Source organism: Epithele typhae, assembly GCF_022376455.1.
Source record: "Epithele typhae strain CBS 203.58 chromosome Unknown BXZ73scaffold_48, whole genome shotgun sequence".
NCBI classification, from domain to species: Eukaryota; Fungi; Basidiomycota; class Agaricomycetes; order Polyporales; family Epitheliaceae; genus Epithele; species Epithele typhae.
In genome coordinates this window covers 1-264,704 of record NW_025954239.1, presented here as the reverse complement: position 1 = coordinate 264,704, position 264,704 = coordinate 1, and the positions used below count along the sequence as shown (strand labels likewise).

The 264,704-nt window shown below is 59.0% G+C and overlaps 70 protein-coding genes across 70 annotated transcripts; 38 read left to right on the top strand and 32 right to left on the bottom strand.

Annotated features, from left to right (window-relative positions):
* Window positions 1-18,927: 18,927 nt before the first annotated feature.
* On the top strand, window positions 18,928-19,296 carry BXZ73DRAFT_104175 (uncharacterized protein; the record flags this gene model as incomplete). The annotated part of the gene is made up of 2 exons (XM_048015811.1): window positions 18,928-19,221; window positions 19,282-19,296. 2 exons carry the CDS (start codon window positions 18,928-18,930, stop codon window positions 19,294-19,296), a joined length of 309 nt encoding a protein of 102 aa, XP_047875060.1.
* Window positions 19,297-23,991: 4,695 nt separating this feature from the next.
* On the top strand, window positions 23,992-24,362 carry BXZ73DRAFT_104174 (uncharacterized protein; the record flags this gene model as incomplete). Its single annotated transcript, XM_048015810.1, has 2 exons — window positions 23,992-24,062; window positions 24,134-24,362. 2 exons carry the CDS (start codon window positions 23,992-23,994, stop codon window positions 24,360-24,362), a joined length of 300 nt encoding a protein of 99 aa, XP_047875059.1.
* A 19,965-nt stretch (window positions 24,363-44,327) lies between these two features.
* On the top strand, window positions 44,328-45,807 carry BXZ73DRAFT_79741 (uncharacterized protein; the record flags this gene model as incomplete). The annotated part of the gene is made up of 4 exons (XM_048023154.1): window positions 44,328-44,403; window positions 44,546-44,622; window positions 45,293-45,428; window positions 45,515-45,807. The coding sequence occupies 4 exons, from the start codon at window positions 44,328-44,330 to the stop codon at window positions 45,805-45,807; spliced, it is 582 nt and encodes a 193-aa protein (XP_047875058.1).
* A 2,395-nt stretch (window positions 45,808-48,202) lies between these two features.
* On the bottom strand, window positions 48,203-49,661 carry BXZ73DRAFT_79740 (uncharacterized protein; the record flags this gene model as incomplete). Its single annotated transcript, XM_048023153.1, has 6 exons — window positions 48,203-48,312; window positions 48,409-48,424; window positions 48,465-48,487; window positions 48,982-49,258; window positions 49,291-49,595; window positions 49,631-49,661. The coding sequence occupies 6 exons, from the start codon at window positions 49,659-49,661 to the stop codon at window positions 48,203-48,205; spliced, it is 762 nt and encodes a 253-aa protein (XP_047875057.1).
* Window positions 49,662-51,230: 1,569 nt separating this feature from the next.
* BXZ73DRAFT_79739 (uncharacterized protein) lies at window positions 51,231-53,701 on the top strand (the record flags this gene model as incomplete). The annotated part of the gene is made up of 11 exons (XM_048023152.1): window positions 51,231-51,413; window positions 51,471-51,536; window positions 51,586-51,681; window positions 51,730-51,837; window positions 51,891-52,081; window positions 52,144-52,179; window positions 52,232-52,271; window positions 52,366-52,623; window positions 52,676-52,799; window positions 52,858-53,315; window positions 53,375-53,701. 11 exons carry the CDS (start codon window positions 51,231-51,233, stop codon window positions 53,699-53,701), a joined length of 1,887 nt encoding a protein of 628 aa, XP_047875056.1.
* Window positions 53,702-54,301: 600 nt separating this feature from the next.
* Window positions 54,302-55,865, bottom strand: BXZ73DRAFT_91632 (3-deoxy-7-phosphoheptulonate synthase; the record flags this gene model as incomplete). Its single annotated transcript, XM_048026049.1, has 8 exons — window positions 54,302-54,478; window positions 54,508-54,605; window positions 54,662-54,791; window positions 54,847-54,951; window positions 55,007-55,294; window positions 55,368-55,371; window positions 55,434-55,678; window positions 55,776-55,865. The coding sequence occupies 8 exons, from the start codon at window positions 55,863-55,865 to the stop codon at window positions 54,302-54,304; spliced, it is 1,137 nt and encodes a 378-aa protein (XP_047875055.1).
* Window positions 55,866-56,189: 324 nt separating this feature from the next.
* On the top strand, window positions 56,190-57,249 carry BXZ73DRAFT_104164 (pre-RNA processing PIH1/Nop17-domain-containing protein; the record flags this gene model as incomplete). The annotated part of the gene is made up of 4 exons (XM_048015809.1): window positions 56,190-56,496; window positions 56,553-56,645; window positions 56,699-56,922; window positions 56,989-57,249. 4 exons carry the CDS (start codon window positions 56,190-56,192, stop codon window positions 57,247-57,249), a joined length of 885 nt encoding a protein of 294 aa, XP_047875054.1.
* Window positions 57,250-57,404: 155 nt separating this feature from the next.
* On the bottom strand, window positions 57,405-58,579 carry BXZ73DRAFT_104163 (LIM-domain-containing protein; the record flags this gene model as incomplete). Its single annotated transcript, XM_048015808.1, has 7 exons — window positions 57,405-57,458; window positions 57,516-57,734; window positions 57,809-58,130; window positions 58,187-58,194; window positions 58,249-58,317; window positions 58,432-58,452; window positions 58,514-58,579. The coding sequence occupies 7 exons, from the start codon at window positions 58,577-58,579 to the stop codon at window positions 57,405-57,407; spliced, it is 759 nt and encodes a 252-aa protein (XP_047875053.1).
* A 330-nt stretch (window positions 58,580-58,909) lies between these two features.
* On the top strand, window positions 58,910-59,697 carry BXZ73DRAFT_51407 (eukaryotic translation initiation factor 5A; the record flags this gene model as incomplete). Its single annotated transcript, XM_048020625.1, has 6 exons — window positions 58,910-58,948; window positions 59,023-59,098; window positions 59,157-59,239; window positions 59,294-59,314; window positions 59,376-59,441; window positions 59,500-59,697. 6 exons carry the CDS (start codon window positions 58,910-58,912, stop codon window positions 59,695-59,697), a joined length of 483 nt encoding a protein of 160 aa, XP_047875052.1.
* Window positions 59,698-60,373: 676 nt separating this feature from the next.
* On the bottom strand, window positions 60,374-61,195 carry BXZ73DRAFT_104161 (uncharacterized protein; the record flags this gene model as incomplete). Its single annotated transcript, XM_048015807.1, has 5 exons — window positions 60,374-60,561; window positions 60,692-60,836; window positions 60,899-60,937; window positions 60,994-61,082; window positions 61,144-61,195. 5 exons carry the CDS (start codon window positions 61,193-61,195, stop codon window positions 60,374-60,376), a joined length of 513 nt encoding a protein of 170 aa, XP_047875051.1.
* Window positions 61,196-61,733: 538 nt separating this feature from the next.
* On the bottom strand, window positions 61,734-63,627 carry BXZ73DRAFT_51359 (uncharacterized protein; the record flags this gene model as incomplete). The annotated part of the gene is made up of 4 exons (XM_048020613.1): window positions 61,734-62,117; window positions 62,213-63,031; window positions 63,090-63,238; window positions 63,303-63,627. The coding sequence occupies 4 exons, from the start codon at window positions 63,625-63,627 to the stop codon at window positions 61,734-61,736; spliced, it is 1,677 nt and encodes a 558-aa protein (XP_047875050.1).
* A 420-nt stretch (window positions 63,628-64,047) lies between these two features.
* BXZ73DRAFT_79735 (uncharacterized protein) lies at window positions 64,048-66,278 on the top strand (the record flags this gene model as incomplete). The annotated part of the gene is made up of 8 exons (XM_048023151.1): window positions 64,048-64,627; window positions 64,828-65,014; window positions 65,119-65,203; window positions 65,335-65,425; window positions 65,486-65,667; window positions 65,938-65,951; window positions 65,980-66,072; window positions 66,125-66,278. 8 exons carry the CDS (start codon window positions 64,048-64,050, stop codon window positions 66,276-66,278), a joined length of 1,386 nt encoding a protein of 461 aa, XP_047875049.1.
* A 46-nt stretch (window positions 66,279-66,324) lies between these two features.
* Window positions 66,325-67,942, top strand: BXZ73DRAFT_91627 (uncharacterized protein; the record flags this gene model as incomplete). The annotated part of the gene is made up of 7 exons (XM_048026048.1): window positions 66,325-66,383; window positions 66,447-66,779; window positions 66,841-66,949; window positions 66,985-67,213; window positions 67,296-67,452; window positions 67,593-67,713; window positions 67,868-67,942. 7 exons carry the CDS (start codon window positions 66,325-66,327, stop codon window positions 67,940-67,942), a joined length of 1,083 nt encoding a protein of 360 aa, XP_047875048.1.
* Window positions 67,943-68,577: 635 nt separating this feature from the next.
* Window positions 68,578-71,760, bottom strand: BXZ73DRAFT_104158 (uncharacterized protein; the record flags this gene model as incomplete). Its single annotated transcript, XM_048015806.1, has 8 exons — window positions 68,578-68,671; window positions 68,730-68,989; window positions 69,052-69,260; window positions 69,299-70,281; window positions 70,333-70,911; window positions 70,967-71,480; window positions 71,528-71,593; window positions 71,646-71,760. 8 exons carry the CDS (start codon window positions 71,758-71,760, stop codon window positions 68,578-68,580), a joined length of 2,820 nt encoding a protein of 939 aa, XP_047875047.1.
* Window positions 71,761-72,045: 285 nt separating this feature from the next.
* On the top strand, window positions 72,046-74,475 carry BXZ73DRAFT_91625 (uncharacterized protein; the record flags this gene model as incomplete). Its single annotated transcript, XM_048026047.1, has 4 exons — window positions 72,046-73,387; window positions 73,462-73,857; window positions 73,924-74,184; window positions 74,207-74,475. 4 exons carry the CDS (start codon window positions 72,046-72,048, stop codon window positions 74,473-74,475), a joined length of 2,268 nt encoding a protein of 755 aa, XP_047875046.1.
* A 685-nt stretch (window positions 74,476-75,160) lies between these two features.
* On the bottom strand, window positions 75,161-75,583 carry BXZ73DRAFT_91624 (U6 snRNA-associated Sm-like protein LSm7; the record flags this gene model as incomplete). The annotated part of the gene is made up of 3 exons (XM_048026046.1): window positions 75,161-75,285; window positions 75,347-75,421; window positions 75,496-75,583. The coding sequence occupies 3 exons, from the start codon at window positions 75,581-75,583 to the stop codon at window positions 75,161-75,163; spliced, it is 288 nt and encodes a 95-aa protein (XP_047875045.1).
* A 499-nt stretch (window positions 75,584-76,082) lies between these two features.
* BXZ73DRAFT_104154 (ARM repeat-containing protein) lies at window positions 76,083-79,372 on the top strand (the record flags this gene model as incomplete). The annotated part of the gene is made up of 13 exons (XM_048015805.1): window positions 76,083-76,122; window positions 76,201-76,259; window positions 76,326-76,430; window positions 76,487-76,771; window positions 76,826-76,978; window positions 77,031-77,180; window positions 77,232-77,342; window positions 77,396-78,042; window positions 78,095-78,239; window positions 78,295-78,366; window positions 78,418-78,894; window positions 78,952-79,287; window positions 79,349-79,372. 13 exons carry the CDS (start codon window positions 76,083-76,085, stop codon window positions 79,370-79,372), a joined length of 2,604 nt encoding a protein of 867 aa, XP_047875044.1.
* Window positions 79,373-81,090: 1,718 nt separating this feature from the next.
* On the top strand, window positions 81,091-83,470 carry BXZ73DRAFT_91622 (amidohydrolase family-domain-containing protein; the record flags this gene model as incomplete). Its single annotated transcript, XM_048026045.1, has 11 exons — window positions 81,091-81,370; window positions 81,426-81,560; window positions 81,608-81,705; window positions 81,869-82,212; window positions 82,274-82,298; window positions 82,354-82,611; window positions 82,666-82,831; window positions 82,891-82,983; window positions 83,009-83,023; window positions 83,044-83,185; window positions 83,239-83,470. 11 exons carry the CDS (start codon window positions 81,091-81,093, stop codon window positions 83,468-83,470), a joined length of 1,788 nt encoding a protein of 595 aa, XP_047875043.1.
* Window positions 83,471-83,840: 370 nt separating this feature from the next.
* On the bottom strand, window positions 83,841-85,138 carry BXZ73DRAFT_91621 (transcription initiation factor IIE subunit beta; the record flags this gene model as incomplete). The annotated part of the gene is made up of 6 exons (XM_048026044.1): window positions 83,841-83,885; window positions 84,107-84,166; window positions 84,223-84,323; window positions 84,374-84,620; window positions 84,687-84,910; window positions 84,970-85,138. The coding sequence occupies 6 exons, from the start codon at window positions 85,136-85,138 to the stop codon at window positions 83,841-83,843; spliced, it is 846 nt and encodes a 281-aa protein (XP_047875042.1).
* Window positions 85,139-89,664: 4,526 nt separating this feature from the next.
* Window positions 89,665-95,027, top strand: BXZ73DRAFT_91620 (uncharacterized protein; the record flags this gene model as incomplete). Its single annotated transcript, XM_048026043.1, has 18 exons — window positions 89,665-90,236; window positions 90,261-90,564; window positions 90,695-91,275; window positions 91,325-91,394; window positions 91,425-91,502; window positions 91,524-91,549; window positions 91,574-91,590; window positions 91,624-91,763; window positions 91,788-91,814; window positions 91,836-91,948; window positions 91,979-92,792; window positions 92,906-93,123; window positions 93,144-93,360; window positions 93,441-93,974; window positions 94,088-94,152; window positions 94,393-94,420; window positions 94,459-94,653; window positions 94,710-95,027. The coding sequence occupies 18 exons, from the start codon at window positions 89,665-89,667 to the stop codon at window positions 95,025-95,027; spliced, it is 4,317 nt and encodes a 1,438-aa protein (XP_047875041.1).
* A 250-nt stretch (window positions 95,028-95,277) lies between these two features.
* On the bottom strand, window positions 95,278-98,457 carry BXZ73DRAFT_79728 (uncharacterized protein; the record flags this gene model as incomplete). The annotated part of the gene is made up of 6 exons (XM_048023150.1): window positions 95,278-95,548; window positions 95,605-95,750; window positions 95,771-97,781; window positions 97,872-97,987; window positions 98,043-98,396; window positions 98,434-98,457. The coding sequence occupies 6 exons, from the start codon at window positions 98,455-98,457 to the stop codon at window positions 95,278-95,280; spliced, it is 2,922 nt and encodes a 973-aa protein (XP_047875040.1).
* A 1,825-nt stretch (window positions 98,458-100,282) lies between these two features.
* BXZ73DRAFT_104149 (uncharacterized protein) lies at window positions 100,283-104,282 on the top strand (the record flags this gene model as incomplete). Its single annotated transcript, XM_048015804.1, has 11 exons — window positions 100,283-100,574; window positions 100,635-100,721; window positions 100,778-100,975; window positions 101,035-101,056; window positions 101,109-101,247; window positions 101,307-101,338; window positions 101,388-101,456; window positions 101,513-101,621; window positions 101,678-101,719; window positions 101,770-101,829; window positions 101,880-104,282. The coding sequence occupies 11 exons, from the start codon at window positions 100,283-100,285 to the stop codon at window positions 104,280-104,282; spliced, it is 3,453 nt and encodes a 1,150-aa protein (XP_047875039.1).
* A 1,214-nt stretch (window positions 104,283-105,496) lies between these two features.
* On the bottom strand, window positions 105,497-108,926 carry BXZ73DRAFT_91618 (ATP-dependent protease La; the record flags this gene model as incomplete). Its single annotated transcript, XM_048026042.1, has 9 exons — window positions 105,497-105,823; window positions 105,907-106,083; window positions 106,149-106,636; window positions 106,691-106,808; window positions 106,859-106,955; window positions 107,010-107,216; window positions 107,274-107,716; window positions 107,769-108,181; window positions 108,347-108,926. The coding sequence occupies 9 exons, from the start codon at window positions 108,924-108,926 to the stop codon at window positions 105,497-105,499; spliced, it is 2,850 nt and encodes a 949-aa protein (XP_047875038.1).
* A 113-nt stretch (window positions 108,927-109,039) lies between these two features.
* Window positions 109,040-111,111, top strand: BXZ73DRAFT_91617 (tubulin nucleotide-binding domain-like protein; the record flags this gene model as incomplete). The annotated part of the gene is made up of 9 exons (XM_048026041.1): window positions 109,040-109,192; window positions 109,242-109,287; window positions 109,340-109,416; window positions 109,461-109,712; window positions 109,890-110,036; window positions 110,093-110,254; window positions 110,328-110,347; window positions 110,404-110,590; window positions 110,770-111,111. 9 exons carry the CDS (start codon window positions 109,040-109,042, stop codon window positions 111,109-111,111), a joined length of 1,386 nt encoding a protein of 461 aa, XP_047875037.1.
* Window positions 111,112-111,264: 153 nt separating this feature from the next.
* Window positions 111,265-112,577, bottom strand: BXZ73DRAFT_104146 (uncharacterized protein; the record flags this gene model as incomplete). The annotated part of the gene is made up of 5 exons (XM_048015803.1): window positions 111,265-111,477; window positions 111,528-111,926; window positions 111,984-112,192; window positions 112,251-112,285; window positions 112,318-112,577. 5 exons carry the CDS (start codon window positions 112,575-112,577, stop codon window positions 111,265-111,267), a joined length of 1,116 nt encoding a protein of 371 aa, XP_047875036.1.
* Window positions 112,578-114,668: 2,091 nt separating this feature from the next.
* Window positions 114,669-116,994, bottom strand: BXZ73DRAFT_104145 (uncharacterized protein; the record flags this gene model as incomplete). Its single annotated transcript, XM_048015802.1, has 15 exons — window positions 114,669-114,711; window positions 114,763-114,889; window positions 114,957-115,009; window positions 115,066-115,074; window positions 115,141-115,473; window positions 115,540-115,610; window positions 115,668-115,678; window positions 115,737-115,917; window positions 115,973-115,985; window positions 116,042-116,147; window positions 116,206-116,315; window positions 116,370-116,546; window positions 116,605-116,811; window positions 116,877-116,882; window positions 116,948-116,994. The coding sequence occupies 15 exons, from the start codon at window positions 116,992-116,994 to the stop codon at window positions 114,669-114,671; spliced, it is 1,494 nt and encodes a 497-aa protein (XP_047875035.1).
* A 595-nt stretch (window positions 116,995-117,589) lies between these two features.
* On the bottom strand, window positions 117,590-120,601 carry BXZ73DRAFT_104144 (uncharacterized protein; the record flags this gene model as incomplete). Its single annotated transcript, XM_048015801.1, has 10 exons — window positions 117,590-117,807; window positions 117,879-118,386; window positions 118,444-118,788; window positions 118,838-119,002; window positions 119,058-119,282; window positions 119,333-119,388; window positions 119,444-119,649; window positions 119,705-119,822; window positions 119,883-120,462; window positions 120,518-120,601. 10 exons carry the CDS (start codon window positions 120,599-120,601, stop codon window positions 117,590-117,592), a joined length of 2,505 nt encoding a protein of 834 aa, XP_047875034.1.
* A 520-nt stretch (window positions 120,602-121,121) lies between these two features.
* BXZ73DRAFT_51361 (glycoside hydrolase) lies at window positions 121,122-124,135 on the top strand (the record flags this gene model as incomplete). The annotated part of the gene is made up of 9 exons (XM_048020614.1): window positions 121,122-121,163; window positions 121,221-121,294; window positions 121,345-121,376; window positions 121,436-121,534; window positions 121,857-121,895; window positions 121,941-122,052; window positions 122,108-122,157; window positions 122,863-122,883; window positions 122,937-124,135. 9 exons carry the CDS (start codon window positions 121,122-121,124, stop codon window positions 124,133-124,135), a joined length of 1,668 nt encoding a protein of 555 aa, XP_047875033.1.
* Window positions 124,136-124,397: 262 nt separating this feature from the next.
* BXZ73DRAFT_91613 (hnRNP A1-gamma isoform) lies at window positions 124,398-126,785 on the top strand (the record flags this gene model as incomplete). Its single annotated transcript, XM_048026040.1, has 7 exons — window positions 124,398-124,431; window positions 124,481-124,802; window positions 125,268-125,308; window positions 125,364-125,524; window positions 125,587-125,769; window positions 125,802-125,840; window positions 125,907-126,785. The coding sequence occupies 7 exons, from the start codon at window positions 124,398-124,400 to the stop codon at window positions 126,783-126,785; spliced, it is 1,659 nt and encodes a 552-aa protein (XP_047875032.1).
* Window positions 126,786-127,060: 275 nt separating this feature from the next.
* Window positions 127,061-133,849, bottom strand: BXZ73DRAFT_79721 (clathrin-coated vesicle protein; the record flags this gene model as incomplete). Its single annotated transcript, XM_048023149.1, has 20 exons — window positions 127,061-127,323; window positions 127,375-127,760; window positions 127,815-127,980; window positions 128,031-128,162; window positions 128,212-128,324; window positions 128,380-128,810; window positions 128,864-129,150; window positions 129,200-129,431; window positions 129,485-129,874; window positions 129,955-130,276; window positions 130,327-131,090; window positions 131,140-132,028; window positions 132,076-132,155; window positions 132,204-132,766; window positions 132,973-133,147; window positions 133,195-133,254; window positions 133,305-133,353; window positions 133,402-133,625; window positions 133,675-133,758; window positions 133,808-133,849. 20 exons carry the CDS (start codon window positions 133,847-133,849, stop codon window positions 127,061-127,063), a joined length of 5,652 nt encoding a protein of 1,883 aa, XP_047875031.1.
* A 544-nt stretch (window positions 133,850-134,393) lies between these two features.
* On the top strand, window positions 134,394-135,640 carry BXZ73DRAFT_79720 (uncharacterized protein; the record flags this gene model as incomplete). The annotated part of the gene is made up of 4 exons (XM_048023148.1): window positions 134,394-134,741; window positions 134,766-134,865; window positions 134,934-135,135; window positions 135,190-135,640. 4 exons carry the CDS (start codon window positions 134,394-134,396, stop codon window positions 135,638-135,640), a joined length of 1,101 nt encoding a protein of 366 aa, XP_047875030.1.
* A 2,513-nt stretch (window positions 135,641-138,153) lies between these two features.
* BXZ73DRAFT_51409 (dihydrolipoyl dehydrogenase) lies at window positions 138,154-140,094 on the bottom strand (the record flags this gene model as incomplete). Its single annotated transcript, XM_048020626.1, has 8 exons — window positions 138,154-138,219; window positions 138,291-138,842; window positions 138,903-139,035; window positions 139,088-139,529; window positions 139,606-139,741; window positions 139,790-139,839; window positions 139,892-140,003; window positions 140,065-140,094. The coding sequence occupies 8 exons, from the start codon at window positions 140,092-140,094 to the stop codon at window positions 138,154-138,156; spliced, it is 1,521 nt and encodes a 506-aa protein (XP_047875029.1).
* Window positions 140,095-141,575: 1,481 nt separating this feature from the next.
* BXZ73DRAFT_79718 (uncharacterized protein) lies at window positions 141,576-142,543 on the top strand (the record flags this gene model as incomplete). The annotated part of the gene is made up of 3 exons (XM_048023146.1): window positions 141,576-141,877; window positions 141,932-142,054; window positions 142,105-142,543. The coding sequence occupies 3 exons, from the start codon at window positions 141,576-141,578 to the stop codon at window positions 142,541-142,543; spliced, it is 864 nt and encodes a 287-aa protein (XP_047875028.1).
* A 1,266-nt stretch (window positions 142,544-143,809) lies between these two features.
* On the bottom strand, window positions 143,810-147,182 carry BXZ73DRAFT_51396 (uncharacterized protein; the record flags this gene model as incomplete). The annotated part of the gene is made up of 17 exons (XM_048020623.1): window positions 143,810-143,864; window positions 143,928-144,237; window positions 144,295-144,449; window positions 144,503-144,971; window positions 145,024-145,081; window positions 145,130-145,255; window positions 145,298-145,378; window positions 145,428-145,442; window positions 145,500-145,585; window positions 145,641-145,714; window positions 145,765-145,802; window positions 145,855-146,004; window positions 146,065-146,246; window positions 146,318-146,492; window positions 146,571-146,709; window positions 146,775-146,905; window positions 146,973-147,182. The coding sequence occupies 17 exons, from the start codon at window positions 147,180-147,182 to the stop codon at window positions 143,810-143,812; spliced, it is 2,454 nt and encodes an 817-aa protein (XP_047875027.1).
* A 388-nt stretch (window positions 147,183-147,570) lies between these two features.
* Window positions 147,571-150,831, bottom strand: BXZ73DRAFT_91609 (SacI homology domain-containing protein; the record flags this gene model as incomplete). Its single annotated transcript, XM_048026039.1, has 12 exons — window positions 147,571-147,817; window positions 147,878-148,072; window positions 148,121-148,457; window positions 148,508-148,639; window positions 148,693-148,913; window positions 148,971-149,081; window positions 149,131-149,362; window positions 149,418-149,622; window positions 149,673-149,773; window positions 149,826-150,025; window positions 150,093-150,300; window positions 150,351-150,831. 12 exons carry the CDS (start codon window positions 150,829-150,831, stop codon window positions 147,571-147,573), a joined length of 2,670 nt encoding a protein of 889 aa, XP_047875026.1.
* Window positions 150,832-151,166: 335 nt separating this feature from the next.
* BXZ73DRAFT_91608 (uncharacterized protein) lies at window positions 151,167-152,921 on the top strand (the record flags this gene model as incomplete). The annotated part of the gene is made up of 1 exon (XM_048026038.1): window positions 151,167-152,921. One exon carries the CDS (start codon window positions 151,167-151,169, stop codon window positions 152,919-152,921), a length of 1,755 nt encoding a protein of 584 aa, XP_047875025.1.
* Window positions 152,922-153,494: 573 nt separating this feature from the next.
* Window positions 153,495-155,541, bottom strand: BXZ73DRAFT_79714 (uncharacterized protein; the record flags this gene model as incomplete). The annotated part of the gene is made up of 8 exons (XM_048023145.1): window positions 153,495-153,514; window positions 153,574-154,156; window positions 154,214-154,394; window positions 154,516-154,548; window positions 154,797-154,915; window positions 155,084-155,197; window positions 155,227-155,302; window positions 155,405-155,541. The coding sequence occupies 8 exons, from the start codon at window positions 155,539-155,541 to the stop codon at window positions 153,495-153,497; spliced, it is 1,263 nt and encodes a 420-aa protein (XP_047875024.1).
* Window positions 155,542-156,537: 996 nt separating this feature from the next.
* Window positions 156,538-157,823, top strand: BXZ73DRAFT_79713 (uncharacterized protein; the record flags this gene model as incomplete). The annotated part of the gene is made up of 2 exons (XM_048023144.1): window positions 156,538-157,006; window positions 157,042-157,823. 2 exons carry the CDS (start codon window positions 156,538-156,540, stop codon window positions 157,821-157,823), a joined length of 1,251 nt encoding a protein of 416 aa, XP_047875023.1.
* Window positions 157,824-158,783: 960 nt separating this feature from the next.
* BXZ73DRAFT_51339 (APC amino acid permease) lies at window positions 158,784-161,108 on the top strand (the record flags this gene model as incomplete). Its single annotated transcript, XM_048020608.1, has 15 exons — window positions 158,784-158,897; window positions 158,958-159,004; window positions 159,059-159,113; window positions 159,166-159,246; window positions 159,302-159,372; window positions 159,393-159,394; window positions 159,422-159,545; window positions 159,596-159,697; window positions 159,748-159,839; window positions 159,897-159,959; window positions 160,018-160,125; window positions 160,182-160,329; window positions 160,382-160,617; window positions 160,672-160,856; window positions 160,917-161,108. The coding sequence occupies 15 exons, from the start codon at window positions 158,784-158,786 to the stop codon at window positions 161,106-161,108; spliced, it is 1,620 nt and encodes a 539-aa protein (XP_047875022.1).
* A 507-nt stretch (window positions 161,109-161,615) lies between these two features.
* On the top strand, window positions 161,616-163,683 carry BXZ73DRAFT_51362 (kinase-like protein; the record flags this gene model as incomplete). The annotated part of the gene is made up of 6 exons (XM_048020615.1): window positions 161,616-161,651; window positions 161,712-161,769; window positions 161,849-161,945; window positions 161,998-162,863; window positions 162,942-163,476; window positions 163,536-163,683. The coding sequence occupies 6 exons, from the start codon at window positions 161,616-161,618 to the stop codon at window positions 163,681-163,683; spliced, it is 1,740 nt and encodes a 579-aa protein (XP_047875021.1).
* Window positions 163,684-164,498: 815 nt separating this feature from the next.
* BXZ73DRAFT_104132 (argininosuccinate synthetase) lies at window positions 164,499-166,105 on the bottom strand (the record flags this gene model as incomplete). The annotated part of the gene is made up of 7 exons (XM_048015800.1): window positions 164,499-164,535; window positions 164,598-164,698; window positions 164,749-165,600; window positions 165,655-165,720; window positions 165,779-165,838; window positions 165,893-165,972; window positions 166,057-166,105. 7 exons carry the CDS (start codon window positions 166,103-166,105, stop codon window positions 164,499-164,501), a joined length of 1,245 nt encoding a protein of 414 aa, XP_047875020.1.
* A 368-nt stretch (window positions 166,106-166,473) lies between these two features.
* BXZ73DRAFT_79709 (peptidase S10 serine carboxypeptidase) lies at window positions 166,474-168,433 on the top strand (the record flags this gene model as incomplete). The annotated part of the gene is made up of 6 exons (XM_048023143.1): window positions 166,474-166,648; window positions 166,697-166,826; window positions 166,882-167,903; window positions 168,071-168,214; window positions 168,267-168,303; window positions 168,412-168,433. The coding sequence occupies 6 exons, from the start codon at window positions 166,474-166,476 to the stop codon at window positions 168,431-168,433; spliced, it is 1,530 nt and encodes a 509-aa protein (XP_047875019.1).
* A 107-nt stretch (window positions 168,434-168,540) lies between these two features.
* On the bottom strand, window positions 168,541-170,340 carry BXZ73DRAFT_91603 (alpha/beta-hydrolase; the record flags this gene model as incomplete). Its single annotated transcript, XM_048026037.1, has 11 exons — window positions 168,541-168,583; window positions 168,691-168,843; window positions 168,901-169,020; window positions 169,053-169,077; window positions 169,175-169,434; window positions 169,487-169,554; window positions 169,612-169,640; window positions 169,697-169,739; window positions 169,791-169,948; window positions 170,015-170,237; window positions 170,299-170,340. The coding sequence occupies 11 exons, from the start codon at window positions 170,338-170,340 to the stop codon at window positions 168,541-168,543; spliced, it is 1,164 nt and encodes a 387-aa protein (XP_047875018.1).
* A 926-nt stretch (window positions 170,341-171,266) lies between these two features.
* Window positions 171,267-173,954, top strand: BXZ73DRAFT_91602 (Noc2-domain-containing protein; the record flags this gene model as incomplete). The annotated part of the gene is made up of 16 exons (XM_048026036.1): window positions 171,267-171,281; window positions 171,377-171,447; window positions 171,516-171,531; window positions 171,564-171,617; window positions 171,639-171,741; window positions 171,790-172,013; window positions 172,064-172,106; window positions 172,130-172,168; window positions 172,228-172,287; window positions 172,379-172,483; window positions 172,509-172,672; window positions 172,727-172,915; window positions 172,970-173,119; window positions 173,194-173,395; window positions 173,460-173,797; window positions 173,919-173,954. The coding sequence occupies 16 exons, from the start codon at window positions 171,267-171,269 to the stop codon at window positions 173,952-173,954; spliced, it is 1,809 nt and encodes a 602-aa protein (XP_047875017.1).
* Window positions 173,955-175,532: 1,578 nt separating this feature from the next.
* BXZ73DRAFT_91601 (uncharacterized protein) lies at window positions 175,533-176,268 on the bottom strand (the record flags this gene model as incomplete). Its single annotated transcript, XM_048026035.1, has 2 exons — window positions 175,533-175,664; window positions 176,083-176,268. 2 exons carry the CDS (start codon window positions 176,266-176,268, stop codon window positions 175,533-175,535), a joined length of 318 nt encoding a protein of 105 aa, XP_047875016.1.
* A 979-nt stretch (window positions 176,269-177,247) lies between these two features.
* On the top strand, window positions 177,248-180,729 carry BXZ73DRAFT_51381 (actin-like ATPase domain-containing protein; the record flags this gene model as incomplete). Its single annotated transcript, XM_048020618.1, has 18 exons — window positions 177,248-177,341; window positions 177,394-177,413; window positions 177,475-177,656; window positions 177,711-177,783; window positions 177,847-177,949; window positions 178,016-178,160; window positions 178,222-178,324; window positions 178,391-178,622; window positions 178,681-178,811; window positions 178,911-179,018; window positions 179,085-179,225; window positions 179,302-179,390; window positions 179,448-179,489; window positions 179,551-179,574; window positions 179,652-179,674; window positions 179,795-179,859; window positions 180,078-180,177; window positions 180,629-180,729. The coding sequence occupies 18 exons, from the start codon at window positions 177,248-177,250 to the stop codon at window positions 180,727-180,729; spliced, it is 1,776 nt and encodes a 591-aa protein (XP_047875015.1).
* A 5,339-nt stretch (window positions 180,730-186,068) lies between these two features.
* Window positions 186,069-188,194, top strand: BXZ73DRAFT_51358 (L-gulonolactone/D-arabinono-1,4-lactone oxidase; the record flags this gene model as incomplete). The annotated part of the gene is given in 5 exon segments (XM_048020612.1): window positions 186,069-186,404; window positions 186,727-187,248; window positions 187,265-187,453; window positions 187,591-187,802; window positions 187,927-188,194. The coding sequence occupies 5 exon segments, from the start codon at window positions 186,069-186,071 to the stop codon at window positions 188,192-188,194; spliced, it is 1,527 nt and encodes a 508-aa protein (XP_047875014.1).
* Window positions 188,195-193,877: 5,683 nt separating this feature from the next.
* On the bottom strand, window positions 193,878-195,181 carry BXZ73DRAFT_51347 (ubiquitin-conjugating enzyme; the record flags this gene model as incomplete). The annotated part of the gene is made up of 7 exons (XM_048020610.1): window positions 193,878-193,928; window positions 193,994-194,055; window positions 194,186-194,326; window positions 194,639-194,702; window positions 194,816-194,916; window positions 194,992-195,018; window positions 195,109-195,181. The coding sequence occupies 7 exons, from the start codon at window positions 195,179-195,181 to the stop codon at window positions 193,878-193,880; spliced, it is 519 nt and encodes a 172-aa protein (XP_047875013.1).
* Window positions 195,182-196,613: 1,432 nt separating this feature from the next.
* BXZ73DRAFT_91597 (beta and beta-prime subunits of DNA dependent RNA-polymerase) lies at window positions 196,614-201,943 on the bottom strand (the record flags this gene model as incomplete). Its single annotated transcript, XM_048026034.1, has 14 exons — window positions 196,614-196,661; window positions 196,932-197,205; window positions 197,538-197,662; window positions 197,721-197,774; window positions 197,838-197,911; window positions 198,002-198,414; window positions 198,495-198,574; window positions 198,666-199,432; window positions 199,496-199,977; window positions 200,034-200,516; window positions 200,926-201,350; window positions 201,386-201,469; window positions 201,525-201,604; window positions 201,931-201,943. 14 exons carry the CDS (start codon window positions 201,941-201,943, stop codon window positions 196,614-196,616), a joined length of 3,402 nt encoding a protein of 1,133 aa, XP_047875012.1.
* A 175-nt stretch (window positions 201,944-202,118) lies between these two features.
* On the top strand, window positions 202,119-204,034 carry BXZ73DRAFT_91596 (Thioesterase/thiol ester dehydrase-isomerase; the record flags this gene model as incomplete). The annotated part of the gene is made up of 9 exons (XM_048026033.1): window positions 202,119-202,140; window positions 202,496-202,833; window positions 202,882-202,971; window positions 202,995-203,022; window positions 203,078-203,189; window positions 203,240-203,446; window positions 203,503-203,525; window positions 203,582-203,727; window positions 203,825-204,034. The coding sequence occupies 9 exons, from the start codon at window positions 202,119-202,121 to the stop codon at window positions 204,032-204,034; spliced, it is 1,176 nt and encodes a 391-aa protein (XP_047875011.1).
* Window positions 204,035-205,670: 1,636 nt separating this feature from the next.
* Window positions 205,671-206,629, top strand: BXZ73DRAFT_51363 (ubiquitin-conjugating enzyme; the record flags this gene model as incomplete). Its single annotated transcript, XM_048020616.1, has 8 exons — window positions 205,671-205,761; window positions 205,863-205,911; window positions 205,974-205,991; window positions 206,040-206,137; window positions 206,192-206,226; window positions 206,278-206,355; window positions 206,411-206,507; window positions 206,574-206,629. 8 exons carry the CDS (start codon window positions 205,671-205,673, stop codon window positions 206,627-206,629), a joined length of 522 nt encoding a protein of 173 aa, XP_047875010.1.
* A 1,569-nt stretch (window positions 206,630-208,198) lies between these two features.
* Window positions 208,199-210,532, top strand: BXZ73DRAFT_91594 (heat shock protein 70; the record flags this gene model as incomplete). The annotated part of the gene is made up of 10 exons (XM_048026032.1): window positions 208,199-208,355; window positions 208,414-208,534; window positions 208,587-208,706; window positions 208,750-208,831; window positions 208,884-209,138; window positions 209,192-209,335; window positions 209,401-209,550; window positions 209,576-209,805; window positions 209,856-210,059; window positions 210,115-210,532. 10 exons carry the CDS (start codon window positions 208,199-208,201, stop codon window positions 210,530-210,532), a joined length of 1,881 nt encoding a protein of 626 aa, XP_047875009.1.
* A 643-nt stretch (window positions 210,533-211,175) lies between these two features.
* BXZ73DRAFT_91593 (acyl-CoA N-acyltransferase) lies at window positions 211,176-212,072 on the bottom strand (the record flags this gene model as incomplete). The annotated part of the gene is made up of 6 exons (XM_048026031.1): window positions 211,176-211,457; window positions 211,536-211,591; window positions 211,660-211,726; window positions 211,750-211,788; window positions 211,848-211,866; window positions 211,948-212,072. The coding sequence occupies 6 exons, from the start codon at window positions 212,070-212,072 to the stop codon at window positions 211,176-211,178; spliced, it is 588 nt and encodes a 195-aa protein (XP_047875008.1).
* A 204-nt stretch (window positions 212,073-212,276) lies between these two features.
* On the top strand, window positions 212,277-219,189 carry BXZ73DRAFT_104119 (nucleoporin Nup186/Nup192/Nup205; the record flags this gene model as incomplete). The annotated part of the gene is made up of 13 exons (XM_048015799.1): window positions 212,277-212,448; window positions 212,503-212,937; window positions 212,996-213,483; window positions 213,558-217,353; window positions 217,410-217,574; window positions 217,627-217,748; window positions 217,796-217,945; window positions 217,995-218,133; window positions 218,183-218,359; window positions 218,416-218,555; window positions 218,608-218,731; window positions 218,792-218,991; window positions 219,046-219,189. 13 exons carry the CDS (start codon window positions 212,277-212,279, stop codon window positions 219,187-219,189), a joined length of 6,252 nt encoding a protein of 2,083 aa, XP_047875007.1.
* Window positions 219,190-219,575: 386 nt separating this feature from the next.
* On the bottom strand, window positions 219,576-220,533 carry BXZ73DRAFT_51401 (ER-to-golgi vesicle protein transport Sft2; the record flags this gene model as incomplete). The annotated part of the gene is made up of 5 exons (XM_048020624.1): window positions 219,576-219,728; window positions 219,786-219,903; window positions 219,963-219,989; window positions 220,060-220,170; window positions 220,313-220,533. 5 exons carry the CDS (start codon window positions 220,531-220,533, stop codon window positions 219,576-219,578), a joined length of 630 nt encoding a protein of 209 aa, XP_047875006.1.
* A 258-nt stretch (window positions 220,534-220,791) lies between these two features.
* Window positions 220,792-222,986, top strand: BXZ73DRAFT_51386 (MT-A70-domain-containing protein; the record flags this gene model as incomplete). The annotated part of the gene is made up of 6 exons (XM_048020620.1): window positions 220,792-221,186; window positions 221,251-221,596; window positions 221,653-221,764; window positions 221,823-222,131; window positions 222,184-222,501; window positions 222,694-222,986. The coding sequence occupies 6 exons, from the start codon at window positions 220,792-220,794 to the stop codon at window positions 222,984-222,986; spliced, it is 1,773 nt and encodes a 590-aa protein (XP_047875005.1).
* A 194-nt stretch (window positions 222,987-223,180) lies between these two features.
* On the bottom strand, window positions 223,181-224,048 carry BXZ73DRAFT_51388 (glutathione S-transferase C-terminal-like protein; the record flags this gene model as incomplete). Its single annotated transcript, XM_048020622.1, has 4 exons — window positions 223,181-223,256; window positions 223,316-223,591; window positions 223,644-223,928; window positions 223,990-224,048. The coding sequence occupies 4 exons, from the start codon at window positions 224,046-224,048 to the stop codon at window positions 223,181-223,183; spliced, it is 696 nt and encodes a 231-aa protein (XP_047875004.1).
* A 1,825-nt stretch (window positions 224,049-225,873) lies between these two features.
* On the top strand, window positions 225,874-229,108 carry BXZ73DRAFT_91588 (P-loop containing nucleoside triphosphate hydrolase protein; the record flags this gene model as incomplete). The annotated part of the gene is made up of 15 exons (XM_048026030.1): window positions 225,874-225,960; window positions 226,036-226,074; window positions 226,129-226,347; window positions 226,397-226,487; window positions 226,543-226,865; window positions 226,917-227,232; window positions 227,290-227,312; window positions 227,364-227,589; window positions 227,642-227,686; window positions 227,738-227,854; window positions 227,975-228,249; window positions 228,308-228,649; window positions 228,704-228,825; window positions 228,885-228,965; window positions 229,030-229,108. The coding sequence occupies 15 exons, from the start codon at window positions 225,874-225,876 to the stop codon at window positions 229,106-229,108; spliced, it is 2,385 nt and encodes a 794-aa protein (XP_047875003.1).
* A 2,143-nt stretch (window positions 229,109-231,251) lies between these two features.
* BXZ73DRAFT_104114 (uncharacterized protein) lies at window positions 231,252-231,798 on the top strand (the record flags this gene model as incomplete). The annotated part of the gene is made up of 2 exons (XM_048015798.1): window positions 231,252-231,354; window positions 231,416-231,798. 2 exons carry the CDS (start codon window positions 231,252-231,254, stop codon window positions 231,796-231,798), a joined length of 486 nt encoding a protein of 161 aa, XP_047875002.1.
* A 963-nt stretch (window positions 231,799-232,761) lies between these two features.
* On the bottom strand, window positions 232,762-233,651 carry BXZ73DRAFT_104113 (uncharacterized protein; the record flags this gene model as incomplete). The annotated part of the gene is made up of 3 exons (XM_048015797.1): window positions 232,762-233,154; window positions 233,264-233,568; window positions 233,639-233,651. 3 exons carry the CDS (start codon window positions 233,649-233,651, stop codon window positions 232,762-232,764), a joined length of 711 nt encoding a protein of 236 aa, XP_047875001.1.
* Window positions 233,652-234,828: 1,177 nt separating this feature from the next.
* Window positions 234,829-236,209, top strand: BXZ73DRAFT_51383 (Aldo/keto reductase; the record flags this gene model as incomplete). The annotated part of the gene is made up of 5 exons (XM_048020619.1): window positions 234,829-235,140; window positions 235,201-235,347; window positions 235,409-235,832; window positions 235,889-236,064; window positions 236,117-236,209. 5 exons carry the CDS (start codon window positions 234,829-234,831, stop codon window positions 236,207-236,209), a joined length of 1,152 nt encoding a protein of 383 aa, XP_047875000.1.
* Window positions 236,210-236,709: 500 nt separating this feature from the next.
* Window positions 236,710-238,116, bottom strand: BXZ73DRAFT_51374 (Aldo/keto reductase; the record flags this gene model as incomplete). The annotated part of the gene is made up of 5 exons (XM_048020617.1): window positions 236,710-236,802; window positions 236,864-237,039; window positions 237,114-237,537; window positions 237,604-237,750; window positions 237,805-238,116. The coding sequence occupies 5 exons, from the start codon at window positions 238,114-238,116 to the stop codon at window positions 236,710-236,712; spliced, it is 1,152 nt and encodes a 383-aa protein (XP_047874999.1).
* Window positions 238,117-241,894: 3,778 nt separating this feature from the next.
* BXZ73DRAFT_51356 (Aldo/keto reductase) lies at window positions 241,895-243,283 on the top strand (the record flags this gene model as incomplete). Its single annotated transcript, XM_048020611.1, has 5 exons — window positions 241,895-242,203; window positions 242,261-242,407; window positions 242,472-242,895; window positions 242,961-243,136; window positions 243,191-243,283. The coding sequence occupies 5 exons, from the start codon at window positions 241,895-241,897 to the stop codon at window positions 243,281-243,283; spliced, it is 1,149 nt and encodes a 382-aa protein (XP_047874998.1).
* Window positions 243,284-245,186: 1,903 nt separating this feature from the next.
* BXZ73DRAFT_51345 (leucine-tRNA ligase) lies at window positions 245,187-248,946 on the bottom strand (the record flags this gene model as incomplete). The annotated part of the gene is made up of 9 exons (XM_048020609.1): window positions 245,187-245,417; window positions 245,481-246,036; window positions 246,088-246,200; window positions 246,254-246,738; window positions 246,790-246,989; window positions 247,043-247,768; window positions 247,820-248,160; window positions 248,232-248,483; window positions 248,578-248,946. The coding sequence occupies 9 exons, from the start codon at window positions 248,944-248,946 to the stop codon at window positions 245,187-245,189; spliced, it is 3,273 nt and encodes a 1,090-aa protein (XP_047874997.1).
* Window positions 248,947-250,452: 1,506 nt separating this feature from the next.
* BXZ73DRAFT_51387 (MFS general substrate transporter) lies at window positions 250,453-252,888 on the top strand (the record flags this gene model as incomplete). The annotated part of the gene is made up of 13 exons (XM_048020621.1): window positions 250,453-250,752; window positions 250,809-250,869; window positions 250,925-251,049; window positions 251,103-251,210; window positions 251,263-251,371; window positions 251,422-251,486; window positions 251,538-251,616; window positions 251,672-251,825; window positions 251,878-251,914; window positions 251,968-252,151; window positions 252,237-252,378; window positions 252,435-252,466; window positions 252,608-252,888. 13 exons carry the CDS (start codon window positions 250,453-250,455, stop codon window positions 252,886-252,888), a joined length of 1,677 nt encoding a protein of 558 aa, XP_047874996.1.
* A 3,064-nt stretch (window positions 252,889-255,952) lies between these two features.
* Window positions 255,953-256,468, top strand: BXZ73DRAFT_20405 (uncharacterized protein; the record flags this gene model as incomplete). The annotated part of the gene is made up of 3 exons (XM_048017602.1): window positions 255,953-255,988; window positions 256,045-256,290; window positions 256,337-256,468. Coding segments are annotated over 3 exons (414 nt in total), but the record flags the coding sequence as incomplete, so codon positions are not given.
* Window positions 256,469-257,263: 795 nt separating this feature from the next.
* Window positions 257,264-258,235, bottom strand: BXZ73DRAFT_104105 (uncharacterized protein; the record flags this gene model as incomplete). The annotated part of the gene is made up of 3 exons (XM_048015796.1): window positions 257,264-257,705; window positions 257,756-257,878; window positions 257,940-258,235. The coding sequence occupies 3 exons, from the start codon at window positions 258,233-258,235 to the stop codon at window positions 257,264-257,266; spliced, it is 861 nt and encodes a 286-aa protein (XP_047874994.1).
* Window positions 258,236-258,759: 524 nt separating this feature from the next.
* On the top strand, window positions 258,760-260,000 carry BXZ73DRAFT_104104 (uncharacterized protein; the record flags this gene model as incomplete). Its single annotated transcript, XM_048015795.1, has 5 exons — window positions 258,760-259,178; window positions 259,252-259,277; window positions 259,330-259,648; window positions 259,710-259,860; window positions 259,941-260,000. 5 exons carry the CDS (start codon window positions 258,760-258,762, stop codon window positions 259,998-260,000), a joined length of 975 nt encoding a protein of 324 aa, XP_047874993.1.
* Window positions 260,001-260,749: 749 nt separating this feature from the next.
* BXZ73DRAFT_79685 (uncharacterized protein) lies at window positions 260,750-261,535 on the bottom strand (the record flags this gene model as incomplete). Its single annotated transcript, XM_048023142.1, has 3 exons — window positions 260,750-260,787; window positions 260,844-261,393; window positions 261,446-261,535. 3 exons carry the CDS (start codon window positions 261,533-261,535, stop codon window positions 260,750-260,752), a joined length of 678 nt encoding a protein of 225 aa, XP_047874992.1.
* Window positions 261,536-262,885: 1,350 nt separating this feature from the next.
* Window positions 262,886-263,642, bottom strand: BXZ73DRAFT_104102 (uncharacterized protein; the record flags this gene model as incomplete). The annotated part of the gene is made up of 3 exons (XM_048015794.1): window positions 262,886-262,923; window positions 262,980-263,529; window positions 263,583-263,642. The coding sequence occupies 3 exons, from the start codon at window positions 263,640-263,642 to the stop codon at window positions 262,886-262,888; spliced, it is 648 nt and encodes a 215-aa protein (XP_047874991.1).
* Between the last annotated feature and the right edge of the window lie 1,062 nt (window positions 263,643-264,704).

The following is a 264,704-nucleotide window of genomic DNA, read 5'->3' as shown; positions in this document are numbered from 1 at the left end:
ACTTCAGCTTCCTGAGAAAATTGTCACAATTGCACAAAATATCTGCAATGATCTTCAAAATCCCCACCCCCAACAACCGAGCCCTTCAATGTGGTTGCTATAACCTTCTGCTCTCGATGTGGACAACCAACTGGAAGTCCTCTAGAACACATCATTATGATCAAGAGTCTACGCAGCACTGGCGAATTTAACTCCATATTGCTTGTTCCACCTATGGTAGTGCGATGCAAGGATGCTATGGTGAGCCATTCCACCCAATGCTCAGAAGACTATCGCTAACTAAACTATAGACTGCTTCATGCAAGAGCAGCAGAGACGGAAGTTACAATGGAGATGAGGACAGTAATGATATAGATGGGCATGAGATAGCTGGAGATGGTGCCAATGAAGATGACAATGAAGGTGACAATGAAGATGATGGCAAAGATGACAATGAAGACAATGGTGAGGGCAGAGACGACTGGCTCTTAGAAGCCCAACAGCAGAAGCAGGAGGCGAGTTGTGCTGCCCTGCTTGGAAACCCCCTGATGGACCATAGATCACCAGAGCAACACACTGCAACAGGAAGAACCCAAGACACTGCCTGGTCATGGGTTATGAAAGTTGATGAATCCTACCAGCATTCTACTTGGGCCACCCTTAACAGGCTGATGAAAGACTCGAGCTACTCTTCCTCTCCAAGTGATCCAGTCTCTCAACCAGAGAGACATCTTATGAATTGCAGGCCTCAACTGCACCTTTGGTGGCCTTCGGACCTCGGCCAAAACCGTTCTTGATGATCTTGTCACAATATATCATCGACTTAGCTTCAGCCAGTTTCTCACTCTCCTGTTGATATTGCAGACAACTTGACGAACACTACACCTGGGTGGTTCTTTTTGAATCATCCTAACAACTCTACCTTTGTGCACACCCAGCAGATCTCCTTGCCCGCATCCACAGCGGAGGCGAACTTGGCCTCTGTGGTCGACAGCGTGACGAGGGGCTGCAGCTTGCTGCTCCAAGAGATCGTGCCAGAGCCTTGCACGAGACCAGGTACGCTCCAGTTGACCTGCCAGTGTCCCTGTCGCCGCCGTGGGCCGCGTCGGTGTACGTCGTGAAGCGCGAGGTCGCAGAGGGGTCAGGGCGGTAGGTGAGCCTGCGATCGACAGTGTGGCGCAAGTAGCGAAACAGGTGCTTGACCGCCTTCCAGTGCTGAGGCCCTGGGTTCGAGGAGAACCGTGCGAACGCCGACGGTGTAGGCGATGTCCGGACGCGTGCACTGCGCGAGGTACATGAGAGAACCCACTGCAGAAAGGTACTTGACACCTTGCATCTCCTCGCTCTCCTCGTCGATCTGGGGCGACATAGACGTGCTGAGACGGACACCAGGATCCATGGGAGTGGGCACAGGGGTGCAAGTGGACATGCCATGCTCCTCAAGGATATCAAGGATATACTGCCGCTGAGAGAGCTGCAGGACTGTTGAAGTTGGTAATTCCACGCATTGTTCGTCATTTTCTATTCGGTGATATGGTCTCATACTGTACACACACGGACATACATACTCTACACACGTACCTTCCAAGTTTCGTATTCATACGTCCAGTAGTTCTCGAGATACTCGCCACTTTACGTTGTGGCACTGCAGCAGCCGCTTTAGGCAGCTGCTCAGGCGTCTACGCAGATCCCTGCTCCTAGACTAGGGTTTGCTTCGCATTTTTCACCAGAGGCTGGGTGGGCTCTTTCCTTAGCTTCTCACCACAACCTCTAGGTTCGTCTTTGTATATCCCTGGTCCCTTATTCGATACAGCTTCTCACCACAGCCTCTAGAGTGCGTGTGGGATCTCCAGAAGTCGCCAGAGGCCCAGGATTAAACAAGGACGCAGCGACTTGACGAGGCGTAAGCACGTCGCTCCACTCGCCCTCACGGAACCCGGCAGGCTGCTTCATGTAGATCTCCTCCTCGAGGTCGCCATTGATAAATGCGTGCGAGATATTGATGGAGTGGATGTGCATATCCTCGAGGGCAGCGTGGGCAAGCAGGAGTCGCAACGTAGCGAAACGCGGTGTGGGGGCGTAGGTTTCATCATACTCGAAGCCAGGACACCTTCGCGACGAGCCAGGCCTTGTAATGTTCAATGGAGCCATCAGCATTATGCTTGACACGAAAGACCCACTTGCAGTCGATGGCGCGTTTGCCCTTGGGCAGCTGTGCGAGTTTCCAGGTGCCATTGACATGGTGAGCTTCGATCTCCTCGCGCATGGCATCCATCCATTGCGCAGCGTCAGGACGCGACGTTGTATCGGCGTAGGTCGTCTGATCGGATGCGTGGGCTGAAGCGCAGAACTCCTCGGCAGTCTCCTCTTCCTCAGGCTGCTCAAACACATATGTGACTGTGTAGTTGTTCTCGAAGTCGTACTCGTCTTCGTCCGGGTCGGGGACCGCAGGAGACGGTTCGCGCGCATCCCACAAGCCTGGCGTAGGCTCGCGGGATGGATGCGGCTCTGGAGGAGGCGGCACAACACCAGGGAGGGTGGGTCGAGTGGACGACTGTTTGAGGCCAGGGAAGTATCGCTCGTCGGACTCGGCGCGCTCGCTGACGGTGACGCGCTTGCTGAGCGGATCGTAGAATTTCCAGCCCTTGATGCCCTGTGGATAGCCAATGAAGACGCATTTCTCCATATGAGGAGATAGACCGTTGCGTTTGTCCTTCTGGACGTGCACATACGCAGTGCAGCCCCAAACGCGCAGGTGCGATACGTCTGGCTTGCGTCCATGCCACAGCTCGTACGGCGTCGCGTCTGGACACGCAGAGGTGAACGAACGGTTGAGCACGTGAACGAGGGAGAGGACGGCTTCGCCCCAGAACGTCTGAGGCAGCCCAGACTCGGACAGCATCGTGGCGCCCAGCGACACTCTTCTGTTGAGGCCTGTTGCGCGTCGAGTGCTGTCGCTCGATGCCCCGATCGACGCAGAACGCGTTGAAGTCGTTGGACATGTATTCACCGCCCTTGTCGTCGCGCAGGCGGCGGATCTGTTGGCCAGATTGCGTCTCGAACCACGCGACGTAGGCCTTGAACGCGGCGAACGTCTCGTCCTTGCGCTTGAGCAGGAACACGACGCGATAGCGCGAGTAGTCATCAACGAAGATGAGCCAGTACTTGTAGCCCTGGTGCGTCTGTTTGGGCATCGCTCCCTTCAGATCGGTGTGAATGAGGGCGCCACGCTGCGATGTTCGCGAGGACGACGAAGGGAATGGATTGGCGTGCATCTTGCCTGCGAGACAGGTTCACACAGTGGCTCAGGGTGTGCCGACGACTTCAGGGTAATCCTGGAAGTGCAGCTTGCGAATGCAATCGATGTGCGAGTGTTGGAAGCGGCGATGCCACAGGTGCTCGTCGAGAGGTAGGGTGGATGCGATCGCAGCGCATTCAGCTGGTGTGAAAGGGAGGGGCACAGTGCTAACCTAACCGCGGTGTTTGCGCGATGTCGCTGTCCGCGATAGGGCCAGAGAATGGACATGTAGGACTCTTGTTAACTTAACATCGCGCACATTGCGCCCTCCCGGCACCGGCCTGAAGACCACCGACCCAATGCCCGACGAGTAGACAACTTGATTGTCTGCTACGTGGATCGCTACGCACAAGTTGCGCAGCCAGTAGCGATGGGCCGCTATATGAGACGTGGCCCCAGAGTCTGCAGTCCATCGCACATTAGCATTGAGCTGGAGAGGTGAGAGCGGGGTAGGGAGCAGATGGCACTGGGAGCGTTGGACTTGGGGACAGGGGTGGACAACGAAGGGTTGGCCTTGTTCGCGCGTTCCAGGGGCAGACGACGCAGACAGCGCACTTGACGAACCGGGGGACGAAGACGCGGCCTGGGAGTGGTGGAGCTCGTAGTTGCGAGGATAGGGGTGTGTTGGTGCGCTCAGGAGACGGAAGGGACGGTGGGGAGCGACTGGGAAGCAAACACACCCAAAGGAACACGTCCTGACCACGATTTACCGGCTGTGAAGAGGGGCATCGTAGGGGAGACGATTTGGACGTGATTAGATCGCAGGGATCATGACCTGTTGAATCCTGGGCCTCTGGCGACTTCTGGAGATCCCACACGCACTCTAGAGGCTGTGGTGAGAAGCTAAGGCCCTGGTCAGCTGCACTGGATTGGGGTTGCCGATTGGGATTGGCCATCTGCTGGTTGGAGACCACCTGTAGCGTACGGATGCAAGCCAGTCACCAGTGTAACAGAGTGTGACTGGCCATGATGGTCGCTGTTCCATGCGCAATTCCATCAACCTTCCCTTTGCCTACCATTGTTCGAGCCTGTTCCTCCACATCCTCTCGCCGCTCCACCATAGCACAACTTCGTCAGCACCTCTGACAAGTTGCTGTCCTCATCACGCTAAGGGTTGGGGCTGTCATCTCCTATGTCATTCCACACTTCAAAAAACAATGTATAATTTCACCCACACTGGGGAGAAGTACATGCAAGAGATGCTCAATGGCCACCCACAACGGATTCACAATGCACTCGGAATGCACAAGCAAGTCGTTGGAGCATTAGTGAAGGAGTGGTGGCTGTATGCCAGTCTTGAACCCACCTGACATATCTCGGTCGAGGAACAAGTCGCCATATTCCTCCGCCTCGCTCGCACTGGTCTTGGCCAACACGAAGCTCATGAACGCTTTCAGCGATCACTGGAGACTGTCTCAGTGTACAGATGTTGACAAAGAGAGGAGGTGGGGTGGTGTGATGCAGGAATCTTGACGAATGAGAGTGCATAGGAATGAGACTAGTGGAGACCAGATGGTGAAGAGCATGGTCAAAATGGAGGATGGAGAGTAACAATGGCAGTAGCAGGAGTACAGTTGTTGACAACTCATCCGCCTATTCTGAGAGCCAGACCGGTATGGGGCACCCAGATCTGAGCCGCTCTCTCTCTCTCTCTTCTGATTGAGGTTCTTCTTCACTCCACATTGTTCTTTATGGGGTGGGCTCTGGCTGCGACATGCAACACCCTCAGTGCAACCTGTAGGAATGAAATTTTAGACTTCTATTACTCTTCACTAGCACTGCCACTGATAGGACTACAATTTTTACTTACTGCCATCACCCTAGCTCTAGGTTAGGGTCCCCCTGTAGGGTTCTACTAGTGCTGGATTTGCACTGCCACCTGGGCCCAGCACTTCACTCCCTAATACACTTTGTGCTTGTTGGTGTCTACACCTATTCATTCAACTAGACTGAGAGGGGTGCTCTTTACTTGGTAGGAGTGGGCCATTACTGGCAGAAACAATTAATGAGGTTTAATGATTTAAAGCTTAATTAAAACAATTCTAAAGAAGGAGTACTCACATTGTATCTGCTACATATAAATAAGCTTACTAGTGCACAAGAGCACTCCATCTAGAGTGCTATCATTCACTATTAAGCCTATTTATACATATATACAGAAGGCAAGACAGTGCTATATACAGAAAATGCCACCAATCAAAATTGTTTAATATACACAAGTGCTGTGACTCTGAAGTTTCTGGCCTTCAGCCACCCACTATTGCTAATACTCAGCACATTCTTCTCATACTTGAGCTTGTCTCCAGTTTTTATATCGTCATGATACCAGATTTCACCTGATTTATCCACCTAGCGTAGTTAAAGATGGACAATGGCACATGGCGCCGCAATGTGGCAAGGAGCAAATATACCAAAAGGGAGCGCGGTTCAAAAGCAAGCGACGCTTGAGCGAATCAAACAATGGGAAGACAGACAACAACTATTGAATTGAGACAATCCTACCGACAGAACAAAGTTACATGAAGACAAAATGAAGGAAAGAGTGTCATGAACAGGGTGGGGAGGATGAAAGTGATGTTGAGCGGAAGTGGAGCTGGAGGTGACTTGATGGAGGTTGTCGGGACTTTGCAGTCGGGGACGAAGACGAGGACCGCGTGCGCACCAGATTAGGGCATCAAGCCCCACTGTCGTAGCAGCGGTCCGTCCAGGGCGCACCAGACATTGTTGGTGGGGGTCGCGGCGGGGGTCGCGGTGGGGGTCGCAGCAGGAAGTTGTGGGCAGTGGCGTAGTGTGGGGTGAAGGCTTAGGGGGTGGTAGAGTGTGGTGGGGTGGAGTCGGTGAGGCGGAATGGGTAGAGTGAAGTCAGCAGGGCGGGGGTAGAAGGGACGGGCTCCATCGCAGAGATCGCTGCGATGGAAACCTAGGCAGGGAGGAGAACGAGGACCAGGACCAGGACGTGGACGGAGAGCAAGACCGGCGACGCCCGCGGCCCCACCCCATGCGCGGTGATATCTCTGCCACGTGCCATCACTGTCACATGCATACCACGTGCTGCATCAAGCCCCCCGTTCATCGGCAGATCCCGGTCCGCAGCGCGGATTCCACTGACTCCACCGGGGGCACTTCCAATTCACCATGAAATCAACCTTGTGCGGATCCATGGCAATACCGTTTTTGTCAATAACGTGGCGGAGGATATTCAGGCGCCCGTCAAGGAAATACATCTTATCGTTTGCAAGATAGAACTTTTAGCGACGAAGCAGTATATCCAGCACTGCTCGTACGTGATGCATATGCTCCTCCACAATGCCATCCAGGTAAATGTCCAAGAAGACGCCTATATGCGCACAGCGCGGCCAATATGTAATTCATGAGAGACTGGTACGTCATAGGACCATTGACGTCGCCCTGTTGTAGAACTTGGCTCACCATTGTGCCATCAGGTATCGTGAACAGAGTACGCGGAACGTGCTCGGGAACAACCCGAATCTTTTTGTACGTGTCACTCCCACCAATCAAGCTGTGGTAGTGATGCCGAACAACTCTGTGAAAAATGGTGTCGATATCGGGCAAAGGTGCGGCCAGCTTATGTGTATTCGCATTCTGAGCTCATTTGTCTACCACAGTACGCAATCGCAAGACATTGTCATCGCGCGGAGACTTCAGGATCATTAGCATAGGCGTGGTGTTCACACCTGACGCCAACTTCCTAACGACTCGACTCCAGGTATGCCCACTCCTTCTCATCCCAAAGCAGGCTCAAAGCCTCTGGACACTTAGACGGTCTCCAGGGGTACATTTTGGATTCGACAATCAGTGGGATTGAATGATTGACCTCGCGTAAAGGAGAGGTATGTGATCCATCTTGGCATAAATCCATTGCCTCCACCCTAAACTGCTCATGCAAATCCTCTAGCGCGTTCTCAGGCAGATCCGCCCCTGCTGAAGAGATAACGGTGACATTGTTGCCTCCCATGCCAATGGGAGGGGGGACCATGGACCCGATGGACACTCACAGAGAATTCAACGTAGCAGCGATCTGGTCGAAGGTTGTCAAATCCTTCCCATGGAGTGCAGTCATGGTGGCTCTCCAATTCCGGACAGTTGTGTCGAGTGCTTAGAGTATTTTGAAGAGGGGCATCAGAAGTGGGGGGAGGGAACAGCGATCTTGTGGGTTAGACAGAAACCGGAAATTGTTCAGTCCGACGTGGGTGCAAAAAAGGTCGACTATAGCTTCGAAATGGAAGATCCACTCCCACTGAGGGCCCCAGGACTCGTCGTTGTCAGGGGAGGCGTTGTGGTGGAGGACGGGGGAGTAAAAAAAATCCTCCAGGGGTGAGGTAGCCATAGTGGTTGCAATCTAGCAGGGAGCGGACTACACACATATGGTTAAAAACGTCGGCCAGACTGAAATTCTGGATTTACGCACTGAATATTGCACCGGTAGGTGAAACAAAAAACACGGTGCACCACGCAAAGTTATCCCATATACACTGCTGACACCGGACAGGAGGGCGGCCATCTTGGCCAGCCCAATGACAGTGGAAACCTCTCCGGGCGCATCGGTCACACTAGTTAAAAATGTTGGTGAGAGATATAAGGCATAGGATAATAAAGCTTACCGCCACATTGAACGCCACTGCAGCCACGCGGTCTATGGATTCATCGTCTGAGATTAGTATAATCTCCTTCCTGTCCTCGCCTATTATTGTTGTAAAACAATCGGACTCGTCGTCATCACCCTTGTTGTTGGCCTTTGCCTTAATCTTTCCCTTTTTGCTTTTTCTCGGCAACTGGCCTGTAGATGAAGACGTCCCAGCCAATGATGGACTAGCTGCGCCGGATGATGGGGCTGTGTTGTAAATAATCAGAGCGTAATGCATTGCTTTCAATATATACAACTCACCGGTCTCTGCCATTGCTTGCACTCTAGCAGAGCGCCTTGTCTGAGCCAGAGTGTGAGCAGACCCCTGTGATAATGCAGGAACAAGCTGGTTGGACTGTATAGACGAGAAACCGGATTGGGCAGACAGTGGAAACGATGCGTAACGAGAAATCTGCAAAGGTGCCCGTGAGGGCTGAATAGACACCTCGCGTGATGTTGTTCGTCTCTGGGATGACGAGTAGGGAATCTGAGGTGTTGAGGTGTTTCCCAGACTAAGAGTTGTTGTTCCGGAAGATGAAGGTTGCAAGACAGCAGATATGGGGAGGGACAATGTGTGCAAAATTGTGCTGGACGCTTGGGCCGGAGGGAAATTGACTTGTGGCTCTCTATGGAAACTAGCAGTGTTCTAAACATTTCTTTTGGAAAAAGGCAAAGACATCACATACGGTTGGGAGGGTCTGCGCGACACAGGTCCACCGGAAGACTCTTGGCCATGGGGAGGTCGTCCTCTGGTCACAGGTATGCCCGAAAGTTGTCGGTTGTTGATGGCAGAGGATCCCTCCTGTTGTGTAGCCGGATTTCCTTCTATACCTCCGCTGCTGGAGGACACCAAGGACTGGTGGGAAGCACTGGATGACGTGCGGGTAGACAGGGTGGTCCAGCCCGGAACGCTAGTTTGGCAGGTGGGTGTATCTTGAGGATTGTTCGAAGGCATGGTGGCAGAAGAGTAGAAAGTGCAGTAAGAATGCTAGGTCTTGCCGCACCCTTGAGGTGGGAGCCTGATGCGCTTGATATGCCACAATAGGCGTACTTGGGATCTTCTCTGGAAGATGCTTCCCACCCCGGCTTGATCAGTTTACTCTCCACATAATGATTGAGTGTAAATTGATCAATCAGAATGATATTGAAACACTATAGAGATATATATATAAAGTTATAGAGTGCATTTATGAAGAAGGAAGAGCTGGAGATTCATCCCGGAGTGCTCTAAGGAAATCAGAAAAGGCGAAAAAGGCTTAAAAGCGGGCTGGAGGTCTACTACTCTGCCGGATTATTTGATTAGGCCGTTGAATGCATCAAAAGCAGGCCGGAAGCAAGCAGTGCACACGAAAAACAACACAGAGAAGCAAGTGTTGCATTTAAAGCGGGTAAAACACAGTTACAAAGAAAAAACCATCCCCGGGGCACCTGAAAGCATTTCCATCCCTTCCCTTACTCAAGCTTGAGGCGAAATAATGGATGGGAAACTCCTTCCTAATCCAGCAGGAGGTGCTCGATATAGACGCCCACTGGGGCACTCCGGCATAGGTTCCCCGGGCGGGGAAAAATTCCAAGGCAAACAGAAATCAGTTAGTACAAGTCCGAATCTGCGCAAGGGCTAGAGTACCCTTTCCGCACTGTCGTTCGCAACTCGACAGCACAGAAAGAGATGCTCTAGCCCCCATAATGCGCAACTTAAGGTCAAAACAAATAAAATGACCTTTGATACAACTCCGGCAAGAACTACCAGTAAAGACCTTTGACCATGGGAGGGGGCATATACCTCAGTACACCTATATATATACCAATACCTATTAGGTGTCGGGTCAATGGGCATGTGCCAATTCCTGGGGCATACGGGTAGGCGCAGGTAGGCGCGGGCCATGCGCGGACAGCGGGCACCTAGAAAAGACTTGCATCTGCTGAGATTAGAACCCCGGCCTAGCATAAACAAAGCGCAGCTCAGCTTTACAGCTGAGCTACGCGTCCTTACAAGATTCCCCATATACATTGTTATGGATTTACTGCACCCATGGACATATTATCAAATCTCCCATCAGTTTGTGTTATCTCTCCCGCTTACACGTTATCTCCCACGCCCACGTCACGCGCTTCCGACCCGCCCCTCGTGCTCGTCGTCCCCAACAGCGAGCTTGCTGTCCTGCCGCCCCGCTCCCCCCTCTCCTCCGTTTCCCTCCATTCCTTTTTGTATCCGCTTGCATTTAAAATGCGCACATAATGGTATATAATTCAATACCCTCACTCAGCTGGATGAGCCTGCATTGAGCCCTTATACCCCCAAAAATGCGTGCAACATAGGAACTTATACAATTGATCAATCATCTGGCTATTATCTGCATCGGATAGGATTATGAGAACTTGTTTTTCATCTGAAATCGCAGGTGGATAGCTGGAAGGGTGCAGGTATGAAGCACACATTTTAGCACATATGGAATAGAGATCCATGCATTTAACCATGCTCACTTCATCCAAAAACATGTATTCCACATGCTGAATGCGTGCCCCGACCTGAGCCAAACTAGCCACGTGGTCTGATCCATTTGAACCCATTCCTCGAACTATTCCCAAAATTGAATGATATGTAGATCCACCAATTAGAGCAGCTGCAGCCCCAGTAGGTGCAATACACATGAATCTGTAGCCCTCCTCACGCTTCCCAAAGAAGTGAATGAGTGCTTTGATCACTTGGGACTTTCCTGTGCCAGCCATTCCACCCAGATACATTTTGAGATGCTCTCCGCTGGGTTCAACTGCTTGGTTAGCGACAATTCTGAATGTGCGCTCTTGATCCTGATTCACACTGAACTCTGTGACAGTGCTATCAATGAGCTGCTGCATAATTTCATTGTCAGCCCAGAACTTCTTGTTCAAGAAATACTTTTTCCCAACTACCTTCCCTTGATTGACTTCATGGTTAGGGGGTGGCCAGACAGCAGCAACTTCTTTTTTGTGTTGATCAGCCTGTGTGTCCCTGGCTTCAATCAATGCCTGACGTCTGTCTGTAAGTAGCTTTTTCCACTCTGGCCCAGAAGTATCTTCATTGAACTTGAGTTGCTGTGTTGAAGGTTTATTTTCAGAACTTATTTGGCTTGGAAGGGCCCACCCTGATGACTGCAGCATCTCTTCTGCCTCTGCAAACTTTCTGTCTCGTGCTTCCCAGATGCTTTTCTTATAATCTACATCGCCGTATGCAAGATATTCAGCCTCTGTAGACTGGATCGGCAAGTTGTCATTATCGATATAGTATCTGGTATCCATTTCATCCAAGTCGTCCTGACTGTACATACCTGATAGCTTAGCACCCTTCTCAAGCATCTTCCGCTGAGCTGAAAAGTCATCTTGGGCATCATTGCATTCATACCTGATATGAAAATACTGCATAGTACGTTGGTCTCGTTCAGTGAACTTGTGTACCTCAAATGATTCATCCCACAGAGTATCAATAGATGGGTGGAGGTCTTTTCCAGTTCGCCACGGCTTAAACAAAGTGAGCATGGTCATGCAATACTGCTCACGGCTACCAGAATCTTTTCGGGGAAGAGACCCACCTACAAAGTTGGGAACAAAAGCTTCATTTTCAGGCATCAGTCTGACATGATGGGTGGAATGGTGAGGACGGTTGGCATGGAACTTCAAGTGTTTTTGTGAAATAGTAGCCTGAATTTCCTTCTCCAGTTTCACATTTGATTCAGTTGTGAGCAGTAGCTCATCATCAGACTCCTCCTGCTCACTTTTACTTGGCCCCAGATGCTCAGATTCAGATTCAGATTCTTCCTCCTCTTGTCTCAAAGCAAAAGCACCAGTTCCTCCCACCTGAGTTGGATGCTCCTCCTCACCATCTGACTCTTGGTTATTTTTCAATCCCTGGTCCACATGGTAGTCATCCTTAAATTCATGGTCATTGTTGGTAAAGTATTGGCTAGGATCTATTTCATCCTGAACCTTCAAATGTTTCTTTTTAGGTCTTGGAAGAGGTGTCTTGTCTGACACTCTGATCTAGTCATACAAACACACTGACTTGTACTCTTCTGGTCGTCAAATGTAGTCCAACACAGGAGAAACCGCTACAATTTCTGACTTTACGGCAGATTTCTTCATACCTAGCATAACTTTTGACTTTCCCTCCCTGTCAATAGAATCAGAGTATTCCCAGGCTTTCATCACCTCAAAAACATATCCTGACTCAGGATCAACCCCAGTGGCCTCATGTGTTTCTCTTGGAAATTGTGCCTTGCACACCTTGGTTACTGGGTCATGGCAGCCTCAGTTATCAAACTCTGACTTCTCAGTTGAAGCTGGCTTAGGTGGCTCATTTTCTGATAGCGGGTTTTGTTTGCTTTCTTTTTCCCAGTGATTCTGTCTCTACATTTGTGCACATTGGAGAAATATAATATTTCATCCACCTCTGCCTTGTATTTGATCCACCAATCTTTTTGAGCCTTGCATGCTGTGCATTTTGAGTCTGTTTGATGTTTCTCTGAGCAACTGGGAGGTGGAACTTCTGGTAGTGTCTCTGTGAGTGGCACTCAATTAGGATTTGCCTGGGCGATCTCCGTCACACGCTTGTCTACAGTCTGTATGGTACCATTGAAAAACTCGCTCTTGTAGCAGCCCTCTAGATATTGCACCATAGCCTGCTGAAAGTCTGAGGTGGGGTCCAAAATGCGATCTCTAATCTCTTGTGGAGTAAGTGCACATTTAATCCACAGCAGCATATGCAAGTGCAGAGTCAAACGGCCCTGCTGTTCAACAGTTCTGTAGTACCCAGCTGTGTCTCCATATAAACCAGGTTTACTAGTGCCCACTCCAAGAACGTGTTTCAGGAACAGGTCAACCATGACATTGAAGAAGCGGGCACCTGCAACTGGGTTGTTTGCAATCAGATTGAGACGCTGATCTCTTGGTCTGAACTCTGGCATATATTTCTGATCAGTGTCTGCAAAATACAGTGCCAGAGGGTGTTTAACATCAGTGGGAGCAAATGTGATGAACCAGGAGGGTGCACCAAGATAAGATACCATTGCCCAGATCTCATTGCGCATATACTTTTTACTAGTAATAGATCCTTTCACCTTGTAGTTCACATGGTCCAAATCACTTAGGAGCCGGAAGCAAGCCTTTTCCTCCTCAGTCTCTGGTTTAAAACTTCCCTTAGACAGCCTATTTGCAAGCTCAGTCACAGTTTCTGTGCTGATATTCAGCAGTCTGTGTGCAATCTCATCAAAACACTTCTTATCAGCAAGAAGATAGCCTGCACTAGTAGACTGCTTGATTTGCTCATGGTTCAAAGCAACCAAGGGAAACAATGGCTCAAGTTGGAAGTGTTTATCATGGTACATCAGCAACTGCTGCTTCCGCTTCTCTTCAGACACATTGATGGTGCCTTTCACGTTTTTTAGCCCACCATAGCCATACGGAAAGAGCCATGGAAACATTTGTGGGTAGAGCTGAGGATTGTTATAGATGCTCTCTGGATTTTTTTCCTGACCAATTCCAAGCACCTTTCCACCAGATTTGAAGTGTTCTACAGCTCTTGCCTTGATTTCATATGGTCTGATCTTCCCTAGATGTTCAAGACGTTCACCAGTCAATCCATGCACTAAAAATGGACACTTTCCATCATCTACACCCTCTTCTTCCTCTATTCCAGTGACTGCAGCTGCCTCTGGATCAATATTAGACATGCTCTTAGTCTGAGTATAGTTCACAATCACCGGAGGCTCATCTTCTAGATACTCTGCCAGATTTTTGTACAAAATGGTCAGATCTGCATAGTCAGAATGGTTGAGCTTAAGCCACTCGAGTGCAGCACTGACTTTCTTTTGCCTAACAAGCATAGGTGTGCGTTTGTATTCCTTTGCTGTGGGCACATTAGGACCCAGAAATATAAATGCAAGCACTTCATCAAGCTCGTCTCTAGGTGGAGGCAGCACAGAATATATTTTAGGCATGGGGAGAGAATGGCTGACTACATTTGCCTTCATTTTAGACATGCCAGATATCTGGACTTTTACTATACACATATTGTGCTTTACTCGTGTGATCAAGAGTTTTTCTGTCCAGCTCAAGTTTTCAGAGCATCTGGTACCTCACCTATCCAAAGCCCATTTGCCAGACTGTTTGGAGGTAGCTTTCCAGAGAGTAGATCAGATGCGCAAGATTTGCAGACATCATCACAGTTTGGCAAAAGCACCTTTCCTGGCACATCACAAATAGGATCCGAAAGGGAAGTGCATTCCGCTCTAGTAACAGACCTTTCTGGAATGAGAATATTTAGATCACATGTAAGCTTGCTGAGGGGTTGAAGTGCTAACTTGTATGTCAATAAGCCACAGACTGCACAAGCACCCTCTTGGAAGTTCCTAAGCTGAATGTCTGAGGCAAATCCAGTGATGATGTCCCCTAGTAACTGATTATCAGGTGGGTTAGGTGGAAACTGGTGCTTTACAGACTTTGAAACTAGAGGTTCATTCAAAGGTAGAAGGGCTTTAGCACGCTTAGTCTTCTGTTTTTTTACAATTGGTCTACACTGGCTCGGTGGGCACAAACACCACTACGTATTCAGGGCATGAAATACAAATGTGGTTCATTAGAATACTTAACAAATGGTCTTTGGTCTGCCTGATTGTAGCAGAGAAACCTATTGCATGTATTTTAGCCAACCGCACTAGGTCAGGTTTCTGTAGTCCAGTAACTAAGTGTGATAAAGGAATTTTTACAATTACAGCACACTCTGTATTCACTATGGGTGGAGACACTACACATTTATGATAGCGGTAGTTCATATTCATTGTTATTTCATCTTGAACTGGATACCTTGGAGTTCACTTGCTGTCCACCACTTCCCTCTGGTATTCTTGGAGGAATAACAGCACCATAAAATTGCGACAATATCAGAGTACTAATGGCTTAGAAGATGTTTCAACTGCTATCTGAATAGAGTAATATTTGCTCTTGATAGCAGCTCAGAAGTCATGCTTAAGCATGCAAGTGCACATAAACAAAAGTCTGATAAGCCTCACTTGAGACCGTGGAGAGTTCCAGGTCAAGTATAGTGATGCACTAGGCTGCATATAGCCATACATAGACCCAGAATAATGCCAGACAGGTGAGGGGTAGATAACATCAATGTTTGACTGAAGGCACAGACAGACAGAGCTTAAAACAGAGGTGCTCATCCAAACCTTGTCCACAAGGGATCTATGGCTTTCAGTCAAGGTGCCTAGAGTAACCTGCTCAGTGTAGTCTAAGCTATATAGAGGGGGATCATCTATAGGTGTATTAGTAAGGTTGGGCTGTAACAGAGGATAGAAGTGTACTTATAACATAGATTGGAATGGGTTTGGGAGAGAGAGGTAGAGTTAACTTGTGCAGAGGTGTGCCAAGCACATTGAATCAGCCATAAAAGGCTGAATAGTAAGGTGGGTTTGAGTGCAGAGTAGGAGAACATCATGGTTCGAGTTCAGAAGTGAGAGGCACCCAGAGGCTGCCTAGCTGAAGTTCAACTTCAACCTTCATCAAACTCCCATGGTTATGTGACCATGTGGAAGGCGCCAAGTTCTTATCTTAGTTCAAAGCAAGACTTGGTGAAGCGCACTTGATTATCACGCCCAGAAGTTCAGCAACAAATCATGAATCAGATTGCAAGAGTGTATATCAAGTTGGTTGTAATGAGCGTGGTGATAGTACAAAGCATTAGTGAGTGAGTAAAGAAAGAATTAGATGATCGTAAAAGAGTCCAGATATCAGTGAGCGGAGGGCAGGGCAGAAGAGTATGGTTCATGATATATACATAGGGATGTCCACAAGATACCAGAGAAACAAGGTAGGAGATGTGTAGTGGTAGTGGGTATAAGTGTAGCATGACATACATGCACAGGGAGACGGCAATCTGTATAAGACAAGAACAAAGACGACACAAGTCTGGTATCAGCATGATGCACATGCACAGGGAGATGATGATCTGCAAAAGACAACCAGCGCACTAGGTGCTCTTCTCGACCAACACATGAGAGGTGATCTTCACCACACCACAGAGGTTAAAGCCAATTGAAGGCTTGTCATCACTGCCACTCTTACTAGAGTAAGAGTTGCAGGTGAAGTAAACAACAGCCAGATTGTGAGGCTGGAGTGGTTCACCACCCTCACCAGGAAGCACCTGTACCTCATGTTTTGATAGATCAATGAACCTGGATAATCCCACCCCCCTACCGTAGATAGTATCGCTGTAATGTCCATATGCCCACCACTACTAGATACACTACAAATATCGCAGCCAATTCCCTTGCAAGGAAACAGCCTGCTTCCCCCATATACACAAGTCCCCTCCCCTCTCTACAAGTCCCTGCCTGGCAAGCCCCGAGCTAGGCCGAGCCCGCATCTGTCTGCTCCCATCATCACGTGTGTCCCCCACTACCCCAACATCTTCGAGCGCCGCACCCCTGCTGGCGCTTCCCCGCCTGTGCCTATGCTCACTGTGCCTGATAGCGAGCTCACTGTCCCTGCACCCTGCCTCCCCCTCCCTCTGTTTCCCTCCATTCTTTTTGTAATTGTATTCAAAATGTGCACCTAATGACACCCAATACAATGGCCACACTTGCCTGGGTGTGCCTGCACTGAGCCCATATACCCCCCAAAATGTGTGCAGCATACAAGCATCTACAAGTGTTGAATTGGCTGGCCAAGCTCTGCATCAGATATTTATAGATGATGGCTGCTCTAGTATAAAACTGCAGGTGGATAGCTAGAGGGGTGCAGGTATGATGTCATATGTTATTTCAGAATGATATACTCCACAGTGATCTGGCATATACATGTATTGTCTTATGTACGCCCAGAATTGTACCTGTGTGTCATTCAGAGTGTATTGCAAGAAGAAGAAAGTGAATAGACCATGTTGTGGTGAAGATATGACATATGCTCAGAAGGGGGAGTTGCTTGAAAATGCGGCATGTCATAGAATAATGACATACCATGGCCTGTATTCAATCCTTCACCAATAAGCACCAAAACGATGATCTAAGCTCTCCACATACATACAAACGTAATGCAACAAGATGCAAAGTGATCAGAGGTCTGCACAAAAACATATGAAGGCCGCATTTTCAAGCAACTCCCCCTTCTGAGCATATGTCATATCTTCACCACAACATGGTCTATTCACTTTCTTCTTCTTGCAATACACTCTGAATGACACACAGGTACAATTCTGGGCGTACATAAGACAATACATGTATATGCCAGATCACTGTGGAGTATATCATTCTGAAATAACATATGACATCATACCTGCACCCCTCTAGCTATCCACCTGCAGTTTTATACTAGAGCAGCCATCATCTATAAATATCTGATGCAGAGCTTGGAGTGTGCGGTGTGCGCCAGCGCGCACCCTGTGTACTCCCCGAGTGGCCCCACCGCAAGCCGAAGACCAGTGCGTGGGCACCCCACACCTCACCCCACAAGCCGCACGCCAACAGTGCGTGAAGCCTTGGAAATGTGACAACCACCCAGGCCCAAGGGGATTTTCCACAGTGCCTGAGACCGTGCTCGCTCTGAGTAAGCCCCCGCAACACAGCGGGTAATTGGACAGTTCTCTCGCGGGGGCCAAGAAGTGCACACGGACAATTTTTGGCGGACTCTCTTATTTACTGACCATGCACTTGTCATTCTGGGGGAGCCAGGCGCCCACGGCCCAAGGAGTAGCACCACAACTACCCAAGAGGCGCGGCCCTGTGCCACCGAGCGTCAAACGAACGCAGGATACAGACTTAGCACCATGCCACTCTCCGTTACAGTACTTACGTAACCGCCTTTGCGTCGTGTTGGGATAGTCAGAAAATAATAATAATAATTGTGAGCAAAGCGAGCAATTAAGTGTGTAGGGTGTGAGCGGAGAGCAAAACAAGTACAAATTCAGCGGTACAGCGTCTATCCTCAAAATCATCTGTTTTGCATGTTTTGCCTCTATGTCAACAGAAATCGCTTCCGGCTGCTATTAAAGAGACATCCGTACTACTGGACTACACATCTGACACTTCTGCAAGTTTGAAAACATTTGGTGGGGATATGGTCAATGTACGAGTGAAATGTTGTCAATGGTGGTCAAGTCACATGCGTAGTTGAACTCTGGACCGGGTGCTCCAGCCAGTGCATTGTCTCAGCGCACATGATGATTGATGGGTGTGCAGCTTGTGGCGAATGTGTCCTCAGCACTGCTGCATTTTGTTCTGATCATTGTGGTATCTGAAACATATCATTGATTGATAAAGTATGAAGGTGCCCTTAGTAGGAGGGAAATACCTTTGACTCCTACTGCTTGACATCCCTACCCGCTCCAACCACTGTCATGCCCACTGTCCAAAGCAGTCTCGCACACCCTAGCGTGTACTGCAATAAGTGTGGGACCGATGTCCCCCAAACCACTGCAAACTGGAACACTGCTCGCCGTATGTGCCAGCTATGTGCAGTGAGGTGCCCGGTGATCACAATTCTGGCGTGTGTTCGGACCTGCTCTCTTTGCTTGGGGTGGTTTCCAGTCAATTCATTTGAGCCCCTTCCAGACGCAAATCTCAAGAATCACGATCCAACTCGGTGCAGAACCTGTCAACGCAAAGAGAAGTGTTGTGGATGCAGGAAGGTGGTGAAGAGGAAGAAGTTCTTCAAGTGTCCTCCACATGGTATGGCTCTCACCGATGAGTACATGCGGCAAAATCGTGAGTCAAGATTTGTGCGGTGTCAGAAGTGCCAAGATCGGAGAAACAAGGCTTCTTTGAAGAAACGACGTCAAGCAGAAGCAGCTGGAATGCGTTGGTGTACATCCTGTCGTCGTGAAGTCAGTGTTCAAGCATGCACTACAGAGACTAGTAAGCTTCGTGCAACATGCAACACTTGTCGAGCTTGACACTGTGAAGACTGGGCAAGACGACAACATGCACCAGAAGACGCCGCAGGTGGTCATAATATCGAAGATGATCCGCCCAACATGGATGTTGAAGATCTGGAGGGCATAGAAAATGTCCATATCGACGAGTTTGACCAGTACTTGGGTGGGGACGACATGGATATTGACATACCAGAGGAGGAGTTCCTCTCAAACACGGAACAAGACCATTTTGGCATGTTCAAATTGGCGCTGGACAAACTCCATCTTGAAGACTGTAATGTCTGCCTGGAACGAGGCTTCAACATGAAACTGCACGAAGGACGTGTCAGCGATGTCATGCGGACCGTCCTAACTCTGTACGGAAGTTCTGCGCAGAGAACCTTGTGCATCCAGGTGAGTGTGGCCCTATTGAACACTCACATTATATTGTAACTCACCGTGCGCGTGAATTAGCTGCTGCTCGTCTAATGTGCCTGCAAAATCTCACCAATATGGAAGAGATAATCATCTCCCTGGTTCAGCCGATCATGCAAGTGCGGTACACAAAGGGAGGGCAGCTACGATACAACGACCACATAGTCAGCTTCCCTCAAGACATCACAGTCGTCGCATCTCACTTACCCAGGCTCCCGGAAGAAATAGACAGTGGACACCGTGATCATTCGTCATGACAGTGTAGACATGTCTCATCACGTCAATTTCATTGTCCGCCGACAGAAGGTACTGGAAGCTCTGTGATACAAGATTCAGCACGACCCAAGCTACACGGACATTGTCATCAATGAACACGCACTTTCACAGCTCCCAGAGCACAGTTCTGTCGCATCTAGAATACCAACGTGCAGAAGAGGTCGTCAAGCGGATAGTGGCACCACAGCTGAACAATTCCAACCACCCGGCCCTCCTCAAGCGCAAGACGCAGCCACTGACCCAGCTGAAGGCAAAACAAATGTGGAGTTAGATGCCGAGGACGAATCTGAGCATCACGTACACGGAGTACTCAATTTAGGAACAGGGGGACTCACTGAGGTGTCCGCAATTCAAAATCAGGTGCAGGACGTTGTGAATGGCGAACCACCTCTGCCAGGGGACGCTCTAGGCACCCAATACTCTCAAATAAACATCGTAAGACCTCTTATACTTTAGCAAATTTGGCGCACTCACCAGACATAACAGATCCCAGCTCCTCAGCTTGATGGGACTCCAATCAACGAGTGGACGCCAGGCTACATTGTCAAAGTGTTTCCCACTTTATTTCCGGACGGGTCTGGTGACTTTCATCAAGCCCGGCTGAGAAAGGTGGATATGGGCGAATACTTCACTCACCTACTTCGGTTCTATGATGGCAGGTTTGCTCGTCACTGGAGGTTCCCATGGTTCGCATTCAACACGTTGCAATGCCACCGTAGTCGGGACTGTGCACGAGTCTTCGTTAGACAGGATCACAATGCCGCTCAACTGACCGTCTCCGAAATGCGCACAATGCTAGAAGAAGGGGATCAAACAGTTGCAAATTGGATGGTCCACTTTGGCGCAAACATTCGTGGGACACAATCATACTGGTTAGCTCAACGTGAAGAGCTCATGGACATGATACACGTACAAGGAACACCGCACACATTTTTCACCTTGTCCGCAGCCGACCTGCAGTGGCCAGATCTCCAAAAGCACATGCCCAACGAGACAGAAGTTCCACCTGATGATGCACGGGCTCAACGTCGCCAAAACTGACTTACACTGAACAGAAATCTGCACCTGGCAGCTGTGTACCTTGACCATCATGTGGAACTCTACCTCAAATACTACCTCTTCCCTGTTCTCCATGTAAAACACTTCTGGTACTGATACAAATGGCAAGATCGGGGGAGCGGACATGTTCACGGGTTTCTCTGGCTTCAAGACGCTCTGGATGTGTCGAAGATCAACTTTGACATCGTGAAGGACCAGGAAGCCCAGCCGTCAGCCGAGCAAAAGGCATGTATAGATGAGTTTGTGACGTACTGGAACAGAATCATCACAGCTTGGAACCCTGATTTACCCGCTCCAAATGCGCCACTTGCTGGTGCGCACCCATGTGCAAAGCCGTACTCGGACAAGACTGGTATGAAGGCCGAGCTTGCGGAGCTGTTAAACTGGGTACAGCGACACACTCAGTGCAAGCCCGGATACTGTGAATGTTGAGACGGTAGCCTCACGCTAGTGGGCGCGACATCTCACATGTAGCTTAGTAGAGCCTGTTCGAGGTCTCACACGTAGTGTAGTAGTAAAAGGAACTGTGTATTAGCAGGCCGGGATACTCAGGTATATATACAGGGTACGAACGAGTGGCTGGTGCTACTGTACAGTACACGAGAGAGGCTGAAACGAGAGCAAAGAAACGGGGCTACACTACGGTATCATAGAGTAGCTAGAGATAGCTCTCTGGAACGGGGGATGCACGATCGGAGACGTGCATGCCATACAGTGGCGTTCCGTAGAGCGCGCCATACGGCTAGACGCTCTTAGGTAAGCCGAGCCGCTCGGCGGCCTGTGGCTGAGTATGCCAAGCGTTCTCACGCGTAGTCCGCGGTGTACTTACCGCGTTCAACAGTGAAGTAAAGTGGAAGATACCTGGATCCAATGACCACATCAAAGTGTGCCACTTTGACTATCCCTTTCCTACTCGAGACATGGAGGGCATAGGCTTAGACAGTCGTAGAAGAGTGCACTTTGAGCCTCGGTGAAACGATCCAGTCCTGAATGCCCATAACCGAGGCATGATATATACCTGGAATGCCAATACAGACATCAAGCCAGTGATTGGCAAAGATGCTGCGTTGAGGTGCGGTCTTGGGATTGAGTGGAGTTGGGGGATAACCGCTTACATAGCACACCACAGTTATATCGCAAAATACGCATCCAAAGCTGAGGCAAACACACCTGCATTTCAAGAAATGCTGCCGGGCACTGTCAAAAACCTTCCTGAGTGAGGTTCTGCACAAACAGCGTGCCAGAAGTTTATCAACAAGATGCTTGGTGAACGCACGTACTCAGCACAAGAAACAGCTCACCTTCTGCTCAGGCTCCCGCTCGTGCGCACATCTGTCACATTCCAGACTCTAAATCTTTCCAAGGCTGGATCACTCCGACCGTTGTCAGACAGCACACACAATGTGCAGGAAGACTCCTCTGCCAGACTAGACGACAGTGGTGACATGCATCAGTAATTTTTCACACGTCTGCGGGGCACTGTCCGTCTGTCACAGTGGCGGACAGTGCCCCGCAGATGAGCAGTTGACAGACGGACAGTAAAACCGAGCAGATGAGCAGTTCACCGCCGAGTCTCCTTGAGCAGTTGCGCAGACAGGACAGACGGAGCAGTTGGTCAGTGGGTTCTGATGGCACGCAAAATCGGACAGGAATTAATAGAAAAAATCAATCGCATTATCAAAAATACTAGTGGCGAAATCATGATGATAGATACATAGTAACGACGTATGGCACCGTTCGCAGAATAACGGCTACTTGGTCTAATATAGCCGAAGGGGACGCACATGTGCATCCCCCAGGGCTCGCGGCGACTGGGTGAGCGCACCGCGCAGTAGGCTCAGCGCGTCCGCTAAACGAGACAAGCTATTATCGCGATATGAGACCCGTGCAGGATAACGGCGAGTGGCAGAACCAGCCCTTCGCGCTTGCCAGGCTGCGCTCAGGGAACGCAAGAGGGAGGAACTTGGTGTGCTTCGTGGGCCGAAGCAGGTGCGCACGGCCTGGCTGATCAGTGAGCGTGAGCGATTTGAGGTACAGAGGGAAAGCATTGTGGCGAAGTTCGGGCCGTTGTCGGGCCTGTGGTGACGTCCGCTAACTCTGGAGCTCGACACGAGGCGGTCGCTGCATCTGCCGTGCGGTGTGCTTGTACGACAAGGTGCCCTTCAAGACGATTGCGTCAAGCATCTGATCAAGCCCCAACGTCGGGCTGTGTGTGCGTGTGAGGGAGCGTCAGTAATCGTGTAGCAGAGTATGTGGATGAGGCACTCACTGAAACTTTCCAGGAGAGACACAGTGGTCACACGGCGCCGTTCGCAATCGTCCTGGATTCTGCGTTTTAGCCTGCATTCACTCACAAAAAGACGAATAATGACGCACCCTTCGGCTGCCTATACTCCCAACTCGAGTCCACGACACGCTGTAAATGTGGCTGCATGAATACAAAAAAGTGGAGACATACCGTCTGCTTCAGGCTGGGCGAGTATTGGGTGCAGAAAAGGCTGACAGGCAGTGAACTGCAGGCAGGAGGCGGCTATGAGCGAGACGGGGTGTGAGGGAGAAAGGTGGGGAAGCGGCCAAAGGTCGAGAAGAGGACGAGCGAGGGGGGCGGGGGGGCGTGGACGGCGACATGGGAGGGAGAGAGACTGAGAGAGATGAGCTGGCGTTGGCGCGCTGTGGAACTCGGCTCAACTTCGCATGGGAATCCACGTGATCTGGCTACCCAGCACCAGCACATGGCGACGCTCACCACTGTTCTCATCTTCTCCGTTGCCCATGTCCTCCAGGCTCGCCGTTAACGCCTCTTCCACTCCCTCCTGCCTTAGTTATTCACCATCTTATTATGTGCGCCACTCCCACCACCTATATTCACTCTCCCAGTTCTCCGACTCTCCTGCCAGTGCCATCTACCATACCACAACCTGCCACGCTGCATTCAGAAACGCCACCTGGAGGAATTCCCGCGCCTCCTGTCTGTCCGACCCATCACCCCGCCTTCCGCGCACGTTGATGAGCCGAGCAGCAAGTCACACAGCGTGGTGAGCCCTGGTTCACACGCAGTGCGCGACTTGCAAGCGTACCTCAATTCAAGGGACCCCTCTACGCAGCCTTCACCACCACTCCAGTGCGTAATCCCCGCTAGATTTCCTTCACTTCTTTCTCCTGACACGTTCGAACAATGCCATAAATGAAGTGCTTTGAACGGCGCGGGACCTTGTACTCCATGACCCAAAGCGCCATCGCCCAACCACCGCTCGACGTTTCACCATTACCGTAGAACACCGTCTCGCCCACGTTCGCCAGTCTTGCCCCCACGTCGCCACGTCGTCCGGCCTTTGGCCACCACAGGAACAGCGCTGGGTCAAAGCATTGGGCGACGTCCAGATTGGGATCGAGGCTGACGCCTGCTCGTGCGCGATGGCACGCCTGCTCTGCCACCTCGTACACAAGCCTATGTTCTTCAGGCTCCGGACGAAGGAGCAGCTCGGGTACGCGCCTCCCTCCCCTCCTTCCACGTCCATTCTTCTCTCTGGGCTAACCTCTCGCCCCAACGGCACAGGTATGCCGTCACGGGCGCAACGCACGGCCTCCTCGTCAAGATGCAGTTCCCGCGGCTGCCGTGGGTGGTCGAAGGCCGCGTCGACACCTTCCTTGCCGGCTGCCGGGACACGCTGGGCGTGCGTTCTGGGCGCTGGTCCACGCAGGCGACTGCGATGAGCGCTGACATCCATCCTTTCCTTTCCAACCGCACCCTGCTCGCCGCCGCGCACAGCCGACACGAACACTGACACCATCGGTGCGCTCACCCTCGCCGAGCACACGGCACCGTAGCGCGCTGTGAGGGCTTATGTCCTGCCAGCCTTGCGAGCCGTGGGCCACGCTCGATGGGGGTGAAGATGGGGGCGCAGGCTGGCAGTGAGACGGCCAGTCTCAGATCGCGCGGACCCGCCAGACAGCGGGCGCAGCGGGGGACTCCGTGGCACACTCGTGCGACCCCATGGCGATCCCGATGGGCTCACCGCCCGAGCTTGCGGATTTGCCTGTTGAAGGGCACGGCAAGGAGTTCAACGGCTCCCACTTCAGCACGCACCCTTTGGTCCGCCGCCGTTTCCCGACATTGTGCATACACGTCGATGATACATGTACTACATACGCCATAACTACCGTCACTACCAGTACTACCATCCCAGAATGAAAAGTATTTATGTCGATTCCAGCAGTCTATCATAAGTCACGCCTGTGAGGTAATTACGCTAGCTAACTTATCCACCGCTTCCCACACTGTCTGTCCGTCTGGGCAACTGTTGGAGCTGTGTGCCCCCGAACTGTCTGTCTGCCCGACTGCCGAACTGTCGCCGCTGTGTGCGAAATTGACAGACACGACAGCTGTGCCAGACGCGTGCAAAATTACTGATGTGCGCACAGTGACGTCTGATTCCTGGATCCAGTGGTGAGTAATGTCATTGGCAAGATAGAAACAGGTTTACTCACAGCTATTGTGCTCTAGATACTCGAAACACCCAGAGACTATGGATGGGATGTCGATGTGTGATGTGTTTGTTGAGTTTAGCTGGCGAGGCAGTCAGTGGCGTCAACGCCGCGGAGACAAGACAGTCATACTTCGAGTATTTCCTAGATACTCACCAAACCCCGAGGACGACCACTTCGAGGACTACTGCCGCACCAATATACTCTTGCACCATCTCTTTCACAACCTGAACGCCTTTCTTCAGCTACCCCAGCCATCAGGTTCTGAAGACGATATGGCAGCAGGTGAAACGGCTAGTGAACCACGTACCTAGACCGAGCTTTTCAACATGTGTCAAGCTGACGGGCATGAGCATCCACTTGACACACTGCGAACACTTGCCAACAACGGTGATGCTGGGGAGGACAATGATGATGACGAGCTCGAGTTTGATCCCGATGCATTCTTGATGGACTTGGAGGAAGACTGGCAAATATTCGTGCACCTGCATCCTCTGTCAACTGTCCCACAGTTCAACATGGATGACATTGAACAATAACGTATGGAACCTGGAGGAAGCATACAAACGCTGGGAGAACATTGAACAGATGGCGACGTACCTGGCAGAGCAGGTTGAGACGCCAGAGCCGATACGGTGTTCAACAATGAAGCTGACATAATCAACCTGGACACCTTGGCAGCAGAACAGCACACAATATTCAACCAGTATATCGCTGCATACACTAGAGTTCTTGGAGGCCACGACCTGGAGCTACAACATCTCAACATTGACGGTATGGCGGGCTATGGGAAGACCTATCTGATAAGAGTGATCACACAGGCGCTTCAATGCATGGCCACAGAGGACAGACGACCTGACCCAATTCGTGTACTTGCGCCCTCCGGTGTTGCTGCCTGGAACATCGGAGGTCGAATGGTGCACTCTGCTTTGTCTATCCCCGCTAGTGCCAAAGCCTCCGTCACTCCTCTCTCTGGTTCTTGGCTCAAAAACCTCCAGCAGCTATGGCTAGGTGTGCACTTCGTAATCATCGACAAAAATCTATGCTTGGGCAGCGACTCTTTGCCAAGATCAACACACGTCTCCACCAGCTCAAGCCTCTCAACTCTCCTTTCGGTGGTTTCCATGTCGCACTTGTGGGAGACTTCGGACAGCTACCTGCTGTTGGCGACCAGTCTCTTTTTGCAGAGCCGTGCTCCAGCGACATCACAACAGAAGGCGGTCAGGCGAGCCGAGATGGCGCCACTCTATATGGAATGGTCTCACAGAGCCACCAGCTCAAGACTATTCACCAGTAACAAGGCGATTCTCTCTCTCAACAGCAATTTCGACTCATGCTTCAACACGCACGTGATGGTGGACTCACACGCGACGACTGGAAACTTTTGGTCACACGGTCTTTCAGTCGACTGCCTCCCAGTGAACATGCCACTTTCGCCAACTCTATGACTCTGCTCACCACCGCAGATGCTGTCAAGCATGCCAACTTCCAGCAGCTTCAGGTGCTGAATCAGCCATGTGCACGTATCAAGGCACGACATGACGGAGGATCTCACGCAAGCAAAGCACTGGCAGAGGACGCGGGCGGGCTTGAAGCAGAGGTTGTGCTGTGTCGTGGCGCGAAGGTGATGATAACGTGGAATGTGTGGCAGACAGCCTACAGTAGCTATTGGACTGGTGCATCCATTACCATAGCCTCTCAGCAAGGTGTGGATGCATCTGTCACCCCCACTGGCCTGGTTGCAATCTACACCGCTGCTGCTTCCCCAGGCGCGCTCATGTGCCCCACAGGTGCGACACTGCCCCGACATGTCTGACCACCAGCGCCTCTGGTGCTCTACTTGAGCTCACTGTTGGAGACAGTGAGCTCACCTCCCCCTTTGTTTCAGACCGCACTTTTTGTATAGAATTTGCGATTAAAATATATTTGATAGTAAGCTACTATAGTAGGGCTAGCAAGTAGTGCTATAGCCCTGCGACAACGCAGAGGCCGAGGCCGAGGAGGGCGATGTGGAGGGCGAAACGTCGAGGAGGGTGATGCAGATAGATGTGGGCAATGCGTGGGGAAGTGGACAAGGAGGGGGAGGAGGGCGACGCGGGCGGACGCAGGAGACGTGGAGAGCGGTGTGGAGGAGGCGGGATGCGGGCGGGCAGGTTGCGCGAAGGAGCGGCAGGCGCGGGTGGAGCAGGGCGAGGAGGAGCAGGGTGGCGTGGGCGAGCTGTGTGGGCGAGCGGCACAGGGTGAGGAAGAGGAGGGCGACGTCTGGAGGCAGAGGCGCGTGACGGGTGACGCAGGTGGAGGGCAGCGTGCGGGCGGATGAGGGCTGTGTGGAGGAGGGACGAGGGTGCAGGAGGGCGAGGCGGAGAAGGCAGCGCGGAGGCGGAGGAAGGTGATGCGGAGGAGCGCAGCACAGAGGAGCGCGGTGATGCAGTGATATAGAGGAGGTGGGTGACACAGGTAGAGGAGCGTGGCGCGAAGGAGGCGGCAGACACGGGCGGAGAAGGGCAAGGAGGAGGAGCGCAGCGTGGGCGAGCTGCATGGGTGGCCAGCGCAGGGCGAGGAGGAGGAGGAGGGCGACACAGAGGCGGATGGCGCAGGCGGGCGATGCAGGCGGAGGAGAGTGTGTGGAGGAGAGTGGCGTGGAAGAGGATGTCAGGGGGGACGTCTTCAGGCTGTCGTAGGCAGGGGTATGGACATGGGTGGGCATCGGGAGTGCAGGATGAAGCGGAGGACTCACCAAATCGCCATGGCCCCCTATTCCAGTCTCCATACTGAGGACATCCGTATGGATGTCCTCATGCGGTGGGTTTGTCGTGAATGCAGTCGGGAAGGTGGGTATAGGGCGGGATCGGTGTTGAGGGAGTTAGGAGGAGAGAAGGTCGGTGTCACCTGGTGACACCGGAGTCCAATAGCAGACAACAGTCAACCGTATGGTCGCTATTGTCTGCCTGGGCAGAGCGGAGAGGAGGAGGAGGAGGAGAGGATGGACAGCGAAGGGTAAGGCTGTTAGCGGGTACGGATATTGCACAGGTATCCGCGTGATAATCCGTATCCGTGAGCCGCCGATCTGCACCCATCAGCATGCAGATCACCCGGGTGCAGATCATCGCGGGTGCAGATCGGGTCTATGGGCTAGGTGTGGATATCCACGGATATCCGCCCACCCGCCAGCGCCCACAAGTGAGTCAAGCGCACAATGGGATAGCACCGAAAGGAATACAGACATCACACAAAGATCATACTAAGTACATTGTATATACGCAAGGGCTGATACAGACATGCATCACACTCGTCGACAGGCATAAGACGCGACGCGCGTGAATGATGATCAGCCGGTGCGCACACGCTTGCTAGTACCGGGAGCCCGTGTGTGCGCCCCGTCATCGTCATCATGCTCACATGCTCGCTTGTGTGGTTGCGTGTGCAGGTGCAAAGTGTGAGCGAGATGGAGCAAGGCGTCACTATGTAACAAGTCCCTAACGCAGAGGTTGTCGAGGTGGGCTTGGCACATCCGGCCTGGCGCGCGGGGCCCTGCACTGTCCGTGGTGAATGCCGAGACGGTCGGCACGAGAGGATGAGCTGAGGTAATGGGGCGCGGATGACCAGGGAAGACTGGAACGGCGATCCCAGCCTCCCGGAGCGTGTGCGACATGCACATCCACACGTGTGATCGCGGCCCATCCCGCGCGATCGTGTATTCCTTGCTTGTCTGTAATAGTGTCAATAAAAGAACGTAAACATACAGTTGAATAACATACCGTAGGGTGGGTGTAGATCACCATGTTCGACAGCCGGGAAATGGCGACGAGCGCGCTGTCCCCAGGGGCGATATAGGTGATCTCATGTAACACGAGATGGACGAATGTCGACATGGGAAGAGGGAGTGCCGAACAGGGGTTGGCGTAGTTGGCGTAGTGGCAAAATTAAGATGAGGTTAAGAATCTCACGATGCTCCTCGTCGGTGATGCCGAGTCTGCGGATGACTCCCTGCCGAATGTGCAGTCCGAGGGTGTGGCCATGACGCGGCGGAAGGTGGAGTGCTGCAGTGTGCGTACATGGCAAGGGGATCTAGACATGTTGTACGTTTGTGAACCGCCTTGATAGGATGGAATAGAGCAAAAACTTACCACAATTGTGTTCTTCAAAGTAGTGCCGCAAAGGACGAGATACACCCACGAGATGTTTGTGTAGGGCTTCTCAGCGAGGGCTCCAGGTGGTTGCGGAGGCGTTGGAGGGTGGTTGTAGAGTCCGCGCGAAGCTTTTGGAGGGCGCTGTCTGCCCTGGAGTTCGAGGGCATGCGCGGGGAGGAGGAGAACACGTCCGGGGGTACGCAGGACGGGCGAAAGGATGTCCTTGGGGATGGGCGGTTGGATTGGGGGGATGTTCTGCAGGATATCCCGGTTCAATGGGTGCATGGTGGCAAGGCGGAATCAGATGCGAGAGAGAGGGGAAGCGGGGAGCTGAGGGAGAAGAGAACGGTGTACTAGCCACTAGCGGGGGCAGGGGAGAGAACGAGCAGGCGTGGCAAGCTGGGGCTTATGTGACAGTGCGCAATCGCGCCGGTTGGCAGTGGCGCGCACGGGGCCCAATTACGCCGTGCGTACAGGATGCGGGGCCCTGGATGAGCACGCGCGAATGCGCTGTGAGCGCACGCCGCGCTCGGCTGTGCAGCACGGACAGCGCTGTGCCTCGTGTGCTGGCAGCGCGCAGGTCCGCCAGCCTCGCGCCGGGTTGGCACTGGCACATACGCGTGCAAGCGGGACCCAATGGTGTCGTGCGTATACAACGCGGGGTCCGGACGAATGCCGTCGTTCCGGGTGGCTGTGGCTGTGCCACTCGGTTTGCTTGCATCGCTGCGCGCGCGGTGTCCTTCAATGCTGATCTGTGCATGATCTCATGCACAGATCAGCTGGTTTCTCGCCCTCGCCTGCCATCCAGATAACAGGGGAGGGCGACAGAGAAACCAAGAGGTCCCAACGGGACACGCACGCGCCACTGAGGCGCGTGTGTCCGGTTGGGACGGGCAGCGCGCACTACCACACTGTCATTCCAGCGTGTCGATTCGGCTTGGGCGTCCGGACCGTTCCTGGCGAGTGTGGCGGTGCTTGTTTGGCTCGCCGCAGTTGCCGCCCTTGGTCCGGCCCGCTTCTGTGGTAATGGACTGCCGATCTGTGCATGATCAGTGTAGATCATGCATAGATCGGCGCGATATCCTCCTTATCGTGCTGCTCTGAGCACAAGGGAGGGCACCACAGGGCCTGGGAGGACGCGATGGAGCGTGCGTGGCCCTCTCTGAGGCACACGTGTCCCAACGCGACTCTGCGAGCGCGGCGCGCCATGGCCGCACTGTCAACTGGCTCAGGCGTGGCCGCGCTCCCTCGCTATGCCCTTCTATCACCCGTGCCTGCTCACGCTGTCGCTCTGATAGCACGCGGCCACACACGCTGTCACTCCGGCTGCAGATGTGGGCGCCGTCTTTGACGCCAGCTGGAGTGGGAGTCGAAGCTCTCTGCCACCGCGTCTTTCCTCCTCCTCCCACATTCCGCAATGCCGTGTCGGGCTCTGACATTTGTGTTCTGCGTGTTCTTGTCTGCAGCCAACCCAGGTACGCTACACCCGCCCCACCGTGCATCACACCCAAACACTCGCTTGATATCGTTTACCTGCAGGACCTTGTGACCTTGCGACCAGCGTGCGGCTCCATATCATCACGCCGCTGAGTTTTGTGCCACCCGGCGCCCTTGCGATGTCTCGGATAGCGCACCGAAATCATACCCTATGCCCACACGAGTGAGTCCTTTGCCCGCTGCACCATTCCCATATGCTCTTTTGTAGTGAGACATGGCTTTTCACTCACCTTTGGTCCTGCAGATGGAAATCCCGGTCGGGATGAGGCCCAGGCCCCAGTGCGATTGCATACGTCGTGCATTGCCTGCAGCACAACATATGGAGTCATGGGTTGTGGTGCTCACCGCCTGCGTGGCACAGCAGTTATATGCTCGTTCGAGGTGAGCATGATCGCACATATCTTGGCCGGTTTCTTAGTCTCATCCGTCTCCCCAGGCCTCAGCTATATGTCCTCCTCCCGTCCCTCTCCCTCCCCACAGCCCAGTTCCTCTGCACCGACGAAGCGTCAAAGGGAGACAGAGTCACGCGGTGGGGATCCAACTCCTGCACCCTCCGAAACCACTTCACCCGTACGCGTCCCCCGCGCCAAGCGCCGCAAGGCCAAGTCGGCTGGGTACGTCTTTCAGTGTTCTCACTTTTCGATGTGCATAGCTAACCAGTCTCACAAAAAAGCACTGGCAAGCAGCGTGCGATCTCCATCGACTCAAAATCGGATGAAGACGATCCACTGGTCTCGTCGACTGATTCAGACTCACCCGCTCCGATCAAACCCAGGAAGTCACGCACTGGCAAGAAAGGCGGAGTGAAGAGACGTGGGAAGACAGCCAAGGATGTTCGCGAGCAGTTCGACGTGACGTATGAAGGGTGGAAGGCTGAAGATGTGCTCGGTAAGCACATCCCTGTCCTCTATCGTGTCTGTGGCCTTACAATCTGTCCTAGAGGACGTTATGAAGGGGTGGGATGTCAAGGAAGGCTCGGTGTACCTACATTTCAATATGCCACCCGAAATCGTCGACGACAAACGGAACCCTGGGCGGCAGACGTATCGCTTCGTCTGTAAGGCGTATGTTGTCATGTACTAGTATTTATGTGTTTCTCCACTAATGGTTGGTTCGCTCTACAGGCATCCGTCTGTCTATGTTCACCGTCCACCAGATGAAAACAGCACAGGCAATCTCAAGCGTCACGTCGACGAATGTACGCCACGAGAGACGGCTGAGTCGAAGTCCATCAAGAAGTTTACGTCTGGCTCCACCTACACTCACGAACGGATGGGCTACCTCACCGCAATGTGGTGCGCTCGGCGTAAGCGGCCATACCTCATCCTGAACGACCCCGAGCTCCAGGAGATCGTCAAGATGTGCAACGATCAAGCAAAGTTCCCATCTCGCCAGACGGTCTCGCTTGATGTGCGTGACATTCACGTCGAAGTGGAGGACAGCGTTATTCAACGCCTTGAGGTGGGTTGCTTACTATCCTTTCACGTTCTCATCTAAGTTCTGACGTTCCTGAGGTAGGCGACTCCGGGTGCGATTCACATTTGCTTCGACGGATGGACTTCACCAAACGTCATCTCCTACCTGGGTATCACCGCGCATTGGCACGAGTCTGGGAAGATAGTCCATGTCATCCTCGACTTTGTGAAGTGAGTCTCAAACACGTCATATACATTCGCATAGTATTCACGTTGCTGGGCGCACCATGGTTGCAGGCTCACAGAGGCGCACACCACCATCTATCTACTGAAGAAGCTCGAGCAGTGTCTTCAGCACTTCGGGATCCTCAACAAGGTGATCACTGTCACCTGCGACAATGCCGAGGTCAACACGAAGATGATGTCTCTTCTTCGTCTGAGGCATCCCGATCTTCGCATCGGATACGGGCACCTGCGGTGTTTCGGACACGTCCTCAACCTCGTTGTCAAGGTACGCTCTTCTATCCTCCCTTCGATGCGCTTTCGTACTGATCGTCTACAACGCTTGCACACGCTCTCTCATTCTCGCTCACAGGCCACATTAAAGCCCTTCATCAAGCCTCGGCCACCAAAGGACACCAAGGAAGTTGTGGAAGCAAAAGGCGCGAAGAGGTCTCGGCAGCGCACACGAGTTCTGGTCGAAGAAGAGCCCGAGGATGAGCCGTTCGACCCGGAGGTAGAGGAACGCAGTGACGATGAGATCTCGGACATCTCTCTGGACGAGTCGGATGATGAAGATGGTGACGATGAAGAGCCTGACGACGCACGTGAGGAAGCCGATGACGAGGAGCTTGAGGAGCTCTTTGCCCGCATTCTTGACGATGAGACCGCAGCTGTCTGCACCCCGGGTGACCTTAAGCTCGCTCGCTCAGCTCTTAACAAGGTGCGTCTTTGCTGAGTCACGTCTACTACCACAAAAACCCTCTGACTTTTGTCGCAGATCTTGCGGCTGTCCTCGAAGGTATGGCACCACCCGGAGGCCCGTGCCGCCCTTGAGAAGCTTGCACGCGACAAGAAGATCAATGCGCACGTTCTAATCCGCCCGGTCCCTACACGCTGGAACTCCATCACCGCTGTCTTGAAACGTGCGCTCGATATGAAGCCTATACTCAACCGTCTCTGCGACATGTGGGAGTTTAACCGGCGGAAGTCCTTGCGCCTGCGGAAGTATATCATCATGGAATCCGAGTGGACTATCCTCGGCGAGCTCTACGCTCTTCTCGCGGTCAGTTTCTAACGTCTGCGCACTACACTGCTTACTTACTCTCGAGTCTTGTCACACTTAGCCCTTCGTTGTCGCGACGGAGCGGGCCTCCAGGAGCGAGCACCCTGCTCTGCATGATGTCGTTCCCGCAACTGATATACTGACTGGGCATCTCGAGAAGTGGGCTTTAACACAGGTCTGCCACCCGTCAGTCAAACGTGGAGCGGTCCTCGGCCGTGAAATCATGAACAAGTACTACAGCAAGACCGATGATACTCCAATCTACCGTATCGCCATGAGTATGTCTTCGTCCCACGTGTCAGACAGTGAACTCACCATCTATGCACTTCACGGCAGTTCTTCATCCAGCATACAAGTTCGTTTATTTCCTTCAGGCGGGCTGGGTTGAAGAGTGGATCATTGAAGCACGCCGTCTCATTACCGAGGCCTGGGAGACGTACTACAAGCCACGGGAAGAGCCTGCACGTGCAGCGACGCGGCACACGGAGTCTCCCAAAGCCGATGCTGTTACGGACACCATGCGTACGCCTACCCCTTTTTGCTTTTACCCCTCGTCATCTCCGTCACGGACTATGCCTCGCGCCCTCAGGGGCTACTGTAATACCACCCCTACCCCCCGCCTCATGCTGCTGCGCAGCCTTGCCTCGGACATGCACACGCCTCATGGCAACCTCGCGGTACCATACCCCCTCACACGCCGTTACCATGATCCGTGTTGACTCGTATTGACTCGTTGTACATGCATGGTTACCTCACCTCTCGTGCACTGTGGCCTCAAGGCCTTTGTACTTATAAGAGGGACGACGCAGCATAGCGCTCCCCATCTTTCGACCTCCTGTATAGCTACGTCCTCTGGCCTAGTGCCAATCTACTCTCTTGCTTGCCTTCTACCTCGCTCGCTCGCCAGTCCACTCGATAGTGCACTGTGCTTACTCGCGTCGGCATCAAGAGAACTCTCACGGACATAACCACTCGGCGTCTAGACCTCGTTCCCGACGGAACTCGGACTTCGACGTAACATTAGGTCGAAAGATTGAACCCTCCACTTATTCAAGTGCAGAGGACCCATCTACCAGGACAGAAGGTTGCGAACTGCTCGATAGCAGAACGCAATAGAAGAACAGGCACCACGGACTCCACACAGAACACCCAGGCTCGACAGGACACCCCTCGAGTACACCCACTCCCCATTATCCTCACACCAACCCCAGAGGAAAGACACGCAGCACAACTGCAAGGACCAGGACAGGAAGGCAGCGGTCACACCCTACCTATTAACGAGGAACACGAAGAAACACTCGTCGCCACATCAAACAGCGGAAGCTCGGACACATACCTCCACACGTTCTCTCGAGCGGTACAACAAGGGGTGCAGAACTTTGAGATTCTCGCAGACCACCCACTCCTACTCGCGAGGTTCAACGAAGAGGATCTCCTAGACTTCGGTGGTCACCTGCGCGATCTCGAGAACATCATCAACGTACTCCCGCAAGTTCCAGAAGCACCGCAGGACGCGCCAGACCACATCCAGCTTCCCCTGAACCATGCCGCTCCCATTCACGTCCTAACAGAGAGGCTCGAGTACGACATCAAGGACCTTGAAAACTTTGTCTTCGACCTCCCCAACAACCTCGTTCACCCGGAATACCTCGGAAGACTACAGGAGCTTCAAGAGTTCCGGACCGCGTTGGGAGTTATCCAAGACTACTTCCATGACTGAACCAGACATGGCTTGCAAGAATAGAATTCACACATTCAATACCGACACCGGAAGAGACGTACATCACAATAACAGAACGTGGAGCAGCTGCACATCAGCAAGGTGCCCAGCCAGATACTGGAACGCGCAAACGCTTCCAGCAGGAACGGACAACAAGTACAAGGCCTGTATCGAAGCACAGGAAAGAGCGATTACGAAAATATTCGGTCAACAGAAACCGATCTTCAAAGCCCCACAAACAGGAAGGATAGGAGCTACCAGAAGGATAACATCCAGTAATCAAAACACACCAAGGAGTTCACCACTATCAGTAGCAATCACCCCGCTACCAGATTTGTCCGAACCAACCACTGAACCAGGACCGAGTACACAAGCCCGAGAAAAGGTTCCAGCCGGAGAAACCGAGAGCAACTTCTTAACCCACGCACGACCGCTCCCAGAAGAAGCATACATGGCCACTCAAACCATGACAGAACCAACGGAAACGATACCAGACCCAGGATCAATATCACGACATCCCCCTACTCACTCTCCGAGAACCTCGGGATTCACCACACCGGAGGACGAGATAGACACCAATAAACCCATAGGACAACAGCTTGAAAGAAAGCGTGAAGACATGGAAGAGCAAATACGCAAGATGAAAGAGAAGCTAGCCAAGATGGAAGAAGAAAGGGATCAAGCCGATTTTCACTTCCGACACCTCTTGGGAATCCGCCGACAAGCAGTCCCAAGCTACGCAATTGGGAGACCAACAGATGCAGGAGAATCGGCAGCGAGCCTCGCCACCATCACACTCCGCCCTCAAGCAGTCGTCCTCGACCCTATACCAGAAAGACACGATCTGAGGGGGAGAGGTCACCATCGTCACCGAAGGGGAGACCCAGATGACGAACCATCGGACGATGACAACCCTCAAGGCGACAGGAGGGGACGACGAGACCTAGACAGAAGAAGACCACAAGGACCCCCCGGTGGAGGAAATGACCCTCCAGGAGGAGGGGGAGAAGACGGATACCAAGGAGGAGGCCCCCCAGGAGGACCATTCGGAATACCAAGAGGCAAGGGCAAAGTCAAAGTACCAGAAGTATTCGATGGCACACGCGACAAACTCGACACTTTCGTGGAATCACTCCTCCTCATGTTCGACGCCCGCCCTATCGACTTCCCAGACGATCAAACAATGATCACCACCGCCCTCTCCTACATGGAAGGAGGGACGGCAGGAGTCTGGAAGACATCTATCCTACGCAATGCATGGGTCAGAAACGCGGCAGGGCGAAGGCAAGGCTACGGAACCTGAGACAACTTCCTCAACAAGCTCCAGATTACCTTTGCCCCTATCAATGAAGCTTTCGCCGCAGCCAATCAACTACGAATGCTCGGCAAGAAACAATTTGACTCCATCGACGATCTCAACGGAGAATTCATCCATCTCATACGCAAATTGGGTATCACGGACCCACAAGCACAGCTCGGCTGGTACCAACAAGCACTGCCACCAGTCATCCGAGATAAGATTATGGGTCTACTCCCAGCGCCACCCGATCTCGAAGGATGGATGGGAAGAGCAGTGGATTCAGATCGCAACTGGAAGCTCAAGAAGGAGCTGGACAAGGCACTCGACTGACAACCCAGAAACAAAACCAGAGTTGTCAAGGCCACACGAACGGACGAGATAAACGTCAACGCACTGTCAGCCGAGGAACAGAAGGAATTGATGAATAAAGGACTCTGTTTCTTTTGCAAGAAGGGAAAACACCTCGCCAGGTTCTGCCCTAACAAGAAGAAGGGAAAACCTCAGCAGAAGATCAGAGAAGTCACCGTAGAAGACAAGGCCGAGGAAGAGGAGAGTGACGGAGATGTCCAAGTAAACGCAGCACGATTCGACAACGAACAGGATTTTTGAACAGGCAAGACGAGTCGACGCCGGACTTGCCTAGTACCCCCAGCTTTCATGTAACGCTAGTATCAAATACAGAGCGATGCAGGCACGCGCTCTTGCTCTCTAGTCACATGGAAGTGGGAAAAATCGCCGTCGAAATCAAAGGACTCCTCGATTCGGGAGCAGACGCAGTCATAGTCAATCAAAGACTGGTGGACAAATACAATCTCCCAACCGTCCAACTCCCCGTCCCCATACGATTCAGAAACGCGGACGACTCCATCAACAGTACAGGAAACATCACTCACCGAGTAGAAGGACATTTTCGACTCCAGAACAAACTACTGCCAACAAATTGGTATGTCGCCAACATCGGACGAGATGACGTCATCTTTGGCATGCCATGGATAAGAAAATACAACCCAGCGATCATTGGGAATCAGGACGAATAACCATCAACGCTACGCATATCAAGAAACAGCAGCAGATTGACAAACTACGACGAAGTCGGCCAGCTCCAGAAGGGAGACTGTGGGGTTATCCACTCCAGGGCGAAGTACAGGACAGATTACTGGCCTACCTGGAGATAGATGAAGACGATGAAGGACTCACACACTACCCCTCCAAAATCATCCAGCGACTATACGAGACCGCACAAATCCAGAAGGTTACCAAGTCAGCGGAAATCGCAATCGAAGCAAGCAAAGCGAAAGTAGAGAAAACACTAGACGAAATACTACCAGACTTTGTGAAAGACTACCGACAACTATTCGAAAAGAAAGCGGTGGCACGATTCCCTCCAACACGACCATGGGACCATGCGATTGATCTCAAACCAGATTTTGATTTCAACAAGAGTCGTACATGGAACAAAATCTATCCTCTGACACTCACGGAACAAGATGAACTAGACAAGTTCATACACGAGAACCTAGAGAAAGGATACATCAAGAGGTCCAAGTCACCCATCGCATCACCGTTCTTCTTCGTGACCAAAAAAGATGGTACACTACGACCTGTCCAAGACTATCGAGCACTCAATGAAGGCACTATACGGAATGCGTACCCATTACCTCTCATCAGCGATCTCATGGACAAACTCAAAGGAGCAAACTTCTTTACTAAGTTGGATATACGGGCCGGATACAACAACGTACGCATCAAAGAGGGGGATCAGTGGAAGGCCGCCTTCATCACTCCTTCCGGTCTATTCGAACCTACGGTCATGTTCTTTGGCTTATGCAACGCCCCGGCAACTTTCCAAAGCATGATGAACTACTCGTTCGAAGACATGATTCGCGAAGGATGGATCGTAATCTACATGGACGACATTCTTATTTTCTCCCCCATATCAAGGAACATCACGAACGAACACTGAGAGTCCTCAAACGACTTGAAGATTGGACTTATTCGTCAAAGGAGAAAAATGCGAATTTGATGTCACCGAAGTCGAATTCGTAGGGTCTATCATAAGACCAAACCAAATCCTTATGGATCCAATCAAAGTCAAAGCAGTACTGGAATGGAAAACACCCAAGAAACTCAAAGAAGTACAAGCATTTCTGGGTTTCGGCAATTTCTATCGACGATTCATCAAGGACTACTCAAAGGTGGCTAAACCACTCACGCGCTTACAAAGAAAGACACACCATTCGTATGGAACGAGGAATGCGAAGCAGCGTTCCAAGAACTCAAGAATCGCTTCACCAACGGACCATCCTACAAATGCCAGATCCACACAGACCGTTTCAAGTAGAGTGTGATGCGTCGAAAGTCGCAACCGGAGCGGTACTCCGACAACAAGGACCAGACGGACTATGGCACCCTGCGCCTATCTTTCCAAGTCGTTCACAGAAGCAGAACGGAACTATCAAATATATGATCGAGAACTACTGGCCATCGTACGAGCATTCAAGGAATGGAGACATCTGCTTCAAGGATCACCACACCCAATAGACGTCATCACGGACCATCAAAATTTGACGTACTTCAGAGCAGCTCAAAGATTGAACACACGACAAGCACGATGGCACAGCTACCTCAACGAATTCCATTTCACGCTGAAGCACCACCCCGGCAAGACGATAGCACAAGCGGACGCCCTGTCCAGGAGAACAGACCATGAACAGGGGGAGGATGATAACAAGGATATCGTCATGCTACCAGAACAAATTTTCACCATCAATACAATCAATGTCGAACTACAACAACGAATCCGCAATAACAAGGCACGAGACGCGGACCTAGTACACTTCCTCACAAACAAAGACTCAAAAGCTAAGCGACCAACGTGGGGAAACCCCGAAGATTGGACAGAAGAAGACGGACTCTTACTCTTCAAGGATAGAGTATATGTCCCTCCAGACGAAGAACTCTACCGAGACATAGTCAAACTCTACCACGAACCAGCAGTAATGGGCCACCCAGGCATTCAGAAGACATTCGACCTAGTCCGAAGAGAATATATATGGAACGGAATGCGAAACTTTATCACACAATACGTCCGAGGATGCTCCAAATGCCAGACACTCAAGGTTAACACACACCCAACGAAACCTGGCCTAATCCCCATCGCGCATAGTGGCAACACACGACCATTCGGAGTAATCACCACGGACTACATCACCGATCTCCCACCCTCAAACGGATTCGACGCAGTACAAGTGATGTCGACCATGATGTCACCAAAATGGCGATCTTCGCACCATGCACGAAAACCATTACAGCAATGGGAGCATCCAAACTCCTGTGGGAACAAGTCTTCAGCCGTTTCGGACTCCCCGACAAAATCATATCAGACCGGGGTCCACAATTCGCAGCAGAAGCGTTCAGAGAATTACACAAGGCCATGGGAGTCGAAACAACGATGAGCACGGCTTATCACCCACAAACGGATGGACAGACAGAACGAGTCAACCAAGAACTTGATCTAGCACTACGAATCTACGCTGCGAACGACCCAGATCACTGGGCTGACCGCCTCAAGGAATTCGAGTTCGCACACAATCAACGTACTCATTCAGTAACTGGAAAGTCGCCGTTTGAACTACTCTATGGATACCAGCCAAACATAGTAGGAACGGTCCGCAGCAACCTCAAACATCCTAGCACGCAGGAACGGCTAAAACAGCTCAAGGCCGATCAAGAAAATACAATCGCCGCGCACAATCAGGCCGCCGCAGCAATGGCACGACGGTCGCCAGCACGCCCAATCACGTTCAAGAAGGGTGACAAGGTGCTGTTAGAAGCAACAAATCTCCGGCTTCCATACCCCTATCGAAAACTAGCGCCAAAACGACTCGGCCCGTTCTCTATCTCCGAAGTCATGGGGCCAGTCACATTCAAACTTGTGCTTCCACGCAGTTGGAAAATACACCCCGTGTTCCATGCCACGCTGCTCACACCATATCGTACGACAAAGGAACACGGCCCAGACTTGCCCAGACCACCACCTGACCTCATAGAAGGCCAAGAAGAACACGAAGTTGAGGCAATTCTCAAGCACCAACTGCGGGGAAGCAGATCGAAGCCGAAGCTCTATTATCTCGTCGCATGGAAGGGCTGGGAACCAGCAGAAAACTCATGGGAACCAGAACACCACCTGACCAACGCGTCAGACGTCCTCCATGCATATAAGAAGAAGCATCGACTATGAGCCAACCCCCATCCCCCACTCACCACATCTAACTCACTCTCACAACTCGTACCACTGCAACAATGCCTCGCACTCGTAACCCCACTCCCAACCCGCGCTCCACCCGCTCACGGGCAACCCCCACTACCTCAACCACTGGGCGTACCGTCCCCCAGTTCATCTCCGACAGGCCTCTCATCTCGTATCAGCACCTCCCGGTCACGTTCCTTCGCAACGACGCCCCAGCCCCTTTCGGCCTTCGCATCGGATGGGTTATCGCACACCCCGACCTCCACGACCAAGTACGCGTACGTACCGAACACATCCCAGGGGCCACTATGCCATCGAGACCTACCGGACCTTCGCCGACGCCTACCAGACTCACCAGGAGGCCAACACGTTCGTACACCGGGCGGCCGGACCAGCGCAGGTCAAAGAGAACGCGCAACGAGCTGCATGCGCCACCATGCACCTCCTCATCCGAGGGGCTGAACTCACGGTCCGCCAACTCGCCACTTATCAGGTTGGACGTGCCCTCGCCGATCTTCTCCCCCGCCGCAAGCAGCACACGGACTACACACGGCACGGATACGCATCACCTACTCCCAACGAAGCCGAACGCAACAGGGCCGCGTGGGAAGAGGAAGAGTACCGGACACGCGCCGTCGCAGGAGGATGGATGGGCATGGAAAGCTCGGCCGTAGAATGGGGATCACCGGAGGAGGAGGAAGACAGCAACGAGGAACCCACCACCCCCACACCAGGCCTTACCCTTTCGGACATGATCGCCGCCCTCGGACCTCGTGGGTCCCATACCCCACCTCCCCGTCCCCTCACCCCGACGCCACCAATGCCATCCCCGGACGCACGAGAAGTTCACTACTACGCGGACGACGAAGTGCACTACGACCTCGGCATTCCGGTCCAGGCCCCACCCCCGTACAACGACGACGAAGACATGGGCAACGACGCGGACTCGGAGAGAGAAGACGCCTCCTCCAGCGACCACGACAACGAGAACGATGCCCCGCGCATGGAACTACTGCGCGCCTACAACCCCGTCGCCCAACCGTTCCGACTCGAGGGAGCCACGGATCGCTACGCCCTCCGGGGTTACCTCTCCGCAAATCACTTCATTGGGGTGTACGCTCGCGACTGGCCGGCGCGCTACTCGCCCGAGAACATTGAGCTGAGGATCGCTGCCGCCCTCCCCTACGTCGCCCCGGCATTCGTCTCAGCCTGGAACTCCATGTCCTCAACGTCGTGGCACAGTGGGACAACGCCCCTTGCGAAGAAGTCGTCGACGACCGCGTAATCGACGCAGGGTACTGGCGGCGATTCCTCACCTACTACAGCCAGTACCGACGGACCGGGATCCCTCTTCACGGCGAACCCGAAATGTCGCTCGAGGAGACGGTCCACAAGTTATCGTCAACTTGATCGAACGACTCCGCCAGATCAGTTACCGCCCTCGCGAAGACCCCGACCTCGACGCCGACGACATCTTCGGGAACTAAGGGTTGGGACAACCCTCACGGGAGAGGGAGCTGATGTTACGGACACCATGCATACGCCTACCCCTTTTTGCTTTTACCCCTCTCATCTCCGTCACGGACTATGCCTCGCGCCCTCAGGGGCTACTGTAATACCACCCCTACCCCCGCCTCATGCTGCTGCGCAGCCTTGCCTCGGACATGCACACGCCTCATGGCAACCTCGCGGTACCATACCCCCTCACACGCCGTTACCATGATCCGTGTTGACTCGTATTGACTCGTTGTACATGCATGGTTACCTCACCTCTCGCGCACCGTGGCCTCAAGGCCTTTGTACTTATAAGAGGGACGATGCAGCATAGCGCTCCCCATCTTTCGACCTCCTGTATAGCTACGTCCTCTGGCCTAGTGCCAATCTACTCTCTTGCTTGCCTTCTACCTCGCTCGCTCGCCAGTCCACTCGATAGTGCACTGTGCTTACTCGCGTCAGCATCAAGAGAACTCTCACGGACATAACCACTCGGCGTCTAGGCCTTGTTCCCGACGGAACTCGGACTTCGACGTAACAGATGCGCTCAGTCTTACCGCTGAGACTAATGCTCTGACGGCTCAGGTACGTTGCACTCTGACTGCTCCCTTGACGCTTCTCTCAGCTGACCGACCACAACTTTGCAGATGTTTGCTAACATTGGACCGTTGCGCGACGATCAGCCTACAATCGACGCGCTTACTGAGTATCTTGATGCACCTGCCAAGGCCAGCGTGAACGACCCGCTGGAGTACTGGAACGTTTCACTGAGCACTGGCACTGCTGAAGAGCGAGCACTCGCTCGGATGGCGCTTGACTACCTCGGCTCTCCTGGTGTGTATATACTATATACTCGTCCCATTTTCTTTTCACGGTGTGACTTACAATGTGCGGACAACCCTCAGGGACTTCTACGGATGTGGAGCGCGCATTTTATGAGGTCGACTGACTGTGTCGCGTCTGCGCCGGTCTCTTGGCAACAACTCTGTGCGTGCAAACGTCATCCTCGGGTCCTGGTCCCAGGTCCCAGGCCTCGTCAACGAGAAGGAAGTCATCGCATTCCTCAAGGACAAGAAAGGAACCCGGGAGGCTCGTTCTGCGAAGACGGAGCGTCGACTTTGATTGTAGAGTGATTGTTGTACCTTTTACTGCTGTAGTATGCATTTTCCATGTTCCCTCCTCCCTGCCTACATGGTGTGCTGCCGATCATTGTGCACGGATATCCGTCAGATTGGCGGATATCTGTGTATACCCGTCTCTCACGGCTCTACCCACGGGTGGATCATATCTGAATATCCCCGATCTGGCGAATATCCGTCTAAACCCGTGCTTCACGGATCAACCCACGGATGTATCCGTCATCCGCGGGTCCAGCTCTCACGGATCCGGATCGTACATGCACGGATCATGGGTGGCTCCAGATAAGGGCTTCAGATCACGCATGATCCGCGGGTACGGATCTGATCATCCGCGGGTAGAGCCGCGAACAGCCTTAGCGAAGGGGAGGGACGCGTGGCGTGCATTACAGCCACGCGATGATGCACGCCACGTGTCCTTGCCGCCCACCGAGGTGCGTCTCCACGGGCACGCATCATGGATCACGGATGCATCCGCACCCTGCCGAAAGGCTGTCGCAACAGATGCTCCTGGCGATTAGCAGCTGCTCAGATGGCAGGTGTGTTCTCATCAGGAAAACCCCAAAATGCTAATTAGGACTAATGGCACTAATTTAGTTGATTAGTAGCCATTAGCCCGGATTATCTGTTAGCAGCTAATTAGATCGGACCCCTGCTAATTACGACCATTAGACAGATTAGTTCAACAATTAGCCATGTGTTACTTCGGGCATTTGGGCATAGGGCAGGGGATTAGACACACAGATAGAGGGGCTTTAGTGATGATTATCACAATTAGACAAACAGTTAGGGAGACATTAGAGGTGGTAATCGCACAACTAGTCATGCAGTTAGAGGGTTCAAAGCAAATATATTGAAGCGTAGTAATACAAATGCTATACTAGGCTGACGCGGACGAGACGTGAGCAATACGGGTGTTGACGTGTGGGCGACACGTGGGCGTACGCAGGTGATGTGCAGGTAAATGAAGGCAATGCGGCAATGCGGGGGTGAGACACAGCTGATGTGGGAGACAGGGTTGGGGTGATGTGGTGGCGAGATGGCTAAGGTGGATGACGTGGGCGCGATGCGGGCAAGATGGGTGATGCGGGAGAGGCGCGAACGATGCGTGCGAGGTAGGCAAGGTGGCCGCAGGTGGGAGGGTGATATGGGTGCATGACGCGGGTGAGCGACTTGGACGTGGGCAAGATGCACGAAGTGGGTGAGACGGGGGAGGGCAATATGTATGACACGGACATTGACACGAGGGTGATGCAGACGACGTGGGGCGAGATGTGACGAACACGGGCGATGCGGGTGACATGAGTGATGGGAAGGTGGGCGAGATGGGTGAGGTGAGTGAGCAAGGTGGGCAAAGTCGCGAGGCGGGTGAAGTGGATGAGGGTGACACAGAGGTGGGTGACGTAGGGGCGACTAGGCGAGGCCAAAGCAGGCGAGGGCGAGACCGGCAAGTGCATCACGAAATGCGCGCAAGATAGAATGGTCACGATCTCCAAAGCGCCTGTTGATCACGGCGTGAACTGTTTTCGTCATCGATATAACACATGATCATGGTTCGTCTGGTAGACGAAATGTGATCAACTATTGTCTTGAGATGAAAATTTTCGATAATTTTACAATCTGCCTGATAAATACCAGATCTGTGAATGTGCAAATGATCGTGGGTTCACTGAGTGCAGAACAGTAGATGATCAGTTGCTGATCAAGCCCCAGTGGCTGGGAAGTACCGAAACCCCTTACTTGCAAAGTACTTAGACATAAGTAGTTACTCACTAGCCCCAGTCACACCAGAGGATATGGTTGAAAGCAGACCCATCGATTAACAGAGAAGCAGCTATGTACATGCAAAGGGACAGTTTCACAAGGAATAGCAATACAGACACCCAGTGCAAGGTGGCAACTTAACCCAGAGACAAGGAAGGATGAGAGGCGGATGAGAACTCGCATTCGTGTGGCGGTGTGTCGATCGGTTGTGAGGCATACGCGTTCGCGTGCATACCGTAGTACCAGGAGGGCGAGAAGATGGCGGACGCACTGACCATTGCGGCCGTCACGTCAGCGAAGCAGCTCCACTTCAAGGGCGAGGAGACGTACCAGCAGAGCGGGATCTTAGCCTACGTGGTCACGGTGGTGTGCAACGGTGCGTCTTCTGCAGCAAGCCGCTCGCCGTCATCACTGCTTGCGGCACGTTGGGTGAGCACTTGGACGCCGAACTTGTCTGCACAGTGCGCGACGTGCTGTGGGTTGAAGCTGCACTTCGTCGCAACGGACATGGCGTGGACGAGGCGGCCGCCAGTGCCCTGTGCGAGCACCCATCACACGCCGTGCTTGTACGACAAGGTGCCCTTCGCGTGGCTGTCAAGCATCTGGTCAAGTCTCGGGCCGTGTGTGTGGTGTTGAGCGTGTCGATGCCGCGTAGTTCCAGCGAGAGTGCAAGTTGGAGAGGAGCTGTTCAGAATGACAAGCGCCTGCTCGCGCGATATCTAGATGTGACGCGGCGGACAGGCCTGCGCGCTTAGTAGACAGCCCCTCTCTCTCCTTCCTCTCATGTCAATGCCTGCTTGTTTGCTCATTCTATACACCAATAAATGCACTTCTTATCCTCGCACCCAACGAAATGCCAGGCATGTTCGGGGGTAAGGCTGTTTGAGGGTCCGGCTCACTTCGCGGGTAGAGCTGCGATGATCCGGAGCCGTGAGCCGGGGATCATGAGCCGGGTGGCTCCAGCTCCTAGCGGCTCCGGCTCCCAGCGGCTCCGGATCAAGGCGGCTGAAAACTGGCGGATCTGCGGCTCTATCCGCGGGTTATCCGCAGATTCTTGAGCAATAGCTTATATGTGTGTGTACATATCACAAAAGTTGTATCATTCGAAAGCGAATTGAAGCACCTTTCTAACGGTGTGATTTGTGTGTGATTTGGTGTGAATGTGACTAAGATATTGGCACATTACTATCCCCTTTCACTTCGAGCGCATTTGGCGCCAGCGTCCGGTGTCTGCCCGCGGGAGTCCGTCTCGATCGGGCAATGTTCGGATTCGAACACGCGCGTCTTGCATCCTCTCCAGCCCCCCATGCGCTCCCCCTGCTCCTCCGTTTATTCTCCACCTACGCAGCTTCATCGTGCGCGTGCGCACGGCTGTTCTCAAGCCCAGGAGTGTCGTCGTGGGGTCGCGGTGAGCTCCCACGGCCCCGATCTTCTCTGGTGAGTTCTCCCCACTCCCTCTGCTCCCCGCGCGTCCTTGCCCATCTCGCGCTCGCGCTCACGCTCGTCCGCGTTGCTCCCATCCGCGTTGCGCTCGCCCACCTCACCCTGTCCGCCTCCGCGTCGTCCTCAGCGCCACACGTCTCCCGCATCCCACATCTCGCTCGCGTTGCGCGTCTCGCCCGCGTCGCCCCCACCGTCGCCCGTGTAGCCTACGTCCGCCACCTGCCCTGCGTCGCCTGACCCTCCGTCTACACGGCATCATCGCGCTCGCGCGCTCAATCGTTCCGTGGGGTCGCTGTGAGCTCCCACGGCCCCAATTTCCTTTGGTGAGCCCTCCACGCCCTCTCCTGCGTCGCCTCCCCCTCCCCCACGCTGGCAACCCCTCTCCCGGACGACACTCGTCCTTGCCCTTCCGCCCCGCCCTCTCACCTTGGTCTCGCCCTTGTCGTCCCCTCCACGTCCGCGGCTCTGGCCCTCAGTCTCGCGTTCTCCGCCCTTCCCCTCCACGCGCCCTCCGCATCCGTGTTCTTTCCGCCCGCGCCCTCGCGCCCTCACCCTGTGGCTCCCACCTCGCCGTCTCCGCCTCGCCTGCCTCGCCTGCCTGCTTTGCATGCCCGCGCCGCCCATGTCGCCCGCGTCGCCACCTCGTCCGCGCTGCACTTATCTCCCCCGCGTGGCCTTCGTCTTCCCGACGTCTCCCTCGTCTCCTCCGCGTTGCCTACACGCCCACCACGCTCTCGCCCGCGTCGTCCGCGTGTCACGCCCTTGTCACCCACCTTGCCCACGCCCTTGCCCGTCTCGCGCTTGTGTTCATCCGCGTCGCACTCTCCGGTGCACCCTCTCCGCCCTGCCGCGTCGCCTTCACCCGTCATGCTCGCGCGTCACCTCGTCGTCTATCCCCTAGGTGGTCACCCGTCTCGCCCTCCTCGTGTCCTCTGCCCGCGCCCTGCCCATGCCCTCGCGTTTTCCGACGTCTGCTACCGCGCCCTCCGACCTCTCCTTTGCGCCCTCCATCCCCACGTCCTTGTCCGTTCTTCGCATCATCTGCCCTCCACGTTGTCCGCCCTGGCCTCCTTCACCCCCGTCCACACCTGCGGCGCCTGCATCTCCCGCGTGCCTATGCCTCACCCACGTCGCCCTCGTCCGCCTCACCCACCCCTTGCCCGTCTCGCCCTCGCACCATCTCGCACCCTTGCGTCCTCACCATGTGGTTCCCACGTCGCCGTCTCCGTCTCGCCCTTGCCGGCCTCGCCCGCGCTGAGCTCGCGTCTCGCCATTCTCGTCCGCGATGTCCAAGCCTTCCCCGCCTCGCCCTTGTCCGCGACGCCTGTCCCCGCGTCATTACCCGCCTTACGCCCTGGTTGCGCCTACGTCGTCCTCCGCACCTCTGCCTTGCACCCCCATCTCCCTCCTGCGCCCACGTTAGGGCCCTCGCCCGTGCGCCTCGCGTCTGCGTCACCATCACTCGTCCTCGTCCGTCTCCCCCATGTCCCAGTAGTACCTTTGTTAATGAAATAAATCCATATATTTTCTCTATCACTATATCTTATGTGTGGATCGGCGGGTCTACCCGCGAATGAGCCGGAGCCGGAGCCGCGGCTCCAGCTCTTCCAGCGGATCTGAGCCGTGCGGATCTGGATCAAGCCCCCGGATGTCACATGATCCGTGGGTTCGGATCCGGATCATCCGTGGGTAGATCCGCAAACAGCCTTAGATGCCGTACAGCGGCCGGTGAACGTGCTCGGACGTCGCCTCCACCGAGAGCGTCTTGCCCACTTCAGGAGGGCCGAAGAGGTTGAACGCGAGGCCGCGGCCCTCGCCTTCGATGAATTCATCAAAGCCCGTGTTCACATTGTGGGCGTCGACGAGGGAATGAGTACAGGCAAAGGAGTAAAGCGAACAAAAGGGAAACATACTGCGAAGGAGCCAGATCTGTTGTAGGTGACGGCCCAGCCCCGTCACGACCACGCACGAGGGGGAGACCGTGCACAAGGGCTGCAGCACAAAGAAGGCGCAGACAATGTTTGCATGGCATCGCGGCGGGCGCAGACGGCGGGCGGGCGATGTGTGACGCGGCCACAATGGCCACGCGACACGGCTGGCCAAAATGAGCATTGTTGGGACAGGCTCGTTGTAGGGACGGGGTCGATGGCACGGCCAGGGCCTGGGGAGGTGGTGGGCAAAACGGGGAGCGCAGGAGAGCAGAACGGGGGACTCACCAAGACAAAGGGGCCGCAACAGCTCATTGAGGAAACAGCGGGTAAGGGGCGTGTTCGTGTGGTCCTCGAAGATGCGCCAAGAGGAAAAGACGGGAGGATGGGGAGGACGGGGAGGACGGGGAGGACGGGGAGGACGGGGAGGACGGGGAGGACGGTGAGGACAGTGATGCTAGCAGTGAGCACAGAGTCCGACTCGCTCGAAGGACACACTGGCAGCGGCGGACGCGTGGGAACCGACGCGCGTTGTGCGCCACCCCCCACGTCACCCACCTCTCCCGTCTCGCCTGCACCCCACACTTTGCCCGTACTCGTCTCTGTCACCCATCCGGCCCGTCTCATCCCCCTCGTCCGTCTCGCCTGTATCGCCCACCTCTCTCGCGTCACCCATCTCGCGTGCGCCTTGCACCTCGCTCGTCTCGCTCTTCTCGCTTGTCTCACCCCTGTCTCGCACTTCGCCTGCTTCGTCCACCTCGCCCGTCTCACCCACGCCACCTCCACGTCGCCGCCTCGTCCGTCTCGCCCGCGACTTGCACCTCGCCTTGCCTGCCTAGCCCGTCTCACCCACCTCGTCCGTCTCACTTGTGTCGCCCACCTCGCCTGTCTTGCACCCGTACGTCCCACCTCGCCTGCGTCACCCATTTCGCGCGGGCCTCGAACCTCGCTTGTCTCGCTCGTCTCTCCCCCATCTCGCACTTCGCCTGCTTCGTCGGTCTCGTTCGCCTCGCCCATCTTACCCATCTCGCCCACTTCGCCCGTGTCACCCACGTCCGTCGCCACCTCCGTGTCACCCGCGTTTTGCCCCTGCGTCGCTGTGTGACCTGCCTCTTTCGCCCACTGGCTCTCGCGGCCCTGCACCGCGTTGACCCCCACCTGCGTCACCCACCCTGCCAGTGTCTCAGTCCAGTGTCGCCGGCATCACCCCCATTGTCGCCCCCATATTGCCCCCTCATCTTTGTTGCCCATTCCCTGTGTTGCCCACACGGCCCCCTATCTCATCCTTTCAGTGTTACTCTAATTAGTTGCATTATACGTGTGCGGTTCAAATTAGTGACATGTGAGATCAAATATGAGTGAATTAGTGAGAGAGCCGCTAGGATTACCCAGAATAGATTGGCATCTCATGGATGGCCTCTGTAGTACCTTTGGTGGTACTCTAGTTAGTTACAATATATCTGTGTGAGGTTCAAATTAGTGACATGGGAGATCAGATACAAGAGAATTACATCAATTAGTGAGGGAGCTGCTAGAATTACTGAGAATAGGTGATCCACAACACTGCTAGTACCAAACTATCACACATTAGTCACAATTAGATGGGCCAAATCTGTTAGCCCGATTAGATGTTCCATTAGGACTAATTTACTGCTGTTAGTCCTAATTAGTGTTTTGGGGTTTTCCTGATGCTACATATTCTCACCCTATTCGCCCTTCCTCATGCAGTACTAGGTCTCGTGAATGGCGCAACCGGAGTTGTCGAAGACATTGTATGGCCGAGACCAGGTGCGATGCATTCAGATATTCCCCTTGCAGTCCTCGTGTCTTGCCCCACATATACCGGCCCTAGGGGCCCTACGCTCTGGTGCATCGAGCCCAGGCCGAGTTATCTGGAGGGTATCCCGGTTGTTCCCATCACCAGTATAAAGGCGACATGGGAAGCGCATGGCAAGACCCTCGGGCGCACTCAACTTCCCCTCCGTCTTGCTTGGGCAGTCACCGTTCACAAATCCCAAGGACTAACCATTGCCAAGGCTCGCATCGGACTAGGGAAAGCTGAATTCTGTGCAGGTCTTACTTTTGTTGTGCTATCAAGAGTCAAGACTCTCGACAGTTTCATTCTACTCAATGAAGTAAACTTCAACCGCGTCAAGAAGCTCGGAGGAAAGCTTCTGACTGCCCGCTTGGACAATTTACGTTGTAGATACCTGCTGAATAGTACTTAATGCATCCCATACCATTGCTCACACCGGACGATGCGTGAAATTGAAGCTGGCACGATGTGTAGTTCCCCCGCTGCTATGATTGCGCAGCGAGCTATGTCGTGTCCCACGAAGGCTAGTAATAATCTTCCCTCTTCTCAATGCGGCCAGCCTAGCGAGCATGATGGGGCCGATTACAAATCCCTCGCGATGTGACGATGTGTCACGAATACTGCTTGGGAGACGGGTCCCCCAGCGACAGAACCACTGGAACCTCGACAACCTCGACAGCCCTTTCATGACGATTTCAAGCGGGACTACTGAGGAGCCTCCGCCATGGCGGGTGACACCTGTTTCCAGCTGGGGACTGGATACCACACGGCGTCACAAGGCTCTGTCGCATCGGCCAGGTGGATTCGACCTGCGCGGTGGTGGCGGGGGCTGGCGATGGGATGATCGGGGCGATCGCTCGACGCGTTTCGCGCGGGACGTTCGAGGCGGTCGCGGTGGGGACGGGCGGGACACGGCGGGGGGGCGCAGGCACGGGTTGGGGCCACCGCACGGTCTCGGAGGCAGGGCCGGCATCCGGGGGACGCGTACTTTATGCCCGGGCGCGGGCTCGAGGTCGCCGCCGCCCTTTGCTCGACGATGGCTCTCCCCCGCCCGGTCGAGTCGCGCGACTTCCCCGCCCGCGCCGTTCCCCGCCACGGCACCTCGCTCCCCGCGTCCCCTGCGCCTGTCCCCGCCCGCGCTGGCCCCGCGCCTCGCCCGTCTGCGGTCGTTCGGGTGCGTTTGAGCTCGTGAGCGCCATCGGGGGCCCGTGGACTAACTTGTGTCCTGCAGGTTGCGAATCTGCGCGCGACGCCAAACGATCTGCTCTGGAAGCTGTTCAGCCACGCCGCCAGCCAGGTGCGCTCCAGTGCTCTCCTCGGATTCCAGCGCACTCACCCGCCCGCAGATAAACCTCTCCCCGCCCGCGCCCCTCCACGACCCCCACGACCCCGCCCGCTCCTCCGCCCGAGCGATGTACGCCGTCTTTGCGTCCGCCCACGACGTGCGTCTCGTCCCCCCGCGCGCACCGCAGCCACTGACGACCTTGCAGGCCCGCGCGGCGCTCTCGCTCTCGTGCGACCTCTTCAACGTCTCCCCCGCCGCCGACTCGGATTTCGCGGTGCTGCCCGGCCTCCGCCGTCTGCACTCGGAGCCCGTCGTACGTCCCCCCGCGCTCCATCTTTATCCCGCCCTCAAAATTTCCCCCTCCAGGACTTTGAGATCACCCGGTCCCAGTCCCACCTCCCCCACCCTTACCCGCCCGCGATCCGCGCCCCGCTCCCGCTGCACGCCCCGCGCCCGCTCCCTGTCGGCCTCGCCGACGGCGCGCTCGACGGCCCCGCCTACACGCTCTCGAGCAACCCGCCGAACCCGAGGACGAGCTTCCGGGCGGGAGACTGGATGTACGTTCTCCCGCCTCCCCTCCATTTCCCTCTCCGCCCTGACCTGCATGCGCCCCGCCCAGGTGCCCCGCCTCCCACTGCGGCGCACACAACTTCCAGTAAGCCCTTCCCCTCGCGTTTCCGATTCCTGCGCTAACCCGTCTCTCGCAGGCGGAACACGACGTGCATCGCGTGCGGCCGAGGCGCACCGGTGCGCCCGCCCCCCCCGCATGGCGGACGCGCTCGGCTCGCCGCCGCTGGCGTATTCGCCCCGTTTCAACCCCCGTCTCCACTACTCGACGCAGAGCGCGCCCCAGTCGCCGCCCGGGGGACAGCTGCCGGCGACCGCGCGGGCGCTCGCGGCGGCGCAGGCGCAGATGCCGTCGAAGCCGCCGCCGCCGCAGTACCCGCCGCTGACGCCGTCGGGGCGTGCGCTGAGCGGGGGCGGGCGGGTGCAGAACGTGTCGCGGGACCCGCTCGCGCCGTGCGTGATGTACTGGCCGGACAACGAGCCGCTGCCGGAGCCGTGCCAGATCCGGCCCGTCGACTGTGGGCTGCTGACGGTGAGTGTCGGGCTCTGGTCCCCGCCGCGCTGCGCTCACCCGCTGCCCGCAGCACCCGCCGATCGTGAACACGGGCAACAAGGGCGCCGCCGAAAAGCAGCCCGGCGACTGGGTCTGCGGGAAGTGCAGCTACCACAACTGGCGCAGGCGCAAGGTCTGCCAGACGTGCTTCCCCTGTCAGTCCTTTGCCCTCCACCGCCCCTTCTCCTCCCTGATCGCCCCCCACGTGCACAGACGCAGAGGGCAACGGCGACTCGATCTCCGCCGCCGTCCAGGCCGAGCGCATCGCCCTCCTCGCCAACGTCCTCGCCACCCAGTTCAACGCCCTCGACCTCAACCCCGCCCAGCCCCTCCCGCGCAGCGCCCCGCCCTACGCCCTCCGCTTCCCCGACCGCCCCAGCAGCCACTCCTCGTCCCCCATCCTCCCCCCGCTCCCCCTCGCCCACGACCGCCTCGCGCCCGGCGCCCCCATCTACCAGACCCCCGCCTCCAGCCTCGGCCTCGGCCTCGGCGAGCGCAGCGCCCAGCACGCCGCCCTCCTCGACGCCCTCGTCCCCCGGCCCTCGCACACCCTCCTCCCCGCCTTCCTCCACGCCCTCGTCTCCCCCCCGCGCTCCCCGCTCCGCTCCCCCGCCTCCCTCTCCTCCTCCCCCGAGCTCTCCTTCGACGGCTCCTCCGAGGACGCCCACTACGTCCTCACCCCGGGCACCACCGCCCCCCCCCCCACCCCCACAAGCTCTCCCCGCCGCAGCACCTCCCGCGCAAGGCCCCCTCGTCCGCCGCCTCCGCCGCCGCCTTCGCCCCCCTCGCGCGCCCCCCGCCCTCGCCCCGCTCGATCTGGCGCCTCGACGGCGAGGAGAGCCGGACGTACTCCTCCGCCGCGTCCTCCGCCCGCACCTCGCCCACCCCCGGCTTCGCGCACGCCGCGGGCTCGCCCCCTCCCCGCGCCGACGTTGACGCCGACGCCGGGTTCGAGCTCGAGCGCGCCCCGTTCCTCGCCGACGACGATGACGACGACGACACGGGCACGACCCCAAAAGGCCCCGGGGGCTTCTGGCGCGCCGCGCAGGCCGCGTAGACCCAAGTTTTGATATCGATATTTAACATGGAAAAGGTGCCGCCTGCCCGTCCCTTCCGCTCGAGACGACGGCCGCTGACCTCCTCTGCGCAGTGTTGTAGGAAGCCCGGATCCCAAAAAGCTCATTTCGTCGTCTAATGTGTTTAATACCTTGTTGTCTCTCCCCCGTCTCCTGTCCCAATTACTCACCCACTGACCGACCCCCCACGCCTGTACCGGACTAATCGCTGTATCTCACCATCTTGTTTCCCATATCTCCTCGCCCATCTCATCCGCCCCCTCGTTCCACGCAATAATACCCTCCGCATCCGCAAGTACCCCTCTCGCGCGTCTCCATACCTAGAACGCCCATCTTATGTATCACTCCGTCCGCCGCGACGCACGAGGACCAAGGACGGTAGAGTCGTATCATATAATGCCCATGCCCGCGCCCGCCGGCAGTTCCGTATACACCGCCGGCCATGACGACCAATGACGACACCACCCTCGCGATCGATGGGATCTGATACGCGAACCTATTACTCGTACAAACAAACAACAAACTGCGCCTCGGCGACACGAGGCTACGCAACACCCCCGCCCTTGCCGTTGTCATCGCTATCACACCCCGACGACGGTCGACCGGCGCAAGAGGCCCTGCTCGAGCAGCTTTTCGCGCCTGCGCCCGACCGCCGCGTTCAGCCCCTCGAGCATCCCGACCGTCGTCTCCCAGTCCACGCACGCGTCCGTGATCGAGATCCCGTGCTTGAGCGCCCCCGGGCCCTCGGCCGGCACGTCCTGCCCCCCCCGTTGATGTGCGACTCGACCATGACCCCGGTGATGTTCCGGTCCCCACCAACGAGCTGCTCGCACACGTCCACGAGCACCTTCGGCTGGTTCATGTGGTTCTTTTCCGAGTTCCCGTCTGTGGCCTCCCGTCAGCACTCCGTCCGCCCGTCGCCTCCCAACCTTCCCACTCACGAGAGCAGTCAATCATGATCGACGGGTGATTCTGCGGCCGCGCCTTTTCGATGGCGGACGCCGCCGAGCGGACGTGCTCCGCGCCGTAGTTCGGGCCCTTGCTGCCCCCACGGAGGATGACGTGCACGTCCTGCTCGCAAGCACCATCTGAGTCTCTATACACCCATCAGCCCGATCGCACCGACCTGGTTCCCGCGAGTCTTGACAATGGCCGCGAGGCCCTGCTCGGTGACGCCCATGAACGCGTGCGGGTTCGACGCCGAGCGCATCGCGTCCACCGCGACCGTCATCTGCGGGCGCGACGTCAGCACCCATCCGGATGAGGCGGGCCGACGGTTCACGCACGCTGCCGTCCGTGCCGTTTTTGAAACCGATCGGGAACGAGACACCGCTCGCGAGCTCCCGGTGGAGCTGCGACTCGGTCGTGCGCGCGCCGATGGCGCCCCACGAGATCAGGTCGGCGATGAACTGCGGCGAGATGGTGTCGAGCAGCTCGGAGCCGACGGGGACCCCGAGGTTGGTGAGGTCGCAGAGGAGCTGGCGGGCGAGGCGGAGGCCCTTGTTGATCTTGAAGGAGCCGTCGATGTCGGGGTCGTTGATGAGGCCCTTCCAGCCGACCGTCGTGCGCGGTTTCTGCAACGCAAGCGTCGGGGTGAGCTACTCTAGCGCGCACGAAAAGCAGCAAAGATGATTGGGTGGTGTGTACCTCGCTGTGAGACGTGGCGACGTCAGCGGCTGAAGCTCGGGCAGACCGATCGGGCGGGGGACCTACAAGTAAGCGCGCATGACGATGAGCAGGTTCGGCCAGTCGTTCATCTTCGCGCGGAGGAGCTTGGCGTACTCCATCGCCTGTTCGGGCGAGTGGATGGAGCATGGACCTACGACGACGAGCAGCCGCTCGTCCTGGCCGGCGAGGATCCGGGCGGCGGCGAAGCGGGCGGAAGCGATGGTGGTGAGCGAGGTCGCGGTCGGCTCGATCTCGCTGCGGAGGAGCGCGGGCTGGACGAGGGGGTCGTACTACATAGCCCGACAGGGACGGACGCGGGGGCGGACGCGGGACGGGAGAGGGGAGATAAGATGAGAGATGGACGATAGGGCTCGAAAGGAGACGCACACCGATGACCCTGCGGTCCTTGATGTAGTTGTCCATCTTCTGTGCGTCATCGGGGATGGGGGTCACGACGTTCACAGGCTTCATGTCCATGTCGGGGAGAGCTAGGTTGTGTGCGCGTAGGAGGAGGGCAGGATGTGAGAGTGAGTCAAGCAGCCTGAGGATGAGTCAATGCGAAGAGCGTACGAAATCTGAAGGGCGTCTTGACCCGGGTCCTTTGGGCGTTGGAAGGCATGTCGGGAACGATCTGGGCGGCGAGGAGGGCGATGGGCGCAGTGCGGGGCGCTGGGGTGGTGGAAGAGGGCAAAGGAAGAGAGGCAGAGGCAAAGGCGGGCAGGGAGAGCGAGGACGAGAGCGAGGAGCCCGGCTGCCGAAAAGCGACTCGGCCACCTCCGACCTTTCTCCTCCGCACCCGCCATGGCCGCCACTCGCTCCGTCGACCTCGCCCCCGTCCCCGGCTTCTGCGTCAAGTCGACCGCGTCGAAAGAGGTCTCGCTCGCCGTCGCCGTCGCGCCCGGTGCGCTCACACAACCGCTGAGGATCCCGGCGGGGCTGAAGGTGTTCGTGAACGTGGGATGGGACGCGAACGTGCCGGGGCCGACGGAGGAGACGGTGGACGGGATAGAACGCGCGGTGTCGTCCAACGCCGCAATTTCGCCCGCCAGCGCCGCGTCGTGGTTTGTCCCGCTCGTCATCTCCGACCCCCGCCCGGACACCGACAAGGGTCCGTCCTCGGTGCTCGCCCACCGCTGCAGCCCAGCCGCTCACTGTATGCGCCAGCCGGAAAACCTTCGGTCGTGCTGGACGCGATCTTCAACAGCTCGCTGAAGTCGCGCGCGCTCCGCTCGCCCGAGCTCAAGACGTATCTCATCGGTGTGCACGTTCCCCGTGCTGGTCACGCACTGTGCTCACCGCGCTGCGGACAGAGCTCGCGTTCGAGCAGATCGAGGCGCAGCACGGACTCCTGCTCTCGCGCCAGATCGGGACCCCGAACATCGCGTCCAAGGGCAAGCTCTGGCCACGTGCCGCCCTCGTCCCCACCGCGCCGGGCGCGCTGGTCGAAGAGCTGCCTCCGCCGACGGTGCCAGCTCTCGAGTGGGCGACGACGGCCGAGGGAGGAGTGTCGATTGCCCTGTCCGTGCCCCACCTCGTCCGTCCCCTGCCTTCGCTTTTCGCTCCCCTCCGCTCACGTCGCCCTCCCTCCTTCTCTGCCCAGACCCGCGCCGCGATCCCGGCCACGACCGTCGACCTCGAGCCCCGCCGCCTCCTCTTCGCCACCCCCGCCCTCCCCGGCTCCCCCGCCCCCGCCGGCTACGCCCTCGACCTCGACCTCGACTTGCCCGACCCCGACCTGCTCGCCCGATTCCCTGCCAGTGGGCAGCAGGCCCTCGCCCTCAAGCACCAGCGTCCCTTCGCCGTCGACGCCGCCCGCGCAGAGTGGCGCGTCGCCGACCGCACCTTTGTCCTCTACGCATGAGCGCGGACGAACCAATCCCCCGTCCCTTGCCGTTTGCCTTTGGGCTGCCAACGCCTGTTTCCGCAGATACGAATAAACACTATACATACATTGTCTGACAGATACCCCGCGCCATCGCACGACGCGGCAGAGGCCAATCAACCAATCGAGCCAGCTCACGCCCCCGCCTTCCCGAGCAGCGCATACCCGCTCCCCGCAGGCCCAAAGTGCTACACCCCCAAAGTCAGCCATTCTCGTCGCTCAAACAAAATCGCATGAGCACGCACCTTGCCGTAGCACGGCTTGCAGAACGGGTCCCCCTCCCGGTCGACGAGCTGCCCCGCGTTCAGGCTCCTCCCGCACCCTGCGCAGCGCAGGCACGCCTTGTGCCACGTCTTGCCCACCGCCTTGACCTGCTCCGCAAAGTACACGCTCTTCCCGCACCGCGCGCACTGCGGGTTCTGCACCGCAAACGCCCGCCCCGTCATCGTCGGCACGAGCGGCTTCTGCCCGTGCCCGTGGTGGCCGTCGAGCGCGGCGCCGTACCGCGTGCCCGTCATCGACGGCGCGAGCGGCACACCCGTGGGGGAGAGGGAGCGGACGGCGCGGGGACGGCGTGCGCGTAGTTCTCGTTCCCGTGCGCGGGCGTGACGATGTCGTCGACGTCGAAGTCGGCCATCAGGTCGTCCAGCGCCTGGAGCGCGAGCGAGCCCTTGCGCTCTGGGCTCAGCGAGCGCGTCGGCGCTAGCCTCGGCTGCGGCGCGGGCGGTGGTGGCTGGGCGGTGGGCGGAGCGGGAGGGGGCGACGCAACGCGGCGGGTGCGCGGAGAGACGTCGCGGTCAGTGGGGAGGTTGCCATGGCGGAGGTCGACGGTGCCGAAGAGCTTCACATGGCAGATTTTGCTAGCCCGGCGTAAGAGGTGAGGGGTGGCGGGGAGGGGTGAGGGGGAGAAACGTACCAGTACGGCTGAGGGTAGCGAGAGTAAACGTTAGGCATATAGTCGCCTGTGGCGGCACGCACCTTTTCGTCATGCTCAACAAGTGCGAACGAGTCGAGGCGCTTGTCACAAGACGTACAGCGGAGACAGGCCTGCGAGACAGTCAGGAAGAGGGCGCGTGCGCGAACAGGGATGGCGTGCCTTGTGGTAGAGCTGGGAGGAGGACCGGTCAGAGAGTGGTGGGAAAGAGCACAGGAGAAGCGCACCTTCCGGCCAGGGCCCATGATCTTGCCGAGGACGCGGGGACGAGTGAGTGATCGGGCGGGGGCGGAGCACGGGCAGACGGACCTGTTCTGCTGCGTAGACGGACGTGCTGCATCGCGCACACTTGGGCGCGCCCCCGAAGGATCGCATCGCGGGCAGAGGGGGTGGAGGTGAGGGTGAGGGTGGAGGGGAGACAGTGGAGGGGGAGACAGTGGAGTGGAGGAAAGAGACGGTCTTGAGCTGAGCGCCGGCTGAGTCGATGGCAACGACTCTGCGTCACCTTCAGACCCCCGGCCCGCTCCCCCGCTCGCAATGTCGCAGGCGGCCGGGCACGGTTCCCACGGATGATGCGGAGATGGAAATTTGATCAGGGCGCCGATTTTTGTGGGTGGACGCGTTGCAGCTTCCTCCATCCCGTCCATCTAGACTGCTCCCTCTCTCCCTTCCCTGCGCCCTCTCCTCCCCCCATAAACGACCATCATGTCCGACGACGAGCAGCACCAGCACAACTTTGACCAGGTACGCACACAGCTTTGCTCCATCTCGCTTAGATCTCGGTACACCCACTCACGCTCGCCCCTTCCGCATTCCAGGCTTCCGCCGGGGCCTCGCTCACCTTCCCCATGCAATGCTCGGCCCTCCGCAAGAACGGCCACGTCGTCATCAAGAGTCCGTTTTTTCTACCCGTCCCGCTGCGCTCGCGACTTATCGATATCGCCCCTTCCAGGTCGCCCTTGCAAGATCGTCGACATGTCCACCTCCAAGACGGGCAAGCACGGTCACGCCAAGGTCCACCTGGTCGCCATCGATGTACGTCTCGTTTTCTCGTCTTCAACTCCCCACCGTGCTCATTCGCCTCCCCAGATCTTCACTGGCAAAAAACTGGTTCGTCCACTCCGCGCGGGCTGATTAGATGCCGATCTCTCATACAATCTCGGATCTGCAGGAGGATATCTGTCCCTCTACGCACAACATGGATGTTCCCAACGTCCGCCGCAACGAATACCAGCTCGTGCGCCTCCCTTTCTCCTCTTTCCGCCTGTTTTTCCCGTGTTTATCGGACATGGCAGGTCAACGTCGACGACGGCTTCCTCAACCTGATGACGACCGACGGTACCGCCAAGGACGACGTCAAGGTCCCCGAGGGCGAGCTCGGCGAGAAGATCGCGGCCGAGTTCGAGGAGGGCAAGGACCTCCTCGTCACCATCGTCTCCGCCATGGGCGAGGAGCAGGCCATTTCCTACAAGGAGGCCCCCAAGGGCGCTTAAGCGCTGTCCCCCGTCCCCGGCCACGTACGTTCCTCTTCCCCGCCCGTCCCGGATATCGCGCCATCCATCCCCGCCTGACGCCCATCACGCGCACACACAGGTGTATATTCTTCGCCCCGTTCCCGGTCTCTCTTGCTGTTGTTGTGTCTGTCATTCACACGCCCCTCTCCCGCCGTGTTGTGTTCAGTTGTGTTAAAGCATCAGTATCCCCGTAGCAGTACCTCCCATCACTTGCATGTACCCACCACCGCCCGCCGCCCGCCTGCCACGCGCGCGCGCCCATGTATCGTCCTAGGCCGCCCTTCCTGTGCCATACAATGGATTGCCGCGTCCCCACAGTCCATCCCACCGCCAGGTCGTCTCGGTCTCATCGTGCACTGCCCGACGTGGGCGCGAGCGAACAGGCCCATCGATCGAATCAGATGCGCGTCGTGGCCCATCGCCGCGCAACGTCGCATCACTCGCGGGTCCTCAGAGCTTCAGTCCTTGGTCTCTCGTGGCACGCAGTTGGACGAGGGAAAGAGAAAAGAGGGCGCCTTCAGATACAAAGCAGTCGTACATCGCTCCGTAGCAGTCGTACTCGGACAGCACGTCCCTCGCACGCAAGCACGGTCCCTGCTTCTACACACCCGCCCACCAGGGGCGCTCCTCGAGCCGAAACCGCGGGCGGGCGCGCTCACATGGTGTTGACGGTCGTGATGAGGCCGACGCCGAGGATGGTGGCGGCGATGACAGAGACCGCGGTCAAGGCCGGGTTGAGGCCCTGGCCGAAGGGGCCGTCCCAGTTGGCGGGCAGGACCGGGGTGAGCGCCACGGCGGAGAGGTTGCTCGTGTGGTTCACGCCCGTGCACGCGCCCGTGTAGACTGCGGGGAGGGCGGTCAGCGTGTTTTTTTCGGCGGCGCGAGCGCGGCAAGGAGGTGATGGGTGGAGCGAGTGGGACGGGGGCGGGTTGGGGCGGGGCGAAGGAAGGCTGGAAAGAGAGAAGACACGCACGGGTGATCGCGGAGACGAGGCCGGTGCGCTCGTCGGTGGGGAGACGGTTGTCGGCGATGAGCTGCTGGAACATGCACGTCTCGCACGACATGATCGACGTGAGCATCGTGTCGTTGCACAGGCAGAGGTCGTCGCTCCCGCACGCCTGGTGAGCCCGGGATTAGCGTCGGCGGCTTGCGCGGCTGCAACGGAAAGCGGGGGACGTACGGTGATGGTGCCCTGGGCCAGGTTACAGTCCGTGCTGCACTGGAGCCCTTGCCGTCAGCATCACCCAACAGAAAACAGAGAGATCAAAGACGAACGTCGGTGCGGGCAGGGTCGGCGGAGTTGAGGAAGTCGGAGGCTTGGATGAGGCCGATGGGAGCGGGGAAGGTCATGTTCAGCGCAAGCACTGGATCGGACGAGTCAGTGTACGCCCTCTTCGTGCGCCGAGCAAAGGCGGGCGAGCGGACCTTGAGACGCGAAGCAGGCGACGACGGCGGTGAGGAAGAGAGGGAACTGCATGGCGAGCGAGAAGGAGCGGAAGACAGCAGGGGCTGGATGGCGGTGCGAAGAGAAAGTGAAAGCGCAAGGGCGGGCCTGCCGGAGGCGGAGCGAAGGGAGGAAGGGGCGGAGAGCGAGAGCAAAGGCGATCGAGGAACACGACGGACGGGAACAAGATGAAGGACGGCAGAGGCGCCGAGGGCCACGCTGCCATAGCGATCCCGACAGCGGCCGCATCACCCGCACCGTCCTCCGGGCTCGCCGGGGGCCCAAATCGCCCTCTCCCCGTTCGCCTTGCCCCGCTATTTCGAGCGTCCACGTCCCCCACGTCCTCCTCCAGCTCGCAGCACACTCGCTGTGGACTATGGCAGAGCAAATAAGATAGCTGGTAATAATACACGGCAGGCCCCACACCCGCACACGGACCAGTGTCTGATCCCTGGGCTCGCGATTGGCCCTGGTCCGTCCAGACTGCCAGCTGCCGCCCGACCAACAAGCGAACCACCCACATCCACGGCCCTGGTCCCACAGCAGGCCACACAACCCATCTTCCCACCACCTACGGGAACACGCTCTCGCTCCTCGCCCGCCCCCCACCGCCGCCCGGCGGGTGGCCCACGACGGTGCCCATCCGTCTCCGCACCACCAACGTCTCGTCGAACCGCTTCGGCTCGTAGTTCCACGTCGCGTACAGCCGCGCGTCGGGCAGCGGCCGCGAGCTCTCCTTCTCCTTCTCCTTCTCTTTCTCCTTCCCGTTCACCATCCCGTTCGCTTCTCCATTTGCGCCCTTGCCCTTCCCGCCCCCCGCTGGCGTCGCCGCCGGCATCGGCGACAGGCTCGAGTTCCACGGCGCGTTCACCCCCGGGCCGTACGTCAGCTTCTGCGGCCCGCGCTGCAGCACCGGCGGGTGCTGGATCCGCATCGTCCGCGCATACACGTTCCCCTGCGTGCCAATGTCCGACCGTCAGCCTGCGTTCTCTCGAGCAAAGCAGCCCTGCGCACTGCGCCCCCGCACGAGAACAAACGCGCCAGACTCACCGAAAGAACGTGCCGCGCCAGCTGAGGGATCCGCGAGTCCTGCCGCACAATCGACGGCACCACCCGGTCCTGCACTGTGATCGTCCGCGCCGGCGCCCCAGGCAGCACCCGTTTCCCCTCCTCCCCGTCTCCCTTCCCGCTCCCGCTCCCGTCCGGCGTCCCCGCACCCGACCCAGAGCCGGTCCCTCCAGGTCCCTTCGCAATCGGGATCGCACAGCTCGCAGGCATCGCCGACACCCGCGGCAGGTTCGGCGCCGTGCTCCCATACAGCGTCGCCGGCGCGTCCCACCGGTTCGCCTTCTCCGTCTGCTGCACAAGTGCGAGCCCGACCCGGTACCGCGCCGGGTTCACGCCCACCACCTTCTCCGGAGGCGGGTTCGTGAGCAGGTGGTGGTACGCCCCAAGCAGCGCCGGCTGCGTCGGCAGGATCTGTGGCGGTTGTCCATGTGCGGCGTCCATGCCTGGTGGCCGCGAGGGGAGGTGCCGCGCGGGGAGGGCGGCGAGCGAGGACTGGTCGTACGGCACGACCGCGTGGTAGTCCGCGGACGAGGTCGCAGTCGACATCTGCGCCTGCAACGGGGGCGTCGCGGAGCGTTCCCGCTTGACCGCGTCGTTCGCCAGCGGCGCGCCCTCGGCGGGCGGCGGACTCGCCACTCTCTGCGCGTCGGCGGTCGGGAAAGGCGGCAAATAGTCGGGGATGTGTTCTGGGGGCTGCCAGCTCGCCGTTCGCAGGCGTTTTCGTGGGGGCGTGGAGGGGTTCGAGATGGGGAGAGCGGTAAAGGGGGCGCGGGCGGTGGACGTGGAGGTTGAGCGGGAGATCTGGGGTCTGGTCCATGGGCTCCGACTCGTCTTGGAGATCGTCTGCATCGGCCATGACAATGTCTGCCTTGGCGAGCTCGTCGGATGGGGTGTTTATCTCATCGTCCTCGCTCTCCTCCCCTTCGGATGGGAGGTCTTCGGGTACGGGACCCCATTCGAGCGGGATGAGATCGTCTTCGTCATGGCTGAGGCCCAAAGCGAGTTGGGCTGCACGGGAGGGGCGACGGCGAGGAATGAGGGCACAGAGAGCGCAAGAGGAGAGGAGACGCACCATTGATTTCGGCCAGCTCCTCGACGCGTTTGGCAGAATGGATGGCGTAGCGGGCCATGTCGCGGCCCTCGACGGCACAGTACTCCCTGAGCTCGTCCATGTTGGTGCCCAGCTCGCCAAAGGCTTCTATCGCGTCGCGCGCCACGATGGACCTGCGGCCGGCGTGTTCGGCATACTTTGCGACGGTGGCGGAGAGATTGGCGAGGTAACGGGAGAGGAGGTCAGCAAGGACGAAGTTTGCCTGGGTGGAGGAGCGAGCGAAGCCGTGCGCATGGAGAGTCTTGATGGTCGCGGTCTCGAGAATCTTCTTTGCGCTAGTGTCCATCAACAGCGAGCAGGAGGAGTGAGCCGGGCGAGAGGGTGGTGGAGGTGAGAGCGTCGTTGGCCCGCTTCCGCCGCGCGCGTTCAAGCTCCGCCGCAGGGGGTTTGAGCGGCGCCAGAAGTTGAGACTCCGCAGGGACGAGATCACTTCCCAATCATCCGCCCTCGTCTGCTCGACTCTCACCCACCGGTCGTCGTCGTCTGCGGCGGGCGGGTGTGGCGGGCGGCGGCGGCGGGGCAGACAATGAGAACGAGCAAAGCAGGACGCGCAGGGGGAGGAGATGGCGGACAGGAGGAACGTTCGTGCGCGGAAATTTGAGCGATATCATTCTGGACGAGGTCGCCCCGGCCACCCGCCACGGCTCGCGCGGCCGCTCCGCCAGGTTCCAATCGCTCTCTGCCATCGCCCTCATCCTCCCCAGCGATGGACCCGACGACGACGGGCGCTGCCTCGCCCTCCCAGGCCACCTCCACCCCTGCTCCCTCTCTCGCCTCCACCGCCGCCCCTCGCAAGGTCCTCCATTCCAAGCGATCCTTTGGCACCAAGCACTCCCTCGCCCACAACCGCCCTGTGCTCGACTCCCCTGCCTACGACGCCTCCGAGGAGGACAATGACCCGCTCACCGACGACGGCGCCTCCTCTGTCTCCAGCTCCGTCCCACACCACCCCCGCACCGCGACCGCCCGTCCCGCAGCCGTCGCCGCGCTTGCCAGGACAACCCGCCCGCGCCACGCGCTCGCCGCCTCCGTCGTCTCCTCTGACGACGGCGGGCTCGACAGTCCCACCTATGACGGCGATGTCGAGAGCATCACCACCACCCGCGGCCAAGGCGGCCGCGATACCCCCTCCTTTCCCGGCCCAGCGCGCTACGCGTCCTCAATCGCCTCTACCCTTGCCTCCCCTTTCCTCTCTTCCGCCCCCCTGCACGACTCCGACGACCCGGGCGCGACCGATGCGCCCACCACCGACGCCGATGCCGACCCGCGCCCCCGCTCCCACTCCCGTCCCGCACCCGCCCCCCGCGCCCGGCGCCCCGCCGGCGTCTCCCGCCCCTACCTCGCCCTCCTCGCTGGCTGCGAACGAGCCCGCGCCCGCCGCCGTCTCTGTCTCCGCCTTCAACCCCGCGAACCTCTCCCCGCCGACATCCAGGACTATGCGCGCGCGTGCATCGCCGGCACCGACCCCCTCGGCCCCGCCCGCCAGTACCGCATCAACCCCCCCCGGTCGGCCGCCCCGTGCGCGTGTACTCGGACGGGGTGTACGACCTCTTCCACTTCGGCCACGCGCTCCAGCTCCGCCAGGCCAAGCTCGCCTTCCCGCCGCCCCCGGACGCGCCGGAGCACGTCGTCTCGGGCGTGCACCTTCTCGTCGGCGTCAACTCGGACGAGCAGTGCGAGGAAACAAGAACATGCCCATCCTCCGCACGCCGAGAGGTGCGTCTCCCTCGTGGATCTAGCTGGAATACAATCATTCATATCTATGCGATCGGGCCAGGTGCGAGGCAGTCCGGCACTGTCGGTGGGTGGACGAGATAATCCCAGACGCGCCATGGGTGCTCGACGCCGCGTTCATCGAAAAGGTACGTCCCACTGTGTCACAACCGCCGCCGGTGTCGCGGTTGCCGCTCGTGTGCTCTCGTTGACATCATCTTTTTTCGCAGGTGCGTACAGGGTCGGGTCCCGGCCGCGGGTGTGGCCATACTGACGGCAGATCCAGCACCAGATCGACTACGTCGCGCACGACGAAGACCCGTACGCGTCTGGGGTGCACGACGATGTGTACGCGTTCGTCAAGAACGCTGGTGAGTCCACACTCACTCTCTTAAACCCTCTACAATGTTGAACGGGTCCCCGCGCGCCAGGCAAGTTCCTGCCCACCCGGCGCACGCCCGGGGTGTCGACATCGGAGCTGCTGGAGCGGATCGTGAGCGGGTACCGGCTCCGGGTGTTCGACAAGAAGTTGATCAAGATGGGCCACCCGGAGCTCAAGGCGGAGGGCAGCGACTACGACGACAGCGCGCCGCCGTCGGGGCGTGTGTCGCCCGTGCGCCGGCCATAACGTGCAGGCGGTTGCTGCCGGCTGCGTGTGTGCGACTCGGGGCCGCTACGCGTCGGATCTCTGCCGCAGATGCATGGGACAAGTGCGTGCGGCGGACCGCAGAGCGATGCGCATCGGACGGTGGGGGGAGGGAATAGGGAACGGAGAGGAGAAAGCCAAATACTGTACACGCACGTATCGTTATTCGTACACACCGCTGGAAAGCCAGAATCATAGACTACAATTGCTGAGACTCTGCTGAAAGCCTGCCGCTAGCCTGCGAACCATATGTAAGCGCCGCGGGACATCGCGACCTAGGGCGGCAACCGTGACACTCGGCTTGTCCGCCACCGTCGCACTCACTTACTCGAAACGCCTCAGCCGCTACCCCGTCTCGTCCAAAGACCCGCAGTAAGTTATACACGAGTACTGTAGCACCCTGAAACCTCCTTTCAAACGACAGCCGAGGCGAAACACAGACACTAGTACTAGCCCTTGAACTTGGTGTCTCGCGGAGTCCGGAGATCACCTCGTCGAGCCATGTGCGGCCGCTTCGCGCTCGGAATTTCGGTGAGAACAACGATCTCCGGATGCGGCCACGTTCATACGCCCGCTAACCACCCGTCCGCACCTCCTGAATCCCAGCATGAGGAAATCGAGGACATGCACGCCTACAACGTTAACGTCGCCAACTGGGTCGGCAGGGACCAGTTCGTCCCGCGGTACCTTCGCTCACCCATATATGCGCTAGATTTATTCCCATTCTCACTCACTTCTTCGCGCAGATTCAACGTCGCCCCCCGCACGAACGCGCCCGTCATCCGCCGCGGGGACGACGGCGCGTCCGGGGGCTCGTCGAGCGAACCAGGCCCCTCCGGCTCCCACCCAACTTCCCCCACCCCTGGACCAGTCTCCGAGTCTCCGTCCACGAAATTCGAAAAACCAGCGACGGTGATAATGCAGACGATGCGCTGGGGCCTCGTCCCGCACTTCAGCAAGCACGACACGAGCGGGCAGCTCAAGACTATCAACGCTCGCAGCGAGGCTCTCATCGAGGAGCCGCACGGGCTCTGGGCGAGCGTCAAGGGCCGGAAACGCTGCGCCGTCGTGTGCCAAGGGTGCGTTCTCGTGCTCACCGCCCCGCGTGAACCGGCGCTGACCGCGGCGTCGGGCGTGCAGGTACTACGAGTGGCAGAAGAAGGGCAAGGAGCGCGTGCCGCACCTCACCAAGCGCGCCGACGGGAAGCTCCTCCTCCTCGCCGGCCTCTGGGACCGCGTCGAGCTGAAGGTCCGTCCGTCTCAGGCTCTCTGCCCGCCCCGCAGGCCCCGGTCCTCACGGCGACGCGTGGCATCTCAGGCGAGCCCGAGCCGCTCTGGACGTTCGCGATCGTCACGGCCGCGGCGAGCGCCCCCATCGCCTGGCTGCACGACCGCCAGCCGGTCGTCCTCCCCGACGCCGCCGCGCTCTCCGCCTGGCTCGACACCTCCTCCGGCCGCTGGTCCGCCGCGCTCTCCGCGCTCTGCGACCCCCCGCGGACCCGCCATTCACCTGGTGCGCCCCCGAACCTTTCCATCCTCGCCCCTTCGCTCTCCCTTCCACCCTGATCTCTCTTTCTGCCTCGTCCTGCCGTGAGAGGGAGCGGCTGACGCGACGCCCGCTCGCAGCTACCCCGTCCCCAAAGAGGTTGGAAAAGTCGGCGTCGAGTCCCCGACGTTCGTCCAGCCCGTCGCTGCCCGCGCGGACGGTATCCACGCGCTCTTCGCCGCGCAGGCCGCCCGCGCCGTGGCGACGTCCCAACTTCAATCCCAATCCAACTCCCAGCCGCAGAAGCAGGTCTCCGTGCCGAAGCAGAAGCGCAGCCCGTCGCCGGAGCCCCGCCGCGCTACGCCCAAGAAGCCCAAACTCCACGCCCACGGCGACCACCCCGCAGCGCCAGCGCCAGCACTCGGCGCGGATCGACGGGGGACGCGGAGGACGCCCGCGACGGCGATTCGGACGTCGAAATCGTCGAGCCGCCTCCGGGCGTACGCGCTACCCCGTCGCCGTCAAAGGTATGTACGGTCGAGGCGGTTCCTGATCCAGACTTGGAGTCGTGCGCTCACTGCGCGCGTGCCGTCGCAGCCGGCAAGGCGGAAACCACCCAAGGTAACGCTCTTTCCTCGTTTGACTACCCACGCTCTGCTCATCCCCCTGTTTCTCCCCCAGCCGTCTCCACGGAAAGCACCGCCCACCGCCGCCGATGGTTCGGCAAAGATCACATCGTTCTTCGCGAAGAAGTAGTCTGGACTCCCTATTCCCCACTGTCGCGCAGCGTTGTATTTGGATTTCGTTTGACCCCCATGTTGTACCGCACCAGTCTTATGTACAAGCTTGGTTAGCGATCAATCCATCGCACAGACACCCAGACAGCGATGGGTTTGCAGCGTTTATTCGCGGCCCCGTATCGACGCTGCACGGAGCCAACTAAATCGTAAGCGTACAGTGGTAGTGGACTACTAGTACTAGTGCGAGATCGAGAGATCGGAAAAATCAGAGAGACGGCGAGACGGGAGCAAAGTGGGGTGAGGCAGGCAAAGAGACAGAGACGGGGGACGGGGACATGACACACAGGGACGAGCGGACAAGACGTATGAGACACAATCGGGGACGGAGCAAACAGCAAGACAAGCAAGAGGAACGGGGGCGGACATCATGGTTGAGCTGAGCAGACAAACGGGACGAAAAGGTGCGAACGTGCAGTGGGAGTGAGTGGGGATGGGGATGGGGATGGGGATAATGAGAAAATTGGTAGGGCAAGTCGATATTCACAGCAAGACGGCAGAGCCGAGACAAACGGCACGGCGCAACGCACAGAATGTCCAACACGTCCGTCATCTCCGCTCGCAGCCCAACCGAACTACCAGACTACGCGATGCTCACTGCCAGTACCCCTGCTGCTGCCTGGGCTGGTACGAGTAGAACCGCTGCCGTCCGAGCCCCCCTGGGGGTACCCAAGTGACCCTGCGGGCCCTGGCCTTGTGGCTGTTGAGCCTGCTGGGCCTGAGGCTGGCCTTGGCTCGCACCGAACCTTTGCGCATAGAAGGCGCTCTGGCCCTGCGGCTGCACCCGTCCACCCTGTGGGCCCTGTCCGACGCCTCCCTGCCCGACACCGGCGGTCCCGACATCCTTTACGCCCCCGACGTTGCCCCCGTACGGCTTGTACGCGTTCTCCGGGGATCCCGCCGCAGCGCGCGGCGCCGCGTCCGGCAGACGACCCATGAAGCCCTGCATGCCCTGTACGCTTCCACCGCTCCCGTAGAGACCCTGGTGACCGTGCTTGCCGTACGCCTCCGCGCCGTGGGCGCACTGCCCCCGCCGATGCCGCCACCCATCCCAGCCCCGACGCCGACGTTCTGGCCGGCGAGCGAGTGCGAGTGGTGCTGGTGCTGGTGTGCGCCGTACCCGCCGAGCCCGGCCGGGTCGTCGTACGCGTTCGAGTGCGGCTGCTGCCCGTGCCCGTACAGGCCCGTCTGCGCATACGGGCTCTGCGGCTGATGCTGCACCTGCGTGGGCCCACCCATACCCGCACCAACGCCGGGCGCCTGCTTGCCCGCGGGGCCTACCGAGGGTGGCCCCGCGGTTGGTGCTGTGTCGGACCCTGGAAGACCGCGGGGTATTTCACGAACGGCTGCGGGACGCTGTAGCCCGAGTTGTACGGCGTGCCGTAGTACTGGCTCTGTGGGTACGGCTGGTAGTAGTACGGCGGGAGTGGCGGCGGGTAGCCTTGTTGGGGGCCCTGGCCGGCGGGCTGCGAACCCTGGCTGCCCTGCGAGGGCTGGGGTTGCTGCTGCTGCTGCGAGCTCTGCGCATTCCCAGTGGGAGGCAGGCCGGGCTGCTGAGAGCCGGGGATGCCCTTGATCTGGTCGTCATGGCCGAGGACGTTGCGGTTCCCAAAGGTACCAGGGCCAGAGTAGGACTCGTAGAAGGAGTCGCGGTTCTGACTGTAGCCGTAGTCCTGGCTGAAGTTGCCCAGATGCTGGCCCTGGCCCTGGTGTTGCCCGAGCTGCTGTCCGAATGCACCGTACGGGCTCTCTTGGCTTTGACCGGCTGGAGGAGTAGGGGTGTGGAAGTAGGGTGCCTCAGCCTGGCGGAAGTAAGATGATGGGCCGCCTTGAGCAGGCTGTTGTTGCTGCTGTTGCTGCTGAGGGGTGGAATGCTGCTGCTGTGACTGGACCTGCTCGAGGTGGGTCTGCAGACCATACGGGAGGTGGCCCTGCTGAGACTGGTGACTTGCAAGCGCGGGCTGAGACTGTTGCGAATACGGAGAAATGGCGGAAGTGGTTGCGGAAGAGGGTAGTGAGGTCTGAGTGGTGAGGGAGGGAGTTGAAAGGGATGAAGGTACGTTTGAGGGGGGCTGCTGGACGACGGGAGGGAGATGAGGAGGCTGCTGGGGGGCAGGCTGAGCGGGGGGCTGTTGAGCAGGTTGCGAGACGGAAGGTTGGAAGAGGGCAACAGAAGCAAGGGAGGGTTGCGAAGGCGGCGAGGCTACAGGAGCAGCAGGTTCCTGAGCTTGCACGATGGGTGCAGGGACAGGGGAAGGCTCGGACTGAGCAGGGATCGGCTCCGGAACCACTTCGTGGCTGTACGAACCGTTAGTTACACATTTCAGACGAAGATAATCGACGACTTACATGGGGGCGTCCAGGTCCTCCCCACCAAGGCTCAGACTGCCAAATTGCATGCCGATCTTCTCAATACCAGAGCCAAAGCTGGCAGGGAGAACGACGGGCTGGTCCGTGGTCTTGAATTTCGTAGCACGGTGTGAAATCGGGGTCGGTCTTGAAGAGGCCGAAGGAGTGAGAGGCTTGGCGGGAGGCACGGCAGGCGAGACCGTTGGAACAGCCGGAGGACCGACTCCTGGAGGGACAGCTGGTGCGCTGGGTTCTATGGGAGGTTCCTCTGCGGTTGTCGTCTCAGGCGCAATGGGCGCAGCCTCATCAACAGCCACCGGGGCTTCGGCTGGGGGTGGAGCACGAGGCTCATCGTCCCATGTCGGGGCCTGTACAGTAGTAGGCTCCTCCCAGCCAGTGGAAGGCGCAATAATTTCAGTCGGCTCTGCAGGAGGAGAGGGCTCGGGCTGGGTAGACGCGGGGGGAGGAGTGGGAACGGAAGCAGGTTGAGGAGCAGAGACGGGGGCGGGAGCGGGAGTGTGGGCAGGAGCAGGGGCAGGAGTGGGGGCGGGAGGGGGAGTAGGCTTCTCTTGCGGCTTGCTGGAGGGTGCCTCAGACGACCATTTGGCGAGAAGAATATGGAGAACGGACGTACCTAGCGATCTGCGCCCATGAAAGCTTGGACGTGGCGGGTTTGGTCACAACCTTTGCCGCGATGGGAGCGGGTGCTTGAGTGGGAGGGGAGGCGGCAGCGACGGGGGCAGCGACGGGGACTGCGGCAGGAGGGTGGGTAGAGCCGTTCAAGACGGCAGTGTCTCCGCCCCAAGTGGGTGGGGTGCTCCAGCCCCAGGCACTGGTATCCGCGTCTGCATCGGGGGCCCCGCCGTCGGTGGTGAGCGGGGCGGCGGCGTCGGGAGCAACGTGGTCCTTGTCGTCCTGGCCGGTGAGAGACGGCTTGGTGCGATGACCGTTGACCTCGTGGTGCCCGCCACGGGCAGAGGCGCCGCGAGCAGCGCCGCCGCGAGGGCCGCCCCTAGCCGCACGACCGCCTCTGCCACCGCGGAACTCGCCACGGTCTCTGGCAGAGGACGCATCCTTGTTGTAGGAGGCGGTGGGCGTGGACTTTTTGTCCTTCTTGCGGGTGACCGAGCCCCATTGCTCCGCGTGCCCTGGACGGAGTTGGCGCGCAGAAGTGGGGAGAGAAGACGAGACGCACCTTCAAGGATCTGGGTCGACGCAAGTGTCACATCTCCGTTGACCTCGACGAGGAGCGACTGGATGTCTGTGGACGGGGCGATGGGTATGGAGCGGAGGCGGGGGCGGAGGTGACGCACCGTCGTATGACCATGTGGGAAAGGCTTCGAGGAGCTGCTTCGCCTGGGGGCGGAATCTGTCGGTGGGCGAGTCCGACGGGGGCTGTTGTTTGCGGTAATTCGAGGACTTGTACATCGTGGGCGGGGCAGCGGTGGCGGGATCGCGTTTTTTCTGCAGAGACGAGACAAGAACGCGGTCAGGGTGTGTGGGCGCCTGTGCTGGCCCCGCTTTTCCTATTTCGCGCGCATTCGATTTGGCACGGGATTAGCTACCCTAGCCGAGGATTGCCCCACCCTAGGCTATCCCTCATTTCGCTGATGGGATAAGCATATTTAGGTTCCCCGCTGTCCCCGCCCCGACGCTGTGTCCCGCCTGCTCTCGCACCAGTCGCCCCCTCCTCCTCGCGCTCGGTCCGCTCCCATGCCTGCCTTCAAGGGCCGCCCCCCAAACCTCCGCCTCGAGACCGTCGTCCGCCCCGGTCCCGCCAACACCATCATCGAGACAGAGACTCCCGTCGACCAGGGCGCCGACGATGATCTTCTCTCCCTCTCCTCTCCCTCCGACACCGACACCGACTCCCCGCGCGAGTACGGCGACGCCATAGACCACGACTCCGACCACACCCCCGACGACATCTCCAAAGACCTCGCCCTGCTTGAGAAGCTTCGTCGCAGCGTGCAGAAGAATCTCAAGCTCCGCCCCATCCGCTCCTCCAGCTCCTCACTCCGCGCCCAGGCCGCTTCTCCCTATGCTGCAACGTGGGCAGAGGCGCGTGGCACCCACTCGCCCAGCCCGACCTCGAGCGCGAGCCCCGCCAGTGTGTACTTCACTCCTACCTCTGCACTCTATAGCGCAAGTGTAGAGGTCGATGACTGGAAGTCTTCCTCCTCTTCCTCCTCTTCCGCCGGCGGCATAGAACCCGCCCTTCTTCTCGCCCGCATCTCATCCCCTACCCACCCTATTCTCATCGACACCAGACCGCCCGTCGTCTTCCTCGCTGGCCATCTACAGTACAGCGTCAACATTCACACCATTCCTTCCCTTATCCTCAAGCGTTCCAAGAAGCCGAATGGCGGCCCGCAGGACATCTCCGCCCTTCGTCAGTGGATCACCACCGATGCTGGGAAGCGGGAATGGGACGACATGATGCACGGCGGGGACTGGGATGGCGACATGATCGTCTATGACGACCTAATGGACGATCGGGAGAGGACGAGTCCCAAGGCAACTGCCTGGATCCTCCTCAACCTCGTCGAGCCTCTCCTTGACCATGGCACCATCGACTACCTCAGCGGCGGTTTTGCCGCCGCCCAGCGTCATCCGTACCTCCGACAGTGTATCAGCCACGACGTAGCAGCGAAAACCCCTGATCGACTTCCAACGAAACCTCAGAAGGCAAACAACAAGCTTGGGGGTCTCTTCCATCTCGATATTTCTGTCGTCCCTCGCCCGCGTGACCTCCCAGAAATCGAGCGGTCTGCTGTCTCTGCACATCCCATGATGCCCGCCACCCTGAGCGCGATGCCATGGCGGGATCCCGACGCAGACCCAGCGGCGCCCTCACACGCCCCCTCCCAGCTTGGGTTCTCCCGTCCTCCTCCCCCACGCCGACCGAGTGTACCCACACTACGGAAGCTAGACACCACTTCGACAGAACGACTCAACTCCAGCCTGCCTAAGCTACAAGTTCCCACCCGTTCTGCCACCCTCGCCGCCCCACCCTCCGGCCTCCGTTCCCGCTCCCGCTCACCATCCCACCTTCGTCTCAACCTCCCCGGCCCGTCTCCCCCGGCTCCGCCCGTCTTCTTTCCGCTTCCTCGCCAAATCATCCCTTAGACTGGTTACCTCCACCATCACCATCATGGGGTCAGCCGAGCACGCCCCGTGGGGGTGGATTCCACTCGCCAACGACACCAGTCTCCCGCTCTCCCTCCACCGCCCGCCCTGATTCCTCACAACCGCCGACCACCGAAGAACCGTTCCCCGTGTTCACCGTGTCCACCATCCTTCCGAATTTCCTCTTCTTAGGCCCTGAGCTTACGACGGAGGAGCATGTGGAGGAGCTGCAGGCATTAGGCGTCAAGCGCATTCTCAACCTAGCCATCGAGTGCGACGACGACCAAGGTCTCAACCTGCGCCAGCGGTTCGAGCGCTACATCCGCATTCCCATGCGTGACACGGTCGAGGAGGATAACATCACCCGAGGTGTCCGCGAAGTGTGTGAAGTGCTCGGTGAGTCCCAATCCATGCCGTTGTCCCCGCGCCTGCACGACCGCTAATCGCCCGCGCGACCAATAGACGACGCGCGGCTGCACTCCTCACCCGCGTACGTCCACTGTAAGGCGGGCAAGTCGCGCTCGGTGACAGCAGTAATGGCATACCTCATCCACGCCAACCACTGGACGCTCTCGCGCGCATACGCCTTCGTGCTCGAGCGCCGCAAGGGCATCTCGCCCAACATTGGCTTCGTCTCTGAGCTCATGACCTTCGAGGAGCTGGAGCTCGGCGGCAAGTCCGTCGGCGTCGTCAAAAGCGGCGAAGGAGAAGGAGGCGGCGATGGTGAGAGCGGCAACGGTGGGAGCAACTACCAGGCCGCGCTCGGCGGCCGTCGTCCCGCAGCACATCCGCGAGAGTCTCCCGCCGCTGTTCTCGCTCCCGTACTCGTTCTCCGGCGTGTCCGGACCCCCATATATGGACGCGACGCAGATCGGCGACTCGGGGCAGGAGATGGAGATCAAGGACGCGACCGGTCGCTACCGTCACGCGCGGCGGGCGCCCGTGAACGAGGCGACGCTGCAGCCAATGCGCCGTGTGAGCAAGGCAGGGCTCGAGAGCGCGTCGTATGTCTGACCTCCGCGGCCGCGGTGCCGTCCTCGCCCCTGACCCCGATGGCTGGTTCGCTGGATCGTAATTTGGTCTTTCGCCCGGGCACGCACCCCACTCCCTCACGCGTTCACGCCTCTCACGTTCCTCAGCCCACCCCGTTCGCCCGCTTTTCATCCTTCGTGTATACTGTAGCCCATCGGCCCGGTTATGGTTCCTGGTATCATTAACACATTCGGGTTCATGCATGCCATCCCTTCGTTAGTCGTTGGTCCCCGGTCTCACTTAGTGCCCAGCGTTGTTGCCCCTCCACACTCATTTCCCGTGCCTGGTACGAGCTCGGTGATCCGTCCTCCGTACAACGTGTATATATCTCCGCACTCACCAACGTATACCTCGGTTTTGCTGCAATAGTATTACATAAGGAGTCTGTAGTCCGTGTGAGTATCACATGTCGTGTGCGCAGAAGGACACGCTTGTCTTATAAGCGTGGTCTACCGCAGCGCACGGGCTTATCGTGACCGATGACACAGCCGCGAACAAGGACGGCTCCGTGCAGTGTACGAAGAAAACATGAACCACGCTTGGGACACACACAACAGTTGGAAACAAGGAATGGTGGCGGGGCAGGCAGCCACAGCAGGCTTTCGGCGAGCAGACCTTGTGTACACTAGAAATACATGGAATGGAGAGCACGCCGGCGAGCGTGCAATCATTCTTGGGCCATGAACGGGTTCGCGATCTCCTCGTAGCCGTCGACGGGGCTGAGGAGGGTGATCGTGGGGCCGCGGAGGACAACGAGGCCGAGCGTGCGCGACGTGGGCTCGCCCTCCGGCACTGTGATCAGGCAGGGTGAGCGCGTGTCCGCGGGCAGTTACGTATGCAGGGGAGCACATACCGTCGTGCATGATTTCGGTTACTTCATCAAGCACAAGGTTAAGGAGCTGGTCGTAACCCTTGAGCACGCCAACGACTGGGAATCAAAGAGAACGTTCAGGATCGAAGGATCGAATACAAGCAAGGGAGGCCGGAGGATAGGCAGCCGACCTTCTCGACCGCCAGTGAATTTGACACGGATCCGCTCGTTTGTGTATTTTGCGAGATCGAGGATGGCCTCACGCTTGGGCTTGTCCATGGTCGGCTGTGCCCTGACGTGATGGAGCGTGGGCTGAGCATCGGGGCAAGAACGGAGACGCGGACGACGTACGGGCCTGGTCTACCTCCACGACCTGGCATGGATGGACCGCCGCGAAAGGCCCCTCTGCTGGCGCCACGACCCTTTCAGCACGCGAGGTCATTGGGGTGCAGAGGACGAGAAGGGGGGCACGTACTCTGTCGGCCATCGGGCTGGTGCACTGGACGGATGGATGGGCGTGCTCGAAGGAGAAGATGGTCGGCGCGTGCGGGTGCGCGGTGGGCCGGGGTGGCTGCTGGTGAGAGCGGGAGACAAAAGGGACGAGGCGGGCGTCGTCGTCGAGTTGGCGAGTCGGGCAGCCGGGACAGGCGCCGGGCTGGATCCCTTGACCCAGGCAGGCTCCGCCACCCGCGTCCTTTTTCTCGTCCGCCATCGTCCTCCGCGCCCTGCCCGCCGCTGACCGCTCCAAAACGCCTGCGCTGTCCTTTCCATCACGACCATGAATGCCACAGAGCTCCTCGCAAACACCCTCTCTCCCGGTGAGTCCTTTTCCGCACCCACCTCGTCGCGCACCCGACCCGTGCTCTCGTCCTCACCCTGCTCGACGCGCTCCCCAGATGCACACACACGCGACGATGCGACAGCCAAGCTCGAGAGCGCATCCCGGGAGAACTACGTGAGTCCCCTCGCCATCCGTCTCCCCGTCTCAACCCAAGGACGCTCATCGGCCTCGCCCATCTAGCCTGCGTACATGCTGATGCTCTCCGCCGAGCTCGTCAACGAGTCCTCTCCTAGTCATGTCCGTAATGCCGCAGGTCTTGCACTCAAGAACACCCTCTCCGCAAGAGTTCGTGCTTTAGTGCCTCTTCCACTCGTGCCACACTCGCTCACCCCCGCCCGCAGGAGTTCCAACGACAGACCGACTACGCGAACCGTTGGCTCGCGCTCGATGACGGCACGAAGAACAAGGTGAAGCAGGATGCGCTCATGGCCCTCGCGTCCTCCGACGGCAAGGTTGGCACGGTAGCCGCGCAGGTCGTGTCCGCCATCGCCTCCGTCGAGCTCCCCAACGGCCAGTGGATGGACGTCGTCGGCATCCTCCTCGGCTTTGTCTCCGACCCCGCAAATGTGAATCTCCGCGTGGCCACTCTCCAGACGATCGGCTTCATCTGCGAGGCGCTGCAGTCGGTGTGTCTCGCTTCCTTTGCGCGCATTATCGGCACATCTAATGCCCCCGACCAGCAACCTGATATTCTCTCGATGCGCTCGAACGAGATCCTGACCGCGGTCATCCACGGCGCGCGCAAAGAGGAGTCCTCGCAGGATGTCCAGCTGGCTGCCATCACTGCTCTTCTCAACTCGCTTGAGTTCGTCCGTGACAACTTCGATCGCGAGGTGCGCCTTCATTCCCCTTGGTTTTCGCTTCTGCTTTATCTTGGATCATCAGGGCGAGCGGAATTACATCATGCAAGTCGTCTGCGAAGCCACCCAGAATCCCAATCCGTCTGTTCAGATCGGCGCCTTTGAGTGTTTGGTGAAGATCATGTCCTTGTACTACGACAAGATGAGCTTCTACATGGAGCGCGCGTTGTTTGGGGTAAGGGCTTTGTTTAGATTGTTGTTATCTTATCACTGACCATTTGCACAGCTTACTGTGATGGGGATGAAGCACACCGAGGAAAAGATTGCTCTGCAGGCCATTGAGTTCTGGTCAACAGTGTGCGAGGTTGAGACCGACCTCGCTTGGGAGGCAACAGAGGTATGCGGATGGGTTATTGCGATGCTCAAGGGATAGTCTAACCTAGTTTTCAGGCCACCGAATATGGCGAAGTACCCGAGAATGAGAGCAAGTTCTTCGCGAAGGTCGCGCTACCTGAAATCGTTCCGGTCTTGCTCGACCTCCTCACTCACCAGGATGAGGATGCTGATGAAGATGAGTGGAACGTAGCGATGGCTGCTTCAACGTGTCTGGGCCTGCTCGCCCAAGCCGTGCAAGACAACATCGTCCCCGCCGTCATTCCGTTCATCGAGGCCAACATCCGCGCGACGGATTGGCACATGCGCGAAGCGGCCGTCATGACCTTCGGGTCGATCCTTGACGGCCCCGACCCGAATGTCCTCACGCCTCTCGTGAACCAGGCGCTACCGATGCTCATCGACATGATGGCTGATCAGAACGTCCAAGTGAAGGACACCGTTGCGTGGACGCTCGGCCGTATCTGCGACCTCCTCATCACCACCATCCGGCCCGATGTGCACCTTCACCCGCTCATCTCGGCCCTCGTGGCTGGCCTGCAGGACAACTCGCGTATCGTCACAAACTGCTGTTGGGCCCTCATGAACCTCGCCGACCAGCTTGGGTACGTTGAGAATGATGACGGCGATGCTCTCAATGCCCCCAGCCCTCTTACGCCCTACTACGAGGGCGTCGTGAATGCGCTCCTCCACGTCACTGAAACGTAGGTTCTATCCTTTTGATCTCAAGTAACATACGATTCAAATCCTTGCCAGCGCCACCCTCGAAGGCACTCACAGGACAGCCGCGTACGAAGCCATCACTTCGTTCATCACTCATTCAACTGCCGACACTGTCACCGTTGTGCAAAACACCGCCGTCACAATTCTCATGCGTATGGAGCAGCTTCTGGCGATGCAAGTCAGTAATCCAGCACCTTCTTTCTTCCTTTCCATTCGTAGTGACGCGGTCATAGAACCAGATCATCGGTGTTGACGACCGTAACAACTGGAACGACCTCATGACCAACTTTTGCGGTGTCATCACGGTAAGCTAGTGTTGAGATTGTTAAGCCTTCATGCCACTGAACTCTCTCCAGAGCATCATCCGGAAACTCGAAAGCGGTATCCAACCACTTGGTGACCGTATCATGACGTTGATACTTCAGCTCATCGAAGCTGCGAGCAAGACCTCTACGCTCCTCGAGGACTGCTTCCTCGTTGTCGGTGCCCTCTCTGCCGCCCTGGAGCAGGGCTTCGCGCCTTACATCAACGCGTTCCTGCCGCACCTGTACCCCGCCCTCAAGGCTCACGAAGATACCCAGCTCTGCACCGTCGCCGTTGGCATCATTGGCGACATCTCGCGCGCTCTCGGCGACCAGACGGCCCAGTACTGCCAGGCGTTCATGTCTGTCCTTCTGGAGAACCTCCAGAGCGACGTCCTCAACCGCAACGTCAAGATTGCGATCCTGGCTTGCTTCGGTGACCTCGCGATGGCTATCGGCCCTCAGTTCGAGCCCTACCTTAACGCCACTATGGGTGTTCTCCGACAAGCCGGTTCCGTACAGCCGAACCCAGTGCGTATATCTCCAAATCAACTTTTGAAAGCGTGGCTGACGAGGGGCGTTCCCTAGCTCGACATCGACCTGGTCGAGTACGTCGGTCAGCTTCGTGAGGGTATCCTCGAGGCATATACCGGTATCGTCTCTGGCTTCAAGAACACGCCGAAAGTCGAGCTCCTCCTGCCGCATATACCACACATCCTCGAGCTCGTGCAGAAGTGCCTCGCGGACTCTGAGCGCTCGGAGTCGACGATCAAGACGGCCGTCGGGCTGGTCGGTGATCTCGCGGACGCGTTCCCCGTTGGACAGCTGAAGCAGCTGCTGCTTGCGGAGTGGCTGGCGAGCGAGCTTCGCATGAAGGGGCGTATGAGCCCAGAAACGAAGAGGACCCTCAAGTGGGCCCGCGAGGTGCGTAGCCATGATTCACGGTTGGCTGTCGCATCACTGACGCGTTTGGTTTGTCCTCCAGATGGTCAAGCGCGCGACGGCATAGAAGCCCTCGTCATTGTAATAATGCCAACCATGAATCCTTTCTGTCTTTCCTCAATCTTACACCTCTACAGTCTCTATGTCTATGTCTACTACGTTTACTCACTCGATACTGCACCCAGCACTCGCCCTCTGAAGGAGGACACATCGCATCTCACGTCCGTTATGACCCGCATCCGCACATGTAGTAGAAGCCGCCGCAGCCCGAACCCATTGTACCCGTCTATAGGACCATACTCGCCGCGTATATTCCTGCCCCGTCTCCTTCCCGCTTCCCGAGCTATATCGTATCCGTTGATCTCTCTGTCGCTGTCGGCGCGCGCACTTTGTATCCCTGGGTAGTCTTCGTCCTTTCTGATCCCCGAACCACCAGCTCTCTTCACTGTCCATTGTCCAATCTCGAATCTCATCCCCGCTGATTCCTCTGCCCGCGTCCGCGCCCGCTGCATCTGCATTTGCCCCTGCCATCCCCGCACTGTCCGTGTTTCTGTCCGTCGTCATGTTGTATAGGTGTTGTCCTGCGCGCCGCCAGGTCGTTAAACGATTATGCGTGTCCAGTAATGTGTGGTAGGTTCTGCCCCTCGGACTTGGTCTCACAGGGTGACATTTACGGCTAACCCAGCTGTCTGATTCCTTCACGTGCCGCTCGCCCTCTGAGCCCTTTGATCTGGACCACCACCGACAGCAGCAACAACTTCATCTTCCCCTTGTCTTCAGCCTCCTTGTCGTCATGCCTGGGATTGACTTTCCGGCCGGGAAATATGGGCACGGATTCTCGACATACGCTATATACAGTGGATACCAACTCCGTCCCGACAGCTTCATACGGCTTGTCAAATCGTTGCCCCCCTGTCGCGAATTACTAGCGCTCGACGAACAAAGGCTCAAGATGGACGCGAACGATACCGACCCTCCACTCGACGAAGTAATCAGCTGTGATGATGTGTGGGATCGCGTGCGAGCATCATGCCCGCAGATGCGCAAGGCCATTCCCAGTGTGGCGGGTCAGTGATTATCCATACCCTCCGTTCTGTCGGGGCTGACTGGATCCAGTTCGATACGACTACAGCAACGGCGGCAGGAGCCGCACTCACATTTTCTTTCCAATTCACTCCGTCCCTTTCATCAACAAGCAACAACTGTCGGAAAAGTGTCTCCAGCAGGCGACTTCGGAGGATTATAACAAACTACAGGTCCTCTTTGACTTCCTGAAGAAACGGTACCCCGAGTTCGAGTTCGATATCAACGAGTTCGAGTGGTCTCATATGTTGGAGGTCGATGCTAGATCGGGTTTTCCCGCGGTGAGTTTCTTGCATTGTAATGTGCGTTTGTCTGTTCATCGAATTGTTCCTGTCATCAGTCTTGAGAAACCCGGTACCGCTGCGGTTCTTGGGTCATTCGCATTCGCCGTAGTGCACGTTACTGTGGAGGGTTTGGATATGTGCCGTATGAGTGGTTGATCTTGAAGATCCACTTCACCGTCTTCGCGCCGTTGTAATATGATCGTTGTTTCCTCCACAATCTCACTATACCTTATCATGAAAGTTCGGGCGTGACAACCCTGCCGTGATGACCTGACCTGAGCTTTGGCTGAGCTTGAGCTTGAACAATTTCTTGAAGCTGCTCGCATCTGTATCAACCGCTGACAACAAGCGCCCGTAGTGGCGGGCTTCAACTGGACCACCATCCAGGCCAGCAGGAACCCGCGAAGACCCCGAGTCCATGGCCCCAAAGCACAACTCTCGAGACGTGGCCCAACAAGCGGCATCAAACGGCTCTGCTCGGCAGCAGGTCGTCTGGGCCTTGTTCGCAACGGCCACCGCAGGCCTGTCGTCGTACTACTACTCGCTCACTCAGGCCACGTCTCTCAGGACTTCTCTGCCGGCATCTTATGCTCTCTGTGCCCACGAGACAGGCAAGGTGCATACCGTCGATAGCGCCGCACCCGCAGTAGATTGTGTCGTGGTCGACAAGGCTAGAGTCACTGCTACAGGCTCCCTGGGTCTGTCACGATTCGTCGATCCCCTCCGGCGAACCTCTGCTGACGCACCCTCCAGCGGACGTTCAGACGTGGTGGGACGACTATCAAAACGAGCTCATCTTCAAGTTCTACGGGAACGAGCCCAAGGCCAAAAAGCCTCTTCCCGTCTTCACCGCCCCGCCCAACGCCATCATCGTCCCCGGCCTGACCGGTACGCGCGCTCGCCCTCCGCTGCTGCCACGTCTGACGCTCCCCCAGATGCGCACGCGCACCTCATCGAGTACGGCTTCAAAGTGCAGCTGCGCCTCGACCAGGTCCGCAGCATTTCCGCGCTCCTCGACGTCCTCGAAGCCTACGTCGCGCGCACCCCTCCGGGCCCGACACCTGGCTCGAGGCGGTTGGCTGGGACCAGACGCGCTGGCCGACACCGACGGCGCCTTCCCACTGCCGTGCGTCGCCCTTCGTCCTTCTCCCACCCCGCCTACTATCATCTGTGCGCTGATGCACGCCAGCACGTAGGCGGACCTCGGTTCCCGCCCAGCGCTCGCTGGCCTCCCAATCGCGCTCCACCGCGTCGACGTGCACGCGCTCTGGCTCTCCCCTCGCGCGCTCGCGCTCACCCGCACGCACCTCGGCGGCTCGTTCCCCGCCTCCGTGCCCGGCGGCCAGATCGTGCGCGGGGACGACGGGGAGCCCACGGGCGTGTTCCTCGACGCCGCGCAGGAGCTCGTCCCCGTCCCGAAGTGGTCGGCGCAAAAAAAGGCCGAGTACGCGGCGCGCGTCGTGCGCGACGCCGTCGCCGTCGGGCTCACGAGCGTGCACGACGCGTCGATGGAGATGGAGACGCTCGAGCTGTTCAAGAGGTACGATCTCGGCGCGTGGGGCGCGAACAGCGGAGTGGCTGACGACGGTGCTCGGCGACAGCATGAACGCCGAGGGAAAGCTGCCTGTACGTCGGTGGAAATCGCGATGCCCAACCATTCGCGGTGCTGATCGCTGCGTAGATCCGCGTGTACGCCATGGCCGACACGGACCGCATGTCTCCCGACGAGGCCGAGCACCTGGAGATCTACGACCCCGACCCTGCCGCACGCGTGCGCATGCGCAGCGTGAAGCTCTTCACGGACGGTGCTCTGGGCTCCTGGGGCGCAGCACTGTTGACGCCCTACTCTGACAAGCCCGGAGAGACGGGGATCATGCGCTTCCCTGAGGCCGAGTACGCAAAGATGGTGCGAACCTGGTGGGAGCGAGGTTGGGGGATCGTGAGTCCATGATCGCTCTCAAACTGTCATTCGATTTACCATCTTTTGCTCAAGAACACGCACGCCATCGGAGACCGCGCCAACAAGGCCGTACTCGACACGTTTGAAGAGCTGCTCAAGACCTCAGACGACAAGGAAGCGGTAGCAAGGAGGAGACCCCGCATTGAGCACGCGCAGATCATGCGCGTAGAAGACCTTCACCGCGCCGGCGAACTGGGAGGTACGTGTCTGGGAGGAAGGTACGAGATGAGTGAGCTGAAATCGCATCTCCACGCGCAGTTCTGACTAGCGTACAACCAACTCACGCAACGAGCGACATGTGGTACGCAGAGAAACGGCTTGTATGCACTTCTTTCTCGTGGGATGTTACATGTAATATTGCTCATACTACGTCCAGGGCCCGAGCGTATCCGTGGCGCATACGCCTACCAGTCCTCCTCAAGGCCTCGCCGAACGGCATTCTCCCGCTCGGCTCTGATTTCCCGGTGGAGGACATCAACCCCTTACTCGGCTTCTACGCTGCGGTGTCTAGACTGGATGTCGAGGGCAAGAGCCCCCACGGCGAAGACGGATGGTTAGTGCTGCCTCCTTAATTTTGCCTGGAGTCGGGGCTAATAGGACTTGCAGGTACTCCAGCGAGCGACTGACTCGTTCACAGGCCTTGAAGGGCATGACGCTCGACGCCGCATATGCCGCATTCGCGGAAGATACCCTTGGGTCGCTGTCCGCCGGGAAGCGTGCCGACTATGTGGTTCTTGACCGCAACATCATGGATGAGGAGGGTGCTTTCAGCGAGATCCTGGAGACGAAGGTGCTTGCGACCGTGGTGGATGGGCAGATCGTGTACGGGGGCATTTAATGCTTGATACCCTGCGACGTATACACGGCATCCGGTATGATATCTCGCGCTCTCAATTGTCAGAGGCAGTGTGCACAAGCAACTTGGAACCACATAAGCGCCTACTATAGACAATCCTTGAACGAAGCTGGCGCACGTCCTTCCAATAAGTACAAGCTCAATCGCCGTTAATCTCACACTAGAAGACCGCGTCTGAATTCTGGATCGTCGAGAAGAGTGCACGCATAATCATCTAATGATCTGGTGTAGGTTGGATTCCACTTCTACCTGGACCACCAGCAACCGCACTTGCATAATGGAGCACAACGTTGTGGCCGCAACGGAGGCAAATAAATCCGTCAGTCTGTCAGTACTGCGTCCCAGGATATAATTACCACCCGGCAAGTATGGGCGCCGAATACTCGTCGTATGTGATCTACACCAGATACGAAAGGTCATTCCCCCAGGGTGGCACGTGAGTGGATCATCCGTAGGAGTGAAAGTATTTGTCCGATGGCCGCCAGGCCACCCATAACCCAACCATTCGATTCAGAGAACGAAATTAGTCTAATATACATAGTGTATAGAACATGCCTGCGTCGTATATAGTCCGCATGGTATACAAGGGTTTCTACTTGGGCCCGCCCCCGGCGCGACGTAGTCGCGCGAGAGGTCGATCGTGCCTTTCAAGTGGGTGTTGGTGATGCGGACCTGCCGCTGCCCGGCGCGCTCTTCTTCCCCTTCTTCTTCGCCCCCGCGCCCGCCCGCAGCACCGGCGCGGCGGCCGCGGTCGCCTGGAGGCCCTCGGACGCAAGAGCCTTGAGCAGGTCGACGTCGTTCGGCACCTCGAGCTTGTGCCAGAGGTCGGAGAACTCTGCGCGGGGTAAGGCGGTGAGCGCGCGGGCGAGGCGGGGGGCGGCATACCTGTGTCGACGGCCATCCCGCCCTGATCCTCGACCGGCTTGACCTCGTTCCAGAACACCATCCGCATCTGGTTGTCCTTCATCGTCCGGGTGACGTACACCTCGCCCTCCTTCTCGAGCTCCTCGACCGCCTGCGGCGCCTCCTTCCAGCTCTCCTTGAGCGTGCGGATCGAGAGCCCGCCGCCCTTGCGGGTCTGGCGCTGGATCTCGGTGAGGAGGGCAGCCTTGTTGCGCACGTTGAAGTCGTGCTATCGGTGGTTGGACGTCTTGAGTAGTCCGGGGGAGAAGCGCAGGAGAAAAAGGAATCGACGCACCCGGTACGAGTACAGGTCCGTCTTGGGGTCATGGACGACACGATCGTGTCCCCTGAACTTCTCAAGAAGGACCTTGTCGGTGTCCACAGGCGTGCTCGTGTAGATGGCCAGGTCCTGGAGACGCATGGGGTTGCCATGAGACTTGAGGTGGTTTACGAGGTACACAAGCTGGGTGTTGATGTTCGTCCCCGAGCCCGTGTCGGCAGGCTGAGAGTAGACGATGTCTGGAGCAGGCGGTGAGAGGGGCGAGAGACGCGTTACGAAAAAGAAAAGAAAAGCGCACTGGACTTTGGCCGCTTCTTTTTCTTGGAGGACTCGCCACCATCCGACGGAGCCGCGGGTGCATGGGCAGGGGCGCCGGGCTGGAGAGGAGGGGGGTGGGAGTGCCAGGAGGTGTAGTCCTGGCGGTGGAGGGCGGTTTTGAAGGCGGCGACGTCGCGGGCGAGAGCCATGGGGACCGCGGGCAGACGTCGAGATGGTGGTGGAGGGCAAGGAGCGGGCAGGCTTCGCGGTGTGGGCGTCGCTTTGGATGCATTGCCGGGCGCCTGGGCCGGGACCGAGTCGAGGGGCTCGGAGTGAGCGGCTGGGTTGGGCTCAGCTTGGGCCCTCACGCTCGCCGCCTCTCCTTCGCTCCCTCAGGCCACGCCCGGTCCACGGCTGCGTCGTCGCCCGCCCAGCCCAGCATGGCCCACGGCGACATCGCCTTCTTCGCCCGTCCCGCCTCCGCCGCCGTCAAGATCTCCGCCCCGCCCTCCGACGAGCCCGCCAGTCCCCGGCCGGCCAGGCAGGGTCAGTCCCCGCTGCTCCCTGCCCCGTCTGCCCTGCTCACCCCGCGCAGACACCCCGCAGCGCCAGTGCAGGAATATTCTCATTTACGGGTGCGTCGTTCTGCCCCCGCGATCTCCAGTGCTTGAACGCCATCGGGTAGATCTTGCAAGTTTCAAGACAAGGGCTGTACCTTCTACCATCCTCAGGTCAGTTTGCCTCCCCCACCCGCATGCCCTCGCTCATGCCGATCGACAGCTTGAGGAGCCTTATTTGCCGTATGTGCCTCCCGGCGGTTTCGCACCTCTCGCCTGACCGCCTTCCAGATCGCCCGAGTCTCCCACTCCCCAGCCCGCCCTTCCAGCCCAGGCGGTCAACGCCCCCATTTTCGTCCCCAAGGGTCCCACCCAGCCCACAAGCCCTTCTCTTTCCGCCGCCGCTCCTGCCTTTGTCCAGAAGCACCCGTCTTCTGTCTCCTCGTACGTTCCGCGATCTCCCTTCCCTTCGTGCTCCGGTTTTCCAACGTGTTCTCGCGCACATGCGCCCATCCTCTTGCTGAATCTCCCATCAGGGAGACCTCCTCCGACCCCTCCTCTTCTTCCTACCCTTTGGAGCAAGAGCAGGAACCACCGACCTCTCCCGAGCCCGAAGAATACGATCCTTACAACCCCTACGCGTATGCAGGTCATAACGGCCACCTCCAGGACGATGGCAGCCAGCTGGTAGGATCTCACTCCCTTATCCTCGTTGTCTGCATGCTTCTAAATGTTTCCGATCCTAGTCCGCGCACAACCCATACGATGTCCCCCACGACCACATGCTAGGCTATGAAGCCGGCATCGATCCATTCTATCCGACGCCCATGCCATACTCTCGTCAACCGGTACCTCATCCCCCTCCCGGTCTTCCCCCACAGCGTTGATCCCTCCCCATCCCAGCTTAATTATCATCTATACACCCTACCTCGCCCAGAAGCCCTCGCCCATCGCTACTTCATCTCCGATGACGTTCGGGAGGAACTTCAGAAGCGCTCCGAGACCTTGCACATCGCTGCCCCTCCTGGATCGAACCTTCCGGAGGATCTGCAAGGCTATCACTCTCTCGTGCCCCTCGAGACCGTCGTCCCGGAGCGTCGCAAGTTTGGCAGCTGGTATTCGATGGTCTACCGCGCAGCCAGCTCGAACGATGGTGTGACCTACGTCCTCCGTCGCATGGAAGGTACGCTTTCGAGAGGCTCGATTTTGCCTGGATCGCTCTCATTCCGCTTTGGATCAGGTTTCCGGCTTATGCAACAATCGGCCTTTTCGAGCATTGAAAGCTGGTCTCGCCTGCGACACCCCAACATCGTGTCGGTACACGAGGCATTTACCACTAGGGCATTCAACGACTCGTGTACGTATTCTTGGTCGCAATCAGGTTACCTTGCTAAGTTCCTTTTCAGCTTTGGTCGTTGTTTATGATGACCATCCCAATGCACAGACCCTATACGAGACCCACATGAAGCCAAAGGCGCCTCAGTTCCAGAACGGTCGCCTGCAAGCGCAGTCCAACCGGGTCCCGAGCGCACAATCTGGTCTTACGTCATACAGATAGGGAATGCCATCAAGGCCGTCCATGAAGCTGGTCTCGCCGTGCGTCTTATCGAAGCCACTAAGATCTTGGTCACTGGCAAAAACAGGTACTTCGCATCTGCACCTAATCTTCCGCGGCCGCTTACTCTTCCAAGGGTCCGCATCGGCTCTTGTGGTATTGTGGATGTATTAATGCATGACATGCACTCGGACCTCGCCATGCTGCAGCAAGAGGATCTCCAGATGTTCGGCGCTCTGATCTTCCAGTTGTGTTCTAGCAGTATGACAGCCATGAACAACCCCGGCAAGGCCGTCGAGAACTTGAGCCGCAACTATTCGGCCGACTTGAAGAGCATCGCTCTTTTCCTGATCTCCAAGCCATCACCACTCAAGACTGTCGGTCATCTGTTTGACATGATGGTAGTCGCCTCCTCACGGAACTGGACGAGTCACAGAAGTAAGGGTGTTGTCACTTTCGCCGTTTCCTCTTACTCATCTTCCCCTAGCGCGGTCGACCGTCTTGAGGGTGAGCTGATGAGCGAGCTCGAGAACGCCCGCCTGTCCGCCTCCTCTGCAAGTTCGGCTTCATCAACGAGCGCCCCGAGTATGCTCTCCCCCTACACCCCATTCTTGCCTGCCTATCCGCTCACCTGTTGCCCTCCACAGGCACAACCACGAAACGCGCTGGTCCGAAACCGGCGACCGGTACATCATCAAGCTCTTCCGCGACTACGTCTTCCACCAGGTCGACGAGCTCGGCCGGCCCGTCATCAACCTGACCCACGTGCTCTCGTGCCTCAACAAGCTCGACGCCGGCACGGACGAGCGTCTCATGCTCGTTCCCGCGACGAGCAGAGCTGCCTCGTCGTTTCCTACCGCGAGATCAAGGTCTGCGTCGAGTCCGCGTTCGGGGAGCTCACCCGCGGCTAGCGCTCCCGAGCTGTGCATACGACGGCGGCCCCCACGGGCGTGCCATGGAGGCGGAGGCGGAGGGCTAGGCTTCGCAGCGACTCCGCGTGCGCGCACCACGGAACCACTTTTGTATACGCAGAAAACATGTAGAACCGAAAAAGACGCGGAAAATATAGCAAAACTCGACCCGTACGGCGCTGGTGTGGTCCAACATGAGTGGTTTCGTTGGAGCTTTTCCCATCCCAACGACCCGTGCTAGGGGTGGTTTGTGGATGATAATATGTTACCCCATCATCATATTTGACGACTATATGCGGCGCACGGAGACATATTTTCCAGACAGCGCAGTCTAGGTGGAGTACCCGGAGGCGCCCGAAGAGACGCTCGTGCGAAAGCACCAACTTCTGAAGTAAAAGCATCTTTGCGCTGTATCCTCTTTCTCTCATCAACCGCCAATTCCCTCGACAACCCTATCGTATTCTTCAACGATCGTTTCCTGTGCCATGCCCGGAGTTCGCACCAAGGCAAGTATCCTCTATTGGTCGAGCGCTCCTTCAGACACCCACCCGAAGCGCATATACTCACTCTGTTGAGCAGCAACAAAGTGGCCCCGAGGAGAACGGGCACGTCGTCCTCCACACGCCGTTTGAATCACTAGTTTACCCGTTCACAACAGATTGATGGCAGCCGTTGCCGCACAGATGCAAGGTGAGCGCATACACCCAGCTCTGAGCGCTCTGCACGTCTGACGAACCTGGACACAGCCTCCTGGGACAAGAAGCGCAAGGAGAAGGAGACTAAGTTCCTCCGCGACGCCACGTCCGAGCTCGACAAATGCGTACGTCCGTCGCTGATGAGGTCCGGCTGGTTTTGTTCAACCCTCTTTGGCAGATTGCGAACCGGGTGGATGAGTACAAGGCCGCCATGGCCGAAGTGTGAGCTCTCAATGCGATCGAGGCGCGCCGAATGTCTAACATTGGTAACCTAGGAACGGTGTATATGAGACTTTGTCCGCGAATATGCCCAGGTGGAGGACACATACGTGAGTGTGGGTTGAGCTGCTGAAGCATCAGAAGAAGCTGGCGGTGAGTGGATATAGGCATATTCATCCAGTCGCGCTGATGTTGCGTGCAGACTATCTCAGAAGAGAAGCACAAGGCCTCGCGAGACAACGATGCAGAACGGGAGAAAGCCCAGCTGGAGGCATTGGCGACGGCGAAGAGGGCAATCAGAGGTGCGTGCGATCACCATTGTTTCTTGCATGGTCCTCATTCCGCGACAGAGTTAGGAGCCTTGGAGCGACTCTAGCCGAGGATCGTTGAGAAAGTTGCTTGTGGTCAAGCAAAAGGACACGTACATACCTTCGCGCCAGTTTTTGCCATTTGTATCTCGTTGTTAAAGCTTTTGGCTCAATGCGGCTGTATATTATGAAGTCCACAACTTTTGCGACTGTTTCTCCGAGAAGCAAGCGAAGAGTGGGAAAGCGAGCCCTGGGCGCTGGAGCGGGCCTGGGGCCGGAGCGCACCGCGGGCGCCATCCGTCGTCCTCTGCGTCCTCGCCACTATATGCCCCGTCCAGCCTCGCGGTCCTCGCCTGTCCTCCTGCCCGCCTAACGATCTTCTCGCGGGCACGCAGTCCTCCGCCCCCCGGCTCGCTCAAAAGATCCCGCACGACGTCAGTGCACGCCCTTCGCATCCGCCCACTCGCTCACCCGCCCAGCAGGACGCTGTATGCCTTCGCACAATGACGACGTCCAACGACCCGCACGGCAGCGCGCGAACACGAGCATCCTCTCCTTTGGCTGGCGTCGCGGCGGCCGCCCCGAGCCCTCTGTCTCCGCCCCCGCCCCGCCCCTCGTCTCGTCTCCCCTGCAGTGGGAAGACCTGATCCAAGCGCTCACTCCTCCCGCCGTCCCCTCCCTCAGCTACGCAAAATCGCTCGCGAGTGCCCTCGGAGCCCTCGGTACGCACTCTCCGCCTCCCCGTCTCTCCGTTCTCCAGCCCGTCCTCGCCACCCTCTGCGCCCCCGACTCTCCCCCCGCTCTACAAACGGCCGGTTACGACATCCTCGCCGCCTTCCTCGAATCGGGACCCACAATCGTCTCGACTGCCGATCGCCTCTCCTGCCTCGCTCTCTTCCACGACGCACCATGGCTCCAGGAGCTCTGGGACTCGCGCACCAAAGCGTTCAAGGCCCTCATCAAGTCCGCAGAGCAGACCATCGGGATGGAGTCCCAGATCCTCCGCATGCTCGAGAGCTGGACCGAGCGCGCGTTCGACGGTCTCGTGAGCACCAGCACCAGGTCCGATGCTGCGCACGAGGACAGGCTCGAACGGCAGCGCAGCGTAGAAACCCTGATCGCGCTCCTCAACGCCGTCGTACGCAAGCCCGAGCTCGTCGCGCGCCTCACGGACGAAGACACTATGGGCGTGCTCCAGCATTGGGAGCGCCTCCTCGACAAGGCGTTGGCCGTCCCCAGCGATTTGCGCTCTCGCCCTCCACTCCCCCTCCTTGAACCGCAGTCTTCCAAAACGATGACGCCGCCCAAACTCCCGATTGCCCACCGGCGACATCACTCTTCCACCTCCCTCCCGAAGCTCTCCTTGCTGAAGCACCCCGCGGACCTCATCGTCGAGGCCTACCTTATCTATCTCACCGAACGACTGATGCTCTTGCACACGCCTACCTCACGACCCTCTTACCTCTGCTCTTCCGCGCATGGCTTTCTACTCCACCCCCCTTCCTCGGCTCTCCCTCCAGCCGGCGCACTCCCACCAGAACAGCCTCGAGCAGCGCATATCCGTCGTCCTCGCAAAGCTGGTCGGCGGGCCCTACGCGTCCGCGTGCAAGCTCCTCATGAAGCGCCACTTCTTCCCCTCCTCCGAGGCCGGCTTCCCCGCCTCCGTTCAGACCTCGACGGGCGCGCTGCGCACTCTCCGCCTCTCGGTCCGCGGCGTGCTCGAGAGTCGGCTCGCGCGTGCGTACATCGAACACATGTCGTCGGTCGCCTACTCACCCGCCGGGCTCCCTGCGCACCTCGCAGTGGAACGCGGGCTGATGGAGCGCGCGTGGGCCAAGGACGAGACGTCCGCGTGGGAGCTCACCCGGTTCGCGAACGTGCTCTCGCGCGCGACGCGTGCGTGGATCTCGCAGATCCAGGAGGTCTATTCGACCGAGGTCGCGCCGCGCAAGGAGGACGTGTTGCTCGAGATCGCGGCGATTGTCAAGGACGTCATCCAGGCGATGGAGGAGCGCAGCGAGGGCGAAGAGGTCGACGACGAAGAGGTCGAGGCGGTGGGGCGCATCACGCGGGAGCTCGCCATATACGTCCGGTCGCAGAAGTGAGTGTTCAGGATCGGCTCGAGACTTCGTGGTTGACGCCCTTACCAGGACAGCGAACCGGGAGCTGGTGCCCATATCCATCCTTCGCCCAGAAGGCTCGTCGCCGTTTCTCACTGCCGTGGCCACGATCCTCTCCTCGGATCTCAAGATAACCCCGCTATTTCCTGTGCTACCCTCCATCATCCTTTCCGTCGGTGACCACCTACCCGATGCCGATCTATGCAATGTACTCGTTGTTATGGCCGAGCGCCAGAGCTTCTCGCCCACGTCTTTGTCCTGGCTTGACAACTGGAACAGTGTTTTGTCACTCTCAAGTCTGTTCATGCGATCACGGACCCGGACACGAGAACAGGCTATGGGCCATCTTCAATCCGTTTGGGAGTTTGTGAAGGACATCCCGGCATACCGGAAGCCGCTGGCGACTCTGGTCTTCGATGTGTGGAAGCGACACTCCGCGGACGAGCTGGAAGACTCCAGTGCGCTCGTCGTCTGGAACTTGTTCGCCGACGAGGCCGTCCTCCGCCTCGTCGAGAAACACGTAGACGACTCTAGCACGGAGGCGTGCGAAGCGGAACCTGGGTTCTGCGAGGACATCCTCAATTTCCTGCTCACACTGGCGCGCGAGGCGCGACAAGACGACGAAGATGACGCGGCGTCGATCATGACCGTTGAGTCTGCAGGGCCGTCTCCTCCGGTCTTCAGCCCCTCCACAGCGACGACCTCTCCGACCCTGTCGCGGATGACCACCGTTACCGACCACTCAACGCCATCACGAGAGAACCCGAACTCGTTCATGAACCTGATCTCCTCATTTACCACCGCCATGCCCTCACGCTCGACCTCCAAGCCTCGTCGCACCACAAACGAGATGCCCGCCCCTATCGAAATTTCCCCACCTCTCCCCTCAGATCCCTACACATCAACACCCCGTTCGGTGGGCGCTGTCATCGCCCTTGTCTCCGTGTTCACCCAGCTCGTGTTCACCCATCTCGCGCTGTCCCAGTGCAGCCTGAGGCACGCGAAGCGCGCCTTCCAGCACCTCGTGGAGCTCAGCAGCGGCGCCGGCTGCGTCCGCGCCCGGCTCGTCGTCCTCCAGTTCCTCATGCGCCTCCGTGTCGACCGCGACCACCGGCTCTACTTCGCGCTGGAAGAGTACGACAAGGACGGTCACGTTGCCTCTCTCGCCGCGCTCGTCGGCCGCGCGGAGCTCGGACAGGGCACCGTCGAAGACATGCTCAAGGACGACGACTTCCGGCGGCCGCAGGCGCGCGTACCTGGGGAGCGCGACGGGCGGCGGTCATCGCGGGGACGGGGCGGGCAGCCGCGCATGGACGGGAGCCGGAGCCGGTCGCGCGTCCCCGCGGTACGCGCGCTCGCGCCGACGCTCACCAAACCGAAGGCGCGCGAGCCGATGTGGGCGCTGCCGGAGGTGCTCTCGTTGTCCGTCGCGGCGTCGGACGTCGCGAGCGAGGGGATGATGTCGTACGACCCGGCGAGCCCCGGGCAGGGCGACAGCGTGCTGCAGTCATCGCTCTACCTCGCGAAGATCATCGAGCTCATCGAGACGGAGAAGGAGTGGGAGATCCTCTCGTACATCCTGTGCCACCTGCCACGCAACTCGCGAACAAGCACCTGTTCTGCGGCCCACGCTCGAAGAAGACCGTCTCGGGGCTTCTGGCGGTGCTCTGCACCGGACTCTCGGAGGGCACGCTCGGGCGGCAGATCGAACGGTGGCCAGAGGGCATCATCTCGCGCGACGCGCAGGGGCTCGCCTTCCACACGCTCACGGTGCTCATCAGCTACCAGCGCTGCTTTGAGAACGCACAGCCTTGCACCATCTCGTCGAGGTCCTCCTCCTCGGGCTCAGCGGGCAGCCATCGACGCAGAAGTGCTGCCTGCACGCACTCTCGCTGTGCGCGTTCGAGCTGCAGCCGTCGATGACCAAGTACCTCTCGCGCATCATGGAGAAGCTCTCGCAGATCATCTCGAACCCGGCCGTCGCGGTCCACATCATCGATTTCCTCGCCATCGTCGGCTCCCAGCGCGCGCTCTACGTCAACTTCAACGAGTCCGACTTCAAGATGGTCTTCGCCGTCGCGCTCAAATATCTCGAGCACCACAACCGGAACGACGGGTCGCTCTCACTCCCTGGGCGCTCTCTCAGCACGTCCGCATCATGTCCTACTACATCACCTACGAGTGGTTCCTCGCCGTCGACATGCCCGACCGCCACCGGCACGTCTCGTACATCGTCCGACAGCTCCTGCTCGCCAACGGCGGCAAGGGCGACGTCGACGCGGCGACCGAGGTCGCGTTCGACTGGCTCGCGCGCTACACGTACGCGAGCGCGGACCCGCGCCCGTCCACGTCGACGCTCGACAGCCTCGTCATGGATGAAAGCCTGCAGGCAGCACGCGCGGAGCCCGCCCTCGGCGAGAAAACGTGGATTCTAGGGAACTCGATCGTCACCATCCGCGCGCTCGCAAAGCGCGGCTGGATCGAGGTCCTCTCGCGGCGCCCGTCCGGGCTCACCAAGTTCCTTGTCCGGTCCGAGAACGTGCCGATGGTCCCGCTCGGCGACGTCGACCCGGACCTCGTCTCGCTCTCCGCGATGTTCATGATGGATCGGGAAGACGACGGGGACCCGGTGACGGCCGACGACTCGACGGAAGACCTCAACGGAAGCGTCCCCACCCTGGTGCGTACCTTTTTCCCTTCGCCCTCGGGATGCCGTTTGATGTCGTGGTATTCCGACAGAAGGACGTCACGGACGAACTGCGGCAAGTCGCCAACGGCGAACAACGTCGACAGCCCGACCCCATTACCGGCTACGTCTGGAGTCGCAGCGCGCCGTCCCAGAGGCGGAAAGAGGTCGCGTTGACCCGAGTTACTTGCGCTGCAGCTTCGCCATATCCAGACAGGCGACCATGGGCACCGGACACCTCATCAAGGACACGAACAAACTCAATACATTTTGAGGACGTTCGATAGGAAGCCGTTATCGACACCATAAAGTCGGCGTGATGTACGTGGCGCCCGGCCAGGAGGAGGAGGCCGAGATTCTATGCAACACGCATGGCTCCCCGCATACACGCGCTTCCTCGAGGCCTCGGCAGGCTCATCTACCTCCGCGGCCAAGTCGACGTCTATGACGGTGGGCTCGACCCGACGTGGACGGCGAGTACGCGTACGCATGGTGGGACGACATCGGCCAAATCCTCTTCCACACCGCGACGCTAATGCCGACGGGCGACGACCCGCGCGGGACGGCGAAGAAGGCGCACATCGGGAACGACCTGGTCCGGATCGTGTGGAACGACTCGGGAAAGCCGTACCGGTTCGACACGCTCAAGACGCAGTTCCAGTTCGTGAACGTCGTCATCGACCGCACTCGCGCGGCGCGATCGCCGCGTTCTCGGACTCGGTGCACGAGCACGAGTACTTCAAGGTCACCCTCCAGCGCGCGCCCGGCATGGTCGAGTTCACGCCGATCGGCGACTTCAAACTCATCTCGGCCGAGAACCTGCCGAAGCTCGTGCGCCAAGTCAGCCTGCTCTCCGACTGGTTCGTCTCCGTCTGGCAGGCGACCGGCATGAACACCCGCCAGGAGGAGGTCGTCACGAACTGGCGCGCCCGGCTCGACGACATCCGCCGCTTCCGGGACCAGGTCATCGCCGCGGAGCCCGTCCCCGAGCCCGAAGACACGCTCACGCAGCAACAGCGGTTACGAGACTTCACGACAGCTTACTGAGCGAGCACGGCGCCGACGACGAGACGGATGACATTCATGATATTCTTTTCCTCCGGTTGCTTCCTTCAGTCACGCTCCTTTGCATAGTACACATATGTATATCGTCCTGTTCATCACGCCCCGTTCTTCTCGCATTGTAGCATCCATGTTCTACCGCACGTCACCACCCTAGTCCGCCCATCCGGTCCAAGTAGTTGGATAGAAGCACAAACACTGTATTCCGTACACCACGTCGCAGTAATCCAAGCAGTCATGTAAGATCAATCACGTCTTCCGGCTCGTACACCTGTCGCGGCGGCCTGCGCACAGCCTCCATCGCGGCAGGCTGAGGGAGTGACGTGGAGGTGGTCTGCGTAGGTTTGAACTTAGCCTTCGCCCCAAGCAGAGGAGCCGACTTGGTCGGCCGCCGCTGAGGGGTAACAGGCCTTCGTCCTCTGAGCCGCTTGATATCGAGATGATAGACAAGTCTGCCGGGAACGGGCGGGCTTCGCCGCGAGGGGGCGGGCGGGAGGCCTGGAAACCTGTTTTCGCGCAGGTGGCGAGGGAGAGCGGGCCAGACCCTCTGCTTCTTCCTGACCTCTTGTTCCGCTTTCCGCGCGACACGCGCGCTCCCCGGAACATCCTTGACGGCTGTCGCGGCTTCATCGGCGACGGGGACGGCGCGCGGTCGGACTCGGACGACTCTTCTTCCTCTTCACACCGCAGCGCGTCCGCGACCTTCGCCTTCGCCGTGGGGGACGAACGCGGGACTTGTGCTTCTCAGACCGTCGCGGCGACTTTTGCAGCGCTTGTCGCGCGGCATCGGAGTCGTCCGACGCCGTGAGCGAGGTGCGGGTGCGGGTGCGGGGCGAGGACGAAGAGGACGAGGCCGTCGGGCCTCGGTTCGACGTGGCGTTCGTGGTGAAGGGGTTCTCGTCCTCGTCTTCGCTGTCATCTATGTCAAGGTCTTCTCCGAGCTTGTACTGCTCAAAGTCCATAGGGAAGGGTCGGTATGAATGTTCTGTGGATTTTGACGATAATGGGACACGCGACGACGATGACGAGCCTTGGGACGACGAGGCTGAAGGCAGGTTGTCGAGATAGCTGAGGAGATTCGAACCCGACATTGCAGAACCGGAACCGGAACTCGGCGCTGTGGATGAGACTGGAGGCTTCGCCGCCGCACGAGCTTTGGGCTTTGGTTTGCGTGGCCCCTCCATGTCTGCGGGCTCAGCCGGGAGGCGTTGAGAACTAGGCAGCTCGAAGTCCTTGAAGAGATCCGCTACCCTGGACGCAGTTGAAGTGGCGACTTTCGCGGAGTCACTCGTCGTTGTCACTTTCTTCGCTGCATAAAACTGGCTAATCTTGGATGAGTCCTCCTTCCCGGCCACCTTCCTCGTGTTCTCCTTCGCCGCTGTTGCCTCCTTGGTCGGTCTCCTCTTCGGCGCTGCTTTGCTAGGACTATCTATCTCAGCGTGCACCGTGACCGAAGAAGGTCTTGCTTTCGAAGGTGAAGGTCCCGCATCCGACTCGGACTCTTCTTCCTCTTCGGCCAGAGCCATTACGGAGGGTAACTTGCGCAAGGCGGCCTTGCTAGCTCCCTTCTCCTTCGTCGCCTCCTTCGCTTTGCCCTTGCCGGCTTTCTTGTCCGCCTTCTTCTGCCGCACGCCTTGAAACTCCTCTACTAGCTGTGGCTCGACTATGTCGACCATACACGCCGGCAGCCAGATCCGCACGTGGCTGTCTGGATCGGGCGGGGGCTTCTTCGTCCTCTTGCCCTTCTTGCCCCCGCCCTCGTCGTCGTCATCCTCGTCGTCCGACAGGTCTGGGGGAAGCGCGGTCCTCAGCCCCCGAATGCCCGCTTCGCAGAGCCGGACGAGCTGGGCAGGCGCGACCTCGAGGCGATACTCAAGCACGTCGTCCGTCGACGCATGTTGCCTTGACGAGTGGATCCTCACGATGAGCCGCTCCTCGTCTTCGTCTTCATCTTCGCTGTCTCCGCTGCGCTGCGGGCTGTCGAGCGCCATAGTCGAAAAGTGCTTCGCGATCATGCTCGAGGGCGTCCCTGGCGGCGCCCGCCTCTCCTTCCCGTCCTTCCTCGGCGTCGCCGGCACGGCCGCGGCCCTCTTCCGCTGCTCGCCCCTGTCGCGCAGAATCGCGGCGCGCCTCAGGATGCGGAGCACCGCGGACGGCCACAGCACCGTCCTGAACCGCTTCACGATCACCTCCCGCAGCCCCCACTCGAAGTACATCTCGCACAGGCCCGCGATGCGCCCCAGGTCCGGCTCCCGGTCCCAGTCCACGTTCGCGTTCCGGTGGCCCGCGCCCTTCTCCTCGCTCGTCGCCGGGCGCGCGTACGACAGCAGCACGTCCACGTCCGGGAAGTCCTCCCCGAGCGCCTTCGCGAGCGCCGGGCTCTTCCGCGGTAGGCACCCGCTCGCGTTCGCGCGCAGCTCTGCGCGCACCCCCGCGCGCCAGCCCACGAGGAAGTCCGCGAGCTCGTCGCGCGGGAGCGTGCGCGCGGCGTCGAGCAGGCGGTCGCCGAACCCTGCGCGCGCGAGCCCGTGCGCAGTCGCGACGCCGCAGCCGTGCAGGCCCGGGGAGTAGTCGCCCCCGCGGAGGACGCCGAAGAGGACGAGGCCGCCCTGGGTGAGGCCGATGTCGCGGTGCGCGAGGAGGTCCGCGGCGTGGTAGGTCATCACGTGGTTGCCGTCCTCGCGGCCGTCCGCGTTCTTGAGCGAGTGGCTCTTGTTCCCCGTCAGGGTCGTGCTCGGGCTGTGGAGGACGAGGGCGGGAGGAAGGCATGTGCGTCAGTGGCGGCGGCGGAAAGGGCTCGGAAGGGAAAGTGGTATGAGAGAGACTCACTTGCGGACGACGAGTTGGGCACCGAAGAGGAAGGTGTCGACGTCGTCGGAGAGAATGCCATCGATGACGCCAATGCGGTTCAAGTAGGCGAGTTCCGCCTCGGCTTCTCCTGGGGCCTGTTCAAACACCCAGTTGGTTAGATTGTTCCTCAGAGCCACCCGAGCCACTGACCATTCGCCACTCGAATCCGAACGCAGCGATGATCTCCTGCATGCCCTGGACCATCCAGTGGTTCTTGCCGCTGATACGTTTGCCTCTCTTTACTTCTGGACGCTTCGGACCGTCGAAGACAAACAAGGGCAAGAACGGCATGCTCATGAGGCGAGTGCATCTGAAAAAGAGCGTTCGAAGCTCGGGGTTCTCGCCTTCGCGGCCATAGGTGGCATGGTAAAACCAGATACTGGCGTCGATACCGACGCGGAAGCCGCGTTTTCCGTCGGGGTTCGCCTCAAACCCGTCCTTCACGGCGAGGTGGGTCAGAGAACGCGGTTTGCCTGCTGGGCGGAGAACCTGGTTTTGGATTAGCTGGAAGATCCATATGCCACGTCAAGAGATGACGCACATCCCAGAGACCTGCGACACCCATTGTAGTACAGGGCGTATGTGCGAAGGTGCTCCGGTAAGAGCTCAAGGTCGAAGTAAAGGCGACTGTTTCAGAGACGGAGAAAGAAAAGGTGCTGCTTGAACACACCCGTTGGCGTCTAAGTTCGTGTCGCGACGCGTCGAGTCACAATCACGTGCGCTCATTACGACTTCCCGCAGCGTTCCCATTGCAACGTAACGTTAACCATGAATAATCCCATTCGCCTCTCACGGTTCCGGCGAACTGGTTCACTTAATAAACCGGAGGACATTTCCCCCACTAAACACCATACAATCGCCACCTTGTTAAACGCACCATAGCGAATCGATACCTCGTCCGGAGCCGGCAGCGTAATGCTCATGAGCGCTTGAGCTTGGGCACATAGTGTCTGTCATTCTATGTAGAAGGTTAAGTTTAATAAATCTCGGGTAGATACGCGGCTTCAGAAGGTGGCAGAATCTAGAATACGTTCTGCTTGGATTCGAAAGGAGGATCTATTTCGAGAGCCTCGGTTGGCACGACAATATGGAAAGGCATCGAGCGATTTATGCCCAACCGCCACCTTGACATATATCCCGATTCCTGACGTTCATACTTGGCTCGACTATGGGGAGTCACGTGTGTATTCGGCCCGTGCTGCCGAGGTGAGAGAGAGAGAGAGAGAGCTCCGAGAACCTGTCGTCCGCCTGCTCGCATTGCCCGCTTATCTCGAGATGTTCTATACAGTGCCTTGGTAAGCGTGATACGGCATACGGTGAGCAGATGATGCGATCTACAGAGCTGGCGTGTGGCATGTGCGGGCGCGCATCATTGGAACACAGGAGGTCACCGTGGGCGAGCGAGCCGCAGCGACCGGTCAGAGCGTCCGAGGGGGCAAGTTAGGTGCGAGGAATTGTCACCGGAGAACCGGAGGCGGCGTGTGAGGTCGGGACTGTGTGCGACGACACGCCTTGGGAAGATGGGGCGGTGGCAGAGGACAGCCGGGCGGCATGTATGTGGGATTCTGTTGCAGGACGAGGCAGGAGGAGGCGCATCCATCATCGCTACGATTGGCAAGAGGTAGATCTAGATTCCACACATCACAAGCACATACCTGGACCACCACGCGCGGGAGGACATTGAGCGCACCAGAAAGTGTCCCGACCAATGCAGTTGAAACGCGGGAAGGGTTCACAGCCCAGAGCGCTCCGGACGGGAAGAAAGGGAAGGTCTGGGTAGACCAGTGGCGAAGGGCGGTGATGCTGCGTCCGGATGTCGAAGGAGGCGTACATGTGGGCGAGGGCGATGGATGATCAACGGATGGTCGGATCAGCGCACCATCTCCTCTGCGATGCGCGCGGGGCAATTGTGCTCCTGAACGGCCGAGGCCTGAGGCCTGAAGAGGGACGATGAGCTGGGGGCGGAGGGCGAGGATGGCTGCACCCACCGAGTCTATTTCCAAGCCTCCGCTCGGCTCACGCCCGTGCTGCGGCTTCACCCGCATGCCTGCTGCAGCGTGCGACGACGGCCACGGCCTCTTTGCGCATCGGGCGGGGAGACAATACTGGTGCATTGACCGTTGTATGCGCGGGGAGTGGCGCCAAGAATAGGCGAGGGTGGAGAGCGAGGCTCAGCGCTCAGCGCTCAGCTTGGACGAGCGTCCGCCGCGGCAGGCCAGGGCAGGCCAGGGGCAGGGCGTCCGACAGCTTGTTCCATAACCTGCTCCTCCTCCCCCACCGCCCTCTGCGCCGCTCGCCGACCACCTCAGAGTCCGTCGCCGTCCGCTGTCCGAGTGCCCCAGTCTGCTGGTCGGATCCGTCCCAGCCCAGACCCCCCGCGCCGTTCACTAATGGCAACCGCCTTCGCCCACTCCCCGCCCACCCCGGCTCAGTCCTCGCCCTTCCTCTCCCCTGGCTCCCCGCCACAGCAGCTCCGACGCCCCATCTCAAGACAGCGCTTCATCCAGGACTTCTCCCAATGTCTCTTCGAGTTCGTCATCCAGCTCCTCCCCACCACCGAGGAGATGGCCGTCAAGGAGGACGTCCGCAAGCTCCTCGAACGCCTCATCCGCACAATCGAGCCAGATAGCAGGCTGCTCTCCTTCGGCTCCTCCGCCAATGGCTTCAGCCTCAAGAACTCCGGTCCGCCCTCTTATTCCTCGCCATCGCATGCCCTCAGCTGATCCCCCGTGCCACCTCCAGACATGGATCTCTGTTGCCTTATTGATGCTGGAGAACGACTAAATGCGTCGGATCTTGTCACCATGGTCGGGGATCTACTTGAGCGAGGTCCGTATACTCTCTTTATCGTGGTCGATCCCCCGCTCATCGCGTTTACGATCCAGAAACCAAGTTCCATGTCAAGCCACTCCCCCATGCACGAATACCCATCGTCAAGCTCAATCTTGACCCTTCTCCCGCCCTACCCTTCGGCATCGCGTGCGACATTGGATTCGAGAACAGGCTGGCTCTGGAGAACACCAGATTGCTCATGTGCTACGCGTCTGTCGACCCCGCACGAGTCCGAACAATGGTCCTCTTCCGTACGCACCGTTCTTTACGTATTGTCAACCCGCGCCAAGCTCATGTCCTCTTACCGCAGTCAAAGTTTGGAGCAAGCGAAGGTACATCATCATCACCCGCACGGACCCAAACCCTTCACTGATGCCTCTTCAGAAAAATCAACTCGCCCTACAAAGGCACATTGTCGTCATACGGCTATGTGCTCCTTGTCATTTACTTCCTTGTACACGTCAAGAACCCACCTGTATTGCCTAACCTACAGCAAATGCCGCCATTGCGGCCTATCCCCGATGTCAGTTCACCGCCGAACCTGATCATGCCCCTTCCTTGAACTCATCTCGACTACTACAGGAGGAGTCTCATCTTAATGGGTATAATATTTGGTAAGTGCAACGCGATGCACCACCTCACATCCGATGCTGACTCTCGTAGGTTCTTCGACGACGTCGAGCTTCTGAGGCAACGATGGCAGTCTTCGAATGCTGACACTGTCGCCGACTTGTGCGTCCATTCATCTCTCGTGTTATCCATTGAGCTTCGCTTACAAGGAACTGTAGGTTGATTGACTTCTTCAAGTTCTATTCTCGTGACTTCACATACAACATGGGAGTGGCCTCAATTCGGGCTGGTTTGTTGAAGAAAGATGACAAAGGTTGGCTTAGCGAGGTGTGTTTGCGGGCTCAGACAAATATGTCCTTTCCCGGCTCATAGCGTTCGGACAGGACTACGGCACCGGTCGGGAGCGAAATCGCTTGTGCATCGAGGTAAGGTGGCATGTTCATGTTGTAGGGCACGGCTCACTCACTATCTGCAGGATCCGTTCGAGACGGATTTCAACGTTGCACGATGTGTAACCAAAGATGGCCTCTACACCGTGCGCAATTTCTCCTTATCGTCAGCTCCATCATCTGACATATCCTCTAGATCCGGGGAGAATTCATGCGAGCGTCAAGAATCCTACAGACCCGGCCTGAGAGGGCGATTCTCGCTCTTGCGCAACTGTGCGAAGAGCGCAAGGAGGAGACGCTTGGTCCACCTCCGCCTCCGCCTCAACCACGGTCAACACCGTCATCGTCGACGTTCACGTCAACACGATTGACCTCCATCCCTCCACAGACGCCATATACGGTCGGTAGCAGTCCGATGCGCCCAAACGGTGTCCCGGTACCCGCGCCCGAAGACATCGCCTCCCTGCGCAAGTCAGACGCACTGTCGCCGACGTCACCGGCCTTATCGTCTCCGAGTGACTCGCCGGGGCGTACAGCTGCCGTGGTGCCGAAGGATTCCACGCTACGCCTACCCATAGACAAACTTGACCACATGGCGCCGATACGGAGCAAATGGACAAGCCCTCCGCCACCAGATGCACCAGAGGAAGACCACTCGGCTTTCGAAGACCGCCTCGGCCAGGGCATCGCCCTCGCCACAATATCCACTGCACCACGACTGAGAGAGCGGTCATACGCCTCCTCTAACGCGAGCGAGACGCACACGGATGATGAACGCCAGTCGATAGCAGAGTCGGACGACGTGCGGTCAGTCAAATCTTACCTTGAGGAAGGTGCGGTACACTACAGCAGGGAGTTCCGTGAGCGCGAACGCCAGCTCGCAAACCTCCACGCGCAGCAAGCAGCTCTGCAACAACGGTTGCAGCAGCAGTACGGTATCGAGCCTTCAAGCCCTGGTATGAGCGCTGCTCCTGCCAACTCCAGGCTAGAGGGCGGAGTGGACGTCAAGATGATCTCGCGTCTGCGCGGACGACCAGCAGCACGGTCGGGCCAGCCATCCAACGGTCCCGTCCCACCGACGAACGGACGGTCGACACCCAGCGATCGGAGCGACGACTTTACCCCGCCACCACGGATAGATGCGCATACTCCGCGCCGGTCCATGTCCTTCCCCGTCCGCAACCTCAACCGCTTCTCGCTCCCCGCACAAGGGTTCCCGAACCCGCTTGCTCCCGCATATCACGCACACATGTCCCCCACACTCAGTAACGTCCCGCCCCGTTACGTCCTGTCTAACTCCGCCGAGGCGCAAGCACAGGCGCAAGCGCAAGCAGCGATCCAGGCGCAGACCCAGTCGAACGTCTACTATGAGGCGATGCCCCCACGCGAGCGAATGCTCCGCGCGATGGCTGCCTACAGCCCGCAAGTCCACTTCACGTCGCCTCAACCAACGTACGACCCGCTTTCACATATGTACGCCACTGGGTCGAGCATGAGCACAAGCCAAAGCCGGAGCGCGAGTCGAAGTCGGAGCAGGAGCAGGAGCAGGAGCCAGGAGAGGTCACCCATCACGATCCGCCGGGTAAGCGCGTCGGGCGCAGCTGAGGAGGTCATCGCGGGCCCGTCACGGCTGCCCGCCGACGCCCCCGTGTCTCCGCATCCTGATGCCGCTGCGCGCATGTACTCGCACCAACACTCGCACTCGAGCACGACGATCACCGCGCCGACGCCCCCCGCGCACGTGCACCACTTTTCTGTTGCGCTCCCGCCCATCGCCGCAATCCCGCCCACGTCCGGCGCGACGCTTGGCCCGCGCCACTCGCATGAGCACTCGCGTTCGCGCTCCCCACCTTTTCTGCCCGGCCAGCGCCATCCACCACATCCGTACGCCTTCCCACAGGCGTACGGCGGCCAGAGCCCGCGCATGGGTGCCGCGAACCTGCCCCCACGCCTACGCGCCGACCGTGAGCGCAGCTTCGGTGCCGTCAACGGCGTCCCCGCGAGCCCTTCGCCCAGAGCGCGCGCCGCTCCGCTGCCCCCAACCACCGCCGCCGCGCACGCCCACACGCACATTCCGCTCCCCGCATCCTCGCCAGCCTCGCTCCGGCCGGCGTCGCAGCACTCACACTCGTCCTCGGGCTCGGCCTCGCCGCCGACGTCGTGCGCAAGCCTCAGCCTCTCGCTTGGCTCGCAGTCGCAGTACGCGGGCTCGTCGTCCCCACTCTCGACCTCGCCACCGTCGCCCGCGCAGAGTGAGGCGGCCAAGGCCGGCGGCGGCGCCGAGCGCGCGATGCCGCTCCTCGACGGGCTCGCGCCCGCGTTTGGGCTCCAGCGGCTCGAGGAGGAGGTGCAGACACCAGACAAGGACGCGGCGACGCCGGTGCCGGTGTCGAGTGCGTCGTCGCCCTCAGCGGCGGTTGCCGTTTTGCCCGCCAAAGGCGGGGAGGTCTTGGATTCTGCACAAGTTGTGCCCGAGCTGCCTAGCCTGGAGGTCCCGGCACCGACACCAGCACCAGCATCCTCGCAACTCGCGGCAACACCTGAAGTGGTCGTATGTAGTGCCAAGCCTGCTGCTGGAGCCACGCAAGGAGCTTCATAGCTCGTGGTGCATACAGCAGTTACTGCCGTTCACGCTCCCCGCGCGTCCTCGCGAGCGCACCAAGGTGCGCGGGAGGCCCCGAGCCTGGTTCTGCAGCTAGCAATAGCCACACAAGGCGTACATATCACTTCCGTGTCATCCCGGAGTCTTGCATACGCCCGAAGCATCCAACGATGCCCTCTCTCTCCGTCTCACTCTCGTCGTCTCCCGTCTCATTCTCTCTCTCTCAACCAAACTCCGAATCAAGGCCAATAGTTTTCCGCCTTCGGTACATCCAAGTCTCCCGCGTCCAAGTGCTCCGCTGTCTCTCGCCGCTATATTCCCCCCACCAAGCAACCAAACGCCCGCCTACATTATCGCATTGTCGCCCTCGCATTCCGTCTACTCGAGTCCCACGTCGCCCCGTACGCGTCGAATATGCTATTCGCCACCGCTGCTCCCGCCTGCTGTTGCGCATCTGTACATACCACACGCCCGACTCCTTCCCTTCCCTCTCTCCCCCATCCCCATCCCCATCCCCGATCCCTCTCCTCCCCAATCGCCAACGCCCCTCCCCAGCCTCACGCTGCACTCATGCAGCGCTCCCCCACCCGCTACCCTACCCGACTGCATAATCCCCTCCCCGCATCCTCGAGCGAGCCGAGCGCCCCAGCCTTGAAGCTCGAGCCTGAACGCCACTCCACGCAGAGCCGAACGGGTGGTGCTGGCACACACTCCGAGCACTCGATGCCGTCGTCCCGTCCCCCGATCTGCACGCCCGCACGCCCCTCGACTCCCTCTTGGTACCACGCCCACGTCCCCGTCGCCGGCAGGCTGGTCGACTACCGCACCCACTCCCTTGACGCCCACGCTCCCCCACCGCAATCCGCTCCGCTCCGCACACGCCCTGCTCGGTAGGTAACTTGCACGCCGCAGCACGCCGTGTGTCCCCTGGCCCCCGACTGGCATACCGTGTACCTGTGTAGTATACCGTCTCGTATGCGCCCATGACAATGACATGCCGCTCACTACACTGCGTTTCACGCTCGTCTACGAGACCGGGGGTGCCGTTGCGTTCAGCACTGATGAGCCTACGGCCATTGGGTTGAGAGACTCCGAAACCAATCAATAGCGTGGATTGAGAGATTAAGGTAGGAACACAAACATTGCAGTCTACAATTACATCCGTAAGCCGAATCCAATAGCAAGCGATCTGTCCATCCACCCATCCAAGCTCACAGCCGGCTCTCGAGCCCGGCGACGACGACGTCGCGGCGCCAGGAGAGCACGCCCTTGCCGAACGCGGCCTCGAGCACGTCCTCCATCGAGCGCACGAAGACGATCTGGACCTCGGCGCGGACCTCGAGCGGGACGTCGTGCTCGACGTCCTTGCGGTTCGCCCAGGGGAGGATGAGCTTCGCGACCCCGGCGCGGTGCGCGCCGAGCACCTTCTCCTTGATCCCGCCCACGGGCCCGACGCGCCCGCGGAGCGTGACCTCGCCCGTCATCGCGACCGACGCGGGGACGGTCGCGCCCGTGAGGAGGGAGACGAACGCGCAGGTCTGTGGGGAACGCAGATGCCAGAAAGAAAAGGGAGCGAGACGGGTGAGACGAGAGCGGAGATAGAGGGGCAGATGGGACGCACCATCGCGATGCCCGCGGACGGGCCGTCCTTCTTGACCGCGCCGGAGGGGAGGTGGAGGTGGATGTCGATCGGGTCGGGCACCTTGAGCGGGTCCTGGGAGCGGAGCTTGGTGATGTACAGGTCGAACGCGTGGCTCTTGACCCAGCTCAGCGCGAGCTCGCCGCTCTCCTTGATGACCTGCGTTCGTGTGTATGGATGAGCTTCGCAGTCGAACGGCGTGCAACTTGCTGTGAAGCACTGACCTCGCCGAGACTGCCTGTGAGCTTCAGCTGGCCCGTGCCGGGCACCGCCGTCGTCTCGATGGGCAAGATCCCGCCCTCGCCCATGCCTGTAACGACGAGGCCATAAATGAGGCCGCGCCTCTCCTCCCGATGCATCTCCTCCTCGTCCCACCGTGCGATGCCGAGGATCTTCTCTAGCTCATGCTCCTCCACCAGCTTGCGGTACACCCTGCCCAACTTCTCCTGCGCCTCAGGCGCGGGCACTTGCGAGACGTCTGTGATCCCGGTGACGTCCGAGAACTCCGCCCATTCGACGGCCTTGTAGCGGACGACGGCGGAGATCGCGCGTTCGAGCGACCGCACGCCGGCTTCGCGGGTGTAATGCGTCGCGATGTGCAGGAGCGCAGAGTCGGTGAGGGTGACGTGCTCGGGGGTGAGGCCGTTGGCCTTGAGTTGCTTGGGCAGGAGGAACTTCCGTGCAATGTGGATCTTCTCGTCATATGTGTAGCCTAGAGTAACTCGTCATCCAGATGATCCTAGGATGTAGAAGCGGTGAGGCGTACCAGACAAGTGGACAATCTCGCAACGATCGAGCAGGGGCGAGGCCATCGTCTCAAGAGAATTCGACGTGCAAATAAATAGTACCTGACTGAGGTCGATGGGAACATTGATATAGTGATCCTGAAGGAGACCTTCAGTATCAACTCACATAATACATTCAATGAACCCACGTTAAACGAGTGATTCTGCTCGGGGTCGAGAACTTCGAGCAACGCTGCGGAAGGGTCACCATGGAAGTTGCTGTGGCCGACCTTGTCGATCTCGTCACTGTCATGTACCAAGTGAGTCGAGAACATGGTCAAATGGATGAGACTCGCTCACAGAAGAATCACAGGGTCTGGCCTGCCTGCCTTGCGCAATGCCTGCACAATGGATCCTGGCCCACTGGCAACATATGTACGTCTATGACCTCTGATCTCGGCCTCGTCACGAACACCACCCAGCGATATCCGCTGGAAAGGACGATCGAGGGCGCGAGCGATCGATTGTCCAAGTGACGTCTTTCCAGTACCGGGAGGGCCGACGAACCTGGATACAGCTGTTGAGTATTGCGTGCATACATCCCACGGTCGTAATGCAGACTACAGGAGGATGGGTCCCTTGACCGCCTTCGTTGCGGCGCCGCGGCTCTGGCTCGCGCCAGACGCCCGAGGCGCAAGTGGCGGCGAAGTCTTCACCGACTGCTTCTCTGTCACGCCTGTGGCATACCCATTCAGCGCCTGCTTAATGCGCTTGATGGCAAGCCAGTTGGAGTCACCTTCTGACCGCTGAGCCCCTTCGTTCGAACTCGCAGCAGAAGACATGGCCGAAGACGCCGCCAGTTCTTCCCGTTCGGCTTGGAGTTGTTTCAGACGGACGACGGCGAGATATTCAATGAGCCGCTTCTTGATCTTCTCCAGGCCGTAATGGTCGTCGTCGAGTTGCTTCCGTGCAGAGGTGAGGAAAGAACGGTCTCTCAGCTTGTCCGCGGAGGTGGAGGCCGCAAACGCAGCAGACGATGGCCACGGGATGGACGTAATCCACTCGAGCTGAGGTCTCACGTCAACAGCCGGGACAGTCGCGAGAAGGGGTGCGACTTACGTAGTTACGGATGACGCCATGCTCAACGCTCCCGGACGGGATGCGCTGTAACCGCTTCCACTCTCGCACGGCCATTTTGCGCTCGTCACTGTCCTTCGCCATGGCTTCGATCTTCGACTTGATCTCCGCCATATCGTCGGCCTCCGACTGCTCATTGTCGTCAAGCTCCGACGGCGTCTTGGGCGTCCGTGCCCCTGGGGCTTCGGAATTCTGTGACGAGCGGTTGAGGCTATTGAGCTCGCGCTGGATGGCGGCGAGCTGCTGCCTGAGGAAGAACTCCTTCTGCTGCTTCGAGAGGGACTCGTCGACGGATTGCGCAATCTTCTTCGTGACTTCGGAGATGGATGCCTGCTTGATGAACAGCTCTGTGGCGCGACGGAGACGTTGGTCAGGGCCAGCAGCGGCGAGGTAAGCTGGGGAGAGAACGCGTCAGAAATCCCGTGCGCTGCTACCATGACCAGACACGGGGTTCCATGTTCCAGGACTTTAGCGGGGGTAGCAACACAAACACCGGCCGGTGCTCGCGAATCTCGCATAGCAGGGTCGAAGTCAATGTGGAGTGAGAAGAGGGAACCCACCGAGTTTGTCGTCGTACTCGACCTTGTTGATGCCAGCGACGATGACGTCCGCCATCCATGGTGTCCTGTCATCTGAGACCTCCTCTATCATATGTGAGATCTTGAGATACACATCCCGACGGGATTGCTGGTTTGCGTCTTGTGCGATGTAGTCGAGGAGCTTGGAAGCCGCAGACCTGAAAGGACCAATGGCCTCGTGCGAGGGACAACCATCCTGGGTAGGGATATAGACGGCGAGCTCCAGGAGCTCGTTCGGCCCAACTCCGATGGGTGTGGGGTCGAGGTCCGGAAAGTGGATCCTCGAGAGGCCTTGGAGAGTGACATTGTAGAACCGTTGGGGACCTCTTGAAACGGGACGGACGACACGGACAACGCGAGCAAGAGTACCCCAGGAGTGGAGGGAGTTGGAGGTGGAGATGGGGACTGTGCCGACGGTGAGTTGTGGGGCGTCTGAGCGCTGGACGAGCTCGATGAGACGCGAGCCAGTGGCTTCGTCGAGAGCGACCTGGGTGCGGGCAGTAGGAAGAAGGACGAGAGGATAAGGGAGGGTGAGCACAGGCAGCAGGGCAGGGGCGACCATGGTCGTCGAGGGAGGGGGAGAAGAGAAAGGAGAGCGAGTATATGCGGGGCGTCTCTGCGCCCCGAGCCAAGGGTTGGCCTCCGCCTCCGCCTGTGTTCCTCCCGCGACCCGCCATGCGCGAGATCCTCTACGTCCAGGCCGGGCCTCTCGCCAACCATGTCGGCACTCATTTCTGGAATGCCCAGGAGAGCTACTTCACGTACGACGACGAGAGCGAGCCCCAAGTCTTCCACGACCGCTCCTTCCGGGAAGGCCTGACCGCCACCGTCAGTCTGACCCCTGCCGCATTGCCTCCGCCTGACCGGGATTCTGCAGGGAGAACAAACGTACTGCCCGCGTGTGCTCCTCATTGACCGCAAGTGTACGCACCATCCAACGTGTGCCCTTCCGTCGTGTCCTCAGCAGCTGCACAGCGCAATTTGGTTCCCTCCCCAGTGGCCTTTACGGCACAGAAAACGACCTTGATGCCACCCAATGGTCTGTTCGCTTGGTCCCTCCCGCTTCCCGCCACGACCATGACATATCTCCAGGGAGAACGGCATCGTCGAGTTCCGTCAAGATTCCGTCAGCAAGAGTGCATACCACACTCGCCTCGATCAACGCGGGCCTGCAGAGGACGAGGACGACGCAGAGCCCGCAGAGCCCACCACCATCCGCTTTTGGTCCGACTACAGCCGAGTCTACTTTCATCCCCGCTCACCCCACAGGCTCCCCGATCCTGCCGAGTGGGAGGATGCCCAAGGCGATTGGCTTAGCAGCAAGCGAGCATTCGCCCAACATCACACCGTCAGCACTCTCCCGGAGGCATTGCAGCATTGCAGCTATTTACTGACGCGTGAGCATAGGATGCGGATATCATGGAGACCGACGTTCGCTTCTTCGTCGAAGAATGCGATGGCCTACAGGTAATCCCGCGATTCACATAGCACACTTGGCGTCTTCTCAATCAACCCTTCCTTGCAGGGTATCCAACTTCTCAGCGACTCCGTCACCTTCGGAGGCTTCACCGACGCTTTTCTGACCGCATTCAGGGATGACTTCCCTAAGTTGCCTTCCCTCGCCTTCCCCATCCTGTCCCCCGCGTCCTTCGGTTCCGTCGACGTCGATCAAGTACGAACCACCCAGTTGACGACCGACGTCATGATGAGCTTACTTCCGCCATTCAGCAAGACGAAGCAATGAAAGCACTGAATGATGCCCTGGTGCTCAAGGGACTGGAAGACCTCTCCACGATGAATGCTCCCCTACAGGCTCCTACAACGTGGCGTTTTGGCGCGTGGTCAGACGATCTGAACGCCAATGTAGGAACAATTCATCTCGGTGCCGTCGTCCATCTGCTGACAATTAGTTGAAGCTCCAGTCGCCGTACTGTGCCTCAGCGCTTTTGCCACACATATTGAGACTGCAACGCTGCCGCTGAGGTAGTGCTGCGTTCTGCGCACACCTTGCGAGCGCCTTATCTAACGCCCACTATTAGACTCAAGAGCTTGGCAAATCAAGATCTCTTCTCTCTCAGTACCACGCTCAACAGGTCGGGCGATTTCAAAACGTTGTGCTTGTCTGGAATGTATCCGCTCTCAACGCCTTTTGATCTGTCGATGGACACAGAAAGGCGCATCTACGATTTATCGTCCCCTGCCGACAGCGACAAAAGCCTCGTAGTGGTTCGTGTGTCCCAGCCAGCGATCCGTTCTCGCCTGACCCTCGCACCAGGAGTACGCTCGACTCTCCGTCTCCCGCGGCTTTACCGCCCCCGAGATTACATTCTTCAACGAGATCACTTCAGCCCGCACCCCGGCACCCTTCACGTCAGCCTCTTCCTCCCATACTCCTCATGCTCCAGCCCCGACTGACCTCCCCCTTCGCAGTGTGCACGCCTTCCCTTACCCAACTCCCTCCTCATTCCCCCTCCTCCCGCGCCCTCCCCGCTCCGACCCTCCGCCACCGCGCGCTGAGCACCCTGACCGCGTCGAGCGCACCTTCGCGCCTGTTCGCCGCGCACGCCCGCGTCGCACAGGCGTGCGTCGACCGGCGCGCCGCCGTCGTCGTGCACATGGGGCTCGAGTTCGACGACGTCCGGGAGCTCAAGGACGACCTCTGGGCGCTGTGCGACCGGTACGCCGGCGACGACGCGCACGGGACGGGGCCGGAGGCGGAGGACGAGTTCGGCGAGGACGAGGAGTGACCTCTTCCTCTGTCAATGGTCGCTCGGTGGAATTCCCGTTCCTCCCAAGACTCTGGCCATTGCCTTGCCCTCGCACGTCCACGCCTTTCAGTAAAATGTATATCCCCTCTCCATTCGAGAAATAGTACGACGGTGGTTCCCTACTGAGCCCGACTACGTCTTCGCCTCCACACCCGCCCTCGTCTTCTGTTTCTTCGTTACCCTATTGGACTCGTCACGCTCAGGTGGTTCGGCGCGAACGAGAGTGTTCACGTAGAAACTCTCGTGAAAGGCAGTAAGCCGCGCCCTCTTGAACACGTCGGCGCCCTTCTTCCAGTTTTTCCCTCCTTGCCAGACGTTGGCGTGCGCATAGCGCTCGAATATTGCCTTCAGCGGCGTGTGGTCAGAGAGAGGCCCCGGTTCGTCGGGAGGTCCACAGGGTCGGTGTCCGTGCCGTATATGCGCCTGTAGACTTTCAGCGAGATCGGCGCCAAGTGCTCGCAGGTAAGCTGTCCGATCTCATCCAGCAGGTCTCCCAGGGCCGGGATCCCGCACGGTAGGATCCAGGATTCTCCATTCGCTCTCAGGTGCGTGAGCTTCTCGTATGAACCCGTGTGGACTTTGCTGTCCACAGCGCGGACATATGAGGCGTACACTAGCCGGATGATGTTGCACAGAGTATTCAGCGATTCGTCTCGTTCGCTCAACTCCGTCTTGCAAAACCGTAGGACGAGGTAGTGGAAGACGTGGATGAATGACTCGATCTCGTCGGCCAGGCGACACTCACGACGTAGGGGGTACAACACCGACAGCGCCGATCTGAAATACCAGGATCCCTGGAACACGAGCCGGTCAGCGGAGAAGGAAGCATCGCGCGGATAATGACTACTCACTACCATCGCATACTGCCGGGGCCCCTCGCCAGTCTCGATCTGCATGAGACTCTTTGACGACTCCCAGTCACAGAGGAGCGCGACACGTGTAACGATGCATTTGGTCTTCCCACCGACTGTCTGGCGCTTGCGTCGAGCGAAGATACCAATGCTGTTAACGCCAACTTGACGATTAAGAATTTGTGCATCGGCCCATGCGCGTTGGTGTGCTGCAAAGAGATAATGAGACATGTTCACGCGATGCCATATCGCAACCATTTGACGCACCAGTCATAGCGTCTACCATGAAGCCCGACAACTCTCTGAAGTTTTGAAGGCGAGAAGGGGCTCGTACATCTCCTCGAGCAGAGTGCGGTAGTGGACGTAGGGATAGAGATGCTCGGGATTGGCCACGGACGGGGCAGTGGTGCGCTGCGGGACCCCATCCGCCGAGGTGACATCTTCACCACACATGCATGTGGGTACATTGGAGACATCGTTCTGATGAAGTAAGGCGTAGATGCTATCCTCACGCTCGACGTCCTTGATATCGGGTCGCCAGTAGTCCTTGATGGTGCGCCCTATGAGCCGGCGTTTGCCACCGCGCTTGACCATGCGAAAAGCATGATAGACACGCGGCGCGGGTCCATAGAGGGCCGAAGTCTGGATGATCGGCCGCCCAATCACGTACGCTTTGCCTCCGACGTCACGAGGTGAAGCGGCCACTGCGTGGTGGTGATCTGTCCAAGTCTGCGCCTTCGGGTTACGACTCAGTGCGTGAGGAGGAGGGTTCGTCGAGGATCGGCCTGCTTCAAATCCTTCGCAAAGTTGAGCAACCTGGTCCGACCGCACTCGAGGCCGGAACGACCGATCTATCGAAGCCGAGGGACTCCCTAGACATATGGGCCACGCGCCAGAAGAAGCGATGTAGCGTCCGGTTTTCCAACGTGCCGTATTTGAAAGGGTGGAGATGAAGGTGCCCCCGCGTTGGACAACGAGTAACCGGGCCTGGTTGCGGCAGACGTGCAGTGCAAAGACGTGCGTGCGGTGTTGTCGTCCTAGGTCGTGGCGCAGTACTCGGTGATCTGAGCTAGGGACTGCCGTTGCTGAGGAAGTGTCATCCCATCGCCGCCGAGCGAGGCTCTTTTGAAACGGGGAGTGGCCTTCGGTTACGTGGTTTTCGGCCGCGGCGCTCGGCGATAGAGCATTCGGGAGAGGCTTCGGGCTGAACAGGAACGCCGACTCGATCTTGACTTCTACAGGAATGACGACGTCGGTATATGAGGTTCTACCATGATGAAAGACTTGGTGCCTCAGCACGAGTCCAAGGGGCATCGGAGGAGACGGAGTCCTCGGGCGCAACGACAGAGTCCCCGGGCGCAAAGACTCTTTCTTCAGTCGCATCGAAGTGATTTCCAGTCTCATTGGTACCGTCACCGCCGTCCTCGTCCCAGATCCATCGTCTTCGCCGTCACCACCGTCGTCGTCGTATTCCATCACTGATTCATCTTCCTCCGAAGTGACTTCTTCGTCATCTCCGATGTTCAGGATATCCATGCTCGTTTCAGCGTCGACAACGAGTAGCTCGCGCATGCGTTGTGTCTGAAAGTATATAGAGAGATCGGGGCGAGGCGAGGCTGATGTACGGCCGGACTTGAAGTTGGGCCGTCCTTTGCGGACTTGGTCGAGGTGTCCAAGGCCACCAATAGAAGTTCGCCGGGATTCCGATGCCCCTCTGCCGCCTTGAACACGGATCGAGCAATCTCGGCTTGGAACAACTTTTGAGCATATGGAGAAAAACAGAATAACGGGGGAAGTGGGCCTACAACTTCGTGGTTCACTTGCCACTCCAATTGCACGTCGACGAGACGGTTGATGGATGGGTAGTAGAACAGGCCCTCAACCTCATTCGAAGGATCGGTTCCGGGCACAAATCTCTTCCATATCTCCACGAGCGGAAGCCCCTCCATAGCACGATGAACGGCCTAGATACCGCTGTCGTGTTACGTAGACCTTCGGTGGGCCCTTTGGAGCCTATTATTGCCGGCTGGTGGTAGGGATCAGGTCATGCTGAGGCTAAGGGGGGTAAATATCAAGCCCTAGAGATAGCGAGTGCGGAGGAGTAACTGCGCGTTGAGGTGGAGGAGGCACGATGGCAAGGGGGCGAGACTCACCGAACAGTACGCCTCCAGCCCATATAGACAAGAACGCGCAGAGCGATGGGACTTGTGGACAACAGAAGAAGGGGCCGGGGAGTGCCTGGGAGCCAACCAGCAGGGTCAGAACTCAGTACTTGGCAGGTGGCGGTACGAGACAAGTTGTGCCCAGCGCTCGGCCGGCTGAAACTAGACCAGACGCCGAGGGCGCGCAGTGTCGCCCCGCGTGCATATATTTGCGGCCCTTGCACTGGCAAAGGCACGCCAGTGAGCCCTTTTTGACATTCAGTATGGGCAGTTGTGGTCCTAGTATGAGGTATCGCGCAGCAATCCATCGACTCGGACACAATGGTCATGCTCGCGCCAGCATGCAGACCAGGCCTCAAGCTTCAAGGCCCCACGCATACATACTCACCTTGTTCAATGATGCCTGATCGAGGGATATGGGTAGGGTGTGCATCTATACACATGGCACGTTGCATAGCTTGTCCTCATTAACCTCAGCATGTACTCTCTGTCCATCCCCATCCCTGCCCGTCCCAGTATGCCACTACGCCTTGTCCTTGCGCGGTTCGAAAAGCACGAGCGCGTACCTTTCGAACTTGATCAGACAAACTCCACCGAACAGCAGCAACGCCACTCACTTCCCGTTGTACCTCCACTTCTCCCCGGTGCTGTCCAGCTTCTCCGCGACCGCTTGGTCGACCGCGCAGACCACGTCGGCCTTGTTCGTACGGAGACTGAGAATAGGGAAAGTGCCGGCGAGTGGACCTGGAGAAAAGACGGGGAAAGCGATGACTTCAAAAACGAGACAGCCGAAGTTCATCCTACGACATACCGATAGCTTCACTGAACGGTGTGGAGACTGGCCACTGCACGTCTCCGGTCAGCCTGTAGCGCACGATCAGCACCGACAATGATAAGAGTTCCTTTCGGACGTCTCTCACTTGCGGAAGCTAGTTCGCGCGCGAGAACGTGTATCCGTCAGCCTCGCATCCCTTCACGCACCCTAACCGACTCACTTGAGATCCCCCTTGAAGATCACCAGCCCGCTGTCTTTCAAGCGCCCCAGGAGCTCCGGCGCGAGCGCGGCCATGTTCCAATACGGGTACGGCGACGTCCAAAAGTCCGCCATCGGGTCCGCGCGCCCGAGCGCGTTCTCCAGCGGGACCGACAGCGCGAACGTGCCGTCGGCGATGTACTGCGCCCAGCGGCCGACCATCGCGTGCAGGTGCGCCTTCTCCTCCGCGGACGCCGCATCTTGCGGGAAGAACGCGGGGTCGAGCAGCGACCCCGTCGTCGCCTTGAAGTCTGGCGGCGTCACATCCGAGACGAACCAGGGAATGATCTTCGGGCTGTGTGCGCGGTGATCAGGCGACTGAGGCCGGAGCTGGACAGCATGTGACGGGAAGAAGACGCACTGGAAGACGACCTTGTGGACGTATGGGGTGTAGGTCACGAGGAAGTCCGCGAAGACGAGATCGGTGAACAGCTGCCCGTCGCTTCGTGATTATCTGCTGGACCGGCCATACGACACTACGGATCGTACCTCGAAACCGGCTGCGAAATCAATCAGCTCGAAAGCGATGAGCATCCATTGCTACGGAGCGCCTCTCACCATTATCCAGGACGAAGTCGATGCGGGAGTCGGCCTTCTCTGTGAGCCCGGTGAGGTGAGTCCACACACTCTCCTGATCATCGTGGAGAATGTACTGCGCGCGAGTTGCTTGCGCGTCCCGTCCCACGCTCTGCAGGTGCTGAATGTCCTCATGAGACATCTGTGTCAGCATAGAAAGATCCTGTGAACGCCGTTAGTAGTCCATCCGTTATCGATCCTGGATGGTGTGAACACACTGTCGCATTTCCCCTGGCAGGATGCTTGTGAGATCGTTTGCGCGCATGAGAGTGGAATTTTGGACCGACCAAAGACACATCTGGATCATCTCCTTGAAGATCACTTTCAGTTCGTCCCGAGAGGACGCCAGTGCGTCTTTCTCACGCTCCAACTCGTGCATGGTGGTTGCGAGCTCTGCAAATAGATTTGTTAACAGGGTGAGTGTCATCGCTCGTATCGGAGACCCGCTGACGGTATATCGCCTTCGAGCTCTTCTGAAACGTGTCTTGCTTCTGGGAGAGGAAAGGATCGTAGTCCTTCCAGTAAGTCGTCTGCACAAAGAACGAGCGGACGAGGCGATACCTGAGAGAGCCTATATCAGCTATCATCGCTCGGGCAACGCATCACCTAACTGACAAGTAGCATCTATGTTGAATATCTCCGATCGTCAGCGAATGTGCTCCACGGCTGCTATCGCTCTTACTCAGAATAGAGCCAGGGGACGGTGAGCCACGTTCCTTTTCCCTTGGCGGCAGCGACTCCAATTCTTTGTTGTACACTTCATCCAATGGTTCACCGTCGTTGGGAATCTGGCTGGAGGACCCGGAGTGAGCACGGCCGATCCACATCCCCTTCGTCCGCAGGCACTCACACGAGCGGCCGATCACGCGCCATGTCGTACTTGATCTCCCCGACCTTGCTGATGATCTTCTTGCCCTCCTCGATGCGCGCCTCGACCACCTTCGCCTCCTCCGGCGTCCTGCTCTCCTGGGAGATCCCGAGCTCGTGGTTCTGACAATAGATGTTGTCGATGATGCCCGTCAGGATGACCGGCCACCGCTTGACGACCGTCTCGAACCTGTCGCCGCGGAACCGCAACGGTGAGGGCGCGTCCGAACCCGGCAAAGAGGGCTCGGGACGCACGCGAAACTGAAATGGGGCCGCGATGGTCAGTCGATGGCGCTGATGGGCGGTTGGCGGGGGGCCGCACGGACCTGTTCCTGTCCGTAAAGTCCCATGGCGGGAATGGCGACTCGTACATGTCGAGCTCTGCACGCAGTTGATGTGGTACGCTCCGTAGAGCCTCCGCTGCTGTCGTGGCAAAGGTTGAGCAGCGAGCGTGTGCACCACGGGCATCCGGCCCGACTTGCCGAGTGCCCGTCCCCTGGCGCCGATGAGCGGAGAGGGCAAGAACGCCTGTTAATCAGCCGCGTCTTGCGCAATAAGATTACTGGTCGGTCCTCTAATTAATCGTCAGGGTTCGGGAAATGATCGTGATAGTTAGTGTACAACCCGCCGCACAAACACCCTCACGCTCGGCTTCATCCATCATGAACATGTACATACATGCACGACCCCCGCTCGCTCCGTGCTCCGCGCTGCATCCAGCCAATGTGGTGTATAGAAGAATAAGTGCCCGAGTGACATAAGTAGTATCGTAGGTATATAACACAACAGCGTCGCGAAGCCGAAACCCCCGCAGAGCATGCGCATGAAGGATGAAGTGAGAGACGGCATGAGAGGTCATAGTCATAAACGGTCGGCATGCATCCGTGCCCCTCGCGCGCACCGCCAGAGCGGGCGCCACAGACAGTACAGCCCGAAGGCAGGCGGCCAGGGGCGGCGACAGCGATGCGCTAGTGCACTCCACCCACGAGCGCCGCCGCGGCGAGCCGCCCTTCCCGAATCCGCTGCTGCGTCCGCTCCGCCGCAGCGTCGTACACATAATGCACTGGGCGGTGCCACGGGCCCTTCGCCTTGCCGTCGTCCGACTCCGAGTCGTCCGAGTGCTGCACGCCGTTGTTGTTCGGGTTCTGGCCCTGCTCGTAAAACAGGTCGTCCGGGTCGAACGCGCCTGTTTTCCACCCCAATCACCCGCAGTCAGTCCAGCTGACCCGAGACGTAGCGCGAGAACAAATCACTTACGTTCGCCTTCGGGGGGTTCGACCACCCTGCGCTTCCCCAGAGCCTTCGCGCTCGGCCGCACAGGCGTCTTGCACTCGTCGAGGTCTGCGTCCGATGGCTCGGAGCTGCTGTCGTGCCGGAGATTGCTCGGCTGCCTCGCCGTCGTGCTCTCCATCGATGCCCGCCCGACGTGGTTCAACTGCCCCCGCTCCGGAGAGGGCGTGTTCGACCGCTGCTGTGGCAGTCGCGGACCGTGCGGTGCTGGTGGGGGCGGCGCGAGCGATAGCACTGACCCTTGCGAGCTTGTATGCTGCACGGGGTGGGGAGCGCGCCCCGGTGCCGGCTGGCTGGGAACGGGGGCCGCATGGCTGCTGCCATGACCGTGGGCGGAGGTGATGACCAACGATGGGGCAGGTGAAGGGGATGTCGAGGGCGGTGGTGATGGCGCGCGGGAGGAGGAAGACCCGCCGATGAGGTTCTCCGTCGGCTCGAGGTACTGCAAATTGTTTTCCTCGTCGACGTGAAGACGCTGTGAAACAAAACTGTCAGCGCCGGTAGTGATGAACAGGTAGTGGCCAGAGCTTACCGTACGATCCATCCGGACATCCCGTTTGCTCCTCTCCTCGGTATCCCGCTCGATGCCGACTCGTTCAAGGTCGTCATAAAGGCGAAGGGCTTCAAGCAGCTCCTCGTTCGACGCCAAGATTGCAGCAAGGAGCTTCTCTTCCGTCGTCTGGTGCTCCTCCTTGTCCTTTTTGGGGCTGGAGGGTGGACGGTCCTGGTCTATTGAATGCCTGCCCTCCTTTGGCGGTTTCGGATTCGCTCCACCTTTGGAAAGCAACGCTTCACGCGAACGCTCGGCTTGAGCAAAGGCCCAGGGAATTTGAGCGGAGATGAGCTCTTGCGAAGCGCGACATCGGGCATAAAACTCCTGCTGGGAGGATTAGATAATCTAAGTCCGGTCGGATAGTTGATCCTACCTTGATAATGTCTTTGCTCCTGAGGTCCTCCGGCTTCGCATACGTGAGGGCCTCTGAGAGGAGGTTTGCATTCCCTCGGCCGACCTTACACTCCTGGAACAATCGACGAATGTCTTCCTCTGGAGGAATGACGCGATTGCGAGACCTAGGCTTGCTCGATGTGACCTATACGGCATGTGTGGATGTTGAGATGCTGAAGAAGCAAAATCGTCAGACTCACCGTGGCAGGCGGTCGCTGGGGTTGGGGTTGGTGTAGAGTAGGGGGTTGTTGCGGAAGCTGGGAAGGGTTGCGTTGCAGAGCCTGAGGGTGGCCAGGTTGGAGGCTATGAGGATGCTGGGGTTGGGGTTGTGGGTCAAGGATTGGCGGTTGCAATGAGTTCGGTCCCACAGAATGTCTTGGAGTAACGGGATAGAACATCGCGTCGTCCGTATCGAACGGAACACCCTACACGCTAATATTGAGAACAACGTATAATGCAGCGAGAAACCAAGCACCTCATCAGGTTGGTCTTCACGCTTTACTTTTCGCCAGAGGTGCCTGAACCCGGATTCTATGGGGGCGAGATAGTTGTATCGGACGCGCAATAAGGACGTAGAGAAACGTACCGGAATCACTCGCGTACGAAGCTGCGGCGAGAACGGCGATCAGCCGTTCCCGCACTACGGGAGTAGTGGTCTTGGCTTTGAGGACTTCCTCGAGTGCGTCAAGGAACTTGCGCGAGGTGCATTGCTTGACGAAGGACAGAGAGCAATTGCGGAGCATAATCGCCCACAATCGAGCCGCCGAAAGCTGAGTCGATGGTTCGCCACCTCTGCTCACAGCGGGATCAACGGGCAATTGAGAGGGGCATAGAAATGAGGACGCACTTGAACTCTCGCCGGAGTGCCTTTGCAGCCTCCTTCGCATTTTCCTCGCTCGTAGATACTCTATCACAGACCTCTAGAACCAATGACCAGTCTTCTGAGGATGTTGCGAAGAGGTAGCCTGCAAGGACACCAGGATCGAGACACGCTCGCGCGTAAAAGACGAAGGAATCGGACGCACCAAGCAATCGTGTAAGCTCAGCAGGCACACCGTCCTCTCTCCTGTCCCTCTCCCGCTCCTTCTCTCTCGTATAAAGATGCTGCCTTTCCCGCTCGTGCTCTCTCGCTCTATCCTTCTCTCTGTCCCTCTCTTTGTTATTTGACCGTTCCCAGAACGGCCGCTTCTCCCTCTTCTCCTTGTCTTCTCTATGTGAGGAGTCCGTGAATCCGTCATCGGACTGCTCCCTTGAGTCTACAGGCTCCAGATGGGAGGGGTTGAGAGAGTTGAGGATGCCGACGGCAGCGAATGCGTTCGGAGCCGCAGGGGTCTTCTTGCGGAGGACGGTGCCTTGGTCCTTGGTCTGATTTGACTTTACGGTGTTTTGCGGTGGGGGAAGACCGTTAGAAGCGAAGGGAGAACTTGGGCGCGGTAATGGGCTGGGGTTCGGCGAGCCGACATGGTTGATGGAGGTGTATGAAGACTGCTGAGATGGGGCGTGTCGTAGTGGGTGTAGTGGAGGATCCGCCTCCGAGACCATGTCCCAGGCGTCTTCTGGGTTGGAGTGAATTCTGTCGTGTCTGGAGGCCGGGGGTGTGTCGTTCTAGAGGGGCGTGACAGGTCAGCGCGGGGCAAGGGTGGGTGGAGGGCAATCGCACTTCGCCAAGGACAGAAACGTCGTCGCGGATGCCCGGAGTGACTTTGACGACCTTGGCCTTGTCTCTCCCAAAGAGCTTCTTCATCGGGGGCGACGGCGGGGAGGAGAGAGGGGATCGTGGTGCACGATGAACAGATGTAAAGGCTGTGTGCCTAAGAGTGAGTGCGCCCCCACGTGGCCGGCGTCGGCACAGCGCCCGCGCTTCATGAAACGGCCCCGCCCCCTCCGCCAACGCCCCCATCGTCCCGCCACCCCGCCCCGTCGCGCCCACCGCCTGCGGCCTGTGTGCCCCGCACGCGTCGCACTCTGTTCCGCCCTACCCCCCGCCACCCCCGCCCGCAGTGTGCAGCGCGCAGGCCTCGACGAGGGCACATATGACGGCAGCCACCTCACAGTCGGATCTGCCAGGAACGGCTGATGCTCTCCAGCACCCTCGCGCTCTCGCAAGCTTTCGAGTTTCAGCCTGCGGTTAGACAAACACATCACATCGGTTCGCGCTAGCGTCCTCCGCTCAACTCGGCAGCTCGATCGCACGCTCACTGCCTGCACGAGCGCGTTCTTATCGACCCGCACCGATCTCTGCCTCTCATCCACCGACGACCATCATGTCGGCGCTCTCAGAGGCAGATAGACGCGACATTGGCCAGGTATTTCGGCCTCCATCCGCCACGCCTACAGTGCCTGACCCGCCCGCGCATTCGCAGCACTTCGTCTTCGGCTTCCATGGCCACACAGCCAGTGATGACATTAAAACGCTCATCACGGATTATTTCCTTGGGTACGTCCCTGCGACAGTGCCACCCGCCCTGCTAACGTGTCGGCGAGCAGTCATGTCATCCTCTTCAAACGGAACGTCCAGAGTGCGTCACCATGCACAGATCGGCATTTGATCCCGGGTACGACTTAATCACTTCATCAGGCATCGCCCAGGTCCACGCCATCACTACCGAACTGCAATCACTCGCAAAGGCAGCGGGCCACGAACGCCCGCTGATGATAGGCATAGACCAAGAGAACGGTGAGTCTTGCAATATCGCAACGTCTGAAGAGATTTCTGCTTCGAATAAATGCTGGGCAATATTTTTTTTCGTGCCATCTCGAGCCAAGCAGCGGAAACACGATGCAGATGCATCAGCTGCGGTTGCTTGTCGAGGTGCCCACTCGTGAGACATGGAACAACCACATCTACGTAGCCAGTTGTCACAAACGACTCGCAGCCACTGGACAGCTGCCGGAATTGCCTGACCAAAGCTCATCAGAATGTGGCCCTGACGTGCTTTGATAGCCGTTTTCTTTCTTCTCCCACTCCCAGGACTGCGGGGCTGATGATCCGTTGTCAGGACTTGTGTCTGCGTTCAGCATCCCCAACGCAGGAACCAGTTGTATGCGTCGATCCCTACTATCTTGCTGTTACAGTGTTGAAGGCAAACGCAGTCCAGGTGCGATGGCCCTGGCGGCATCGGGATCTACCGACCTCGCTACCGAGGTCACCACTGCAACCGCGAAAGAGCTCAAGGCGGCCGGAATCAACTGGGTGTAAGCAGTTGCCCGCCGGGTCACTGTGTACCGTCGCTCACATTCGGACTTGTAGATACAGCCCCGTGGCTGATGTGAATAACGATCCAAGGAATCCTGTCATTGGTGAGCCACTGCTCTTCCCCCTCCATATGTCCCCGATGTCGCGCATAGTGCGTACTCGCATGCCACCACGTACCAGCAAAGCTGTGTGCACCGGCCGAATGTCGACTTTGTCCTCGAAGCAGCTCAATGCTGTTGTCTGCGGCCCACTGAGTCTTTACCCATTTTTCTGTTGCTAGATGGGTAACCGTCCCGGCCATTTGTCGGAACGTTCTCAACAGCCGTCAGAGTCCCATCGATTCATTGGAACGCTGCTCCCCTGTTCAGCCTCCACAACTTGCATAGTTCTATGCAACGCGGTGTTGATTGCGGAGGGTACGCCGCCAATAGTAAGGTCTGCACGCACAGTGGGGGTCTGAAGCGGTTGGGCTTCGTGTGCAGCTCGATGCGCGTAGCGCGCGCCGAGCTTGCATGCGGTTTCACACGCAGGCTCAAGCAGATATTTGGATCTTTACGATTGCGACCTGGATATCAGGTTCGACCATTACGGTCAGACACCTGCGCCGTAATAGTTCCTCTCGCACTGTTCCGATAAACGGCCGGGGGTTATTATCTTGCAGTTCTCGTCCCGGGGTACACTTCCTCTATGCCACACAATCTTCAAGGTGGTACAAGTCGCGAAAGTTGTCGCGAGAGTCGCCATCGAGTAATTCTCGAACCCGCTACTCAGTTATTATCAATGACCCTGCTCACCCTTACATTCTCTAGGCGTTCGTTCCTACAGCGATGGTGCGCATAGTTCGATGATATCATTCCCTTCTGGTACTGACGAGGCAGCTCAGATCCTACCGTTGCTTCCCGCTTCGTGAAGGCGGTCAGCGAGGCGCACACTGCGCACAAAGTAGCGCCCTCCGCTAAGCACTTCCCCGGACACGGCAACACCCACGTCGATTCCCATCTCAGCCTCCCACGCATCAACGTCGACAAGGACTCCCTCGCATCGATCGAGTTGGTTCCTTTCAATGCGCTCGTCAAGATTGGGATCGCGAGCATCATGACCGGCCACATGGCGCTTCCTCTGGTCACCGGCGACGACACGCCATGCTCGCTCTCGCGCGCGATCACCACCGACCTTCTCCGCGGAGAGATGGGCTACCAAGGTGTTGTCGTGACCGACTGTCTGGAGATGGAGGCCGTAGCCGAAACGTACGGCTCCGAGGGCGGTGCTGTGCGCGCACTCCAAGCAGGCGCGGACGTCGTGATGATCTGCCACACCTACAAACGGCACGTTGGGGCTATCGAAGCAGCCTACGCCGCCGTCGCGTCCGGCGCGCTCTCGATGGACGAGCTCCTCGCGAGCGGCGCGCGCGTGGCGGCCATGAAGGACGCCTTCGCGGGCTCCTGGGACGACATCTTCGCACCTCTCCGCCCATCGGACGTTGCGGCGTTGCAGGACGCGAACGCAACGCTGAGCGCACGAGCGTACGCCGCGACGATCGCGCACCTGCCGAACTCCGCGACATTCACGCCTCTCTCTACCGCCGGTTCAGCCGTGGTGTTCACCCCGCGCATGGAGTCGCTGAACCGCGCGGTGGACGACGCGGAGAGTCAGCTGCGGGACGCGGCCGGGCGGCTGCGGAACACGGTCGGGCCCTCGTACTCCGCCTTCGCGCAGGCGGTGGCCACCCGGGTGTCGCAGGTCGAGCACGTCGTCTACGCCCCCGGGGATGAGCTCGACGCGCCGCTGCTGGAGCACATCCGCGGCGCTGGGTCGGTGATCTTCGCGACGCGAAACGGGTACGACACGGGCGCGTGGCAGACCGAGTATCTGCGCAAGGTGGTCGCGGCCGTCGCGTCGACTGGTGGGGCCGGGAGGATGGCGACGGTGTCGACATGCGCGCCGTACGACCTGCTGGCGTTGGAGAAGCTGGAGGTCCCCGCGATCGCGACATTCGAGTTCACGGTGCCTGCGCTGACCGCAGCTGCGGCGGCATTGTATGGGGAGTCGGTAATCTCCGGCACTGTGCCGGTGAAGGTGTAGGTGGGTTGAGAGGCCAGATGGACGAGTTGTTGTAGGATAACTTGTATAGTATGTCGCGACTTGTGTAGCAGGAAGTATGCTAAGGCGAATATAAAGACAATTGAGGGTGCTCAGAAAGGGCCCAAAGTGGCCGAACCAGGGCGGGAAGCGGCGCGTTCCTGAAACAGCCCCGGCAATGTCCCACTTACATAAGCAGTAGCCCACCCTGGGTCGTCCCCGTCTCCTCGCCCTCATCGTCCTCCACCACATCCTCAACGTCAACATGCCCGGTTCTCTCGACAGCGACCTCTACGACGGTGCGTTTCACGCGTATATGCACTACACATGACTCATGAGCCTGCTCAGACCTCTACGGGGACAACGAAGAGACCCGTGACGAGCCTCCCACCGACGCGGTTGACACTGCCGCACCAACGAAGACCCAGGACCCAAAGCGCGAGGAAAAACCATCGACAATCCCCAAGGACAGCTCACTACCGCCCAAACCCTCAGCTGAGCTCTCGTATTCCGCCCAAATCGCCAAACAGTTCTCCGCATACAAGCAGACCCCCGCCCAGGAACGACAACCATACCAGGTCTCCCCCGCCACCAAGACCAACGGTGTCGACGGCGATCTCGACGACGCCGGTCGCCGAGCCGTGCGTCCCTCAGAGATGAAGGATGAAGGGTGAGTGTCTTCTTCCGTCTCTGCAGAATCTGGCTCGCGTCATCGTCGTGGTTGCCCCGTGCTACGTACGACTCTGCTCGTCGCTCCCGTTCCTAGAGACATCTCGTCGCTCGATATCGTCCAGTCAGACCGTATATCTCTCTGTCTCTCCCTCCGCTTCACTCTACATGGCCACCTCCTTACCTTAGCGATGCTAATCTCCTTCCGCTCTCGGTACCGTCTCCTTCTGCACCTCTGCAAACACGTCATCTACCTGTCTCACTGCATATTCCGCACTGGTCTGGACCTCCGCCTGCCTGACGACATACGACTCCTACGGCATCTCTACGGCGCCCTCTGGATAACGCGCGATACCCTCGTACGGATCGTTACCCGTCGCCCAACGATACCGCTCGTTACGCGCCCCGCAACATGTCGCTCCGTATCTCCCTCTCAATGAAATCCCGAATTTCACCACGTATTCAGCAAGATGTTTGTGGGCGGGCTCAGCTGGGACACAACAGATGGTATCGTCTTTCTCGACACTGCTCGTCCGCGTCCACTGACAGCGCCACTGCGCAGAGGGCCTCCGGAAATACTTCTCTGAGTTCGGCGAGGTCGAGGACTGCACCATCCTCCGCGACCAAGAAAACCGGTCGCGCGGGTTCGCGTTCCTCACCTTCAAGGAGCCCTCGTCCGTGAACGCGGTCATGTGTCGCGAACACGTCCTCGACGGCAAAACGGTGCGTCCTCGTGGTCCCCTTCCTTCTCCCGCGTCGCTCACGCCCGCATGCACACTCGGCAGATCGACCCCAAGCGCGCGATCCCGCGCGAGGAGCACCTCCGGAACACGCGCTACTTCGTCGGCGGGCTCTCCCACGCGACGACGTCGGACTCGATGCGCGCCTTCTTCGCGCAGTACGGCAAGGTCGTCGACTGCACGGTCATGGTCGACCGCGAGTCCGGCCGCTCCAAGGGCTTCGGCTTCGTCACCTTCGAGGACGCAGCAATACAGAGCAGCTCGTCGGCCAGGCGAACCTCGTGCTCGACGACAAGCAGGTGTGCTTCGCTCTTCCTTTCACACCCCTCGCGTCGTCTTACTCACCCGTGCTCGCCCCGTCGCAGATCGAGGTGAAGGTCGCGCAGCCACGCAGCCAGCGGGACTCCGCGCGCCCGAGCGGACGCACGAACACGCGCGAGAACGGCAGCACGTACATCAGCCCCGACGTCCCCAGCGCGAGCAGCCCGCCCGCGATGGGTTTCGGTGCGAACCAAGGTGCCGTCGGGCCCCAGCAGATGTCGATGCTCTACCAGCGCATGATGGGCCAGGGCATGGGCGGGCCTATGTCCATGGGCATGGGCGGCATGGGCATGGGTGCGATGGGCATGGGCGCGATGGCCGGCATGGGCGGCGGCATGGGCATGAATCCGTCGATGAACACCATGGGCACCGCGGCTACCCCCATGGCCGGCGGCGGCGAGTTCAACGCCATGAGCGGGAACATGGGTGGCAACATGGGAGGCAACATGGGAGGTAACATGGGCGGGAACATGGGTGGAAATATGGGCATGGGCGGGCCGATGAACATGGGCAACATGGGTATGGGCGGCGGCATGGGAGGTGGCATGGGCGGCATGCAAGCCAACATGGGCCGCGGCGGCATGGGTGGCGGCATGGGTGGAGGCATGGCGGGAGGTATGGGTGGTGGTATGGCGGGAGGTATGGGAGGCGGTATGGGCCACATGGGCGCCGGGATGGGCAACATGGGCGCCGGGATGGGCGGCGCGATGCGGATGGGCATGGGCCCGATGGCGATGGCAGGGATGGGCATGCAGCCGTTCATGAACAACGCGATGGGCATGATGGGTCGCAACATGGGCATGATGGGCGGGGCAATGACGGGCCCCATGGGCGGCCGCACGCGCGGCGTGCAGATGAACGCGGGCGTCGGCCCCGCACGAAACACGGCGCGCGGACACGGCTTCCACCCCTACGCGCGATAGGACCCTCCTTCATACATACCATGCCCCGCCCGCCCCGTTGCTCACCTCGCTACGCCGCTCTCTGTCTACTTCGCTCCCGAAATTACTCTAGGTACCCATGCTGATACGTATTCCATATGTCGTTGTAATATACTCCCACAAGCTGTCTTGATACCAGTTGATTGCTACACTACTAGAAGCACATAGCTTACATCCACACGCACTAGTCCTACACTCGGATCCCGACACGATGTCTGTATTACGGACGCCACGAACGCACCGCCGTACACCAGGCTCTAGAACGACCGTAGCGAAATCTGAGGCTTCGCCGGTTCCGCCGCCTGTATTTTGCTCCCCAACGCCTGCCTGACCGACGTTTCCAGGGTCTCCCGCATCGGCGCCTCCAGTCTCGCTGTCGCATCCTTGAACGCGTTGGGGGAAGCGGCCGCGAGGGAAAGAAGCTGGGTGATGCCTTCCCTGTGGAGCGGTGTTGGCGATGGGCGTGTTGGGTCGAGGAACAAGATGAGGGCGGGCATGATCACGCCGAGCGCGCGAGGTCCTGCGATCGAACGTGAGCGACGTAATACAAGGCGGACTTCGTGCCACTCACTGGTGTCCTCGCCCAGCGAGAGGAAGAGAGCCGAGAATGCCTTGTTGATTTCCCCGACCGTTGCCATGACCCGCTCTGGCGGGGACGCCTCGTCGCTCGACCCAGCTGCTCTGGCGAGACATTCGACCAAACCTGGGATAAGCAGCCGGGTGCATTGACGTAGGATGGGGTTGCCGGAAGTCGACGTCATAATGAGGGTTTTGGCACAATGCGCGGCGGTGAGCGAGACCTCGCCGCCGTCCACCAGTTTCTGAGAGACGAGGAAGCAACAGTGCTCGATGACCGGCCTTCCTATCGGAACGTTCGAAGGGATGACGGTGAGGATCAGGACCGCGGCCAGCAGGTTGTTTTTAATCTTCTTGTCGCACATGGGTCCCTCACGTCCACTGTGTTTCCATGAGTACGTACATACTATTCAATCAAGGTAGGTTCTGACATACCTCATCTCGTCGACATGCATCAGGCACGAAGAGAGCAAGCCATGAACTACCTTCCCATACTTGTTCTCGGGGTCGGAGTAGTTTGCAGGTCTATCGAGGAGTGCCTTCAGTGCCTGCAGTGTCGGGCCGACAAGGTCAAGCTCGCTAGTTTCATCCTTGAGCAGATCTGGTCGGAATTAGTCGATGCTTTGACTGCTTTTGGGAAGCAGTATTTACCGCAGTACATGGTCACAGCTAGCGCCCGGAAGTCTTCGCGTGTGGACGTCCCGAATGTAACGGCGACGGCGGAGAACGCTTCGAACGCCGAGATGATGAGCCGAACCTTTTCGGCGGGCGTCGACGAGTCGTCTGAGTGCAGTCAGCACCACACCCACACCACGAAGAAGCCTGTACTCACGAACGGCACCGCTGCCCGGTCCAGACATGACTCTCCTGAGGATGTATGCGCAAATGCGAAGGCAGTGGGCTTGAGGTGAGGCAAGGACGTTCTCGCCGTTGGCATGGCCATTCCTGACAACCATTCGTCAAACAAGATCATCGTCGGTAGAGACCGGTAGATACTGACGATTTGCTGCTGGCCTTGATGCTGTCCGCCAAGCTCGCAATCGCCTCGACGAGGTGAAGTTGCACAGCCGAAGGCTCGGTAAGAGCCATGCGGTAGAATAGGTTCAGCAGCTCTTCGAACAACGGCGGGTCGCTGAACACCCTGCCACAGTACTTTCGTCGCACCAGGCACTTCAGCGCCTGCAGTGATACGATCGAGGTACGACGCGCGTCGAGACTGGTGTCGGCGCTTGAGGTGGCGAGGGCCTCGTAAACGAGCCCGAAGATGACGAAAAAGAAGGTGACGGGGTCTTCTCGAGTTTCCGGTTTCGTGCTTGGAGGCTGGGTAGGGGCCGTCTCTTGACCATCCATGGCTGCAACAATGCTGGGGTCATCCTTCTGCATCGCGATGGCGACTGCGTGGAGGATGACAGGCCATGCTTTGACATAGTACTATATCACACTGCATCAGTTTCAATTTAATGGGAGCGGGAAGAAAGACTCACAGGGAGGAGAACCTCCCGACCTAAGCTCGTGTATGATGCGTCCAACGCGCCTGCTGGCGTGTCATCTAATGCTTCCGCGTCGATCCTGATACTGGCGTAATCTCGCAAACATGATACCCATAGGGGGGCAAGCGAGGCACGGTAGGGCCCGACAACCTGGACCAGGTACACTTGATGGGTGCTGGAGACCTCGAGCTCTGCCCACGCTGACAACGTCGCGATGCGTAACATGACGGAGGCGTTGGGACTCAGCTCTCCAGCGTCGCCGAGTGTGAGCATCCCAGAGCCTGAAAAGTACGTGAGCAGGTTACGTTAAGTACTCACGAGAAGACAGACCTTTGGATTGTTCCAGCGCCGAGGTCAGCAACCTCAGAATACGACCCATACGCCCAACATCCTTGACGACCCCACACCCAACGAAGATTGCACAAGTCCTGATAGCAGAGGCCAGGATCTCCGGGGTAGAGTCGGAGGAGAACGCTGGGGTCAAGGCGGCGGTGATGGGTGCTTGGTGCTGCTCCAGCAGCAAGTTCTCCTCGTAATCGGGATCCGGAATCTTTGCAAAGATCTGCAAACCAGGCATCAACATCCTGTTCTGACCTCTCATCACAGCACACACACCTCAATGACATCCGTGAGCACCGCGAGCCCCTCGAGCCGGATCTCAGTGACGTGTGCTGCGGATGCAGTGAACGCGATCTTGATGAGATCCGGGACGCGCGAAACCAGGAGCCCGTGCGTCGGGACACCCTGGCTCCGCGCGAACGCAAGATCAAGATGCTCGCGCCTACCCGACCGACCCACGACTGTGCAGATGCTGTGCAGACACTGCAGCGCAAACAGCTGCGTGCGCCAGCGGGACGTCTGTCGGGCGGCCGTGCTCGTCCCGACGCTCAGGCTCTGCCCCTCGTCGTCGACTGTGGCGGCGTCCGCGGCCTGCTGCGTCGCCGTTGTCCGGCTCATGATCCGTTGGCAGAGATCGATCCACGCCGACGGGTTGTACACCACTGTCTGCTGCAGCCAGCTTGCGATCACGTTCCGGACGCCGTCGACGGACGAGTCGTCGTCGAGCATCGCAAAGAGTTCCTCACAAGCTTGTCGCCGCCGAGCTTCGACATGTTCAGCGCATCGCGCTGGACGAGCTGGTAGAGCGCATTGATCGATGCTAGCTTGAGCGGCCGGCGGGTGGAGGACAGGTATCCGCGGAAGCGCGTGACAAGGTCCGGGACGTCGACGTGATCAGGTGCGAACATGAGGAAGTGCTGCATGCACTTGATCGCCTCTACGCAGATTCCGTCGTCCTCTTCGTCCACGAATTGGTGCACGAGATCGAGCACGAGCGTCCGCGTTCGTGTCGAGTCTTGGATGTCGGGCCGAGCACAGTAATGACTGCATCGATGTTCTGCAGACGACCTGATAAGCGGGCAAGTCGCCGCTGATGTTGACGTAGTTGAGCTGCCCACCGTCCGGCTCGTGAGATTCTGTCATGTACACCTTGAAGAGCAGGCCAGAGTGCTGGAGACGAAGGGCGCGTAGGCAGACTTGCCGCGTCGATGACTCGAGCCAGCGCACTGAGAGCCCAGAAGTGCACGACAGGATGAGGGTCGTTGATGAGGGACATCAGGACGTTCGCCGTTGTCTTGAGGAGCGGACCCGCAGCCAGACCTCCAACGTGGGCATGTATGGCGCCGAACGCCAGCGCGCACCCCGCGCGGCCGTGAGGATCGCGGTTGCTGACGACCTGGTCGACGAGCGTCTTGACCTGGCTGGTAAGGAAGTTTGTGCCTGCGAGGCTCGCGAGGCGTCCGATCGCTTCGCTGCTCGCCTTCCGTAACGCCGGATCCGAATCGACGACTACGTCTTTCAGGAAGGTCGATATCGGACTTGACACCTGGGAGTTTCCAAACATTTGTCTGGAGCTGTTCGAAGTGGCTTGGCGCAATGTGAGGACTAACGCAAATGCTACATTGACGAGTGCCGCAGCCTTGCGTCCGGTGTTCTTCTCGAGCTTAACCGATCCTACGAAGCTGAGTACTTGAGTGACCACCCGCGAGGCTTGAGCGACGTCTTGCAGTGGAAGCAGTTGTGCAAACAGCTCGATGGAGCCGTCCACGGCGGCCGTGGCGGCTGGAGGTGGTTCATGTCCGTGGCGACTGTTCTCTTCCATACTCAGCTGACACAAGTACAACGGATCGTGTTCGAGAGAGGTGATGATCGGCTTGAGGCACTGTAAATATGTTAGTGGTATTCGACGATCGATTACACGAGGTACGTACCATATCATCGATGGACATCTCAACACCGTCCCGGTTCGCAAGTTCCGTGGGTCCGTCGTCGACTTCGAGACTCGTCAGACCATACGCGTACCCGTCGACGCTGTGCCAGATGGACGTGAACGATCCCGAAGACGTTGCGATAGCAGCTTGCATAGACGAGCCCGCGTAGCCATCGGGGCTCGCGAAAAGCTGGATCACCGACTGAAGGAGGGAACTCTGGACGGACTCCGTGACGCCGCTGAACCCGAGCAGCGAGAAGCATTGGAAGACTCGTGAACGGAGCAGCGCTTCGCGCCCGTCAATCATGAGGCCGTTCGTCTGCGCCAGGAGCTCCTCTTGGTTGAGCCCCACGCGGCTGGTGAGGTACGTGTTCGCAAACGCGAGCCCATTGCTGAGGAGCGAGGATATGCGACGCGTGACGTCTGCGGTGACCAGCGTGGGGGAGTTGTACTTGAGGAAGCAGTGCACCGCGCCGATAGTGCTTTCCCGGACGTGGAGAAGGAACTCCCATTCAGAGATGCTACGTCCTGGGGCGCCGTCCTTTGTTGTGGGCTTCGGGAGCGCGTTCCTCCACAGGACGAGGAGCTGCGGTAGATGAGGGCGAACGAAGTTCGGACCCAGCGTCATGAGGGACGCAATGCAGGTCCACGCAATTTCGATCTCAATCTGCGCAATCCTGACGTCGTGCTCGCCGGCGCGTTTGAGGATCTGGACGGCCATGTCGAACACCTTGGCGCTGACGTCGTAGGAAACGTATAGTGGGCGGTCAGGAATTACAGCGAGAAGTGCAGCAAGGCCATATGCATGTCCGAGCGCACGGAGATGGATGTCGGATGGTGCTGCCGGAGTCGTCAGCGAGGAGATGTCGCGCTGCAGCTTCTCCATAACACTGAGAAGACTTTGGGGAGACGTAGGGGTGTTGAGTAGCAGAAGCACCGTAGCGCCCATGCGGTATTGATCCGGACGCTGTGACTTGGATGTGCAAGGAGGTTGAGAAGGGGGTCGAGAAGCGCATCCTATTGAATATGAGCGCCGGCGTATGTTCATACTATGGCAGTGCTTACCTGAACAAGGGTGGGAGCATTCCCAAGTTGTTGGACGAGCCCGCTCACTTCCCGCAGAGCAATGACCAGGCAGAGTTGGTTGGGGGCAGAAGAGCCGGGCATAAGTGCGGGCCACCGCTTCAGATACGTGTTGGCCAGCTCTTGGATGGCGGCAATCTGCGCTTGCTCGCTGAACAGCCGCACACCGATGAGGTCGCGGAGGATGATCTCGATCAACGAGCGCACGAAGAGGATCTCGTAACGGCTCCCTGTGTTGCGCGGGTTGGTTACGATCTCGTTCATCAAGTGGGTGACTACTAGGGAGTAGTTGGTCTCCACGAAGCTCGACCCAAGAAGGGAGAGGAGAGCGGCGTAGCAGTCGAAGATACCGACCCGTGTGCGACGGGTGGCCTGTGGCTTGTTGAAGTGCGCCGAGAGCTGCTGCAGCATCTCGGTGGGCGTCATGATGGGCTTCGATTCTTCAGCAGAAGCATGCGCTCCTGGGATATCGTCTTCGTCTTCGTCTTCTTTCTGGCCCTTTTTGCCTTCTTCGCTGTGTCGACAACGGGAACTACTTTCGCTACCTGGGTTGAAGCTAGCATATGCGCAGCGAGCTTTGAGAGTGAACTGCGAGTCAGCTGGTCGGCTCCCTCGAGGCTCTTGACGCATATGTTCACGATGCTCTCAACGTCAGCGACGGAGCGCGTTCCGTCACCACTAGGGTACATGAGGATTAGGACCTGTTTTCGGATTACTTCGAGACATGCAGATAGGAGCGTATATGGATCACCTACCTCGCAAGCAGCCCGCTGCACCGCAAGAGCCCTATCACTCAACGCGTTCCTGCTGTACCTGATAATGTCCTTCGCAGCCGAGTCCGTGACTGCTCGCTTGGCCGTTCCGAGAGCCTTCGCGAGAGCATATAACGAGTATGCGCGGACGATGATGGGTTGCTGGATATGTGGCTATGATTCAGCGTGCGTACAAGGTCTAGTAGGCTTGATTTACTGACACTTGAAGCACGATACATCTTGATGGTGACTGACGCCACTTCGGCCATGAGTGACATGACCTGATACACTTTTGAGAGGAGATGCATGAGGCGAATTGCTGCATACTCACCTGAGACCCGAAAGTGCCCATAAGCTCTCCAATACAGTACATGGCCGCCCTACACCGGGCTCAAGACATGGAACAATGATAATTGGACAATGCTCACATCCTGCTGGACTCCTTAGCGGGAGGCTTCGTCTCTGCAAGCAGCTTGAGGAACGCCTGACTTGTGTCATACAGAGATTTGGTCTCTCCGCGCGTGTAGAGGGTCTTCAAACAGCTCGCAACCAGCCTTCTTACCGGTCGGCCAGGAAGCGGAAATGACTCTGGGGCCGTAACAATCTTGACCATATCCTCCTCCAATGCCGTTTGGTTGGCCTTCAGTTGCTCCTGCCCCGCAAATGAGGAGAGAAGTATGCATGAACAGAGGCAGACGCACCGGTGTGGCTTTCTTAACCGCGGCGTCCACAGAGGACAGCCATTGGAAGAGGTAGATCTCTCCGTTCTCTCCTGATACTTTGGACTACATCATTTGAGACACGAAGAAAAAACTAGAAACGGACGCGACATACCTCGTCCAACAACTCAATGATCGCGTCGCCCAACGCTGCCATCAGAACCCAGAGCCCAGTGGAGTCCTTATATGCAAGGTGGGGAGGAGACGAGTGATTTGGTTGCAGAGAAGCGAGATACCAATCGGGGTGTACCCAGATATGTGTCCCAAGGCCGCTGTTCTAATAGTGCGAGGTGCGAGACTAGACGAGGACTAAGCAGAGAGAGAACGAGAGTAGTGATTTCGGTGCACTCGCCTGCCACACCTCCATGCAATAGGCGCCCGATACTCGATCAATGCATGGGCGCCCATCTGCGCTCAGCTTGTGGCGACTTGAAAGCTTATGTAAAGCCAATCTGCCACACCCACGCCTCCACAACTGAGGGCGGCCATCGCTGTCTTCTACCACGACTGCTTCTTCCTTGCTCTGACTGTGCGCGCTCCTCGTACCGATCTTCCAACTCTCTGTTGGCTCCAATTGCATGTCGGGCTTGTCAAGTAAGCAATTTCCGAACGATGTGAGAGCTCCGCCGTATCTGTCCTCATATGCTATCTAACCAAGTACTCAGGGATCTTCACCAGCCAAGAGACGTAGGGTAGAAGACATGCTTGATGGCTTCAAGCCTGCGAAACGAACCCCAATCTCTGTGCCCGCTCCTAAGTTTGCGTCTGCGTTCGACGATCCACACAAGTCGAAATTGACAAGCAAAGATCAACCTCTTCGTGCGCCCCCTCCACCGGTCTCTCTCTCCTCCTCTGCTACCACGCGCCCGAATTCTCGTTCTTTGCACCCTCCTCTGTTACCCATCCGTCTCCCCTCTCAGCCTCAAGCCGGACCTTCCAACGCTGCCGTTCGTGCCCCTGTTACTCGAGATAAGCCCGTGCACATCTTGCGACCCCCAGACTTCCAAATCTCCCCGAAGCCCACGACGAAGTTCACATTACCATCTCATGTACGTCTGCCTTCCCCCAACAAGCACAAGTCTGGTCCTGCTCGCCCCATGAGAGTCATGCCTGTGCCCGAGCTCGGCGATATATTCCTCAAACCCCTTGCCCCAGAGCCACAGAAACCGAAACGTGAGCTCAAGCCGCTGCAAGCCCCGCCTCCCCCGCCTCCCCGCAAGTGGGTCCCTCTCTACCTGTAGGGCGTAAGGTCAAGACGATCACGACGACGCGCGTCGCACTTGCACTGGACCCGCTGACTGAAGCTGGCTCCGAAGAGCTCATGGCGCTCAACCTGGAGCTGGCTGCCACGGCATACCTCAGTCCGACCGCGCGTGAGCTCAACCGAGGACTCGGCCAGAGTCCCGAGAAGGCGTCTAAGAAAAAGACTGCCAAATTCCTCAGGTGCGCACTACAATCTCGTTCACCGATACAGCGCTCAAGAATGTGCTTGTGCAGGGGAGGGCTTGCGGACCGTGCGCAACATCTGTTTGCGCAGCAGAGGACGGGTCTCGCGCTGTGGCAGAAAGACATGGATCTCCAAGCCCAGCGACCAGGAACACATCCTCGCAGTCCCCCAGACCTCTCTCTCCGGATCATAGACACAGTGCACATTACATCAATCGCCAGTCTACAACGCTCGCAGACCGTGCCGCGGCTCTCTATTGTCCGCTGTGCGAAGCTTCTCAAGGGCAGCGCTGTTGGCGAGATCACGGTGGTCCTCGACTTCGGCATTAATGGCGCCACGGGGTCCGAGGCCCGTACCCTCGAAGACGCCAAGGGTGGGCGCGGGCTCAACATCTGGTCACCTTGGAACAGCTCCGACCGTTCCGCCGAGGAGCTGCGGAAATACGGGGTTCTTCCTAAAGACGGTACTGTCTTGTTTTGTACTCGGTTTCGAATAATATGAGTCTGCGCCACAGCCCACCCAAGGACGAGTGTCAGACAATTGCACGCGTATCCCTCTCCACCACCCACACGGAACGAGTATGTATCGCTCATCGCATCTGCCTGTCTCTCATCTGTCGGTGGGCGGTGACTCTGCCTCTGCTGACTCGCACAGCCAGCCAGACGGCACACACGTCCTCGAGGGCTCGCGCGCAATCAAGCAAGGCAACCAGGACGGAAAAACCTGAACTGATCGTCGCCATCGAATTCGAATATGGGGCATACGCGTAGTGCCTTGGTTGTGCTCGTGCCCTTCGCCAAGGACAGGGCAACGCCCTGCGCGTTGTATTCGGGACGAGCACGCGGGGAGCATGCGGCGCCGAAGGCCTTCTGTGGTCCGCTATCATGCCCAACTCCGCCCCGACACCCACGCTCGCCACCGGCGCCGGTCTGCTGGGGCCTCATACACGACCTCGGAGGCCTTCGCGCGGGCACGCTGGCCGTTGCCCGCTCTGCTGATTATCGCGTGCGCAATCGAGGGTCCGCTAAGGTACCCCGCCCGCGCATTCGCGTCCCAGCGCCCGCCGCCCATCTGGCTTCTCGCACGAGAAGCGGCGCGCGCCCTCGCCCTGGCCTGCACAGATAACGCTTGCCGTCGACAATCGTACGGCCTCCGTCCCGGCTAGCTAGGCGGCTACCCCGCCCGCGCATCTCCTGCTCACCTGACCCCTTGCTTTATGCTCCTTAGCCGCTCGCAGGCCCATAAAAGCCCTCTCGGCCGCGCCCCCTCTCCTCAGACCTTCCCGGTCATCCACCGCCCTCATCAGCCCGCCTTCCCAGCGGCGAGGCGCAGCGAGGCGCACCCCTGCATGCACGATTCGACCGCAACAGGAGCCTAGGACCGCCTCGGTGGACCGGCACCTGGGTCGCGCACGCGCTGCGGGGCGTCGCGTCGCTCGCTCGGAGTCGCCCTCTAGTGGTACAGTACCCGCTGTGCTCTCCTGCCTGCACGACGCTCACGCTTGTTTCTCACAGCTTTGCACCGGGCCTCCAACACACGGCGGGCCGCGCCGTGTGCGGTCTCGCGGGTCGACTAGACGCAACCGGGTTCTTACCTGGTGCGCCCGCCCCAGACCTCCACCTCCACCTGCAACCGCGCGCCCCACTGCGCCTTATGCCCATCTATGCCAACAACAACAACACCTGCAACTCACAACCTTCACCACCAGTATGCTCCTACCTCCGACCTTCCCGCGCGCTCAGTAAGCCCGCGCATGAAGCCCCTTGCGCCATGGCGAGCGCGCGGACGTGTGCGACCAACACTTTGCGGGCCGCCGGTGTAAGGGCCACCGGCGCCCGCACTCGATATCACGGTGCGCCCCCTCCTTCTCCCGCTCTCCCGCTCTCATCCTGACGCGCTCCCCCCAGAGGACCGGCGAGGCCCGTCCCCGATACGCGTCCAATCCGCGCCAAACTTCGCCCGCGTGAACCCGTAAGCCCCTCCTCCGTCCCCCACCTCCCCCCACACCCCCTGCCAGGGCTCGACTCGAGTTAGGGCCACGCAGCGCGGACGCAGGCCGCTTCGCCCCCGCGCGAAAAGTCTACCACTTGGTCGCCCGCGCGTAAGCCGTGAGCGCCGACCTCCCCCGCCTGCCACGCCTGCGCCCCGGTCGATCTGCTCTCCGTGCGCCCGCGCGCGGAATGACTCTCACTCGCAGATCCCGGGGTGCCGCCGCCGCGGGGTGAGGGGCCGCCGTTCATAAGCCGCCCTGGCACATCCGCTCACTACCACTCCCCGCGCTCCTCCGCGCTCGCATGCACCCTATACACACTATCGTTCTATGCCAACCGCTGCGAACTTTTATCTCCTTTTGCTCTATCTTTATTCCACTTTTTTACTTTATGGGCGCCACTCTACTTAATAGAGTGGCTCAAAAGCCCCCCGAGGTACGGTGCAGGCCTCTTCGTGGCCCTCGGGACTAGTACCCGCCTTCGGGCGGGGAAGCCAACATGCACCAGTGTTTTGTTCTTGTGTTTCTGGTTTTCATGTACTAGGGTAGCGCGGAATCGAATGCTTTTCTCGAGCAACACCGGTGTGCGAGCGAATGAAGACACTCCTAGTGGCACACTCCGGGCCAACGACACGACTTGGGAAAATCTCGAGCGGGCCGTTTGCGCCTAAGAGTTGAGAATCTCATGTGCTTTAGCCACGTCACTGACATGGGGCTGCGACGTCGCGACACGCCTGCTCGCTGAAGCCAATATTTCGATACTGGCGTCCGGTGATTAGCAGTGCGAAGGAGGTGATCGGAAGGTTGGAATACTTGGAGCAAGAAAAGAAAACCGACGAGACGCCGTTTGAGAGCACAGACAAGTCCCAGTCTTCAACCTTCATAAATGCCACGCGAAGGCGGCGGCGGTCCAACGAGAGAAAGAGAGCGCCAGGTACACTGGACCGTGAGAGGCGAATAGTATATGCATAGCGTAGATTCGCGATCCTACTCTAGGTACTGACACCGACGAAGAACGACCCGATCAGAAGTGGATGGGCTTGTCGTACGCCGCCATCGCCGCCTCCTTGAAGGCTTCCGAGAGCGTGGGCTGCAAAATAACATATCGCCGGTCAGTTCCATCCCGCGCCGTGCCGTAAGAAAACGGGAGAATAGACTCACGTGAGCGTGCGTCGTCCGCGCGACGTCCTCCGCGCTCGCGCCGTACTCAACCGCGAGCACGCCCTCCCCGATCATCTCGCCCGCATTCGGACCCATGATGTGCACGCCGAGAATCCGGTCCGTCTCCGCCTCGGTGATGAATTTGACGATGCCCTCGGTGTCGAGGTTCGTCTTCGCGCGCGAGTTCGCGGCGAAGGGGAACTTGCCAACCTTGTACTTGACGCCGTCCGCCTTGAGCTCCTGCTCGGTCTTGCCCACCCACGCGACCTCGGGGTGCGTGTACACGACCGAGGGGATCGCGTGGTAGTTGACGTGCCCGTGGCCCTTGGAGATGTGCTCGACGGCGGCGATGCCCTCCTCCTCGGCCTTGTGCGCGAGCATGGGTCCGAAGGTGACGTCACCGATACAGCGGATGCCCTTGACGGAGGTGTTGAACTGGTCGTCGATCACGACACGGCCCTTGCTGTCGACCTCGACGCCAGCGGCTTCGAGGTTGAGGCCATCGGTGTACGGCCGGCGACCGACGGAAACAAGGACGACGTCCGCCTCGAGCTAGGGAAGGGGGCAAGCATCTGTACCACGAACGCGAAAATGAGGCAAGCGAGAACGTACTTCAGCCTCCTTGCCACCCTTCGCGGCCTCAGTCTTGATGTAGACCTTGCCGTCGCGCTTCTCAGCAGACAGAACCTTCGTGTTCAACATGAACTTGAGGCCCTGCTTTCCAAGCGAGCGCTGGAACTGCTTGCTGTCATGGACGTAAGCCAGATGGCAGAAAAACGAGAACGAGCATGACGCACGCAATCTCCTCGTCGATACCCGCACCGCCGATGCCACCAAGGAACTCGACGACGGTGACTTGCGCACCAAGACGACTCCATACGCTGCCCATCTCCAGACCAATGATACCTCCGCCGATGACGACCATCTTCTCAGGAACCTCCTTGAGGGAGAGCGCGCCGGTGGAAGAGACAATCTGCTCCTCGTCGATGGTGATGGCACCACCAGGGAAGGGCGCAACCTCGGAACCGGTAGCAATGATGATGTTCTTGCCCTCGATCTCGGTCTCGCTGCCATCATTGAGCCTGACGGAAATCCTAGTGGGGGAGACGAAGGAGCCGGCACCCTTGATGTAGTCGACCTTGTTCTGCTTGAAGAGGGTCTCGATGCCCTTGGTCAGGCCAGTAACCGCGTCCTCCTTCGCCTTGAGCATGACAGGTAGATTGAGGCTGACCTCGGGGACTTGACAAACGAGCATCAGCATGGGTTGATACAGGGAGGGAAGCCGTGCAAGAAGGGTGATCAAAAGGGAACTCACTGTCAATTCCTCGCCTCTTCATGTCGTGCTGGGCTTGGTGGTACATGTGCGAGTTGTTGAGCATCGCCTTTGATGGAATGCAGCCAACGTTGAGACACGTTCCACCGAGAGAACCACGTTTCTCAATGCAGGCCGTCTAGAGGGACGTTAGGCCAGTCGAACCAGGCAAGTGCAAATGACGCACCCGGAGACCGAGCTGCGCGGCCTTGATTGCGGCCACGTAGCCACCGGGACCTAGTTCGCGTTGGTTGGGTCAATGAAGTTAAGGGAGGTTGCATGTGCCTACCACCACCAATGACAATGGCATCGTAAGGCTCCGAGGGCGTAGCCAGCCCGCGTTGCTGCTGCCAGCGACCGACCTGGGTGCTAGCGGACTGGCGGAGGCGGCGGGCCGCTGCCTAGATAGACGGAGACGGGTTGGATGTGTCACTAGCGGAGGGCGAGAGGAGGGGGACGCACTCTAGAAGAGACCTTCTGGACCTGGAGCATGATGTGAGGGAGGAGAAAGAGCTTGGTGTCCGAGACGCGTCGACCGACGGAGGTGCCCAGCGCAGACGCCCATCGGCCGTTCGTGCGGGCGTTCCGCGTTGGGCCGGCGGCCATCCGCGGGCCAATCATCGGACGCGCAGCTCACCGACGAACGCCGACCAACTTGACGCACAGGGACATAGGGGGACGTGTGGAGACCTACAAGTCTGTAGTCTTCATGACCCATGATAATATGCATGCACACCATCGCCGCGACAGCACAAAAGTACAAGTACTGTAGTTCCGACTTCCCGGTTCAATATATACATGCTATACGACATCTCTTCAGCGATCCCGGCTCGATGGACTTCTGAGTTCTGAACAGTCAATGAAGCCAGTTCGCACGTGTCCAAGCGGCAGGGGAACCGCGAGTGTTTCGGGGGAGTTCATCGAATGGTTCGGCATTCGTAACATCACGGGGTACGGGTTGAAGTGCCCCATCTGGCACCAGCATCCTTGGGGTCAGGCGGCCATCAAGAGTGAAGGAGAGGGTGCCCCCAAGCTGGATGCGGTGAGTGACGTCAAGCTCCGCCCCTGGTTCCATGAAGTGCATCTTGAGACCTATAAGAAAGTCTTGATCAGCAAACCGTTGAGGTGCCAGGGCAACGTGAAGTGTACGCACTTCTGACAGTCGTGGCAAACTTGTTTCTCGGCAGGGCATTGACAATATATATCATGACCAGAAAACAGTCAACGGGTGTACTGAACTCCTTTCGATAGTCGGAATACTGGTGTTGCTCAAACCCATTGTCTCCCAGGTAAGCAATCAATCGTCTATAGGTGTTAGCTAATCATACGCAGTGCGCACCCCATATAAGCGACATTGTATTCATGACTTCAGCAAGAACTTACCTCTGTGGGAGTACCAGCCATACGGGAGATCGTCCTCTGTAGGACGAGTGTAGATGTCGTAGGATATCCCCCAGGGACCGTCATCATAAAACGCGAGAAGGTTTTGTTGGGCCAGTATGTACTGTTCGGCGACAGCAGCGAGGGCAGGAGCAGCCATGTGCCTACAGCGATGAAGGACAGTGAGAAGGGGGGAGCGATGAAACTTGTTCTCAGAGCCCCCCCCCCGCATATTTGTACTCCCGACTCATCTTCTGCAACAAAACCTCCATCACGCGAATTACAAACGTATCCACATCGACGATGCCATGTTGTTTTTCATTATTGTTCAAAACAATACCGTGTTGTTTCTCCGGCTCTCGAAGTGAGGAACAATCATGTCTGCGTGGTTCCGGGACCGAGAACAAGGGCGTCATATCGGCACGTGAGGTGGCGAAACAATAAGGTTCGCATTCGAACACAGACTGGGAAAACTCAGCGGGCGCCGAACACCAGGATGGGCGCCACCAACCTCGTATATCTAGTCCGTGCGCGGCACGCCGCCACTGCTAACCAGCCCTTCCACCGGCCCTTCCACCAACTTGCTTCTTGACATGGTCTACACTCGCACCTCTGCCCCCTCCCCCCCCTCCAAGCGGGAGTGTGAAGCTCTCGCACAGCGATATGCATTGTACTCGAAAACCTGCAATGAGGACAGTCTAGTCAACAAGTACCGGGATCCTGTCGGGCGAAAGCGCGCTACGGAAGAGCTCTACGCAAGCGGTCGGGCTCAACCTGATGTAGGCCCGCTTCAACTCGTAGGTGGTCCTGGTGGAGACCCGGACAAATATCTTGCTCTTGTCGACGCCGATATTGAGAGATTGGGGGCCAAAGGAGCGGCCATGACAACAGCTGAGTGCGTACATTTGGTTATTCTTCTCCCCAATTTCTTACGCTGACGAACGTACAGCCGTGTGTTTCGCTGGCACATAGCTCTGTCCGCGATTATGGTCTTTGTCGAATATAAGCTTGTTGCTCCATATGGGGGTTTCGACGGAGTGGTTGCAAAGATAACAACACGAGGACATAAGATGTAAGTGCGCCTTCCCTGATGAGGATATGCAAGCCTTTGATACATTGCAGCTCGGATGAATGGCTCAAGGCAAACTACGAACGAATCAAGTCTGGCGATTGGCCCCCGGCTCCCAACGAACGCGCTGTGCCGCCGCCTTCCGTCAATCTACCAACCACTCCCAGTCCACCTCGCCAGCTCCACACTCCGCCTTCGAGTTCTCCCCCTCAGCCCATGGCTGATCCGTGTCCGCTCACACCCAAAGAGGTCAAGGATCTCGTCAAGCGACCGTCGCCTCTGATCGACATGCGGTTCGAATGTCATGACGAGACTGCAGGGGGCGTTTGGAAGCTACAGTCGTTCACTCAGTCCTCAGGTCGTCAAACGGAGTTCTGGATCAAGTACGACGACTGCAACGGCTTGATTCCCATGGACAAAGATGCCATGACGTGGCTCCTGGGCGCGAGCTTGGTAGTAGAAGGGCTGGATGAGTACAGGTATGATGATTAGGGTGGTGGGAATGTCATCTTTGTCTTGCGGTGTTGGAATGTACTGTACCAGACGCTTTGGAGCATAGTTCAACGTGGCGTCTCCACCGCTGGTTATGAAATGCGAAAAACCCTACAGTAACATAGTGGTGTGGCGATTCGGCCGTTGAATGAACGTCACGTTACATACTTGCATAGATCCGTGTGGCAAGACGCGTCGCGCGCGTCACAAACGCGAACTGTCACACACATCATTGTACCTGTCGCAGTAGTCACGTCACACGAGTCGTGTGTACGAGATTTCGCCCAGGATCAACGACATCTCGATAGAGTTGCACCCTTGGCCTTTTACACCTGCATGTGAACAGTGCGGAAGACGTCCACGCCACTCCGAATTGGCCCAAATGTACTGGCATTCGCTCCAGCCGACGGCGATATATACGAGCATAGTACAAAAGAGGTGCAATGCGTCCGACCATGAGTCTTCGCGTCACTGACCTTCTCAACATGAATGTCTTGGGAGAGAAGGAGCATCTATACACATAGCAGCCTCGGGAAGACACTAAGATCGATCCGCACCTTCGATGGCCGGACCAGAACGAGCTCGCGCGCAGACCTCCGGTGTTCCAGTATAGTATGCATGGGCTATCGACGACGATTGGTAGTCTCGATGAGACTATCTTCACTGTTCAGCGGCTGGTCCACCGACACCTCGAGGAGCACATTGGTTTACCTGAGGCCTCATATATACCACTCTGCTCGACAGTAATGGCAGTGGGGGCTTCACTGGGTCGGGACGAATTACGATGACATTATTCCACTGGGATGCATTGTCAAGCTGAGGATCGTTCTCGAAATGGCGCGAAACTGTTGTGGTACATTCATCCACAGATACTGCATTGGCAGCCACTCTTAGACGGTGAAAATGGCTAAATTTCGCCACCCCTCGATGTTTTGCTGACAATGCATTCGCCCAGAGGAAGAGATGGAATAGGTCATGCTGCCGATCTCGGGCACAACGGTGAATAAGCCATCTCGTGTCTCGTGAACGCAGTGTTCGATGTCATGACCATGATGTAGTACCGCCCTCATGTACTCGGACGGCTCGCAGCGCCAGTGCTGCTCCCAAATATCCATGCACATGTTGGATGTACCCGTGAATTTCGACAACCACTCCTACTGTACCCATATCCTCAACAAGGTTCAAATCACGCACCCGGTCCCGGTTTGACAGTCCTCACATTCATCGCCCCTTCGGACAAAGTCACAAAGCTTAACACCGACAGTCCTAGTTCAAAAAGTCCTCGGGATGCAGCTGCACATAATTCAAGAACCCGTACGCGCTGTAACCCAAGCGCACACAACACGTCAGCAGCACATCCGCGAGACCCACTACGCGCACTCACGTGTCCAGACTGGCGAAACACCGCGCGCTGCCCGGGTCGAGGTCAGGGTGCTTCTCGCCCGGAGGCGGCGGCTTGGGTATCGGGGTCTGCGTGAAGAACGGCTCGTGCCCCTTCTGGCCGGACGTAAAGAGGTAGAACACTTTCGGCGCGAGATCTTGCCCTGGAACAACCTGCTTCCCCTCCTTTGCGAACGGCGAGTAGCTCTGGTGGCCAAAAGAGCCTGTGCGTGGTGGATTGTGGGAAGAAGGCCAGTACTGGACTCGCCGGATGTCGCGCACGCGCAACTGCTGGTCTGAGCCTGTGCGGGTGACTACAAAGGGAGGGTCAGGTTAGTGAAGGAACAAGTGCGATGAGGGAACAAGGCTACTCAGGATCAACTCCTCGGGCGCGACGTTGTGCTTCCTCCCCAGCGCACTTCCGTGTATCAATAGAAAGCTCCAAGCGTCCTCCGCGCGGACCACTTCGGTGGTATGAACAACGTGCATGCTGAGCTCCGCTTCCGGAAGAACGACGACGGTCCATCTGAGACCGTCATCCATCAGCGAACGGTGAGTTCGAGAGAGAACAAAACGCACCCATGTACCCCATCCGGAAGCTCGAAGGACTGCACGTCGTCCCACTTGTGACAGCCGTCGTGCCATGCCCCTTGCTTCCCGTCCGACACGTGTGTGGTCTCGAAGCGGACCAGGCCTTCGTCCTGCACGTTTCCCAGCACGACGAACTCGGACCAATCTTGTTCGACGACGTTCGACTTCGGGAAGTACCCGTAGTCGCCGACGGCGAACCGATGCGGCGCGATCCCGTTGCTTTCGGACCAGACCTGCTTGTGGCCGCCCGCAGAGATGGCGGCTTCACGGATCCGCCTGAGCGTCAGAGTGGGGGTGTGCAGGATCTCGAACGCGTCTTCGTCTTCGTCCTCACAGTCCGCCGAACCTAAGATTCTGTGCAGGCGCTCTTGTACGGCAACGGTATCCCCGGAGTCGGGAAGAAGAGCCCGCGCGAGGATCGTGAGGTGGTTGAGCTTGTGTTGAATCTCGGAGGGGACTGGGTTGTGTGCTGTGAGCAGGCTAGAACACACGGGGGGAACAACACCCACTATCTTGGGTCTTGCTGCTGGACGGCGCTTTGGCCATGAGTCCTCGATTGGGCAGGATCTAATCGGTCGTCAGCGCATTCCACGGGCGGGTGCTGGAGCGGCGTACTTTGAGGTAGACATCTCGCACTGAGTATGCCACGCCAAAGTTTCTCCATGAGACAATTTGGTCGACCTCTGGAGGAGGTAACCCCATGACGACAGTCTCGTCCATGTCGATTCGGAAGTTCGCATACTAGCGTAAAGGTGTTATGTCAGACTGAGCAGGGGGGCGTACAGGCGAGATACGTGCCTCAATGTAGTCTTGCAGCTTCGCATCGGACAGCTGCAACTGTTGCTGTAGGTATAGTGCTGCATCCTATGCAAGTCATGAGCATCCGCCGGAGACAATTTCTCAAGATTCATACCAGCGTATCGCGGTACTGTCAAACACTCTATAATGAGCTGAGATCGGGGAGAAGATGGTGCTTAGGACCCACAAGTCGTAGCAGAAGTTGTGCACAGCCAGTCAACGTGGCTCGTCTCAGAGAATCTAAAAGCAGAGCTTGGGGTAGACGTGTTTGCACTACCACCCAACAAGTTAGCTCGACTTCCGGACCCCGTGCTGGAAGCATAGTTACCGTTCGCCAACAAAATAAACGGTGTCGGTGTTTCGTCATCAGAATACCCGATCATCTGTGGCAGGTTCGGGTGGCTGGGATTCGCTGAGTTGTGTTCGAACATCGGCAAAGGTCGGCTGCTTACTAGACGTTCTGCAGGAGCTTCACATCGCGAACCCACTTCTGCAAGATGTCAATGTGTTGTCATTTGATTCCGATGAATGCGCGAACTAACCTTGGCGGCGGATTTCGTCCCGCCTTCGTATCTGAGCATGAGGGCTTTTTGGCCTCCGATCTCTCCTTCCATAGCTCCGGCCCACCACCCATCTTTGATGGTGCGGGATTTTCCCTTGAGACGAAACTGTGACTGATGGTATCTCGAGAACTACCAGGACACAGCCGTCAGTGGGGGTTATGATGGAATCGATGCTGGACGCGTACTCACACCATGATGGTCGAGTATCACGGGTTCTTCTACCTCGGGGTCGTCAAAGAAGTCTATGGTTTGATTTGAAGATGGTATGACGTTCAAGAAATATTCGCTGTCTTTGGGACTTGACAGGTCGATCAAATCTATGGATGGCTCTCTTGTTGGCACAGAAACACTCGACTGTGGTGACGATATTTCTTCTGTAACGTCCATGAAAGTTTTCTGCGATGTCCAATGTCACCTTGATCCCTTGGGAATAGAGTCGAACGACGCACTGTATGAGATGTGGGAGAAGTCACGAGCTCCCGGTTGGTCGTGATCTGCATGACCGACTTTTCTGAAGTATCCGCGTCCACGGTATACGGCGGGAGTGTGGACGCTCGGCGCGCGACGATCTGGTTCCGCTCGCCGACGGCGAGGTGTATGTTGATGAGTGTCGCGATCTAGAAACGGACAGCAGCATATATGCGCCACGAGTGAGCGGCGGCGGTACTCCTTGACAGACCCCGCCTCACGCGTACCTGGAACGATCGAGCGGCGTCGTCGAGCGCGGCGTTGTACTCGGCGAGTGCGTTCTCGATGCTGCTCTTCCGCATGAGGCGCGACCGCCAGTTCTGCTCCGCTGCCTGTCGGACGAAGGTGTATATCGAGTCGAGCGTGCTGAAGACCGAAGGTGAACTGTGAGTACGGCTTGCCGTGGTGCTAATCGGCAGGGAGGCGCTCACCGCTCGAACTTGGACAGCGCCTTGAGCAGGGACGCGGGCGCGAGATCGCCTTCTTCGGGCAGGTGGTCGCGGATGTCGACGAGGAGGGACAGGCAGCGGCGTGCTAGTCGGAGGCAGTCCTCCTGTTGCGTCTGCATGTCCTGTAGTAGTGGCGTCAGCGGCACCGCTTGTGCGCAGGTTAGGAAGGGCGAGCGAGACGCGACTTGCCTTGATCGTCTCGAATATGAGGAGAAGCAGCGACGCGGCTGCCTTCACTGGCGTGAATTGGCACAGGTCCGCGACCTCCTTGGCGGCGGACGTGGTGGCGATGAGCCCATTGAGGACGTCATTTGCAGAGAGCTTCAAGAGACTATTGCTTCTGCTGGTGCCACCAGTACTGGAGCTGTTGGCACCAGAACGAACAGTCATGAGACGGATCAGCTTCGGTGGCATGGTATGTATCGCCGACCGCTCCGAGAGGCTTTTGCCAGCAAAACTGGAGGGAGAGAGAGGAAGCTGAGCGACATGCTGGACGAAGAGCACACGCTGCTCCTTACTATGAGAGGCTGCGCAGTGGGGGCCATGGGAGCGGAAATTTGCGCGTCGCCGCGATGGACGGATCCAAGCTGGTGACAGATGGACACTCGGCGTCAACGCCTGTCCCGCCTGAAGACCGGCGCTTCTGCCACCGCCTCGCTGTGCTCTCCTCCTTCCATGCATGTACCCAACAACCAAGACGAGGGGGCATGTATTATACAAGTTGCTACTGATACAGCGGTATTGTCAATATTGAAATGTCATGAGGAGTGAAGGGGAATCAGTCAACCATAGTCAGCTCCGCGATGATCTTCTCATAGTTTGTCGACGTGTAGCCCACGTCGACACCTTGCGCGCTTCCTCTGTCCATGTACGCCGACATGATCTTCTCGTCCTTCTCGGTCAGCTCACTGGGTTCCTCGACTCCAGATGCGAGGTTGATCGCGTCGCGGTACTTCATGTACAGCTCCCGGTAGTCGACCTCTTCGTTCGAAGTGACCAGGAGCTCTTGTCCTTGTCCGATGTACCTATAACATGCTGTCAGTCTTGCCGGTCGACAAAGGGCGCAGTGCAAGATCGAGACTGACTCCTGGTACTCTTCCTCTTCCTTGACAATTGGATCCAGTAGCCTTGTGACAAGCTCCGGCAAAGACTCCGGGTGGCTCTCCGGTCGAGCCGTGGCCAACTTCAGCTTCTGCTTGTGTTCCGTGCGGTCGACGCGGGATGCTCGTACACCCGCCGGCGGAGTGGCACCCATCCACCGGCGTACCCCATCCATCAGCCTGCGAACACGTCAGCTGAAGTCGACACCGTATGTGCAACACACCCACTTTGGCTGAGACTGCGAGGTATGATGCTGCAGGAAGGGGCTCGTGTTGATGTCGCGCGCGGTCTTGCCGGGAAGCTTCAGCGTGCTGTTCATCGAGAATGCGAAATGCTTCCCGAGGGACGTGAACAGGAGGGGGCGGTAATACTCGATCCAGTACTCTGCGCGGGTGTTGACGAATTGCACGACTGCCTCCTCGCACGCTTCGAGGGGATACGCTTCTTCCAAATGTTCGTCGGTGAACCACTTCTGGTAGTTTCCGCGCTGGGGCGGGGTCCGTGCGCTGGTCTTCTCCGAGGGGATGCCAAGGAACAAGTTGATCGCAGCTTGCTTGTCATTGTCTAGAGGCACATCAGCACAAGATGATACGACTGACGAGGACGAGATCTACCTAGCAGAGAATTCGCGTAGAAACGGCGTAGATTCTCGATGATATCGCGAGAGTGACTGTTCCAATGGGGCATTCTCCGGTATGTCTCTACGCGGTTAACGAGGGCGCTGCCGGTGTACTGGAGTGCAAGACCTGTATCAACCGTCAGTATGCGGTCCCTGCTTGCACAAGAGAGTTCGGCTCACTGTCTCCATGATCATGGTACATCTCAGTAAGCATATTCACGGCGTCGGAGTCGAACGCGAGGTTCGGCGAGTCGACGATGCCTAGAGCATACAGTTGGTGACCGAGCGCCTTCTTGCCGTAGACGAACTGAGCTGCGTTGGTCCGATCTAGACAGTCCACGCAGTTCGTCCTGCAGATGCCGTTCTGCACTGACATCGATGTGCGTAAAGGATAGCCGTCGCTGAGAAAGAAGTCTTTGAGCATCATGACAAAGAGAGTGAAAGCCATGTTGTCCGACCTGTTCTGCAATGCGTGCGAGTAGGGCTCGCGTCCTGTGTGGAAGAATCCGGTGGTTTGGATGGACTGCTCCGCCATGTCCTCCAGCTGGCCAATAACGTCATTTGTCTTGCTAGAGAAAGGTCAGCAGTCTGCCGTTGACAAGGCGGTGGGCTGCCCACGTCTTGTAGTATTGGGCCATATCCCAGTGTTCATGCAGTAGCTTGTTCTCCGGCGGTAAGAACTGGTTGAGGTACTTGATACACTGCTTATATTCCACCAGTAGCTTCGACTCTCGTGGCTGAGGCTCCCTGCTCTTGATCAGATTCAGAATCATGATGGGAGAGCCGTATCGCTTGAAGAGGCCATCGAAATGCCGAGCGGCAGAGACGTAGAAAGGGTCCATTACAGGGACTGTGCAAGGTTGGTCAGTACATGCGCGTTGAAAGGCTTCAGATGTGTGCCTTACTCTCGATCGGAGGCTTGGCTACACCTGTGACCTCCTGCGTCCAGAACAGAGGTATACTACCTCGATACTGTACATAGCTCGTGAACTTTGGATTAGGCCTTCTGGTTCGCCCGTCCGCAGAATCTTGCTCCGCCGGGTAATAGAAAGGCGTCGTGAGTATCTCAGAGACGATCTGCTCAGTCTCCACTTCGTTCGCGACATTGCCCTACGCGCTCATCAGAGAGACGGTCGCCAGCTTGAGTATATGGCACGAACCTCGTCATTGACTCCGCGCTTCAGATACCGGGCACCGGCATGGTGACGAGATCTGCGCGCAATGAGCGTAATAAACACGACACGCCCGAGTACCGTTAATTCTGCACAACACTCTGTCAACGTCTGGTACACCGTGAGTTCGAGCCCACTCACTAGCTTGGTCGACATGTCCATGGATGAGCGGCACCAGCCAATGCGACCTATTCGATGATGGTGTCTCATCGCGGGCGAACGCCGCTGTGAGCAGATAGTGATTCCACGCAAAACGGTCATTAATAGACCATCGACGCGCAGGTCCAAGACCACTACGCGTCAGGTTGTGTTGAAGCGTCGAAGTTAGGTCATATGTGTAACTGAACGCACCAAACCGCATGAATTAGCTCGGTGTCTACCACAGAAAGGCGCAGCAAACTAAGGGACCTGAAGTAGAAGTTCTTCGACATGTCCACCTGCTTGAAGATGTTCAGCAGACGCTGCTCTTCGGCCGGCTTCTCCACGCGGTGGTTGAAAGCAATGGGAAGAATGTCCGTGCTCTCGCAGTGGTAGACGTAGTGTCCGCCTATGAGCGCGACGACGGACCGCTTCGAGACGAGGATCATATACCAGCCCGCGGTGAACCTGATGAAGCCTGCATTCCTGTCAGATCGGGCAGCAGAACGAATGGATACTGCAACGTACCAGCCACCCCGAAGAACACTCGCGCCTTGCCCAGTCCTCCGCAATGCCGGTTCCCGTCCTCCAACATCTTGAGCATGGCGGTCATTTGCTTTCCGCTGTAGACACACTCATCCTCGATGATGATCAGCTCCTCCTGGAACGTGCGGTCAATCTTGATGATCCGGTGGCGCGAGTCCGAGGTGTTGGACGCGACGACGTAGAAGCGCAGCCTGTTCTCGTACAGAATGAACTTGTTGAACGCCAAGGACTCCTCGGGGCGTGCGGCAGGTCCTTTCGCGGCGGACGGGTTGGTGGCGAGTGTGGCCGAAAGGCTCGGTGTATCCTTGGACTTGAGCGAGGCCGTATCGGCTACGGTGCTAGAGGTCATAGCAGCCGGAGGCAGGGTGGAGGAGTGTTGTGAAATGGGGGTGACGGTGCCACTAGAGTCGGCTTGAATCGACCCGGGTAAATGCAAGTTCAGCGAGGGGTTATGAGCGGCCATAACGACAGATCGCCCGAAGGCGGAAGGCGGGAGGAAACAAGTTCGAGAGAGGCCCTTCCGCTCGCTCACAGTGACGCCGCCACCCGCGTCCGGGCCGCCCGACCTCCGATCATTGTGGCAGCTCGCACAATTTCCTCCCACTCACCCCACCAAGCTCCGACCATGGCTGCTCACGACTTCATCTTCTGAGCTGGCGGCACCCTATGGCCGAGTCCTTCACCCTCCCAGACTTCAACTTTCCAGTGCCAGAAGACGAAGACTACGACGGAGACGACTATGAGGCGGGAGACGACGAAGAGTACGATGGGGAGGACATCGAGGCGGAGGCGGAGGCCATGGCGCGACGGCTCGGAGACCAGCTTCTTGCAGACATTGCGAAGGCTCAGGCAGAGGTCGCCGCAGCCGGGGTAGCGGCAAGTGAAGCTCCTGTTGTAGAAGCGAGCGACATTCCCGTCCTACCGGAGTCTCCACCACCACCTCTTCCTGTCTCGCTGCAGAAGAAGAAAGACGCGGCACTTCTCACCATGCAGGCCATCCTCGCGACCGCGACGAAACACCCATTAGTCGCAGCCACGATGTCCTCACTGCAAGTGCCGGGAGACGGCGGATGTCTCCTGGACGTCCTCACCCGCTGCGTCTCTGCCTCTGCCGTCTCCAAGCCGCTCGCTCGCACCCTGGTCGAGTCCATCGTCTCCCTCGCCAAGTCAGATGCACTTTTTGCTTCGCCGCGCCATTCGGACGCGTCCTCTCAGCAGCTGGACAAGGGAAAGCGCAAACGAGACGAGGCCGAGGAGACGGGCGCCCTCTACTCCCAGCCACCCCCGAAACGCGTCGCGATGCCCATGCCCATAGACCAACCCGACCTGTTATACACCATCGGCGAAGCTCTGCGGGTCGTCTCGCACACACTCTCGGGCCTGTCGTCCCACGTCCCGACCATCGACCCTGGGGTGATCTCGTCCATCCAGCTCCCGCTGCACCAGATCTTCCTCTTCGCGGTCACGTCCGCCCCGCGCGCGGGAGATGGTCGCATGCAGGTCCTGCAAGAGCTCGCCGGGCTCGTCCAGATGCTCGGCGTGCTCAGCGGCATCCACATCGGCCACCCTCCGCCGCCATGGCCCGGGGCTCCCGCCCTCGCACCGTCGCCGGACATCGGGACGGCCGTGTACCCGTGTCTGGTCCCCGGCTGCCCGAAGACGTTCCATCGTCTGTACTCCCTGCGCGCCCACCAGCGCCTCCACACCATCGAACACCGACCGTATCGGTGCATGCAATGCCCGGCGTCGTTCGTCCGGAACCACGACCTGAAGCGGCACACGCTGCTGCACGACAAGAAGGCGTGGCGGTGCGCGGGGTGCAACAAGATATTCTCGCGACGGGACGCGATCAAGCGACACAAGGACGCGCGGGGACGTGCGGTGGGCGGGAAGGGCAGACCGGGAGCCGAAGGGGACGTCGACGGGGCGTGCGCGTTCGCGGAGATCGAGGAGGTGGAGGTGGACAAGGTGGAGGGCGAGGAGGAGATCAGCCGGCGGGCGAAGCTGTGGAACGGGATCGCGGCGTCGTCGGCGGGGACGTCGGTCGCGGAGCACTTGAACGGGCCGGAGGATGGGGAGATGGACCCGGGGGTGATCCACCAAGCACAGCACATGGTGCTCGGTATACACGCACTGCTGCAAGGCGAGGTCACGAAGGGACTCGGTGCTCCGGCGGCAACACCTCCGACATCGGCGCCGCAGCTGAGCCAGTCGACGCTGGCGAGCATCATCGCGCGGGCACAGCAGGCGACGGCGTCGCAAGAAGGCGACGGCGTTCTTGGGGATGACGAGCCAGCACAGGACGAGTTGCCCTCGTTCGACGCGGTCCCGATGGACGTCGAGTCTCCCGCCGACGCCGACACCGACGCTGCACCTAACTCTTTGGCCGCACCGCCGTCGCTATCCCTTTCATGGCTGTCCGAAGAGCAGACACGTCTTTTGGAGCAGGCGATCGCGCAGGCTGCATCGGCTGCTCAGGCGCAAGCAGAAGTAGAAGCGGCGCAGGAAGAAGAGGACGAGGAGGAGGATGAGGACGACGAAGCTGGAATGTAGATGGTGTGGCATTCAGTTGACAATGTAGCAGTAACAGAGCCCGTTTCGGCCCATACCTGCGAGACGCCTCGTATCTTCGTAGTACCTGCACGGGATTCCAAGACTCTGAGTTGTGGACTATGGGGTAGCGTGTACACGTCTTCATGCTACGTGTCTCCCATCGAATGAAGACTGCTTCTCGTCCTTGGACCAAGCTGAAGAGTCACTGGCGCTTCTACGGACGCATTCGAGAATCCTTAGACAGCACGCCATATTATGGAGCCGGACCGTTTACGCATCGTAAATCATTTGACGAAGAAAACAAACTGTTCATCGCTAGCATTCCTAAACCCACCGTTTTATAGTTCAGCCAGTCCTTCTTACAATAACAAGTGTGTTATGACGATGTATTCGCTGCGCGCCACGTATCGTTTTGCGGCCGCGTACAAGAACACACGCCTCTTAAATACTTTGGGAATACATGACAGCAGTGCCTGGTGAATCACGATCACAGTTCCAGAAAGGGAAAACCACGGAAAGAAGACTAGGATAGTGTTCCGAACATGACGGAGGTGATTCCAACGACTCATGTCGTCAGAAGAAGTCGTCTGAGGCTAGAGACAATTCAAGAATGAGAAAGCAGCTTCGTAGGAACGACGACTGCCACACTGACCTTGTGGCTTCATATCAACCTGCTGCCAGGAACGCACAACCATATCGAGGTGCCATAAGGGATCCCCCTCCATGGCGAACAAATCCTTGAGGGCTTCAATGCAGTTCTTCGGAATAATACCGCGGTAGTTCGTCCCAACTTGCAGAACCCATGGGTCTGGTTCAACGCCATCGGGGCCGACTATGCAGTGGACCATTCTCACATCCAACAAATCCGTCTGTTCGTCCGACACACCAATAGCTTCGCAAATAGCGTTACGTATATTCCCTTCGTGGAAGGTGCTCACGAGGCTGGCGCACATGCCGTCCAATGGGGTGTCTGGAAGCCGGACGAAGTCGTGATGGTGTTCATTCTGGCCCTGCAGGTTGTTGTTCTTGCTGACCCTAACCTTCATGACATGTTTGAGGAATTTCGCAAGCATTACGGACATCAAATGAGTGCGAGTTGTCTTCCACGCATACCGGAAGATGGGAGGTTTGCGTGTGCGCTTGTCGCGATCGGCCTCTAGATAGTACAGCTCGGGCTCTAGGATGGGCACCGGCTGCCAATCTTCGAACTGTTTGTTGCCGTGCCACAGTGGTTCCTGGATGAAACGGATGACCTCAGTGGAGTGGCTCCAAGAAACGTAGGAAATACATACGGCTTCACTATATGCTTCGCCGCTGCAGGCGTCTTCAACCGAGGCCATATTGTGAATGGTGCGTTGATTCGGCTTGTCCACCTCGTAGACGGTAGGATAGTCAATAGGCTGGAGGTAGGACACGTGACGAGCGGAGAATGTGGGCGAAGTGGAAGGGTTAACGTTGAACGCGGTTCTGATGCTTCAAGCCATCCGAGGTAAGCATATGAAGATCCTCTCTGTTTGTGTGTGTTTTGACATTTCTCACATGGTGTCTCAGCCTGTCTCTCGGAATCGTAAGTATTGCAACCACAAGTACGTACTGTTGTGTGCGCCGTGGTTCATAGTCCTGTGTGCTAAACCCCTACTAGTGCTAGACTCAAACGTCATGTCTCGGCCATTCCGGGCCATCTCAGACGTTCGTCGATGTTTGCGACGGAATGGAGAGGTCGCCACCTGTGGATCTGGTAGAAACTGTGAGTGTTGCCCGACGGCGGCGGTGCGTGCCGCGCTGAGAGTGGCAGTACCCAATTTCAGGCCCGCCCGGAGATCTCGATGAAGCTACAGACACGAGTGATTTTGTAGATTGCCCACATTAGCGTACCTGTGTCCACGACGACGCGCGCGGCGGTATGTGCACCGGATGGCAGTGGGCACAAGTGTAGCCAAGTTTTTACTAGGTCTCATGTGATCCACGTTGCCATTTGAAAGTTCAAGTTCTCGCTGTGAGTCCGCAGTTACATACAACAAAAGGGAAACAGGAAAATTTTCAAGTTCAACACTGCAATAATTAAGTATGTAGTACGATTCTGGAGATCCCGAAACTTCGTAGCGATCACCACGGACGAACGTTTGAACTTTGGACCCTCGGGTCATTTTGAGTTGACCCACACTGAGTGTACCCGTGAAAACTCGCTCCCTCGAGGTCACGGGTGTGCCGTGTACCGGGTGTGATGACCGCGCCGGCAAGCGTATCTCATCAACGTACGGATTAGTCTCACGTAGCTGTGTACCACTTCAGGTGCGTGCCGTACTCTGTTCAAGGCACATCCGCGCGGCGGGTTGGAGGCAAGTTTGGGGTCCACGCGCCGGCGTCCGATTGCCTCACGCCTGGCAGTAATCGTTTGCCCAACCGCACCGCAGGAGACGCAAGCACGAGCGACATCGGGGCGACTACATAGCCTTACCCGGGAGTGGCGCCACAAGACACACCGAAGCCCGCTCGCACCTGGGGACCATGACGTGACACGGTGACGCTCCCAAGTGACGGGCTCGCGCACCACACCGGTCGCGCCCGACGCCAGCGCCGCACCCTCGGACGGTTGCGTCCGGCCGCGCAGGACGTCCATTGAGGCGCGGGTGGAGTGCACGAGCGAGTGCGGCCTGCTGCTCGCAGGGCACGGCGCCTACTATGTATACTATCGAGGTCACAGGTGGGGACGAATGTATCTACAGTACATATTAGTAGTCGTACATCACATATACTCACACATTCTGAGAAGTGCATGGGTCTCCACGGGTATCCGATAGTCCACTATGTGTAAATTATTATTTGCAGTTCGAGGGGCCCCGCACGCGTCACGGCAGCAACTAGCATGCAGCCTGTGCGCGCGTTGACGTGTGTTGCGTGAGTGCTGGCAGTCGGCGGGTGTGTTGGCGACTGTGTGTTTATGATGGAACGGTGCCACTGGACGAAGCCGCGCGCAGGCCGGCGGGGGTGCGGTTGCGGCCGTGTCGTAGAGGTGCCAGTTTGGTACGATGCGCGCCGCGGCGCGTCTTAGTCTCTTCAACTGATGTGCATACATATGCATGTGATCCTGATAGAAGGGCTGCCTACATAATGTGATCCCAACTTTTGTGATTTGACACCTTCACTCTGGTCTCACTGTCGAGTACTCACTAGCACGTCCTTTCCGCAGCCTCCTCCTGTCGTGCTTTTGAGCCCTGACTCACTCGGTGGCAGCCTCCGCTTCAACACATCATTACCATTCATGATTAATACCAGTCTCAGCCCTCAGTGGATTCCGACTTCTCAGACACCGATCACTTGCGCCCGATGTAAGGGCCGCAGGTTCCACCGTCTCTTGACAGTCGTGTTTCTGTTCCTGTCTCTCTTGGCAGTGAAGTCGCGAATGACTCACGAATCCGAATGCTACTCTGGGAGTCGGGTCGAACCACGGTAAGCTGGACGACGCCAGTTGCTGGCATATATAAGCCGCCATTCCAGTGCCGGATTGGAGGACATCACCAAAGCCTCATTCGAACTTCCAACGGTGCATCGGACCTCTTCTTCACGTCTCTGAACAACCACGCACTCCTCTCCCCGATCTCTCAGGCCCACCGCAATGACACAACCCGATCTCTTGTTGAATCCCCCCAGCCTTGAGAAGAAGCTGAGCACGGCTGCCCTCTCGTTGATCTATGCATTCAAAAAAGGAACTGAGTTCGACCTATATGAATGCACAAATCCCATCCTCTCTCACGCATTTGATTGCGCCAACTCACTGCTCCCCGCAATCACTCGCTTCAGCTTCGGGCCACAAGGCAACGTTCGTCTTGAGATTGTTGGCCCGCAGGAGCTCTTCGACAATGGAGAAAAGTATGATGAGGATTACACCTCAAAACCATCCAAGAAACGGGGTGAAAATTGGCACCAAGCCCTTGCGCGGAGTCAACAGAATAAACACGACACGGACTTGGCCAAGAAGCTCTTGTTCAATCACTCACGCGACACGCCGGTCGAGGCTCCGGATAGCAATATAACAGCACCGGATAATACTAGCTCGGCCGCTGATCGACCTCGGCGGGGACTTGGTATGTGAATCATGATCAGTATTTGGCACTCGCAGAGACTATAGCACTTTGTTTAGTTAAGAAACCGTCGATGGTACCGAGGACGATAATGGAGCTCAAAAACGCCGAGAATCAGAGTCCCAAAAGCGTTCCCCCACTCAGTTCAGCATCAACCGACGGTGGTAGCACCCCCAAGAAAATTAAAAGCTATCGCTTACCGGACTTCCTCGCATCACTGTTGTTCGTTAGTCCCAACGGGGTGGCCGTAGTCCAAGAAATCGATCGCTTCGTGGTGGCCCTCGTAGAGGTCAAGTTCCTTGGGGCCAGGGACTTCCCACCCGACGCGCTGAAGAATTATACGGTATCACAGTACAAACTTGCCATTGTCGAGAAGATGGATAAAATGCTCCCTCAGGTCATCCAGGCGGTTCAATTTGAATTCGCTCGCAAACAAAAGCTGAAACAACTAGCTTCAATTCAAGTCGTCAACGAGTATTGTCGATTCCTTTATTTTCGTCGGAAAAGTGACGACGGGAAGGGTGTGATACCCGATATCACTTTACCGGGCTTGCAACGAGACGGCTACAGGTCCCCGCCCCAATGGAAGCTTAGTTCTGACCAAGAGAAGATTTTCTTGAAGGAAACGTTTTACAAAACCAGCGCCACAGTTCCAATGATTGAATGCAACAGATATCCCTCAGTGCTCGCCTTCGCCGATCAAATTCCGAGCGCAACCGCGTACTCAGAGGGTTTCATAGAAGTCTGGGAAGACTTTGTTCGATGGACCGGGGATCGGGACCTGTTCCCGGACCCCCGTGGCCGAGAATGGGTGCTCTAAGGGGGGAGAGAATCGGAGGATAAGGAAAGAGAAGAACTGTGTATGATCGGAAAATGTCGATGTCGTCTTTTACCAAACCATAAGCCTCCTCACTGTTACATCCGCCACGAGTCGTGCGTCACTCATCCCTGTCTGCGCCCACCGCCTATAGAAACATCAAATGCTCCTCTCGTCTCTATCTGCCCTCCGCTGCATTAGTAGCCTGTGGCGACGTGAGGCGAATAGGTAACGCACCCATCGTACCCAGTCTACCAGCGAGCCATGAATGCATGACGTTGTGACTTGGCGCGCGGATAAGGCCTTGAGGCCTAGTCTCCCCTAGGCAGACCTTCCACATACGAAGCTTGAGGCCTTGAGCTGGAACCACTTCGCAGTGAAAGTCGTCGCCAGGGCAGGAATTTGAAACAAGAGCACTAGTAGTACTGGCACAGAGATAAGATGAGACGTGGCGAGTATCATACATATGTATGACTGATAAGCTTCAGGCCTTCAGGCCTTCATCGATCATCCTTCGATCCGGCTAGTGCACGTCCGCGTGGACAGAGTTCTCGCTGTTCGCCGGGCTTCTTGCAACTCCCATCGTACTTATCTCTTGTGATGTCACACCCGCCGAAGCCCTGCGCTCAGCGTTGCGGCCAGCAGCCATTGATGCCCCGCTCTGAGCTGCCCGTTCCGGGCGTTGACCGCAGACATTGGTTGTAGATACTTATGGCTTTTCACTCCAACGTCTGATCGTCGCCATCTTTCTTCCGTGAGTTATGCTTTATCCTGGCTGTTTTCTCCCGCTTATCATTGGGTGACGGCCACGCAGCGATAAGAGCACACGGGCGTCTCTTTCCCATTGACGGCGGGCGCGGACGCTGAATCCACTGCCTTAAAGTCGCCACCCCCGCGAACCATGCCCCGGGTTCTCCGCTCCCGCGACCTTGCTTTCCAACTCCCACGATCTCCACACGCGATATGGCGACCGTAGACAAGCGTAGCAGAAAAACCGCGATTGCGGCCGCCGACGCCGACCTCCTCGCGTCTCTCGGGTACAAGCAAGAATTCAAACGAGCATTCACCGGGCTGGAGGTCAGCGCCCAGCCTCAGCGTAAGGGGTCGACGGAATAACTAACTCCATGCGCCTCGCAGACGTTCGGTATTGCCTTCAGTATAATTGGCTTGCTTCCATCCATAGCGTGGGTCGCCCCTGTTCAGCTCTGCCAACAACTCGCTTTAACTCCGCTGTCCAGGTCTGTCCTCGTGGACTCTATTCCCAATGGAGGGCCTTCTGCCATGGTCTGGGGCGTAAGTACGACCTTGACTTGGAGCTGCCTGCCGCTCACTCGCCTTACCCTAGTGGCTTGTGGCAAGCATCTTCATCCTCTTTGTCGGCATGTCAATGGCAGAGCTGGCGTCAGCCGCCCCTACATCTGGAGGGGTAAGCATGAACGCCCGATGTCGGTGCCAAGTGTTAGACTAATCCAAGATGATAGCTCTATTTTTGGACGCATTCGCTCTCCTCTCCTCGCTGGAAGAATCTCCTAGCCTGGATCGTTGGATGCACGTCGTTACTGCTCTGCCGAGAGGTTGTATCTGACGATGACTCTTCATAGATGCGAACACCATTGGTTCAATTGCGTCGGTCGCGTCCATAGACTGGGGGTGCGCAGTGCAAATCACCGCTGCCGCGAGTATCGGCTCCAACCAGGCGTTTTCGGCAACAAACGCGCAAACATTGTAAGGTCGATTGCCTCTGCTTTAGACTACTTATATTGACGCCATTGTAGTGGAGTCTACTGCGCCGTGGTGATCACCCATGCCCTGATCTGCTGCTTTGGAACCGAAATCCTGGCTCGGCTGCAAACGGTTTACGTCGTGCTCAACATGATGTGAGCACGAATCTTGGTACAGTCGCCTCCGAACTGACATCATCGACTAGACTGTGTCTTGCAGTAATCATTGCTCTCCCCGCGGCAACTCCTAAGGAGTTCCGGAACACTGCCTCTTACGCCCTGGGCAACTTCACGAACAGTGAGTCCCTCTAATGGGGTTGCCAGCACCGACAGCTAACACTGAAACCGCGCCCAGCAAGTGGGTGGCCCGATGGCTACGCGTTCATTCTGAGCTTCCTGTCGCCTTTGTGGACGATTTGTGAGTTACGGGTTGTTTAAATTGTCTCGCTCTAGGTGCTAAAAGCGGCATTGTCCAGGCTCGTTTGATTCCAGCGTGCACATCAGCGAAGAAGCGTCGAACGCTGCGACTGCAGTCCCGTGGGCGATTGTGTACGCCATCGGCATTGCTGGAGTGCTCGGATGGGGTGCGCCCGTCTTCCACGCCTCCAGTATGGGCGACCAATGACGTCATTTCCCGCAGCAATCAACGTCGCGCTGGCGTTCTGCATGGGCACCGACCTCGACAGCATCCTCAACAGCCCGATCGGCCAGCCTATGGCCACCATCTTCTTCAACAGCTTCGGCCAGAAGGGCACGCTGGCGCTCTGGGCTGTTGTCGTCATCGTACAGTGCGTTTTCCTCGCACTCCCCATAAAATTGCCTCACCCTGGTATGGTGCAGGTACATGATGGGATCGAGTATGGTTCTCGCAGCTTCCCGCCAGTCCTTCGCATTCTCGAGGGATGGCGCACTTCCCTTCTCAAAGTACCTTTACCGGATGAACCGCTTCACTGGAACTCCTGTGAACACTGTCTGGTTCACCGCGATATGCTCCATCCTGCTCGGTCTTCTCGTTTTCGCCGGAGATGCTGCAATCAATGCTGTTTTCGCGATCTCTGTCACTGGGCTCTACATTGGTATGTCACGTTTGAGCGAGTCATCCTGAACTCACGGAACTGGGCTTCCACTAGCTTACGCGATCCCCATTGCTGCACGCTTCTTGGGGACTAACGATTTCGAACCGGGACCCTTCAATCTCGGCGTGTGGAGTATGCCTGTGGCCATCATCTCTGTTCTGTGGATGGCATTCATGGGCACGGTGTTCCTCTTCCCGGGATCGCCTCAGACCGACGTTGCGGACATGAACTACACAGTGGTAAGTACCTGACAGCCCGTCAATGCCGATCGAGACGCTGAGACCATCGCTCTCTGGCAGGTTGTCCTGGGCGGCGTTCTTGTCCTCTCCCTGGTGTGGTACTACTTCCCGGTGTATGGTGGCGTGCACTGGTTCACGGGACCTGTGCCGACGATCGAGAAGACCTCCGCAGCCGAATCCGAGCGTGCGTCGACCTCTGACTCGCTGGAGAAGAAGAGCGAAGGAGTCAGGGTCGGCGAGCTGGCTGCTTGAAATTTGAAACGCCGATGATAGCCTTACGCTGTCGGCATAAACGTAGACCACGGACGAATCGATGACGTATTTTCTTTTGCCCTAGGCCACTGCCCGCCGCAGACCTGCCGTTTCCGCGTGGACACATGGCAAATCCAACAATCTGGTGTTTCGGAGAGCCCTAACGCGCGCTCGGACCGTGATACCACACTAGTGGAGCCAGACAACATGACGATGGTGGCTGACACCGAGCGTGGCTTGCGCAGACAGCTGGATGCGGGCCGCGTGCCGGCCGACAGTTTCGTGACCAGGACGTGACCGGCGTCACCGTGCCTAAAGCGCACTCTCAGTGGCCAGTGCCCGGCCTGGCTTAGTCCTCTCCTCCTCCCTCTCCGCCGCCCCCGCTGCCCCCAGCGGCCCCAGTCGGTCTCTTGCGTCTGCACCCTGCTCGCTCAGATTGTCGCTTGTGGCCCCCACATCATCCGCTACAAGGTTTCGCTGTTCTGAGACCACTACTCCCGAATCAAGATGCACTCCGATGCTTTTGATGTCATTCCCTTCGAGGTCAGTCCCTCCCTGCGCTCTCCCCGCGTGAAACCGCCTGGGACCAACGACGTTGTTTAGGACATCCAAGGAGATTGGAAGAAACTAGGTTCGGGCTCGTTCGGCAACGTCTACAAGGGTGCGTCTCCAAAGCCGGCGCAGCCCTCGGGGCTGGAAGCAGTGCCCGACCGGGATTGACCACATACCTCCTCGCACAGCAACATACCTTGGGATCGAGGTCGCGATCAAGGAGGTCCTCCCCTCGAACGATTACGATGTCGCGAAGTACTTCGAGCGCGAATGGCGGCTGATGAAGTGAGTCTCTCCGTCTCCACCGCCTGTATGCGTCCCAATCAAGCGCCCCCAGAGAAGCGCGCCATCCCAACGTTGTGCTCTACATCGGCCTCTCGCGCGCCCCCGACGGCCGCATCTTCATCATCTCCGAGTTCATCGAGAACGGCAACCTGCGCATGTACATCCACGACAAGAACAAACCCTTCCCTTGGCGTCTCCGCATGTCCTTCGCGACCGACATCGCCCGCGCCCTCGCCTACCTCCACGCGCGCAAGTGCATACACCGCGACCTCAAGGGCGAAAACCTGCTCGTCACCGCGAACGGCCGCCTGAAGATCACCGACTTCGGCTTCGCGCGCATCGCGGCCCGGAACGAGGAGGAGAGCAAGCGCCTCACGTTCTGCGGCACGGACTCGTACATGTCCCCCGAGATCCTCCTCGGGAACGAGTTCGATCTCCCCACAGACATCTACTCGCTCGGCGTCATCTTCTGCGAGATCCTCTCCCGGAAACTTGCCGACGACCACACCTTCCGCCGCACGCCCCCGCTCTTCAACGTCGACGACGACGAGGTCCGCAGGTTGGCGACCCCTGGATGCCCACCAGACCTGATGAAGTTGGCGCTCGACTGTATGGCGCAGATTCCAAGCGCGCGCCCCACGACGCGGGAGATCCTCGACCGGCTCAGGGAGATCGAGGCGGAGGTCCTGGCGCGACCGTCGGAGGACGACATCCATCTCGGCACCGTCAAGTTCATGACCGGCATTCGCAGACCGGGCGGTGCACCGCGGATCCCGAGCTTCGGGATGGGCATCGGCAAGCCGTCGGCGCACAAGGCCTCGCACTCGTCCGACGACGACTCCGACGACGAGTTCACGAAGGTGGTCGAGGGCCTCAGCCGCGTCAACCTGCACAGCGCGTGGAGCGAGGGCACCGCAGGTGAGCACCGAACTATCGACCGACGCCGCCGCCGGGCGCCCCCATATTGCGCCCGCGTCCTGATCCGCCCCAAAACAGGACACGACGACACCAGCCACACGAGCGAGCAGCCGCTCATCGACAGCACCTCGAGCACGTTCTCGGACTACAGCACGACCGTCATCCGCGCGCACTCGGGGCAGTATTCGGACACGGCACCGCCCTCGCTGTCGTCGATCCTCACGGTGCGCGCGCCGCCATCGCCGAACGGCTCGGACGATCTCGTGGGGCACCCGCTCGCCGTCGGCGCGCACGCACCCACGCCGACGACGACGGACTCGATGCTCTCGATCGAGTCGTACCACACCGCGTCGAGCAGCATCATGTCGATCGCCGCCGCGACCGAGGGAGGTTCGACGATGCGCGGGTCGACGATCCCGATGGTCCACCGCTTCACGCTCCTCAAGCCGGGCACGAAGCGCGGCTCGGGCACGGAGAAGGAGCTCCAGCTGGAGTCGACGTGGAACCCGCTCGAGCTCTTCTTCTCGAGCACGCTCCTCAGCGCCAAGTGCGACGTGTGCGCGAAGCGGCTCGGGTGGAAGCCCGTGCTTGAGTGCGACGACTGCGGGATGAAGTGAGTCCAGTTGCGGTCCGCTGGTGGATGACAGAGTGCTGACGTGCGCTTCTTTCCAGGACGCATCTCAAGTGCGGCGACCTCGCGCCGACGGACTGCGGCGTGCGCGCGCGCACGCACGCACCGCCAACGAATGTGACGCCGCCACCGTCGTCGCCGAAGTCGAAGGTGACGAAGATCAACGGGAAAAGCACCTCCCCGCGCTAGTCGTGCGGCGCCTCTCCTTGCCGTCCCCGCCGCCGCCGCCTGTTTTGTTATATCTCGGAATCTGCCATTGCATTGTACGCTTTCTTGTCACGCACTAGTATCCTCGCCGCACACATACACTGCTACACCATCCCCACACATCCTCACGACCGTCACGAACGCAGTCTGCATCCCTGCCCGATGCCAGGATATATATCCCGCACGCCTTTCGCCTCGTACCTCCCCGTATCTATTTGCCGGTGCACCCCGATGCGCCTCGCTCTCCTCGATCGAGACCTGCTGTCGTCCGCTGGGCGCGCGCGTCGATGCCACACGGCGGTGCGCCACACCCAGTGGGTGATTGAGACGACACGACCGCGAACACGCGAGTTCTGGCATGTCTGGACTCCCGTTTTGCCCCGTTGTCCGACGTCACGCTCTCCCTTTTCCCCCTTCTAATATCCGCTCCCTGGCCACGGACACGGACTGCGTCGGACGGTGCCGCTGTTGTATCCCTTAGCTTATGCTTGCGGCATATGTAATGCCATTCTGCGTCTGTTCCTACATAGTGACTCTTGTATCCTCGCGCCGCGTGCCACATTGGGACTGGAGGCCTGAGCACTATGCTCACAGGGTTGGCAGCAGAGAGCAAATCGCGGACCATCGATCGGCGGCGTTGAAACGTTGACGCCTTATCGCAGATAGGTTTGCCATCTGCGGCCCTTGAAAATCGCGAACGCGATGTGTACGTGCGGAAGATGTGGGATAGCGGGGGGTGATAGCACATTATACTACATCGACTTTTTCGTCTCTGCGCACCGGCCTCTAGGTCGCCTCTACACGCGGCCCTTGCGGATGTTGGCTTGCGCCCACCTGGGAGACGGGACGCATTAGGACTGAAAAGGAGAAGGAGAGAGAGGACGGCAGAGACGCACTTTTTGATGCGGATGGACTCGATGGCGATGAAGCCAGTCGTGTCCGTCGGCTCGAAGCCACCGAGCTCGTCCATCGACGACTGCTTCTCGTCGTACAAGCCCTGCGCAGACGCTCAGCACACTCATCACAGTCCAGGGCGAACGCACGCACCTCGTCGGACGAGCGCCCCTCGACGACGACGTTGCCCTTGTAGAGCTTGAGGCGGACGACGCCGTTGACGGTCGCCTGCGACGCCGGGATGCTCGCGGTCACGAACTCGCGCTCGGGCGTGAACCAGTGGCCGTTGTAGAGGATCCGGCTGAGGGCGACGGTGACGAACTGGTCCCGGAGCGCGCGCACGTTGCGGTCGAGCGTGAGGCCCTCGAGGTCCATGTGCGCCGCGCGGAGGATCGTCGCGCCCGGGGACTCGTAGCACCCGCGGCTCTTGACGCCGATGAACCGGTTCTCGACGATGTCGATCCGGCCGACGCCGTGCGCGCGCGCGAGCGCGTTGAGCGCGAGGAAGATCTCGACCCCGTCCGTGTACTCCTTGCCCGATCCCTGGACGACGACCTTGACGGGGATGCCCTGCGCGAACTCGACGCTCAGCCGCTCCGGCGTCTCCGGGGCCTGCTCGGGGTCGACCGTCAGCTTCCACATGTCCGCGGGCGGGGTCGTGTCCGGGTCCTCGAGGATGCCGGCCTCGTAGGAGATGTGGAAGAGGTTCTCGTCCGTCGACCACGGCTTCGCGGCCGTCTGCTGCACGGGGATCTGCTTCTCGGCGGCGTAGGCGAGGAGCGCCTGGCGGCCGGCGAAGCGGTGGTAGAACTCGGGGATGCGCCAGGGGGCGATGACCTTGATGTCCGGCTTGAGGCCGTAGAAGGCGAGCTCGAAGCGGACCTGGTCGTTGCCCTTGCCGGTGCAGCCGTGGGAGACGAAGTCGCAGCCCTCGGACTCAGCGATGGACATCATCCCGCGGGCGATGATGGGCCGCGCGAGCGAGGTGCCGAGGAGATAGACGTTCTGCGTGAGGGTGAGCGCGCGGGCGTGCCGCGGGAGTGGGGAGGAGGGGCGTACCTCGTATATGCAGTTCGCTTGGAGCGCAGGGTAAATGAGCTCAGTGATGAACTCGCGCTTGAGGTCCTGAAAAGGCGATGGGTATTGAAGTCGTGCATGAAGGAGGCGAAATAGTGGGACATACGGAGCAGAAGAACTTGGTCGCGCCGATCGCTAGGGCCTTCTTCTGCGCAGCCTCGAAGTCCTGCCGACAAGAATGTGAGATCTACGGACGGCATCTTACGACATGCCGGCATACCTCCTCCTGGCCAACATTGGCCATGAAGGCAATGACCTCGTAGCCCTCCTCGATGAGCCAAGCGAGGATGCATGAGGTGTCTGTGCAGATGGTGATATGCATCAGTCAAAGTCGCACATGGCGCCTTGCGCGTATGGCCGCCTCGCAGGAAGTGGAGGACATACCGAGACCCCCGGAGTATGCAAGCAGAACGCGACCCTTGGATTCAGGCATGATGGTGATGGAGGTAGCGGAGAGGAAGAGAGGACGACTGGCGGTGGCTGGGCCGTGCTCGATCTCTCGCCTGCTCGTGACTCGCACGAGAAATTCCGCTCTTGCCGGAAAAGGGAGCCGTGAGTGTGACAGACGCGTCCCGTCACTTGTGCGTGATGGATCCTCCAGCTCTAAAATATAACGCGCGCGCAGTATCAGTCTCTGATCTCAGCCGTCTCCGTCTGCGAGTCAACACCAGAGCGGGGCCGAGGGTGGGCCACGTCACCTACGCACCTTGCCCTCAGTTCAAACCGGCGGCGGCAGCGATATTCCGAGCGCACCTTACTAGTCCCTTCCAGCTACTGACTCAAGCTCAACGCGACCTGGCCATGGTGTCCTGGTCGTTGCGTCTCGCTGCCCTTGCCCTTTTCTTCACAGCCCAAGCGCGTGCAGGGCTGTCTGGAATCGGTCCCTTGCAAGTTCCACTAAGCCCTGATTCCCCACTTCCTCTCTCGGACGAGGGCTTCACATCGACTACTGTAGTGAATTCAGAGGGTGCTCTTTGTAAGTTTACAAGTGCACCGACTCCTGCGGATCTGACGTGCTTTTCAGATGAGCAGTTCGCGCATCCTGGGTTTGCAAACTATCGTCTCCGCCTAGCGCAGCCCAGCATTTGCGACCCAACGGTCAAGCAATACTCGGGATATTTGGACATCTCCGACACTCGCCATTTGTTCTTCTGGTCGGTGCTGCATTCGCTGCGCCTCATTGAATATCCAGGCTAACTAGATCCACAGGTTCTTCGAAGCCCGTCACGATCCCGACTCCGCTCCCTTGATGCTATGGCTTAACGGCGGTCCTGGGTGCAGCTCTACCACCGGCCTCCTCTTCGAGAACGGCCCCTGCACCATCACGGGTCCTAACTCCACCACCCCCAACCCCCACTCCTGGACGAACGTCGCGAACATGATCTTCCTCGACCAGCCCATCGGCACCGGCTTCTCCTACGCCTCCGACGGCTCCAAGGTCGACACCCTCGCCGACCTCGCAATCGACGTCTACGCCTTCCTCCAGCTCTTCCTCGCCCGCTTCCCCGCGCACCGCGCTCGCCCGCTCCACATCGCCGCCGAGAGCTGGGGCGGGCACTACGGCCCCCACATCGCTTCACACATCCACGAAAAGAACCTCCTGCTGGGCCCCGCTCCCGCTCCAGGGCAGCTCCACATCCCTCTCGCGTCGCTCGTGCTCGCCAACGGGCTCACCGAGCCGCGGACGCAGTACGGGAGCATCCCGGAGTTCCTCTGCGGCGCCGCGCGCACGCCGTACTCCCCGCTCGCGCCGGACTCGCTCAAGTGCGCCGCGCTGCGCGCGGAAGGGCCGGTGTGCGAGCGCATGATCACGGCGTGCTACAAGGTCAGGTCCGCGGCGACGTGCGACCCCGCGACGGCGTACTGCACGGCGCGCGTGCTGGGCGCGATGGGTGAGTGGCCTGTTCGCTCCTCACGTGGCGTGCCGGGCGGCGTTTTGACGAAGTTGCGGGCAGCAGGCAGCGAGCAAAACCCGTACGATCTTCGGATCCCGTGTAAGGACCCGCAGGGCGTGTGCTACGCCGAGATGCAGTGGGTGACTACGTGGATGAACGAGCCGGCGACGAAGAGTGCGCTAGGCGTCGACGCGAGCCCTGTCGATTTCGTGCACTGCAACATGACCGTCAATGCCGGCTTCTACCTCCAGGGCCAGGCGGCGCAGAACAGCGCACGGCTGCTGCCGAAGATTATCAAGGCCGGGATCAGGCTGTTGGTGTTTGCTGGGGATACTGGTAAGCCAACCTACCTCTGCTGGAACCCCGTGTTGACTGGTAGTCACCGCACATAGACGCCATGTGCAATCATATCGTATGTCATCTGCCATATGTAGACAAAACACAGGTTCAATAGCTCACATTAACGATTGCTGCTATAGGGTGTTGAGAACTGGATGCTCAAGCTCGAGCACAAGCACCACGAAGAGTTTTCGAAGGCACCCCTCCTCCCCTTCTGACGGAGCTCACGGGCGACATCGGTGGCAAGGTGCGCAAGGCGGGAGGGGACGGTGCTGGCAACGTGACCTATGTCCAGATCTTGAGGGCGGGTGAGTGTCCCCGATCTCACCATACTGAATGTCCTCACTCATGCATCTCTAGCCATATGGCGCCGCACGACCAACCGGAGGCTACGCTGGTGAGTGCATTTCACGTTGTGTGGCACGAGCCTTAGGCTAACGAGAACGCGTGCAGGACATGATCACCCGGTGGGTGAAGGACGTCGCCTTTGACATGGATAGCGTAGGATTCCTAAATGGCAGACGTGATCGTGTTTCGAATGCATGCTCCACTCCTATTACATCCTTTCGCGTTACCTCGTTGCCGTCTTTTTGGCGGATGACATGAGTTAAGGTGCCGGCATACTGTCCGCCGCCTATTTTTGCTTCATCCTCTTCAAGAGACGGTCATAAGTAAATCTCAAAACACCCTCACCTCGTATATGATTTCTGTGACAGCGGCCGACATATAGCAACAAGTAACATCCACCTTCATCCGACCCAAGTGAATACCACGTCAGGCGTACCGCTTTTCCCGGGACCACCCCATACGCAGGCCGCCCTTCTTGTACATGTTCCGCAGGTCGCCGGCGAGTGCCTCCGGCTGCTCGAACGCGGCAAAATGTCCTCCCTTGTCGTGGTAACCCGCGTACACGTACTTGCCGAGCTGATGCGACCAACTTCATCCTCGAGTCAGCAAGACCGCAACACAAGTCCGAAGGGAGGGGTCCACGCACGAGTACGGGAACTGGAAGATCTCCTTCGGGAAGTACGATACCCCCAGCGGGATCGGCATCCACTTGTCGCCTTGCCCGCCGAAGCTGCTCGTGCCGCCGCGCGAGAGCTCGTAGTAGATCCTGAGCGTGGCCGCTGGGCCGCGCGCGAAAACCAGTGGAGGGAGACCCATTCGAGCACTGCGTGGCGGGTGCGATCGGAGTTCGGATATCGTCGGGCGGTGATGCGTCATGAGCGGACGCGCGGAGATAGGGCCGAGGGTGGAACCGGGCGCACCTTCGTCGTCGGTCCACGGGTACGCGTCCGTCCATCCCACGAGCTTCTCATACACCCACCCGAGCAGACCGACGGGGGAATCCGTCACGCCGTATCCTACCGTTTGAGGCTTCGTCGCCTGCTCAAGCATATACCCGCGTCCGGTCGTGACATGCTTGTGGAGATGGGCGAGCCGCTGCTTCGCAACTTGGTCGAAGGGCAGCTTGAATATCATCTCGAGGTACAGAATCGGGTTCGAGAACAGCTTGGGGGGTTCCATGCTGTCAGAAGTCAGCCTGAGATAGTCGTTACTGTTCCGAGTTGGAGACGTACATGGGAAGGTTGGTGTGCCATGCTTTGACGTGTTTGACGCCGTAGCGAGTCACAAGTGATGCTCCCAGCTGCCAGGCACGTCAGCAAATTCAGAAGAACCTGTCGGCACCTCAGAAAGGACCTACAACATGCCCCCAATCTCCTCCTTGATACACTGCGCATTGTATCAGTATCAGTATGATTTGCGTGGTTCGCGTGACGAGAACATACCATATTCTTCGTACCCGAGCGAAAGCATGACTTTGTGCAGAACCTTCCATGCATTCTTTGGTAGGCATGATTGTGTGACAGAAAGCACCCATACCTCTATGTAATGCTGTTCATGGAAACCCGGTTTCTTGACTCCCTCTGAGAAGCCGAAGTTGGGTAGGCTGGGAGCAACAACATGGAAGCTCGGTTGATCCGAAGACGCTGTTGTGAGGAGCGGCAGCATCTTCTCCACCTCCAGGAAATGCCCGGGCCCTACCAGAGAACACGTCAGTACAGTATCTGAGAACACGCTGCGTGCCAGAGTAAGAACCCTCTTACATCCGTGCAAAACAGCAAGGAATCGGTTCTTGACCTTGCTGCGTTGATGGAGGTAGTGCACATTGAGCGTTCCGAAGCCGTCGACCTCGATGTCGCGCGTGTACATGGGCAACGCGTTGATACGTGTCTCAGAAGCGCGCCAGTCGAAACCGTCCTTCCAATGCGCCGCGAGCCTTTTGACATCAGCAAGGGGGGTGCCGTAGGCCCATTGTGCGCCATCGAGCTCGTCGGGAAGCGAGCCAGATCAAGTTTGTTGCGAAGAAGGTCGATGTCGGTGTGGGTACCGATATGGTGAACGGTTGTTCTTCGCCCCACGGGTTGGACATGGTAGTCTGAGGCGGGGTATGGGGGTGGTAAGAAGAGAAGGAGCAAGGCGCGGGAGCGCTAGCTAGGGGCCATTTATACGTGACCCAACGTCGGATGGGCCCCGCATGAACGATCAAGGTGATTACGAGATGCACTGGTCGCTTCCTCGGCAGAAGAGCTACCAAAATACTCACCTGACCCTAATAAAAACCCTGCTTGTTCACAACGAGCATTCTGGAAAATGTACTCTCAAAGCTGCAGCTCATTCGTAGCCCATGATCACATCTTCGTGACCATATGTTACCGAAAACACGAGCGGGATACCCTTGACGCCATAGAAACACGACCGAAAAGGGCGCCGTACATTGCATGGTACGCGCAAGCCTGATGAATACACGTGAGCCATTCATGCTTGAAAGGAAATCATGAGGAGATATATGCTCACCTGAAGACCTTCACTCTCAATGATGTCAACAGGTAGCTGGAGCTCTCTTTGCACGCAGAGCCGTTCAATCGGTACAGGTCACTGAGCTGCATGTCGGTCTGAGGGTAAGAAATAATACTTCACTGGGGAAGGAGAGCTCGGGAAAAAGATAAGAGAAGACTCTCAAAGGACTCCGTGCCGGCGGACCAGGACAGATGATCGTGCAGTCCGCGAAAGCCGAGAATTGGTTGAGGTGCGTGGCGACACTTTCCCGGTGCTTCTGTACTTCGAAAGAGGGGATGTGGCAGATGGTAAGAACGGCCAATAAAGTGCAAAGTCTTCCTTGTTGTTGTCAACAGCAGTGGAACAAGCGCCGTAACGACTGGCAACCCCTAACCCCATGGCGGGCCGGCCAAGCGCCTCGCAAAAGTTTCCTAACGCGACCTTCAGCCACAGTCCACTCCTTCTCCGACATATCTGCCGGCTTCATACACTTCTGCTCTCTTTTCACTCGTTGCGAGCATGGGGAAGAAACCCGTAAAGTCGATGCGCAAGTTCGCCGCGAGCGGGCAGCTCAAGAAGACGATCCAGGCGCGGCGCAAACACCGGGACATCAAGAAGAAGGCGGACAGCGGCAGGCGGGCAAGGGCAAGGGCAAAGCCGCGGCGCACGATTCTGAGCAGAGCGACGAGGATGATGAGGGGTTGAAGAGACTTCCGGAAGGTGAGTTGCTCTGCGGAAAGCTCGTGTGTGTGTCTGAATGAGCCTTAGATTTAAGGGAATGTCTGTGGATGACTTTCTTGGCGGTGGTTCATGAAGGGAGGCAGCGAGGATGAGGGTGAAGGGTACGAGTGCTTCTTGTCCATTGCATGCGTACTCTGAACAGTTCTTCAGTCCGGCGAGGGGGCAATAGACGAAGGCGAAGATGGCGAAGAAGACGCGGATTCAGAAGGCATCGACGACAACGCGTCTTTTGCAGACATTGATGACCTTGACGGTACGAAGTCTCTTCCTTGATGCATGGCTTTAATCTCATTGAATTCAGAGGAGGGAGCGGGGCATCTGATGGAGCTCTCAAAACTTGCGGAGAAGGACCCTGAGTTCTACAAGTACCTCCAGGAGAATGATCAGGAACTGTTAAATTTCAATCCGAACGACGGTCCTGCGCAAGATGAGGACGAGGCAGAGTACGAATATGCCATGGAGGAAGACACAACGCCCGTCCTCACGAAGGAGATCCTGCAGCGGTGGCAGAAAGCACTACTTGATGTGCGTATGGGTACCTCTTCCAAGTATCATGCTGACTTCTCTGTTTGTAGCATCGTTCTCTCAAGGCACTTCGGAAATTGCTGATCGCCTTCCGTTCAGCAGTTCACATGAACGAGAGGACCAGGTTCTCGCGTGGAGAATTGACCGCTCTTCAGGTTCGCTTCACCACTTACAATTGTTGCGACGGCTAGTTGATTCGTCCGGCTATGCTTAGTATACAACAAGCTGATTACGACCGCCTTGCGATACACGCCTATTGTGCTTGAACACCATTGTCCGTATCGGACGCTGGCGAATGGCAAATTGTAAGTCACCAAAACATTTACGAAAGACCTTGCGACTCATCCCGCGGTTTACACAGCAAGCCTCCACCCAAACTACGAAGTGGAAAACACTGCAGAAGCTGATCACTTCTTACTTCCTGAACGTTCTACATTTCGTTGGACAAGTCTCCGACAATGATATGCTTCGTCTAGCTTTAGCGAAACTGCAAAGCTGTGCCATACATTACGGGGACGCGTAAGACGATCAAGCTATACCTCAAAACGTGTTTGGATTACTGGGCCACCGCGGAGGACACTGTTCGGATATCTGCTTTCCTCTCTGTTCGGAGGTTGGCGGCGGCCACGGACGAATCGGTCATGGACACTGTTTTGAAGGTAAGGGTCGCCACAGCGGCGTGTCCACGATCTCACCCACACGACCACATGCAGAACACGTACATGACGCTACTCCGTTCATGTAAATCGACGAGCGCGCACACACTCCCGTCCATCAATCTGATGAAAAACTCGGCGAGCGAACTCTTCTGTGTCGATCATACCACGGCCTACCAGCATGCCTTCGGGTATATCCGACAGCTTGCTATTCACCTCCGAAATAGCATGAAAACGAAGACGAAGGTAAGCCACATCGTGTTGCTACAAGCGTTCAATTCTCATCGCTACTTATTGTAGGAGGCGTACAAGTTGGTGTACAATTGGCAGTACGCACACTGTGTGGACTTCTGGTCAATTGTGATCGCGCGTGCGTGCGACAAGCAAACCATTATCGACCGTGGAGGTCAAGAAAGTGAACTTCGGGCGTTGATCTACCCCCTTGTTCAAGTTGCTCTCGGTGCTGCGAAGTAGGTTTCCGACCAAACTCTGAGAACTGCAGATACTGAGAACTCCATGCGTAGACTCATCCGCAACGCTCGCTCGTTCCCTTCCACTTGCAAGTCGTGCGTTCGATGCTGCATCTCACTCGGCATACGAACGTCTACGTCCCGCTTGCACCCTACCTCCTTCCCGTCCTTACCTTTACTCTCTCTGCCACCTCAAAACCGAAGTCTTCCACCCTTCGCCTCTCGACTTCGAGACCAACATCCGCGCCCCTCAACAGTACCTCAAAACCCGCGTCTACAACGAAGGCCTTGCCGAAGAAGCTTGCTTCCTGCTCGCGGAGTACCTCGCCTCGCCCCTGTGCACGGCTCTATCGGCTTCCCCGAGGTGACCGTCCCGATCGTCCTGCTGCTCCGGAAGGTCGTCAAAGGCGCCAAGGCCGCCCCCAAGGGGGGCAAGGGCAAGGAGGCCGCCCTCGCGAAGACCCTCGTCGAACGTATCGAGGAGAGCGCGCGCTGGGCGGAGCAGAAGCGTAAGGGCGTTGCGTTCGCCCCGGGGCGCATGGTCGAGGTCGAGCGCTGGGAGGCAGACGTCGCCGCAAAGCCGGAGGACACGCCGCTGGGGCGGTACGTGCGCGTGCAGCGCAAGGCCCGGGAGAAGCGGCGTACGCTCGTCGAGAAGGTGCGTGTTCCCGCCCGAGCCCCCGGCCCACCCTCTCTCGTCGCTCTTTGTCCTCTGTGGCCGGCCGCCGTGTCGTCGTGCTATTCCCAGCGAGTGCTAATCCTGACTTTCTCTGTCACAGGCTCGTGAGGGCGACCATGAGATCCTGGAGGACTGAGCTTCGCGCCTCGCGTGCCGGGCTCCACCACGAGCGCGGGTGCGCGGGCGCGTCGGCCACAAGGACACCTCATGCTGCGACCACCGCCCCCGCGCCTGTGAGAACCCGCCTTCTGCATTGCGTCGAACGATGTTCCCAACCTTGCCTTTTATCACGTTCCCCCCACCGCTACTTCCCGGGCGCGGCGGCTCCAAGGCGCTTCGAAGACGCGGAGATCCCGTCCGCGAAGCATCCGGCAGTCGTCGAAGCTCGAGGATCAAGCTATCAAGGGCCGGCGCCGGCAGCGGCAGCAGCGCAGGTGGGAGGGGCACACGGCACTGGACCCCGCCGCGGTCCATGCTGCCCACCTCTGGGACCTGCGGATGGATTGGCGGCCGCTCGCGTTATCGTCGTTACCATCCACGGCCCGTAGCACACGCTTGGCGTAGCACACGTAGCCACTTTTGCAACTCAGCCTCTTCCTTTCCGCCCTCTGAACCCGGTAGCACGGCGCGCGTCCCTGCCTGTGCTCCATGCGCAACGCGCTCATCCGCAATTCGCCAGGGCGGAACGCGGCGGACGGCGCTCCCCCGAACCGGCGGGAGGCGGAGATTAATGCTTGCGCACACGACCCTGTGCGATCGGCCTCCATACGTAGTGAGTACATGAGAGCCTGTCTGCAAAAAATTTGCGGATTCGTCTGGTTTTTCGATCATATTACCGCCCTCTGCCCACGTGCTACAGAGAGACCACTGCAGAAAATCAAGTGCTTGTAACCACACTGCCTCCTATCCTCGTACCATTCCAACCCCATGCTGAGTCCTCAGGCCTCCCAGAAGGTCTAGGGTAGTAGGTAGGAGGGTGTAGTTGATCCCAGCTTTGCCCCGGCTTACTTGCAGAGTCAAGCGTGAAACTACACAGTACTACCAAGAGCGTAGGGCCCTACGGGGACGCGAGACCCCCAACGACCCAAGAGTTCATCTCCGAGGTGTGCTCACTGAGGGCCAAGCGAGCGTCGCGCCAGCGCTCGCCATGCAGGGACGGATATTCGCACCGAACGTCGTCGGCCCTTCTCCCGCGAAACTTTTCGCATCTGACCGACGCTCCTTGTGGTCCACTGCCGAGAGAGCGCTTAGAGCCTCGACGGCTAACCTGCAAGTCGCAATTGTGACAATCACGATGAAGGGATTGATTATCGGGATTCGGGATGGTGCGCTACATTCCCATGCGAGTATCGTACGTGGTCAAATGTCCCAGAAGCCGGAGCCCAGCGCGGGGAGGAGATCCCGGAAGGGTCACCAGCCTCGCGCTCCGCGGTCCGATATCATTCGTTCCGTCCGCCCTGCTGATGCATGATGCGGCCGGCAAATAAGCGTGGGGGCCGTGGCAAGGGCGGGAACCTGCGGGGATTTGAACCGGACTGAACCACCCTAGAGTGCTCCCGAGCGCACCAAGATCGAAGGGGCTTGCCGGCGCGGAAATGGAATTTGGGGCAAGGTGAGGCGGGACGGCATGAGCTTGAGAACACGCCGTCGCGGTTGGGGAATCGTGCGGGCCACGGATAGGCAGGCACGGAGCTCCGCGAGGCGGCGCCGGGGCCTACCAGACATTGAAGAATATTTTCCACCACGGGCGCGCGATGCCCTGCGCGCTCTTCTCAAACGCCTCCACGAGGCGGGTGTAGTGGAGCGGCATCGATGCCGGCTTGAGGATCTTCGCCGGGAGTGGGTACTGGAAGCAAAGACGGGGTCGTGGTCAGTCAAGGATATAATAGCTGGTGGGACGATCAGAAGAGGGAGCGGTATGGACGCGAGCGATCGATGGGAGTGCGAGCAGCGAAGCGACGACGAGACCATGTGGACCACAGTCCAGGCATACAAGGCGGATATTTTGACCTCGGCCGAAACCATGTGAGAAGCTCGTGCCCTGGTGACCCTCCCACCAAACCGGCCAGGTTTGCCGCGCCGCGGAGCCTAAGGAAATGCCATCGGTTCGCGTCCTCGTCTGTGGTACTCCTCGGTGCCTCTTCACCATTCTGACTATAGTCAAAGTGACTATATACCCCAGTCATCATGCGGACGTATCCACGTCGTTTCTCGAAAGCATCGAGTCCCGAGAGCGCAGGGAGCGTATGAAAAGAGCTGCTCACCTTCTTTTTTATCGTGTTTGAACGAAGACCCTCCATGGCTTTCACTGCCTCGGGGGTAAGGCGTGGATGGTCTGCTAATGACTCCAGGAGAACTCTGACTTGGACATGAGGCCGAAAAGGATCCACCGGCCAATTTGTAGCGGCGGTCATCATTCGGGTGCGTGGCATGGAGCTGACACCCGTCATGGCGAAGAGGAAGGGTGTGTGGTAGCGAGGGAAGACCACACTACGACGTCGCTGGTCGGTGCGGTGACGCGACGATACGGCACGTGATCTCGGAAAACACCGAACTCCCTCGGCGCCAAAAAGGTCACGCCTTCAACGTTCAACATCAACGTCAACGTCAACATCTGTGTCTCAGATGTTCTGGATTTTCATTTTTCTGACTCGGGTATAATATATTGGTCTCTAAGTTCACCCATCATTTACAGCTTCCGAGAGGGCATCGGGTACATAAATTGTAACTCTTGCACCTAGATGCCACTGCATCCGTACACATGAGACCGTATTTCGACTGAATTGGTCCCACACGTAAACTACGATGGAGGCGAAACAGAGAGCGGTCTAGCGAGCAAAAGCCACGGCACATCCGGAGAGGCCGGATCAGCGCGTGCTCCGTAGCCGCTCCTGGCTCTGTCCGCACTGACAGAGGCGGTGTGTCGCGCGCCCGCACAGCGCCCAGCCACACAGTGCACCCGCCCTCGGCGGCGGCGGCACTCACCACCCCTCTCTCCCCGCCCACCACGACTTTCACGACCCCCACCAACGCGCGCCCTTCGAACCCTCCGCCATGAGTTGCTGTGGTAAAAGCCGCGAGCCCGACCACGTCCATGCCGCCCAGCAAGTCAATCCTTTTCCCCAGGGGCCGGTGTCCGCCCAGCCGGGCCCCCAACCAGGACTCCCGTCGTGGCAGAGTGGTGAGAAGGGCTTTCAACCTCCTCTCGGGCCCACTCCTCCCCCGGCGGCCCTCCGGAACAGCTGGGAGAAGCAGCCATACAACCCCCAAGGCTCCCCTCCCCCCGGTCAGTACCCTAATGGTGCCATGCCCCCCTATGTCCCTGGCGGTGGTTCGTCGCCTCCAGGATCCCCGAGCCCGTACAACTTGTTCGCAACTCCGATACAGACCCCGGGTGTCGCGCAGATGACCGTCGACCGATCCGTGCCCATGTCAGTGTCCATGCGAAGTCAATCTCCTCCCAAAGCACTCGCCCAACCCACATATGCGGATGAGGGTAAGGTTTCAGTGTCTATCGACTTCGGTGAGTCGCACATATGCGCGTCATTACCATCTTCCTTACGCCCGGCATCCAGGTACTACCTTCTCGGGAGTGGTAAGTTCCATTGACCAAGGTTCGTTTCCTGCGGATCGTTCACGCACCTCGGTGATCACAGGCATATGGCTCGTCGCGTATTGCCGGTGGGAAAGTCCAGCAGATTCTGAATTGGCCGGGCTCTTTCGAGACGTTCAGGAAGATCCCGACGTGCATACTCTACGACCAGCATGGCGAGGTTATGGCGTGGGGCATCGAGGCGAAGAATGCCGGACCTATGCCGGGCGCGGTTAAGTGTGAATGGTATGTTGGCATCTTACCTACTCTTCGTGCGGGGAAATGATGATCCCTCCAAAGGTTCAAGCTCTTCCTCGAGCCCCATGCACTGCGAGATCAGTCTAGTGTCGATCCTCGCCTTCCCACGCTCCCGGTAAGCTGCTGCTGAGAGCCGGGCAGATTGTTTGCTGACAGAGCCCCGAACGGGCATTGCCAGCCTGGCAAGAAAGCCATCGATCTCATCATCGACTTCCTCTCTTGTCTTTGGGATTATGCCAAGCAACAGATTACACGCGAAATCGGTGCGGTGGCCGACCTCGGTATGTCCACCCGGTATTCCGAAACACTGCTTGTCGGTTGATGTCAACCGCGCGTTCGCCTTGCAGACTCGGCGGACGTATGGCTCACTGTACCGGCTGCATGGGATGCTACCGGCTGCCAGATGATGAGAGATGCCGCGATTGCTGCGGGCCTTGTTCGCTCTGCCCGAGCCGGAGACCACGAATGGAGGGAACGCCTGCGCATCATCAGGTGAGCCCCACTGAGCGTTCGTGTCGAGCGTTCCGACCAATGCCGACCCCCCCTTTCACAGCGAGCCGGAAGCGGCAGCAGTGCACTGCGCCAACCTGACGGACGTGCACAAGCTCTCCGCTAGCCAGAACTTCATGATTTGTGACGCCGGTGGTGGTACTGTCGTACGTACTACCCGGAGCTGAACCGAGGTGACCGCGGAATGCTGACTACTGCCTCCGCTCTCCCAGGACCTCGCTGTTTACAAGATCATCGGCATGCTCTCCAGTCTGGAAATAGCAGAGATGTGTGCGCGATCTGGAGCGAACTGTGGTTCGCTTTTCCTCGACCTCCGGTTCAAGGAGTTGATGAAGGCGCTCCTCGCGGACCACCCGGCGCATCTCGACTCCATCAGTCTCGCCAACTTTATGGAACACTTCAGCGAGACCGAGAAGCTGCGCTATATGGGCGCCGAAGATGACGGTGAGCGCCGCGCACTTAACGGGTTTATGCTCTAGTAGCGTGCTGATCCAAAGAATAGACAAAATGTTCCACTTTACGTGTTTCAACGTCGAAGATCCGGACGATTATGCGGTCGGCTTGGTGAACGGCGAAGTCGCCATTCCCGGCAACCTCCTTCGGCGAGAAGTGTTCGATCCGGTTGTTGGCCAGGTGAGTCTTCGTGAGCGTGGCACTCGTTGGGTCACGTCCCTTCGTCGGCCTTCACTCGTGCGCATACTTACGGCACGACACCGCTTCCTCTCTCGCAAGGTCGTCGACCTGATCGAAGCCCAGACCAAGAAGGTCGATCAACGGCTCGACGCGCTCCTTCTCGTGGGAGGTTTCTCAGGCAGCGAGTACTTGTTCCGCAGAGTCAAGGTACGCCCTCCCTCCGGTCTATCTTCGCATGACTGTGTGCGTTGGCGCACGCTGACGCCTTCACAGGAGCAATTCGGATCTCGAATCCGCGTCATCGCGCGCCCTGCCGACTGCGACACCGCGACCGTGCGCGGCGCGGCGCAATACGGTCTCGCGCGGCGGCCGCTCGTGTCGAGCGTCATCGCGCCGTCGGCTTACATGCTCAAGGTGCGCTGCGGTCTTCGACGGGGACCCGTTGGTCCGTGGGCCCTACCAGTCCCTTATGTTAACCTTTGTCCTGCAGGTGAAATTGCCCGCGGAGCAAGAGGATTGGCTCAAGCGGCCCGCCTATATTCGGGAGAACGACGCTGGTGTGTCGATTTGTGAGAACAGGTAAATTTCTGAGTCGACCTGCACGATACCGGATTTTGGTCTGATTCCGCTCGTCAGGATACAATACCTGGTCGCGAAGGGCGCCATTCTGCGTAAAGGGTGCGCATTAATGCTCATGGACAGTCATTCAGTTGGCTGACGATACTTGATGACCTGGCAGACAACGCATCAAGACGACGTTCTGGTAAGCAGCTCTGCTCATGTGAGCGCGCGAAGGCGTCCTCCTGACCCACCCATCCTCTCGGCGCGCTACGCAAACAGCAAGTTCTCACAGACCGCGAGTGGTGAGTGGCGTACCTCGTCTCGGCCGGCCGCCTAGCCATGTGGCCCGTGCCGGCCGCGTCTTCAGGATCCATCGACGCTGACGCCCGTTCTGCCTCGTGCATCGTCTCGCGCCCTCGCAGATCGGCAGTTCGTCGCGACATTGTATACGTCGGAGACCGATAAGATCATGCGGTACACAGATGAGGTGAGATGCCGCGCGCGCGCTTCGACAGGATCGGAGGAGCCCTGCTCTCGATCAACTTTTGGTGTTCACTTGCTGACGGCGCGCTCGTTCTCTTTGCGCAATCGCACCTGCGTCCGCACACGCCCCGCTGGACCCTGTCGCCCGCGGCGCCCCTCGATCTGGCCTGGCTGCCGCCTCGCGCCTCTGCCCTCGCGTCTCGTGCCGGACGGACGCTCCAGGGCGAAATCACGGAGCTGTGCAAGTGGACGATCGATCTTGGCGCGCTGCCGAGCTTCCAGCAGAACGCGAGCGTGCCAAACGCGAACGGCTTCTACACCGGTGCGTCCGTCCCCATTTTGCCTCCGTGCGCCCTTTCCGCTCTCGCGCGTTTGCGAGCTGCGCGCTCGCTCAGGGACTCCGTCGGTGCACGAGCGCTCGTCGAGAAGACGACGCTACTGGTGCGGTGCTTGCGGGTGACATCGCCGGGGCGCGCCCGGGCGAATGAAGTGCTGTGTTCTCCCGTCGGCGCCGTATCGAGCCATCGGTGGACGATCTTGGGCCCATCGCGCGAGCGGTCCGCGCCGCTCGCACAGATCCCGCAGCCAGCCGCCGCCCGGACGCTGGCTGAGTAACTAGTCCATCTGTCCCATTGCATCCCATCCCTTCCCGTTCCATTCTCTCCTGTGCCCTGGACTTTTCCTTCACATCACGACCCTTACTGTGGACCGCTCTCCCTCCCTCCCTCGTATGATCGGACGTGCTGACGATTGTGCCCTTTTTCATTTGGCAGAATTCGAGCTCGGGCTGGAGCTCGACAGCGCCGAGGTCCGCGGCGTGCTGATCTACCACGGTCAAGACTGGGGCCGCGTCGTGTTCGACTATCGCACATGAGCGCGGCGCGCCTGGGGGCAGAGAAGGCGCGTTCGCCGTCGCGGTTGGATTCGCGACGGAGACGGCCTTGTCCAGCCGGGTCGAGGAGGGGCTCCCGCCGTTACGACTCGACGGGTTTGTTTGGGATGGGTGTCTCGGTATGTATCCGAGCGGGTCCGGACGTCTGCTCTTGCGCTATTCTATGCTCTTCGTATTCTGCACGCGTGCGTCCCGACGCCGCGTCTGTTTGTGCCTGTTATGCTAAATCCGTTCGTTCCTTGGGACTGGACTGTAATCCGCACCCACCGAGCCCTGCGCTCCAGCGGTTCTTCGCAAGTCCCGTGCACCGCCCGATCACCTCGCCTGCACGCACTTGGACGTGCGCCCCAATCGACGCACAGTGCGTGTGCACGCAGCAGCCCGGACCGACCCACGGCCGATCGCGTGTGTGGCGGGGAGGGCGAGATCTGGAGAGGGCGGAGAGGTCGTGTGCGAGCCCGCGATCGACCGCGGGTGATCGATTGCTTCCGCCACGCCGTCCGGGAGCCTCGTGCGCGCGCGCTGACGTCATTGCCTGCCCCGGATGACGAGTGGGTCCGACCTGCGCCCGCCTCTTCCAGCACTCGGTGTACTCAATCCCTGCGCCGGGCACGTCGTTTGTCGACAACCTCCAGGCAGCCCACCGGTGCAATCAACCCTTCGAAGTTCGCCGTCCCAGGTCCCAATCCCGAGCCCGAGCCCGAGCCCGTCCCATCAGCCCACGCGCGCCCAAAATGGCAGCTAGCGTGGTTCGCGAGCCCCAATACCCCTCGCGGCCACCCTGGTCGCGGGCCTCGAGGCTCGACCTGTCGGGGCGACTGCGGGTCCAGCCCAAGCTTCAAGGGCAGCTTCATCGACGTCTCCGACGCGTGCGGGGTCGTGCCCTCCGGTCCTCGAGCGGCGCCACAGCTGTCTGCGGGGCAAGACAGGGAAGGACGCGACGCGACGCTAGCCCGAGACCGCGGACGTGTGTGTGCACGGTCGGATGGCGCGGGCCGTGCGTGCAGCCTGGTGAGTCTACGAGGCACATTCGCCTGGGACTAGCTTGGCTGCACGACCACCCCGGAACGAGCCTGCACCCACACCGCCGGATGGGGGTGCCACTGGCCTCCACAACCCATCCCATCCCCGCCGGCACCGATCGAAGGTGCACGCCGGGACGCCACGCGGAGGCTCGGCGCACACATACGGCTGCGGTACACGACTCTCTGTGGACCGCCGTGGACCCAGGGACCCGTCCGCTCGCCCACCCGCGCACGCACGCTCGAACGGACGGCCCCCAGGACCACACCATGATTCCAGCCCCACCCGCATGCGCCGCAGCAGCCGTCCGCCCTACTCCCGCCCGGCGGTCGACCAACAGCAACTTCCACCCTCCAGCTCCAGCCATCTTGCAAGCGTGGCGGTGCGGCCGGGAAGTGCCGTCCTGCGCCCACGCCGCGCGCGGAGGGTGGTGGTCGAGGGGCGGCGGCGTGGAACGTCCTAGGGTCCTTTCCAGGAAGAGAACAAGGGGCGGGCGACGGATCAGCCGTCGTGCGGTTTGCGCTGCGGGGTTAGCCTCGGTGGCTTCGCGCCTGGACGTCGGACCCTGGGCCCGACCACAAAAGCGTCCCTCGAGGATGTGGACTTGATGTCGAGTCTGCCGGGACACCGTCGCGGAGCGCGCTCGCGTCGCCGCCGGAGAGCTCCTGCCCTCGGTGGTCGACATCGGACTCCGAAGAACAACAATGGGACCAGAAGAGCGCGGACGAGGACGAGTGTGGACTCTGGAGGGTCTCGGGCGGCGCACGTTTCGTGGCGTATCAGCGAGCACCGACGTCGAGATCGATTCGACTCGTCCGTCTCGGACTCGGACGCGGACTCGGGCGCGGGGCCAGACTGGCGCGTGCGGTGCCTGGAAGAACGGCTCGTCCTCCATCTTGCGTTCGTGATCACTTGTTGCGGTCTCAGCCCCCTCCAATGGCTTGATCCGCGCATGCACCGAGCCTGGGCATCCCTTCCGTGCGGCTACCGCGGTCCGCTGGGTTTCTTCCGAGGAGACGGCCGCACACCGGCGACCATTCACCTCCGGACACCAGCGCCCAACGGTGGTGTAGGATGTCGAGTCACTTCAAGTGCTGCTTCTACGACCGATGCGGCTTCATGGAGCTTCCGAACCGCTCGTTTCACGAATTTCTCCAGGTGGAGACTGACCACGGAGCGCCCAGCTAAACGGAAGACGATAACGGCCGCGTGCCGCCGCTCCAGATACCTGCCAGCCACGCCGTCAGGAGCAATTAATGTACGACTCCCAGACTCCAGTGACTGTCGGCGTCAAAATATATCGTTCACCCGCACCGTCCACTCAGGCCACCCGGCAGATATCCGTTTGTCATCGGCGCTCCTCCGAATCCCCACAAGCCTCTCAGGCTCTCAGATCTCTCCTCGCCGCACGATGCACGCCAAGCTCATGACGCCATGCGACAACCACGGTGGCCGCAGTCCACAGGCACCTCGGGCAACGGGCGGAACGCGGAGCCCGGGCTCCGGAACGGAGGCTGCCGGCGCGTCGCAACGGGCTGCCTCCGCTCGTTCAATCCTCTTCCTGCTCTTTAGACTTTAGAAAACTGTTTCCGAAACAGGATAGGACGGCGCGCGCTCGAGTGTTCCCATTGTTCTCGCCTATACACGTCTCTACCCTCAAGCTCGACTGGCTCGCCCTCGAGGCCACCCTGCCCTCCACAATCGCGATCACCATCGCGCTTGGCCTCCGCACGCCCCTCCGCACGCCCGTCTCCGTGGCGGCCACGATCCAGGGCCACCTCGCCCTCGTCTTCTCCTTTTCGGGCGCTGGCCACACCGTCCGTGCGCCCCCGCCCGTTCCGTCGCATCAGCCCCACATCCACATCCCCGGGCGCGGCGCGGCGCGGCGCCTGACGGGGACGGTCTCCGACCGCACGCAGTCCTTCCAAAGTCCCACCGGGCGGGGGCCACGAGCGCGCGCTCGTCCGATATTCAATATCAGCGACCGTCGACGGAAAGATGGGTGCGGAAATTGCGCTGAAACGAGCACGAAGGCGTGCACGGACGTCGTCGCGACCGCCGACCGCCGACCGTCGGCGCCACGCTGCGTGCGCTTCGAGCCCGGTATCCAGACTACGGCCCACGCTGCACGAGATGAACGGTAAAAAAAATGATAAATGTACGTGTGCGGTTCATTTCGGCTCCTGGCGCGTCGCGCGTCGCGCGAGACCTGCACCGGCGCACGAGCGCACGAGCGCGGGTACTTACGCGTACGGCCGCCTGGCGCGGCAATCGCCCCAGCGCTCCGCGGAGCGTCCGCCCAAAGGCGAAGCCGTGCGGCGTGCACCGACAGCTGCCCGTCCGCACTGCGACATGCAGATGCCCGACCAGGCATCCGGCGCGCGGGCGGCAGCAGGGCTCAGGCCTCAAGGCCTCATCTGTAGAGCCTCGAGCAGCGGTCCCCAATCCAGCCCCAGCGACACACACGCGCCGGCACATGACAATCCCCCCCACCGTCGACGCGAGCAGCACTCCCCCTTCCTCTCCAGACTCCTGGGCTGCCCGCGACGAGCCCTCGGGCGCCGGACGCCCGCTTATCGATCCCGCGCGGGCGACGCCCAGTGCAGTCCAGTCGCCAGCTCCGGTCGCGCCTGGAGACGCGGTTCGGATTTCGGATTCGTCGCTGAGCGCAGTGTCGGCGCGGTCTTGTCCGCCGGCAACCCCTTACGGCAGCCTGCGCCGAAGGCCCGCACGGCACGGCTCGCCGGCACGACCCGCGCTCGAAGCGAGCACATGGACGCACGGATCAAAGCCTCAGCGCTTGAGTGCGCACCGTTGGCCCCAGGCCAGCCGCCAACGGTAACCTCGCCGGCGGCCCCTCCCAGGACGCGTCCATGAAACGATGACGGCGACCAAAGAACGAGGACGAGCGCGCGGCACGCCCGTGCGCGTCCACTGCGCGTCCGGCGAGTCAGAGTCCCTGCGCGCGCGTCCACCGATTGAAGGGGGGGCGGTGGACTCTCGCTTCTCGCCCGCTCGCCCGATCGCGCGTTCGCGCCTGCACAAGGAAGGGGTCTGCAGCGTGCCCGTCCGACGTCCTGGTGCGTGCGCGTGCGCGCGTGTGCGTCCACAGACCGACCGTCCCGGGATCGCGCAGCGCCCGATCGCGCATCTCCTCCTCCGGCGAGCGTATCCTGACAGCACTCTGTCAGACCGTCGAGTCGCCCGTGCGGGCGTCCCGCGGCGCCACGCCACGACGTGGAGCACACACGATCGGGCGCGCTGTAGAGCGCGGCATCGCAAGAGCCCCCGCCGCTAGTACGCCCGCGCACAGCGCAGCGCAGCAGCGAAGGGTCCCGCGCCACGGCCAGACGGGAAGTCCTCCTTCCCACCCTGACGCCTGAACGCCGCCCCAGAGGGTCTCGCCACACAGCACGCACCGCGGGCCCTCAGACCTCAGATCGAGCGTCGCGCGGCCACACACGTGCAGGCCCCGCGCGCGTGGGCCTCTCGGACGCGGGGTGTCCTCGCAGGGCGGAGCGGCTGCGGGGGCGCGCGAGCGAGGCTCCGCCGTGACCCATCGACGCCCGCGCGCGGCCCGATCGAGCTCTGCGCCGTACCTCGTCCGCCTGGTCGGGGCGCACAGGCTGTGGGGACAGCTGCACGGGCCCGGGGCGGGCGAACTCAATCTGGCCGACGACGGTGCGTCGAGACCTGGCCTGTGGCCGAGATGACGGTTGACTGACGGTGGAGGAGGACGGGAAGCGCGGACGGCCGGGCGCGGGCGCCGGACGCCGGGCGTGGGAGACGCTGTGCCGCGTCTCGGCCTCGCGTTCGCACGGAGTGTGGTAGGCGCCTGGCGATCGTGCGTTGACGGAGTGGCGGGGCGAGATCTGGGAGGGAGAGGCGGTCAGCGCGGGGGGCGGGGGCGGCAGCTAGCCGGGGCTCTGGGGCGACCGTTCTGCCGAGCAGATTGAGCCCCGGCGTTTGCCTTCTGGCTGTCGCGGCCACTCGGGTCGTCCCGAGCGAGCCTCCTCCTCCCAGCCGCTCGCCAGGAATCGATCGAAACGGGCAGGCAGTCTCCAGCGAGAGCAACCGCGCTGCTCGCATCATAAATCACGACTCCCTCTCCCTAAAACTTATAAAGCCACGCACGGCCCCGTCTGCCTCCGCACCCCGCTCGCGCTCCCTCCTTGCGCTCTCCCTCCCGACACACCCACCGCGTCACACATCTGACCCCGCGCCCCCGCTGAGCCCCCGCTCACCTCTCTCTCCATCTCTACTCCCCTCCCCTGCGCTCACCCACCTTAGCTTGTCCAATGCCCACTGCAACAGCACCTGCACTCGCGCCGCCTGCCGCGACGAACCTGAAGCTCGCGAGCATGTCCATCGCGACCCTCTACGAACTGCTCCAGCCGATCACAGTCCCCGCGTCCGCCCCGCGGTCCAAGTTCGTGAACTGGGGTCTGAGCTTCGCCTGCGCGCCGCTCGCCGTCTTCGAGCCCACGACGGCGTACGAGTGCGAGCTCGTGCTCGAGCTCGCGCGCCGCGAGCGCCGCACCGTCCGCGCCGCCGGCGTCGGCCACAGTCCGAGCGACCTCGCGTGCACGACCGGGTTCATGATGCGCACCGAGAAGCTCTCGCGCGTCCTCGAGGTGGGTGTCCCGTTCCTGCTCGTCTTCCCGTCTTCCGCGCGCGCGCTCCTCCCGTCCGCGCCGCGATTCGCTCTCCGCTCCGCGTCTTATCCGGAGCGCGCTCACGCCCATCCCGCTCCCTCCTCGGCGATCTCCGCGCCACTGCCCCTCTCTCCGATCGCCCTGGATCGATCCAGTCCGCCTCCCGTGTCACCAGTCGATTCGTGCCCCGCGCTCCCTCCCCTCCTGGTTCTGCGTACTCTCATCGTCTCCGCCGCCGTTCCCTCCCCACCCGTCCCCCTGCCGCCTGTATGCGCTCTGTATTTACCCCACATCTCCCCAGGTCAACCACGACAAGCACTATGTTGTCGCCGAGGCCGGCATCATCCTCAACGACCTCCATGTCGCCCTCGCCGACCACGGGCTCGCCATGATCAACCTCGGCTCCATCTCCGACCAGACCCTCGCCGGTGTGATCACCACCGCGACGCACGGCACCGGCCTCCACCATCGCGTCCTCTCCGACCACGTCCTCGCCCTCACCCTTCTCCTCCCCGACGGCTCCCGAGTCCGCTGCTCCCGCGAGCAGCACCATGATCTCTTCATGGCCTCCATCTGCGGCCTCGGCGCGACCGGCATCATCCTCGACATCACCATGCGCGTCCGCGACGCGTTCCGCCTCAAGGACAAGCAGCACACCGTCTCCTTCGACGACTTCCTCCGCGACCTCCGCCCCACCATCGCCGCCGACGAGTTCGTCCGCTTCTGGTGGTTCCCCCAGGCCGATGCCGTCCGCGTGAGCGCGTTCGAGGAGACCGACGAGGTATGTCTTTCCCTGTTACTCCCCGCAACCTCGCTCATCCGTGTTCGCGCGCACACAGCCCGTCGCGCCCGTCACCTCTTGGCTCTGGCAGTCCCTCGTCGGCTTCCACTTCCTCCAGCTCATCCTCTTCTTCGGGCGCTACATTGGCTTCTTCAACACCCTCTACGGCCGCATCTCCGTCTGGCTCATGGGCGGCCCCTCTGTCTCCGTCGACGACAGCCACAAGATTTTTAACCTCGACTGCAAGGTCCGTAGTCTCACCCTCGCAGCGCTTCCCTTCCTCCCCCTTTACCCCTCCGCGCTGCACATTGCTCCCGCGCGCGCCGTTTGGGTTCCGTACTCCGGGCCTTTTACCGACGTTGACGCCGTCTTCGCTGTTCGCAGTATCCGCAGTACACCACCGAATGGGGCATCCCGCACGAGCGCACCGAACCGTGCCTCCGTGAACTGCGCGACTGGCTCGACGAGGAGATCCACGGCCCCAACGGCTCCCGCCCGCACTGTCCGCTTGAGATCCGCTTCTCGTGCCCAGATGACATCTGGCTCAGCCCGAGCAACGGCCAGACGACGTGTTGGATCGGGATCATGCAGTACAAGTGAGTCCCCCTTCCTTCTCTACTCCACCGGCCTTTGTCAGCGCTAGCGCTCGTCTCCCCCCCTCCACTCCGCATGTCCGCACGTTGCTTATCGTGACCTGCCCTCGTCCTTCTCCCCGCACAGGCCGTACGGGCTCAACGTGCCCTACCGGAAGCTCTTCGCGCGCTTCGAGCAAATCATGCTCGCGCACGGCGGGAAGCCGCACTGGGCGAAGGCGCACCCACTCCGCCCCGCCGGCCTGCGCGCGATGTACCCGCGCTTCGACGACTTCGTGCGGGTGCTGACCGAGGTCGACCCCCGCGGCCTGCTCCGGAACCCGTACGTCGACCGCCACATCTTTGGCGACGACGCACCCGCGGCCGGCGACCGCGTCTTCAAGCGCGAGCACTGAGCGCCGGAGTCGCAGGGTGACTGGTGAAGGGGGCTCCCACACCCCGCCTCGAGCCCGCATGGCGCGCGATCACCCACCCTGCAAGCTGTGTCGGAAGCCCCCCGACGCTCCGCGATGCCTCGGATCGTCCGCCTCCGGCTGGGCTGTCAATGTCGCCCTCGCAGTCGAAGGCGCACCGCCCTGCGCTCGGTCCGGGGCCCCGCCATCCGCCCCTGGTCCCATCCCGTTCATCGCACCCCTTCTCGTCCTCTCCCACTCCACGCCGACCGATCCCGTCTATCTATCCGTGTCGCCATCGCCGCCGCGCCGTCGTTTCCTGCGCCTGCCCCGCTAGCATACGTATTCGTATCTCTATCGCTCTGTATCCGCCGGCCGCCGCTGCGGTCTCTAGTTCTATTCCTAATTTCCCCCGGTCCCGACCCTCGCCGCTTCCGACCCTCCCTCTCCTCCCCACGAACGCGCGCCCCCCTCACCACCACGCGTAGAGATCCCTAGTCTGCCGCCGTGCTATGTAATTCCGCACAAGTTGTCTCCGTACCCGCACACGCACCGAACCCGTAGCTTTCTCTCTCTCTCTCCCTCTCCACTGTGCTTGCTTTTGTCTACCGCTCACCGCCGCACCAAACTGTGTATTCTACCACGTAGACCCGACGCGCCGCGCCTCGAACGCTGCGAGCCGACGACGTACCAGTATCACCGAGTACCGTACCCATCTGTCCCATCACCACGCCCGCGACGCAATATACGCCCGAACGGCCGCGCGCCGCACCGGGCTCCTGCCATCCACAACGTCTGTCCCCGCGTACTCACTGGCAGGCGCGGATCGAGATCACGGATCCGAGCCCCCCCACGCCAAGCTCGCACGCGCTGTCTGTCTGTCCGTCGCAGGGGTGGACCAGGGCAGACTGCGTCCCTGCTGCTGTCTCGACGCACGTCATGCGGCTGCGAGCGCGCTGCTAAGTAAGTTCTAACATCGCGGCACGGCACGAAACCGCGACTCGCGCGCCGTGACACGGGACCAGTGCCGCGCTCGGGGAGCACGGTGGCCGGAGCGGCTGCTTTGCGACATGTATATATATGTCATGGAGGTACGGGATCACGCCTAGCATGTAGGATGTGCTGCGTCGGACCGAGGTCGACGGTGCCAGGACGCCGGCGCGGACGTACTTACGAGTTGCGACCAAAGCGGGGGGCGCGACCCGGTTGCCGCCCGTGCCTGCTTTCTCTCTAGTGGCTGCGACGTCCGACGTCGTTGGTGCGCGTCTCCCATGCCACCACGACGCGTCCCGCCGGATTCGAAGAATCGAGGCACCCGGGCTCGGACGTGGGCGAGCGGGCCTTACGTACCCGCGTGCGACCGCGTAGCCAGGCAGGTGAGTGCGCAAGTGGAGCAATGCGCCGTTGCTGTGTCGTCGCCGCCCCCGACGAGCTGGCTTCTCCAAGACTCTATCCCAGGTCCCCGTGCCAGTCGCGACGTGCACGTCCGACGCGCGACGTCCGCATGCAGTCGCGTGCAGTCGTGTGCGGACGCCCCCGCCATCTCAGATACGCATCCCTGGTGCGCCCCTGGGCGGTTGTCGCCGCGCAGCTGGCCAGTCGTCAAGACTCAAGTACCCAACGTCAACGTTCGACGCGCGTGCGCGATGTACATAGCACGGCGCCTAGGTACGTACGTACGTCCTTCGTCAGCCTTCAGGATTCAACGCTCAACGTTCAACGTTCAGAACGTCCAAACGTCCACGCCCCATCGTCACCGTCCCCGCCGGCCGCCGCCGGTGGAAGAGGGTTCGGATCGCGTTCTGGCTCGCGCCGGCTCTTCTCCTTTGACCGGCCTTGCACGCCGGCTTCTCGCTCTGTTCCGTGCCCGCGCGCTCGAGGCCTTCTGCGCAGCGTCGAGCCGGCAGGTCCCTGGCCAGTCGGTGCTCTCGTCCCCAGCCACTCTGTAAGTACCGCACCCTGCCACCGGGGGGACGCACGAGAGCACAGGCGTCGGGCGTCCAGACCCAGGTACCGCACCGGCAGAAGGCAGCGCGCGCGTCGAGTCCGTACGTCGCTCTCAGCTGCAGGTGCCGCGCCTGCTGCTCGCGAGACAGAGCCCTCGACGTACGCACTGCTCCGATCTGCCCCTCGAAGCCTCGATTGCACGCCTCGACAGGCCGAGTACTAAGTACTATCCTTCGCGGCTCAGTGCTCAGCGCTCAGCGTTCAGCGCACGTACGTGCCACGGCACACGTCTCTCAGGACTGCTCATGAGGACCACCCTCGCCCCTTCCACGCACCTCCGCTCACTAGAACGCGAACGTAACGCACACCCCGACTTTATTTATACGTCGTCGGCGCAGCACTTGCGCACCCCCAAGGTCCCCGACCGGCCTAACCCCCGCGTGCTAGCGCGACCGGTCGGATGCCGCGAGCCTTCAAAGCTTCACGAACAACCTCACAAACTCACGAACGCACGCGGGGTCGAGCACACGCCGGACGTGTGGCGCGCCGCTCCCCGCGGTCAGCCGACAGGGCGCAGGAGGAGAAACGGGATGGGACCGCGCCTCGCAGCTGGACCCGCGACGTCGGCTGCGCTGCGGCCAGGCCCCGCGAAGCTGCAGCGCACACCGCACCCAATTCCAAGCAGGGTCGGCGCGGCTGGGGCCCCACGCGCGCGGATCTGATCTAATCTCGCTCGCTCCCGACCCGGCGTCACCTGGCTCCGGCGTTTGCTGAGTGCTTGAAGCCTGCATGCACGGTTTGCGGTTGGGACTTCAAGTTCAACGCGAACTTGGACGGCCGGCCGTGACGCTCGTGCGGGTGTCACGAAGGGCCCGCAGCCTGGCCTGGCGACTTGTCCTACGCGGACCGGGCGCTGCGTGCGTGCGGGTCTCTCCGAGAAGCCCGCGGGACGGCGAGCACGCCACTCGCCGGCGCGTCCGTCCGTGGGCTGATGTCCGATATCGCGCTGTGGCCGTGGGAGGCGCGGGTGAGAGGCTTCGAATGCAATGAACCTGGATGCGTCCGGTCGGGGCGAACGAGCGGGACGACGCCAGCCGCGACGGGTGCACTGCCCAGGCCCTGAGGCCCTGAGGGAGCGCTGCAGAGCGAGCTTGCGCTTGGGACTCCGGACGACCTCTGGAGTCGATCGAGCGCGGCTCGGTCTCTCGAACGCTTCGAATGCCCTGCGCGTTCGAGCGAGTGGACTCGTCTGTCAGCGCTTCAGGTCCCGAACGAGAACCGACTCACCTAAATTCACCGCGCGCGCCCTTCCCCCGACGCGGCGGACGCCGTCTCCAAGAGCCCGAGCGAGCCGCGAGGCCGTCGTTCGAATAGGCACACGTCCGACAAGCGCAGCGCACGCGCCCCGGGCGAGCTTGACCGACAGCCAGACCGTCCTCGAGCCCGGCGGGCGTGATCGAGGCTCGCAGCGGGCGCTGGCGCACACGTCCCGGTCCAGCCAGTGCGTATGTAAGTACGGGCGCACGGAGCGCGGCGTACGTACCATCGTCTTCGTGACGTCGTCCGCGAGCGCGCGCCCAGGCGCCCCCGGCATCGCGCGCGCGTTGGGCTCGGAGCTCTGCGGACCCTTCGTTTACGCGTACCGGGGGCCTCGGGATCCCGTGTGGGACCCTCGAGTGTGCGGAGCGGGCTTGGGGCCCTGGCTGGCCGGGCGCGGCTGGAGCCGCGCCGCCGAATGTCGAAAGCCTTGAGCTCAAGGGCGTGCTCAGGCCCAAGGGGCTCGGCAACGGCCGTCTGCGGGCAGCGAGTGGGTGGACGGCCGCCAGATGGAGACACGCAGATCGCGCGGACCACGGCTCAAGCTCTCTCGTTCCACGCTCTCCCGACCGACACGCGCGCGCTTACGCACCGGTCAGGGACGCAGAGAGCCGGCGGGCTCGGCTCGGGGGCGCTGTCGGCCTCGACTATGCAGCGCCAGCCCTGCAGGCGACAGAACCACCCCCGCCTCGTGCGTCCTACACACGTCCGGCATCTGGAAGCTGGAAGCCGGCGTCCCCCCGACTCGGCCCACACCGTGCCCCGTCCGCGTCGTTCCTGGAGCTAAGGCTGAGCTGAGCCTCGTCAGGCTGCCACGCCGCGGAGTTCGGGGGTTTCACCCGCGCTGGCCGACGCGAGAGGCGGGCTCGGGGTCGGAGTCGGAGTCGGAGTCGGAGTCGGGGTCGACGTCGACGTCGACGGACGAGGGCCGTCTGTCGCCGAGGGCGGACGCGCGGAACCCCCGCGCGCACTCTCGCCACTGGTCCCACCACCAGGACGACTGCGAGCGATCCAGATGTCGAGCTTGAGCTTGAGGACGGGCGGGCGATCGCGCCGGCACTTCCCGCGGCGGCCTCCTCTAGTTCTCCCTCCGCGCCGCCCGATCGCCTCCGCGCGCGCGCACGCACGATCCCGGCGAGCACCGCCGCGGGCGAGTACGATCGACTCGTGGGTGAACCGTTGAACCGTTGACGAAGTTGGGCCTCGGTACTGGGCGCCAGTGGCGAACCTCCTACGGCGTTCTTGCGTAAGACGCGCGTGGAGGGTTCGCCGCGCGGCGCTCGATCGGGGACTCTAAACCCCCGCGTCCGCCGTCGGTCGTTCGGACGTCGCTGTGCGCGTGTCTGCACCTCGGGTATGTCGCCGCAGCTCGAACGGCGAACGGCGAACGGCGAGCGCGCCGAACTGTGCAGAGGCTGCGTAGGTTCGTCGCACTCCACCGACGTGGAGACAGAACACGCCCGCCTGCGAAGCCGTCCTGCTGCCTGCGCGCGCCTCAAATCGCGTCGCGGCACACAGGACGTCAAAGAGGACTCGCCGACCGGCTTCCGCACGTACGTACGTCCACCGAGGCCACCCTGGGACAAACGCCTTCGACCGCTTCGTCCAAGGCAAAGTGACGCCCCGCCCAGAGCCACACAACCCTCGCCGCTCAACGCCCGGAGGGGGGACGCTAGGGGAACGCTTCCACCGTCAGGGCCACACTCGCCCGCCTTCTTCGTTAATCTCCGTCCCCTCGTGGCACCGCACGACGAACGAACCGTCCAATCTCCGAGTCCGCAATAAGGAACATCGCGCATAGGCTCGCGGCCGTGCCGGCCGTCGTCCGGTTCGGAACGCCAGCTCCAGCGCACGCTCTCCCGACGTCTCGCGGCAGACGAGGCAGACGCCTCTGAGCTCTGCAGTCGCGGAGCCGGACGCCCGTCGCGAGCCGCCGCCCGAACCCTGGTCTGCGAACGACGGCCGCGAGGAGGTCCCAAACGCGCCACGCCGCCAAGCTTTCAAATTTCAGGCTCGAGCGAGTGAGTGACAGCAGACGTCGACCGCGGCGGCCCTCTTTTCGGTCCTTCGTGCGTCGTGGCCCCGCCCCTCGTCCCACCGTGCCACGTCCCGCCTCCACTGCTTCGCGAAGGGGGACGTCCAGGGGTTGCTTCCGGCTCGCTGCGCGTCCCCGCCACGCGTCAGCCCCGCCCCGCTCACGCGAGCACGCGTGGGATGTCCGCACGGGCAACGCCCCTGCGCAGGCGGACGACGCTCGACTTCGGCAGCCCACGTGCGCACGCAGCACTCGTCGTCGTTGTTACAGCTTGGTCGTCATTGGTGCCCCAGCACGGCGGTCGAGTAGCCCCTTCCGTTCCCTCCCGTCCCGCGACGCCCCCACCCCTCGAGATCCGATCGGAGCCCTAGGTACCGTGTTCAGAGTTCAGAGCCCGAGTTGCTCGCGGATCGACTCCTTCACGAGCCGCTCGTATTCCTGCCCGCAGACCGCAGACGTCAGCGTCCACAGCCTAGCGGGAAAAAAAAACAAGGGTTGCCCACCGCCCGGTTGTCGCGGTACAGCTTGCAGCAGTCGATGTTCGCCCCGCTTTCCAGGTTGGGTTCTGCGCGACACGATGCGAGCGAGCGAGCCGTCAGCGAACGGTCCGTTAGCTTCGGGACCCGCCGCCAGGGCTGCGCGCGTCGACGTGCGGTGCGGACCCGGCGAGACGATGCCGGACAGGAAGGACGGACCTGCGAGCATCGAGATCACGCTGAGGATGACCTTCTCCACGCTCTGCACCGGGCTCCAGCGCTCCGACGCCTGCTCGTACATCGTCGGGTCGTCTCCGGGCGTGTGCAGGATCGAGATGCACACCGTGCCGTCCGGGTAGACTGCACGCCCGTCGGTCGGTCGGTCGGTCAGGCGTCCCGGTGCGCGGTGGTGCAGGATGTTCGGCGGGCGGGGAGGGCGGCAAGAGGGGTAGATGAGTCAGTACGAGCGCGGGTGCGTTGACAGAGACGGGACTCGGAGGGAAAAACCCGGCTCCCGAGGCGCGAGGTCTTGGGCGGCACGTCCACGGCCTGCGCGTGCGGCCGCGGACGACCCGCCGCCTCCACCATCCCCACCCCCAGGGGCGACCGACGGCGGCTGAGTTTGCCTCCAGAACGCGAAGAAAGGGTGCGAGCAGGAACGGCACGACGTACTGTTGGGGTGGAACAGCGGCGGGTCGAACTTCATCTTGAACGGCGACAGGGGGTAGTCGGACGGCTGATGCGCGACGCCAGTCCCCACGCACGCACGGCGGGCGGTGCGCGACGGCGGGCGGAACGAGGCAGGGCGTGAGTGGCGGGACCACGGGCGCGGGCAGCGGGCGTACGTACGAACGTCAGCACGGCGGGGAAGACCCCGCCTTCGAACGGCGTGTCCTTCGGGCCCACGATCAGGGCCTCCCAGGTGAAGAAGTCGGACTCGGAGACAGGACCTGGCCGGTGGAACGCGACACAGGATCGGCCGGTCAACCACGCGCGTGCGGGGGACGGGTGGGGGAGGGACGCACCGGCCGTGAACATCCCATCGGGGGCGCCTTGTGGTTTCCGTCATCGGCAGAGAGCGCGTCCAGGGGGGGTGAGCTCGTGCCCGGCCGCTAGATGTATGCGCCGGACGGGGGACGAACCTTGGGAGGTGAGCTGCTTGTACTCCGTCATCAGTCGCCGGAGGGCGGTGGCATTAGAGGCTCGTGAGTTCATCGCGGTTGACGGATCTGGCGGTGGTGTGTGCAGTGTGCGGGTGGCCGGAGGTGGGGGAGGAGGGAAGGACGAGATGAGCGTCGAGGACAGCGACGGTGGCTTCGACCCCGCCGTTCAGCTTGGTCGCCGGCCCCACGCGCCGGAACGGCCGCCGGCCCGCTCTAGCCGCTGACTATGACGAGCTTATCCGAGCAACCGAGTTCGACTAGATCTGTGCCGCCCGCGGTTTCTTCTCGAACTGAACCCAAGCGTTGCACGAGCCGTTTGCAGTTCGAACCAGTCCTGCTTGTAAAACTGACGGAAATCTTCCGGCCTTAGGCTCTCTTACAATTTCAGGCAAAGCAGCGCTTCTGTCACACTAACCCGCGGCGATCCGCAGGCCAAGCCAAGTCGCGCGGACACCCCCGCCGACAACTTGGACGACTGAATGAACGAGCACACGGACGGCGCACGCAGCCGCCGACGCACGTCGGAGCGTGGCAGGTGGTTGAATGGCTCTTCCCTCCCGTCCGGCAGCAGCGGACGCACTAGGTCGCCCCGGCTCGAAGGCTCGGCCGCGAGGCTCAGCGAATTCGCTCTCCGCCCACCAAGTTTACTCGCACCACGCTGCCCGACCCGCCGCACACTTCCAGCCGTCGTGACGTGTGCGGGAGTCCGCTGCTGCGCCGTCTCCGCCAGGTCTCCGCCGAGGGTGCCCGCCCACCACTAGTCCGACGCTCGTTCCAGTGCACTTAGCACTTAAGTGCTCCCGCCAGAGATAACCACGCGCAGGTACACCGCCCGAGGCTCCCCCGGGGCGCCATGCACCGCACGCGATCTCGCCCTCTATGTCCGCCCCGCCTCCCGACGACGCCGAGGCTTGGTCATCGGCGAGCGACCGAGTACTGCGCCGAGGCATGCACGCCGTCCACGCAGCTGCATGTGCCCCGGAGCCCGCGAGAGTGCGCCGTGCGTCGAGCGTCGGCGCGAACGACGGCGCCCAGTACCATGGTCCACAGGTGTCAGGCACGCCGCACGCGCCCCGCGAGGGTGTCCGCTCAGAACGACCGGCCGCTTTGGCCACCTATGGAGCTATATCCCGGAGGGCGGGTCCAGGGTCCTCCGTCCGCGCGTCCTGCGAGCGTCCATCACCGTACGCACGATCGCGCCCTGAGGCCCGACGCCCGACGCCCGACGCCTGACGCCTGACACCTGAGCCCCATGCCCGAAGTCCCGACGTCTCTGCGAGGACCCTGCGCGGCGAGGATCAAACGTGGGCGCGCGACACCGGCGCGCCTGCGCACCGTCACGGGGCTGGGCGCAATTCATACGGCGGACAGGTGCGAGGTGCAGGCCTAGGTACAGAGATGCGATGCGCGGTCTTCGCGGTGGATCTGCGCGGAAAGGTACACGTGTGATACATACATACAACATCGGACATCGGGCTGCCCGATCACGCGTCGTCGAGCACGAGCCGGGGCACGACGTTCATCGCCATGAGCTAGAAGCCGTGCGAGATCGCGGGCGCGGCGGGACGAGGCGCGAATCGAGCGTGCGCAGTGCACCCGAGACGCGGCCCGGGGAAAGGCAAACGCCAAACCGCAGGGAAGCAGGGCAGGGAAGGGCAGGGAAGGGCAGGGCCGGGAGTGCAGGGCAGAAGGACCGGGCGAGGAAGCGCAGGGGCAGAAGATAGGAACGGAAGCCGCGTCAGCGAACCCGCACATGAAAGAAGCCGGCGGAGCGGGGGGCGGGGGCGGTGGACGCGACGCACCTCCTGGAAGAGCAGCTTCGCCGCGTACGGGATCGTGAGCTGCGCCATCTTCTTCGACGACTTGCAGTACGGGCACCAGCCGTTGTACCCGAGCAGCCCGCACGCCTCGCACGCGTCCACCTGGAACTGGTCCGAGGAGATCATCAGCCGCTCGAGCAGCAGCTGCGTCGCGCCGTAGCCGATCAGGCAGTCGCGCTCCATCTCCCCCAGTCGCAGCCCGCCTTCGCGCGAGCGGCCCTCGGTCGGCTGCCGCGTCAGCGTTGCGCGCGGACCCCTGATGATGGTATGAAAAATGACGGTGGGAAAGCGAGCGAAGGGATGGGAAGCGGAAGGAAGAGGCGGTCAGCGTGCGGTCAGAACAGGCGGATTACTCGAAAGTTTAATATCCGCCCAAGCGGGGCAGGGGAGCCCAGGGCGGGTGTAGCGAATGAGACGGACCTTGCGCGGGCGTGCATCTTGTCCATGACCATGTGTTCTGCGACGCATCGGTGTCATTATCTCACCGACCACGCGGTACCCGGTGATAGACTCACTAAGTTTCTGTGGAGGTGCGGCGGGAAGCAAGGCGGTCAGCTTCGCGCCGCAAAAAGGACTCGCCAAGCTTACTTGTAATATATGGGCCCGAAGTAGACGTACGCCTCGAGTGGTTCTCCGGTGATACCGCTCGTTAGCATATCCTTCCCTCCGTAGCTGAAGCCATTCTCGATCAGGATTCGAGACATGTCCTCCACCTGCGCGCCGTCAGCTCCAACCTCCGCGGGGCCGGGACGGACAAAGTTCGGATCCTACCTTGGAGCCCCCAAACGCTGTCCCGTATTGCAGTTTCCCTGCGAGAACACCCGCCTGCGCGTGGAGGTACGCGGGGTCAGCGGGCGGACGGCGGGGGAGGGGCGCAGGCACGCGTACCTTGCCCGCGAGCAGTTCGATCATCTTCCCGACCGTCATCCGTGAAGGGAACCCGTGGGGGTTCATGATCGTGTCTGGGGGAAGCCAGAAGAGAAGCGGAGTCAGCAGCCGCCGGGCAGGCGACAGACGCCATCGCGCAAGCGACGGGCGGGGGAGCGGCGCACCGGGACAGATCCCCTGGTCGTTGAACGGCATGTCCTCCTGGTTCACGATCAGGCCGCAGACACCCTTCTGCCCGTGCCGGGACGAGAACTTGTCGCCGAGCTCGGGCCGCCGCGTTTGGCGGATGAGCACCTTGATGAGCGTCTGGTCGTTCTCGGTGTCCGTGATCATCACCTTGTCTATCTGGCCCGCGACGGGCGACTTGTAGGTCATCGGCGCGTTCTTGTACGGCACCGTCGCGGCCTGGCCGGTGAACGAGTTGTCGTTCGCGTTCGTTGGCGTCTGCTTGTTGATGTACACGTCCCCGGGGTCGACGCGCTCGCCGACGCCCGCGAGCCCGTCCGCCTGGATGATGTCGTACTTCTTCTGCACCTGCCCGTTCTCGTCCACCGGCGCGTCCGCGAGGCGGTCGAACCTGTCCGCGCACGTCAGCTCCCCCGAAATTCGCGCGGGGGCTAGACGGGATCGGGCCAGCCCCCCTCGCTTGGCACTCACGTTCCGTTGGGATACTTGCGGATGAGCGTGGCGTTTTTGCGCAGGACCTGGCACCGGCCGTAACCCCGGTCGAGGCTCGCCTGCAGCGCGCGGACGGTGTGACGGGCACGCAATCAGCGCACGGACACTAACTTCGGACCTTGGGGAGCGTCGGATCGGGAGCTGACCGACCTTGTTTAGAATGAGCGCGTCTTCGATATCGTAGCCTGAATAGCTCATCACAGCCACGGTGGCGTTCTGTCCTGCCGGAAGCCGGTCGTAGCCAATGAGCTCGATGGTCTTTGACTTCACCATGGGCTGCTGTGGGTACACGGAGAGGTAGAGCAGAGTGTCGATCCGGTTCAGTTGGTTATAGCCGATCGCCCCGATCGCCTGCTTTCCCATGGCGCATTGGTAGGTGTTCCGTGGGGACTGGTTATGGTGAGGGTAGGGAATAAGGCCGGCGACTGCTCCTAGGAGGGTGAAGGGCTCGATCTCCAGGTGTGTGGTTCCAGGGACAATGTCCTTCTCGTAGAGGGCAATGTAGGAGTCGTTCTCCTCGTTGACATCGAGGTATTCCACGAGACCTTTCCGGAGGAAGTCGTCAAACGTCAGCTGGCCTGCCTTGAGTTGCTGTACATTATAACCGTGAGAAGTTACAGAGAAGGTTCGGGTGCAGGAACACGCACCGAGATATGGCGGACGTGACCATGGGCATGCCATTCTCACAATGATCATGGGCCGGCAGATACGCCCGCCGTCACTAGCGATGAGCACGGTTCGGTGGTGGTGATTGATGTACACGCTAACGAACTCGCTGAACCGTCCGGCCCGCCGCAGTCGTCGGAAATTGCCCACAAAGCGCGCAGGGTATCGGGTCAGGCCGATAATAGATCCGTTCACGTTCACGACAAACGTATGCGGACCATATATCTCGGCCCCAGTCGCTAAGCTGATGTCTGCGATAAAGAGGGGCGCTCAGCGAGACCGGCGGGACGCTAGAGGTACGCGGAGCGACGCACCCTCGACGCCTAGCATGAACGCTATCCTGATGATCGGTTCCTCGTCCACATCGGTCGTGATGTGCGTCATAAGAGCGAGGTTCTTGACCAGCCCGCAGGCCTCGCCCTCGGGCGTGTCGCTCGGGCAGAGCATGCCCCACTGACTCGGTTGCAGCGCACGCGGTCCACTGACCTTGCGCGTCTTCTCAAATTGCGACGAGATTCGGGTCATCATGCCGAGCGCAGAGATGAACGAGAGCCGGCTGAGGACGTGCGTGACGCCGGCACGGTCCATCTTGAACCGCTTCAGCGACCAATTCCCCGTCGAGATTGCTCGGACGAAGCCCGACGTGATGTGGTCCCCTTGAAACTGCATCGTGTTGAACGCGTCGAACTCGCTCGTCCTCGACGGCTTCTTCAGCACCTTGTCAATCGCGGCTTTGAGGTTTGTGTTGAATGTCTTGAACAGATCTTCAAACAGGAGCGCGAGAAGCTGTCCGGCGCTGCAATAGTAGAGTTAACGTTCGGGAGTACTGACGTGGTGGAGAGAAGGTCTCACAGCTCGAGCCGCTTGTTCCCCACGTAGTCCCGGTCGTCCACCATCTTTTCGTCGTCCATGGCCATGAGAACGCGCCTCGTCATCGTCGCGACGAACACGGCCTTGGGCCGGAAGTCGAGGCCATGGATGGGGACGTGGGCCAGGACGATGGTTGCAAGCGCCTCAAGGGCTTCTTCCCAGGCAGGGCGCCGCGGGCCAATCACCCGGCGGTTGACCTTCACTCGGGACCCAATCCACTCGAGGGCCTGGTGCCGCGTAAAAACTCCGAGCTTGGCGGCTTCTTCAAGGTTCGGGGAGAAGGAAGATTTGTATGCTTCGTGGTTGCCGGCTGTCAGGAGAAGGATTTCCTTGTCCGACTGAATCCCGAGTGCCTTGAGTGCGATGGCGATCGGAACATCCTCATGGATAGAGTTGTGCCGGAGGTATATCTTCCCCTTCTTCGTGGCGACATAGGTTTTTGATTTGAGGCCGCCGTGGGTTGATCTGGCAAACTGGGGTCAGTGAATTCTGACGTTCCTGAGACCAATTATAGAGCTAAAGGAAAGTATGGCTTCGTGCGCTCCGAAGAGTGAATATGGCCGGTAGCCAAGCCTCCCGACCCGCGCCGCCCCTCGGCGACCCCGCCAAGCATCGCAGCCCCACGTTGATGACTGAGGACGGGGGCGCTCCCTGGAGTCGGAGACGACCCAGGTGAAGATGCACGTCGTGCAGCCGTTCCGTGCGCCGCCAACTAGCCCCGGATGGGCAACGCGGACGTCGGCGAGACCCATGACCTCGAGGCGGCCACGGTTCAGACTAATGACATCTCTCTTGAATGCTGAGCGAAAACAGCGAAGATGATAGGACGGTGCGAATGCCCAATGGGCGTGCCAAGCAATAAATAAAAACTCACGATGTACAGGACGCCTGAACGATTCCTTTCGTGGTATCGATCTCCACGATGATACGGTTCTTGCTCAGCTGTTCTTGGACAAGGATGACCTTCTCCGTGCCCTTGACGATGAAGTAACCTCCGGGATCCAGCGGACATTCCGTCATGCGCGCTAGCTGCGCCTCACTGCGTCCTGCGAGCACGCATTTGCTACTCCGGAGCATGATTGGCAGGCGTCCGATGTTGACATTGGCTCGACGAACGACAGTCTTCCCGCGCGTGTACTGAATGGTGACGAGAATGGGCGCACCGTACGTCGTGTCGCGGAGTCGGCATTCGTGCGGGGTGACACTCTTGTCGATCGCGTCTGCGTCGGTCCTGTCCGGGAAGCCGACAACGATGTCGGTGTACTTGAGCCAGAAGCGTGGGTCGACGTCCGACGTGACCTTGTTGTTGCCTTCAAGATGTTCTTGATGTCGACGTCGACGAAGTAGTTGAAGGAGTCTATGTGCTGCTTGACTAGCCCCTTCACCTTCAGGAAGGCCGGCAGCAGGAGCCACTTGTCCTGTGCGGCCGTGCCAATAAGCTCGCGACATGAAAAGACGCACTCACAAGCGTACCTCTACGCTTTTGATCGGATCCGTCAGCCCCAGCCCTCTCCAATTTGTCTGCGCTGCCCTCGCCCATTCTTCTCCGTCTTCTTCATGGTGCGCCATGGAGGATATCTCCGCGCGAGTAGCTGCTCGCTTCCCTTTCGTCCGCCACGCGCGTGGACGCGGCTTGGATATTTGCGTCTCGTTCAGTCTAGGATTGTTACAGGCGTTTTGCGAAGCGTTACAACATTCAAAGCGTGTAGAGTCGGAGGGCCAGAGCAGGAAGATGAAAGTCGGAGCCAAGCTCTGAGTGACCCTAACGCGAGGTTAAGGTTCCGAAGCTTCGCAGTAATGGCGTCTATTCACCTCCCTCCCTTCAAGTTCGTTCAATGATGTCGTGGCGCATTTTTGCACAATGCACAACGCCAGAAACGATTCAGCGCCATCTAGGTTTCGTTGCCACCGAAATCCGTTTCTGTTTCGGACGAGCCCCGCCGGTTTTGTCGGACGAAGGAACACTCGAGGTCCGAGTCGTCCTCGGGCCGATCAGCCGCCTGCACTTGTCGCGGCGTCAAAGGAGTGTAGCAACCTTCCTCTCCAACATCCAACACCTTCACCGCCATGCTCTCTGCTGTGACCCAAAGCGGGAAAATCGCAGCGCGGTGCCTGCGAGAGCTCAGAAAATCGCGCCGCAATTGCGCGGATTCACTTTCAACACCATCCAAAGGTCGAATACGGCGGACGTCACCCTGCACCGTTCTACCGAACTTGGCGCCGTCGAAGAAACTCAGGATATCGCCACCATGGACAGGCTTCTGCGAGTGCAACGTGAGTCTGTGCTCAGTCACAGCCTCTCACTATCACACAGGCTTACCACATTGATAGGAGAACGCTCAAACCCTGCTCATAACTCGTACGCGCGTTTCGGTAGTGCGCACTCTGGATGCCTCATCATTGACTCTGAATAATTGATAGGATCGTTCCTGTCCGCTCGAAAGGACTGTGGTCCGACGCTCTGAGCCAGCTTTCTATTCCAGAAGCCGAAGCTTCTGGGCAAACTGGATCGGCAGCAGCAGCCCAGCCCTCCAACCCTGGCGATCCCGCTCCACGGCGCATGCAGGACTCTTATTGCGAGATTATACTACCCTTTGCATCCTCGCCTGAGCTTCTCGAAAAGTACACCAATGCGACGGGTGGAATCCGCACCGGGCTCCTCATGGAGCACCTCGACTCCCTCGCGGGGAGCATTGCTTACAAGCATATGCTTGGCCCCGAAGTCAAGGAGCTCCCGTCCAACGCAGGCTTTTACATCGTCACTGCATCTGTGGATCGGTGTGTATATGTCATTTGATGGTTGCGTGTGACGCTAATCGACACTGCACAGTTGGATATGCTCGCAACGCTGTACCCAGTACGCGACATGCGACTGAGCGGACAGGTCATCCATACAGGACGAAGTTCCATGGAAGTCGCAGTACGCATGGAAGCTATCGCAAGGATGGGACAGAAACAACGGTTATGGTCGGTGAGTGTAGTCCAATTCATTCGATGAATCAACGCACTCATGCAAAGTTCCACAGGTCGGTTCTGCATGGTTGCAAGAGACAGCAAGACGCAAAAAGCAAAACTTGTAAATTCTCTGACTCTCGAGACAAGTGAGGACTGCACGCTGTTCAACATGGGGGAGAGTGAGTTGAACTCAGCTGGCTGCATCAATGGAGGCGATCGCTGAAACCGAGCAGTCCACAGAATAAACGACAGTCTATGGCCGTCCACTCTCTCGACCGCGTGCCGCCCACGTCCTGGGAGTCCGAAAATCTGCATTCGCTGTATCTGAAGTACGGCTCGCACACGTCTGCACCTTCGCTCCAGCACAAAGACAAGGACACTGTATGGATGGGCGACACTCGCCTAGAGAAGACAATGGTGATGTTCCCTCAAGAGAGAAAGTGAGTTCCTAATCAGTGTCCCTATGGTTTCATTTCATAACTAAACGCTATCATAGCGTACACAAGAAAATCTTCGGAGGTCAGCCGCATGGAATCTGTATAACTTGTGTTATCATCTGACATCTACTCCATCAGGCTATCTCATGCGCCTGGCGTACGAGCTAGGATTTGCGAACTCGTGCCTTTTCACTCGAGGACACGTCACCTTCCTCTCCCTGGACGGCATCGCGTTCGCGCGCCCCGTCCCAATCGGCTCCCTCCTGTGTCTAACCTCCAACATCGTCCACTCCACCTCCTCCGACCTCTACCCGCGCTCGTAGTACGTTCTATATGCTCTTTTCGTGTTCCTCCGATTCTTTTGATGATTGGTGTATCTAGCATGTCTGTGTGCATGCCGACGTCGTCAACCTCGCAACAGGCACCGAGCAGCGTACAAACGACTTCCGCTTCACTTGGTGCCGAGAGAGCGGGCCCGCACTCAACCGCATCGTCGTGCCCAAGACATACGGCGAAGCCATGCAATGGATCGAGGGCCGCCGGGCGCTGGAGATGGGCTCGGAGATACGCAAGCTTCGCAAACGCACCTAGCTGTTCCCGGAGGCCCTTGCTTTGGTCCCTGGCGCATTCAGCAGCATTCAGTAGGTCTGAGGGCCCCCCAGATGTGTCAACTCGTGTCAGTGGCGTATAGCCAGCGTTGCGATGGCAGCTGTAACTTGGAGTTCAGTACGGTCCGACTCAGTTCATGTGCATGATATCTATACAGAGCACGCCCTAATTTGTTCTTCCATTCCGTACCTCCCAGAATGCCGTTCAGCAATGGCGGCCGCCTCGCCGGGTCGGGCTAGTGAGAAACGAACAGAAGGACGCCACATCCAGCATCTCGCTAGTGTCTGGCGAATTGTCACTGACTGCCGCTCACCAAACTTCGGCCGACACTCTGTCGCATGCGTCCGCAATCACTCTCCGCCACTTCCCGCCCACGACCAGACCCATGAGACACTCCGCTCCAAATTCCGAGACAATTCGCCAGGATAATACGCGTGGATCCCGATGGTAGCTTGTGGGTGCCATCCCGTCCGCCCTGAAACGGCTCCCTGACACAGCGTGCCCGTCCAGCTGTGCAGATGGCGGGAAGATGATGTTGACTCCGCAGATCTGAGGTGCATTCCGCCCGCGCCTGAACACGAGCGGTGCCGGCAGCTTCGCTGTCCAGCTCGCTCTATCGCCGTGAAATGGAATGTTGTCCGCCGGTTCTCTTCATGTCAAGAGCCTGGACACCGAACAGATCGGTTTGTCGCCGGCCTGCGACGCTAAACAGGGTCCTGCGCGCCCGGAGGATCTGACAGGGTCGCGCTCGCGCGGTGTCCGTGCGGAGGTATGCCCGATTGGCGGCCGCCTTGAACAACGGACGTGTGATGTAGTCCGTCCGTGCTTCGTCGGCCCTGCACGGTTGCTCGACGCCCATCTTTGACGGAAACGCACCTGGCGGTCGTTGCAGAGGCTGAAGGGTAAAATTTGCGTTGAGAGGGGGAAATAAAGCGCTGTAGTTTCCTGATCGTTCGGGAATGTTGTAGCCCCGCATATATATCTGCCAACCCCTTGAGCACGACGGGAATTTGGACACGAGATTGCCTTTATTATTTGTATGTCAGCCCAGTGGCGTTTTTGTTTTAGACAGTCCGTGAACTGGATATGGACTAAATGAGTTGAGCAGAAGTGGTTGTCGATGGAAGACTCACGCCGGTGCTCGCTTGTCAATTCAAGCCAGTTTTTGGGAAAGAAGCGGTCAGCTGAGGGAATCATGGTTTCACAGCAACATGGGATATGTATCGCAGCTACCCGTGGGTTGGATAAACGATCTTCGTCCACGCGGCGCCTGCAGTCAATTCAATCTATTGCGCACGGTGAGTGACGAGTCACAAATGAAACTTCAGTGCTTGGAGAGATGCCGTCCATTTAACCAAGCCTTTTAATACCATTCATTACTGACATGAAGAGTCGGTCATGCACACCGTGAACCGAGATGATGAGGTTGCAAGAGACTTTGTTGACGGGAAAGAGAGCGCAAGAAAGGGCAGATAGCCGCCCACTCATTGTCTATATCACTTACCTAAGCGATCCTCAAGTCAAATGAGCGTCTCCACGGCCCTACTCCGCCCTGCATCGATCCTCCACACTCCCGCACACCCTTGCACTTGCACGCCTCCCACCCGCCTCCACCACTATGTCTCATACCAGTGTTGCTTCAAACACGCTTCTTCTCCGTCGTCAGCTCGCGGAGCTCACCAAGCATCCTGTCGACGGCTTCTCTGCAGGTGCGCCTCCCGCATCGTCAGGAGCCCGCCCCTCTTGCTCACTGCGCCATGCGTGTTCTATATGCTGCTGTTTCCCGGATCCTGGTGACTGAAAATGCCAGGCCTCGTGGATGACACCAACCTGTATGAGTGGGAGGTCATGATCATCGGGTACGTCTCGTGCTTGCCTTAGGGCGGCCTGCACTGATCCAAATGATTGCGGCGCGTTACAGGCCGCCGGACACCATGTAGTGAGTACATGGTAGCGTGATACCGCGAGACTATCCTCACTTGCTCAGCGAGGGCGGGTTCTTCAAGGCTCGCTTGACCTTCCCCGAGGACTTTCCTCTGAACCCACCCAAGATGCGCTTCATTACCCCGATGTGGCATCCGAACAGTTCGTCTTCTTCTCATCCTTGTTTACCACCTGGTCTTTACTAGGCTTTCAAAGTTTACGCGGATGGTGTCGTTTGCATCTCTATACTTGTGAGTGACTGTACCTCTCCGCGCACAATGCGAGTACTGAACGTTTTCAAGCATCCTCCTGGCGAGGACCAGTATGGTTACGAGGATTCGGGCGAGCGTTGGCTTCCGGTGCACACCGTGGAGTCCATTGTGAGCTCATTCACACTTGCTTTTCAACCTCGGTGACCAAAACTATGATCTCTAGCTGCTGAGTGTGATCTCTCTACTCTCATCCGACACGCCGAATTTGGACAGTCCGGCAAATGTGGACGCTGCCAAAGAGGTCAGGACTAACTTTGATGGTGCGTACAAGTCATCCACAGCACCATTTCCGGCGCTTATACGTATTGTTCGTGTTTGCTATGCAGCATACAAGAAGAAGGTCCGACGTCTGGTGCGTCGTAGCGCGGAGGCTTTCGACTAGGCACCTCCTCCCGTTTCCCTCTATTGTCGTTTTATCTGGCCTCTACCCCCACGCCGCCGAACCATTAATGTCGGTCCACGTTACTCGAATATGAACTCCGATGTCCTGTGATCCATACATCTTCCCCTCACATTCCTGGCTCATCCAGCTCTCCCGTGCTTTGTCGCCATTAGCACCTCTGACGGCTCCGCTTCTCATCCCTCGTCCCTTTCTATCGCGTAAATATCCGCTTCCCCGGTTCGGACTCCCTTTCTAATCCCCTCCCTGCGTTCCGCCTCGCAATGTTTTCCGTCAAGAATGTCTGTATCGAGATATAGCAACCCGCCTGTTCCCATAGTCGTCTCTATCGCTATCGCCCATCCTACCCCATCCTTGCTGGCGTGCAGCTCCAGTCGCTGAGGTGTCCTATCCTGGAGTGATCTGAGTTCATTACGGCCTCGTGCGTCTCTCATCGAGATCTCCACTTTTGCGCGTGCATCTAACAAGGGAATCCAGGTCGTACCTTGAGCGGTACACAGCACCAAGGGTGCCACTGTCGTCGCGGCGGTGCCCCGCCACGTCGTGCGTGCGTGTATCTATCGCTAGCCACCAATTCGATACCCTTCTTACTGCACCATGTGCGCAGTGAGACTCGTTGCTCTGGAGGTTCGGAAGGTCATCGCGACGTTTTGACAGGCCTTGAAGGCATCTTTGGACAAGAAACGTATGCCATGAAATTCTCAAAATTTCGTCAACTTGGCGTCCATTGTGATGGCTGTCGCTGAGGTATTCATTTAATCGAGCGACAAGCTATAGTGGACATTTGCTAATCCGTTTTCCATCCTCACCATACTTGCTCTTCACGAATCGCTCGTGCGAAAGGAAGACATCTCGGGAAAGGCGCTGGAGTGGGCTCGGCACTTGCAATTCTTTGACATCATCGACGGGCTGTATGATTATGTTCAGCCACATACGAGTTTGAGTCGCTGTTTGATGTGGCCGCAATGCACCTCCACGAAGCAACAGCGCTCTGAGAGGGCTTGAAACACGCTTTCGGGCTGTGACTGTCCTGTCAGCGCGAAGTCAGTGTTGATGAAACTGCTTGTATGATGACGCGGACGTCCGTGAGTCGCTCGACGAGCAAAGGCGAACCTCCAATCCACATGACCATGGACGTGACCCGCGAAAGGCCAATAGGTGTCGTGTCGTATGCTCGCGCATCTTGTCGGAGAAAAAAGAACGACGGGACTCATGCTGGAGAATTCTCCGAACCGTGCTCAACATCACAGGACAGCGCCTCCGCGCGCGACGTGGCACACATTTGAGCTGCAACGCAACACGGACCCCGACAGACCCCCGCATATGGCCGGCGGTTCTCGATTTTTCGGCGCGCTTTCTCGGCGCTTTGCCACGTGTGCTGCCCGTCGTCCCCTCCCGACCAGGCGCCCGGCGTGAACCCGGACGGAGGAGTGCACGGGGGACTGCGCGGGGCGGAGGTGTTGACGTGGCGGCACGTATTCGCGCAGATATATAGCGCGCTTCGGCTTTGCGCTGTTGGCAAGCACCTCTCTTTCTCTCTCCCTTCTCATCATGTCCCTTCCACGTCGACCGACGCGGACGCAGTCGCGCAGACTGTTGTCCTCCATGTCCCTTCTCTTCCTCGCCTTCCTCGCCATCATTCTTTTGTGCCCGGTTTCCGTAAGTGCCGATGAGGACAAGGCCAAGTACGGCCCGGTTATTGGTATCGGTAAGTTATCCCGCTTGATGGCGACGCAACCCTCCGCTGACCGACCGGTGGCGCGCAGATTTGGGAACGACCTACTCTTGCGTCGGTGTTCAGCGCGGCGGACGGGTGGAGATTATCGCCAACGACCAGGGTCACCGTATTACGCCTTCATGGGTTTCTTTCACGGAGGAGGAGCGACTGTGAGTAATAATTGACCGTCACACACGAGCATATACTCATCGTCCCTTGCAGTGTCGGAGACAGCGCGAAGAACGCGTTCCACTCGAACCCGGAGAACACCGTTTTCGACGCGAAGCGTCTTATTGGCCGCAAGTACGATGAGCCCGACGTCCAGCGTGACATGAAGCACTGGTAAGTTTTTTCATCGTACGTGGACCTCCCTCCGCTAACGCAGTCTCTGTCAGGCCGTTCAAGATCACACCAAGAGCGGGAAGCCGAATGTCCAGGTCAAGTTCAAGGGCGAGCTCCGCGAATTCGTGAGTAGTCCTGCATTTCCAGTTGTTGCGTTATCCTCAGCCCCGTCCCCAGAGCCCCGAGGAGATTTCTGCCATGGTCCTGGGCAAGATGAAGGAGACTGCCGAGGCCTACCTTGGTCAGACCGTCACCCACGCGGTTGTCACGGTTCCTGCCTACTTCAACGACGCCCAGCGTCAGGCAACCAAGGACGCTGGCACCATCGCCGGCCTCCAGGTTCTCCGTATCATCAACGAGCCCACCGCTGCCGCCATCGCCTACGGTCTCGACAAGAAGGGCGGCGAGTCTCAAATCATCGTCTACGATCTGGTGGTGGAACCTTCGATGTGTCCCTTCTCTCCATCGACGACGGCGTTTTTGAGGTGCTGGCTACTGCTGGTGACACCCACCTTGGCGGTGAGGACTTCGACAACCGGGTCATCGACTTCCTCGTGAAGCAGTACAAGAAGAAGACTGGTACCGATGTCACGGGCAACCTCCGCGCGCTCGGCAAGCTGAAGCGCGAGGTCGAGAAGGCCAAGCGGACGCTCTCTAGCCAGCAGTCGACCCGGATCGAGATCGAGTCTTTGAGAACGGCAACGACTTCTCGGAGACCCTCACCCGCGCCAAGTTCGAGGAGCTCAACATGGACCTTTTCCGCAAGACCATGAAGCCCGTCGAGCAGGTACTCAAGGACGCCAACCTCAAGAAGGAGGACATCGACGAGGTCGTCCTTGTCGGGGTTCGACTCGTATCCCCAAGGTCAGCAGCTCCTTAAGGAGTACTTCGGCAAGGAGCCCTCGAAGGGTATCAACCCCGACGAGGCCGTCGCGTACGGTGCCGCTGTCCAGGGTGGTATCCTCGCCGGTGACGAGTCGCTCGGTGACGTCGTCCTCGTCGATGTCAACGCCCTCACTCTCGGTATCGAGACTACCGGTGGTGTCATGACCAAGATCATCCCCCGCAACACCGTCATCCCTACTCGCAAGAGCCAGATGTGAGCCCTTCTTCGCTTATGTGTGCCCTTCGCGCTGACGGCGTTTCCAGCTTCTCCACTGCTGCCGACAACCAGCAGACCGTTCTGATCCAGGTCTTCGAGGGTGAACGTACCCTGACGAAGGACAACAACATCCTTGGCAAGTTCGAGCTCACCGGCATCCCCCCGTCTCCCCGCGGTGTCCCTCAGATTGAGGTTACTTTCGAGGTCGACGCCAACGGTATCATGAAGATCTCCGCCGCCGACAAGGGAACGTGAGTAGATTGTCTACTCTGCGTTGTGATACCGCGTTTGACGCCCCATTCACAGTGGCAAGTCGGAGTCAATCACCATTAAGAACGAGAAGGGTCGCCTGTCGCCCGAGGAGATCGAGCGCATGGTCAAGGAGGCTGAGGAGTTTGCCGCGGACGACGAGGCCCAGCGGAAGCGCATCGAGGCGCTCAACCACCTGTCGTCGTTCGTGTACGGTCTTAAGACGCAGCTCGCCGACGACGAGGGGCTCGGTGGCAAGCTTGACGACGACGACAAGAAGGCAATCCTCGCCTCGATCAAGGAGACGACGGAGTGGATCGACGAGAACGGGCAGACGGCGACCGCGGACGACCTCGAGGAGAAGCTCGCGGAGGTGCAGAGCGTCGTGAACCCGATCACGAGCAAGCTCTACTCCAGCGGCGGCGCGGGTGGGGCTGACGATGACGAGTTCGACCGCTCACACGACGAGCTGTGAGAGGCCATGACGACGCATTGGATGGGACTGATTATTACCTCGCCCCAAAATAATTATTGTACTGCCTTGTCATAGCATACTCCGCAATAGACTTAGGCCTCACGACACGCGAATATCTTGTGTGCTGTTCTGTTTCTCGCCACATGAAGCGTTCTGGAGATCTGCGACGCGCGTGGTCGTGATTCTGGGCGCTGCACGTCCTATGCCATGTGACCGCGCTCGCACTGGCATGAGGAATTGGACCCAATTCCGAATCGACCACCTGCAACGTTCTCATTCTTGGAGATCCGCGCGCATTGCATGGGTGAGAATGGCCGGATTCATGAAGGAACGTGCGCGGGCGACGACGGTACGTAGTATTCACAGCAAGCGAAAGAGGGGAGCGTGAATATATTAGGGTCCTGGTGATATTGCGATTATAAGGCAGACCTGAAGGTGAAGGCGTGCTAGAGATACACCATTGATACAGGAGGAGAGGGGAACGGAAATCCGATAAAATGGTTGTACAACAGGTGCGATCCAAACGGCCCAAGAAGGGAGACGAAGGGGATTGGAGAACGAACGAGCGGTCGTACGACGGCTGCCGGCGACAAGGGAAGGGCCGGGCGCGGGAGCCAGACGGAGCGCGGGCGGGCGCACGGGCTCACCGTGACGACACCTCGTCGTCGCTGTCGTACGAGAGCGCGTCGATAGCGATCATGCGCGCGGGCGCGAGGAAGCGGAGCGGGAGCGCACGGGGTGGCCCGCCGTCCTCGGACGAGTCGTCGCTGTCCGCGCCGCCGCTCTCGGGCGGCACGACGAGCACGAGGCGGAAGGCGTCCTTGCCGTTGAGGTAGAAGCGGAAGAGACGCTTTTCGCGCATGAACCCGAGAGACTCGTACAGCGACAGTGCCGCGGCGTTGTCGAACTCGGTCTCGAGCACGACCTGCGGGCGAACGAAGGGCGGGGCGTGTCAGCAGCGCACGGACGGGGGAGGGACGGGTACGTGGGGTTGGTACGGCACCTCTTCGACCCCGTGCTTCTTCATAATATCAATGCTACGACGAACGAGCGTGCTTGCTGGGAGAAGGATTATAACGTGGTGAGAACCGACCTATCTCCGAGCACGGGGATGGAGGGGTACTCACCGATACCACGCTTGCGCCAGTTCTTGTGGACGCTGAGCATGGCGATGTAGCCCTGTTCGCAACATCTCTATGCATGCTTTGCTTGCAAACGACGACACCCACCGGGTCAGACGACTGACTCGGGTAAGCCTATGAGCAGGAACAGCGGGAGGTCAGTATCTCGTTCATGGACGACGGTGCCCGCTTACAAGGAAGGCCAGATGTGGCCTGCATGTATGCCAAAGAGACAAAGAGGAGGCGGAGGAGGTCAGAAAGACAGTCACACGACAGATGCGGATGTGGGCGCACCATTGTTGCAGGAAGTACCGATAGGTGTAGATGACATACGGCTCGCTCAGTTCATGCTGAACGAGTGCCATGATATGAGGTAATTCAGACTCGCCGCTGTACTGTCGGTATACAATGGCGTCCATAGCAAAGCGAGCAATAATGGGGGGGAAGCGGCGCAGTTAGCGGGGTGGACGGGCGCGCGGCGAAGTGGGTGGGAGGAAGCAAGGCGAGGCCGCAGCGTGTCCCCAGGCGGCGCGTCTCCATACGCGCGGACGCGTGCGTGCCACAGCACGCGAAGCCGGCAGCGCGCTCCGGCCACCATCCTTGTTCTCCTCCTCCCTCCTCTCATGGCCTCCGTTTCGCGGCTACGGGCCGCGCTCGCGTCTGTGACGAGCAGTCAAGGCCTCCCCAATGGCGAACAGGAGTTCTTCGAGGAGCTCATGGCTCACCGGCAGTCCCTGATTGAGCTCTGTGTCGTCGGTCCGCGAAAACCTGAGGAGCAACGCGAGCTGGACTCAGGTCAGTACCTTCCAAATTTTCCCATTTATACGCGTCCCGATATTCCCGCAACAGGGAAAATCACGATAAACGGCCGTACGGTGGCTGTCAACGTAGACTTCGCCAAGCAGGCCGTGTTCATCTCCCAACAACTCGACTGCTCGGAGCGCTATGTCGCGAGCCTGCTCCAGGACGTCATGCACGCCAACCCAAATCTCAATCAGGTGCAACTCATTGAGGCGACGATCATGGAATACCACAAACGGCGTAGGGAGACGGCGGACTGTCTGGGCACCATCCTTCAAGCCGCAGAACGCGCGGAAACCGCGGACGCAACAACATTGTACCAGCGAATAGACATATTTGTCCGACAACAGCTCCTTCAGCCAGGAGGCGGGCTTTCGCTGGCGATGAAGGTCTTCCAGGAGATTCACAGCACCGGGAACGCCTTGAACAAGGCCCAGGTGGCGCGACAGAACGCGAAGAGCGACACCGTCCCTCCCAGTCAACGTGAGTCGATCTTCAGACCGTAGTGTCATTGCTCTCAACCCATGCCATGTTCTTGAAGCGAACGCGGGTCTCGGTGCGGACGTCCTCAATGCCCGGTGCGACTCGCTCAAGCACGAACGACGCGCCCTCGCGATCGTCCTCTTCTTGCTTGCGCGTATGGGGCATCTCGCCGCGAGTGAAATCCCAAAACTCGTCGAATGGCTCAACGCAAACCCGCGTCATGCGATGACCTTCTACGTTCTCCCCACTGTGTTGACCGCCTTCGACATGGTGGACCCAAATTCCGCCGGTGGCGCCGCGCGTAAGCTGCTTCTGAAGGACAAAACGCTCATGGATGGGATGAAGCGGCTGTTGGACGTCAAGAAGGAGTGGTCGGAACCTGGGCTCAAGGCAAGCATTCTCCTCAAATGGGCGCTGTTCCTCACCGCGGCACGCCGCGCAGACCCGGCTCTTGAGAACACTGATGGGTTCAAGTCCGACGACCTGGAGACGCATATATGGAACGCAGTGCAAGGCGACTGCTTCTCGTATCTCGCACGTATACTTGTCCTGTTCCTCCGGCGAGAGCAAGACCAGTCATGACCTCCTTCATCTCGTCGGCATTGGTCCTCTCGGAGCAGGACCTTCAGATGGAGCTGCCCCAAGACGACTTCAAGCCTGTTCTCCTCGACGCATGCGAGGAGCTTGTGCGCTCTCTTATCACCCAAGCTTCTTCCGAGCTCAGGAAGATCAAGCAGCGGCAGGAAGACCTACTCGCCGGCGCACGAGCGGACCGGTCAAGAATGTACCGTTCGACCACCCCTGGTCTCTCGCGCACAGAAGGGGATAGCAAACCTGCAGTATCTCCACGAAGCGACTTGGCCATGCTATTCTCCTTCATCGGCCTCCTGTACACAACACTCACCCCGGAGAAGGGACTACATTTCTGGGGAGCAGGAACCGTGGTCCCCGGGCAACGATCGTCATATCGCGAGTACGTCGAGTTGTCGTCGGGGAAGCTCTCCGCCTTCCTGCAATGGTCAATCTGGTCGACTCAAGCCCGCGACATCGACATGACAATGGCTCTCTTCGACATGCTCTCTGGACTTGCCACCGGCCAGCAGTGCAGCGAGTTGACCTACAACCATCTGGCGCGAGGGGCCGGTGACAGCCCCAGCGGCCCAGTCGCCTCAACCTCTACAGCAGCGCCTGTCTCTTGGACGTCGATATTCGGTCTTCTCGAGTCTTGGGCGTTGTCGGCTGCGCCCCAGCGACCCAACGCGCCTCCCAATCAGAGTTTCGCAGGGGCTCAGCAAGGGTTTGGTGCCACGCAGCACTGGCAATCGCAAGGACCTTCTCACAAGTCACAGCAGTTGCAGCTTTCCGCGCAAGACGTCCTGCTCGCGCAGTCTTTCCTCCGCCTCCTTTCCATTGTCGTCACCTACTGCATCCCCGCCCGCGCCAACCTCAGCCAGCACAGTCGCTACCGCGTCATCCCCACGATGGTGTCTCTCATCCCTCTCGGGCTTCCTCTCGAGCTGAAAGGCGCTGTCTTTGACACGCTCGCTGCGTTCTGCGCTCCGGGCGGATCCCACGTTGGCGTAGAGATCTGCAGGAGTGTCTGGCTACTCATGGAGAGATTGGAGGTTATCAACGTTCGCCTCGCACACGGCCCAGGAGCAGGACTTCCCGTCGGACGAGGCGTGGAGGTGGAACTCGAAGAAGTGGAGTCTGTCTACAAGCAGTACCCTTGCACCATTCCTTTCCTCAACCTCCTCGCCACCCTCATCCACACTCCGAAACGCATCCCCCTCCGCGAACGAGTGGCCGACCCTCCCTCCACAAACACCATCCCGGAATCGATGGGCGCGCCGTACAGAACTCCGGGCATTGGTCCATTCGTGGACTTCGTTGTCGACAACGTATTCGCACGGATACCTGCCAGGGAGTATCTTCGTCTGTCTGACAGATGGCGTATGAATGACCTGTGCCTCTGCTTTATCGAGCGCTGTCTTGCCAGCTTCGACCTTGAGTCTCTTGTTACTGGTATCGAGGAGCTCCAGCCCACCAAGGAAGCCGTTGTCCAACTTGCTATCCACCCTGGGTTTGAGACGATGCGCCGCATGCTCATCTCATCCCCGCTTCAAGTCGCGATCATCTCGTATTTGGCCGAAGGACTCGACGGCTTCGACAAGGGTCTCGCTCAGGAGGAGCCCTACTACCGGACGACGATTATCCGTGTCTTGAGGATTGTTCATCGGGTTCTCGAGATTCAAGACATCTTCCTTGACATCTTCCTGCCCCTTCTCTCCGAGCTCAACGAGCCCACTTTGGTTGGCGACATTCCGCCTGTCTCGTTCTTCATCAAGCTCGACCAGGCGCTCTCCTTCACTCCCGACTACATCCCTGCACTCGCCGCCTACATCACCTACTCCAACTACCCCGAACTGCAGCTCCTCTCCGTAAAGATCCTGACAATGCTCGCGTCATCTGCCACTCCTTCGCAACTCGCTGTGTTCATTGATCGCAGCAGCGAATCGCTTCGCATCCTTGAAGGTTATCTTCGGATTCTCGACAACAACGTGTCCGAGGACGTCGAAGTGGCAGAGGAGAATGCAGAGGAAACCACTGGCGCTGGTGCCGCAGATCCGGAGGGAGTGTCCGATGTCCTGGTACAAGCCATACGGCTGGCTGTTCTTGACCTCCTCATCCAGAACACGAACCCATCCCGGTCTTTCCCCAATATTGCCCATTTTTTGCTCTTCGGAAACGCCTCGTCAACCAGCCAGATCGAAGACCCGAACGCGCTCCAGGGACGACGCGCATGCGTGCACTCCATTCTCGATCTCCTCAACTTTGGTGTCCGTCGGTTAGGAGAACGCGACCAAGAGAACGTTCTCGGGCCACCTCTATTCCTCACCCTCCCGGCCTTCGCCGAGCGTTGCTACCACATCATCTACAACTTATGCCAGCACAAGCTGACATCGGAGTCGACCATGCGGTACCTGCGCACGAGGGAGCGCTTTTTCGCGCGTCACCTGGCAGCAATACCATTCAAGGTCCCTTCGAGCGAACAGCAACCCTTCATTGAGGTGGTGTACAACGATGGCACGCGGCTGGCAACAACCATTGCAACTATGGCTTCATTCCTCAAGCTTCGGTCGTGGATTCTGGACCTCGTCGCGTTGGACCTACATGTATCCACCAGTCGGACGGCGCACAAGAACGTCAATGATTTGCTGGAGCTCATGTTCGGGACCGAGGAGGACTCCATGGACGCGGGTGCTGAATGGGAGGTGGATGTCTTCAGGCCCTTCCGCGAAGTCGGCCAGTCTCATCTCCGCATGATTGAACTAGTGCAGTCCCTCGACTTCGACTGGTCGGACAGCCTGATCGTTCAGCCCCAGGAGCTCACCTTACTTGGCACCCTCAACCTGCAAACATGTCTCCGAGTAGACGAGTCTGGTTGCGAGGTTATCGATCGCACTGCACTCCTATCCCTCCTCACTCTCGCCAAGCGAACCCTTCACCAGCAAGGCCATGTCACCTTCCAAGCACATGTGGAAGCTCTCGAAGCCGAAGGCAACTACATCCTCGAAAGCTGCGCTATCGAGAACCACAGGCGGAAAGTTCGGCACGCGGTCGCAACATCCTACGAGTCGTGGCGGCGTCTGCTCGACATGGCGCTCACTAAGTGCTTCGACCGCCTCCCCTTCGACCGGCGCGAGAACATGCTCTTCGACCTCCTCCACGTCCTCCCCAACCTCCTCCGCTCACAGAACGTTGTGGAGTCCACCGCCATACTCCTCGCCGAGACCATTCTCACCACGATCACGAAGCTTCGGGAAGACCGTCGACAGCAGGTCCTCATGCAGGCCGCAGCCGGCGACGTCGACGCGGGCGCACTGCCCGCGGAACGTCTCTCCATCCTTCTCCGGAGCATGCTCGACTGCATCACGGACCACAACCGCATCGAGTTGGTCCGGGGAAACCTGTACGCCGCGGTCGTGAACTACATCCACCTCATCATCCACGCCGAGGCCGCGGATAAGCCTGAGGAGAGCAACGGCTTCCACGATCTTGGGTCGTCGGTCATGTCCCCGACCGAGCTCGCGTTCAGCGACAGCTCCATGCAAGCATCGTCGATGCAGCTCGGACGACCGTCGGGCCGCGCTTCGCTCACCGCGACGAGCCTCGGAATCCTCAAGCCTGCGACGGAGCGCCTTGTCGCCATCGTTGCCCGCGACGCTATCGACGGCACGGAGGTGTGGAAGACGGTCGCGTTCATGCTCCTCGATTCCCTCGTCCGATTGTCAAAGTGGGAGAAGCACCCGACGTCGCTTACTTCTCTCGCGCGGCACGGGTTTCTGGGCGGGTTCGTGCGGGGTCTCAAGGAGGCGGACTTGCAGCTGCAGAATGTGCTGAAGCCAGAGCCTGGTACATTCGTCCTGCCATAGTCGACAAATGCATATCTAATATCACCTTCTGCGCAGATGATCTCAACTCCCTGTACATATACGAGTCGAAGATGTCCCTTCTCGTTAGGATGGCACAGACAAGACAAGGGGCCGAACGACTTCTGGAGGCGCGCGTCCTGCCCATCCTTGCAGACTGCGAGTATCTGGACACCCGACCAGAGACCGATCAGGCTTTCCTTGGTGGGTACAGCCAATGTTCTTATACGAGACTGAATGCTTACATTTATTGCAGACAGGGACGGATTCCTGCCTTCGGCAGTGCAGCGCTATCACCAGCTCTTCCTACCAGCGCTTCAGCTTGCTGCCGGCATGCTTGTGACGCTAGGCGAGAGGCATACTACAGCAGCGAACCAGGTAAGATGGCTCATATATTTCCTGGTGTGTTTTCTGACTGTTCGTAGGCTCTGCAATTCCTATCGATGCATCGAGACACCGCCGTCCTCCTGCTCAAGAACGACGCCGACGAGCTCTCTCTGTCAGTAATCGAGGAGCTGCGTTTGTTGGTGTTGTTGTGCAGCAATGTTGTCCACTTGGTTCCAAGGGCGGAGCTTGTGAGTTCTCCCGAAACGCCTGACCGCGACACTATCTGATTTCTTGTAGCTTTCCAGTTCAGGGTTTGGCACATTGCATGGTGCAATCATGGCTCTCGCGGCGACCTGCATGACAGACTCTTACTGGTCTGAACGAGTGAAACCTCAGACCGACGCCGAAATCGTGGACGCCCAGACACAATCACACGGTATGTCTCGCACCATTGTGATTTGAGTCATTGCTTACCCGCTGTCCAGAAGGTGGCCCGGAGTCAAAATTCCGTGCGGCATTATCAGTGAAGGAAATCAAGCTGAAACATACACTGATCTCGTACGCGTGCACCGCCAGTGGCTGCTCCGAGACAGACTTCACCCTCATCCTATCCCCATCGTTCACGACACCAAAACAGGAGCAACGTCCAGTTCGCTTTGTCGGTTTGTTACTCTCTTTGTACTACTCTCACTACTTCGCAGCTGACGCTCCACCGCAGCCACCGTTCCTACAGTGGGTGACGCCGTCGACTTCATCGGGGACATGTGCAGCGACCTGTCTGGTGTCCTCCTTCGGATTGCCGACCTCTCTGCTGAGCTCGCGTCGCCAGACGCCATTCGGGTAGATAACATCCATGATGTAAGTCGTTGTGCCATTCCCCGATCCGCTGAGGTCTGACCCCCCGCTTCAGGTCGTACACGTCTCCGACGCATCCCTGCTCGACAACCTCGACATGCGCCAGCGCCAGAACATCGTCGCCCGCGAGCTCGTGCAGTGGCGCACCCGCGCGAAGAGGCGCGCGCAGACCATTCTCGGTCCGTCATCTCTCTGCCCTTGTGCGCCTGGCCGTTCGCTCCTCTGACGCCTCCCCATAGACTCGATCGAGATGCTCACGCTGCTCGTCTGGCGCCACCTCGGCTTCTACCTCGACGGCAAGCACGTTGACAATCCCGACCTGAAGGGCGCCCTCGCACACACGCTCCGCCTCGCGTCCGCGCCGCCGCCGGACGTGCTCCGCGCCGACGCCGAACGCAAGCTCGCGCCCATGCTGGAAGCCCTCACTGCGCTTGACCTCGTGAGTCGCCTTCCTTCATTCCCTCGCGTGCTGTGATTTTGACGTTGCCTGCAGAACGAGTACACGCTCGGCCCCGAGTGGCGCTCATACGAGTCGTACAGGACACTCATCGTCCAGCGGCTCGCGGACCTCGCGGGGCTCGAACCAATGGAGGAGGAGCGGATGCCACAGAAAAGCACGATGATGCTCGATTACTGAGGTCTGCGGTCGCAGCCGCAGCCGACCCACAGTGACCCGGACCGAGGGCGCATAGTGCAGAGTGCATGGTGCATGTGAATATGCTTTGTTTATGTTTTGTCTGTTTTGAACGTTCGCAACAAGTCCTCAAGTGTACTAAATACCTACGATCCGTAATGGACAGATCACTGCCCAACCAACTATGCGTCCGTCCGTAACAGTGAGACTCGCAGCGCGGCGTCGGCGTGTGAAGCTCGCTCGTCGATTCAGCCTCGTCTTCTCCTTGGCGTGCGGTTCGCCAGCCACACGCGTCTCAGTCCAGCGGGCGATAGAAAAAGGCGCGAAATGAGCGATAAAGGTATCGAAAGCAATCAGCAGTACAGTACAAAGCGCGGTGCGTACGACGGTCAGATCGGGAGAAGACTGCCGGCGCCGCGGAGGGCCATCTGGCCGCCGAAGCGGAGGGTCTGGATGCCGCCGGGGAAGTACGCGAGCACGTACGAGACGAGCGCGATGACCTGGACGATCGCGCCGAGGAGCGAGCCGAGGTAGGAGTGCGCCTGCGTGCGGGGTGAGGCTCGGGGACGAGAGCGGACTGGGGGGGACGCGCGACGCACCCCGAGGGAGAAGTAGAGGGTAAGGGCGAGCGAGGCGATGTACGCGATGGAGAACGGCAGTCGCTCCTTGGACAAGAGGTGCTTGAGGTGGTTTAATGGCCCGATGAGCACCGAGAACCTGGCCGCGCGTGCGCCGCTCAGCGTGCTGACGTCAACGAGGTACGCGAGACGGCTTACCCGAACATCACGAGAAGGCTCCCCAGACTGTTGCGCGGGACCCAAGGGAGCGCGGTGAGCGCGCGAGCGGGGGAGGTGGGGTCCATGGAGCACGCACCTGAAGGCGAGAGCGAATTTTGCGGGGCGGAGGGCGATGAAGGGGACGGTCAAGAACGCGACGAAGAAGCATACGGCCGCCCCGATTAAGCACGCCCCAAAGCCCAGTAGCCTGTCCAGCGTCCCGCCATCCGTGCAGACAACAATGTTGGGCGTGTGAGGTGACGCAGGGAAATTAAACGTGCCCAGCGGTCAGCCTTGTCCAACGTGGGGGCGCTCCAATAGTGAAGAGCCCTGGGTGACAGTGGACGCACCTCTCCCATCTCGACAGCGCGAAATACGCCTCCTCCTCGTTAGACCGCTCCTCAGAACGTAGGGGTATGTAGCCGTTTCCAATCGCATTGTAGAAGCGCGAGAAGGGATTCGCGCCTCCCTGGGTGCCCTGGAGGTTCTGGGCTTGCCGCGAGTCGTCCGTGGTGCCGCGCGCCCAGCGAAACTGCGAGAGGCTGTCGCGGAAAGACTGTTCTGACGACATCGTGTAGGAAAGTGGGGTGGAGGGTGGAGAAGCGAGAGAGAGAGGTGAAGGGAAGGGAGGAACTAGTGCCAGAGGCTGGAAGGAGGGAGAGCGCAGCGGACTGCGACGCTGGAATGCCGCGGGCCGCGTCGAAGCCCAAGAATGGCAACCGAAGCGCTGGCCACGGCAACCTCGCGGGGTGTCGGCCCGCTTCTCCTCCTCCCTCCTCCTGTTCCATTCACTGCCGACCGTCTGGGGACTCAGAACGCTCAGCACAGGATGAGCGTAACAACGACGGAATGTCTCTCTTCCGCCAACGACCTTCTGGCTGCGCATAGCGCCCTCGTCTCCCGTATACGCCAAACCCAACAGACATACCGACGTCACCTGAAAGCTCTCCCTTCCCCACCAACGGAGCTCCTCAAGCTCCCCACCATCCCATCACCCCCACGATCACCATCTCCGTCACCACCCTCGTCTCCCCTAATCTCGTCTCCGACAAGGCCCCAACGACCGGATCTGCCGCCTGCGAAACGCGCGCGCGTTGCGCGGTACCACAACTATGTCCCGGAAGAGGAGACAATCCGGAACGACTACTCTCAAAGATATGTTGACGGCGGGGAGTGGCCACAGAACTGGGTGCTGGGTGCAGATCCGGAGCATCGTTTTGAAGAGTGAGTGTCTGGTTCACGCGTTCACGGAGGTGTAGACGCGTCCTCAACGGTGCTCGCGTGATAGGTACCCCAAGCAGCAGAGATTACTCGCTTTGAAAAAGGCGCAGGTCGCTGCTCATACCATCCCGCCGACATTCCTCCCCTACTCCCAGCTGTCGTCGCTGCAAGGCGCCAAGTTCGACGTCATCCTCATCGACCCCCCGTTCTCGTCGTCGTTCTCGTGGGACACTCTACAAGACCTCCCAATACCTGCCCTCTCTGCAGACCCTTCTTTCGTGTTGATGTGGGTGGGCAGCGGGTCGGGAGAAGGGTTGGAGCGCGGACGCGAAGTCATGGCCAAGTGGGGCTTCCGGAGGTGCGAGGACATCGTCTGGGTGAAGACGAATAAGACAAGTAACGAGGGACCTGGGGTTCGTCCGTCCTCTGTTCACAATTTCGCCCCGTCTGACCGCATGTATGCGCATAGATGGATCCACCCACGACTTCGCTTCTCACACGGACGAAGCAACACTGTCTCATGGGCATCCGTGGTACCGTTCGGCGATCCACAGACAGCTGGTTTGTCCACTGCAACGTCGGTACGTTTCTCAGCCTGCTTTACGCTTATCCTAGAGCTTCCTTTCATGACGTCTCCAGACACCGACGTCCTCATCTGGGAAGGCGACCCGTCCGACCCAACCCTCAAGCCCCCAGAGATGTACACGCTCATCGAGAACTTTTGCCTCGGCCTCCGCCGCCTCGAGATCTTTGGCCGCGCGCGAACCGCCCGCCGCGGCTGGGTCACCGCGCTCTCTGAGGGTGAGGAAGACCGGATCGAGGAGGGCATGTCCCTCGGCGACGACGACGGCGCGCAGGACGGCGCGATGCGCTGGGACAAGGACCGCTGGGAAGCGCGCATCAAGGAGCTCGTCGAGGGCCCCAAGCTCGTCGTGCCCATCACCCCCGGTGCGCTCCCTCTTCCCGCCCCCCTCCGCACATCGCTGACGCGCGCACGCAGACATCGACGCCCTCCGGCCAAAGTCCCCCGTGCGCGGCGGGTCCGCGAACCAGAGCTCGGGCATGAACCCGCCCATGGGCGGCGGCTCGCCTATGCAGGCCGCCGCGAACATGGGCCCGTCCGGCCCGCGTGGGGGCATGGGCCCGCGAGGGGGCGGGATGATGGGTCCCCCGATGGTGCCCATGAACGGCATGGCGGTCGGGCACGGGCCGGACATGGGTATGGGCGGGATGGGCCCCGGCATGATGGGCTGGGGTCCGGACATGGGCATGCACGGGCTCGGGATCACCGTCGGCGGGATGAACATGCCCACGATGGGTGGAATAAATGGCATGGGCGGGATGAACGTCGGGGGGATGGGCGGGATGGGCGGAATGGGTGGGATGAACACGATGGGGATGAGGATGGGAGGGATGGGCGGCGGGATGGGCGGACAGCAGGGGATGGGTGGACAGCAAGGGATGGGCGGAGGCGGGCGATTCGGACACGGACACGGGGCTACGCAGGGAGGCTTCGACGGGGGGATGGGGATGGGCTTCATGGGCGGCGGGGAGAACCAGTTCATGGACGGGAGTGGGGGAGGAATGTGGGACGGGAGCATGGGGGAGGGCATGATGCCCATGAACGGTATGAACGGGATGAACGGGATGAACGGGATGAACGGTGGGATGGGGAGCCAGCTGGGCTCGATCCGCATGGGCATGAACAGCGCGATGGGCCCGAACATGATGCACGGGATGGGCATGGGACAGGGCATGGGACAGTGGAATGGAGACGCTTTCGACGGCGGATACAACGGATGAGACGGACTCGAGGACGCATTGTCGATTGGATGCGCCACCACGCTGTATACGCTTTGCTTTGCTCATGTATTGCTATTCTTGTACGCCGGGCGGACTCCACAGGCACATACACTAGGTTTCAACAGTTGCTCGCATGCGGACTGGTTGAGCAAATAGTCGTGGTACACAGCTACACTACGGTCAATAAAGACCCTTCAGGTTGCCTTTGCCGCCTCCCTATCAGCGACCAGCTTCTTGGCCGTCGGCAACGCCTTCATCTTCTCATGCCACCTGCGCACCCAACTCGTCAGAAATGTAAGCTTCACTTGTGAACACAAATCAAGACTCACGCATGTACCGCCGGGAACTGCTTCTCAAAGTCGACCTCACCGTCGGGGTGGCCTTCTAACACATTTAACGCCAACATCGCGTCGTTCCAGTGGAAGAACGCAAGGTCTGCTGCGGTCATCCGCCCCGCGACGAGCCAGCCGCCCGGGCTTTGGGCGAGCACCCCGTCGAGCACGCCCCACACGCGCACGATCTCGCGCTGGTAGCGCGCAATCGCGGTAGGGAGCTTCTCTCCGGGATGATTGCGCAGGAAGTGGAACGCCTGGCCAAAGTACGGGCTGTGTAGCGGGGTTTCAGATAGGCGAAGGAAGAGGAGACAGGTAGACCCACCCTTGGCCCGAAGCCTGGAAGAAGAGCCACTTGATGAGGTCGTACTTGTCCGTCTCAGCGGTCACGGAGAGCTTGTGCGCGGGGTCGTACTTGTTGATCAGGTAGAGGATGATCGCGTCCGACTCCCAGAGGACGTAGTCGCCGTTGTGGTGGTCGATGAGGGTCGGGATGCGCCCGTTGGGGTTGAAGCGCGTGTGGTCCGGGCTCTTCTGCTCGTTCTTGGCGAGGTCGAGGTAGATGGGGTGGTAGGCGAGCCCGAGCTCCTCGAGCACGAAGGCGACTTTCCTGTGGGGACGTGGAGTCAACCAAGCGTTCGTGAACGTGATACGACTGCACGTGTACGTACCATCCATTGGGGCCTCCGCCAGCGTGGGAGTAGAGAGTGAACTGCTTTCCGTGAGACATCGGGGGCAAGTATGAGAGGATGTGGGGAGGGAGCTCAACTGAACATGCTTTATACTCTAGCAGTACGCAGTACGTTCGGGGACCGATCGGCCTCTGACCAAGCTGCCACGCATAGAGGTCGACTATGGTGAGTCAGATAATTTCTGGAATATCGGAATGACTCTTCTCTGGCAAACCTTGGGGGCTGGGGCTTCAATGCGAACGCCCGGCACTCGGCGCTCCGCTGTTCATCGAGGGAACAAGGATTCGTCTGGGATGGCGCGATAACCAGGCAAGGTGCCCTGCACTGCCATGATGCGACGCCGGGCTTCCCACTCAATTGCAACTTGACCGACGCAAGGCCAATCTGGGGAGCGACCTTGCAACCCGCGGTCCCAACGTTGACGCCGCCACTGGTCAGATGTCAGCATGTTCATGGCGGTTAATGTCGATTCTCGAAGCTTGACACGTACGCAATTGCTTGGTCAGGATTCTGTGCAGATCCTTAGTAATGCTGTACCATCAACTATTTCAATCCTTCTGAGAGCGATTTGTGTGTTGGAGGCAAGTTGGAGGCCATCGGAGCATCGTGGACCCCAACGGAAGCGAAGCGCCACGTGTTGATCGGCCACTCAGCCCAGACGGGCGGAGCAAGTTGCCGGCCGGACAGACGCCCAGAAGTCACTCTCTCCCTAACCACTACCATGCCTCCGGGCCCCAAGAAGGGCTCCGCCTACGCCAAGCGTGCGTACATGCGCGTACGAAAGCTGCAGGTGCTTAAGTTTGTTTCAGGTAATAACGCTGCCACTGTGGCGCCTTTAGGTAAGCACCAGTCAGCCGAACAATACCTTGTTGGATTCCTGACCACCCTTCAGAGGCCGACTCGGATTCAGATTTCAACCCAGGTGCATACGAGCCGGAACCAGCCAATAACAAGAGGTCGAGGAAGCCGGGCGCATCTGGTGAGCCCCCTTCAAAGAGGCGTCGCAAGGATATCCTTCACGACATAGGTCGTTCGAGTTCTGCCCATCGTAGGCGACAGAGTAAGTTCGACATAACGTCCATTTTATGCGTGCTAAAAACAGGAAGGCTCTGAGGAAGACTCGAGAGAAGCGGTACCGCTCCAGCGGAATCTGCTCGCTCAGTACTTCGGTGAGGATGTCGCTGACTATCGGATGCTTTAGGGGCGCTTAGTCTTGCATTTCAGGGGATCTCGGCATAATGCCGCCTGAAGAGAGCGAACCAGAAGCGGATGATGAAGTTGAGGAAGAGGAAGAGGAAGAGGAAGAGGACGAAGAGCGTAGTGATGATGACGCTGCTCCACCAGCGCGTCGGCAACCGCCGGTGGCTACTGAGCCCGTCATTATGGCGAATACAAAGACACCGACGCCACTAGAAGAGTCGGAAACTGGTGCGATTTGTTATTGACGTGGCAAATGCCGTTTTTGACATCCCATAGAATACGAGTCCGACGAGCGCTTACAGGCAGCTACAGCCATTCTACCGACCGAGCAGACTTCCCCTCCAAGCCGGCCACAAGCCGACCCGGAGGATTCAATCACCGAACCCGAACCAGAAGAGGAGGATTGGATAGATCCATCAACGCCTTCGCACTTCAACATACCCAAGACAGGTGGGTCATCTCCACTTTACCCGTTCTGCTGTTCTTTCTGATGGATTTCGTCAAGTCACTCGTTCTACGCCACGCAAACCGCCACCAAAGAAGTCCACCAAAGCCCCGCTAAGTTATGACACGGGATCGGACACGGAGCCTGAGTCTGATAGCTCAGAAGATGATGAGGTAATTAGTCAACTTGATCCGTACAACTCGGGCTAAAGTGTATGGATGCAGTTCTCGCAGCCGCGCCCTCAATTTCCTCTAAAAGAGGGGCAGGAGGTCCTAGGCCCATTGCTTCTCGACAGTCAGCACAAAGTACCTAGGCGCATCAACACGTTCTTACGTGAGTACCAGCGAGAAGGCATTCGATTCTTTTGGGACAGGTACCAGGAAGGCAGGGGTGGGCTTCTAGGTGACGACATGGGACTAGTGCGCGCATCTCATCTAGTCCTTTGCAGAGTGCTGATACCTTCTCCCCCACAGGGTAAAACGATTCAGGTCATCGCCTTCCTCTCTGCAATTATGAAGAAGCAGGGCACCGTCTACGATCTCTCTCGGCGTCGACAGCACGTTTCTAATCTACAAGATAAGCCAGACTGGAAGAAGCATCGTCGCCTTCCCAAGGCAAACGCGAAGTGGCCTACATGTCTAATTATATCACCGAGCAGCGTCGTGGGCAACTGGGAGCGCGAGTTCGAAACCGTATGAGCGTTGCTTCTCGACCCTGTGTTTCCCGCTGACTCTGCTACAGTGGGGATATTTCGAGGCGGGAATGTACATTGGTATTCCCTCGTCTCGCGCTGACATCTTGAACGAATTCAAGCTAGGCCGCCTTGACGTCTGTGAGTTTTCCAACATTTAAGCGCTCCTCGAATGTGCTTTAATTTCATCTCTCAGTGGTCACGTCGTTCGACGTGGCTCGCATGGATATCGAGCTTCTCGACGACCTCCCTTGGTCCGTGATCTTTATCGACGAGGTGCACCGAGTCAAGAACCCCACTTCCAAGCTCGCCGAGGCGTTCAGCAAGTTCAAATGCTCTTGTAGGTTTGGGCTGAGCGGTACCGTCATTCAGAACGGCTACGAAGAACTCTGGACCGTGCTCAACTGGACAAACCCTGGAGCCGCGGGGTCACGGAAGCAATGGAAGAGCTTCGTCGAGCATCCATTGCGCGTGGGCCAGAGTCGTTCTGCGACGGACGACCAGCACATCAGAGCAGCTGTACGTTATCTCTGCAAACTTCGGGTTCGATACACTGATTGCCTGCTTCAGCTTGTTGCGAAGACGTTGACGGAGAAGATTCTCCCGCAGCTCTTTCTGAGGCGTACCAAGGACATCATCAAGAACCAGCTCCCCACAAAGACAGATCAAGTCGTTTTCTGTCCTCTGACTTCGAAGCAACTCGAAGTGTACAAGAGGATCATCAATCTACCGCAGGTGTTGAGCCTTGTCTGCGGCGATCGCGCGTGCGAGTGCGGTTCCAAGAAGGCCAGAAAGAAATGCTGCCATCCTGTTCATCCGGGCGACCTGTTCAAGTACATGTCTACACTCATCAAGATTTCCAACCATCTCGTGCTGATCTTGCCAGGTTTTTCTTCTCTGTCTTCCATACCTTGACCTATCTCTAACCATGAGCTTATGATAGCGCCTACGGATACCACGGATCAGGTGAGGCTCCTCATCCAATCATCACTTGACGGGCGTTCTGACGTGACTTAGATCGCACGAAATCGAGAGCTTTCCAAGACGGCTTTCCCATCAGAAGTCATCCCTAAGTACGGCCCCGCGATGCTGCGTCCAGAGTATTGTGGGAAGTGGCAGGTCCTTGACATGCTCCTGAAGGAGTGGAGACAAGATGTGTCGAACGAGATGTCGAACAAGGTCCTGATCTTCACCAAGTCCGTCAAGCTTTTGGAAATGCTTGCTTATCACCTCGAAGCACAATGTGCGTTGCGAGGACTATTTCAGGTGGTCATGTACTCATGGATCGTCATCAGCGTACGGCTTCGTAAAGCTGGATGGGTCAACGAAGCAGTCGGATCGTAAGCAGAACTCGTAAATCCATGTGCTTCGTGGCTAACAAGATTATTCAGGTATGCCGATGATCGACCGTTTCCAGCAAGACCCAAAAATCTTCATCTTCCTCATCTCGACCATGGCTGGTGGGACAGGTCTGAACCTCACCGCGGCAAACAAAGTTGTTATCTTTGGTGAGTTCGTTTACGCTCGCACTCACGGAACTCGCTCACCTCAATCGTTCTTAGATCCCAATTGGAGTGAGTTTCGAACCACTTTGCCCCCCCTCTCTTTCGGCTGACCATCACGACCAGACCCGGCGCACGACCTGCAAGCCATGGACCGCGCATATCGCTTCGGGCAAACGCGCGACGTCGCCGTCTACCGCCTGCTCGGCGCGGGCTCGATCGAGGAGCTCATCTACGCCCGGCAGGTGTACAAGCAGCAGCAGATGCAGGTCGGCTACAACGCCAGCCTCCAGACGCGCTACTTCGAGGGCGTCCAGGGCGACAAGAGCAAGCAGGGAGAGCTCTTCGGGATCAAGAACATCTTCAAGCTCCACGAGCGCACGCTCGCAACCAAGCTCGCGGTGCGTCCCTCAGTCATCGCGCTCCTGTCCACGCACGCTGACGCTCGGATGCAAACAGATCGAGTCCGCGAACGTCAGCGACCTCGACTGGGCCTTCGCCTACATGGGCGCGCACGGCGGCGCCGGAGCCGGGGCAACGGCGAAGCGCGCGAAGGCGAAGAAGCCCGCGGGCGTCCAATGGGTGTACGAGGAGGAGGCGAAAACCGGGCGCGAGTACGACGACCTGCGCGGGCTCGGCGCGCTCCTATTTGACGACTCTGCGCCCGACGCGGCGGGGGCGCACGAGCCGGACGACATCGAGCGGACGCTGGGGGCGCTCGGGGTGCAGTACACGCACCGGAACGACGACCTGATCGCGGAGAACGCGATCGAGGGCGAGCGGATGCGCAAGCTCATCGAGGTGAGCGCCCTCCGCGCGTTTTTTGGCGGAATGTTGGACTGACTGAGGATGCAGGACCACAAGAAGAAGCTGAAGCAGCAGAAGCAGCAGAAACTCAAGGGGAAGAACCCGCCGCCGCCGTCGGTGTGGCCGCCCGTTCGCAAGCACCACAAGAAGCCGCCGACACCCGAGGAGCTGTCAGTCGTTGTTTTGTGTCTTTCTGTTGATCATGCTGATATCGAGCTACTCTGTGTAGCTTGCGCATCCGTCAGACGGCGCTCATCAAGCAAGGGATGCTGCCAAGCCCGGAGGACATCCCGAAATTTGCTGAAGAGTTGTAAGTACTAGGAGGCTCTCATCCTCGAAAGATTGCTCTGACACAAGTGCGCATGCTATTTCAGCAAGAAGAAAACGCAGGAGGAGCAAATCGCGCTACTGAAACAACTAGACGACTATGCGAAAGAGCACAATCTCAAATAGAGCGCGTGCATATGACCGGAACCTGGATCGTCGTTTTGAACATGTTTATCAGTACTTATGCTGTGTATAAAGCGCTCTGTGCTCGGATATACTGGTCTCTGTACATGTGGTTGAGGTTGGAGATGAGTTCAAAAGACATTGGCACCACTTATGAATTATGAACGCAGAGCGCGGAAGCGAAAATAGACGACTGCGCGCCTAGGCTCGGACCGAGCACCGACAACCTAGACCTGCCCTGAATCTCACACAACTTCGCACGGTTGGGGGATATAAACGCGACGGGCGCCATCGTCGGCTTGCTTCGTGCGGCGTCACGGCCATCCTTTTCCCCATGTTGCTCATGACTGCCCTCCCCCACGCGGTTGTTCGAGTGTCAGGCCGTGTCCAGATCAACCGGACGTCTCAGCGCCCGAGTGTCCTCTCCGCCCTTCTTTCGCGTGGAGAGGACGGGACGGTGGTTCTGTACAATTCCTTCCTTTGGATGCAAGTACAAGTACAAGTGTCATTACGTCTATCGCAGCAATACAATGCGTTCCACACCAGTTGTTCTGGAACGAGAGGTGCAAACGCCGGGTCACCGAGGCTTGAAGCAAAGTCATGGCTGCGCAGACTCAGTCAGTGAGAAATTTTCTGTGGCATTCCGAGGCTCAAAGAACGGACTGCTGACGACAGCTTGGCCCGGTACGCAGCACATGGTGTGACCTAAAGTGGTTTTTGAGTGTTGTCTGAAGGGAGAGCGCTGATCTAGACCCTTGTCGATGCGCTGGACATTATGGCGAGGCGTGGCCGGCCGGCTCCTGCGTTAGCTTCCCAGTCTGTCAGAGCTGCGAAGCTCTCACTGGCTGCGGCCCACTCTGTGATTGGCTGTTGCGGCTACCGGTGACTCGCCGCACTAACAACCATGGCCAGAACGTCATAGACAAGGGGCAGTGATCCGCAAGCAGCAATTATCAATCAAGCTCTACCTGGCCAGACCGAAGGAAACCGAGAGAGAGCGGAGGCCACACACCTTACCAGTGCCCGAGGTCTAGAACATGTTCGCCTGTACGTCATAATATCTCTTTCCCCAATTTGTCTACTGTGTGTTAACTAAATCATGTGTACTGTGTTCGGCGCCGAATAGCGTGAACAAGTTTGTAGAGCACTTCGTTGCCGAAAAAATGCACAGATTCGTGCGTATTGTCGTTGGAGTCGTCGGTGTTGATTTTTGCGACTTTACGGCTGCTACCAAACCCGCGACCCTGAACAGGTGCCGGAAGGGATTCGCTTCTAGGCACACTCGCAAACCTGTTCTTGGACGGAAACCAAGGGGCTCAAACCACATCGTGCGGCTGGGTCTAGACAGTTGGTGGGCAGACCAATGAAATGCTGGGTCCGAGCTGATACGGATGCACGGTCTAGACCTTTGGGGCGGACGAGACCCTTGCGCGCGTTACCATTGGTCGCCCGCGTCCTGTGCACGGTATGCGCGAATGTCAACAAACGGTGGGTCTTGTGCCCCGCGGCAACGTCAACGTTCTAGGCTCCTGCTCCTGCGGATGGCAGGTGCCTTATTCCCCCGCACTTGTCGCCATTTGATAGAGTATTTGGAGCGGTAAGTCGTGTCTCATCCCCAGTATCTGTTGACATTTTGGCGGGATTGCTGACGCTACTTCTGTCACGCAGTTTGTCACTATCGACGGACAGAAACCGACTCTTGCGCCGGCGGACTTGTTCGCTCCTCATGGATGGAAGTCCAGTCTGGCAACTTCACTCCCATTGGTTGCCGATACATATTCTAGATTGGCAGGTCTAGCCCGGCCTCCGAGGATAAGACGTAACGCCCGTGACAACTGCTTTCCGCAACGTCTCGGTCTACCCAACGGCAAAACGTGTCTTGATTCGAGCCCGTCAACGCTGCGCGGAGGAAGACTGCTGCGCTACAACACCGCGTCTCGACGAAGGGAACGCCCTGGTGAGCAGCAGTCGGTTAGCTTATGTATTTTGTGTATTTTGTTAACCATATTTGATGAATGCGCTGCTCGAAGTAGACTTGCAGTGCAAGTGGCTGGGCATTCCAGAAGTTCTATGTCCGGCATGCTATATAACCCCTCAAGGCCTCACAGTGCGCGACTACTCTCGTTGTTGATCCCGAGCCTCCACCATGTCGACTTGTACCACCGCGCAGACGACTTCTACTCCCACCCCATCGTACGCAGATTTGTGTGCGACTCCTCTTCAACCTGGTGTCGCGATCACAGTGTCCAGTGAGTGTCTCTTACACGGTGACCATCTCTTCCACGCTAATCACATCCACTCTCATGGGAGTCACCCTCTCCATCGCGTTCGCCTTGATCTTCTTCCTTCGCTACAACCAGCGCTTTGGTTGGCCTGCCACCCTAGTCATCCGCAAGGCGTTCCGGACCCAGTCCACGGCCGTTCTCCCCACCACGGTCCGCTACCCTGACAGGCGTGCTCGGAGCAACACACTCTCCCGCATCCCACTCTTCATCGCCATCCCCTACCCTTCCTCCCAAGGACTGTCGGCGAGCACGGTGGACCTGGAGTTAGCGGGAGATGTCGCCAGTCCGACCAGCACGGTCGTCGAGCCCTCCTCCTCTGCCGTTACCCTCTCGGACGCAGATGGCCTCAACACCGCAACGCCCATCTCTCCCATCGCAGTCCCCATCGCCGCCGTTGTGACGCACTGAACGGCCTCCAATTTCGCATCCTTCCCGCCGCGTACGTCGCCACTTACATGCGCTGTACCGCGGAATGCTTACGTGCGCGACACGCAGTCTCTGCTCCCCTCATATCCCCCAGGCTCCAAACGAAGAGGGGAGATAAGAGAGTGACCCGAAGGAGAAGGGAGCGGGATACTCACCCATGGTCGGCGTCGACCCGCTGCACCCATCGCCGAACATGCCTCTGACTCGCTCTCGGACCATCCGTCCATCCTTTCTATACCCCTCCCCGTACCGCCCCATCGTTTTGCTCTGACCGCTCTCCACGTCTCGCCCACCGCATGTCCATGCTCTCCGTTCCGCGATGCCCCTTAGAACCCTACGAACCCTGCACCCCCCTCCAAATTTCCCCGTCTCGCACAGCTCCCTGTATGCCGTTTACCGCAAAGAAGCCACGTTCATGATACCCAGCCTTCCATCCAGACGTCCGCGCTCACACGCCCACCGCCCGCGCGCCACCGCCGACGACACCCCCCGCGCGAAGACGGGCCTCGAGCACGCGTGCCCGCCCGCAGATAGGACCCGCCTGTGCCGGGCCGACACGCGGCGGCTTCTCGCTGACGGCGATGTGGTCCAGCTGACGGTCGTACCTGTGCCCGGGCTCTCCTGCGCGAGGACGAGGCGGGGCAGGCGGTGGTCTCTGGACACTGAGCAGCGGAGGCGGTGTGCATGCGCAAGGCGTCGGCTGCCGCGGTGGGCGAGGGACGCAGGGTGAGCGCGATTGGACCCCGCGCGGCTGCCTTGAGGTCATCAAAATCAGCGCCGCTTTGGCTCCGACTTGAAGGGCGTCGGGAGCTTTTGCATATGAAAAGCACAAATGCACAACTGAAATTCCTCTCGCTTTCAAATTCCAACACTGACGCGTCGTCGCCGAGGCGTACGCCATTTGTCTCCTCTTCCGGCTACTCTGTCGTGTATTCGTCACTTCCATCATTCCCCATCATCCCCACTACTGGCCTCCACACTCTCATCGCTACCGTCTTCATCGTCGTCCTCGTCCCCCTCGTCGAACACCACCCCAGGAAACTCCTCCCCGTCCGGCACCCGCCCCAGCTCGAGCGCGAGCCAGTTCGTGCCCGCCGCGTCCAGCCAGCGCACGACCGCGGTGACGTGCAGCATCCCGTACCCGTCCTCGAACCGGCCCGTGAGCGTGCGCGGGGTCGTGATCCGCCACCGCCCCGCCATCCGGTCCAGCGCCGCGGCCCGCGCGCGGTGCTGCGCCCAGAGCAGGTTCCCGAGCGCGTGCGCGAGCGTGAAGCCCTCGCCGGGGTACACCGTCAGCGGCGGGTCCGCGGGGCGCGTGTGCGCCCGCACGTCGTGGTTCTGCGCGGGCGGACCGAGGGTCAGCGGTGCCCCGGCGAAGCACGAAGAAGCGAGCTCGGAGGTCGGAGGCACAGCACCGGTGTTCAATATTCAATATTCAAGCACTCACCACCGGCGTCGGCCAGAAGTGCATGCGCGCGGGCGCGCCGCTCGGGACGCGCGCGTGCGCGTGCGCGGCGTCCGTGCACACGTCCGCCGTCGCGAACGGGAGGCGCGCGCACGCCGCGCAGCGCACGGGGGCGACCATGTCCGCGCTGATGTCGTCGTGCGCGTCGCGGATCATGTTCGCGAGGCGCGCGGGGTAGTCGTCTGGGTGCCAGTGCTGGAACGCGCCGAGCCGGATGCGGCCGCCGTTGGGCCATTTGAAGGCGATGGGGTAGCGTGTGTGAGGGTTGAGGGGGTCGAATCCTGGGGCTGTGTGGGGAGAGGGAGTAGGGTGGTTAGAGGCGTGTTCTGCGGGAGGGAGGTTTTCTCGACGACGTACTGAGTTCAAACATGGAAATATGTGTTGTTGGACTGACTCAGAGATAGTTGGAGGCCTGAAAGCGTGGGCGTCGCGCGATGTGTCGATAGGGATATGAGTGGAAGGAAGCTGTGAGGAAAGAAGATACGCTCTGGCCAGGCTGATATACCGAGTTGCATCCGCTTGAGAGCCACTGAAGGAGTTGTGGCCACTGACCAAGCGGACGGAACGAGTCGTCGGTGGCCGCGACCACAGTAATCCATACCACTGCGAGTGCGCTCAATTGGTTCCTCTTGAGTGAGGGAGCACAAACGTCCGTTCAGAGTGTACTGACCTGGTGTCGTGCTTTTTTCTACAGATGTGTGCTTTAAGCGACGGGCCTCCACCATATCAAGGCGTGCTGAGCGAGTAATGACATCTACATTGAAAAAATTGCAGGTCAGATGAGAGACAGAAGGGACAGCGTGTACCACGGCTTACTTTGGACTAAATCTCCTGTCGTAGCAGGAATACGATGATCTCACCTTGACCTAAAAGTACTTGTTCGTACCGGATGATTCCAAGGACGTCTGTGGCATTGAAGACACATGCACCAGGTGGTAACAGAAAAGTCCAGCTGACTGGTTGGAAATCGAACGACCAATAAGGAATTTGTTGGACTGGAGGCCGTTTCTTCGTAGAACATCTGGGCGCGATTTGACTGCCATGTGTTCTCCCATCTTCTGCGCTAAGTGGCAGGGAAAACCACAGAAGAACCATTGCCAAGAACCAAACAGAGTACTAGTTGTCCGTACTACAGAGCGCTGACGTTAGGTATTTCAAACTTGACCTGTAATTGGTCAGAAGCGCACCTCGTAGGCCAGGAATTTGTCGAGTGTCCTCCGATCGCACATGGTGTGCGACCATTGTAGTGACAGGTGTGCGAGTATTTTCTTGACAGTCTCCGCCGGGAGTCGAACGCGCGTCCTTCCGGCGCTCCATGGCGGAAATGCTGACATGAGGGGCAATCGCCGAACGGAGACGTTTCGGCATCGCCGGTGACCAGCGGTGACCTCATCCCAACCTCGTTCGCGCCGTGCTGGTGGAGGTAGAGCGATCGACGCCGATCCTCTGTGTATTTCATAGCCAGATATATAGTCGACCCTCAGTCGCTCCCAGCAACCCATCCAACACCAACCACACCCACCAACAGCCAACAGCCAACAGCCAACATGTCCAACCCCTGGGCCCAGCCTCCCCACCCCGCGACCAACCTCGGCCGCCACCGCCCCCTCGCCCCTGCGTGCGGCCTGCACGTCTCGCCCCTCCAGCTCGGTGCGATGAGCATCGGCGACAAGTGGGCTCAGTTCGGGATGGGCGCGATGGACAAGGAGTCCTCCTTCAAGCTCCTGGACGCGTTCTACGAGGCCGGCGGGAACTTCATCGACACGGCGTCGAACTACCAGGACGAGACGTCCGAGCAGTTCATCGGAGAGTGGATGGAGACGCGCGGGATCCGCACGCAGATGGTCATCGCGACCAAGGTGAGCTAGGTGCTGTATCGTGTGTGTATGGAACACCGCTGACGTACGGACGGCCTACAGTACTCGACGAACGCCAAGCGCGGTCGGACGGACATCAAGCAGCACACGGCTTGGGCTGGCAACAGCTTCAAGACGATGCGGGTCAGCGTCGACGAGGCTCTCGAGAAGCTGCGCACGTCGTACATCGACATTTTCTATGTCCACTGGGTACGCAACCCTGTCTGCCTCCTTCTCCTACCCTTCTGTCGCGCTGACCTCACATTCGCAGTGGGACTACACGACCCCGATCGAAGAGGTCATGGACGGCCTCCACCAGCTGGTGATGTCCGGCAAGGTCCTTTACCTGGGCATCTCCGACACGCCCGCCTGGATCGTGGCGTCCGCGAACCGGTACGCTCGCATGGCGCACAAGACGCCCTTCGTCATCTACCAAGGCTCCTGGTCCGTCTTGGACCGCGACTTCGAGCGGGACATCATCCCGCTCGCGCGGCACGAGGGCATGGCGCTCGCGCCGTGGAACGTCCTCGCGGGCGGCAAGATCCGCACGGACGCGGAGGAGCAGGCGCGCCTCGACAGCGGCGAGGGAGGGCGCGGGACGTTTGGGCCGTGGATGCGGAACGAGCGCGAGAAGGCGGTGGCGAAGGTCCTGGAGGAGGTCGCCAAAGAGGCCGGCACCGACTCCATCCAAGCGGGTGAGTCGTCCCGTTTTTGCGGGAGACGCAGCTCTGACTGACGACACGGTCCGCAGTGGCGATCGCGTACGTGATGCAGCGCACGCCGCACGTGTTCCCCATCATCGGCGGGCGCAAGGTCGAGCACCTGCACGGGAACATCAAGGCGCTCTCGATCGCGCTCTCGGAGGAGCAGATCCAGAAGATCGAGGCGGCGTCGCCGTTCGACAAGGGCTCGCTGTACAACATCTTCGTGAGTTTTACCGTCCAGCCGCTCTACGTCGACGCTGACCGCCGCAAAACAGGGCGACGGCTCCGACTACGGCGCCTTCCACAAGTCCGCCGGTCACTTCGATCGCTGGCCGACTGCCCCGGCTCTCCGCCCGAAGGCACAGTAAGTTGAACCGCTACTAGTCCGGAGGCACCTTCCGTCGGAGCCGGCGGCGGGATCCCTGGATGGTGGCGTTTTTGTTGCACCCACTCACCACTCAGTCTTGTAAATCAAAGTCTCATCGTCCACAGTGCTATCACTACTGTGTCTGACAAATAACAATGTTGTTCCAAGAAGGAGTTGTGTGCTAAGCACGGCCACCAGCTGAAGCCTACCTTGGCACACGTTGGCCTCCCGCACGACGGGAGCGGTTAGTAGTCTCGTCGGGACCGGCCTGCCTTTCTCGAAGGGCCTCGTGGATTTTCTAACGCAAATAGAACAAATGGATCACGTCATGGTTGATTGGAAAGAATACGAGTCTAACATCCCTAAGCGCCTGGCCGAGGCACGCTTCTGACGGGAAATGCGTATACTTACACCGCATGCATTCAGAGCTGACAGCGTATGCGCCGTGCGGAGACCCGCGCATGTGGCCTGCGCCCACCCACGCCAACATGCGGATGCATTCTACTGAGTCTTCGGGCGGATGGCCTGGGCAGGCGGCCAGCGGTCGAAGTGGCCGGCGTACTTGTGGAAGAAGCCATAATCCGAGCCGTCGCCCTACGGGAACAACAATAAGCCATGCGACGGTCTGACCCAGGTCCCAGGGAGGGGAACTCACGAAGACGTTGTACAGCGAGCCCTTGTCAAAGGGCGAAGCCGCCTCGATGCGCCGGATGTGCTCGTCCGTGAGCGCGATGTCGAGCGCCTTAACGTTCCCCAGGAGGTGCTCGACCTTGCGCCCGCCGATGATGGGGAACACGTACGGCGTCTTCTGCATCACGTACGCGATCGCCACTGCGCAGCGCCCCGCGCACAAGCCGTCAGCCTCTGCAGAACCCCGCACGGCACCCGCCGCAGCCGCGACTCACCCGCCTGGACCGAGTCCGTGCCGACCTCCTTCGCGACCGCCTCGAGCACCGCGCACACCGCCCTCTCCCCGTCGCTCCGCAGCCACCCGCCGAGCATCGCGCGCCCGCCCTCGCCGCTGTCGATGCGCGCCTGCTCCTCCGCGTCCGTGCGGACCTTGCCGCCGGCGAGGACGTTCCACGGCGCGAGCGCCATGCCCTCGTGCCGCGCCATTGGGATGATGTCCCGCTCGAACGTGCGCTCGAACACGTTCCACTCGCCCTCGTAGACGACGAAGGGCGTCTTGTGCGCCATGCGCGCGTACCGGTTCGCAGAGCTGACGATCCACGCGGGGGTGTCGGAGATCCCAAGGTAGAGGACCTTGCCGGACATGACCAGCTGGTGGAGGCCGTCCATGACCTCTTCGATCGGGGTCGTGTAGTCCCACTGGGGAGTCAAATTGTCAGTGAACGTGACGGAGGGGCGTGCACACCGAACTTGGGAGAGACGCACCCAGTGGACGTAGAGGAGGTCGATGTACGACGTGCGTAGCTTCTCGAGAGCCTCATCGACGGTGACGCGCATCGTCTTGAAGCTGTTGCCAGCCCAAGCCGTGTGCTGCTTAATGTCCGTCCGCCCGCGCTTGGCGTTCGTCGAGTACTGTAGGCCGTCAGTACGTCAGCCGTGTTCCCATGTGCAGAGGATACAACCCACCTTGGTAGCGATAACCATCTGCGTGCGGATCCCGCGCGTCTCCATCCACTCTCCGATGAACTGCTCAGACGTCTCGTCCTGGTAGTTCGATGCCGTGTCGATGAAGTTCCCGCCTGCCGCGTAGAACGCATCGAGGAGCTTGAACGAAGACTCCTTGTCCATCGCGCCCATCCCGAAGTCAGCCCACTTGTCGCCGATGCTCATCGCACCGAGCTGGAGGGGCGAGACGTGGAGGCCGCACGAAGGGGCGAGGGGGCGGTGGCGGCCGAGGTTGGTCGCGGGGTGGGGAGGCTGCGCCCAGGGGTTGGACATCGATGCTGAAGTGATGATGAAAGCTGAGATGGTAGTTGGGTGAGCTGTTGAAAGCGACAGGACGAACTTGAGCAATTTATACACGCAGACGATGCCCGATACCGGAAATTCCAGAGCAGCCAAGTGGGGGCCGAGCGTCGGTACGGGGCGTGGCTAAGCTAGATCCTAGGATGCCGGAACTGCCAGATGGAGATATCGGTTTACCGAAATTCCATTGCGTCAAATAGCACACCTAATAGTCGGCAGGGGGCGGTGCTGGTCCATCATGGTGGCATGCAAAGGTGACCGAATATACCAGTTTGGGTGCAAGAATTATGATAGTGCATTTCTGGTGTCATCGACCGTCAGGCTGTATCTGCACAAAGCGAGTGAGCGAGACGACAGGCTCGGGCGACACAGTAACACGTGCGACTACCCCTTCGCTAGTGTCTCCGAGATCAGTCATCTGGCGGCACCGACCGAGAGGAAGTGTGGGGTTCGCACACGCCAAGACTGGCTGCGGCAACTTGCCCCGACCATTCACAACGTGAACATTTCTTGAGCGGTGCGGACACCGAGGAGCTAGAGAGTAAGGTGTGATTAGTCGGGGAGCTTGCCGTGCGCACACGCACGTACCAAGGGACACATTCGGTAACAAGCTGTGATGGCGATTGTAGATACTTCAGCCTTGGAGCCTACAGTGGGTAGTTACCCTGCTTCCTTGGACCTCGGGGTCCATCATGATTTTGACGGCGCACGCGTGGAATGCCGCCCGAGGGATCCACTGGACTAGGTACTGCATATTCGTATTTCAACCCGGCCGGGCACGGATGGGTAGAATGCGAATCGTGCCAGCGTTCTCGCTCTGCTCTACTGCGGAGTCCTGTCATATATTCAATCGCTTACCGGAGGTTCGTGCCGAACGTTTTCGTATGTGTAAGTATGACGAAAAGCATGGCAACCGGGAATCCTGCCTAGACCCTTTGTATCGTCGAAACGGCCTTATAGAACACGTTATTTCGTCAATTCGCCCAGGCAGAGATTGTTGGGATGTAACAGGGCGTCGTCGCACTCCAGGTGACCTTTGGTCGACGATGAAGCGGCGCCCCGTCAGTGCGCATCTAGTCAAAGCATTCGTTCAGCGCAGCTCGTGCGACTTGTGTACGCACCTCCATCTGAAACTCGCGCAGGAATTTGCATATGATTCATAAACACCGCGGAGACACTATGTTGATGAACGCCGCGGAGACACTGTTGGTGGGATCCATGGAACCACGGAGTATAGGAGAATGACGGATGCGTCAACAGAGGACATGAGGTTGGTGTACTCGCCATCTGATGTACCGACGCGACCCTATCTCTGCCCGCACCTCCCCGCGGAGATAGCAAAGCCATCCATCCCAGCGTCCAACCTCGTCGTATAACAGAAAGCCACTTTTTAGGGATGTCTGCGATGCTGCACGCGCAGTGCAGGTGGGGAAATGGGGAGGAGGGCAGCGCACAGGACATTCGAGAGGACATACTGATCAGATGACACGCAGGTGGACCCTCTAACTACAGCCATTTCCACACGAGAGCTAGCCTCTCGTGCGAGCGCATTCTTCATAGGAAACAGAGACAGGTTGTGTGGAAGCTGGGTGGGGACGAATCAGAGCCGTACCGGCATGGCGTCCGGCATAACATTGAGATGGTATTTGAGATGGGCTGAAGCTTGAATATGTTGCGCCTTGCACGAGGCATACGACGAGGGAAACGGTGTGCAGGGACGGCAGGGCTCTGAGTGTGATGGGCGGCGAATGAATGGGGCGAGATGATCATAGTATTGGTTGAGAGAGGCACCGTTTAGCGCTCTCCCTGTTACCACCCACCACCATCATCACGTCACCAGCGCACCGCAGGGATTCGAGACAATCGCCAGCACGAGCCTCGGAGCTGAGGAATATGAGCTCGGAAAGCAGCACATTTTCCCCAAATGCATGTATGCTCAGTTCCTGGCCAGCCAGTTGTCCTTCGACTTCCTGACGCGTGTCTGTCACCTTGCAGGTTGTACTTCTACTCTGGTCTTCAACTGTAGTACTAGAGAATGTAGACGAGAGTGATTGCACGTTGACCGCATTCAAGCTTCACCAACCGACCACCCAACATGCGAGATCGAGGCTGACCTTCGGTGCCCTCGGCGACTCTCATGCCAGCCAGGTGGTCAGCCCCGAGCAACTGTTCGCCTCCTCAGAGCGGAGTCTGAATATGCCAGCCGCAGACCCATATAACTCCCCCACCCGCCGAACATCCTCTCTCTTCAGAACCACCACATTCGGTGAGCCTTCCCCTTCCCCTCGCCGCGCTATCGTCACTCATCCTCGCTTACAGCGGTGGGAGGTCTGGCTGTCCCTCCAAGGTACGTCTCCCATCGTCCTCTCCTACGCGCATCCTAACCCACCTCCCGCCACAGAGTGGCACGGCGGACTTCTCGGCAGGCGGCATGCGAACCTCCCCCGTAAGGGGAAGGGGGTACATATCCCAGACCCATGTGCCCCGACCCGCCTCCAGAGAATCCTGCCTGCCGCGCGGACCGTGTCCGGGTCGCTCGCGTCACTGGTGTCAGTGCGCGGCGGCACGTCGACCTCCGTTTGAGTCGGTACAGGGGACCGAGGGGGCCTCGATGGGGTGCGCCGAGACGAGAGTACCCGGACCGGCCCTGGTCGTTCGCCTCGTGCGGCGTCCGGGGCTTGAGGGGGCCGTCGGGTGACTGGCGGCTGCCCGAGGGACGGGGAAGCGCAATGTGGTCAAAGACTAATGCCCCCCGGACGCGTTGGGGCGACTCGACGGTCCGCGGGGTAGGTGGCGGCGTACGCGCCGGGTGGCCGGGCTCGTACGTGCTCGGGCGCGGGCTCGTCGCTGCTCGGTGTCGCGTCGCTACGCGGGGGATGGAGGTTGTGACTGTGCGTGCACTTTCTCTCTCCTTCTACGGTGTGCGACTCGACGTAGAGGCTGACCGCGTTAAGAGCTTGCAGACTTCCATCCCCCGGGTTTCGGGGGCGTGACGTCTGTTGCGCTCCCCGATTCAAGAAGCCCCCCGAGGAAGGGTCGGCCTCTGCTGCGTTTGCGGTGGGAGGCCGGTCCTGGCGCAGGCCTCTTCGTGGCCCTCGGGACTAGTACCGCTTCGTGCGGGAAGCCAACTGCGCCGAAGCCTCTGGTGGCTACTTCTCCACCATTTCTTATGACTCGAATTTTTTTGTGACATCATGTACTATCAGACGTCGTGATATCTAACGATGCGTGGTATGAAGCGTTTCGTATGTGCGTTCCCAGAACGAAAGTCCTCGTCGGGGAATCGAACCGCCGACCCCGCGGCAACTCCGGCGACATCTGAGGCGGCCCAGGCCCCTTTCTCTCTTCTCGACGCTCACGACATCCGAATTTCGAAAGTCACCGGTGCGCAGCGACGTGGACGGCGTCCTGTCCCACTAGACCGAACGGGTCGCCGAAGCAAGGGAAGAGCGAGCGGGTCATTCGACCTCGGGCTGACGGAAGTCCTGTCGCCCGGCAGTCACACAAGAGGCTGAATTTGTCCTGCCACGCAGCTCTTCCCGCACAATGCTGGCGCTCTTGACTCGGGCATCTGGTTTGCCTCGGTGCATGCCCGTCAGTGGGAGAGCACAGACAGAGTTCGCCACTATGGCATCGTCAGCGTCGGCCTCGCTCGAGGTGAGTATATGAATCCTTCGTCAGACGGTGATTCCCTCACCCACATCTACCACTCCCTTCAACCAGCCTTGCCAATCACCTCTTTGCGCTCGAGATGGCCGCTTTTGCTCAACCTCCTCCCCCAGCAACAAACCTCGGCCGCCACCGCCCCCTCGCCCCTTCCTGCGGTCTCCATGTGTCACCCCTCCAGCTGGGTGCGATGAGCATCGGCGACAAGTGGGCGGAGTTCGGGATGGGCGCGATGGACAAAGAGTCGAGCTTCAAGCTCCTGGACGCGTTCTACGAGGCCGGCGGGAACTTCATTGACACCGCATCTAACTACCAAGACGAAACGTCTGAGAAATTCATCGGGGAGTGGATGGAGGCTCGCGGGATCCGCACGCAAATGGTCGTCGCTACGAAGGTGAGCGGAGTGCCCTCTGTACGCATGTGTCGTTTCTGACGCGTCGGGTGTCTGCAGTACTCGATGAATGGAAAGCGCGGCCGGACGGACATCAAACAGCACACGGCCTGGGCGGGCAACAGCTTTAAGACGATGCGCGTCACCATCGACGAGGCGCTTGAGAAGCTACGGACCTCCTACATCGACATCCTCTACGTCCACTTTGTACGCTTCTCGTTTCACGGCTACCATATCACCGTGAATGGTAGCTGACAGCCATCACGCACAGTGGGATTACACGACCCCGATCGAGGAGGTCATGGACGGCCTCCACCAGCTGGTGATGTCCGGCAAGGTCCTCTACCTCGGGATCTCCGACACGCCGGCGTGGATCGTCAGCTCCGCGAACAGGTACGCGCGCATGGCGCACAAGACGCCCTTCGTCGTCTACCAGGGCGAGTGGAACGTGTTTGAGCGCACGTTTGAGCGGGATATCATCCCGCTCGCGCGGCACGAGGGCATGGCGCTCGCGCCGTGGAACGTCCTCGCAGGCGGCAAGATCCGCACGGACGCGGAGGAGCACGCGCGCATCGACAGCGGCGAGGGTGGGCGCGAGTCGTTTGGGCCGTGGTTGCGGAACGAGCACGAGAAGGCGGTGGCGAAGGTCCTGGAGGAAGTCGCAAAGGATGTCGGAACCGACTCGATTCAGGCCGGTGAGTGCAATCCGTCTTCGCTACAGGCTCTTGCGAAGACTAACGCGTTCTGTCACCCACCACAGTCGCGATTGCGTACGTGATGCAGAAGACCCCCTACGTATTTCCTGTTATCGGCGGGCGCAAGGTGAAGCACCTGCACGACAACATCAAGGCGCTCTCGATCGCGCTCTCGGACGAGCACATCAAGATGATTGAGACTGCTTCGCCTTTCGACAAGGGGACAATGTACAATGTCTTCGTGCGCCTTGATCTGCATCGTCAAAGCTTCTCATGCTGATTGTTGTTGTCGTAGGGCGATGGGTCCGACTACGGCTTTTTTCACAAGTATGCTGGTCATTTCGATCGTTGGCCGACTGCCCCGGCCCTCAGCCCGAACGCGCACTAGTGTTCTCCCCTTCTAGAGTCTTTGTAAAGCGTTGGTAGTTCGATTCTCGCATGTATGATCCTCGCACCCATAACACGTTGCGTTGTAGTCGAAATTTCATGCCGCCATTACACAACTCCCCAGCACACCTCGAGTTTATTTACAGAGCGGTACGCCTACAGAAACTTCGGCGCAGTTGGCTTCCCGCACGAAGCGGTACTAGTCCCGAGGGCCACGAAGAGGCCTGCGCCAGGACCGGCCTCCAACCGCAAACGCAGCAGAGGCCGACCCTTCCTCGGGGGGCTTCTTGAATCGGGGAGCGCAACAGACGTCACGCCCCCGAAACCCGGGGGTGGAGGTCTGCGAGCTCTTGACACGATCAGCCTCTGCGTCTCGCACACCGTGGAAGGAGAGAGAAAGTGCACGCACAGTCACAACCTCCGTCCCCCGCGTAGCGACGCGACACCGAGCAGCGACGAGCCCGCGCCCGAGCACGTACGAGCCCGGCCACCCGGCGCGTACGCCGCCACCTACCCCGCGGACCGTCGAGTCGCCCCAACGCGTCCGGGGGGCATTAGTCTTTGACCACATTGCGCTTCCCCGTCCCTCGGGCAGCCGCCAGTCACCCGACGGCCCCCTCAAGCCCCGGACGCCGCACGAGGCGAACGACCAGGGCCGGTCCAGGTACTCTCGTCTCGGCGCACCCCATCGAGGCCCCCTCGGTCCCCTGTACCGACTCAAACGGAGGTCGACGTGCCGCCGCGCACTGACACCAGTGACGCGAGCGACCCGGACACGGTCCGCGCGGCAGGCAGGATTCTCTGGAGGGGAGTCGGGGCACATGGGTCTGGGATATGTACCCCCTTCCCCTTGCGGGGGAGGTTCGCATGCCGCCTGCCGAGAAGTCCGCCGTGCCACTCTGTGGCGGGAGGTGGGTTGGGATGGGCGTAGGAGAGGACGATGGGAGACGTACCTTCGAGGGACAGCCAGACCTCCCACCACTGTAAACGAGGATGAGCGACGATCGCGTGGTGAGGGGAAGGGGAAGGCTCACCGAATGTGGTGGTTCTGAAGAGAGAGGATGTTCGGCGGGAGAGGATGTTATATGGGTCTGGGGCTGGCATGTTCAGACTCCGCTCTGAGGAGGCGAACAGTTGCTCGGGGCTGACCACCTGGCTGGCATGAGAGTCGCCGAGGGCACCGAAGGTCAGCCTCAATCCCTCGTGTTGAAACCGGAAGTGGGCTGACCGTCAATACGCAGATCGCTGTATCCCTCCAGTCTTGCGTAAACTGCACTGGGTTTTGAGGCCCTGAGCTCTTCTCATGGCGCAGCGTCGGCGGTGGGGCAGAGCTTCGGTGACGGATGTATCAGGCATGGCGGGGATTACGGGAGTCGACACGTATGCATCGCCACCAGGTCTATTATACACGTGTGTACTCACCAGCACGTGGACATGTGTGTCCATGAACGAGTGTGGCTGGTATATTTCAACCAAGATATCCCGGGGGTTAGAAAGGCCTCAGCGTTTATGAGGCGCACTGGTCTGTAGAAAGCTTTGTTTTCATGATCGGCGAGAAGCCCCGCATGATCAGCGCTCCGGACTTGAGGGCAAACGGAAGTCGGCGGGGACGGAACTAGCCTGGCTAGTAGCTTTCACCAATGCTGCATGCGAGAGCGACGGTGACGGGTGATGCTTGCTGTTGTTTACAATGTAACTAGATCTAATGCACAGGATGGTAGGCGGAGACTACGACGTAAGTGTATACTAAATGGCGCGCAGAGTATGTACGATTCTCACCCACCCCTCTCCCTCATCAAACGTGCGCCCGGGACGGCGGAGGTCACGCGAACCCAGCCTTCTCGACGTGCCATCATGCGCCATGGTCGGAAGCACCCTGCGCCCCTCGTGGGCATATGCAACGCTCAGACGTTGTAGTATTCGAAGGCGGGGCTGCCAGGCTCTGCAGTCTCGATCAACATCTTGGAGAGCGTGCTCAGGTCGGTTGACTTGACGTCCTCCACCCGCAGAACCTCCGCGCCTTGAAGGCCGAGAGTCTTCTGGAGGTAGGGCAGGATCTCGTGAAGCACCTTCATCTCCGAGAACGGCACCGAGCGGTTGAACGCCGTCTGCGCACCGAACTGGGTCATGCGTTTCTGACGAGAACGAAAGAGCGTCAGTATCCGCGGCGCGGCCACACAGCACGGAATGGGTCGCACCTTGAACGCCTGGACGAACGGCATCGCGCGCTTGTCCTTGATGAACCCGCGCTGGGTGAGGAGCTCACGGACCTTGACGTCGTCGACCTTGTCGTGCTCCGACGAGTACGCGTCCTTGACGATCTGCACGCACGTCTCCTGCCAGTCGGGGAACGCGCTCGTGACGTAGATGCGTACGGCGCGCGGCTTCTTCGGGTCGTACGTCGCCTGCCCCTGCTTGCCCTTGCCCATCTTCTTCAGCAGCGAGAGCTCCGCGTCGCGCATGGTCTTGATCGTCCCGCGCATGTACATCGCCGAGTCGATGATCGTCTGGTCGACTGGCGTGGTGGGCTCTGGCCAGCGCGCGAGCTGCACCGACTTGGGCTCGTTGAGGACAGCAGTCCAGATGTGCTCGGCGAAATGCGGTGCGATGGGCGCGGCGAGGAGCGCAGCGGTGCGGACCCACCACTCTACAAGGTCGGCGTGCATGCCAACCTCAGAGGTGACCTCACGGTACCAGTCGCGGGTGGACTGAAGCTCGTAGAACCCGAACTTGAGCGCATCCTTGTAGTGCATGCTGTAATAGCGTCAGTACCCCGCGTGCTCGGCTGTGCGTGAAAGCACTCACTTGGCGTAATGTTCTTTGGTCTTGACGATCAGGTCGTTGATTTCGTGCTCGAACACGACGTCGTGGTAGTTCTTCTCGCCGGTGCGGAGCTTTGACTTCTCCTTGACCATTTCCTGCAACTCGCCGTTAGCTACATGCTCTTGCTATACGAACGCGTACCGCTTACGTCACACCATGCCATGAGGGTGTGCAGACGCAGGATGTTCGCGTTTGCCGTCTTCTCGTCGAAGTTAGCGTCTTCGATGCTGTCACCAGCGTCGGCGAGACACAGCCTCGTCGCGTCCGCGCCGAACTTTTCAATGCACTGGCGCATGGTCATCGAGTTGCCCTTGCTCTTCGACATCTTCTGGCCGTTGACCATCAGGTGTCCGTTCGTGCGCATGCTCAGCGGCCACTTCTCTTCAGGGAAGAGCGCGGCGTGAATATACACGCAGAACGTCAAGTGGTTCGGGATCAGGTCCTTGCCGGATGAACGGACGTCGAAGGGGTAGAAGTACTCGAACTCGTGCTTGAGCGCGTTGGCCTTCTCCTGGGGGATGGGTGCGTTCGCGCCTAGCCAGGGGCCGTTGTTGAGCACGTACTCCCAGACCTCGTCCGTCATCTGCCCAGCGGTGATACCGAGGGGCCCAGGAGCGCTACCGTCGAGTTTGCCTATGATCAAGGATTAGACGATGCGCCCGTGTCGAGACGGAGATGACTCACTATGCAGCAGGTGGGCGACAGTGTAATATGACATGTAAATGGTCGAGTCACTCAGACTCTCAACCAAGAACGTCGGGTCCCAAGGAATTTTCGAGCCGAGGCCGTAGCTGCGCGCACACGCCCACTTGTTCAGCCACGCGAGAACACCCTCGAAGGCATTGCGCGTCTCGACGTTGTACGTCTCCATGCGCGCGACAAGCCTGACGTGGATCGTCAGCGCAACCTCGAATGTCATATTTGCACGAGTACTCACTTTTCAGCTTGCGCTCTCCAGCTCTCCTCTCCGTAGTCCAAGTACCACTGATCCATGAGCGCAATGACACACTCGTCCGCGCTGCGCGAGACAATGAGACCTTCCGGTTCGGCGTATGCGAACGCGAGCCCGGCGTCGATAAGCTTCTCGCGTACGCGCGGCTTCGCATCTTGGACAGACATGCCCTTGAAGTCGCCGACGAGCATCGTGCCGCTGTAGAAGCCCTCCTTGTACGCGATCTCCTTCGCCTCCGCAAGCTGCTTTGTGTCCTTTTGCGACTGGATCTTGAGCTGCTTGATCACCGCTGGCGCCGTCATCTCTCCGTACGTTGGCGTCGAAATCACTGGGACTGGGTCGATAGCGGCCCAAGACGGGTCGATTTTGTAGAACTCGGGCTTCTTCCGCAAGTCCGTCAGTGTCTGGAAGTCGTCGGGGGAATCGGAGGGGACGGAGGTGACCACACCCGTGCCCTTCGTCGGGAGGACGTTCTCCATAGGTAGCACGTAGACCTCGGGGTTGATAGAGAACGGCGCCTTGATCTTGGCCCCAACGATGAGGGAGCCGTCGATCTCAGCAAGCTGGTCGATCTGTCCGCGGGCGGGCATGATGCCCTGGAAGGCCATGTTACGGGCAGCGCGGTACGTGCATACGTACGCTTCCTTGTCGTTGATGGCGAAAACGCCGTACTTGATCTGGGTGCCCACGAAGCAGTTGGTCTGGCCGTACCTTGGGACAGTCGTTGGCTACGTTCCTTGCAAGAGCACGGTAGAAACTCACATGGTCTCTGGCCTCAGCGTTGCAGCCACAAGGTAAACCTTCCGACCACCAGCCTTCTCGGCTACAATCTTGCCAGCCTCCTCACTCCAGCTGATGACCTCCATTTTGATACCAGTATACTCCGTCGGGCCAAGGGCCTCACCCTCAGAGCGATCGTGGTCCATACATGGTTGGCCGTCCTTCGGACTATAAACCGTGTAGCGTTCACCGAACTTGATTTTGCCGGCCTTGTGCAGCCTGTTCATCTGCCAGCGGACGAAGGAGTCGTAGTACGGGTTCGCGTCGGTGGTGATGAATGATCGTCGCCAGTCTATACGGGAACCAAATAGCATGTTGTCTTCCTAGTCGCGCCACGTCCCGCGCGTTCAGCCTCCGTGCGCACGCGAGCAAATGATGGTCGAAACACACTCACAATGCAGATTGGCGGGTAGTACTTCACCCAGAAGTACGGATCCGCGAACTTCTTAATCTCCTCGCGCGGGACACCCATCGACTCCATGATCTGGAACTGGTATTGGAGGCCGGTGGCCTTGGCGGCGACCTTGCCCTTCTTCGCCTTGGGGTCTGCGGTGGAACTGCTGGCGGCAGGCTCCTCCTCGGGGACAAATCCCTCGAAGTTCTCTCCGAACATCTCAATCTCGCGTACGATCTTGTCCGCGGCAGACTGACCAGCGACGCATAAGTATGATTCCTCTCGCATGGGCATTTATGTCCCCTCTCTCCCTTGTCAATGCGCGAAGGGAACCAGCGAAACTCACCTTGATCGGCATGCCCGTGACGTGGAATCCGTGCGGGAAGAGCACGCGCTTGCCCAGCATGCGCTGGAACCCCGCCGCGAACTCGATTTTGGAGATGGTGAACGCATGGCCGAGGTGCAGCGAGCCGTTCGTGTACGGGAACGGGAAGTTGCCGAACCACTTGGGGTGCTGCTCGCGGATCTGCGCGGGGGTGAGGCCCTCGAGGTCCACGGGCGACGGCGCGGCGACCTCGAAGAGCTTTTCGTCCGTCCAGCGCGCCTGGTACTTGCGCTCGAGCTCGCGGATCTCGTCGCGCTTCCCGGTCTGGGCGAGCTCGATGGTGTTGGCGGAGGCCGCGGCCGCGGCGGCTTGTGCGGCGGCGGAGGCCATGGTGCGCGTCGACGTCTGGAGGGTGCACAGGAGCGAGCGGGAGAGGAGGGCGGGGGAGGGAGCGCGTCCCAGGAGAGACGAGAAGGAGAGAATGGTGGCCGCCGTCCGGATAGAGCAAGATAAATATTGGTGTCGATGCTTCAGCAGAGGCAATCGATGCTCGAGTCAGATGCCACCGATAGAACAGGTCCCCTCCTCAGGTGTTCGGGGTCCTTCCGCCGGGCCGCTCGGAGGTGCACAAAGCTGCGATTCAATACGACTGGAGCCGTATCAAATAAGTAGCGTAGGCGGCTTGTCTCCCTCTAGCTACTATAGTGTCTAGAATTCATGTCGACAGAAGATGATGGTCGGAAGGAATACTACCCGTGTCATCATCTCAAAGAGTCTCTTTGATTGTACATGATATATTCCCGCGAGCAGACGGAAGGGACGATCAGCAAGTAAGCACGTGGTCGACGCGGGACAAGTACGTATGTAGTAAAGTGAGCACTGAGCAGGAGGGACTGTGATCATCATGGGAAGTATTGTGGCATGTGATTTGGAACCACTACTTAGGCGGTGACGAACGCTCTAGAGATCTGAGATACGCTTCGGTTCAACTTAAGGGAAAGCAGGGAGGGAGGTGCGTTGGCCTTGGAAGGCAAAGAGAGTGAGGAAGAGGATGCGACACGTACATATGTGCGATGATAGCAATGGGGACTGTCAGCGGTAGACCATGCGGCCGCCTGCGCACCAGCAAATTCAACGAATGAACGTTTGACGACTCGACGGAAGAGCGTGTTGCCCGGCCGCCTGATCGAAGACCACACGGATGTCAGCCCTGCTTCGCCCGCGGTGTTCAAGGTTTCATATGGAGCTGTGAAGTAGTGATAAGCTGACTTGTGAGTCCACCCTGTTCGAATACATTTCGGTCTGATAGTTTGTTCCGCGATTGCCATGAGAATGCTTCTTTGAAAAGATGTGTGAGACGCATTACAGCCGATCCGTTTGAACTCTGCGTGAAACTCTTCTTATGGGCAGTGGACTGACACGCTAGTGAGAAGAAGTTGTTTCTGCCTCTACGTCGTGGCAACCACCGACACCCGCGGACGAGCCTGAGTAGCTGGACGCTAGCACAAAACACTCACTCTTGTGACGCCCAAACGAACGACCGCCGACGCTGACATGAGGTATGCTCTAGGGTGGATATCATGCGAGGCGGGATCTGGCGGGATTGGCGGCTGCAGCCTGCCGGCCGTTTGCGTCTAGTGCGGAACGACGGAGGGCGTGTGACCAGTACGTCTGCGCAGAAGGAGATATCCGATTCGCCCGAAACTGCCCCTCTTGGGCAAATTCCCGTGCTTTCGCGGATGCGAGTGCGAGATTGTGGCAGGCACAATCATCTCCAAGGCCTGCACGATAGAACATGTGCCCATATATACCGAACCAGTCCAACGCACTTCGTCTCCCCTCCTCCGCCTTCCCCGAGCATCCCCAGACTTGCCCGCGGCAAGTTGCCCACGACCCATGTCCGAGGCGCCGCCCGACAAGGCCGCCCGTACGTATCATCTCTCGACGCTGTGCAGTCCACCTTCGCTTACGCGCGACCCTTACCGCCTGCAGGCGAGCTTCAAGGCTCGATCGAAATGCGCTCCGGTGAGCACCTCCGCGGGCGCTGGGTGCCTGGCGCACGCGCGCGCTGTGGCGCTGCCCGCTGAGACTGACGTCCTCGAGCCAGCCAAAGAGAGCACGGTCGAAGCGCAGCCGGTGGACGGACCGCAGGAGTATCGGCTATACAAGCGGCGATGGATAGGCCTGGTTGCCCTCGTACGTCCATTCTTCTTCCTATATATGCGCGTCTTCGAACCCTGCACGATGACCAGGTCCTCTTGAACATCGTTTCCGGCCTTCTCCTGGTCTGGTTTGGTCCAATTGCCAATGATGGTATGTCCTTGTGCCCAACATCAGCGTGACAGTCCCTCACGTCCCGCTCTCCAAGTCGTCGATGAGTTTGGCTTCACCCTTGACGAAGTCAACTGGCTCGGTAACGTCATCAACCTGATATACCTCCCTTGCGCATTCGTCCTTCCCTACCTCTACGGCCGATTGGGCATTCGCGGCACCGTCAGTCCTATTCCTTCCATTGCCCTCCCACACCCACACTTACCCCATCTCAGGCCTACATTGGTGCTGTCCTCTTCGTACTTTCAGCCTGGGTTCGCTACGCAGGAACAGCGAAATCTCTGTCTGTGCGAAGCTCATATGCCCTCATCCTCATCGGTCAGGTGAGTACTGTGTAATGTCGAGAGATATGTGCCCATGCCCATTCTTCCTCAGCTCATTGCAGGCTTCACCCTCCCCATCTTCCAAATCATTGTCCCGAGTTACTCTGAACGATGGTTCGACCTAAAAGGTCGCACGACTGCTACGATGGTCATGAGTTTAGGTGAGGTGCACACTATTGTACAGGGTGTTAGCCAACTAATCTGGGTTTAGCTAATCCTGTTGGTAATGCTCTCGGTCAACTTATACCTCCGCTCGTCGGCAGCCCGCGTACTGGGGTAAGTAGATATGACTTTGATTTCCGTAATTTTGCGCTCACGCCGATTTAGCTCCTTGTGATGGCCATAATCTTTACCGTTGCCGCGCCGATCGTCTTCTTCGTCGGCGAACGACCGCCTATACCACCCAGTCAGTCCCGGCTTCCCAGCCTCCCATTTTGTTCGCTCACACTGCGTCTGTTCAGCATTTGCCGGTTCACATACCTATGCACCGACAATCACTGACCTGGGGAACGCCATGCTCGGCAAGACTCCTAGCGATCGACACCTGTACATGACGCCTCGACAACGCTTGGACTTCGGTGCTATCGTCATCCTTTTCGGCGTCCTTGTCGGAGTGTACGTTGGGTTTCCTCGGGCAGACCCCTTCTGCAACTGACTTTATTGGCAGTGTCAACGCGTTCGGTATCTTGACCGGCCAGCAGCTGGTACGCTCCTTGTTCGTTCGTCATCTTTATCTCCAGAGGCTGATTGTCCATAGGAACCATACGGATACTCGTCTGACGATGCCGGTATCATGGGCGCTGTTCTCCTCCTCGCCGGTCTCCTTGGCGCGGCAATCACCTCCCCCCTCTTCGACCGCGTTCTGACGCACCACCTGGCACTCTCGGCTAAAGTCTGCCTGCCCATCATGGCAGCGTGCTGGCTGTCGCTCATTTGGGAAAGTACGTCGATTCCCGTTCCTTGCCATCCACTTCTGCGGATCCGGCCCCTCTCGCTGGAATGGGATATTTACTGCCTTTGACGCAGTCAAGCCGAACAACACCACTTCGCTCTACATCATCCTCGTCATCCTCGGTGCGACAAGCCTGACGCTCCTGCCCGTGGTGCTCGAGCTCGCAGTAGAGCTGACGCGGAACGCCGAGGGAAGCTCTGCCGTCCTGTGGTTCTCGTACGCGCCTCGCCCCTCCTGCGCTCTCATACTCTGACGCGCGTGGGTTCTTCCAGGGCCAACCTATGCAGCCTCGCCTTCGTCCTCAGTGCGTCTTTTCTCCAAACCTCTTCGCGCCCCCACACTGATTTGCCCGCCCCTTCTTCCCCTGCACCATCCCACACCGCCGCGCGCCCCATCGCCGCCCCATCGCCGTCCGTGCGTCTCCATGCGACCCCCGCCTGCGCAGTCGAGGGTGCGCTGCGCGCCGGCACGGACGCGTCCCCGCCGCAGAACATGCACCGCGCGATCGTCTTCCAGGGCGCGGTCGTCGCCTCCGCCCTCGCGCTCGTCTACCTCGTCGAGGGCAAGCAGACGCGCCGCGCCGCGGACGAGCAGGCGCGCGACGGCGCCGCTGCGGAGCGCGTCGCCGTCACCGTCGCTGTCGTCGACGCGGGCGCGGACGTCGAGAGCGGCGAGGTCTCGCCCGGGACGTCGGACGCCACCGATGTCAAGGTGAAGGCGCAGTAGGCCCGAAGACGGACTGTGGGTTCTGTCGCCGTGGCTATACCCTGGGGTTCCCGTGTGCTAGTGTGCTTTAGCTTTAGGGCACTGAGCCACCGCATGGGCCATCGTGGGTGTGGCAGCGGGGCTCCATGTGGACGTTGGCACAATGCTTCCGGCGAAGGCGGGAGGCGTGAGTTGCGTGCCGCTGGTGCGTTGTTGTACTGATGTCTTGGTGATGTCGCTGTCCTTGTACTGTCTTCTGTTCATAGTGTACTATAGCCGCCACCGAGGTTCTAATGTCATCGACTGTTGCCTCTGTTTCGAACCTTGTTGTCTCCGCGGATGCTTTCACGAAGGGCAGTGCAATAACGTTAGACTCTCTCCACCTGCGCCTCGCCCCCTCTGCCTCGCCCCCCTCCGCTCTCGCCCGCATTCCTCTCGTTCGCGCGAGCACGTTCTAGCCACGCGGGCGCGACGCCGCGTCCCCGCCGTCTTGTCCCCCTCCGATGTGTCCCATCCTCCCCCCTGCTGACCACATTCTCAATACCCAATCTGTGCCGAGGACGTCCACATGGCTCGGAGCTCTCATTACGGGGCCGCGACGAGCCACCCCGCTATGACTTGCTAGTGCCGCTGTGCAGTATATCGTGTACGTACTTTGAAGTGGAACGAAAGCATTTCCATCTGCCTGCACAGTGGTGACTTGCGCATATGCTGGTGGTAGTTCAGACAAGTCTGTATCCTAGCACACAGCTATGTTCGACTTCTACTTGATCAACGAATACATAGTGCTAAACATCACAAGTGCTCGTAAGCAATACACACCCATCCGAGCGCCGGCAGGGGGCATGCCCGTCTGACAACTGAGATGATGAGGCACATCGGCGTGCTTTCGGGGATGACGGCGCCGTATATCTCGAAGACCGAGATGAGGTTCGGAAGTGGATCTATGTACAGAAAGCGACAGAGGCTCACCGGTCTCTCACCGGTTCAAGAACTTGTTGCCGTCCCGGTCGCAGTGGAAGACAGTGCCGGCGTGCTCGGTCATCTCCGTGAACCCGTGGATCACCGCACGCCGGTTGACTTCCGGATCTTCGTTGGGGTTGAGAAGATGGATGAGGAGATCCCTTGACACCCCATCGATTGTCGCAAAGAATACCTCGGCGTCTTCGTTACCCACAGAGGTAGAGCTGCGGCGCCCAAGGTCCACCTCCGGACAACCGTCGCGTGGGGGAGTATTGATGATCCGAGGGATGCCGAGGGCACCATCGCCCACCACAGCGAAGAAGGCGGCGGGGAGCTTCACGAGCACATCGATCAGCACGGGAAGAGCCTTCTGACAAGCGATTCTGTCTTTTGCTGCCTGAGCTCTCTACAAAGTAGGTAGTGAGCGTGCCATAAGGACCGCCGTGTTATTGAGTGCAACAGACTTACTAGGGAGGGCTGAGGTGGAGCAAACATTTCAGTGAAATGGGAGTGACGAGCGAAGCAGAATTCAGTGGATTCGTGTCTTCGACCAGACCCATGACAGCGGCCCTCGCCTCACGATAACCGTCAGGGCCGGAAGGTCGCAATAAACGTGCGCGGTATCTCCAAATCAGTAGCTTCACAGATAATCGGAGAAATGCTTGACCCAGAGACGGCCGTCACCCCAGGTATGGTGAGGTGCGAACCAAGTCAGCTAAATAGCACTTCAGATCATACGACGCTGCATCTCCTGCAAGAACAACCAGCTGCGTAGCGACGTGCCCGTCAAGCTATGCACAAGCAAGACGTTGGGACTCGGCTGTGAAAACGCGTGGTCGAGCGGCTTGCAAGGTCCGGCGTGTCCATGCACCGTAACTGCCTGCCGTCTCCGTGCCTGGCAGAAACAAGGCCAAACTAATCGTGAGCGAGTGATACCAGAAGAAGGATTGAAACTAGTAAAAACACTGGTAACATTCTGCCACTGCCCGTGCAATTTGAAGTTTATCTCATCCGTTGTACGGGAAGACGCACCATCGACGTACGGGCAATGGGTCCCTGGCCAGAGGTCAATAGCATCTATGGATGCAACAGTCGCACGGGGATGACAGAATATACGGGCGTCCAGATATCGGACGGCGAAGCACGCAGGGGTAATACACGACACAGGAAAATGGCATAAGGTAGTGATTATACGGGTCTGAACAACTCCGAGGAGAAGTGGCGCAGAAGGGTAGATGCCCGGGAGTGCAGAAAACAAAAACAACGAACCTCTACTGAGCACCCAGAGCACCGCGTAGTCGTCGAAAGCCAAGGTGGCATGCCCGACGCCCGCCCTAGGAGTATTTAATAGGGTGTTATGTGTTCGTGTCCAGTTGTGTCAGCTCCTGGCCGTCTTCATGAGCTTGCCTCAGGCCAGAGATGCACGGGGCGGGGCGATGGACAGGAGAACGAAGACAAGGACATGGTGGAAGTCGGGATGAAGGCAGGGAGAGTCAGCCATCGACGCTACGGCGTGGGCTCGTCCGCGGCCGGGATCCCTGCCGTGCCGGTCCGATGCCAGCAGAGCCACGCCTTCTTTCCTGCACACACCTCGTTCTTCGTCCATAGAAAACGCTTGACACTATGATCAACCTGGATGGCCCCGACTATGATGAGCGCATCGCGGATGGAGAAGCGCCGCCCCGATGGGTCTCGGATCATCCTGAACTTAAGAACGACGACATGGTCTTCCGGTTTCACAGACGAAAGGTAAGTCTGTGGTCAGCTCTTCGCAGTATACCTTGCTAATAACACCTCCATTTCAGCATCGAGTCTTTCTCTTCGAACACATACATTCAGGGTGCTGTTATTATGTCAAGCTCCCCCGAGACAGCATTGTATCTCGGGAAGCAGATATCTACGAATACTTACAACAAGATCCCGCCTCCTCCAACTACATCCTGCCATGCGTCAAGCTCGTTGGTGAGAAGCCCTTCCTCGTTACTCCAGAGGCCGGCAACTGGGAGTATTGGTCGTATCGAAAGCGACCGTTGAGCCATTATTTGACGGCCCTTTCCCGCATAATCAAGGTACACTACGTTGTGTCATAACTCCCCTGACAGCCGAGCTGATTGCGTAGATTATTGCGTATTTGCACAGCCGTCATGTCGTTCATCTGGTTAGTCTGCGACAAACGCGCACATCAACAACAGTACTTGCTCACACTGATGTCAGGATCTCTCGGATTCCAATATGGTGTGGGCCCCCGAGACGAACACCTTCTTCGGGAAGGAAGTCAAGGCAGAATATCCGTACCCGATAGACTTCGAGTTCTCGCAGCGGTTGGAGTTGGGTCCGGGCGTCCAGCCTGCCATCGAACTTCCGCCCTCGGCCATTAAGAAACCGAGGGGAATCACACATCTCGACCCTTACTCATGGGATGTTTACTGCCTAGGATGGCTCCTCCAATGGACGATTTCAGTACGTACTGCCAGGATGGTGCTTCGATTTGGGTTGTCGTTGACAGAAGTCCCAGTCGAGATACCTTCACCATACTCCACCCTGGTTGTTAAGACGCTACGTGCAATGGATCATCGGCGAAGAGCGCGGGTGCGCAGGCGTTTGTCGTTGTCGCCCGACCGCGAGACAAGCGCACCAAGTGCTGACGCTCATGCGTATATGCGTTGGAGTTTACGAATCCGTCGGTTCATTCTGGACCTCCTTCGGCGGAGTATGGGGTCGGCTGTTCTATCGACGGTGGTGGTCGCTGAATGCCAAGGTGTAGTCACCCGTGGCTAAGATACCCTGTGCTCATCGCGGGCTTGATTTCGTACCTGCTTCACTTTGTCATAAGTATTGATGGTTCGAAACGCCATGTGAAACGTAGAAATAGATTCCAGCCGTCGACGTCATGACGAAAAGATGTGAAAGTATATGCCAATTGTACATTCGTCCGGGAGTTGTACCATACAGCGCCTTTCCACGAGTCCCGCCAGCTCTCCTCATTATCACTGCGGGCTGGTAACCAGAATCCGCTATTAGAGTAGAGAGGATGGAAGGTCTTCGGGGAACCGGGGACGAGACACGGGTATGCCGCCGTCCCGATGTCTGGGCTCTGGTGAGGGTGCGAGGGCGAGTGCGAGTGTCCCGGGGAGGGTGGCCGAAGTGGATGCTGCTTAGAACACCAAGCATTTGGACGAGCTCATAGAGCTCTTGCAAGCCCTGCATGCGGCCGTCTCCCGCGCGCGCGGCGGACGTGACCGCGAAAAGGAAGACCTGGTGTCGGGGGAGCTGAATGGAAGAGATGTGTTTCCTGGCGTCCATAATCGTCGGCGACGAGGTCACATTAATATATGTACTTATGTACTTCAAGGTGCTGGCAGGGCCAGTATGTTCCAATATGGCGAGAGAGAGAAGACGTTCCAACCACAGCCGGGGAACGCCTGAGCAACACCTAATCATCAGACCTGTACTCATCCAGCCCCTCTACTACCAAGCTCTCGGCCAGGAGCCACGTCATGGCATCTGTGTCCATGGGAATAACGCCATTGCAGTCGTCGTACTTGATCCAGAACTCGGTCGGACGGCCCGAGGTCTGAGTGAACGACTGCAGCTTCCAGACGCCACCGGCAGTTTCGTCATGACATTCGAACCGCATGTCGATCAAAGGCGACGGCCGCTTGACGAGATCCTTGACCTCTTTGGATGTGAGCGGAGACGGTGGGTGCATGGCGACCGGCTGAGGGGGAGAACTCGACGGTGGAGTACAGCTGAGCATGCGTTGTGGGCTGGGCGGGGTCTGTGGAGGAAGGTGTGGCGCGGCACGTTCGTCTGGTGGCGGGGGCCAGTCGCCGGACAGGATCCGTTCGCGGTTTGCTCGAACCCATTCAGTCGAGCTGCGATGTGTCAACAGTACGCAGTACCTCGTCAGGCAGGAGACACTTACATTCTATGCCCTCGCGTCGTTATCTTGGCGACTACTCCATCGAAACGACAGTAGGGAATGACGAGCTTGAACTCAAGAAAAACCATGATCGCGGACATGGCGATGTGCCAGCGGAGCACACGGCTGGACGTGCGTCAACGACGAACATACGGAATCAACGAGTTTGATAGTGAAATGTACACACTCTGCAGTGGTCATGGCCGCTCCTTTGGCCGTCAGCCTCGCGATATCGGCGTCGACGAGGGCAAGGTACCTGTCCGGGTCTCCGTCTGGCCCCCCCACGAGCTGGACTGGGCCCAAGTCGGGTTCAGCTCGGGTTGCGTAGAGCTCGTCCCTCGCCTGCTGTCTCCCGATAGGATCCTTTTTGTTGACTAGGCCGTCCTCGTTGTAAATCTTGGAGTACGACACATATTTCTGCGAGAGAGCTTCACACTCCTCCTCGGAGGGAGGGAACGCAGCAGGAGTCTGATCGTAGACCATGTCAAGAATGATCGTCAGTGGCCCAGGCCCAGGCCCAACGCGGAACGCGGGGGTGTGCGCCGATGGGCGTCTGCGCAGGGGTCCTCCTCCTCCTCCGAACGTCATGCTCCAGGTCCAGAAGGTCTCCTTCGCCAGTCCACCAGTACCCTGGCCGGTCGCCAGCAGAAGCAGCGCGGGCTCGTTACACCCCCGGAGCCTTACAATTCCATTGCCATCGGTGGCGGTGAGCAGCGTTTGTTTTTGGGCTCATTGGACGCAACCAACGCGAACGCCGTGCAGCTTGGTTTCCGGGTGCGTCATTTGTATCTGCATGGCCTGCCTTGTTCAACATCTCCGTAGACGGCCTGCATTGCGAAGCGCGGCGCCTTCAGTAGAACGTGCCTCAACGCGGGCTGCATTCCCTCAAAAGTGATACTCAACGGTTCGCGCATGTGCCACCGGGCCCAGCACACATGAAGCGGTTCGGAATTACAGTGAGTGTCGTTTGGCGCGGCTTTTGCATATCCCCCTCCCAATGATTCGCCATGATATCCTGTCAAGTTCCCGAGGTCGACCTCTTTCTTTCTTTCATGCTCATGCGAGCGGTCACTGGCTTAGTGAAGGGTACCAAGACCCTTTCCAAGCAAAACAAGGTCGACTACATCAAGGGTGCCGGCTCGTTCGTCTCCACCACGAAGATCGCCGCCACGCTCAACGAGGGGGCGAGGGCAAGAACATCATCATTGCCACTAATTCCAAGGTCGCACCTTCCCCCGGCAGCGTCATCACCATCGACGAGAAGCAGATTGTCTCTTTTGCTGGCGTGCTCTCCTCAAGGACGTCCCCAGGAAGACAGTCGTCATTGGCGGTGGTATCATTGGTCTGGGGAGCGTCTGGGTGCGCAGATCACTGGTGTCGAGTTCCTTGGTGGTATCAACGGTGCGGGTATCGACGAGGAGATTGCGTACGTCTCTCTTACTCTGACCCTTTTACTCGTGCTCACTTCTAGCACAAGGTCCCAAGTTCATGTTGAACAGATTCTGTCCGCTGAGAAGCGCGAAGGGTAGCAGGGAGGAAGAGGTACGTCGCCAATATTCTGTCTTGCGCGTTCGCAGTGCACATCCTCCCCTCCTTCGCAGCGGACGTCGTCCTTGTCACCGTCGGTTGCCGCCCGTACACCGATGGTCCTAATCTCGTCGCCGGCGGTGTCGAGGTCGACAGGAAGGGTCGCGTCGTGATCGATGGCCAGTTCAGCACCTCCGTCAAGGGCATCCGCTGCATTGGTGACGTCACCTTTGGGCCCATGCTCGTGCGCGAGGCCGAGGAGGGCATCGCCGCCATCGAGCACCTCTCCAAGGGCCATGGGCACGCCAATTACGACGCGGTCGTGTGGGTGGGCAAGACCGAGAAGGAGCTCAAGGCGGACGGCGTCAAGTACTACAAGGCCGGCAAGTTCCCCTTCGCCGGGAACCCACGTGTGAAGACGAACCGAAAGCATCGTCAAGTTCGTCACCAAGGCGGGGACGGGCTGGATTCTGGATGTTCGTGTCATTAGCCCCAACGCGGACGAGATGATTGTGGAGGGCGCGCTCGCGCCCCAGTACGGTGCGAGTGCGGAGGACGTCGCGCGGACGACGCACGCTCACGTGAGTCCAGTTATTCTTCTGTTTTCTTGCGGTACGGTGCGGGACGGGACGAGGCTTACTGCCGATATGTTGTCCTGCAGCCCACGTCCTCGGTGGCCTTCATGAGGCGGCGATGGCGACAGGCGCCCACTTCTGATTAGAGTCGTCCTTCATCGGTGTTAGGATCGCGAATCTACGCTATTCAAATACTATTCACCAGACGTGTCTGCACGCTCAAGCAGCGTCTCGCCTGTCCCAGTTCCTTGCTCGAAGTACTCTACCCTTCCAGTCCCACCGTCGACACTGATCCGCCGCCACGACGCCTCGTAATATCAGTGATCAGAGCACAACTGGTCGTGCCCTTCATAATCCCATTCACCGTATGCTCGGGATTTCACGAAGCCGCGTCGTTCGTCTGGACTTTGCTATGAGGGACGGGTCGCGAGAAAATCTTGTTGTACCCCGCGGAGCGCCATGCCTTCAAGTTGTCACGTAGAACTAGTGTGTACGGCGTCAGGTGGCAGGTTGTGGTTGCGTACGAGGGACGCCGTGGTGTTCGATCATGGTGTGGGGGCGGCAGGGCGGCGGCCGATCACGCCGAGCACTGAAGGTAATTATGTCAATCTCCCCCGAAGCAGTGACATGCTTGTGGTCGGCGAGGTAGACATGCAAGCGACGCGCCCATTCGAGCAGTGTGTGCAGGGACCGCCGCTAGTACGTGTTTCACACTGAAACCCACGGTTGAAGGGCGAGTTGAATAGGCTTGGCTCGCAACGAAAAATAATATTGCAGTCCGATTGGCACAGGAATCAATCTCCGAGCATGACAGAAGGCCAAGGCCCACTGACAGCTCGGACACGTGGAAGAGAACAGGGCGGCGATGCTGTACACACAAGGCGTGACTGGCTCATTAGTCGGAGGGGTAGACGATCTTCTCGTTAGGGACACCTGAATGTCGATCTCATTGAGCAAACCATATGAACGACGAAAGCAACGACACCCACCCGGAAGCGACCTGATACGCCGCCAATACCGCTGCACTATATCGATGTACCACATCGGATCCTCGTCACCCATCTCAAGCACTTCCCGCAGTTTGAGGGTGTACTCCGGTGGGATCACGTCCTGGTAGTTGGACCCGATCTGTATCCCCCGTATCGCACTGCCATTCTTGTCGACCAGGAGTACATAAAGTTCGAGGCAGTCCACGTATTTGCTCGGCAGCTCGATAAGATCCACCAGGGCCGTGAGGAGCTTCCCGTCTTGGAGCGTGAAATTGAAACTGCCGATCTTCGTCTTCGGACTGGGGTTCCCGGGGAATTCGAAATAACCGTAGTACTCTGGCGGAAGCGTTGGTTTGTCGGAAGGCCGGTCGACCAATGTAATGGACTTCGGGAACCTCTCTGACATGATGCGCTTCAGGTGGTCGTTGTCGATGATCCAGGCGTATCGGAACAATGGAGGTCTGTACAAAGCGATGTTTTGAGGAGAGCGAAGGAGCGGAATGAATTCGCTGTCTTTCAGCGGTTGCATGGCATAGATATGTTCATCCTCCTAAGCAAGTCGATGTGACTGGATGCAAACACTGAAAAACAGTAGTACGCACCTCTTCCGTACCCTCGTACGCAAGGCCGTCCGCCGGGGCGAAGGGGATATGGGGTTGTATGAAGAGAGGCGAAAAATATTTGTTCGACATTTGGCCTTGTACTCGGAGCCGCCGTCACATTAATGAGAGCCCAGTGGCGGCTCTCGGCGGCCCGGCTCGCGTGGCCCGACTGCAGTCTGCCGCACTGGGCTCGTCGCCCTCGGGCTTCTGACTTGTCTCCTCTGGTCGCTCACAACCTCTCGCTGCACTTCCATCTACCCGGCTCAGGTCAAGCCGACTCTAGTGGCGTCGTCACCCCCACTCGCCTCCATCTCCAACCGCTGCCGATGTGGCCTCGCTAAAGTCCACGGATGCGCCGAGTCTTTCGGCCACATTCGCCACTAACACGCCCGCTGTGAAGGATTCAGCCCTGGGTCCCGAGGAGTCTTCGGTGCTGAATTTTTCTGTATACGAGAACAGGCTGCGGTCCTGCGTCGTCGCGTCCAACACCTCCAACCCCGGATCTTCAAGATTGACGCACGTTCTGGTAGGAGGAGCTTCTCACCATCGAGGACGAGTGTGTCTACAGTGAAAAGCAGATAGCCGCTATGCTCAAGATGTTGGAGGACGGGCACAGGCATTGCGTAGGGCGTGAGTGTTGTTCGGGGTGGCAGGTGCGTTGCGGTATGCATTCGATTTGCTGCCCAATCCGACAGGAGCTTAGGCTTCACCAGGCTGGTACATGATCCTCTTGTCGAAGCAATCCGTTGTTGCATTCATAGGTGGACGCTCGGTCTACCAGTTCAAAAGCACCCGCGTCCTCCCCATCGCGTTCAAGCACTGCGTAGAGAAGCCGGGAGCAACGTCTGAGCATCTTCGAGCAGGTAGACGTGTCGAGAATTTTCTACTTCAGGCCCCCCACCAGTTCGCTGTGCCTTTCTGTTGTAGACACTGAGCTCATACACGCGGCTTTGGCACGTTCAGTTACGCGTATGATCTCACTTCGACGCTTCAACGTAACCGAAGTGTAGCAGTTGGACTGCGGTCCCGACCCTGCGCGTTGACGGTCCATCAATAACCGTTTTGTGTGTACCCACTGCAGTGTCGCGCGCGACCAGACTCCATTGTCGAATAGATCGCGTTGGCTGGTGCCGCTCAGCCATGGACATGTCTGTCAAGCTAGTGAGCGGGTCAGACGCACTCTTTGCTGGAAGCCGATCGAACGGTGTGCAGAACCAACCGTGTTTGGACGCGTCGTGTGCGACTCTCATTGTGCGACGGTCTCGACACCATGCGGGTGCCCGATACCTCTAACGACGAGGTGCGTGTTGCGAATACAGCCGCCCAGTGATGAGTGGGCAAGGAAATGTCGCCAAGGAAGTGAAGACTGGTTCTAGCTACATTATTAGATGCCAGAGCGAGGAGACATAATACAGCACCGGCGTGACAGCGACTACATCATTAGTCGGAGGGGTAAACGATCTTCTTGTTAGGGAGACCTGAATGTCGATCTCATTGAATAAAAGATATGAACGACGAAAGCAAAGACACCCACCTGGAAGCGACCTGATACGCCGCCAATACCGCTGCGTTATATCGATGTACCACATCGGGTCCTCGTCGCCCACCTCAAGCAGTTCCCGCAGTTTGAGGGCGTATTCCGGTGGGATCACGTCCTGGTAGTTGGACCCTATCTGCATCCCCTGTATCGCACTTCCATTCTTGTCGACTAGGAGTACGTATTCGAGGTGATCCACATAGTCACTAGGCAGCTTGGTGGATTCAACCAAGCCCTCGATGAGCCCGCCGTCTTGGAGTGTAAGAGTGAAACTGCCGATCTTTGTCTTCGGACTCGGGTTCTCGCTGAATTCGAAGTAATTGTAGTACTCTGGCGGAAGAGTGGGTTTGTCCTGGGAAGGACGGTCGACCAATGTAATAAACTTTGGGAACTTCTCTGACATGGTGCGCTTCAGATGGTCGTCGTCTATGATCCAGGCGTATCGAAACATCGGGGGTCTGTACATGACGTCGGTACTAGGATGGCGGAGGATCGGATTGAATTCGCTGTCCTTCAACGGTTGCATGGCATAGATATGTTCATCCTCCTATTCAAATCAATGTGAGTAAGTGCACAACACCGAAAGACGGTAGTACGCACCTCTTCCGTACCCTTGTACGCAAGGCCGTCCGCCGGGGCGAAGGGGATATGGGGTTGCATGAAGAGAGGTGAGAACGATCTGTTCGACATTTGTGATACAATCCAAATGCGAAGCTATAGGCACGACTCAAGCGGATGCTGGGCAAGGGATGGTAAGCTGCATCGCTTCGGTGCGCCTTCCTGTATACGTGGCAGCTGGTGTTACCACGTGGTGACAATGAGCCTGGTCTGCAGGCTCCGAATCTGCCGTTTAGAATACTGCTCATCGCTCGGTCCTCAGGCCTCAGCCTTATATTACCTGGTATCACTAGTTTGACTGAGGCGAGGACAACGCTTGTGCGAATAGACATCAGTCGCCGTGTGCTTTAGCAATGTGAAAGTACATGATTGTGCACCTGTACTATAGAGCGTCTTTCCACCAGTCCTGCTAGCTTTCCTCATTATATATAGCACCGTACGGGCTGGTCCCCAATTAGTATTCGCCAGCCTCATCCGCATGCCACAGCAAGCACGCACCTCGCTCCGTCCTATGGCCGCGCATCCCCAGGAACGGCAGATAAACGTGCCTCGGTCCTTCGGCGCAAAACGTCAGCGGAGACGAGCGGCTGAGTTTGAGCCGCATGACACGCCCTACGCCGGCCTGCTTCTTTTGCACCCCTGCTCTGTCCTCGGGCGTCCCGTGTTCCAGACGAATCCTTGCGCTCTCACCGCGTCGACGCACGCATGGTGTTTTTGGCGGCCAAGCCTTCCGAGCACGAACGTGCGAAGCAAGCCACCTGCGCCGTCTCTTCCCCACTTCGGTTTAAAAGCGAGGGGCGGGATGTCTGATCGGCGTCCAACCCCTAGTCAGTCGCGACCAACGCCTTTGTTCCACGTGTCGCGCACTTCGCAAACGATCTCCAAACATCCAAGAACAGGACCTCATGCAGTACTGGACGAGCTTCCTCCGCGGCGCGGCACTCGCAGTGCTGATCTCGACCGCGGCGGCGCAGACCAAGGTCGTGCTGACCAACGATGACGGGTGGGCGGTCGCGCAGGTCCGCGCGCAGTTTGACTCCCTCACCTCGGCGGGTTTCAACGTGAGTGAGAGCCAGCGCTCTAACCGACGTCACTGACTCTCAC